Source organism: Canis lupus, chromosome 25, assembly GCF_003254725.2.
Source record: "Canis lupus dingo isolate Sandy chromosome 25, ASM325472v2, whole genome shotgun sequence".
Taxonomy (NCBI): Eukaryota; Metazoa; Chordata; class Mammalia; order Carnivora; family Canidae; genus Canis; species Canis lupus.
In genome coordinates this window covers 37417080-37705437 of record NC_064267.1, presented here as the reverse complement: position 1 = coordinate 37705437, position 288358 = coordinate 37417080, and the positions used below count along the sequence as shown (strand labels likewise).

Sequence of the window (288358 nt, the reverse complement as noted above, 5' to 3'; positions counted from 1 at the left end):
TTGGTGGGAGACACAAGTAATAAAACACTGAACAAATAGATAAACTAGGTATTTTCAGAGTGATATGTACAATGAAGGAAATAGAGTGAGTGCCAGGAATAGTAGGGAGTTACACTGTAATTGTATGTGGTTAGAAAAGTAGAAAAAGTCCTCTCCAAAGAAATAGCACTTTAGCTAAGTGGTTAACTTAGCTCATGGAGAGTGGTTAACTAAAATCCACGCAAAAAGCATTCTAGATAGAGCGTGTGACAAATAGAGAGAATGAGTTTTGTGGATTCAGGGAGCAAGAAGAGAGCAAGACCTCTCTTGACCTCAAGGCCTCTAATTCTTCAATTCCACAGTGTGGAATCTGGGAAAGAAGTAGAAGATAAGGTAAAAAGATACACAAGGGGAATTATGGTTTCTGTCATGATAGAACGACAGGGGTGAGACTTACACTCCAGCCCTAAGCAATTAGAGAACTCAATAAATTATATATTAAACAGTGGTTTTCAGATTTTGGACAACCTGCAGTTATAACTAGGATCCTTGAGAAAAGGAGAAAAGGAAGCTGATCACTACAATTGGACTAGGTTATGACGGGGAGACCACTTCCAGGCTAGAGTGCAGGAAGGGAAGAACCTGGACCCTGGAAGTCTTTCTACCTTGAAGAGTACAAGATCAGAGTTTAGGGTGGTCAAAGAGTGGATGGAATCTGTGGGTCATAGTTCAGAGAAGAGAGGGCTGCACCTGGAGAGAGCCCAAGACACCTACAGAGGTGTCCTTTCAAGTCTTTGGCTGAGTATTGAGCTCAGCATGCATGAGAGAAAATTACCCAAAGCCAAGGAAGGATCCACCAGAAAGGAGAAGACAGAAGAGTCTTAGAGCTTAAACAGGACTGGGAATCACTTGTGCCCCTATCAGCCGAGAGGAAAACTCTTACAAAACACAAGGCATTGGATAGAATCCTCAGAAGTGTGTCAACTCGGTAGTGAAGCAAAACTAGCAGCAGACTAAAGGCTGCTCTAGACCTACACCAAAAAGGATCAAAGCAAACCTCAAAAGAATCCAACTGAGTCCAAGTACTTTAACTGTAAACCAACAGGTAAAGGAATACAACAAAATCCTGTAATCGATCAATACATAAAGTTCACAATATCTACCAGTCAATAAAAAAAAAAAAAACTACTAGAAGGCCACCTGGCTGGCTAAATGGGTGGACCATGTGACTCTTGATCTCAGGGTTGTAAATCCAAGCCCCACATTGGGTGTAGAGTTTACTTAAAAATAAAATCTTTACAAAAAATTTACTAGACATGCAAATAAATGGAATATGACCCATAATCAGTAGAAAAATAAAAGAAATAGACCCCTAAAGTGGAGATGATGCAACTAGCAGATAAGCACTTTAAAATAGCTCTTATAAATACAGTCCACATATTCAGAAAGGAGAGAAACACAAGATCATAAAGAGGAGAGAAATACATGATGTAAAACAGACTAATGGAATTTTGAGAGATGAAAAATACAGCATTTGAAATGGAAAACATATTGGATGACATTAAAGCAGAAAAGCTCAACTTTGAAGATATTGCAGTAGAAGCTATCCAGGCAGTACAGAGATATCAAAAACAAAACAAGACAAAAAAGAATAGGGCATCAATGACTTTCAGGATAGTATTAAATGATCTAAAATATGTGTAATTGAAGTCCCAGTAGGAGGACCAGGGAGACAGGGACTGAAAACATATCTAAGAAATAATCAAAAACATTTTTTTAAATCTCATGACTACAAATCATTGGTTGAAAAACTATCACTTGTGGGCCAAATTGGCCTGATGCCTATTTTGTAAATAAAATTTTATTGGAGGGGTGCCTGGGTAGGTCAGTCTGTTAAGCATCCAACTGTTATTTTGTCTTAGGTCATGGCTCCCCACTCAGTGGGGACTCTGCTTGAGATTCTCTCTCTTCCTTGCCCTCTGCCCCTCCCTGACATGTGCTTTCTCTCTCTCTCAAATCAATAAATCTTTAAAGAATTTTTATTGGAACACAGCTATGCTCATTTATGTATTGCCATTTACCTATTATGGCTGCCTTTGAGTAGTTATAGAAACTGTATGGGTGCACAACCTAAATTATTTACTATCTAGCCATTTCCAGAAAAAATTTGCCAGGAGATTGAGGGGAGAGATTAACTGTAAGGGACCAGAAGGGAATTTTGGGGGTTGCTGGTATTGTTGTATATCATGAGCCTATTTGTCAAAGCTCATTGAATTGTACCCTTAGGACTGGTAAATTTTATTGTATGTAAACTGTACTTCAGTAAAGCTAATTTCTCAAAATACAATATGTAAATGGCTAGTTCAACATCATGTAGCCTTTGATAAAGTGTTTGGCTTGCATTTTAAATGTAATCAATAGGAAGCCAATGAAGAATTTTAATCAGAGGAGGGACAATTTGAACCTTCAAATGGTCATTTGAACAGTAGTGTGGTGAATGAGGGACAAGGAACTAATTTCAAGGGTTTTGTAGGATTCTCCTGAAAAGATGATGGTGGCTTTCAAACTCACATGCTGAAGTGGATTGGTGATTTGATTTTTGAGGTAGATCCACCCATATTGCTGATTGAATGTGGAAGCCAAGCCTAGAACCAGACAAAATTTTAAGGACTTGGACAAGGAAGTGGGTGGTGGTGTTCTTTACTGGGATGGGAAACATGGTGGGGGTGAGGGTCAGGCAAAGTCCAGAGTGTGAAAGTTAAGTCTTGTCTGACTCGTCTTATGTATGCCAGATAAGTTATAATGTTCAACACACATAATCCTTTTGTTATTGCAGTTGAATTCAGGCATTCCTAACTTGGTAATAAATTCACTTCCACTATGATCTAATGCTTTTATAGAGAAAGCAGCATTTTGACAACTGGCAGTTGTATAAAAAATGAAAGATTCCTGTTTTAGATCTAATATAGATCTACATCATTGTGAACTCTTGCATAATTCCACTTCCCAGAAGATATTTAAAATTATGTTGAAGCAAAATTAAAACAAAATCAGTGAGGAGGCATTTTGAAAAGCAATTCCACTCACTATAAAAGTAATCATTAAGGAGATAAAGTAAGATAATTTTACATGGTTAATCTTCAGCAAAGTCACTCTCCTTTCACACCTTGAGTTCTCATTTTCCAAATATCTTATTCCTCCAAAGATTCTGACATTCAGACTCTCATTTGCATGCTCATTGTCTTTAGTGATGTACTAAACTGTAATTGCAAAAATGATTAACCCATGTGTTTCCTTTTAATTTTTATCATAAAGAGTTTTCTGATGAACTTAGTATAGTGTCTTATTAATTATTTATGTGTTTAACTTTATATTGTGAAAATAAATACCAGAAAATCAAGTTCTTAATATTTAGAGGGATCTCTCCTTTTTATATTTGCTCTTTGAAAATGAATCCTGCTTTTCTCTCCAACCTCCTCCCACCACTCCACTGCAGCAAAACCCTTCACCAATTATGTGTCTCTTCTCAGGGTGTGGCCAACAACATACCTGAAGCAAAGCAGAACCAAGAAAATTAGTTCCAAGTCTGCTGGTATCTGGAAGCACCTTGTCACCTGGAGGTAGGGCCCTAACTGAATGTATGTGTTGGGTTCACCCATCCTGGCTCCAGCTTGGATCCTTCAATTCCTTTTCTGAATCAGAGGTAACCCTTCATCTTATGAGTTCCCTGATTGCTCCTACTACTCATCTGGTTTACCCCTCCCAGTATATTTCCACACCTAAACTTACCCTTGCTGTTCCTCTCTTTCTGTTACTTGTTGAACTTGAGGTAATATATATATTTCTTTTGTCTCCAACTAGAAGAAGAAATTGGTGCTTCTTAAGGGAGTGAGCTCCCTTCAAAAGCATCTTCTGCAGGCTGGGATTCTCCTATTCAGAAATGAAATTGAGACTTTACTGTGATACAAAGGGGAAAAACTGCCAAATTTAATCTAGTCTCCAGCTCATGGGACTTGACATCCCAGTCACACTTAATTCTTCCACTAATTGGCATTTTCCTTTAAAAATTGTGATCTACAAAAAGTCACAATTTGCATTTTTTCTTCATCTGAGCTCTCTGTTCTGTTCCATTGATCTATTTGTCCATTCTTTCACCAATAGCAGGCTGTCTTGGTTATTAGAGCGTTCTAGTAAGTCTCAAAGGAAGATAGTGTCAGGTCTTTAGCTAGAACATACAATTTTTTATACAGCCCACACATGCTTCCGTGAAATATGACCATTTAGATGAGTTCTTTCCTTGCAATTTTAAATCTTTTCTTTGTTCATGAACACCATCCTATTACATTTCACTATAGCTCCAACTTCTAGGAGACTTTACTTTCCAGCCTCTTTCATTTGCAGAACATTTTGCAGGTGTTGGTGGACTTGGAGTAGGAAATTATTTTTGCCTCATAAGGGCAACAAAGATTTCCTCTTTCTAAACTATGAGTGCACAAAATGGATTATATAATAATATGATACTACATACGACACTGGGGTTGATGTGCCTCAGTCCCTCCCAAACCCAGTTGTTAATGATCAGGCCCTTGTGAGCAAGAGTGCAACCTGGACACACATTGTCTCAATCTTCGTCCCTCTCCTATCTCTTTACCCAGGAATCTCAGCTAACGTGGAAAGAGAATACCTCTCACCACTAAAACCAGAGATGGGTGCCATCTATAGCTTTGGTACCACAGATGTCAGCCAGGTTGATACAAGTGAGACAGACACGTTTGCCATCAGGTCTCTTGTTGGGGAAGCTTATGCACCCAGGAAATTCCCATGACGCTGTGGGAAGAGAATAATCCCCACAGGTTTCCAAAGCTCAGGAAGATCACCTTTAGCTTCCAAGAGATAAAATCCCCCCAATGTCCTCCCTGTACCTGAGCTAGGGCCTCCTGCAGTCAGACCCACATGGATATTAACAGAGCCTGTATTTCCAACAGAACAACTAGGCTGCAGCATTATAGGAGAAAATGGAGACGGAGAGCGATAATAGGATCAGCCACTTGAAAATATGATGCCACACTGAATAGTGGATAAACAGCCCTAAGAAGACAAAATTACTGCAGAAAGTGGAAAACATTTTAACAGTATTTAAACGTGTCTTCTTGCTGATGTCAGGGATATTGCAGTAATAAATCAATCTTGTCATAAGAAAGGACTGTTTACAAAAATAAGAAAGACTCTTTAGAAGGAAAAAGAAATTATTGTCAACCATTTTTAACTTATTAGAAGCACTGATGGGGAAAACATTCCCCAAAATGGAAATAATGATTTAGAAGGGTAAATAATTTTTCCGTGCAAAGGAAAAACACCAAGGAAGAGAATTTCTCAAAGAAGAGCCCAAAGAGATCCCATGTTCATGAATAGGAGTGCTAGGAAACCAGCAAGCAGATGGATGATAAGCAAAAACAAATCGCAAAAGAAAATTTCCCCAGTTTAGGAATTCTGTGAATTCTGACTTGGAATGCATCACAAATGTTTGGCAGGATTATTGAAAAAATGGAAACAAATTGAAAAACATATATTTGATTTCTAAGGATAAAATAAGCATTTTACAAAATAGACACAAAATACACTTTGCCTGCAAAGGAAAGAGAATCAGACTCACATCAAAATTCTCACTTGCAATACCAAATGCCAAATGCAGTGTAGAGCAATGTTGGCAAATTTCTGAAGGAGCGTTTTCTGAGAGTTCCATATCTGACAATTGGTGGACCCTTGTCCATTCCAGCTTAGCTCAGCAATCTACCCCACAGCCTACCTCTTGCCTGCTGCTTCTCAGCTCTGTATCCCCCACACCAACAAGGATGAAGGCCACAGACTTAGATCCTCCTCTTGCGTAACTACATGGCCCTCTTTCCTTAGAGCAGAGCCATCCTGCTCCTCAGGCTCCTTCCATGGCCCCAGGGAGAAAAGAGGCCCCATCACCATCCTAGCATGTTTTCCTCACCAAGCCAAGGCTCCGAGCAAAATGAGGAAATACATTTGACTCTCTTCTCCTATGACACAATCTCACCTGAGGCCACCCAGGCCTCTTCATCTTACTCTTCCAACTGTCCCTCCATGACCAGAAGGGACAAACTCCTCTTTTACTTCCTCTGCTTAACATCTGCCACCTTGCTGATTCCACCTTGCTTGGCCTATTTCTCCTGGTGGACAAAACTATTTTCTATGAACTTTGGGAGAATTACTGCTTTGTGGTCAGGGCCTAGCATTTGATATATTAAGTACAAGCAAAGGAGTTTAGACAAGTCTTTGTTTTCAACAGACTTTCAAGCATATTTGCCTATTGTCTTCCTGCAAAATGCCATCTAAATGTCAGAAACTGAAAACTCTTTGTTCATCCTTACACTTCTTCGCCACAAATGAATCTTCATGGTTCTCATTTTCCAACATCTCTTGGTAGCAGATGAACACCTTGGGCTTACATGTGTGGAAATGCAGAAGAGAAAAGCATGTAAATATTTTAAAAAACATTATCTCTATTGTGCTATGCAAACAGTTAAACCCACAGAGTTTTCTTGAGGGAATTATGAAGGTTAAATGCAAAAAATAACTTTTTAAATAGGAGTGGCATAATATAAAAAATAATTTTAGTAAAATGTTATAGTTCTACTTTCTATCACATTCAGTGAAGCAAGGTCAAACAATAAATAAAAAGGTACAAAAATTAATCCCATTTGGAAATGTAAGACTGCTCTTTTAAGAACTCATATCAGCAGAAAATAAAAATTGAAGTTACAAGCTCCTTAAAACCAAACAGCAATGGGAATATTAGGTATTAACAGTGACAGAATTTGGCCACAGTGATACACTGAAAGAAGATTCAGGGTTCAATGCTTCTATTATTTAATAAGAGACAAAGCATTTAATTCAAACCCATAATAAAAATAATTACAATACAAAGCAAAAGGAAGAAATAGAAAATAATAAACATAAACTAGAAATAATTGATAAGCAAACTGAGGTAGAAGTAATGGATAAAATGAAGACTTCAACCTTTGGTTGAAGTGAGTGGATTAATGACAGATACATTTTACAAAACAAACAGGTTCTCAAGGTCATCTGAGAGAATAATTGAAGACCACCATTGAAGATAACCAGATTGGACACATATTTAACCTTCAGTCCCTCCTGAAATCCTACAAAAATGAGAGTAAAGGTGTATTTCTGTTTGATATTTGCAGAATTCCTCAAGACCAAAGGGGTGAAAAGGAAATAGCCAGTACCAGGATCTGCAAAGCAGATGGATAATGGCAGCTGACTTAGCAGCTCCTCGAAATCCTAACCTAGTAGAGGAGGAAATCAAGAAGCAATCCGATATAGAGTATAGACTTTCAAAGTCTCAAGAACTGGAAATATTGGGAACGTATAAAAGTAGAGAAAAAGTGATGCTAAAAGCCAGAGAAGATTGGTTCCTAGTCTGTTTAAGAAATTAGAATTTCAACATGCCCTCCACAGTCTACATGGAGCTTTTTTACTGGCTCTCTCCCACTCCCCAAATTGGACTAGAGTTGTTCATTTTCCTGCAGAGAATAATACAGAAGATACCAGATCAAGTTGGATGTGGGCATATTTTGCTGAGAACAAGAGAGGTAAGTGCAAAGTTCAATGTGGGGATATTTTACTGAGAACAAGGGAGGGAACTACAAGTTGACACAATGGATGTGAGACTTTCAGCTTTTTTTCCCAAAAAAGCCCCCACAATACTGGCAGCCAGTAAGACATCCTGAAGGCAGGAATAGACTGGACTTCTCCAGGCAGGGAAATGTAGGCCAAGAGAAGAGACACAAAGATGTTGATGTGTCAGGGGTTTTCCTAAGGAAACAGTCCAGCCAGAGTTTCTTAAAGTGAAGATCACAGTCAACAAGTCTCACACGGGCATTCAGAGCTTCCAGTCTGCTTTTTGGTTTCATATTGTAACAGCCAAAGAGCAAAGCATATAATATGAGAAACCAAGACAAACAGGGAAAAGCTACTTGGAAGGCACAGGGAAAAGATAATTTCAAAACAGCCATCAGGATCTCTAGAGGGCTAAGAGAAGATTCAGTGTTAACAGAGTGAGAACATGTTGCTCTAAGAAAAAGAGCATTTAGACAGTAAAGATTTCTTATAAATTAAAAATACCATCACAGAGTTCAAAGACCCAATGGAAGAAGGATTAGAAGACACAGCTAAGATATAGAAATTTACCAGGAAACAGGGAGAAAACAGGAGAGAAAGATGATGAGCAGACTGATCCAGGGGGGTGTATCTCAACAAAAGAAATTCCAGAATGAGAGACAGGAAGGAACAAAGATAAGGGAAGACTATCAAAGAAATAATTCAGAAAAACTTGCCTACAACGGACTGATACAAGTTTGCAGCTGGGATGGCCTTACCAATTGCTCAAAATAGAGTCTATGCAAAATACATAATCATGAAATGAAATTTCAGAATGCTTGGCAATGAAAAAAAGAGTGTACGAGTCCAAACAAAGATAGAAAGACTTCACACAGAGATCAAACATTAGAATGAATAGAATTTCTTAATAGCAACACTGAAAGACAGACCATAATAAAGAAGTACATTCTGAATTCACAGAAAACTGTTTCCCAATAAATATGAGAAAAGTTGCTCAGTATCAGTAATAAAAAAAGAAATATCAAAGCATCAATGCCTTATGTCCATTTTTATAATGGAAAAGGAAAAAAACCTGATCCTGTCCAGTGTTTTTAAAGACAATAGGAAAATAGAGGCAGTGGGCAGTTACTTGGAATAACTAAAATATTGCTGGGATCCACGCTTACCTGTCAGAAGGACCAGAGGTCATTCTGGTGTCAAATTGTCTTATTCTTGGTCTGATATTGAATGTGGGAGCTAGAATATCCAAAAGTCATTTAATTCATATTTTATTTACATTTAATAAATTCTCTTAGGCAATTATGTTAAGCCATCAAAAATATACGCATGTATTTTTATATATGTATATATGTATGCATGTGTGTATGTATTTTTGACTGCACACATGTGTATGCAAGTATACACTATACAAATCACACACACACACACACACACACACCAAAACTATTGGTGAAATTTCTCATGCTGTCCTAACATGTTGTCAGGAGCTTAAGTGGCTGTGAGTAGAGCAATGACATTTCAAGGGAGGAATGTGTGAGACAAGGATCAGAACCAAGAGCCCCATCTTGGCTGGCACTGAAGACTGGATTGGAGATTTGCCCCGGGGAGGCTGTGCTCCCTTTCTTTACACTCATGTGAAACATGTGGAAGGCTCAGGTTGAGAACATCAAACCCTGCATGAGAGCAGCAGGAAGATTTTCTTGAGTGACACAGTGAATATTAGAAATATGGTGGTTAAAACAGATCTCGGTGGGGCCTCTCAGGCTGAAAATGCGTTATTTTGCATGGTAGATAATAAGATACCCTGAAGTTTTAAAGTGGGACATGATAGAGGTCCTGGAAAAGAATTGGATAAGTAGGTTTAATACAATTAGGAAAAAAAATTAGAAGTAAAATTAATCAAATTATCCTTTATAGAAACGTAATTTGGATTTTTCCAAAAAGTGTTTGGTTCTAGAACATCACTACTCTTACGACTCTTACACGATTCACTCTTATTCACTCTAATTATGCTCTCCAGTTAAAAATGTGGCAACTGGAAACTAGTTTCTGATTTCAAATTCTTAAGCTTCAAGTTGACTGCATAAATAAAGCAGATAGAAAAATTTAAATTTGTATAACATTTAATGTTTTAAAATAACAAGTTTCTCTGATCAGTGTCTCAAATAATATATAGCACACATGGGGTTTTTTTTTCTGCTTCAAACACAGAAATGTTATGAAATTTACTTAAAGATGAATGTTTTTCCCCATTGGGTCTTGTCAACAAATATCTAACTTGATTTAACAAAAAATAGCCCATTAACACATTGTTGAGTATTTGTTGCATTTATGAGAAGTAAGAGTGGATAATGGGAAGAGCATTCATTAATAATTTACAAACCAAGTTTTAATGTGATTTCCTCCAAGACAGAGACTTAACCTGTGTTAACTTAAATATGGAGGGGGGAGGGGCAGGATGGCGGAAGAGTAGGGTCCCCAAGTCACCTGTCTCCACCAAATTACCTAGAAAACCTTCCAATCATCCTGAAAATCTATGAATTCGGCCTGAGATTTAAAGAGAGAACAGCTGGAACGCTACAGTGAGAAGAGTTCGTGCTTCTATCAAGGTAGGAAGACGGGGAAAAAGAAATAAAGACACAAAAGGCCTCCAAGGGGGAGGGGCCCGCGAGGAGCCGGGCTGAGGCCGGGGCGAGTGTCCCCAGGACAGGAGAGCCCCGTCCCGGAGACGCAGGAGCTGCACCGACCTTCCCGGGTGGAAAGGGGCCCGCAGGGAGTTGGAGCAGGACCCGGGAGGGCGGGGATGCCCTCGGGCTCCCGGGGACACTAACAGGCACCTGCGCCCCCGGAGAGTGCGCCGAGCTCCCTAAGGGCTGCAGCGCGCACGGCGGGACCCGGAGCAGCTCGGAGGGGCTCGGGGGCGGCTCCGCGGAGGGGGCTGCGGGGCGGGAGCGCGAATCCAACAGCGCAGGCCCCAGCCCAGGGCGCCGGGACACAGCCCAGGATCCGGCCTCCCCCCCGGGACTGGCAGAAGCCGGGAGGGCCCAGGACAGCGAGGACGCTCCTGCCCCAGCTGAGCAGATCAGCGGCCCCGCCCCGGAGCCTCCAGGCCCTGCAGACCGAGAGCTCCGGAGTTCCTGCGGGGGCTGACTCCAGGGCTGCAGAGCTGGCCCCGCCACTGGGGTTGTTCCTCCTGGGGCCTCACGGGGTAAACAACCCCCACTGAGCCCTGCACCAGGCAGGGGGCAGAGCAGCTCCCCCAAGTGCTAACACCTGAAAATCAGCACAGCAGGCCCCTCCCCCAGAAGACCAGCTAGACGGACAAGTTCCAGGGGAAGCCAAGGGATTTAAAGTACACAGAATCAGAAGATACTCCCCCTTGGTTCTTTTTTTTTTTTTTTTTTTGCTTTTTGATTTGTTTCCTTCCCCCACCCCCCCTTTTTTCTCCTTTCTTTCTTTTTCTTTCTCTTTTTCTTCTTTTTTTTCGTTTTTTTTTTCTTCCTTTTTTTTCTTTCTCTTTTCTTTCCTTCTTTCTCTCCTCTCTTTTTCTCCTTTTCCCAGTACAACTTGCTTTTGGCCACTCTGCACTGAGCAAAATGACTAGAAGGAAAACCTCACCTCAAAAGAAAGAATCAGAAACAGTCCTCTCTCCCACAGAGTTACAAAATCTGGATTACAATTCAATGTCAGAAAGCCAATTCAGAGGCACTATTATACAGCTACTGGTGGCTCTAGAAAAAAGCATAAAGGACTCAAGAGACTTCACGACTGCAGAATTTAGAGCTAATCAGGCAGAAATTAAAAATTAATTGAATGAGATGCAATCCAAACTAGAAGTCCTCACAACGAGGGTTAACGAGGTGGAAGAACGAGTGAGTGACATAGAAGACAAGTTGACAGCAAAGAGGGAAACTGAGGAAAAAAGAGACAAACAATTAAAAGACCATGAAGATAGATTAAGGGAAATAAACGACAGCCTGAGGAAGAAAAACCTACATTTAATTGGTGTTCCCGAGGGCGCCGAAAGGGACAGAGGGCCAGAATATGTATTTGAACAAATCCTAGCTGAAAACTTTCCTAATCTGGGAAGGGAAACAGGCATTCAGATCCAGGAAATAGAGAGATCCCCCCCTAAAATCAATAAAAACCGTTCAACACCTCGACATTTAATAGTGAAGCTTGCAAATGCCAAAGATAAAGAGAAGATCCTTAAAGCAGCAAGAGACAAGAAATCCCTCTGACTTTTATGGGGAGGAGTATTAGGGTAACAGCAGACCTCTCCACAGAGACCTGGCAGGCCAGAAAGGGCTGGCAAGATATATTCAGGGTCCTAAATGAGAAGAACATGCAACCAAGAATACTTTATCCAGCAAGGCTCTCATTCAGAATGGAAGGAGAGATAAAGAGCTTCCAAGACAGGCAGCAACTAAAAGAATATGTGACCTCCAAACCAGCTCTGCAAGAAATTTTAAGGGGGACTCTTAAAATTCCCCTTTAAGAAGAAGTTCAGTGGAACATTCCACAAAAACAAGGACTGAATAGTTATCATGATGACACTAAATTCATATCTCTCAATAGTAACTCTGAATGTGAACGGGCTTAATGACCCCATCAAAAGGCGCAGGGTGTCTGACTGGATAAAAAAGCAGGACCCATCTATTTGCTGTCTACAAGAGACTCATTTTAGACAGAAGGACACCTACAGCCTGAAAATAAAAGGTTGGAGAACCATTTACCATTCGAATGGTCCTCAAAAGAAAGCAGGGGTAGCCATCCTTATATCAGATAAACTAAAATTTACCCCAAAGACTGTAGTGAGAGATGAAGAGGGACACTATATCATACTTAAAGGATCTATTCAACAAGAGGACTTAACAATCCTCAATATATATGCCCCGAATGTGAGAGCTGCCAAATATATCAATCAATTATTAACCAAAGTGAAGAAATACTTAGATAATAATACACTTATACTTGGTGACTTCAATCTAGCTCTTTCTATACTCGATAGGTCTTCTAAGCACAACATCTCCAAAGAAACGAGAGCTTTAAAGGATACACTGGACCAGATGGATTTCACAGATATCTACAGAACTTTACATCCAAACTCAACTGAATACACATTCTTCTCAAGTGCACATGGAACGTTCTCCAGAATAGACCACATATTGGGTCACAAATCGGGTCTGAACCGATACCAAAAGATTGGGATCGTCCCCTGCATATTCTCAGACCATAATGCCTTGAAATTAGAACTAAATCACAAAAAAAAAAAAAAAAATCACAACAAGAAGTTTGGAAGAAACTCAAACACGTGGAGGTTAAGGACCATCCTGCTAAAAGATGAAAGGGTCAACCAGGAAATTAAGGAAGAATTAAAAACATTCATGGAAACTAATGAGAATGAAGATACAACCATCCAAAATCTTTGGGATACAGCAAAAGCAGTCCTAAGGGGAAAATACATCGCAATACAAGCATCCATTCAAAAACTGGAAAGAACTCAAATACAAAAACTAACCTTACACATAAAGGAGCTAGAGAAAAAACAGCAAATAGATCCTACACCCAAGAGAAGAAGGGAGTTAATAAAGATTCGAGCAGAACTCAACAAAATCGAGACTAGAAGAACTGTGGAACAGATCAACAGAACCAGGAGTTGGTTCTTTGAAAGAATTAATAAGATAGATAAACCATTAGCCAGCCTTATTAAAAAGAAGAGAGAGAAGACTCAAATTAATAAAATCATGAATGAGAAAGGAGAGATCACTACCAACACCAAGGAAATACAAACGATTTTAAAAACATATTATGAACAGCTATACGCCAATAAATTAGGCAATCTAGGATAAATGGACGCATTCCTGGAAAGCCACAAACTACCAAAACTGGAACAGGAAGAAATAGAAAACCTGAACAGGCCAATAACCAGGGAGGAAATTGAAGCAGTCATCAAAAACCACCCAAGACACAAGAGTCCAGGGCCAGATGGCTTCCCAGGGGAATTTTATCAAACGTTTAAAGAAGAAACCATACCTATTCTCCTAAAGCTGTTTGGAAAGATAGAAAGAGATGGAGTACTTCCAAATTCGTTCTATGAGGCCAGCATCACCTTAATTCCAAAACCAGACAAAGACCCCACCAAAAAGGAGAATTACAGACCAATATCCCTGATGAACATGGATGCAAAAATTCTCAACAAGATACTGACCAATAGGATCCAACAGTACATTAAGAAAATTATTCACCATGACCAAGTAGGTTTTATCCCTGGGACACAAGGCTGGTTCAACACCCGTAAAACAATCAATGTGATTCATCATATCAGCAAGAGAAAAACCAAGAACCATATGATCCTCTCATTAGATGCAGAGAAAGCATTTGACAAAATACAACATCCATTCCTGATCAAAACTCTTCAGAGTGAAAAAAAAAAAAAAAAACTCTTCAGAGTGTAGGGATAGAGGGAACATTCCTCGACATCTTAAAAGCCATCTATGAAAAGCCCACAGCAAATATCATTCTCAATGGGGAAGCACTGGGAGCCTTTCCCCTAAGATCAGGAACAAGACAGGGATGTCCACTCTCACCACTGCTGTTCAACATAGTACTGGAAGTCCTAGCCTCAGCAATCAGACAACAAAAAGACAATAAAGGCATTCAAATTTGCAAAGAAGAAGTCAAACTCTCCCTCTTTGCCGATGACATGATACTCTACACAGAAAACCCAAAAGCCTCCACCCCAAGATTGCTAGAACTCATACAGCAATTCGGTAGCGTGGCAGGATACAAATCAATGCCCAGAAGTCAGTGGCATTTCTATACACTAACAATGAGACTGAAGAAAGAGAAATTAAGGAGTCAATCCCATTTCCAATTGCACCCAAAAGCATAAGATACCTAGGAATAAACCTAACCAAAGAGGTAAAGGATCTATACCCTCAAAACTATAGAACACTTCTGAAAGAAATTGAGGAAGACACAAAGAGATGGAAAAATATTCCATGCTCATGGATTGGCAGAATTAATATTGTGAAAATGTCAATGTTACCCAGGGCAATATACACGTTTAATGCAATCCCTATCAAAATACCATGGACTTGGGATCCCTGGGTGGCACAGCGGTTTGGCGCCTGCCTTTGGCCCGGGGCGTGATCCTGGAGACCCGGGATCGAATCCCACATCGGGCTCCCCGTGCATGGAGCCTGCTTCTCCTTAAAAAAAAAAAAAAAAAAATACCATGGACTTTCTTCAGAGAGTTAGAACAAATTATTTTAAGATTTGTGTGGAATCAGAAAAGACCCCGAATAGCCAGGGGAATTTTAAAAAAGAAAACCATATCTGGGGGCATCACAATGCCAGATTTCAGGTTGTACTGCAAAGCTGTGGTCATCAAGACAGTGTAGTACTGGCACAAAAACAGATACATAGATCAGTGGAAAAGAATAGAGAATCCAGAAGTGGACCCTGAACTTTATGGTCAACTAATATTCGATAAAGGAGGAAAGACTATCCATTGGAAGAAAGACAGTCTCTTCAATAAATGGTGCTGGGAAAATTGGACACCCACATGCACAAGAATGAAACTAGACCACTCTCTTGCACCATACACAAAGATAAACTCAAAATGGATGAAAGATCTAAATGTGAGACAAGATTCCATCAAAATCCTAGAGAAGAACACAGGCAACACCCTTTTTGAACTCGGCCATAGTAACTTCTTGCAAGATACTTCCACGAAGGCAAAAGAAACAAAAGCAAAAATGAACTATTGGGACTTCATCAAGATAAGAAGCTTTTGCACAGCAAAGGATACAGTCAACAAAACTCAAAGACAACCTACAGAATGGGAGAAGATATTTGCAAATGACCTATCAGATAAAGGGCTAGTTTCCAAGATCTATACAGAACTTATTAAGCTCAACACCAAAGAAACAAACAATCCAATCATGAAATGGGCAAAAGACATGAACAGAAATCTCACAGAGGAAGACATAGACATGGCCAACATGCACCTGAGAAAATGCTCTGCATCACTTGCCATCAGGGAAATACAAATCAAAACCACAATGAGATACCACCTCACACCAGTGAGAATGGGGAAAATTAACAAGGCAGGAAACAACAAATGTTGGAGAGGATGCGGAGAAAAGGGAACCCTCTTGCACTGTTGGTGGGAATGTGAACTGGTGCAGCCACTCTGGAAAACTGTGTGGAGGTTCCTCAAAGGGTTAAAAATAGACCTGCCCTACGACCCAGCAATTGCACTGTTGGGGATTTACCCCAAAGATACAAATGCAATGAAATGCCGGGACACCTGCACCCCGATGTTTATAGCAGCAATGGCCACGATAGCCAAACTGTGGAAGGAGCCTCGGTGTCCAACGAAAGATGAATGGATAAAGAAGATGTGGTTTATGTATACAATGGAATATTACTCAGCTATTAGAAATGACAAATAAAAAAAAAGAAAAAAAAAGAAATGACAAATACCCACCATTTGCTTCAACGTGGATGGAACTGGAGGGTATTATGCTGAGTGAAGTAAGTCAGTCGGAGAAGGACAAACATTATATGTTCTCATTCATTTGGGGAATATAAATAATAGTGAAAGAGAATATAAGGGAAGGGAGAAGAAATGTGTGGGAAATATCAGAAAGGGAGACAGAACGTAAAGACTACTAACTCAGGGAAACGAATTAGGGGTGGTAGAAGGGGAGAAGGGCGGGGGGTGGGAGTGAATGGGTGACGGGCACTGGGGGTTATTCTGTATGTTAGTAAATTGAACACCAATAAAAAATAAATTAAAAAAAAAAAACTTAAATATGGAAGATTGGGCCAACCTGGCCAATGAGGCTCTCACTGTGGGTTTCTTTTGTGAGTGTGTGTGTTTGTGTGTGTGTGTGTGTGTGTGTGTACGTATGTTGCCGATTTTTTTTTTAATTGAGTTTATATGCTTTTGGTGGAGTCTGCATTTTCCAATTTTACTGTACCTGGCACCAGGATCTACTATAATATACAGGGTTACTTAATACATTTATATAACAGGTCTGACCACTGAAGGTGTTTGAGTCTGTGACTAGAATAAGATCTATTCCAACTCCAAAAATTGTTAGTAAATAGGCACTTGCTTAATCCACCAGGGGTCAGCACACAGCATTATCACTCCAATATCAGCGTGAGTTAAACCAAAAAAAAAAAAAAAAAAAGTTGGAAAAGCCAAATACCTTTTTTTTTTTCCAAATACCTTTTGAAACTTGCATAAGCCTGTAAGAAAAAAACAAAAAGAAAGAAAAGAAATTTCTTTTGAGGTAATTTGCCATAAATGCTTTTTTTGAACTGCTTTGATCCTTCCCTCTGGGGACAGGGAACTCACTAAACGTTAACTCTGATCTCTAGTCAATACGACTCCATAAATTAACCTTTTAATTCATCCCCTTTGCTCCAAACTATAGCAAAGACAGGCTATTAAAAAAAAGCATTAAGATGGATCAAAAACAAAATGCATGATTTCATGGACCAGAAATGGAATAGAAATGCAATGCTCTGAATGGAGTGAAAGCCACACAAAGACATTCACTGAAATAATTATTAAAGAATATACTTCATTCAGAAGGAAGAAAAAGGAGTCTAGAAGAAAGGAATGGAATACAAAAAAAACAAACAAATAAATACAGGGGAAGTAGGGAAATTAATAAAGTATAAGCAAAAGTTTATTAACTGTAAAAAAAAAGAAAACTCTTTGTTTGTTTTGTTTCAAAAATGCCAAACTAAAATTCTAGATAACTGACGATTGAAGAGAAAATATCCACAGCAGTTAAAATGTGCTAAAGACTTTTTTTGCTGTTGTTTTTCAGGAAAAAAAATTACTGAGCATTTCGCATTATTTAGAAAATGTATGGTCTAAAATGTATGTTAAAAAAAAAAAAGATAAGCGGTCAAAAAATGAAAACACTGTCACTAGTTTCCCAACCATGAGAGAGAGAGTACAGAAAGCTTTCCTGGTTCAAGAGAATGCAAGAAAGAGGGAAGAAAAGAAACAAAGACAAAGGAAAGTGAACAGAAAATCAAAAACCAAGAAAGTATAATTTTAAATAAATCAGCAATCCAAAAATTTGAACATGGAATGAACTCACTGTAAAAAAAAATAAGAAAGTACATGATGGAATTAAAATGTAAAAATCTAGTCATAGTCTCATAGAATATATACACAAAATAAACCACCCAGATAAACTGAAACTAACAAGATGGAAAAACTTGACCCATACATATAATAAAAATAATAACCCTGGGGGGTCTGGCTGGCTCAGTTGATGGAACATGAGAGTATTGGTCTTGGGGTTGTAGTTCAAGCCTCACATTGGGTGTAGAGATTAGTTAAAAATTAAATCTTTAAAAGAAATAATCCTAGGAATGGCAATAATCAATTTCATACAAATTATAATTTATGACAAAACATTATATGGATGAAGAAGAAAAGAACTCAGTAGTAAGTGGAATATATATTACGTATGGGTTTATGTGTACCTAAAAAAATAGCCTTGAAATCCAGGAGGCAAAAATTAACTGACATAAGGAGAGTGGACAAACGTATCATCATATTGGAGGATTTTAGCAATATCATCATATTGGAGGATATTTAGCAATCCATTAGGAAGATTTACAAGACACTGATTGGTTACATTTAAGTGTCAGGATGTAGAAATAGACTAAAATTAAGTAGTTCGATATAACAGATTTTTTTCAAAAGAATCTTCAACAATTAACAATACAATAAATAGTCAAGTCTAAAATTAAAATATGTATATGTATAACACAGACCACATAAAGTCTCTGGCTACACTGAAATTAGACAACTCACACATAAAAGATAGCAAAAATAAATAATAAATGGAAGTACAAATAATCTGCAACACATTTGGAAACTCTATAATGCTCTCCTAAATAATTTGTGAATTAATTTAAAAATAGGTCATAGTGAAAGCTGCAGCATATTTAAAAGCAGAATGAAAAAAAATAAAATAAAATAAAAGCAAATGATAATAAATTTGCCACAAAACCTTATATTAGAAACATATTTTGTAGATGTATGTTAAATGTATGATTTGGAGAAGAAATTTTGAAAACACATGAGTAAAGCACTCAGCTCAAGAAGTGGCAAAAGAAAAGTAAATGTAAAGAGAGTAGAACAAATGGGCAAAGAAGTCAAACTCTCCCTCTTTGCCGATGACATGATACTCTACATAGAAAACCCAAAAGACTCCACTCCAAGATTGCTAGAACTCATACAGCAATTTGGCAGTGTGGCAGGATAGAAAATCAATGCCCAGAAGTCAGTGGCATTTCTATACACTAACAATGAGACTGAAAAAAGAGAAATTAAGGAGTCAATCCCATTTCCAATTGCACCCAAAAGCATAAGATACCTAGGAATAAACCTAACCAAAGAGGTAAAGGATCTATACCCTAAAAAACTATAGAACACTTCTGAAAGAAATTGAGGAAGACACAAAGAGATGGAAAAATATTCCATGCTCATGGATTGGCAGAATTAATATTGTGAAAAGGTCAATGTTACCCAGGGCAATTTACATGTTTAATGCAATCCCTATCAAAATACCCTGGACTTTCTTCATAGAATTGGAACAAATTATTTTAAGATTTGTGTGGAATCAGCAACCCCGAATAGCCAGGAGAATATTAAAAAAGAAAACCATAGCTGGGAGCATCACAAAGCCAGATTTCAAGTTGTACTACAAAGCTGTGGTCATCAAGACTGTGTGGTATTGGGGACCGCTGGGTGGCTCAGCGGTTTAGCGCCTGCCTTTGGCCCAGGGCGCGATCCTGGAGTCCCGGGATCGAGTCCCATGTCAGGCTCCCAGCTCGGAGCCTGCTTCTCCCTCCTCCTGTGTCTCTGCCTCTCTTTCTCTCTCTATGTCTATCATAAATAAATAAATAAATCTTTAATTTAAAAAAAAAAAAGAGAGTGTGGTACTGGCACAAAAACAGACACATAGATCAATGGAACAGAATAGAGAATCCAGAAGTGGACCCTCAACTTTATGGTCAACTAATATTCAACAAAGGAGGAAAGACTATCCAGTGGAAAAAAGTCTCTTCAATAAATGGTGCTGGGAAAATTGGACATCCACATGCACAAGAATGAAACTAGACCACTCTCTTGCACCATACACAAAGATAAATTCAAAATGGATGAAAGATCTAAATGTGAGACAAGATTCCATCAAAATCCTAGAGGAGAACACAGGCAACACCCTTTCTGAACTTGGCCACGTAACTTCTTGCAAGATACATCCATGAAGGCAAGAGAAACAAAAGCAAAAATGAACTATTGGGACTTCATCAAGATAAGAAGCTTTTGCACAGCAAAAGATACCATCAACAAAACTCAAAGACTCAACAAAACCCTACAGAATGGGAGAAGATATTTGCAAATGACCTATCAGATAAAGGGCTAGTATCCAAGTTCTATACAGAACTTATTAAACTCAACACCAAAGAAACAAACATCCAATCATGAAATGGGCAAAAGACATGAAGAGAAATCTCACAGAGGAAGACATAGACATGGCCAACATGCACATGGGAAAATGCTCTGCATCACTTGCCATCAGGGAAATACAAATCAAAACCACAATGAGATACCACCTCACACCAGTGAGAATGGGGAAAATTAACAAGACAGGAAACCACATATGTTGGAGAGGATGTGGAGAAAAGGGAACCCTCTTGCACTGTTGGTGGGAATGTGAACTGGTGCAGCCACTCTGGAAAACTGTGTGGAGGTTCCTCAAAGAGTTAAAAATAGACCTGCCCTACGACCCAGCAATTGCACTGTTGGGGATTTACCCCAAAAATACAGATGCAATGAAACGCCGGGACACCTGCACCCCGATGTTTCTAGCAGCAATGTCCACCATAGCCAAACTGTGGAAGGAGCCTTGGTGTCCATCGAAAGATGAATGGATAAAGAAGATGTGGTCTATGTATACAATGGAATATTCCTCAGCCATTAGAAAGGACAAATACCCACCATTTGCTTCGATGTGGATGGAACTGGAGGGCATTATGCTGAGTGAAATAAGTCAGTCGGAGAAGGACAAACATTATATGGTCTCATTCATTTGGGGAATATAAAAAATAGTGAAAGGGAATAAAGGGGAAAGGAGAAAAAATGAGTGGGAAATATCAGAAAGGGAGTCAGAACATGAGAGACTCCTAACTCTGGGAAACGAACTAGGGGTGGTAGAAAGGGAAGTGGGCAGGGGAGTGTGACTGGTGACGGGCACTGAGGGGGGCACTTGATGGGATGAGCACTGGATGTTATTCTATATGTTGGCAAATTTAACACCAATAAAAAATGAACTTATTAAAAATAATAAAATAATAAAAAATAATAAAATAAAATAATAAAAATAAAGAGAGTAGAAGGCGGGAATTTTAAGGAATAGGAGCAGAAAGCAGTAAAGTATAAATGAAAGAAATGATTTCACCAAAATTAAAGTGTAGCCTTTCGCTGAATTAAGACAATAGTAAATGATGAAAGAGAGTAAAAGCTCACACACACGTAGACACAAGGATGGTTAGGGATTAAAAGAAAGGACAGAGCTGTACTTTAACTGGGACTTTCGAAAACCACACGTGAACATTTAATACTTTGATAAAATATTATCTTTTGAAAAAAATATAAAGAAGGAATGAACCAATAGCTGAACCAGAGATTTAAAAAATATAAATAAAAAACTGACCCAAGGAGAAATGAACCAATAGCTGAACCGGAGATTAGCAATCAAAAGTTTCTCCTGGCATTCTCCTTTACCCTTTCAAAAAAACCCCACCAGGTCAGATGATTTTCCAAAGGTGGGAGGAGTCTTACCAAACTTTCAAGGGGCATTTATTGTATCTTAAACTATTTCAGAAAAAAAATTCAGAGAGAGAATGAAGTTAGCCCATTAATTTTATAAGGCTATGTAACTTGGTTTCCAGACAGGATAAGGATAGTAGAAGAAAGAAAGTCGGGCAATTAATTTACATGTATGATTTAGATACGAAAATCCTAACTAAAATATTAGCAAACCTAATTCAGAATTATGTATTTCTAAGAGGCCAAAGTAGAAACTGGAGACTTTTTTTTTTTTTTTTTTTTGACCTGGTGGCCTCAGAAGTCACACAGGGCAGTTTTCTCTCGGTTTTGTACCCCAGCCATGATTTAGTGCAGGAGATGCTTGCACCAGGGTGTACCTTCTCCATTACCACCCAGGAAGCAGGACCCCTGGGGGCCACTTGGGGGACCCGCTGCCACAACCAGGTCCCCTTCCTCCTGTTAGACTTTAAGGAACTGCATAGTGTATTAGCTTCTCTAAGAAGTGCAGTGTTTGATTTTTTTTTAAGTCCAGTATTTGTTTAATCCACGTCTGTTTGACCAAGGGATTCTTTTATATACCTGACACCTACTAATCCTGCACAGTGCACTTTGGAAAAGGCTGCTTTCGGCTGTGTGGTTAAAGGGAGTGTCATGGGGGATGCTCTGCAAAAACTTGTGAACTTTTTGAGTGTTCCACATGTAATAGATCATCTGACTTGTTTCTTGAGGCTCATTAGTGAAAGGCCAACAGTAACGACATGGCTTCTCTTTCTGTTCGGGTTGTAGGTGGTTCATCTCTGTTAAAGTCAAGGTTGGGTATGATTCTCTAGCTTTCGGGTCTGGAGGGATTAGTTGGGGATTTGCTTCTGGAACTGGGTGGGAAGTAGAGTCAGAACCGCTAGGATTCCAGGATTCCAACCTAACTAATGCCTTTGGGTTCTCCCTTTGCATCCTCCTGTCTTGCATCTGCTTTGAAATGAATCAGCACTTTGAAGGACAAGCTGGGTGGTCCTCCCATTACCACATGATGTCACTCTAAGAGAATTAATAACCCCCAGTGAGGCTGGCGATGCCTTTCGTATGTGTAAGATACCCGAGACTCATCCTCCTGAAACAAGTAACCCCTAAAGTTAGGGGGCTCCATTTTGCTGCACATTGGACTGGAGATCATCTCAGGAACCAGGCTCTGACTGAGACCCAACCCCTCCCCAGGCAGATTCTTAGCAGGAAGGCCTGAAGAGCCTACGGTTTAGCGGATATCTCTGGGTCACACCTGCAAGACAGTAAATGGAAGGAAGAGCTGAAACCCGAAACTTCAAAAATGGATTTTTAAGTTTCATGATTTTAAAAAATAAAATAACTTTTTTGGAATTTTTTTGTCTTGGACAACCCTAGCCTGCCTCAACTGCCAACGGAAAACAGTGGGAATGCTGGCGTCGAACCAGACCCGGTGGGAAGGAAGGGCAGCAGGGGCCTGACGCGAAACCAGAGCAAGTCTGCAGCTTGGGGAGCCCGAGGCAGGACTCGATCCCAGGACTCCGGGATCACGCCTTGGGCCAAAGGCAGGCGCTGAACCGCTGAGCCACCCAAGGATACCCGGGCTTTTCTGATGAATATGAAAAGGTTTTCTTTCTTTGTATAAAAGGTGAATGATGATAGCAGCACTATTGTAGAGTAAAAATTAGATCACCCTTTGGGTAATCTTCCTCTGTTTGTTTCTGTCTCTCTCTCTCTCCCTGTCTCTCTCCATGGCCTCATCATTCAGTAGCCCAGCCTGACCTTCTATGCATGGTGGCTGGCCTCCAAAAGGGCAAAGATGCAAGCTGCAAAGCCTCCTAAGGGACAGGCTTGAAACTCACATAGCGTCGCCTGTTCAGCATCCATTGGGCAAAACAAATCACGGAGACCCCCCCAGATGCAAGAAGAGGGAGATGAGGCCACCTATGCATGCAGGGAGGGGAGGGATCTTGGTGGCCATTTTTGCAGATCATTATTTTTCCTTTTCAATGATTAGCTGATGATGGTTCAGACAGGAGAGCTCAGGGGTAAAGGACTTATAAACGTTTCTACTGTAAAGTGGTTCAGCCTGGGGTGGTCACAGGACAAAAGAGAATGTCACAAAGATTCCCAGTGAAAGCCCTTAGAATGCCCTGTCTCCATGGATCCATCTCACATAAAATGGCAATGCTCACAACACCAATTATTTTTCTTTCAAATAGGCCCCATTCCAACTATTTACCTTTTTCCTATTTGGTTTCAGTTGATGATGTATCACCCCAAAAAATAATTTTACAGAGTTAATGCTTTTCTCATTTTTGTAGAATATAAGCTGTGTACTGAGAAGCATCTGGAAAGTCTTGGGCCATTGGAATGCTTAACAGTGGGCTCCTGGAGCTTTCAATTTTCTGGTTAACTGAATATTTAGCTTTAGTAATTTTTAGCTCTTGTTGGAAGATCTCAGAAAACGTATTAATTTGAGATGCCTGAGTGGCTCAGCGGTTGAACATCTGCCTTCAGGTCAGGGTGTGATCCCAGAGTCCCTGGATTGAGTCCCACATCGGATCCTGCATCTCCTTCTGCCTATATCCCTGCCTCTCTCTGTCTCTCATGAATAAATAAATAAAATCTTTTAAAAAAAAGTATTAATTCACTTTACCGCCTTTATAACTAGTATATGAAATACTATTGAATTTTTGGCTCACAAGCAAATACCTCTAGGCTCAGAGTCAGTTTCCTGAACCTTGTTTTCTGAGCTGCTTTAGCAGGATCAAGTGGTTGAGCTGGATATGGAGTTTCCACAAAGTGACTGGTGATCAAGTTTGGTCATTATATTAGTATAACTTTATGCTTTCTGAAAAAAAAATGAAAGGCCACCCCTCTTTTCAAAAAATGCTATTTCTGTGGAGATTTTACCATAAAATTAGACACTTTTTCAACTGGATGAAGGGGAGCTATTTTGCTATTTGATCATGGAAAGTGTTACTCTTGGGATCCCTGGGTGGCGCAGCGGTTTGGCGCCTGCCTTTGGCCCAGGGTGTGATCCTGGAGACCCGGGATCGAATCCCACGTTGGGCTCCCGGTGCATGGAGCCTGCTTCTCCCTCTACCTGTGTCTCTGCCTCTCTCTCTCTCTCTCTGTGTGACTATCATAAATAAATAAAAATTTATTAAAAAAAAAAGAAAGTGTTACTCTTGATTCATCAGACTCTTTAGAAAGAAATCAGTAATTAGTATGGGATCGGCGGACGTCAGTGTGGGACCCAGTTCTTCCCCAGAGGAAGGCCTGAACAATAGGGGATGTGATGTTTCATTGGATTATCATTATAGAAATCAGGCATGTCTGTCTGGACATATTCTCTTTTGGGCTTTTGTTTCTATCAGACCTTTGGTCCTTCACACAGTTCCTAGTCACACTCTTGATGGCCTCTGCAGGGTAAGATTGGGCATTTAAACTCTGAAAGTGGTTCTAGGGCAGGGTGATATTTGTATCTGATCGAATAGAGCTTATCTTTGAAAAAGAGTTACTTGATTTTGATTTTAGAAAGGAACCCCTCCCAATGACATCATTTGCCCAAAGATGATTGAGAGAAGAAAGACTCCATGTACATATTCCAGCTTCAATATGTAATCAGGAAGTGTGATGAGCAGAGATGTTCTGTAGTTAAAAAGGTTAGAATTCTTTCTTTGTTAAAAAAAAAGGTGTATATACAATGGATGTTACATCACATGGCTGCCCACGGCCATCTCTGTCGTTTCCTTTGTACTTGTCCTGTGCAAGTTCCTTTATCTGATTTTCACTTGTTTATGTATTCAGCAACTTTTGAAAATATGTAGCATGTGTCAGGCACCAGAGTCCTAAAGATGAATGGAGCTGTGGCCCTTCCCCACTTGGCACCTAATAGGACGTGCAGGGCAGAGGGATGAGTCGTGGGTGACCCTCAGGGTGGCTGGCCTGGGAGTCTGGCTGAGGGGTGAGGTGCTCATAATAGGAATAGGAATCAGGGAGGTGGAGCCTGGGGACTGTTTGGACATGTTGTAGTTGAAGTGCTTGTGTGACATCAGAGTTGGGGGCTTGACTGAAGACATGGATCAGGCCTAAGATTCTGGATTTGGGACTTATCATGATGTAGGCAGTGGGAGCAGCCATGGTGGGGGTGAGCTGGCACAAGCCACATGTTCAGAGAGAGAAAGAGACACAGAACAGAGATTTAAGCAGGACCCGTAGAGACCTAGGTCCAGACCACTCCAGACATTTCTCTTCCAGGGTGTGGGTAATGTCTTAATGAGTCTGAAATCGTTCAACTTGTGCTGGAATGACCATTAGGAGGCCAGCATGTCTGAAGGGTAGTAGTGGCTCTTGGGTTCAGCAAGGAAAGATGGAAGGAAGACCCTAGGAGTGACCAAAATGGGTGGTTAAGGATGAAAATCAGTTTTGAGAAGTTAGCAGAGGAACCTGCATGTCAACATCTCAAAGGCGGCCAATGCCAGGACAGTGATTGGCTGGCAGGGTCGGACAGATGAGGATGAGTAACCGGTGAGGTCTAGGTCCAGGCTGGAGGGAGGCTGTGTCTAAAGAGAACTGCTCTTCGTTGAGCTGGCGCTGCCTGCTACCCCGTGCGGAGCCTCTCAGATGGTATAGAAAAGCCCCTCTGCAAAACCAAGCTTGATTCTGTATTTCATTCAATGTCAGTGTACATAAATGTCCCAATTTTAGTCTTTGTGGATTACTCTGAATATATAAGGTTGCTGCAGGTAGGGAAAAAAGTTCTAATTTTTCTCCTTTTAATTACAGCTTTGAGTGCCATATCGATTTTGCTTAAAGTCCTTCTAGCTTGTAATTTAGTAAAACTAATTCAAGTGAACACAGACTTCTCCCAGTTAAGTCTCATAATGGTTCATGAATGTCTTAATTAAGTATCTGCTAAGAAGTAAATGAGTTATGATAAATTTGGTAAAGGCTATCACTTTGGAATAGCTAATGCCAAACATTTGAAGAAAGAATTATAATAGCTCCTGCTTTAATTAAATGATAAACATTTCTCTGTTATATTTTGTACGGAAGTCACTGCACGTTGGAAGCAGTGGGGAAATTCACACCAGACAGTGACCTCAAGCTAAGTCACTGGTGTGTGGCATGGCAGGTGCCAGCCACCCAGGCCAAGGTACAATTCAAACAAGCACAGTGCAACATTTCGCTGAGAACTGAAAAAACCAGGGTAAACCATGCTTGACTTGGATCAGAATTAGGGACAGAGCTATAGCAAGACATACCACAAGTGAAAGTTTAAAATATTCAGATTTCCCACCATTCTTATGTCCATGTGCCACTAGGTCCCTGGGGCAGATGACACAGGACATCACAGACAAGTAAATGCCCCAATGTCCCGGAGACCCTCCATGGAGACTCTAGTGAGAGCAGCTGGGTGCTCAAAGTGGCAGGGGAAGTGTCCTGGTCGCATTCCAGGGTGCACGCAGGTCCCACGAAGGTGGTTCTGACACGGACGCCTCATCTGAGGCCAGCACCTACCTCTCCACAAGCAGGTGGGGGGCCACCCAGCTGCTGTCTGCCTCCCAAATTCTGTGCCCAGTGCAGGCCTCTGGCTCGGGAGGTGCAGTGGAGAGCCAGGCAGCAGGAAGGGGGGACGTAGGGCCTTGTGGTGACAGGGGCCACGTGTGGCATCCCAGCCTCCAGCAAGCATGTGGCTCTTGTTCAATAGGGTGGAAGTTGGTGCAGGACTGAGTCCAAAACCTGTAACGTGTATACACAATGGATCATTTTTTAGCTGAGAGCAAGCCTTGCCAAAATTAATACACACACACACACGTATAGGATAGAAATGTTTTGATATATTGGTGATGTGTGTATCATAGAACATGTAGGGCCAGATGTTTTTCTCCTAAGAACAACTCTCTGGCTAGAGGTGGACAGACACACAACATATTGTGACATGAATGCAGCCTGTGCCCGGAGCCTGGGAGTGTGTGGAGCCCTGTGCCCTCCTTGGACCCCAGGGATGTACTGAATATGCACACTGACCAGTCAGACCACATGCAAACACAGAAGTCTGACCCAACCGTGCAGCCAACAGCTGGAAACCAACCTGTCTCCCACAGTCACCTTTCCTGGGGATCCAGCCCCCTCCCCCAAGGTCACTGTCCCTGGGGATCCAGCCCCATCCTCCACGGTCACCAACCCTGGAGACCCATCCCCATCCCCCATGGTCACCAGCCCTGGGGACCCAACCATGTTCCCCATGGTCCCATCCCCAGGGCCCAGTGTGCTGGAAGTCAGACCTGTGTCCCTAGCAATCCACCCAGGGAGCCCCACACTGACCCTGTGACAGTTGGCCCAACTGATCAATAACTGGCAGTGTCCCTAGTTTTGCCCCCACTGCCAGCTTAGGCCCCACCATCAGAAGCCACAGGTGCTCCTGGTACCAGTTATGAGGACAACTGTCCTCACTGGCCTGGGCATGGCTTTTCGGTGCCCGCGGCCTCCATCAGGGTACCCTGCACTCCCTGGCCCTGCCCTTTCCCACGGCGGAGGTCCCAGTCCTCTGTCTGCCACAGAGTGTCTGCCAAATGCAGGTGAGCCTGGCCACCTCCCCTGCAGCAGCAGGCGCTTAGTGCGTAGCCCCGCCTGTCCTGCCCCAACACCCTGGTTGTATTTGCAGCAGCAAAGACAAGGACATCACCTGTTGATGCAGACACCCAGCCTGGGATGTGCACATGCCCCCCCTACATCGTACGGGGAGCTCCCTCCCCAATGAGTATCCCCTTGACCCCCTGACCTGAGTCTGGGTCTCTAGGGTAGAGGGGAGCAGTGATTCCTCTAGGTCACAGATGTCCCCAGACCCCTACTCCCACCCCTCCCAGTGCCCGAGTGGCCTCCTCCTCACACAGCACAGACCCTACTCTCTGGGGAACCCAGACCCAGAGCCTGTCTCCCTGCGGTCATTTCACCATGCACGAACATTCCTGAACCAAGGAACGATGGTAATCCGGGGGCCTTAGAGGTTATCTGTAGTACAACCTCCAACCAGACTCAGATTGTTTGAATTCCCTTTCAGAGGGTCCTCGGAACGGGGGTGCCTGGAGGTGACTGCACGGTGTGTGGGCCAGACTGGGTGCAAGGCTGGAAATGAGAAGGCCTGGCCGTGGCCTCTGTCATCAGCCCTGAGCGGTCCTGCACTCTGCGTAGAAGCAGTGCCGAGGGTCGGTGGGGGCTCCCGGCCCCCAGCCCTCCCGCGGAGGACGTCAGGAGCATGTGTCCCCCAGCCTCTGGCTCTCTGCCTGCACCCCTGGCACTCCTCTCCGCTCGGAGGTGTGGGGCGCGGCCCCAACTACAGCCTGCACAGGGGCACCTTCTCCGGAGCTCAGGCTCCCCACGCCACCCTCTCCTTCCTTGTTTTCCAGAACGGCTGCCCCCGACGTTTCTGGAACACGGCGTTCCTGGCTCAGGGCAGCTGTGAACGCTGCACCTTATGGAGCGAGGGTCTCTAACCTGCTCCCGCGCAGCAGAAGCGGCCGTGACTGTACAGTGCGCTGTGCTGCCTGCACCCTGGCCTTACCGCTGCAAGAAGGGCCTTTAAAACAGTCTGGAAATGCTCATGGCTGGGTTGCTTCCGGGGTCCCAGGGCTCAGGAGCTGGTCCACGGCCGGTCTTACAGGTGTTCACAGCTGGGCGGGCTGGCTCCAGACACAACTATGGGGTGCAGAGTGCCCCCCACCCGGGACTGCGGGCCGAGGTAAAGCAATGCCTGCAGAAGCACCCTCTGGGAGCTCCAAGCAACGCGAGGTCCTGGGTCCTCGTGCGGACTGCCATTAGAAGCGGGGTTGGGGTTCTCACCCCCTGGCCACACGCCCAGGTGCGCACGCACGCTGCATGGGAAGATGACAGCAGGACAGAGCCTCCGGGTGCACACAGGCCAGGCAGGGCCTCGGGACGGTTTGGCTGAGTTTGAGCTGGACGGGGTGAACACGTGGCTCCGCTCGGCCGTCCCCTGTGCGTCCGTGTGACAGAATGGACTGCGGCAACCGCAGACTCACGGGTGACCTGTGAGCAGAATGCGCGGGGACCTAATAGGATGCCCGAGCCGCGGTAACATGAGGAACAGAAGGAGCGCGCTGTGCAGTGTGCACCTGCATGGCCGGGCGCCCCCCAGCACGGGGCAAAGTTCCAAACCGTGCAGCACTGGGCCAGGGCAGCAGTAGCAGAGCCTCACCGACAGCCTGAGTGGGGTGCAGTGAGGTGGCCGCGGTCCTGGGCTGGTGGCGCTGGGACTCGGCTCTGCCGCGGGGAGAGGGCAGTGGCCCCAGGACCCTGCCTCTCTGCCCAGAGCCTCCGAGCTGTCAGGACCCCCTGTCTCCCCCTCGTTGCCAAGATGCCCCGGAGGATCCGCCTCATCCTGGAGGGGCCAGGAATGGACCTGTGCCCCCGTTCCCTGGTCCCTGGCCATCGGAGCGCGCAGCCACACACTGCTAGCCACTGCCTGCGGAGGGGATGCAGAGCACACCGCCCCAAATACCCGGCTTGGGCGTCCTGATTACTTTGAGCTGAAGTCATCTGGGTATCAGGGAGCAGGAAGGGCTCTCTGACTTTATGTAAAAAGTCGTAATGGGCTGCGCGCAATGGGTCCCCAGGGCTTCCCCTGCCCTCTGCAGAGACCGGGAGCATAGGGACACGGGAGGTAAAGGTGTGCGGTCTCCGCTGCTCGTCGGTCGGCCTTTGGGCAGAAGGCCACTTGTCCCCTGCTCCGCTATCTGGTTATGCTGATGGGGACACATTGCCTCTCATACAGGGGAACAGGGGGAGGGCTGCCCAGCAGCCCAAACGGGGTGCCGGCTGTGGGGGGAGGAAGGCCCAAGGATGTGCGGCCTGTGCGGGCAGGGGCCTCCCACCGCAGGATCGCGCAGAGGACCACGAGGGCAGTTTAGCAACTGACGGAGGGTTTTCTTCACTAACAAGCGGAAGAAAAATGCTCCCCAAAACGACCTGATTCCCTTGTTTCGGGGTGTACTCACACACCGCCAGCCAGGAGGGTGAGCGTCCTCAGTCTGGCTCCACGTGGTTCTGTTACGTAGGCAGGGCCCACAGAGCAACAGAGGCTGGCCCCCCACCCAACACCCAGTCCCGTGGGCATTCCAGGTGTGCAGGACACATTGACTCACCCGAACTGATCATCTTGGAGCAGGTGGGAACTCTGTGTAGACGAGCTGGTGCAGAATCACACATACGTGAGACAATTACAGCACGTGCACCAGAGCTGATCACTAGGATGTGCTCAGCTTGTAAAGATCACGCCAGACCTTGACATTCTTTTTAGGTAACCTGGGGGTGAATTAGAGGAAAACACATCAACAAGGACCAGAGTTGAAATTCAAGGCTCTCCGGGCTTCGGGATGTTGTCACCGGTTTGCTGTCCCTTCCCAGGACAGGCTGCCTGCAAATAGTCAAGATGTGTGGTAGAGCAAAGAGGTGATTTCCGCACACCTGCACACCTGCACACCTGCACAAACGCACACACTCACACACCCCTTCCCCGTGTGCACCCTCCAAGAGTGAGATCGTCTGCATCTTTGCTGAGAAGTCATGTCTGTCTTCATGGAATTACAAGTTCAGACAGGACACCCTGCCTCCAGTACAATTAGTCTGACAATATTATTAAACTATAATTTGAATGATCTTTGAAAAAAGGTCTTGAAGATGTCGGAGAGGGACTTTTCAAGAGACACCTCCAGGTACAAGCTATTAACCTTTACCACACTAATTAAAGGCACCCAGAGTTGTAATTGTATGTAAATGAACTTTGGTTTGCACCAGCTTCTTCCCCAAAGGCTTTAGGAGGTCTTGGGGATTTCTTTTCTTTTTTTCACTTTTCATTTTGAAACCAATGCCCTGCCAACACCATTTACGTGTAGCCACTAAGGGACGTCCTAAACCGAGTGATTATTTTTTTAAAGGTTTTATTTATTCATGAGACACAGAGAGAGAGAGAGAGAGAGAGAGAGAGGCAGAGACACAGGCAGAGGGAGAAGCAGGCTCCGTGCCGGGAGCCCGATGTGGGACTCGATCCCAGGACTCCAGGATCACACCCTGGGCTGGAGGCAGTTGTTCAACTGCTGAGCCACCCAGGTGTCCCCAGGACGATTATTTTAATGCATAAAGACTGTCCTTTCAGCATTATTAATTATAGGCTGTTACCATCTCTGTCTACACACTGAGAAACACCACTTCCATTCCCCTCTCATTGCTCTGCCCTGTCACATGGCCTAGTGGCTCAGGGCTGGGGGCTGGAGGGTGGACAACACAGGTTGGAATCCCAGCTACACCCTCTGACGGGACTGCCCCGAGCACATTTCTCTGGTAGGAACTCCTGGGCACTCGTGTTCCCAGGCTCCGTGGCCTCCCAGCATCTGAGGCCACGTGATAAAGTACCAACCCAGGAGAAGCAGGCAGGCTCAGGCCTTGCACACGCTTCCCCAGCCTCTCACCCCTGCTCTTAGGCATCTGCAGGGGGATGAGCAGAGCCACCAGACACAAGGATGTCACGCCAGACAGCGTCCCCAGCCACCCTGGGAGTGGGAAAAGGTCCTCCGCTGGAGCGGAGGGCTGAGCTGGAAGGGGGAGGCAGGTTAGGCTGGAATCCTCACCCGGCCCACGCACCCCGAAACACCAGGTAAACTGTCGCTGGCACCAGCCCAGCTCAGCAGCAGCTTGGGCCAGAGTCGGGGTGACAAGGTTTTGAGGGCATCACAGCCACAGTTGGCAGTGGCCCAAGCCCGAGGTCCGGGGACCAGAGTCCTCACAGGGCAGACAGAGTGACCTCCTGGCGGAGGGCTGGGGGCTCCTCAAACGGGGGGGCCATGCTCTGGGGCACCCACCCAGCCCCAAGTTCCAGCAGAGGACAGACTAGGCAGGAGGCCTCGCCCCTCAGGGAGTGAATGGGGCAGGGGGCCGCGGACTGCGAGGTCCTTGCAGGAAAGAGCTGGGTGTGAGGAAGCCCACCCGAGAGGCAAGCAGGGCAGCATCTGGAGTCTGCCTTATGGCCCTGGAGCCAGGCCTCCGCACCGTGGCACATGGATGGCGTGACAGCTGCAGGATCCCCAGGAGAGTGTTTCCCCGCGCTCCCTCAGAGGTTGTCGGGGTCCCTGGGCGAGCGTGCACCTGCCAGGGCACTGACCGGGGTCTTCACAGCCTCAGGGGCCAACACACCCCAGCATGAAGGCCGGGGCAGCACTCAGGACAGGTGTCCCGAATGTCCACCTGGGTGCAGAGACGGCAAGGAGGTGGGGGCTGTCCCTCCTGGGGGCAGGTGAAGTGTGTTTCTACGTGAAGGAGAAATAGAGGGGGTGACAGTGAGGAGCAGGGTGGCGTGTGCTGCGAGGACTGGCTCCTGATTTCATTCCCGCAGGCAGGACGGCTGTGCAGACCTGTGTCCCTAAGTGTTGGTTTGCTAAGGCTGCCGTCACCAGGTGGAGCACACAACAGAAATTCACTGTCTTATAGTTCTGGAGGCCAGCGTCAGCGCCAAAGTGCTGGTGGGTTTGGACCCCCCCTGGGGGAGGGGGTGCTGTGAGGGAAGGTCTATCTTTTCCCTGCATCCCTTCCCACCATCCTCCCTCCAGCCATGCTGGGACCAGGTGCACCTGCATGTGTGTCAGGGCCCAGCAGGACAAGCAAACCAGCACCCTGTGTCTTATGACTTTAACTCTGCAAATACAGGCAGCAATCTGGTCTGAAGGGACAGCCAAGCCCGAGTGCTGATGCTTTAAGGCTGAGTCAACATGGTTAATATTCAGGAATTATTCTTTTTCTAAGATTTTATTTATTTATTCATGAGAGAGAATACACAGAGAGAGAGAGAGAGAGAGAGGCAGAGACACAGGCAGAGGGAGAAGCAGGCTCCATGCAGGGAGCCCGATGTGGGACTCGATCCCGGGCCTCCAGGATCACACCCCGGGCTGCAGGCAGCACTAAACCGCTGAGCCACCAGGGCCACTCTTCAGGAATTATTCTTATAGAAACATCCTATTTGGGTACATGCTTTGCTCTCATCTGGGTGAGTGGCTAACAGGTCTGCACACACTGGGTTTTCAAAGTGTAAACACAGTCCATTTTTTGACCTATTTTGTGATGTTTGTGGAAAGTGGCTTTGCGACAACAATGTCTGTTTTTGTAACGTTGAGTCAGGCTCGGTCAGTGACTTTCTCTTTCTTGTGTACCAACCTCCGTGGCTAGAGTCCACTAACCCAAAATGAGATGTTTCAGCAGAATGACTTACAAAGCCACCCCTCGTCATGCGGAAGCTTTGAAAGTCAGTTACACAAGGTGGTGGGTGAGCCAGACGCGGGGTGGTCGGCAGTAGTTTTGGGGTGGGCGTGAGGTAGGGGGGTTGCCATGTCCCATCTGTGCATTGGAGAAGTGACCTCCCGGTGCATCCACCAGGCTCTGCTGCAGACCAGGCTGCTCCCCGGCCGCTGGACCTTCTCACCCACCTGATCTTCGGTGATACAAAACAAATCATATTCTAGTCTTGGTCCCTGGCTCCTGCCAGAGCCCAGAAATCCCTTGAAATCTTCAAGGTGGAAGGAGCACATTTGTTGGAATGAGGTCATTGCTTCAGGCTGGGGGGTGGTCAACAGAAGCTTGGAACCTCGAGCCCCACCCCACATCCTCCCAGGAGGCGAGAGGGGCTAGAGATGGAGTTAGTGAAGCATCATGCCTACCTGAGGAAGCCCCCGTAGAAGTCCCAACAGCGGGGGGCTTGGGGAGCTCCCAGGTGGGGTCCCCCCAGACCTCACCCCATGTGCACCTTCATCCAGCTGCTCATCTGTGTCCTTTCTCATACTCTGTGTTATGGAATGAACAGGTACATGTGAGGGTTTCCCTGAGCTCCGTGAGCTGCTAGCACAAGTTACTGAATCCAAGGAGGGGGTGGTGGGATCCCTAAGGTAGAACCGCCAGGTCAGCAGCACAGGGGGCTGGACGTGCCACTGGCCTGTGGGATGGCCTGTGGGACGGAGCCCTCGACTTGGGGTCTGCAGTAACCCTGGGTGCACGACCCCAGGGCTGGACGCCCAGCTGCTGCAGGGGCTGGTGGGTGTGTGAAAAGCCCACAGGGTATCCTGGGTGAGCAGATGGGGACAGGAGTTTGCACCATCCGAGGAGACTGGGCCTCATATGGAGGCTGGTGAGTGGCTCACGGGTCTCCACACGAGGCTGCTCTGTGTTCACAGATGCGCACCGTCTCCTTACCCCCTGGGTCCTGTGTAGAGTCCTTGGGGGCCAGTTTTTCCCGGTGGCTGCTTCTCCCTGCAGATCCTGACGTCTTTGTGGCCGAGGGAACCCCCAGCCTTGTCCTCAGGATCAGAGTCACCCCCCCTTCAGCTGAAACACGATGGGCACAGACACAGGCACACTGTGCAGAGTGCTGGACACACACACCCCACCCTGGGCACGCACGGTGTGATCATGGTGTGACCCCTCCAAGCAGGAGCCCTGAGGAGCTGAAGGTTTGCTCACACAGAGCCGCAGCCGCTCCAGGCATGAGGGCCCTGCTTGAAAGTGCCCCAGAGCCATGTGGTGGCCATCCCCGCATTGCCCATGGTGACAAGCGAAGCTGAGGACACGGGCCCAGGTTGGACACTCCTAGGACCAGGCTCTCCGGAGTGGAAGAGCCCAGGGACAGTACCAGGAGCACGCGCAGTGTGCAGCCGAGTGACCCGTCAGTCCCGGGATGCTGGGTGAGCCGTGCAGGGTCCAGCTCACCCACGTGCGAGGCGAGGGCTGGTGGGGGGACCAGGTGAGCGGACAAAGGAGAAGCCCCGGAAGGCCTGGCTAACAGCACCCGTGTGGTAGGAGCAGGCAGGGCCGCACAGTGATGCTTGCAGAGACGGCCAGGTCGGCTCCGCTGTGTGCTGCTCAGCACGCTTTTCTGGGGCCCCAGGAGGTGGGGGGGACACACAGAAGGGATTCCTTCCCGCATGCAGCCCCAGACGATGCGAGGCACCCTTGCAACCACCTGCCATGGCCTGAATGTTCTTGCGCCCGCCCACCGTCCGCACCGTCCTCACCCTGGGCGCTGGTGTGAGCAGGTGGGGCCGGTGGGCAGGGATGAGGCAGGGAGAGAAGAGCTCCCAAGTCCCTGGGAGGGCCCCCGAGGAGCCGGCTGCCCTCTGCCCCCGCTCACCGCACGTGTCTACCCCGGCCACGCTGGCACCTGGTCGTTCAGCACCCAGATTGGCCAGAGGCAGACTCTGGTTTGTGGCTTCTGGGGGCCGTGGTTCGGGGAGCACCATCGTCCCAGCTGCTGAGGACTCAGCTTTCCGGCTCCTTCCTTGGAATGGATGCGCTGCTCCTCAGGCTCCTGCGTGGCCCGTGGGTCCTCTGCACCCCAGAGACCAAGGCCTTCCTTGGGACACCTCCTGCCCTTCCGCCGTCATCCGCCCATCCAGCTAGTGCTTTCCTGCGCCTGCTAGAAGACTGCCTTCCACAAGCCCACGGAGTAACTGCTTCCCTTGTTCTGTGGGGTGCTATTTGTTCTTTTCAGCTTTACTGAGATGTAACATATGTAAACTTCAGATGTAGGACATGATGATGCACGTCCGTATTGCGAAGTGCTCGCCACCACAGGGTCAGCCAGCACCTTGTCTCCTCACATAATGACTGTGTCTGGGGGTGGGGGGGAGCACTAAGTCTACAGTGGCCACGCTGCACACGGATCCCCAGGATGTATTCACACGTGAACTGAAATTCGCACCAGCTGAACAGCTCCTCCCTGTCCCCCCACCCCAGACCCCACAATCCTGCCCACTCTCTGCTTCTGTGCATTGGGTTTTTCTAGATTCCATGTGTCAGTGAGAACCTACGGCATCTGTCTTTATCTGGTTGATCTCTACCTCAAGGGCCATCCCTGTGGCTACAAATGACAATATTTCCTTCTTTTTATAGCAGAAGAACATTCCACTGTATATACATATGCTTTCTCATTTACTCATCCCTTGGTGGACACTTCTGTGGTCGCTTCCGAATCTTGGCAGTTGTGAGTAACCGTGCAGTGAGCATGATGGTACAGCTATTTCTTAGAGTCCAGAATTCATTTCTTGCATACATAATCCTAGGAGTGGAGTTGCCAGATCATACGGTAGCTCAATTTTTAACTTTTTGAGGAACCTCCACACAGGTTTTCAGAGTGGCTGTACCAGCTTGCATTCCCACCAATAGTGCAAGAGGGTTCCCCTTTCTCTGCATCCCTGCCAAGGGGATCCTAACTTGTTGACTAACATGCTGCCAGGTGTGAGGTGGTGTCTCATGGTGGTTTAGATTTGCATTTCCCTCATGATCAATGATGTTAAGAATCTACATATTGGCCATTTGTATGAAATCTAGAGGGGGAAAGTCTATTCAGGTCCTCTGCCTATTTCATTTTTGTTTTGTTTTTTTTAATTTTTGTTTTGTTTTTGTTTTGTATTGTATTGTTTCTCCCCAGTTTTATTGAGGTATGAATGACATTCAACCCTGTATAAGCTTAAGATACGCAGCATCGTGACCTGACATGTAGGTATGCCGCAAAATGATCACCACACTGAGTTAACATCCATTACCTCAGATAGTTACAAACCATGTTTTTCCTTGTGGTGAGAACTTTAGGACTTGCTCTCCTAGCAACTTTCACACAGAGCACATGGCACTCTAAATAGGGTCAGCATGCTGGACATCATGTCCTAGAACTTACCTATTATATAGTCTCTGCCTTTTTTTTTTTTTTGCTATTGAGTTGTATTAGCTCCTTATACATTTTGGAAATTAACCCTTTGCCAGATAAAGCAGGTTGCCCTTCCATTGTGTGGGAGACCTTTAATCCCATGTGGTCCCACTTATTTGCTTTTCTGCTGTGTGCTTTTGGTGTCCTACCCAAAAAACTCATGACTGAGACCCGTGTCAAGGAGATTTTTCCCTGACTGGCCCTGCTACCCTGCCGTGCTTGCATCCCTGTCCTGCTGGAGCCCATCCAGCAGGTCCACCAAGTGCGGTCCACCAAGGAGACAGAAACCAAGGTGCGTGCAGGGTGAGAGCTAGGCTGATTCATGTTACCTCCTCCAAAGTGGAGCCGGATCCTGTCTTGGAAGAAAGTGCAGTGACCGCACCAAGACAGCAGGTGCTAACTGTGGGCACATCCGCTCTGTACAGTCTCCCAGGCGAGACAAGAATGTCCTCCAGCAAAGGGCCACAGACAGGACCTCTCGCTCTGGAGAGTGGGAGTCCACGTTCATGACACCAGCAGGTTCTGCTCCAGGTGAGGCCCCATCCTGACTTGGGATGGGCACATTCTCTGGGACTCCTCACTGGTGGGGAGAGAACCATCTCTGCTTCTCCTTGCTAGGGCCCCAATCCCATCCCAGCCCCCCACTCTGGTGACCTCTCTGACCCTACCCACCCCGGAAGCCCTCTCCCAACACACCCGCATTGGGATAAGGGCTTCATCATGTGAATCTAGAAGACACACACATTCAAGTCCGTAATAGCTGGGAACATAAAATGTGGGACAGAGCAGAACGCCTCAACTTCTGCAGCAGAGAATGCACAGGAGCCAGGGCCTCAAGCCAACCGGACACCCCGACACAAGGGGGACCGGCTTAGAAGGTGACCAGGTAGGGCCGTTGACCCTGACAAGGCCAAGGACGCCACCCCTCCTCAGCCAGGATGGCTCTTCCCACTGGTCAGCGTGTCCCATTGGGCTTTGTGACACTGCTCAGAACGGGACTTGGATTCTGGACCCCACAGGTCCATCGGGGACCATCTCATCGACATGAGTGTCCCCACCCAAGCCACGGAGCACAGATGCCCTGCACCCCTGCACCCCGAGGGCAGGAGGGTTTTCTCCTTTGGGCTAGGCTGTAGGCCCTGCCACATGGCTTTCTGAAGACAGGCCTGTCTGGCTCGTCACAACTTCTAAACAGACTCACACCCAACAGGCAGGCCTGTGCAGCTGTACCCCTGGAACCCCGACGGGCGAGCCTACCCCGGGAAGGCTTCGGAGTGGGTGGCTGCGCTGGCTGTGAGCGGGTCCACGCTCGACTCTGTGCAGGGAGCCCAAGCGGGAAACACTTTCCTGCCACGGGATGGATGACCCGTGCTTCCTTGCTGTTCCTTGCTAGGCGGACCCTAAACGTCTTTAAAACAACATGACTGGGCAGCCCTGGTGGCTCAGCAGTGTAGCATCGCCTTCAGCCCGGGGTGTGATCCTGGACACCCGGGATCGAGTCCCTCGTCAGGCTCCCTGCATGGAGCCTGCTTCTCCCTCTGCCTGTGTCTCTGCCTCTCGGTCCCTCATGAATAAATAAATAAAATTTTTTAAAAATGACTGATTTTTATGGCACAGAAAACTCTGGATCCATTTTTTTTTCAATGGCATTTCTGCCACAAACCTCTGAAGAATTGTGGCTTTTCAGCCCAAGGTGACATCGCCGTTGCCCACATGCAATGAGGAGTGTGCTCAGCCCGAGGTGGGAAGACGCGATCAGGGGCGCCGGGAAGCGTTAGAGATGGGCTGGCAACGATGCCCACGCAGGAGCGGGCCCCCTGCGCGGCTGAGGACGTCCGAGAGCTGCCTTAGTGCCTCTAACCCATGTGCCCCAATCGCGCACTCACGGGGTCTTGGCGTCCGCAGGCTTGGGTCTCTCCATGGAGATGTGACCTGTAGACACAGTGGCAGCCCCCAGGGGAGCAGACAGCTGCGGACTTCGCGGCTGCACCCCACCTGCCCCAAGCCCCGCCAGGCCACTGCAGCTCCCTGCCCAGGATGCTGCAAGAAGGGGGCCCGTGTGGCTCTGGGACCCGCCCTGTCACTGTGATGCCCTCACCTTTCATCAGTGTCGTGTATGTCCGAGCTTCGTTCCCGGCCACGGCTCAGTGATGTTCCAGGGCACCGGCCACAGCTTCCTCCGCTGGTCACACGCCGGCCACTTGGCTTGTGTCCCCGGTGGGCTGTTAGGGACGGTGCTGCCAGGAGCGATTGCCGACAGACCTGTGTGCACACACGTGTCATTTCTTGAGCGTGTACACCCAGGAGGGAACTTGTGGGTCCCACGGCCGTTCTGCCAACAGACTGTCCTCCCAAGTGGTGGCACCATGTCACGTTCTTGTCAGTGACATGGGCAGCTTCGTTGGTTTTTCAGCTCACGGGTTCCCATCTCTCCGCGTCATCATCTGCCTCCTTGGTCACAGCCATCCTGGAATGTGCTGGAGGGATATCTCTGTGTGACCTGCTTCCCTGATGGCTGACAAAGCCCAGAATATTTTGTGGCTTATTGGCCACTTGTATGTCTCCTTGGGGACATGTTCATTCAAATCCTTTTCTAATTTATAATACGAGCTTTCTCAGTCTTTGTATTATCTAATTAAAAGAGTTCTTTATGTACTTTGGATACCAATCCCATGTTAGATACATGATTTGCAAATATTTTCTCCCATCCTTCTTGGATTGTCTTACTTCATTGATATCATTTGCAACAAAAAGTTTTAATTTGAGCGTCCAGTTTTCTCTTTTTGTCACTGTGCTTTTTGGTGTCAAATCTAAGAAGCCATCATCTGACCAAAGGTCATGGAGATGTACACCTGCTTTCTCCTAAGAGAAATTTTTAAACTTCAGTCCTCACCCTTAGGTCTGGGGTCTATGTTTAGTTAGTTTTGTGCACGGTGTAAGAAAGAGACCCAACACCATTCTTCTGCATAGAAACATCTCATCATCTGTTTGAAAGATTTCACTTTCCCTGGACCCTTGTCAAAAGTCAACTCAGCATAAATATAAGGGTCAGGCTGTGGAAGTCTCCTCGTACTGCTAATTCAATGAGTATTTTTTTTTTAATGGCAAAAGGCTGTTGGATTTTCTCAAAAAAATTTTCTGCATCCATCAAGATGCCCATGTGGCTTTTGTCCTTTATTCTATTAATTATACAGTGGATTACATTGATTGCTATTAAGCCAAAAGCACGAGGCTGGGATAAACCCTATTTATTCAGGTTTATAATCCTCCTCACGTGTGCTCTAATCCATGCATAAGTATGCGAGGGGGGATTTCTGTAGCTGTGTTCATAACGGCCTTGGTCCGCGGTTGTGTTCTCACAGTGTCTGTCCCTGGTTTGCATGTCAGGGTGATGACAACCTGGGGAGCATTCATTCCTCTTTGTCTCTTTGCTCCAGTTTGTGAAGAGTTGGTGTCAATACTTCAGATGCCTGCAGTATGTCACTGGTGCTGCTCTCTGGCTCAGATGCCCACAGAAAGTTTCTATATTATTAATACTTCTACTTGTTTTATATCTTTTTTAAAAGGATTTTGTTTATTTATTCATGAAAAACACAGAGAAAGAGGTAGAGACACAGGCAGAGGGAGAAGCAGGCTCCCTGTATGTAGCCCGACAGGACTCCATCCCAGGACTCCGGGATCATGACCTGACCCAAAGACAGATGCTCAATCACTGAGCCACCCAGGTACCTCTACTTGTTTTATATCTGTTCAGATTTTCTCTTTCCTCTTGAGTCAGTTTCGGTATTTTTGTTTCTCTAGGAATTTATCCATTTCATTTAACTTCACTGGAAGGCGATTGTGGATAGGACTCAATTCTAATCCTCTTTTCCCAAGGGAAATTAGAAATCCCTTGAGCAGAACAAGCATGCTAGCATTTATGGGATGTGGTTAAAGTAGCGCTCAAAGGGAAAATTGTAGCTATAGATGCCTATTCTAAAGAAAGTACCTTAAGGTACCAGAAAAAGAAGACCAGGGCCAAATCCAGCAGAAAGAAGATCAGATTCTAATTTCCCTTGGGGTTTATTCTTTGACACATCGATTACTTAGGATGCATTGTTTAGTGTCCACATTTGTGAATTTCCCAAATTTCCTTCCGTAATTTATTCAGATTTAACTGCTCCATACTCAGAAAACATCCTTCAGATCATTTCCATCCCATGGACCTTACAGTGCACGCTGGAGACATCCCAGCATGCCTGAAGGCTCCCTCTGCTGTTTGGTGGAGGGTTCTGGACGTCTGTTAGGTCTAATGGGTTTAAAGTATGATCCCAATATTGTGTTTCCTTATCCCATTGATTATTGGAAGCAGTTACTGATGTGTCTAAAAGCTGTTGTTAAATTGTCTCTTTCTCCTTCAATTCTGTCAGTTTCATGCTTTTTGGGGTCCCACTGTGATATCTTTCTTATGAACTGATTCTTTTACTATTGAAATGCCCCCATTTTATCTCTAGGAACATTTTCTGATTCAAAGTCTATCTTGTCCTGATGTTAGTACAGACTCTGCGTCTCTCTCATGGTTGCACATGCCTGGCATGTCTCTTCCCACTCCTCACTGGGCCCCTGTGGGCAGTGTGCATGTGTGCACAAATACGTACCCAGTGTGCAGGGTGGACTCATATGTGTATCCACCTCCCTTTGTCCAGACCAATCACCTCTGCATATTGACGAACTGGTCCAGGGATTCCCAGGCAGTGTTACTGCTGATGTGGATGGACCCGCATAGGCCATCAGGTCCTCTGCGAGTCCAACTCCTCCACCATCCTGTACCGCCCTGTTCTGTGTTTACTGGCTCTTTCCTGGCACAAGTTGTCATTCCTTTATGGCATTTTTACTGTACCATTGAGTGGTTTTCTTAGTACTTGTTCTGTAGTGGCTATAGACCAGAGTCTATGTCAGAGTTGGACTGAGTACAGGTGCAGCAAAGAACGTCACCCTGCACAGCGGCACCCCTACCCTGCATTTCTGTGCTGTTTTGGGCTTATCCCACCCAGATCTCAAAGACAGCAATGCGGTGTCATTATTTCATACAATCTTCTTAAGCTGAAGGGAGAAAGAGCAAGTACATATTTATGCACTTTGCTACATTAAAATTCTCATTGGCCATTCCGATTCCCTCAGCGCTTCCTGTGGGTGTGGGATCCCCTTCTGTCATTCTGTCTCTCCAACACCTGCCTCCTGGGTGCTGCTTTCAAATATATTACATTTCTGTATGGTATAACCAAATAATATAATTCTATACATATTATCTTATGCAATCATTCTTAAATCAGTTGAGAGGAGGAAGGAGTAGAAATATGCCCAGTGTCATCTGTGACAATTATCCACGCAATAACCTCTAGTAGCACTCTGTTGTGATACAACACATGATCACATGAATTTGAATTACTCTCTGGTGCCAGCTTTTTTAGCACTGCCTTTTGCAGGAACGACATCATCTCATATAATCCTTATAGAGATAATAGCCACCCCAGCTACTGTTGGAGTAGTTGGTCTTGTCATTACCCTTGCTTTTATGGTGGAAGAAACAAAGCCCAACAGGACAAACCTTAGATATCCCCTCCTCCCCAGTGGTCAGCACCAGTCTGTGGATCAATAAATGTTAAATTAAAGCTGAAAACATCTGATCTCAGGCTGTCTGGGTGGCTCAGTCAGTGAAGCATCTGCCTTGGGCTCAGGTCATGATCTCAGTGTCCTGGGATCAAGCCCCACAGTGGGCTCCCTGCTCAGTGGGCCATCTGCTTCTCCCTCTCCTCCATGCCATTGCTGTCTCTCACTATCTCTGTCTGTGTCTCTCTCAAATAAATAAAAATCTTAAAATAAAAAAAGACAACTGATGTCCCTTAAGGAGGTATTTCTAGGAGTCCCAAGCAGATCTAAGGCTGACAAAATAAGATGATGAAGGACAAAGTCACCACTGAGCCAATCTCGGCTATATCCCAGGTCAAAGTTAACTTTGTCTTCCTTGTACTGTAATTGTTGTGTGTGAGTAACTTGCTTGGGAAAGACCCAGGACCCCAAGACTCAGTGTTGCAGTTAGCTCTACAAGGTGAAGGAGAGCTAAGGTTTCTAATGACCAAGGAATGTCAGGCAGCTGAAATCTTCCATGGTCCTACCCCAGGGTGGCTTGAATGCAGGTGAGGAACTCTGTCGGCTGGGTGGGTTTCCTCCATATTCACTTCCACATGTCCTGGAGCATGCCCTTTGCAGATGAGCAAATCTCAACATCTAAATAAAGAAATTAATCTTTACATCTGATTTTAAAAATCCATGCCATCGGGCCCAGAGCTGAGCATCAGTAGGTATATGCTGGATGGATGAATGGATGGAAGAAGTGAAATGAATTTAACATTGACTGAACATTCCTTCCTACTTTTCATTTCATCCCATATGAAATATAAAAGAACTTAGAATAGGGGACGGAGACACAAAACACCCACAGCAATCAGTGCTGCTGACAGTGCTGTTGCCTCTGGCAATCTGATGAATCTGACAACTTGCTGCCTGCACAGCCCTGCACCTGTCCAGACACAAGCAGAGGGGGTTTTGGCAAACCTGGAGCCAAATGACCAAACGTGCGAAAGTTAACACCATCCCAGACTGGAGGAGGATCAACATCTGTAAACATAGGAATCCATACCCGATGGCATAGCTTTAAGAAAGGTGGGGTGGTAAGTGTTCTTTTCATTTCTGAAAGGTGTAGTCCCAAGTCTCAACCTAAATGAGTTTCCAAAGGGCCTGAGGCATAGTTCTCAGGACAGCTAAGAAGCCATGTGCAGGAAGCGCAGTGAAGACAGGTACCCTCCACTGAGGTCACGAAGGGAGACACCAGATGGCCTCAAATCGTTACAGAGAAAGGTCTTCAAGACTGAGCAGCCTGTGGTTTTCAGGTGGCTGATCACGACTGAGCCTCCTGGAAAGGTCTCCGTGGCTGGTGGCTCACCACTCCTGCTGCCATCCTGCTGCCTGTGCTGCAGCAATGCCAGCTCTGTCTGGACACGCTCCCAGAGAGCGCTGCGAGTCCTCTCCCCCAGGGACGCTGCCCCCACCAGCCTGTGTGTCTTCAAATACCTGATACGTATTTGCCTAAAGAATAAATGACCAATAATCAGGTCAACATAGATTTTTAAGCTTTCTAGCCAGTTTGGGACTTTGGTCACATGTAAGAAGTCAGAGGCAGAGAGAAACGAAGGCCGTGGAGCAGCACCTTGGAGATCTCACCAGCCAGATATCATATGGAGTCTCTTGTTCATCAGCTTTGACTAGGATTTCATCATTCACACACCAGACTTCACTTGTCTTTCCTGTTTATACATTTCCAGGTCAAGTTTCATGAATAGTTTGTTTTAAAAAATTTGGTTGTGTCTGCATATGTAAAATTCAACAAATCAGACTTAAATTTTTGCACAGAAGACCAATGCATATAAAATATACCTTTGGCACAATATTTGGCTAAACCTAATGAAAAATGTTGTTCTACTTCGCATACATTTTATCTGGGTAATGAGGTTCATAATTCATTTTTTACATAAGTTTCATGTTGTGCCTTCTGCATATGTTATGCATGCATGCACACAAACACATTTTCAGGCCACAGATTCCATTTGCTGTCATCTCACTGTTTTTAAAAATTTATTTATTTTGGAGAGAGAGAAAGAGATCATGAGTGAGAAGGGGGAGGCAGAGGCAGAGAGAAAGAGAAAATTTCAAGCCAACTCTGATGAGCACAGAGGCTGACGTGGGGTTTCATCTCACGACCCCAAGATCATGACCTGAGCTCAAATCAGAGTCAGATACTTAACCAGCTGAGCCACCCAGGGGCCCCAACTGTCATCTCATTTTTAATAAATACTGGAAGTTACATAAAAATAAATCTTTTTACTTAAGTGAGTGACCGTTAATGAAAGAGGTGACAGATTTGCAAAGATTTTAGTCATCCTGGGAAACAGTGCCCTGCATGGCTGTTATTTTATTAGACGAACCATTCATTCATGTGCAAGCACCTTGTCCTTTCAGTATTCACTCTACATCTTAAAAGTAAGCATTAAATTGTGCTACTTTTGTGTTATTCTATTCTCAATTGCCTTTGAGCCTTTCTGCTTAGACCAAAAAGCTCATACTTAACATTGACTGAAAAGATCCAGTCCAGCTTTGCTAACTGATCTTCACTGAACTTCATGCTTTTGTTCTTTCCTCTACTGAACATAAGAAATTGAACTGAAAGAGGAAAAGTGATGATGAAAAACAGCTTTTCTTCCCTATTTTTTAAGAGTGAATGTCTTTGTGCTGTGGGGAAATTATCTATTTTGCGAATCTGGTGGGATTAATGATGGAGGTGGATCCGGAAATTTTCACTCCTGTGCCTCTCCTTCATTCAGTGGAAAGTTCATGGGTATAGTCGGGACTGATGCCTGGCTGAGGCTGCAGTGGGCTGGAATCCTTCATGCACCAGATGGCACACACCTAGCCCAGGAATGAATGCCCACCTGTCCTCTATGACTCGGCCCTCAGGCTTCTTTGTCTCCATTGGGGCTGCTGGAACAGAAAACCGCGGCCTGGGAGGTCTCATGCACAGCAGAAATTGGATCCTCACCTCAGTCTGGAGGCTGGAACCCTGAGATCAAGGCAATGGCAGCTCTGGTGTCTGCTGAGAACTGCTTCCTGGCTCGTGGGCAGTGTCTTCTCTCTGTGTCCCTATGTAGAGGGGTTAGGGGCTCCCTGGGGTCTCCGATAGAAAGATGCCAATCCCACCACAGAGGCCCCATCCTCATGACCTCATTGCCCCCAAAGGCCCTACCTGCTGACCCCATCACACAGGTTTGGGGGCCCAACTTGTGGGTTCTCAGGCCCTAGCAGCCATGAACAAGTCACTGACCTGACTTTCCTTAAATATGACATGAGGACACCAGACTGGAGGGTCTCTAGGAAGGTGCCTTCCCTACCATTCCTGCCCTTCTCACTTTGTGTCTTTCAGGAGTAGCAGAAGCCAGGAATCCCAGCATATATAGGGCTTCTAGAAGTTGAGGCCAGTGAGCGATCAACATGATAATACACAGTCAGTTGAAACTTGATGAGATTAATAAAACTAGCCATCTGTAGACGTCTTCATGACAAAAACACTGTATAACACCTGTGTCGGTGACTGTGAGCTGGAGATGTTCACCTCTGTCCTCAGCCCTAGATTTGTCTCACTTGCAGCAACGTTCCTGGGCATTCTCCAAGCTGAGAAAGCAGCGTCCCAGGAATAATTTATTTGGGGAGAGCACAGGATTCTCCCCATGGGGGAAAATCCACCAACAACCTGCATTTCAGAACAGAGATGAAGGTGGCTCATGCCGTGATCCTGGTCTCCTAGACTATTCTCTAGGTATTCACACGTCAGTTAGATGAAAAGAAATTCACATAAAATAAATAGCAGTTAAAACACAGTTTAGCTTGGCCCACAGAAAACAAGCAATCATTGGTCTCCCAAGTCAATGTAGGTCTACAAATGTCACCCTCTCAGACCTCTGTTTCATCAAAAATCACCTTGGGACACCTCCTTTTTGCCTCCAACTTGAGGTTAATTTTTCTCATGTCTTTTTGAATCAAACTCAAATGTCTTTTGGCACAATGGTAGGCAATGTCTAGAATTTTGCAATTAGAGAACGCTCAACCATCACAAAATAAGAGAGTCAAGCAGAAACATCCCTGAATCAGGAGAGAGAACTTCAGTGGCTCTTCAGATTAGAGCACCCGAAAGGATGGAAACAGTCAGGGATAGAACCTGAAGTGTGGACACAATGACACTGATTGTTCCAAGCTGAAGTAGCCCATCAACTCCCTTTTAAAAATTCATTGGAAGATAAAATAAATGTGATTGTTTTCCCAACAGTTAGTGACCTGCAGCCTGTGTGTCCTGACAGTCAGCAGGAGAACGGGGTCACAGCAATCGAACATGTACGTAACTGCATGGCCTTTCATTTACAAAGTGAAAGCCAAGCTTACTTAAGCACTTTTTTTGCTGGAGATAAAAAAGATGCTATGGTATTTTGCTAAGTGGGTAATTTCTGGAGTAAGGTTTGTATTATTTTTAAAGCATTTTTCAAACAGATGCTAGTTCCACAAAAATGCAAATCAACTAGAGAGCTCAATAAATTAGACAATCACTTTCTGTTTTGTTGACAAGGAACTGACCTATTAATTTGCCATCTGTAGACAACTGTGATGCTGAATAATTACTCCATTCCATTGGCTATCAAATCATTAGTTAAACTAAACAAGCACAAATGAATTTCAATAAGATTATCTCCTTGGTAGACCCTCTTTCATCTGCTGGTGATTTACATGCCCTGGAGACCATGCAGCTCTACGGCTAAAGGTCTCACAGAACATCACTCATAAGACGCCCCTTCTCCCCCCACCCACTGGCCACTGCTGCCACTGACAGGTGTTACATAAGATGCGGGCACTGTGCTGGATTCTTTGCTCTAAGGGAGCACAACAAACCTTCACAAGAGTCTGTGAAGACAGCAGCATTGTCCCCACTGGCGAGTGGTTTGAGTGACACTGAAGATGACGTGCTGGTGAGGTGTGGAGGCGAGAGACAAGTCTGGTCTTCTGATTTGTGCTGGGTTCCTGCCCCCTGCACTCACCACTGAAGTTGTCAAGTCCTTCCCCTGAGCTTTTCCCGAGACCATTAGCTTCCAGGTCCTTAGGGAAGGATTAAAAGCAACCTCCACATGAATTCTTCAGACACCTTCCACATGTGCCTTTGTGCTACAGGATTTCCTCCAGGAAGTTGAACGAGGTTAATATTTTACTGATTTTAAAGAGAATTTGCTCTCCTAGTGTACTCTTTGACTAAACAAGCCAACAGAAGCCACTTCCGGCTGATACAAATGCAAAAGGGGCTTAGTGGAAAGATACTGGGAGGTGGCTCATGAGGGCTTGAACCACACCACAGTCCAGCAAGGCCAATGGGAGCACAGGGGAGTACCCCCATGATCTCCTGTGAGCCCCGGACCCAGTCCCCAGAGGGGGCTGTTGTGTCCTTTGCCATCCTGGCAGGGCTAGGACACATGGACATCATGGCACAGACCTTGATCAGGGATGGCACCTGTCTGAGGGGTACAGCCCCCTCCCCTGGACTCTTGGTGTGGGAACTGCCCAGAGGAGGAGAATGGGGGATTGTCTGAATAGGAAACCCCGGAAGAATCAATTCAAAAAAAACAAAAACTCCTGGAACTGTGAAATGATGATAGCAAGACTGCAGGATGCAAAGTTAATATACAAAAGTCAATTGCTTTCTTCTGTGCCAGCAATGAACAAGTAGAATTTGAAAGTAAAAACGCAATACCATTCATTTACATTTTCACCCCCAAAATTTAATACTTAGGTGTAAATTTAATGAAATACATGTAAGATTTATGTGAGGAAAACTATATAATTCTGATGAAATAAATCAAGGAAAAATAAGAGGAGAGATAATTCATCACGCAGTTGGAAGTACTCACTATTGCCAAAATGTCAGTTCCTCACAACTTGACCTATACAGTCAATTGAATCCCAGTCAAAATCCTGTTATTCTGTGGCTATCAATGAATTAATTTTAAAGTCTATATAGATAGGCAAAGGAGAAAAAATGTAATTAAACAATGACACTACCTGACTTCAAGACCTATTAGAACACTAGAGTAATCAAGACCACATGGCACTGACAAAAGAGTAGGTAGTAATAGTCCAAGAACAGACCTATACAAATATAGTCCACTGATGTTTGGCAAAGAAGCAAATGCAATCCAATGGAGAAAGGATGGGCATTTCAACAAATGGTGCCAGGAGAAGTGGACGTCCATGTACAAACAAATTAATCTGGACACAGACCTTACACCCTTTACAAAAATTAATTCAAAATGGATCAGAGACCTAATTATAAAATGTAAAACTATGAAACTCCCAGAAGAGAACATAGGAAACACCTAGCTGACCCTGGGTTTGGAGGTCATTTTTAAAATACAAAACAAAGCATGATCCATGAGAGAAAAGATGACAAGTTTATTGAAATTAAAAACTTTCACTCTTTGAAAGATAATATTAAAAAAATGAAAAGACAATCTACAGATTGGGAAAAAATCTCTGCAAAATACACTTAAAAAGAACTCTTAAAAGTCAGCCATAAGAAATCAAACAACCCAATTAAAAATGGACAAAAGATCCGAACAGAAAGAAACCTCACCAAAGAAGCTAGACAGGTAGCAAATAAGCATATCCACGTCATATGTCACTATGAAATTGCAAACTGAGAAAGTGAGCCACCACTGTGCGCCTATTAAAATGGCTAAAGTAAAAAAAAAATAAAAAATAAAAAAATAAAATAAAATGGCTAAAGTGCAAAACATTGAAAATATTAAATGTTGGTGAAGATGTGGAGCAACAGGAACCCTCATTTGTTGCTGGTGGGAATGCAAAATGGTGCAGACATTTTGGAAGACAGTTTAGAAATTTCTAACAAAACAAAATACTCCTAACCATATGACGCAGCATTCTGTTTCTTGGTATTTACTCAAAAGAATTGAAACCTTGTGTCCACACAAAATTTGCACATGAATATTAATAGCAGCATTATTCAAAACTGCCAAAACTTGGAAGCAATCAAATTGTCCTTTAGTAGGTGAATGGATAAACTGTGGTCCATCCAGGTAATGGAATATTATTTAGCTCTAAAAAGAAATGTGCTATCGAGTCATGAAAGGACATGGAGAAAGCTTACGCACATATTACTAAGTGAAAGAAGCCAGTCTAAAAAGGCTATACATTGTACAATGTCAACTATATGACATTCTGGAAAAGGCAAAACTTGGAAACCGTGATTAGCCAGGGGTTTGGGGGAAGGGGATGAGTAGGTGAAGCACAGAAGATGTTTAGGGCAGTGCAACTATTCTGCATGATACTATAATGCTGGATACGTGTCATTATACATTCCCCCAAACCCACAGAATGCACAACACCAAGAGGGAACCCTGGACTTTACAATACAATGATTATGTATTCATGTCGGTTCATCCACTGTAACAAATCTCCACGCGAATAAAATGTGTAAATAATAGGGAAACTGATAATGGAAAAAGGAGATATGTGGGAACTTCCTGACAAATTATTCTGAGCAGCCTGAGCTGCTTTAAAAAAAATAAAGTGTAGGGGATCCCTGGGTGGCTCAGTGGTTTAGCGCCGCCTTCGGCCCAGGGCATGATCCTGGAGACCCAGGATCGAATCCCACGTCGGGCTCCCTACATGGAGCCTGCTTCTCCCTCTGCCTGTGTCTCTGCCTCTCTCTCTCTCTCTCTCTCTCTCTCTCTGTGTGTCTCTCATGAATAAATAAATAAAAATCTTTAAAAAAAATAAAGTCTATTACATTTCTAAATGCAATATACTAAACTACTGCAAACATAGACTTTGATGCAAATGATGTTTAAACACTGAAAAGATACACTAAAATGTTAATCATGGTTGCCTCTGAATGTTGGATTGTGGATTGTTTTGATGTTTTTCCTTATACTTTATGGATTTTCTTATTTTATGCAATGAGAATATGATTTTTCTAATCATTAAACAACAAAAATAGTTCATTTTGTTTTGTTTCAATAGGATACAGAGTCTCCCAAGTATAACTATACTTTGGGGGTAGTGGAGAAGAATGTTTAAAACTGTTACTGTCCCAGAAAATCCAGGGACCATGTTTTCTGTTATTACACAGAACACCAAGACCCACCCCTTAAGGGACTGACGCTAAAATGAGAACAAATGTTGAACAAACTCTTGCATATCTTTAGCTAGTTCAAGGCAGTAGAAGGTACATAGGTAATGGTGTAGCATTAAGAAAAGGATCTGAGCGAGTGCTCTGCAGCTGTCTAAACTCCACTCTGTAGAATCAGCTCCCCACTGAAATCAGTGACAAGGACCCGCTTTGACTCTCTTAGACTCTGTGGACTGTTGCAGTGTGTTTCAGGGGATAGAGAATGAATGCTGCATCATTGCCTCCTGCCTACCCGCTGGCAGGTTCACTGATTCCCTCCTCTGCAAAGAGCAGTCAGCCATGTATTTGTTTGTTGTCCGTGTTTTGAAAGAGCCATGTGGTTGGTTTTTTGTTAACTATTTTAAGTGACGTCAGAGGGTCTTTGTTTTTTGCTTTGGGGTTCATTATGTCCTTTGATTTTCCCAAGTTGGTCACATGTCTTCAGAAGCCTTACGTTGGGTAGAGTGTAGATGCTGCTCTACACTGCAAATACTCTATAATGTCTTGACCATCACTGCTGGATGATCACGGTGCATGGGAGGGTAGCCCTTGACTTCAGGATAGCTGGAGTTCAGAATGACTTTGGTAACAAGCAGGGCTTCACAGCTATCAAGTTTGATAAATTTTAGGTACAGAGTGTGTTAGGTGGAGCAGGTGACGGCAGACTCAGGGAAGAATCCATGCACAATTCAGGCCAGACCACCTGGGTTACCAGTATGAGGAAATAGCTGCTGAGAAGAGCTGTGATGTCTGGATTATAAGATTAACCACTTCCTTGAGTCGTCCTGGCTCCACCAAAACCCTAGCCCTGTGACCTTGGGAAATTACTTTTCCTTTTGGAGCCTTAAGGAAAATGGGGAGTTCGGATTAGCTCAGTGGTTTTCAAATGTTTTTTTGGCCATCTGACCCTATGTTTAAGTGAAATTTAATTACACACAAAAGCAACCTCCAAACGAGATAGAAGAGGGTGTCTCAGGCAGGAGTGGCGTTCCTCGTGCCCACAGCCCCTGAAGAGCAAACAGAACAAAATTTGAGCACATTCTGGTCATGCAAAGCCTCCGTCTCCTAAGCCGTAACATGCCATGTCTTCTGTTGGTCTTGTGACTTCCACGCCGAGCCAAGCACACTCAACTCTAAAAAGTTAAGCCCTCTTTATACTTATTAAGAGTCACAGGTAGAACTGGAGATACAATGATAGTCTAGGACCACAGCAGAGACCCTTGGTGCCAACCAGCCAGTGATGGCTCTGATGTTGGACAAAGAGTTCAGCGCTCTCTCAGTGTGTGAAGAGGGAATGACACTGCAGTGGCTAACCTGGCAGAGAGGTGGATGGGGGGGGGGGGCGGGGGGCACACATCAACAGACAGAGCAAGGAGGCCGTGTTTGTGAATTCAGTCCAGCAGCATCTAGGGGACATCTGTCAGGAGTCGAATCACATGCTGGGTACAACAGGAAGGAGAAGAAATAACTGAAGGATGGTCTCAGGTCTGATGTGGCCACCGTAGCATCGGGGTATGTAAGCTGCTGTCACAGCTTATACACTCACAGTATACCACGCAGGGACCTTGATCACATGAGCTTAAACAAACCTTACGGAACACGGAAGAGAACGTTTGTAAAGCTGCTTCCTCGAAAGATTCTAAGATAAAGATTAACTTTGGCACAAAAGCCAAAAATAAAATATTTACCTTTCCTGAAAGGTAATGTACTTTATGACGTATTTATGAAGGTCCCTTCACTGAAAGGTAAACAGTTCTCTGATTTCCTTCCTTTCCTCAGAATGACAGACTAGGAGTTCTGCCCAGTGGAAGATTCAGTTGTTAGACTTTTCCCTGTTGTTGGCACCAAGTGCAGTTAAAACTGTATACAGTGTATAAAGGAAACAAAGGCTCCGAAAGATGGAGAGAATAAAGCCTAAAGGAGGCGATGACACTGGCCTTTGCTGTGGTCCTCTGGATCTCAGACTTGGAGCTGAGGAAGCCAGAAGCCTGGATGCACCGAGAATGCGCAATAGAAGCCCCCAAAAAAGCAGTTCTCATGGCCAAAGGACCAGGGAGAGGGAGCCCGGAAAGACAGAACTTGAGGCAGAAAGCCCCGCACACCACAGCCCCACCCCCAGACCAGAGGACGGTGGTGACCCCTGGAAATCCACAGCTCAGTGCCCTGACACCTCCTGCAGGTGACAAAATCAATGAGCCTCGATCAAGCCTGACCCAAACAGAGAAGACCCCAGTGATGGATATGAGGATGGAGCAGGGGTTCTTCTAGAGACCCTGCAGACGTCCAGAGCACAGCAAGAGAACATGGTGAGCAACCTGAGCCATAGACATTTGACAACTTAGAGAAATGGCCAGTTCCTCAAGAAACAGAATACCAGGACAATGTGATATAAGCAATTTGAGTAGCCCTATAAACTGTTAAGGAAATTGAATTCATAATATAAAAACTCCCCCAAAAGAAGTCTCCAGGCTCAGATGGTTTCACTGGAGACTTCTACCAAATGTTTATAGAAGAATTAACATCAATCCCACACATTATTTCAGAGAATGGTAGGGAATACTTCCTAATTCAGTTTTGAAGATGGTATTACTCTGGTGCAAAAATCAGACAAACAGCGCATAAAAACAAAGTACAGACCAACATCCTTCACGGATATAGATGAAAAATTCTTTCATTATTACTTTAGTTTATTTAAGTTCCAATTAATTAACACACAGCGTCATATTGTTCCAGGGGTGCAATATAGGGATTCAACACTTGCATGCGACACCTGGTACTCATCACAACAGGTACCTTCCTTCATCCCCATCACCTATTTCACCCATTCCCCACCCACCTCCCTCTGGTGACCACTAGTGTGTTCTCTATAATTAAGAGTCTATTTCTTGTTTGCTCATTTGTTTTGTTTCATAAATTCCATATATAAGTGAAACTATATGTTATTTGTCTTTCTCTGACTTATTTCTCTTAGCATTATACTCCAGTTCTATCCATGTCGTTGCAAATGGCAAGATGTCATTCTTTTTTTTTTTTAATTTTTTTTTATTTATTTATGATAGTCACACACAGAGAGAGAGAGAGAGAGGCAGAGACATAGGCAGAGGGAGAAGCAGGCTCCATGCACCGGGAGCCCGACGTGGGATTCGATCCCGGGTCTCCAGGATCGCGCCCTGGGCCAAAGGCAGTCGCCAAACCGCTGCGCCACCCAGGGATCCCGATGTCATTCTTTTTATAGCTGAGTAATATTTCATTGTTTATATATACCACATCTTCTTATGCATTCATGTGCCGATGGGCACTTGGGCTCTTTCCATCGTTTGGCTATTGTGGACATTGCTGCTATAAACATAAGCATGCATGTATCCTTTACAGTTAATATTTTGTATTTTTGGGGGTAAATACACAGTGTGATTACTAGATCATAAGGTAGTTCTATTTTAATTTTTTAAGGAACCTCCATATTCCCACCAACAATGAAAGAGGGTTCCTTTTTTCTCCACATCCTCTCCAACACTAGCTGTTTTCTATGTTAATTCTAGCCATTCTGACAGGTGTCAGGTGGTATCTCATTGTGGTTTTGATTTGTATTTCCCTGATGTTAAGTGATGTTGGGCATCTTTTCATGTGTCTGTTAGCCATCTGTATGTCTTATTTGGAAAAATGTCTATTCATGTCTTCTGCTCATTTTTAAATTGGATTATTTACTTTTGGGGGGGTTGAGTTTTATAAGTTCTTTTATATTTTGGATACCAGCCCTTTATCAGATATATCATTTGCAAATGTCTTCGCCCACTCTGAAGGTTGTATTTTTGTTTTGTTGGTTATTTCCTTTACTGTGCAGAAGATTTTCATCCTAATGAAGTCCCAATAATTTATTTTTGCTTTTGTTTCCCTTGCCTCTGGAGACTGTCCGTAAGACGTTTCTGTGGCTGAGGTCAAAGAGGTTTCTGCCTGTGGTCTCCTACAGGATTTTGGTGGTTTTGTGTCTCACATTTAAGACTTTTTTTTTTAAGATTTTAATTTATTTATTCATAGAGACACAGAATGAGAGAGAGGCAGAGACACAGGCAGAGAGAGAAGCAGGCTCCATGCAGGGAGCTCGACGCGGGACTCAATCCCAAGACTCCAGGATCACACCCCAGGCTGCAGGCGGTGCTAAACGTTTAAGTCTTTAACCCATTTTGAGTTTAAGTCTTTAACCCATTTTGAGTTTATTTTTGTGTATGGCGTAAGAAAGTTTTATTCTTCTTCATGTGGCTGTCCAGTTTTCCCAATACCATTTGTCGAAGAGATTGCCTTTTTTTCCATTGGATATTCTTTTCTGCTTTGTTGAAGATTAGGTTCATTTCTAGGTTTTCTTATCTGTTCCATTGATCTGTGTGTCTGTTTCTGTGCCAGTGCCATACTGTCTTGATCACTACAGTTTTGTAATAGAGCTTGAAGTCCAGAATTGTGATGTCTCCAGCTTTGGTTTCCTTTTTCAGGATTGCTTTGGCTATTTTGGGTCTTCTGTAGTTCCACACAAATTTTGGCATTGTTTGTTCTAGCTCTGTGAAAAATGCTGGTGGCATTTTGATAGGATTGCATTAATTCTGTAGATTGCTTTGGGTATTACAGAGATTAAAGAATATTTGTTCTCCCAACCCCTAAGTATGGAATGTCTTTCCATTTCTTTGTGTCATTTTTAATTCCTTCCACTGATGTTTTATACTTTTCAGATTACAAGTCTTTCACTCCTTTGGTTAGGTTTATTCCCGGGTATCTTACATCTTAGTGCAATTGTAAATGGAATTGTTCTCTTAATTTTTGTTTCTGCTGCTTCATTATTAGTGTATATAAATCCAGCAGATTTCTGCAAATTGATTTTGTATCCTGCTAGTTTATTGAATTAATTTATCAGGAAAAGATTCTTCACAAAATTTTAGTAAATAGAAGACAGCAACATATAGAAATAATTGTACACCAATGACCAAGTAAGCTTCATTCCAGGGTTAACATACAAAAATCAATTATATTTCTGTATGCTAGCAATGAACATATGGATACCAAAATTAAAAACACAATATCATTTATAATCATTAAAAAAGAAATATGTGTAAACATAATACATTATCTATGAGGCTTGTGTACTGAAAACTATACAGCAACAAAGAAATATATTTTTAAAAAATCCAAACAAGTAGAGAGACACCTTATTAATGGAGGGAAAGATGCCTGTTGTCCTCAGCTGATGTACAGGATTAACAAAATTCCTATCAAAATTACAACAGGATTTTTGAGATACAGACAAGATTCTAAAATTTATATGGAAAGGCAAAGGAAATACAATAGCTAAAATGATTTTAGAAAGAATAAAGTGGGAGGAATCATCCTATCCAATTTCAAGACTTATTTTATAACAGCAGTAATCAAGAGCATACAAAACTCACTGAAGGGTAGGCCCGAAAGTCAGGGGATCAAAACAGAAAACCCAGAAGTAAACCCAAAAGAATAGGCCTGATAGATGTTTGATAAAGGCACAAAAGTAACTCAGTAGGGAAAAGAAAGCCTTTGCCCAAAATTGTGTGGAGCGCTAGGCAGCACGTCGACAAAATGTGGACTTCAACCACCCAGTATGAAATAATAAATGAACCTCAGTGTGACAAAAGTGAACTCAGAATGGATCCCGACTTAAATGCAAAACATAAAATTATCAAAAGGCTGGGAAGAATGTAGGAGAAATTTTGGGATTTAGAGTTAAGCAGAGCTTTTATATTTGACACCAAAAGCACAAAGGAAATGATTTCCAAATTGGACTTCATCAAAATTTTTAAACTTTCACTCTGTGAAAGGTCTTGCTAAGAAGATGAGAAGACAAGCTACAGAGTGGGAGAAAAATATTCCCAAATCATAAATCCAACGGAAGCCTGGTGTCCAGAATGTCAACAGGAAGCTCAAAATTCAACAGGACAAATGAGCAGAAGAGCCCAAGAGAATGCCACAAAAGGAGATCTACAGATGGCAAATAAGCGCATGAGAAGATGTTCCGCCTCGTTAGTCATGAGTGAAACATGAATTAAAATCACAGTGAGAGGTTACCTATCAGAATAGCTCAAATAAAAAACAATGACAACCCCAAAGGCTGGGAGGACTCAGAGTAACTGGCCCGTTCTTTCATTGCCAGCAGGAAGGCGAAATGGTGCAGACACTCTGGAGCACAGGTGCATTGGAAACTCACCGTGTGGGCCCCCCTACAATCCAGCACTAGCACTCCTGGGCATTCTTCCCAGGAAAACAAACCTCGTGTCCTCACACAAACCTGCACACACATATTTACAGCAGTGTTGTTCATAGAGCCGGTACTGGAAACCAGGCAGGTGTCCTTAAGAAGGCAAAGGGATAAACAAACACAAGCATTCCAGGGAATTGTGCTCACAGTAAGGGGATCGAACATGATCCACATGACAACCTAGAGAAGTCTCTGCAGAATTGTGCTGAGTCACATTAGTCCACGAAGTTTACAGACTACGTGATTCTACTTATACAACATTCCTGAAATGAGGAAATTGCAGAAGGGGAGGGCAGATGAGTCATCATCAGAGTTGAAAGGGATGGGGGCACATAGGGGCCATAAGGAGGACCCCTCGTGGCAGATATTCTGCGTCCGGGTGGTGCACACGGTTGGAGGGTCCTCAATGCAGTGCACACCGGATCCTCTGTTATTACTTCTTACAACTGCTTGTGAACCTACAATTGCTTCAAAGATTAAAAGTTAATTAAGGTGACAAATTACCAAATCTCTATTCGTGTAACCTTCTCTCAGCTAATTTTGAAAGCAATTAGACGTAATGGAAATATCACATCCACTTCCTCTCAAGTATATTATGTGTATTTCTTTACTCTGAAGACCCTAATGTGCTTTCGGAGTCACCACTGGAAATATTAACTGAGACACCATTTTTAAAATAATAATTAATAATAATAATAAACTTCGGGGCTCCCAGGTGCCTCAGAATTCATGTAAACAGGGAAATCCTACCCCCATTCCCACAGAAGCAGCTAGAAGATATGGCAATTCATTTCTCATGTGGCATTGCGTTTGTCACAATGAACTGTGATGGATCGAAGACCCTTGAAACCCACACGACATCCCCACCTGGAATGTGCTGGAAGGCCAAGCCATCTCGGAGGGGACACAGGGTCCCCAGGTATGCCGGGGACTGTCACAGAAGACAGCTGCCTTCCCACTGCACAGGGCAGAGAGGGAGTCCACAGGAATTGGAGGTGTTTTCTTCTCCAAATAAGAAAGCTTTGTGAAGACGGGAGCAGGGACACACGAGGTCAGCCCACAGCCGTGAGGCTGGGGTGATGGGGCTCCCTCCGCAGGCCTGCCACCCATCCCTACCCCACCCCTGCCTGACCTGTGCCTCTGCTGGCGGACAGCTGGGCAGCTGTCGGCAACCACACTGAGAACCCCGGGGGCAGGATCCACATCTGCCTGTGGGTCTGACACCGAGGCCCGGGCACAGTAGGCACGTCGATGGGGCTGAAGAGTCCTGTGCAAAATACCAGGGTGGCCAGCCTGGCGAGCACAGCTCTGCGTCCGCCCGTGTGGCTGGCTCCTCCCCACCCTGGCTCCAAGGGGAGCACGTGCAACTAGTCCGGGGGTTTGTCCTTCCTCGTTTCCCCAGCGCCCTTGCCAAGCAGCGCCTGGGAACACGCTGCTTCCATCCAGCAACCCCAGGGGGTAAGCGCATGACCCCGCTGTCATGATGCTCCTGTGATGCCAGGTGGCGGTCAGGACAGTTAGATGGTGGCTGGTGGGACGGCTCGGGGAGGTGTGGAGCCCTTGCACTGTGCTTGGAGGGGGCACCTGCACCAGGGCTGGAGGGCCTTGCTGAGGACTAGAGCCTACAGGTAAGAGCCAGATAAGCACGGGGTATGCAGCTGGCAGGACCCCGAGCTCCACCAGGGCAATGATCTTATTACAACCGCTAGTGGGTGTTGCCCTTCTCAAGAACAGGTTTCCAGAAGGCTCTGGTTACTGTGCTATTGAACGATCCAGGGTGGAATTCATCCAGCCGAGGGGGCTCTCTGTTCCCACCCGGGGAGGTTTCAGCGAGAGCCTCATTTAGCTCCTAGAGTGGAAGCCCGCCAAACTCAGCACCTCGTGGCTGGGAAATCACTTCAACGGGTCTGGGCTGGCATTTCTTAGATAATAAAATAGAGCAGATAATATAAAAGTACAAGCATTACATTGCTGTAGTTCCACTGGGTCTTGAAGTAAATGGTTTTCTCCGTGTGCCTCATGGTCAAAGGAATTTGAAGCCACTGCTTTAGGGTGTTCGTTTTCCAAGAGAATGTGTATTTAAAGTGGCGTCTGCTGTGTGCCTGCATCCAGTGTCGGGAAGCTGGCTGCCCACCCCCAGGCCCATCCAGAGCCACCGAAGCCCTTGGAGCTGTAACAGGTGTCAAGGTCACAGGGCTCCCACCACCCAGGTCTCAACCAGGCCCATGTCCAACCCCCCCCCTGATTTTCACAATCCTCTTGCTGTGTCCTGGTCTCCAGGGATGCTCGTCCTGGAGATCTGGGTGATAGCCCTCCTTCGCGTCCATGGATGGAAGGGCTGCCTGGGGTTTCTGATGGACACTTCTGGGTAGAAACCACTGGTCTGGTACCTCATTGATGCAGCCTGGAAGGCGGGTGGGAGGTGGGGGGAACCAGGGACAAAGTGGTCAGATTGTCAGAAGGATGCAGAGATACCAAGGCAAACGGAGCTTTCGGGACAGTGTGCAGACCGGTAAACCCGCCAGGATTGAGTTGAAAGGTTGTAGGTCAGATTGTCAGCAAAAACTCTCTCTCTGGGGGTCTCAGCACAGTCAAAACTTACTCACCGCTGCATGGAGTGCTTGGAGGGGTGCTCTGTCTAAACCCTCCTGGAGGGACGAAACAGGAGGGTCGGGAATGTCATACGGGTCGGAGGTGCTCCTTCTGCTCAGCCAGGCGGCTTCCTCCAGAGGCCTTGCTCTGGGGGCACGTGGGGGACATGGGCAAGACCCAGGTGGCCTTGGCCGGGGGGGCCCAACAGCACCTGAGGCTCGTGTGGAAAGCCTGTGCCCCCCCCCCCAACTCCGGTGACACTGAGGAAGTCTAGGGACGTCCAGGGCTCCGTGGGGAGCAGGTCTGGGTGACATGTGGCAGCGACCTGGGTGGCCTGCAGACCTGCCCCTCTTCCTGCCCTGTTGGGCCTGTGCCCGGTGGACAGGGTGCCCCCACTGCTCTCGGTGGCTCTGTGGCTCTCAGGTGTGGTTCCGGCCACCTGTGGTGGTGACAGCGTTCCAGAAGAGTCCGGATGGGAGGGAAGAGAGCTGGTGTGAGGACCCACATTGACCACCGCTTGTGGGGGTCCTGGATAAATCCTTTAAAGCCCCTGTGATCAGTTCAGCGATCCACAACGTGGACATAATACCTGTCACATCATCACTCGAAGAAAATATTTATAAACTGAGAAGGAAAAAAAATAAAAAATAAAAAATAAAAATAAACTGAGAAGGACAAGCTTTTACAAAACATTACTACTTACGACCTTTCGACTCGATCCTGGCGGGTTTACAGGTCTGCACCTGAAAGCTCCGTTTGCCTTGGCATCTCTGCATCCTGCCTGTCAGCAAGTCCGGCAGCAGTGAGGGCTCCCCTGGAGGCATCTGTCCTTCCATAGACATCGGCCATTCGCAGAGGCCACTAGCGGTGCTGAGGCTCCACTCCAGTGGGCACAGTGAGGGGAGCAGGTGACAGGGGTGCAAGGGCCGGGGCTGCGGCCACGCTCTCCAGCCCACAGAGTCAAGAAACAAGGGCCTCCGGACCTTTCCGACCCTTGTTGGGAAGCTCTCTCTGCATGCGAGCGCTTCACCTGTTTGCACCTGCCTCCCAGACCCTGGTCATTCCAGCCTGTCCCTCCTGTAGGATACTCTCTCCTTCCCCCAAATCATAGACTCAGCCCTGAAAATATCAGAGCAAAAGACACTTAAGAGACAGTCTAGTCCAGTGGCTTTCAATGCAGATCATGACCCAAAACTTGCATATTGGGGCAACGTGTGTACACGTCTCACTGGTGGCAGCAAAACTTGCATATTGGGGCAGACGTGTGTACACGTCTCACTGGTGTGTACACGTCTCACTGGTGGCAAGATGCGAGGATCAAAGGTGAGGGAGCCTGGAGACGTCAGACAAGCTGGCTGGGTTCAAGAAATACGGGGTTTGAAGGAGAGAGGGAAATGCATGGGGATGTAGGGTGTGTGTGCGTGTGTGTGAGCCCACGTGTGACTGTGTGTGTGTGTCAGCACAACTGTGCGTGTGCATGCCCGTGTGTGCATGTGTGTGCGCCCACGTGCACGTGTCTGCATCTGTGTGTGCATGCACGTGCATGGGTGTGTAGCTGTCTGCACGTGCGCCCATGTGCCGGGGGAGGCAGGCAAGAGAGGCAGGAGAGGTCATTAATTTTTACCACGCACTGTAAATACAATTTCCTCTTGAGATATTGAGAGCGGGTTCAGAAGAGACGTATTTGGCCTTTGGATTCGTGTCGCTCCAAGAACGACTTCTGCGTGCTCACAAACAAGCCATGAGCTCCTGAGGCTCGGGGTCTGGCCAACGCTACTCCTGCCCTCTGACCTCCAGATGGGCCACTGGTCGCTGTGACTGCGCATGGTTCCCTGAAGGCCTGTTGCTCTGGCACGTGCTGCAGATTCACCAGGGATTTGTGCCTCGGGCAGTCCCGGCCCCGGCAGAGGGTCAGCGGGTCACAGGAAGCACACAGAGAACGTGCACAGCTGCTCAGGTCACAGCAGGGGACCGCAGGGAGCCTCCCGGCACCTGGAGCACCCTGCCCTCGACGGAGACAGTGCGGGACAGGCACACACCAGTCCCCTTTACAGCAGGATATAATCATTGTGCGCCGATCCTCTCCCCTTTCACAACTCAGATCAAGCTTTCAGATCGGGGCACGTAAGCCTGGCACCTTGTGGCTCCAGGGACAGCCTGTCCGTCCCTCGTTCTCTACCTGGAGTCCACCAAGGGTCCTCCTTCTGCAGCACGGCAGGTTCTAGGGATCACGGCCGAATCCACTCTTGGACAGAGTTGGGTTCCTAGCAGTTGTGGACTGCAGTCCCCGTCCTGTCACCTGCCGTCCCCCAGGGGCCACTCTGCTCCTTGAGGCCACCTGTCCCCCACCCCTGAGGCCAGCAGTATGAACACAGTCGTCCTCACTTCCATCTGCCCCCCACCGCTGGGGGACGCTCTGCTCTCAGGCTCCAGTGACCAGATGAAGCCTACCTGGCTCATCTCCCTGCCGCCGCCGTGTACCATGGAGCACCCCAGGGCCGAAAGTCAAGGGGGACATCCTCAAACCCTCTTGTCACCGAAGCCATTACCGTCCCTGTGCAGAGGAACAAGAAGGGGAGTGTCCCTGCACCCACTGCAAGCAGGCGTTGCTGCGGCACAGATCATTTCTAGGCCAGAAGCGGGGGGGGGGGGGGGGGGGGGGGGGGGGCATAATGCTGCTCTGTGGTGATGGGACGGGATTGAGGGGGGGGGCGCAGGAGCGAGCAGCTCCTTGTTCGCTTGTCACACTGTCACCAAGGCCCGTGTCTCTGTCCTTCAGGATTTGTAATGCGTTGTTCGCTCTCCTGAAAGCACCTGATTGCTCTGTTTTCACCCTGCCTTGCCCGAGTGCCCTGTTGTTCGACATACGTTTTCAGTGGGTTCTGCCCAATTTTCTAGATTAGGAAATGAAATTTTTCCTAATTTTGTTATTGCCAGTTTTTGTGGTAAAATATGCATCACATAAAATTTGTCACTAGTGACAGTTGGTGCAATGACATTTGTGCAAACATCCCTGTCTGCTTCCAGGGTTTCCGTCAGCCCAGAAGGAGGCCCTGAACCCACTAATCAGTGTCTCCCCAGCGCCCCCAGCCCCGGGAGTCACCAGGCTGTTCTCCATGTCTGTGGACGTTCTTTGGAAGTAGAATAATGTGCGTGGCCTCTGTGCCCCGCTTCTCCCACCTCCTGTGATATATGTGGGGCTCTCCTGTGTGGAGATACGTGTCCACCTCTCATCTCTTTTGAGCTGAAACAATATTTCAGTGTGTGATTGTTCTGTGTGTTGTTTGTTCACAGCTGATGGACATTCGGGTTGTGTCCACCCTCTGGATGTCACAGATGGTGCTGCCCGAACAGCCGAGTGCAAGTCTCTCTGGGCACACACCCGGCCGTGGAATTGCTGGGTCGACTGGCAGTTCTACATCTCTTACTGGGGGTTCTCCGAGCTGCTCTTCGCAGTGGATGCAGCACTGCATGCTTCCACCAGTGGTGTGCAGGCTTCCTGTGCAGAGTTGGGTTCCTAGCAGTTGGAACTGCAGTCCCCGTCCCGTCACCTGCCATCCCCCGGGGGCCACTCTGCTCCTTGAGACCACCTGTCCTCAGTGACACTCATTATTGGCCTTTTCGAGAGTGTAGCTGTCCTCCTGGATGCCAGGTGGGATCCCAGTGTTGTTGGGATTCACAGGACTCTGATGCTCGGTGATGTTGAGCATCTTCTCATGGAACTGTTGGCCACCTGAGTGTCTCCTTTGGAAAAATGCCTATTCAGATTGTTTTTTACTTGGGTTGTTTGTCCTTTTGCTGTTGAGTTGTAGGAACTTTTATGTATTCCAGGTACAAGACATGGTCTGCCAGATACGTAGTTGGCATTTTCCCCAATTCTGAACATTATCCTTTAACACACAAAGTTTTATTTCAATGAAGTCTAATTAATCCTTTTTCTCTTTGTTGCTTGTGTTTGGGTGTCATATCTAAGACCTTTGCCAAATCCAAGATCATGAAGACTTATTCCTATGTTTTCTTCCAAGAGTTTTAGGGCTTTAGCTCTTATATTTAGTTTCTGATTCATTTTGAGTTGGTTTTGGGTGTGGTGTGAGGTGGGGGTCCAGCTTCATGACTTTGCCTGTGGAGACCCTGCATCCACAGCACCTCTTGAGGAAGATTATTCTGCTCTGCACCAAAAGTCTCACACCAGGGCAAAAACACAGATGTGCGATAATAGAGCCTGGAAATAACTTCATCTTCCCCTTTCTAATCTTTAATATTCTCTTTTCTTTCTTTTATCCAAGCACATGCACTGGCACCTCCAGTGTAGTGCAATAGAATAGTGCTGGTTTTGAGTATTTTTGCTTTCTCCCGATTTCAGTAAAAGCACTCTCCTGTTAAGCATGAGAATGTATTATATATTAGATGGATTTTAATAGTAGAGAAATATTTATCTATTTAATTTTATTCAGTGCTTTTTAAAAAATGTTTTAAGAATATTTTGTAGCAACTATGAAGATGATCATATAATTCCTTCTCAGAATTATTAATATGATGAGTTATATTGATAGATAACTATTATAGAACCATCCTTGCATTCTTTGATCACCCTGTATTATTTTAAATGTGCTACTGACTCTGTTTCTATATTTTATCTACATTTTTGTATTGATATTTATAGGTGATAACCTACAGTTTTCTTTTGGTCACAAATGTTATATTCACTTCATAGGAAATAACTGGATGTTTATTTTCTTTTCCAATGCTTTGGAAATGTTTCTGAATCATTGGAATTATCTGCTGGTTAAAATTAGTCACAATGCCCCCAGTGAGAGAGTCTGGGCCTCTTGCTTTTGAGAATAAGTGTGGTGCGGAATGGCATCATTCTCAATAATTCCTCCTCTTCTTTCTTGCAAAGTGGTCAGTTTAAGTTGTGTATCTCTTTTGAAGTCCATTTTGTTAGCGATTTTTTTTAAGAGAGTATCCATTTTATCTAGGATTTTGCTATGGACTGAATGTCTGTATCCCTCCAAAATATATGTTAAATCCTAACGCCCAGTGTGATGATATCTGGAGGGGTCCTTTGGGATGTGAGGAGGTCCTGAGTGTGGAGTCTCATAGATGTGATTTGCATCCTTTTGAAGAAGACACAGCAATCCTGTATCCTCTTTCTGCCTTCCATCACGTGAGGACACAAAGAGACCTCTGCCACCCAGAAGAGGGTCTCAGTAGATGCTGCTCACACTGGCACCTGATCTCAGAGGTCCGGCCTCCGAGCTGTGAGACCTGGTCTGTGTTATTTGTTACAGCAGCCAGAACAGGCTAAGACACTTGGTTTGGTGGATACAGCAGCCAGATTATTAGATGTGGTGAGTCATATAAACCATAAAGGGACCTAAGGACACCTCGAGAAAGATCCCTGAGCTTTTCTTAGTTGAAGTGCAAGAGAAGCAACAATTCAGAGCCCTGGCTCACTGGGCAGGCTTGGAGGCCAGAAGAGAGACAGCTCTGTTTGGTCACCACAGAAGGAAAAAGACAACTAATATTATTCCAAAGTGAAATTTCTCTATACACTTTGAAACATAATCTAGGGGGACAGTTAGATGATAAACCACACATTAAACCAGAAAAGGAATTTATGACTTTTTTATTGCCCCCAAAAAATTGAAAAAGAAAGAAAATTCCTCCAATCCAAATGGGAGTGGAGGTTTAACTATACAGGATCCAAGACACAGGTGATAGTGGCTGAAAGCCAGGGAGCAGTGCGCAGCCAGAAATAATGTAAGACCCACAGTTGCTGGGAATGGGACTTGTTTTCCATCCCCCATGTGAGTGCCTTTGTCTTGCTGCTTCTCTGTGGTTGGTTCTGTTCAAACAGGGAGCTGTTACCCACTTCACCTGCGTCACCTGGCCGGCGTCCCTGCACCTGACGTGCGTGGCTGTTCTCTCTAAAGGGAAGTGACCTGAGCCTCACAGCACCTGGTGGCCCGTGTGTGGGACATGCCAAGCGCGTGCTCACGCTCCTCGCCAGGGTGCATATTTACTCACAATGTCAACACGTATCGTTGTGTCTGCTTGTGCATCTGGACTCCCTCCATGGGCAGCACCCAGAGCAGGCAAGGCGGCATTAGCCCAGCTCTGGAGGGAGTTGGGATGCTGTCCTATGTCCTGGTGGACGAGTGTGGCCGTGCCATGAAGCAAATACCAGCGCTATCCGAGTCAACCTGCGGGCAGCTCGTGCACATACACGGTCAAAAGTTGTGCTGCACTCGAGCTGGCGGTGCCGGACAATAAACATTTCTGGGGCAGGCACTCCGTCTTAGGCACCCGGGCTGGTACATTGGGATTCCCTTCAGGCTCCGTGTTTCCTTGTTCTGGCTTATTTGCCTAATCGCAGGAACAGGGGCTGACCCACAAAGGGTCCTCAAAGGTCCCTCCCCTTCAACGCTGGCCTGCCCCTGCCCCTGCCCCTGGGCTGTCCTCCGCTGTCCCTCTACCTGCTAGGTCCCCCCAACCCCCTGGAGCTGCACACTTTGTTGGATGAGAACTCTGAGGGCAGCTGTTTGATGGGTTTTATTCCTCGCTGAGGCCCAAGCACCTGCCACAGGTGAAAATGCCCTGCAGGTGTTTGCTGAGTGGCTCTGTGGTGTTTGATGTTTGCACGCTGACGTCTTGAATGGCATTGTGCTCGAACTCTTGCTCTACTCTTTGTCCTGCTCTGTTTAAAAGGTCTGCTGGGTGCTACGTGCACATCGAGGCTGCTGCGGCCAACAGCCCCTCAGCATGCCGTTGAACGCTTGTTCCCCTTCCGCCGGGGGCACCGAGCTTCCCTCCAGTGCCTCCCACCACCCGCCCTGCAGCAGCAGCACACAGGTGCCAGCACATGCCTGCACCTGGTTTCCCTTGCATCACTTCGCCAGAACCTTCCCCCTGCACCTTTCTCGCCGTTAGACTGGGCAGGGTGCACAGTGGCATCTCCCTGCATTTCTCACTTCCAGTGACCTTGAGAAAGTTCTCCCTTTTGCACTCGATGTTTGTCAGTTTGCTGGCGCTGCTTTTTTTACAAGTCCCTGTAAACGTAGTGGCTGAACACGACACACATTTATTCTGCTACAGCCTCGGGATAGGTCAGGAGGGGCTTCCTCTGGACGTTCTGCAGAGAATTTGCGTCCTTGTCTCTCCAGCATCTAGACGCACCGCACTCCTGGGCTGGTAGCCTTGTGCCTCTGATCCTGTTCCTGTCCTCAAATCTTGTTTTCTGACTCTACCTCCTGCTTACAAAGACCCTCGTGATCATGCCGAATCCACCCAGATAATCCAGGATGACCTCAGGGTCCTGAACATAATCACATCTGCAAAGGACCTGTGGCCACACATGGTACCATGTTCACAAATTCCTGAGATTAGGACCTGGATATCCCTGGGTCGGGGAGGTCATCACTCTGCCTGCCAGAAACGCCTTTCGTATGATTTGGCAGTTTTTCTGTCAGGTTTTCTGCCTTTTTCTTGATGATTTGCAGAAGCCCTCTGTGTGTTTTAACATAACACGATCCTGGTTATTTGATGAAATACTGCAGATACATTCTCTCTGCACGGCGTAGGTTCGTGAACCCTGTCTGCGGTGAACATAAACTATTCACATGGACTTTAGATTCTTTTTTTCAACGTCGTGGACTGTGCTTTGGGAGTCTCGTTTCCCCACCTACAAAGATCCTTACTAAGATTATTCTAGCTTCATTTTTAACATTTAAGAATTAAGTTACCTGGAGTCCACCTTTGTGTAAACACTCTGACATAGTTACTGGTTCTTCGTTTGTCCATGCAATGATTTTCTCACCTGGAGTGAGGACAGCAGTGGGGCTTCAGGGACTTCTGCAGGGCCCTCCTCCTGCCCGGCAGCCCGGCTGACACCACAGTGCTGGCATGGCCCACGGCCACCTCGCAGCCCACCTGGCCGCCGTGCCTCTCGTGGTGGAAAGGAGGGAACTGGCTGCACCGCTGCTTCTGCCCTGCGGGAGGATGTGTCTGTGTCTGGGACATGCCTCTTGGGATAGTCACTGGGCTCCTCCGGCCAATGCTCCCTTCCATTACGCAGACACCCAAAGCTCACGGAATAGTAGTGATACATAAAGACCACTGAACTCTTCCCAGACAAGCAAGTGAATGATATTTTCTCCACTTGGCATGGACCAGGATGTGCTCCCCCTAATACAAATGGGTAAATAGGTAAATGGGGTAAATAGGAGCCACAGGCTACTGAGAACCTGCAGGAACAAGAGAAACTGTAAAACAGGGCACAGTTTCCCTTTAGTAAAGGAATGCTACATTTGTAAAGAGAATTTCCATTTGTGCAAGTTGTTTCTCTGCTTTAGCGAGGACTCTGGACGACCTTCCAGGAGGGAGACTCGGGTGAAATCCGCAGAGCGAGCCCATTGAGCACCGTGTCCCCTGCCTCTCCAGGCCAGCCTCCCCAGTTGCCACTCTTGCCTCTATTTGAGCTACGATGGCATGCATGCCCGAGCTGTAAGGGCTGCTCTGGGCGCCTCATCCTGTGGGCATGCAGGACGCCTGTTGACAGACTGGTTTTCTTCTCTCACCCTGTGTCCTGCCAGTCTGACAGGCGCCCAGCCACAGGGCCTGAGATGGGTAGACGAAAAAGACCCCTCTTCCCCCATGAGATCTCTGTGGGGCCAGGTTGCCTGTTCTGTGCATGTGCCATGGTGCACACGGTCTGCGAGCTGCCCGGCCTCTGGCGTCGGGGCGCAGGCAGGTCAGCGCCAGGGAGGCTCCTGTGATGGCCCCCTCACTCCCTGACCTGTGAGGCAGTCTTTGAAAACCCAAGTGAAATAAATCTGCCTTATTTGCCAAGTACCGTATTTCCTATGGAAGAAAGCAGCTTTAAAAATCAGATCCCAAGGGCAGCCCGGGTGGCTCAGCGGTCTAGTGCCCCCTTCAGCTCAGGCTGTGATCCTGGAGTCCCGGGATCGGGCTCCCTGCGTGGAGCCTGCTTCTCCCTCTGCCTGTGTCTCTGCCTCTCTCTCTCTCTCTCTCTCTCTCTCTCTCTCTGTGTCTCATGAATAAATAAATAAAATATTTTTAAAAATCATTTAAAAAAATCAGATCCCAAATGACAGGGGCCCAGGAGGGTATGTCTACCTGTCGTGGTCCAGGCTGGACTGCAGGTCAGTGACCGGGAGATTCTGGAGTGCATTGGAGACATTTTACATCTTCTCTTTTCCCGTCCTCTGGCTTATTCTAACCTTTTAGCACAGCATTTAAAATAGGCTGGGCGGGGCAGCCTGGGTGGCTTAGCGGTTTAGCACTGCCTTTAGCCCAGGGCCTGATCCTGGAGACCCAGGATCAAGTCCCATGTCAGGATCCCTGCATGGAGCCTGCTTCTCCCTCTGCTTGTGTTTTTGCCCTTCTCTCTGCATCTCTCTGTGTCTCATGGATAAATAAATAAAATGTTTTTTAATAATAAATTTATTTTTTATTGGTGTTCAATTTGCCAACATACAGAATAACACCCAGTGCTCATCCCATCAAGTGCCCCCCTCAGTGCCCGTCACCCATTCACCCCCAACCCCCGCCCTCCTCCCCTTCCACCACCCCTAGTTCGTTTCCCAGAGTTAGGAGTCTTTATGTTCTGTCTCCCTTTCTGATATTTCCCACACATTTCTTCTCCCTTCCCTTATATTCCCTTTCACTATTATTAATATTCCCCAAATGAATGAGAACATATAATGTTTGTCCTTCTCCGATTGACTTACTTCACTCAGCATAATACCCTCCAGTTCCATCCACGTTGAAGCAAATGGTGGGTATTTGTCGTTTCTAATGGCTGAGGAATATTCCATTGTATACATAGACCACATCTTCTTTATCCATTCATCTTTTGATGGACACTGAGGCTCCTTCCACAGTTTGGCTATTGTGGCCATTGCTGCTAGAAACATCGGGGTGCAGGGAAAATTGGACATCCACATGCAGAAGAATGAAACTAGACCACTCTCTTTCACCATACACAAAGATAAACTCAAAATGGTTGAAAGATCTAAATGTGAGACAAGATTCCATCAAAATCCTAGAGGAGAACACAGGCAACACCCTTTTTGAACTCGGCCACAGTAACTTCTGACAAGATACATCCACGAAGGCAAAAGAAACAAAAGCAAAAATGAACTATTGGGACTTCATCAAGATAAGAAGCTTTTGCACAGCAAAGGATACAGTCAACAAAACTCAAAGACAACCTACAGAATGGGAGAAGATATTTGCAAATGACCTATCAGATAAAGGGCTAGTTTCCAAGATCTGTAAAGAACTTCTTAAACTCAACAGCAAAGAAACAAACAATCCAATCATGAAATGGGCAAAAGACATGAACAGAAATCTCACAGAGGAAGACATAGACATGGCCAACACGCACATGAGAAAATGCTCTGCATCACTTGCCATCAGGGAAATACAAATCAAAACCACAATGAGATACCACCTCACACCAGTGAGAATGGGGAAAACTAACAAAACAGGAAATCACAAATGTTGGAGAGGATGTGGAGAAAGGGGAACCCTCCTGCACTGTTGGTGGGAATGTGAACTGGTGCAGCCACTCTGGAAAACTGTGTGGAGGTTCCTCAAAGAGTTAAAAATAGATCTGCCCTACGACCCAGCAATTGCACTGTTGGGGATTTACCCCAAAGATACAGATGCAGTGAAACGCCGGGACACCTGCACACCTAAATAAATAAAATCTTAATAAACAAATAAAACAGGCTGGGTGCTCAACAAACATTACCGACCAGTTTGACAGCCCAGGTAGGGGAGAAGTGTAGGACTCAAGGGGAAGCCTTTGAGGTGGTTCATACATTCTGACATCCGTGGGCAATGAGAATTGGCAATGGCAGGGTGAGTGGGAGGGAACAGGAATAGAACAGAAATGGGGAAGTCATTTCTTATAGACTCACGCAGGACCAGCTGGGGCACACTACCCCCCAGGCCCCCCAGCCGCCCGAGTGATATCCATCAGCTTCTCACGAGGTCCTCTCTGCGAAGTAACAGTGCAGTGGAATTACACAGAAGGACAACAGGGCAGATGACAAGATTCAAAGCAGGTGTGTACCATCCTCGCTGAGGAGATGCCAGGGGTGGGGGCAGAGGGGCTTTGATTTTAAGGAGACAGGGGGCAGGTTTGTGGAGTGTGTCAGGTGTGGGGGAAGTACATACAGCAAACAGTGCTCAGCTATGAGGAGGTGACACAGCTGAGACCCCTGCAGGCATGGTCCTCCCCAGGCCGGCCCTGTGCAGTGGCTGCTAGGGAAGGGCTAGCAGCTGGTGGAGGGGCCTGGGGGGGTTGCTGTCAGCAGTGGTGGGGAGGCTGGCGGCCGGGGAGGGGGCACAGCTGATGGGTAGGAAGGGTGCAGGCCGCCAAAGGAAACCTGGGAAGCAATACCTCCCCTGGTGGAGGCAGGAGCCCAGGGTACGGCCCCATTGGGACGGCTTGCAGGTCAGGAGAGCTGAGGAAGGTTGTTGGCGGACGTGGAGGAAGGAGGTCTTGGGGAGAAGCAGCTGGGGGGCTTCGGTCTTGTGTTTTCCTTACATCATGTTGCTTCCATTTGGGAAAGATGCTGAGACCTCGTTGCACCTTCCCCCTAGTCCTCACCAACTTCTATTTACACAGTTGTGACTTAATGATAAATTTATTTTTAATGAAGTTGTAAACTTGAAAAAACAACCGTCTTTAGGATTTGGTGGGGGAGTTTCCAGACAAGGGGCTTTTCTGTCATCCTTGAGAATTCCCGTCACCTCCCAGCCTCACTGGGTCCATTCAGGCTGCCCTCGGTGCCCCACCACTGCCTCCCTGGAGACGTGCCAGCTCAGCGTCGGGGCTGGCGACTATGGGATATTGAACAGGATTGTCCTCAGCCAACGAACCTCCCCCACTACCCCAGGGCAGGCGGTCCCACTGCCCAGAGCGTGGGGTGTCTGCGAGCTTGCAGAAAGGGTGCCCATGAGGCAGTGGGATGTACCTGCTTCTAGCAAGGTGGGAGGCACCTGCCTCCCAGTGTGGAACCCCCTCCCCGCCCCGAGTGCAGAAGGTCCTATACCTGCTGTGGACACAACCAGGGTGCCTGGGGCAGGACAGGCAGGGCCACCCACTTACTCAGCGCCCGCTGCAGCAGGGGAGGCAGCCGGGCTCACCTGCAATTGGCAGACACTGAGCAGCAGACAGAGGACTGGGACCTCTGCTATGGGAAAGGGCAGGGCCAGGGAGTGCGGGGTGCCCTGATGTAGGCCGTGGGCACAGAAAGCCGTGCCTGGGCCAGTGAGGACAGTTGTCCTCACAACTAGCTCTGGGGACACCTGTGGCTTCCGATGGTGGGGCCTAAGTTAGCAGTGGGGACAAACTAGGGACGCTGTCAGTTATTGATCAGTTGGGCCAACTGTCATAGGGTCAGTGTGGGATTTCCTGGGTGGATCACTAGGGATACAGGTATGACTTCCAGCACACTGGGCCCTGGGGATGGTGACTGTGGGGAGCAGGGCTGGGTCCCCAGGGTGGGTGACTATGGGGGACAGGGATGGGCCCCAGGGCTGAGGGGCAGGGTCTCTCCCCAGCCTGGAGTGACTACTGGCCTATCCCCTCTGTATCTCCTTCTGCTCTGTGTTCTTGCAGGCAGTGCCTCCAGGAAGACATAGCACTCTGCTCACATGTCTGCATTTGTGTGTGTGTGTGTGTTTAATTTCAATTTGCCGACATATAATCTAACACCCAGTGCTCATCCCATCACATCCCCTCCTTAATGTCCATCACCAGTGACCCCATCCCCCACCTCCCCTCCAGAGACCCTCAGTTTGTTTCCTAGAGTTAATAGTCTCTCATGGTTTATCTCCCTCTCTGATGACTTGCCATTCAGTTTCCATTCCTTCCCCTATGATCCTCTATGCTGTTTTTTAATTTCCACATGAGTGAGATCATATGATAATTGTCTTTCTCTATTGACTCATTTCACTCAGCATAATACCCCCCAGTTCCATCCATGTTGCTCTAAATGGTAAGTAGTCATCCTTTCTGGAGGCTGAGTAATACTCCATTGTGTATATATATCACATCTTCTTTATCATTCATCTGTCGAAGGACATCGTGGCTCCTTCCACAGTTTGGCTGTTGTGGACACTGTTGCTATGAACACGCCTGCATTTTCAAGCCCCGGAGAGAAAGCCGGAGAGGCCAGGCCATGGACATCACAAAACCACCGCATGGAAAGACACAGCCGTCCTTCTCGTTAACACCCTCCTCCAGGTCTCAGGATATGAGCCACAGCAACAATCCATTCTTTAAGATAAAGCCGGAGGCTCCGACTGACCAGTGTCTCTATCCTCACCAATTTCTTCGAGAGGACTTCCCGAAGCGATTTCATACCAAGTGCCAATCTTGGGGACCTGTTCCAAGCAGACTCCCCTGCACATGACGGGGTGGTTCTCCAGGGAAATGCTGGGGCTGCCCTGATGATGGTGTGACAGGGCGCATCTGGCGTGGGGGCTCCCCGAGTGGCCCTGTGCCCTGCAGGTGGGAGAGTGTGGGGTCAGTCCCCAGGGCCAGGCCCTGGCTCTGATGTTAGTGAAACAATAGCCGAGGTCTAACACCCAGATGTGACTATGTTTGAGGGAACATGAAAATCAGGCCTAGTTGGAGTTTACAGCCTGCATCCTCAACATCACCTTTGTGAGTAAAAGATTTACCCAAACGTTTATAAAATAACCCAAATCCTGTTACAGATCAAACAGCCCTCCCTCCTGTGCTCTGCAGGGCAAGAGCTTTCCCTGAGCCAGACTGCAAGAGTGGCAGGTAAGCCGAGGTCCAAAAAACCCTAATTCCAGAGATCACCTCTTGCACCAACATGTCTGAAAGTCAACATTTTGTGTCCTTCTCCTAGAGAAATGTCTCACTCACTTGCCAACCAAAGCATTTCTGAATGAAAAAAAGTAATGTTTTCACACAAAATTAGCATTTCAAATGGTAATTTAAAAACGTCCCAAAAATAGGCCTGTGGATTTTATACTCACTCTGAGGATACAAGTATGTTTTCTGAAGGCTCAAGCTCACTTGTGTCATGGGGTCACATTAACAGTGGAAATGAGAGCACAACAACTCTGCCTGGAAGAGTCCTCCTCTGAAAGGCATAGATGGGCAACTGTTCCCAAGGAGGCCATTGGCGGGTGGCAGGAGCGTGGAGGCTGAGAGCAGGGCCTCCTGGGAATGGTCCCCAGTGGACGGATTGTCCAGGCTGGAGCCAGGCAGAGAGAGGGACCAGCCTTGATCCCGACCCGTGTCCCACTGTGCAGAAGGCGCACAGTGTGCTCAGTGACTTTGTACGAGGCATCTTCTAGAGAAAAGGTGTTTGTGATGTATTTTGAGGCCCTGAGACACAAAATAGAAGGAAGATTGGACATTGCAATTAAAAGGCTGTTTCAGCTGGTGGCCCGTACCTGTCGGAGACACTCAGTGGTTTACCTGAGCTGAGCTCCACCGTAAGACCCATAGGAAAGCCATAGAAACACAAATACACACCCTCCTTTGCTTTCAGCTTCTTGTTAACTTGGGCAGTTCCAGGAGGTAAAACCTTCTGTCCTGCAGAACCCCAAGTATGGCCACCCTGTGTCTGCACTGCCCTGGGCTGCACCGGCCGGGCTGGCCACCTCTGAGCTCAGCGCAGGTGATCATGCGTTGTCTCATTCTGTTTGTGCAGCTCGGCCTCTCCTACCAGACTGGGAACCTGAGGATGCTGATGCTCCCATGAAGTTGATCTCCCTGCTTCCCAACACCAGACTCCCTGCTTCTCTCCTGGTGCACCAGATTCTCACACACGTTCACACCAGCATGTCTGTGTCTGGGGTTTCTTTGGCATGCAGGTTTTTTTCTTTTAATTTTAGGTTGAACTGAGTCAGAAACATTGTCAAGGCTTCAGCAAAAGGCCGTTTCCAAAGCCATGCAGTGTGTAGAACTACTGGGTAAGGGTGGATCTTCAGAAAGATTTTAATCTCTTCCATAAGCTCAAGAAAATCTCGGTAAAACTTGGCCATTGCTGACCTGTTACATTACTACTCGGTAAGGCAAGTGCAAATATTCAATTTCTATTTCAGGCAAAATGGCATGCAGGTTTTTAATTGGCTTATCAAACTCAGGGACCATTAATGTCAAGAATGGTCCTCTGTAAAAATGAGTGGGAAATATCAGAGAGGGAGACAGAACATGAGAGACTCCTAACTCTGGGAAACGATCAAGGGGTGGTAGAAAGGGAGATGGGCAGGGGGTGGGGGTGACTGGGTGACGGGCACTGAGGGGGGCACTTGATGGGATGAGCACTGGGTGTTATGCTATATGTTGGCAAATTGAACTCCAATAAAAAATTAAAAAATAAAAACAATTCAATAAAAAAAAGAAAGAAAGAACGGTCCTCTGTTGTCATCCTTCCACATAAAGCTCCTGGAACGTGGGCCTGGACTCACTACACCCGTCACTAGGGCCACCCCCACTCCCGGCTGGGAGCTCACAGGTCCCCACGTGGTTCTGAGGCACGCCAGCCTGGTAAGCACCGCCCTGTCCTGTCTGCCTTCTCCAGATAAAACACTAAGACCCACACAGGTACCCCGGCCACCTGCAAGTCCTGTGGCCCTTGATGACCAGGACCTTCTAATGCCCACACCAAGTAACCTAGGATAACATTCAGGAAAGCCCACACTCAGAGAATGACAGGCAGGAATTTGTAAGGTGACTGCACCATCAGGGCGTTAAATAAAGCCTTCCTGATGATCTGCTATATAATGTATTTATTAGTGCCATGGGCTGTGTTTTTGTTTTTGTTTTTGTTTTTTTTCATGGGCTGTGTTTTTAAAAAGAAAACATCACCAATGATGTCTCTGACCTGCTGGGTTTGTGTGTTTAGGGTTCTAGGACAGATTCTTTTTTTTTTTTTAAACATATTTTTTTTAATTTTTATTTATTTATGATAGTCACAGAGAGAGAGAGAGAGGCAGAGACACAGGCAGAGGGAGAAGCAGGCTCCATGCACCGGGAGCCCGACATGGGACTTGATCCCGGGTCTCCAGGACCAAAGGCAGGCGCCAAACCGCTGCGCCACCCAGGGATCCCTCTAGGACAGATTCTTTAGTTCACAAGGAACAAAATGCTGTTTGGCCTTCAAGCCTGTTTCCAAGGTCTGGCGACGGGACCTATTCTCTGAAAGGACAGCCCAAGGACAGCAAAGATGACTCTATCTGGCACCCCGGCAAACCATGGATTTGTTTTCAAACGGGAACTCTGTGCCACACCCCGACTGGTCTCTTTATCTCAGTGGGTAAATTTTGCCTCCCAAAAGGTGGAATGTTTCGACCTTCCTGTCCTCCCGTGGAGATCAAGCCCTCTCGCCAGCACGGAGGTGTTGTAAAGCCCTGGTTGTGCTTTGTGACACAGGTCTTCCGCGAACCGTGTTCAGTAGACGAGCGTGACCACAGTGACCTCTGCTCTTCCTTCTTCTCAGCCGATCCTGCCTCGGAGAAATAACTCCTGCCTGTTGTCAAACCTGTGGGCACCAGCTTGCCCGTGGTTAGTCCCTGAGCTCATCATGTGGGATTCCTGGCTAATCTGTGCCGAGGATCAGCACCCCGAAGGCGCCCCTGTGGCCCCGTGTCCATCCCTCTCACATGGACCTTGACGTGCTTTAACTTAAGGGACCGAATTTAGCTCCAGAACAAGCTGGAAGAGTGTGTGCAAAACTGAGTTAGGGAGGAAATTTGCGGGGAGACCAGGAGAGAAGGCCGCTGAGTTGGGGTGAGCGACCTGCAGAGAACTGCAAGCTGTGAGCAAGACCTTGCATGGCAGGTGCATCCTGCCCTGACGACAGAGGTGCAGGGAGACGTCTCAGGAGGCCTCCTGGAAGGGGTCTGTGTGGCCCACAGTGCTGGACGACAATGAGTAACGGGAACCCCTGCCATGGGAAGGAGGAGGCAGGCCCAGCTCCTCAGGCTCCCAAGGGCCAGGCTGTGGGCTGGCGGGGGGTCTGCCTGTGGGAGGCGGGAGGGAGGGGGACCCCCCAGAGCACCGAGGGACATTGTGAGCTTGTAGCCCTGCTAGAGATGCAGATGGGCTCCAGGGGGAGGAGCGGACCCCGCAGGGCCTTGGGAAGCCCTACGGTTTCAAACCACAGAACCTTGTGGAACTAGGGCCTGTGCCTCCTGCATTTGAAGTGCCAAGGTGCTCAGCTCGGTTATTAAGTTATTGCAAATTGAATGATGTCTAGCGGCTTTGGGCTCTTCAGAGTCTACCAACTGGCCTACTCTAAACGAGCATTATTCTGGTAAGCAGAGAAAAATAAATAATTTTTTTTAAAGATGGTGAGTATTTTAACACCAATACAGTAAATGTATCACTATTAAGCTGAATGAGAAGGAACAAGGAAATTGTAGACGACTTTCAAAAGCACGGTGGTAAAAAGGAGAAGGAAGAAAGGAAGGAAGCAAAGGAAGGAGGGAAGGAAGGAAGAATGCCGCCCAGACAGGGCCAAGCCGGGAAATGCAGAACGGAAGGAGCGGGCGGAGGCCGTGTGGACGGGCTTCGGCTTCCGGACGTCCCCTGCCAGAGCTTTCTGAGCAGGCTCTGAGGCCGCCGGGGTCACCGCTTTCTCCGAGTTTGGAATTTGCACAGAGTAGGAAGGTCAGCAGCCCCTGTCGATGGCTCTAATTATTATCCTGCTGTTTTTCTTCTTTAAAAAGATTTTTTAAAAAAATATGTAACATCTTTAAAAAATGACACATCCAATGGTGAGATGGGATTCACTCATGGGTCCGGGGAAGCCGGCGCTGCGGACCGTCAAGTCTACCTGGTTCTTCCACACAGGACGTCGTGGACACAGTGCAGAGGGGTGTTTCCTGCACTGCGGGGTGCGTCAGTGTGTGTGTGTGTGTGTGTGCACGTGTGTGTGGGGTGTGCATGTGTAAGTCAAGGTGGGCAGAAGGCCCTGTACGTGTAAAAGCTGCCCCAGCTCCATCACCCTGCCCTGGGTGAGCCCTCGCAGAAAGTGTCCCCATTTCAGCTTGAAGGAGGTCAGGACACACACCCCAAAAGTTGCTGCTTGACGACTTTGAGCAGAAGGCATTGGAAAAGCAGCCGGCACCTGGAGAGGCTTTCCCTGAATGTCCCTCCTCTGCCTGAGGACAGACCCCCCACAGGAACCAGTTGTGACCAATCACCTCCCTGGAGTCTGACCCACCCCAGGCTTTGTCACAGAAGGCCACACTTCCCCAGTGCTCTCCCCAGGGCCCTGCGTCTCCTAAAGTCGTAACTCTCCCAGAAAGCCCCCCAACCTCACCCCCAGTGAAGCCAAGGCCCCAAACCACTCTGCAGTCCAGGGTCGTGAACACATGCCCCTCTTCTCCTGTCACCCTTCCTGTCTCAGGGTCCCAAGCTCTAGAGCCCAGGAGGGTGTGGAGTGGGAGGGCCTTCCTCCCCTACAACTTCCTAAGACCCCAAAAAACGGTGGCCAGCAGTTCTAATGCCTGCCCCCCCAGGCCCTACCCTTCTCTGCCCATCTAAGGACAGTGTGCAGGCTCTGGGGCAGCTTTTACTGACTGGTGCCCGCTGTCAGGACGGGTGGAAGCAGCAGGATTCCCACTGCCCTCTAGGGGATGCCCCCACTGCCCTGCTGCCTGACAGGGGCTGCCCCAGAGAAGGAACAAGACCAATTCTGGGAGACTTGGTGCAGATGCAGAGCTTACAGCTTGCTGCGGGCGTGGCCCAGACAGCAGGTGGTGGGGTGGGAGGTGTCTGCGGGGAGGGGGACCAGAGGCCAGGACAGCCCACATCCCGCATCCTGACCCGCCCCGCTCCGCTCCCCGCAGGCCTGCCCCAGCTCCATCTCCTGCTTGTTCTGATCTGGGTGTGGATGTGGATGCTCAGGGTGATCCTTCAGCAGGTCCTTGGATGCTGGCACTAGGGCCCCAGTGCCTAACTGTGCACCAGGCACGACTCCGAGGTCCCCCCAGCTACCCAAGGGGTAGCACCCAGGGTTACTCCAGTCCTACTTATACATGAGGGACCCTCATCACAGAGCCAGCAGCTGGTGAAGCTGCCTCCCCAGGTGGGCTGCTTGGCTTACCTCCGCTCTCTTGTCTGCCACAACAGCTTATTTAAAAATGCATGTTTCTGAGTTTCCGTTTTTTAAAAATGTATACATATAACTAAATGCAGAATAACCTTTTTAAATGATTGTAATTTAAAAAGGAATAAGGGATGCCTAGGTGGCTCAGTGGTTGAGAGTCTGCCTTCGGCTCAGGGCTTGATCCCAGAGTCCAGGGATCAGATCCTACATCGGGCTCCCTGCATAGAGCCTGCTTCTCCTCCCTTTGCCTATGTCTCTGCCTCTCTCTCTCTCTCTCTCTGTTTCTGTGCGTGTCTCTCGTGAATGAATAAAATCTTTTTAAAAAATTAAAAATAAAAATAAAAAAGATTAATATGGCTCCTGTTAGGTAAGATGTGGGCGACGATTCAGATGAGGCACCAGGCACATATGTGCTTTGGAAGCAAAGCCTCTGTGGTCAGCAAGGGCACCTCACCCTCTTCTTGGCACTGTCGTGTGTTATTATGCTCCTAACATCTCCTTTCCAGGAGTGACAAGAGGCGCTGGCCTTGGGTCTGGTGACAGAAGGGGCACACTTACTGAGCTTAGGTGACCATCCAGGCAGCCTGGAGGGAGGCGGCTTGGGGGCCAAGGGGTCAAGGCCCCTGTGCCCTCACACTTACTTTTGGGATAGGAGGGTGATCTCCCCTCTAACAGAGGCTGTGTCCCCATCCCTTGGCCCCTCTGAGACATGTGTGCTGAAGGTGGGAGGGGCTCCATCTGCATGACCACTGTGGGGGTCCAAGGCCCACACACCGAGAGGGAAGTAGAGTGTGCACCCCAGGAGCAGGTGGGGGAAGGAAGACACGAGGAGGAAGTGTTGGGGGCTGATGGCTCTGTCAGACCAACCTCACAGGCTTCTCTCTGAGGGCTGAGGGCTAGCCAGGCCATCAGATTCACCTGGGGGTGGTGAGGCATCTGCTGGGACACAGGATGGGGTCCCCCAGAGACCAGGCAACACAGGCCCCACAGGGCTGACGCTAAAGGTCAGACATTGAAGGGTGAGACCTGGGAGGAGCCTCACTGCTCAGGGCTTGTGTTACAGGAGCACCAAGTCTGACTCAGGTCAGTAGGAGCAGGTGCTTTACAATATGCGTTCCCGTGGTTTGCCCAAAGTCACAGGCTTAGTAAATCAAGGGCAAAGTTATTTCTATTTGCAAGGGATTTTTTTAACCCGAAAAACAGAACAGTGCCAAATCAGAAAACAAATTTCACATAAACACATATGTGTTTGTGATATTTTTGGTGTACATTATGTTTAATTGCAGGAATGTGAGTTTTTATATATTTGTCATCACTAGGTATATATTTGGATATAATTGCTGAGGTCACTGGAGGGTTTTTTTACCTGAAACATAAGAAATAAATCAGAACAAATCAATCATTTGAGCCTGTTGTCAATTTTCTCTGTGCAAATTCTTTATAGAGATTTCTTAAAAATTCAAAACAGCAAATGCTCTGTGAACATATTGCATATGTAATTCATGGATATACAGTATATGATGTATATGTATTGTAAAAACTTCCATCACTACAAAAATGGGATCTCATCACTCAGTCCCGCAGCATCCTCCCCAGACATGACAGTGTGAAGTTCCCACCTTTACTGTCAGTTCCCACCTTTACTCCTACTCACACTGTTAGAAATAGTGGACCAAGCAGAGAGTATTTGTTTGGCATGGACTTTGTTCTCAGCCCTGTGCTAGGAACAGATGTATGGGAGCTAGAGACGGTGTGACGGGGACAGACCGTTATTTTAATTTGTACCCGAAGTGAAGGAGCTGGGAGCACAGGCTGGCAGGCAAGCCTGCATCGCGGCTCCTGGGCCTCTGAGGACTGCATCCAAGACAGGAAACACGGCCCACTTCGATGGAAAACAGGATTTCCAAGTCGAGAGGACTGGCAGTCTGCTACCATCTCCGGCCTGGTCTAGGAACTCAGTCTCTCCTGAGGCAGCTCCTTTAGTCTCCAAATAATTTTGGTTGCCAGAAAGTTTTCTCATTTAAAATTAATTTTGCCAGAATAACATCTCACCAAATTGAGCTTTCAGACGAGAATGGCAACTTTGACCGCTGATGGATTTTCAGGGGCTCTCTCAGCTCTTCCTCCTAAGGAGGGCTCAGTGCATGGAAGGTTCCTAACCACATCTCTCTGGATACAGAAATGAATTCTTGTGTGTAAAGCTGTCTTTTCGTGACCCAGGATTGTGTGAAGTGCACCACTTAGAAAGTCTAATAGCATGACTTAATTGTATAAACATCATAAGGGAGTGAGTAAGTGGCCCAGGGGTCAGATTGCCAAAGGAGGTGGAGAGTGCTGCTCAGAGGTCCAGGATGCCCAAAGCTCCACACAGATGATGGCCACCTGTGATAAGCACAGAAGATGACCACCACAGAAGATGGCACTCCTCTTGCCTGCTGCTCAGGCCTCCTGGCCTTCCACCTCCTGCCACCCTGGAGATCCTGCCTTGCTTGCTCTCCTAGAAATAACTGCAAGTGCCGCTTAAACTATTCTGGAATGTAGCCTTTTGATCTATTAAGTCTGGCCTTCTCTGTGAGACCTTCCTGGATATGCAGGGGGTTACAGTGTCACAATGATTTTAAAAGCACCGAAACGTGGTTATAGCAAACTGAAAGGAAACCAGCAGTCTGAGCACAGGCCCCAGCCCCTCCTGCATGAATAAAAGGATCTGTGTTATTTGTTGAAGTGTTCTCAGTTGGTTTTCCATGTTTTGTTTGTAGTGTCCTTGAAAGCGCTGTGTTTGGATCCTGGCTTTGTTTTGTAACCTCTGCTTGATGGTGTTTGACTTTTCTCAGTGTTGTGTTTGCACTGTGTTTATTTTGACAGGCCCCCATGGGACCGTGGGTGCAAACTCGCACGGTGTCCGTAGTACATGCCATCACCTCTGCCACATTGTCTATGTATGGCTGTTTCTTAAGACTTTCCAACCCGAAGGCCAAGCCTGTTTGACCTGGTTTGAAAAGGTGTGTGTACATATAAATTTTTAACATTCTTATATGTTCCCAGGAAGAAGTTCTTAAATTTAATCCCTACTGGTTATTCTTTAGTAAGTGTTCTGTGCTCTCACATGATTTTGTAATATTTGTGCTTGGTGACCCCAGAGATATTTGGGAGTGGGTGGAGTAGGTATGTGCATGACTGTTTATCTCATGATCCTGGTGACCTACTGAGAATGTAAAGTGAGGATCTGTGGGTTTGTTGCCACATGGTCTCACTTTCCAGGTAGCTGGCTACTATTTAAAATTTGGCTTATCCTGCTCAGCACCTCAGCCCTTTCCAGACCTCAGCCACTAACCCTGTAAGGACCCCGTGCCTATCTCCAGTGGGTCTGTTCTTAAGGCTCTTGTAGACCCTTCCCAAAGACAAACTCAGATCTGCTTTTCATCTTAAATGTTCCGCTGCTAATCACTACTGGAAAAACCCCAAAAGTACCCTTGATTATTATTATTATTATTTGTAGTAAAGTTACAAACCTTAAGAAAGTGTTTACAAAAGCCTAGGATTCTGGATTCCTTTTATAAAATATACTTTTAAATTACTCAAATAATACACGAATCTATATTTGGTGTGAAAATATAGGCAATATTGTAGTGCATAGAGTAAAAAGTTTCCCTACACAAATTAAGTTTCCCTACACAAATTTAGGAGAGTTTACACATTAGACTTCTGATAGCTATTCACAAAAAGATCAAATTTGCCTCTCAAAGTTTGAACCAGGAACACCTGGGTGGCTCAGCAGTTGAGCATCCGCCTTAGGCTTAGGGTATGGTCTCCAGGATCAAGTCATGCATTGGGCTCCCTGCAGGGTGCCTGCTTCTCCCTCTGCCTCTGTCTCAGCCTTTCTCACTGTGTCTCTCATGAATAAATAAATAAAATCTTTAAAAAAAATTAAATTTTAAAAAGTTTGTACCATTTACACTGTTGCCAGTAGCTGATGAGGGCTTCCTTACACTGTTCCCAACACTAGGTATGTCTTTATCAGTGTTTGTTCTACCCACTTTGATAGGCGGGGATCTTCTTATATTAAGTTTTAAATGTTAATTCCAGGGCAGCCCCGGTGGCTTAGCGGTTTGGCGCTGCCTTTGACCCAGGGCGTGATCCTGGAGACCCAGGATGGAGTCCCGGGTCTGGCTTCCTGTGCGTGGAGCCTGATTCTCCCTCTGTGTCTCTGCCTCTCTCATGAATAAATAAATAAAATATTTTTTAAAATAAATAAATGTTAATTCCAGTATAGTTAACATACTATTATGTTAGTTTCAAGAATACAATGTAGTGGCTCAACAATGCGGTGCTCCCCTTCATCCCTTCCCCTACTCCACCCATCCCCCACCCACCTCCCTCTGGTGACCATCTGATTGTTCTGTTCGCTAGAGCTAACGTTGGTTTTTTGAGTTGCCATTTTTCTTTTGTTGTTTTTTTTTCCCCCTCTTAATTCCACATCATATGGCATTTGTCTTTCTCTGATTTTACGTAGCATCCATTGCTAGGTGGATATCTTATTTTGGATTTCCCTGATCACAACCGGATTTGAGTATCTTTCTGTATTTCATGGTTTGGCTCTTTTCAGAGACAGGAATGCAAGTCACTTTGTACTCTGGAATGTGTGAAGAGTCTCTCCTCCTTCTGACTTTCGGTAGAGGCAAGAGATCCTCTGCTTCCAGGTAGGTCCCCTGACGGTCCAGGCTGGGGCCCAGGCCAGTGATTGTAACCCGGTCTTAGCTTAGCTCAATCGCCTGTAACCTACACCACGTGTGGCACACGCACATATCTTGTCTGTCAATGGTCAAAAGGGGCTGACCCCTTTCCTCTAGGTGCTCAGGCCCCAGAACCGCAGCGGGGCCTCGACGGGCTTCTGCAGGGCGAGGGGCCCGGAGCGGTCCTCCAAGGCCTGTGCACGGCCCAGGGTGACTGCGGCTCGCGTGACTCCGACCCGGCGGCTCTGGCCGTCCTGCTGCTTTCCCTGGACCTCCTCCACCATGGATCCTCCCAAAGCTGCCCCTGCCCTGTGGGGGCCTGCGTCTGGACACCGCCATCCGCCTCTGGGGGCCGAGGGCACAGCCCCAGCGCCAGGCTCCCGGTCCCGGGGCCCGCGCACACCTGCGGCCGCGCACACCTGCGGAGCCGGGAGCCGGGGTCCGGGGTCCGGGGTCCGGGGTCCAGGGGGGAAGGCAGGCCGGTCGGCCGGACGCCGGGCGCCCCCACGCCCCGGGTCCCCCGCAGCCCCGGCCCCTCGAGCCCCGCCGCAGCCCCGGCCCAGGCCTCCCGCAGGGGTCGCAGCAGCCCGCGCGCCGCCTTCCCTCTCGGGGCGGGAGCCCGGCGGGCAGAGGGCAGTGGGCATGCGCACTGCGCCCGCCCCGCGTCCGGCGGCCGTTGCCATGGCGACCGCAGCCTGGCCACCCCGGCTCCGCCCCCGCGCCGCCGCCAGCCGACCTGGCCGCGCCCCGCGCCCGGGGTGAGGGGTCGGCCCGGGTCCTAGGGCGGGTCCGGGGTGAGGCGGGGCCCCGGGAGGAGGGGCGGCCCGGCGCGGGGGTCCTGGGGTAAGGGGTCACCTCGGGGTGCGGAGGGCTCCAGGGGGAGGGGGTCCCAGGTGTGAGGGGGAGCGAGGGAGGGGGCGGTGCGGGGTGGGGAGTCCCGGGGGGAGAGGGTCCGCTTGCAGGGGGTCAGCCTGGGAGGCGGTGGCCGAGGGTGAGCGGTGGCCGGGGGTTGGGGACCGGGATGGGGGCAATGAAGGTGAGGGGCGGGGGGCAGTTCGGGGTGACCGGGTCGCCGCAGGGGGGGCCGGGGTGAGCCCCTGGGGGGCGGCGGCCGGGAGGGGCGGGGCCTCGGGAGGGGGCGGGGCCGCGGCGGGGCCGGGGTGGGGGGGAGCGCGGGCCCGGGGGCGGGGCGGGTCGGGCCGGGTCGGGGTCCCGGGCGGGGAGGGGGCGGCCGCCCTGGGTCGGGGGCTGTCCGGGGGCGCCGGGCGGGGTGCGGCTGCGGGGCTTGGGGAGGCCGGGCGGGGTGGGCCTGCCCCCGCCCCCGCCCCCGCCCCCCCGGCCCCGCCCCGCCCTGCCCCACTGGCCGCGTCCCGGTCCCGCAGGAGCCGCAGCCCTGAGCGTCCGCGCGCTGCGGGCCGGCCGAGGAGGGGCGCGCCTGGACGCACGGACCCCGGAGCCGCCCCGGAGCATGTGGAAGCTGAGCCGGAGCCGGGTGCTCTTGGACGAGCCCCCCGAGGAGGAGGACGGCCTGCAGGGGGGGGGGCCGCCCGCCGCCGCCGCCGCCGCGGCCGCGCAGGTAGGGGAGGCCGGGCCGGGCCGGGCGGGGGCGGGGGAGGGGGAGGGGAGGGGGCCGGGGCGGCGCTCCCGGTCCGGCACGCACAGGTGGCGCTGCGCAGGTGGGGCCCGGGCCGCGCCGCTGGGGTCCGCGCGGACCCTCCAAGTTCCCGGGCGCTGAGCCCACGTCCTCGGCGACCCCCCAGCTCCGGAGCCCGGGGCAGCGCCTCGAATGCTGGCCGGCTGGCCTTCCTGCCCGAGTGGACCTGCCCGCCGGGGCTGGGGGGCGCCGGGGAGCTGGGGGGGGCGCCGAGGGCCTGCCCGCGACCTGAGCGAGCGCTCGCAGACCGCAGGCTTGTTGGCATGAGTATTTCCTGTCCTTAAACCTTTGTCTGCAGGAAGAAGGCAGGTGTCCTTCGTACGGAGAAGGGGAAGAGCTGGGAGATATGCTTGGAATGCTCAGAATTTTTTAATTAAAAAGGATCCCAGGTGGAGCCTGCGTGCGGCGCATATGTGCACCCCTCCCCCTGTCCAGTGCAGGGTTCTTTTTCTCGCCCTATGAAATTTAGGTCAAAACTCAGCTCCTTTTTTTTTTTTTTTTTTAAATGACGTGGGTCATAAAATTTCTTTTTTGTTGTTGTTAAATGTTTGGAAAGCCCTGCCGCTGCGCAGACTTTTAGGCAGTGAGTGATGACCGGTTATCTTTTGTGCGGAGGTCGTTGGGTCCCCACCTTGCAGCCTGCGGGAGTCCATCCCGGAGGCGGCCCTGGCTAACCCTGAACCGGGGCTGCGTCCCACCGGCCTGTCCCGGGGCCTCGGGGACTCGGGGACGGTGTCAGCGCACATCCTGCCTATAACTTCTGTAACCCCGAAACCTGCAGACTGCCCCATCCCCATCCCCATCGGCAGCTCTTGAGCCTACCGTTGGGGACTTCTGTGTTGTTTGCGCCAGTGGGATTATTTAGCACCTACATCATTGTTACCGGTCAAAGACCAGAAGTGTTGTTTCTGGAGGAACTCTCAAAATGTAAATCAATCCTTGCTGTGTTCTGCTTCCATGTCTCTTAATGAGTCCTAAAACCCCATTTTCTTTCTTCCTACAGAATTGTCATCTTACTTAGCTCACAGTGTATTTTTTTTCTATTTTAATAGACTTCATTCTTTAGGTACCCCACAAAGTTGAATGGAAAAGACAGAGCTCCCCCACACTCCGTGTCCCTGCACATCCACAGCCCCTGGCCACTGTCAACCTCCCGTTTGTTGTAGTCCGTGGCCTGCCATCATCCGGGAGTCCACCTGATGCACACTGGCGTTTACTCTTGGAGTGGTTCTTCCCATGGATTTTGACAATGTAATATGAGATACATCCACCATCAGAGTACCCCACAGGATAATTTCACTACCCTAAAAACCTCCTTGTTCTCCTGACTCATCCTCTACCCTGTGTCCATGGTGTCGTCTCTTCCGGAAGGTCATGGAGTTAGAATCCTACAGGATGGCCTTCTCAGACTGGCTTCTCTTGTTTAGCAATATGTGTTCGCAGTTCCTCTGTCTCTTCTTGGCTTGAGAGCTCTTCTTTTTAGCCCTAACTGACATTTCGTTGTCTGATAGTACCACATATCCACCCCCTGCAGAAGGGTGTCGTGGTCATTTCCAGGTTTGGGCCCTTAGGAATGAGGCTGCTTGCTGTAAATACCTTTGTGCAGGTATTTGTGTGGACATCAGGTTTTAACTCGGTTAAACGCCCAAGAGGGACCGCTGTCCCCAGGGTAAGAAGTGGTTGAGTTTTGTGAGAAACTGCCACTGTCTGTGTCCAGCCAGAGGTGAGTGCGAGTCTCTGCCAGTCCCTCCTTGGCCTCGCCAGCACTCACTGTGCTCAGCGCCCTGGATGGGGCCTCTGATGGGCACACAGTGGGGTCTGGTGGCTTCTCTTTCCCTGACGGTGCGGCATGTGGGGCAACAGTCCTTTATCAGAGATGTCTCTGAAATATTTTCTCCTAGTCCGTGGTCTGACTTCTTCTCCTGCCAGTGTCTTTCACATAGCAGAAGTTTAAAAAGTTTAATTTTATTACTGCATTTTGGAAGTTTTTGATTTAAATGTAGCCCAGGTTGTCAGTTGTTTTTTGTTTTTTGTTTTTTTCATGGATTGTGTTTTTTGTGTAGTATCTCAGAAGTCATGGCTGTGCCCAGAGCCATTGGGGTTTTGTCCTGTGTTTTCTTCTGGGAGTGAGATGGGCTGTGCTTTTTGGGTTACTTTGTTAAGGGTGTGTGTGGCTTAGTGTGGAAACGCTTTGCTGTAGTAACTGTGATGGGTTAGTCATACTCCACATTGAGTTAATCCTGCAGGAGTGAAAAAAAAAAATCCTGCAGGAGGGTTCCTTCTTATCCCAAAGCCAGTTCTTCTTAGAGTTAAATTTTAAAATTCATGACAAGTCTACTGTAAAACTTCTGCCTACAAAATTTTATTTTAAAGTTAAAAGAAGTGGGAGTTAACAGTGGGGAGGGATTGGTGGATCTGTTCAGGCCAGCAGACTCATTAGCTTTGTCTCCAGAAAGTCAGCGGCTGGGGGTGGGGGGGTGGGGGTGGTGCTGCCCTGCTCTAGGACCCCATTCGGTTGGCATTCCTGTCTGCCGGTCTGTTTCCCTGGAAATCCGGTCACATGGCTATAATCTGTGTTTTGTTTAAAAAGAAAAAAGTAGCTTAATGCTAAGTTTGAATAAGTTTGAGATGTGAGGTGTGCAAGGTCGGTTCTGGGATATAGGTAGCACTGAGCTGTTACCACGGTAGTTGTAACACCGAGGACAACCGCAGCTGCTCCTCTGCTGTTGGTCCCTGTTGTCATGAACAGGCACTTGATTGTATTAAAATCTAACAATAAGGTTTGTAAAGTGAATCAGTCACGGCAGTAGTTTAAGAGGCAAGTTTTCATGAGTCTCATGTTTATTTAAAAAACATGTTCTGCACATAGTAGTAGATTTTCGGATGTTAAATGTTAGCTTTATTTACTTATTTATTTATTATTTTTTATTTTTTTTAAACATTAGCTTTAAATTCTTCCCACTTTCCGGTAGGAAGTCTTGTTGCTGTGTTGTATAGCGACCCGTGAGAAATATTTATGCACATACGTAAACGTATGTTCAAAATCATACATCTGCTCTCTGACTACAAGCTTCTCTGCATCCTAAATTGTCCCCTCAATAATATGTGTATTACTGGACCACTTTCTCAGTACTGTGGCCGAAAAGAATTTCAATTTTAAGGCTGCATAATATGAAATGTCAGAATTTAATGGGGTCTCTTCTGATGGATATTGAGGTTGCTGAGCCTTTTTAAAAACATCTACCTGTCAGTTTGATGCGTAGCAGAGAGGGAGGTTCAGAGAGGCTCCCCTAAAGGCTGTTGATATGGTTCTTTAGCTACCTTGAGCTGGACTGTAAAGGGCCTTAGCTAGCTTTAAATGAATGCCTGTATTTTATTTTAAAGATTTTATTTTTTAAAAAATGAAGATTTTATTTTTAAGTCATCTCTATACCCAGCGTGGGGCTTGAACTCACAACCCTGAGATCAAGAGTCACACGCTGCACAGACTGAGCCAGTCAGATGCCCCTAAATTAATATTAATGCCTTTAAAAACAAACCTCAGAGAATGTTTGCAATATTTTCATGTTAATAATTTTAGGAGGGGATGCACCAGGGGATGCTCAGTCAGTAAAGCGTCTGCCTTCTACTCAGGTCATGATCCCGGGTCCTGGGATGGCGCCCCATGTCAGGCTCCCTGCTCAGTGCAGAGTCTGCTTTTCCCTCTGCCCCTCCCTGCTGCTCATGCTCTCTCTCTCATAGAAATAAATAAAATCTTTAAACAAAAATTTTTGAAGAGGTTCACAAATATTCTACATGAAGGTATTCCCCCTCTTCCTGCCCCTAAATCAGAGAACATTCTAGCTGTTTTTTAACCTGCTTTGGAGATAGGAAGAACTAAGGGCTGGCAAATCTTAGTTTCATTGACACTAAAGTCATCTCTTGTGATGGTAGGAAGGCTCTTTGAAGCTTGCTGTGATGGAGTTTGGGAAGAAAGTAACCTAGGTAGTTACGAGTTCTCTGAACCCCTTGTTCAAAAGATACGTGCTGTGAGGCCTCACATTCTCTCTGGGGGATGGAAGGTGTATTGGGAAGAGGTGAGCTTTTAGTACAGAACGTGGGCTTTACCAACCGTTAAACACTTGCAATCATACTGATCTATGAAGAGCTTCTTTCTTGTGTATGTGGTATATGCTTGTGTGGGTAGATTGACTTCTTAGGAAGTAATCCCCTGTTGATGACCTTTAGGAGGTTTACTTCTAGTCCGTTTCTGTTATAACATGGAACGAAAGTCACTTCACTTGTCTGAGGATAAATTTCTAGAAGTGAAGCTAGTTATCTCAGGGAAGGGGAAGAGGAGTCAGAGCTGGGGAAAGGTAAATCAGTCCTCCCCCTTCGATTCAGTTAACTCATCACAGAGTTTGAGGATACTCTTACTTTGGTGCTACCTAACAACAACAAAAAAAACAAAAATTTTCTAGTAGATGCATTAAAAAAATTTTTAAAGGTGAAATTAGTTTCAGTGCAGTTTTCTAAACCAAAGTATTAATTATATTAATATGTAAGCAATATAAAAATTTGTGTGGGGCACCTGGGCGGCTCAGTTGGTGAAGCGTCCGGCTCTTGATTTTGGCTCAGGTCATGCGTGATCTCAGGGTCATGGGATCGAGTCCCCCTCTGTGCTCAGTGGGGAATCTGCTTGAGGACTGCTTTCTCCCTCTGGTTCTCCCCCACTTGCCTACATGCTCACTCTCTCACACGTGTGCTCTCTCAAATAAATAAATCTTTAAAAAAATTTTGTGAATAAGATATTTTTTCCCATACTAAGTCTTTGAAATCCGGTGTATGTTTTACATTGATCAGCATGTCTCAATTTGGATGTTAGCATTTCATCAAAAATACTTGATAAATATTTAGATGTTATAAAATTTGCAGTTAAAAACATAGATTGTCTTATCCAAACACACTTAAAACTTTTCCAGTAACTGAGTTGAGTATATTTTTATTTTATTTTATTTTATTTTTTTGAGTTGAGTGTGTTTTTAGATTGACATTTAGATCACTAGAAATGCAGTTCCTCAGTTGTGCTAGCCTGTGCAGCTAGGGTTGTGAGTGGACAGCACAGCTCCCAAATTCGCCCACATTCAGAGGACCCTGGCCTACAGGGCCAACAGGTTCTGGTGCTTGCTGGCCCCTGGGGCCTCCCAGTACTTAGCCAGGCAGGTCCTGAGGCCGAGGCCCTGTCCCTTAGCACATTGAGTGATGTGAGGACAAATGATTTGGGCTTGGTGTCAGGCCCCCTGGGCCCTGGCCTACTACTGTGTATGATGTTCACCTAGAAATGCTAGTGTTAAGCATTTAGGTGAAAACTGTTACTTCTCTAAGAGTTTAAAGTCCTAATTGATAAGCTTTACTTTCACTGTTTTTTACTAGAGTTTAAGGTAGCATGACTTAGAATATTCTTGAATAACCCCCACTCCGTGTCCCAGTGGCATTGGGCTGTGTGGGTTTCAGCACGAGATGAGATGGGAGGGACCGAGCAGAGTGCCTGTTGGCTGCATCTCCCTGCGCCCAGCCCTTCCTCAGATAGGGGACCCCACAGCTAAGTCGCGGGGAACAAAGACCCAGTGGGGAGCATGGCCTTTGCCTTACATCTGGGTTTGGGGTTAAAGTGGGTTGTAGGGGCTAATCAACCCCAGTTTTAGGAATAAAAACCAAAGACTGAAGGTCAGGAGGGCTCTCACCTGTTACTTAAGAACGAATCCAGGTCCAGACTTGGGGCAGCCACAAGAACTTGGTGGCCTTTGCTGATTTCCTATCTGTCCGCGGCAGGCGGATTGTTTTGCTTGCGTTTCATCACACATCGAGTGTGGCCTTAGGGGTGTGGGTAGTCAGAAACCTGAGTTTTCCCCCCCGAAAGTCTTCTCACCTGTGCTTATCCAGATGCTGAGGACAGGAGGACCCAGGTGGCGGGGCAGAAGCAAGGTAAGCACACACGGAGGTGGGCTTTTCACGTCCCAGGGTGCTAATGCGTGTTCTGTAAGGGAAGAAAACTGGGTTAGCTTCGAGTCTTGTAGGTGGGAGTACGGTACTCTGGATGAATTCCTTACTGTCTAACCTCAGTGGCTGAGAGTAATTGCTTCTAGTGTTTGGAAGCTATTTTGAATCCTCTTGTGGGTGCTTGTTGTGGTATGCAGGAAGTGGAATACTTAATAGAGATGTTTTTAGAAATAGGTGACTGTCTCAGTTTGGGGGATAAATGCCAGCTCCTGCCATGTGCCGGGTACTGTGCTGAGCACTGTACGTGCATTATTGCCAATCCCCACGGTAACCCTGTGACGGGGCACACTCAGTCCTTGTGCCTCCCCGATTCGGGACTTACTCACCTGTAGGGGGAACCTCACGTGAGCCGCCCTGGCCTAGATGGTGACCCGTGCACCTGCTCCTGGCCCCGCCGTCTCAGCCCAGCTTGCACACCGCTCGACAAGCCCCGTCTCCGCAGCCTTGCTGGCGCCTGTTTGCAGTCGTTTTGTACCTTGTATTGGTGAATTTGCCGTTGTGAACGGCCCCCAAGCGGAGCGTGGAAGTGCTGCCCAGTGTTCCTTGGGGCGGGAAGGCTGCCGTGGGCCTTACGGAGAAAACACTCATGAAACAAGCTTTGTTCAGGTGCAAGTTCAGTGCTAATGAATCAGTCCGCATGAAGTAAGTGTCCGCTTACAGAACACACACAAACAAGGTTATGTGTTAGTTGATTGATGGAAATGTGACCAGAGGCGCACAGAAACCTGACCCTATCTTTCTCCTAAGAACAGTGATTCAGGAGTTGTAATTCAGTGCTCAAGGCCACTTTTACTACAGCGCTACCTCCAACAATGACAATTGACAGTATTTGACATTCAGGGAATTCAGGGAGGCTAAAACCTCGTGTAAAGTTGTGTAGTCACAAACAGAAATTTGAACCCAGGTTTCTCTGGGGTGTATTTATATATGTGTAGAAGGGTGTGTGTGTGTATGTGTACATATATACTATATATAGTATACAGATGTATATACTATACATATATATATAAGTATATACACACACACACTTTTTTCTAAGTAGGCCCCACACCCAGAGTGGGGCTGGAACTCACGACTCTACCGAGCCAGCCACGTGCTCAGAGTGTATGTTTTTTACTACACTGTGTCTCTTATTTGGTTACCATAAACTTGTGATGCCATTTTTTTTTTCATTTTCCAAATATCGATATTTTATATAAAGAAACACTTTAGGGTTTCAGTGATGAATGCCTTAGGGAAACAGTGGTGACGCTGCTCTGGCTCCTGTCCCTGCATATAGCACAGCTTGCTTTTGTGGTACCTAAGTTTTGTACCACTTGAGTGTTCATAGAAGTCCTCCGTGGGTGGTAAGCCGTCCTCTGGTGAGTTAGCAGGTGAGAAGCGTAGGCCATGGTGAGAAAAGAGCTGTCATGTGGACTCTCCTCTTCTTTGTACACCACTTTCTTTTTACTTATTTGAGGAGGAACAGCTAGAATTTAAAGTGGCTCTTGAGGAAGGATATCGCGAAAGGCACAGCAAATGCGGTTGAACTGGCAGGAGAAGTTTGTATGGTGGAGATCTGGGAAATCCCCATTAAGGAGTTCAGATTTTGCCTTTTAGGTAAATATTAAAGATTTATGATGTACAGGGAATACTTGTCTAAGGAGGAGGGACTAGAGGCAAATGCAGGTAAAACAGGTTGGATTCTGGTGTGGCTGCCCGGATGTGAAAGGAGAGCCGGAGTAGTCAGGCCGGAAGAAGTGAGCTTGCCCAGGTGCGTCACGGGAGTCTGTGCCTTGGGAGGTGAAGGTCGAGGCCTGAGGGGTGACTGGAGAGATCAGGACCAAGATGTCACCTCTAAGAGCAACAGGGAAGTCCGAGGGCAACGTGGCTTTAGGAGCAGTAGGATGACACCTCTGACTGCCAACTGAAGCGCCTAGTGGGTGACGTGGTGAGGGCGGACACGCTGAAATGCTCATCACTTATAGCACGATCAGGACTCTGCAGGGACCGGCTCTCCACTTCAGAACTCGTAATTTGATTGATAAATTCACCGGAACCAGGGAAAAGCAGTACATAGCAAGGCGTGTTGACAAAGTCCTTGTCAGATCCGGGTCTCAGTTGTGTCACCAAGCTTGTGAAGTGAGGCAAATAGCTATTCTGCATCCTAAACCTTGTTACTGTAAAGGGCCAGAGAATAAATAGTTGAAGTTTTTCTGTGGCCACATGGTCTCTGTCATCTGTCACTACAGCTTTGCAGTTGTAGCTGACAAACAGCCATAGAGTGTATGTAAATGAATGAGCTTGGGTGTTCCAATAAAACTTTATTTACAAAAACAACTGGGTCAGTCTGCAGACCATTATTTGCTAATCTCTACTTTATTTTTATTTTCATTTTATTGATGTATAGTTGATATAAAATATTATATTAGTTTCAGGTGTACAGCATACTGATTCAGCATTTCTGTATATTGTGGCATGATCACTGCTCTAAATCTGGCCACCCTGTGTCACCATACCAAGTTGTACGGTGTTACTGACTATATTCCCTGTGCTGTACATCACACCCTCTTGTCTTAATATTTTATAATTGGAAGTTTATACCTCTTCTTCCCTCCCCATTTGTCCCATGGCAACCGACAGATTGTTGTCTGTATCTATGAGTCTGTTTCTATTTGCTCATTCTTTTTTCTTTTTTTCCTTTTTTTTTTTTTTTTTTAGATTCCAAATAGAAGTAAAATCATACGGTCTTTTTCTGACTTATTTCACTTAGCATAATATGCTGTAGGTCCATCCATGTTGCTGGAAATGACAAGATTTCATTCCTTTTTTATAGCTGAGTGATACTCCATTGTGTGTGTGCGAGTACACCCACATCACATCTTCTTACGCATTCATTCATTCATCAGTGTAGACTTGGGTTGCCTCCGTATCTCGGCCATCGTAAATAATGCCACAGTGAACATCAGGTACATGTGTCTTGTTAGAGGTACGTTATATTTATATAAATAAACGTATTTATTCATTATTATTCATTATAAAGGATAAAACTCAGAAACACCCACGGGGAAGAGATGAGTGGGCAAGGTGTAGGGAGAGGGGTTCAGAGCTTCCGTGCCCTCTCTGGGCATGCCATCTTCCTAGCAGGTGGATATGATCACCAACCTGGAAGCTCCCCAGACCCTGTCATTTAGGAGGTTTTATGGAGGTTCCATTACCAAGCATGATAGATTAAATCACTGGCCAGTTTCCAGGGCTTTCCCTCCTGTCGGTCAGGGGAGGGGATGGTGGCTGGTTTTCTGGTGACCAGTCCTATCTAGCCCCCTCCCCAGCCATATCATTAGCATACAAAAGGCTGTAAATTCCAAGGGTTTTAAAAGCTTGTGCCAGGAAACCAGGACAAAGACCAAATATTTTTTACTCTGCCACACCCAGTATTTGATATAAATATGTATGAATTTCAAATTAGACATTTTATCAAGATCGGTAAATGATTTAAGAAATTTAAAAAATAATAAAATGTCTGTATTTCTCTTTGTTTTTCCCCCTCTTGCTTTTATGCCTAGAAAGGCATTTCCTTCCCTGAGATCAAATTCTTTTAGTTCCTTTATGGCTTCATTTAAAAGGAATAACTCTTTCATCGGGGTGGTATTTATTTTGCTGTCCACTGTATAAATAAGGATTTAACTTTTTTCCCCCTCAAAATAGATTACCAGTTATTTTAAATCCATTAAAAAATTATTCTTTTATCCTCTTTTTGATGCCACTTCATTGTGTACTGAAATCACTATAGGTTGGGGTCTGTTCTCTGGAGTTCTGTGTGTTCTTGGCCTCTTCCTACAGTGCTGTGCTGCGTTTACTAACTGGGGCTCCGAGGTACCTATTATTAGACTTGAAAATGTCTGTCCTTCCCTGTTCACTTTTTAACTGGTGTGTCATTGAGCCGGGTTTCTATTCTTTTTTGTTTTTAATAGGCTTTATTTATGGGAAGGGGGGGGATTGCAGTTTTAGATTCAGAACAGAACTGAGGGGAAGGTGCAGGCATTTCCAACAGGCTGCACCCTGCCAGCCTCCCCACCATCACCATCCCCACTGATCCAATGAACCTGTGTGGACATGTCGTCATCACCCAGAGCCCACGATCTACATCAGGGTCACTCCTGGCAGTGCACGCTCTGTGGGTTTGGATGTGTGTGTGATGATGTTGTCCACCACTGTGGTACCATATAAAGTAGTCTCACTGCCCTAAACCCTCTATGCTCTGCCTGTTTCTCTCCTATCCCTAGCCTCTGGGAACCATTCATCCAACTGCCTCTGTAGTGTTACCTTTTCCAGAATGCGGTCTAGTTGGAATCATGCCATGTGTCGTTTTTCAGATTGATTTCTTTCACTTAGTGTCAGATTGACACTCCTCCATATCTTTTCATGGCTTGAAGGCTCCTTTCTTTTTAGTGTCTGGATAGACCACAGTTTATTTATCAGCTCAGCAACTGAAGGGCATCTTGATTTGCTTCCAAGTTTTAGAAATTATGAATGAAGCTGTTATAAACACTCATGTGCAGGTTTTTGAGTGGAGATAAGTTTTTGACTTGTTTGGGTAAATATTAAGGAGTGCAGCTGCTGGATTGTAGGGTGAGAGTCTTTAGTTTTGTAAGAAGCCGCTACACTGTCTTCTAAAGCGACTGTACCATTCTGCATTCCCACCAGCAGTGAGCGAGAGCTGTTGGTGCACATCTCCACCTGCGCTTGGTGTTAGGAAATGTTCTCCGTTTTGACGGGTCTAACTGTCGTACAGTGGTATGTCATTGTAATTTGCAGTTCCCTGATGACATATGATATTTTTATTTATTTATTTATTTATTCATGAGAGACACAGACTGAGAGAGAGGCAGAGATACAGGCAGAGGGAAAAGCAGGCTCCTCACAGGGAGCCCGATGTGGGACTCGATCCCGGATCCCAGGATCACAACCAGAGCCGAAGGCAGGCACCCAACTGCTGAGCCTCCCAGGCATCCCGACATACGATATTGGCCATCTTATGCTTATTCACCGTCTGTAGATCCATAGTTAGTGTGTAATATTTTCATTGAAATAAATGTGCCGTGTGTCCTCTACTGTTGATGAGCACACCAGCCCCGCTAAGACTGGATGCCAGTTAGCGCTGCCTTCTTTATTACTTCTGTTCGCACACGGAAGTGGGAACCGGTCTTGTTTTTGTATGAGAAATAGGAATTTACCTTTTTAGTTTTGCTCTGTATATCTTCTTTGATGAGATGTTTGTTCAAGTCTTTTGCCCATTTTTAGATTGGGTTTTCAATTTTTTCTTATTGACTTTTAAGAGTTCTTTGTATGTTTTGGACAATAGTCCTTTGTCAGGTATGTCTTTTGTGAGTATTTTCTTTCAGTCTGTGGATTTTCCTCTCCTTCTCCTGAATTTTATCTCTGTTCTTGTGTCCTGCCCTCCTGGGGGCCATGGCGCGGTGCTGGTGTTGGCAGTAGCTGACTGTGTCTCAGGAGACCTGGGGGAGCGCAGTGGCCTGGATCTGGGTCTTCTGAGGCCTGTGTGACCTGGGGCCACCACAGATCTCGTCCTCCATCCCACCGCGAAGTCACCCTACCAGGCCGGCAGAGTAGTGTAGGAAGAAATAATGTTTTTCACTGTCATCTGCCATTTCCAAAGGTGATTTTATCATCATCATTTACTCAAGTCTTCTTTTTAATATAATTGGTTAAGAGTATATGCAACTTTTTAAAAATATTTTTTAATGTTTTTTTGAATGGCTTTTTACCTGTTGTCTTTAATTGTAATAAAGCTACTTTTTCTATTTAGCCATTTCCTTAGGTCTAATGGTTCTTCACTTGATGCTTTTCCATTTTTTCATTATATAGTCTCAATAATAATAATTGTAATTCCGTTTCCAGTAGTTTTAACACATTTCTGCTTTATGCCTTATACTGATTAGAACTTAGAGAATAATACTGAGTAAATAATGCTAGAGGGCTGTTACATGTTCCTTCTGACTTCCCTGGGCTATGCTGGCTAGCATGTCACTTACTTGGATAGGACTTTAAACATGCTAATATATATGCTGCCTTGATAATAGTGACACTAGTAGTTCAATTCAGAGAGAGATTTCATAGTATTACAGATACAGTTTTTGTTTTGTTTTGTTTTGTTTTACTGTCCCAGGGATTGGTTAGTGAGTATTTAAAAACCCTCGAAAGTGTATGTCAGAGAAAATGCTTAGAGTGAGGATGAATTGGGGAGGGAGCAGTGCTGTCACTGGTCAGAGGTCACTGCCCTTGGGTTCCTGAACTTCAGGCTGAGGACAGGTCCCACCATGCTTCCAAGCGGCTAATTTTGGCCCTGAAGCCTGACCTGCATTCCCAGGATTGATGGTGTCTTTACTCAGACCTATTAGCTAAAGCATAATAAATTCTGAATTGTAAACTTCTCCCTTTTCTAGATTTTTGTTTCTGGGTAAATTCCATCAAGTTTCAGTCCATTCATTTTACAAAACGACAAACTTCATTTTCAGGTCACTCTTCCCCCTTAGGAATGAACTCTGTCCTGCCCCCTGGTGTCAGCTACAAAGGGGAGGGTGGGAGCAGGCTGCGGGGCCACGATGTCTGGCTCCCTGAGCCTGTGCTCTCAGGTAACACGCTTCCCCTGCTCTTTGGGGCCTACCAGTCGCCCTACCCTTGGTGCTCCAAGGAGAGTGCTGAATAAGGAACGGAGTTGATTGGGGAGGGGAGGAGAAAGGGCTTAAGGGTCCATTTTACTGATATATTCCATCAATCATGGTGTGGCTTTGTAGCTAAGTGGGATTCTTCATATGTCCACACATTTGGGCTAACGTACTGTTTTCCTGGAGTCAACACATTTGTCAGAGGCAACTTGATCTCTGGATTGGGACAGAGAAGGTTGATCTAGAGCAACAATGAGTATGGCAACCTCTAGCTCCCCAGTGTCCTAGTTGTATGTGATCTACAGAAGCACTGGAGCCCTCCTGCTCCTGGTGTGTCATGGGCATGTATGTGGGATCCAGAGCAGCCTTGGGGGGCCTCCCGCCCCTGGTGTGTCATGGGAGAGTGCGTGTGGGATCCAGAGCAGCCTTGGGGGGCCTCCCACCCCTGGTGTATCATGGGAGAGTACGTGTGGGATCCAGAGAGGCCTTGGGGGCCTTCCCGCTCCTAGTGTGTCATGGGAGTGTGTGTGGGATCCAGAGAGGCCCTGGGGGCCTTCCCGCTCCTAGTGTGTCATGGGAGTGTGTGTGGGATCCAGAGAGGCCTTGGGGGCCTCTCGCTCCTCGTGTGTCATGGGAGTGTGTGTGGGATCCAGAGAGGCCCTGGGGGCCTTCCCGCTCCTAGTGTGTCATGGGAGTGTGTGTGGGATCCAGAGAGGCCCTGGGGGCCTTCCCGCTCCTAGTGTGTCATGGGAGTGTGTGTGGGATCCAGAGAGGCCTTGGGGGCCTCTCGCTCCTCGTGTGTCATGGGAGTGTGTGTGGGATCCAGAGAGGCCCTGGGGGCCTTCCTGCTCCTAGTGTGTCATGGGAGTGTGTGTGGGATCCAGAGAGGCCTTGGGGGCCTCTCGCTCCTCGTGTGTCATGGGAGTGTGTGTGGGATCCAGAGAGGCCCTGGGGGCCTCCCGCTCCTCGTGTGTCATGGGAGTGTGTATGGGATCCAAAGAGGCCTTAGGGGCCTCCCGTTTCTCCGTCACTCTTGCAGCATTTTGTATGCAGCTAGTTCTCTGTATTAAATCTCGTATTTAGAACAAATAGTGTTTCATGTTAATTGTGTGGAAGCTTTGTAGGCACTGTATGTGCCATCATGTGACCATGATGGGAACATATATAACAGTAATGGTAATTGACACTCTTGCTCAGGCATTAATACATGAATAAAATGAGTAATACATACGTGATATGATTATGAACTATTTGCTGTTGTAAGATTGCTCTTAGGAGTCTGCTTTTGAGCTATGAGCGGATATTTCAGGCATTCTGCTCCTAGAATTTGACTGCTGGTCGTAGAGGTGAGATCTCTCTGGACCTGAGTTTGATATCGTCCTCTCACAGCATTTTGCAAATAGAACTGTCTCTTTTTTCCCTTTTAAACAGCTTTCTTGAAATATCATTCACATAGTATTCAATTCATCCACTTAAAGTGTACAACTAATGGTTTGATATATTCGTAGATGTGTACAATCTGTCAGTTTTAGGACAGAATTTTTGTGACCTCAAAAAGAAACCCCATCCTGAAGCTATGCAGTCTACTATTTCCCCTCCCCATGCAGCTCTAAGCAACCATTAATCTAATTTTGTATCACAAAGATTTCAGTCTATTTTTCTGGGCTTTTTCCTGACCTATTTCACTTAACTTAATTTTTTAAAGATTCAATCATATTGTGCATTTATCAATACTTCGTTCTTTTTTATCGCTAAATAATATTCTGTTCTATCAATCTACCACAAATATTTGAGCTGCTTCCACTTGTGGCTATTATGATGTAAACATTTGTGTAAAAGATTTTGTGTGGACCTATGTTTTTATTTTTGGTGGGTGTATATCTAGGAGTGCAGTTGCTGGGTGCCGTTAAGAGTGGATATTTGTATCTGCCCCCTCCCCTAGATTCATATGTTGAATCCTAATCCCCAGTGCCATGGTGTTAGGAGCTGAGTCCTTTGGGACATGGGTAGGTTATAAGAACCCTCCTGCATGGGCTTAAGTGCCTTTATAGAAGAGACCCTAAAGAGCTCCCTTGCCTCTTTCTGACATGTGAGGACACAGTTCTAAGACCACCATCAGTGAGCCCTCAGCAGACACAGAACCCATTGCTACCTTGATCTTGGACTTCCAGACTCCAAAACTTGGAGAACACATGCCTGTTATTTATAAGCCACCTATCTCTAATATTCTTTTATAGCAGCTTGGTGAACAAAGCTGGGTCATACGGTAGCTCTGTGTTTAGTCATAAGAACCTGCCGGACTGTTTTCTATGGGTGCCACACGCCCACCAGCAATGAATGAGGGTCTGATTTCTCATCCTTGTGGCTTCAAAGTAGCATGTCATTCTGGTTTTGATTTGTATTTTCCTGATGTATTGAGTATCATTTCATGTACTTGTTGCCTCTGTACAACTTTCTGGACAGGTGGTTATTTTGGTGCTTTGCTCATTTTTAAAAATTGGGTTTTCTTTTCATTATTGAATTTTAAAGTTCTTCATATGTTCTAGATTTGAGTTCCTTATCTGATAGTATGATTTGCCAATATTTTCTCCCATTTTGTGGTTGTCCTCACTTTCTTGATGGTGTCCTTAGAGGCACAATTTTAAAAAATTATGATGAACTCCAGGTTATCTGTTTTTCTTTTGTTGCTCCTGGCTTTCGTATATTATCTAGGAATCCTTTTCCAAATCCAACGTCTTAAAGGTTTGCCCCCTATGTTTCCTTTTAAGTGTCTTATAATTTTAGCTCTTACATTCAGACCTTTGATCCATTTTGAGTTAATATGTATATGTGGTGTGAGGTAAGGGTCCAGTTTCATTCTTTTGCATGTGGCTCTAGCAGTCCCAGCATCGTTTGTTGAAAAGACTGTTCTTTTCCTATTTGATTGTCTTCACCCCCTTCAAGGAAATCAGTTGGACTTAGATATATGGGTTTGTTTCTGGAATCTAATTCTCTTCATCTATTTATTTATTCATGTGCCAGTCCCACACTTGTCTTGATTGCCATTGCTTTGCAGTAAGTTCTTTTTTTAAAATAAATTTTTTAGTGTAGTTGACACAAATTGTTACATTCATTTCAGGTGTACAGCATTGTGATTCAAGTGTGCTCACAAGTGTGTCTACCCTCTGTCACAATACAGCACTATTACAACAGCACTGACTGTATTCCCTCCGCTGCGCCTTTCATCCCCGGGATTTTTTCATCCCATCCCTAAAAGCCTGCACCTCCCACTCCCTTTCACTCATTCTGCCCATCCCCTTTTCCCTCTGGTATTTATATGTGCTTTTCGTAGTAAGTTTTTTTTGTGTGAGTTGAGTCCTACTTTTTTTGAAAAGATTGTTTTGACTATTGGAATCTCTTGTGATTCCATACAAATTTTAGAATCGCTTTATCATTTTCTACAAAGGAGTCAGATAGGATTGTGATAAGGGGTTGAATTGAACCTATAGATCAGTTTGGGGACGTTGCTATCTTGACAGTGTTATGTCTTCTGAACATGATATGAATTTCTGTTTATTCAAATCTTTTAAAACTTTATTTCAATAATATTTTGTAGTTTTCAGGGAAGAAATTTTCAACTTTTGTAAATATTCCATTTAATGTGTTTGTCAATGAAGTTTTTTTATTTCTTTTTTGATTGATCATTGCTGGTGTATAGGAACACAAATGATTTTTGTATATTGACCATGTATTCTCTCAACTTGTTGAACTTATTTATTATAGTTCTAATATGTTTTTGGTGGATTCCTTAAGATTTTCCATGTAAAATATGATGTTATTAAAATACAGATAGTTGTACCTTTTCCTTTCAAATATGGTTGCTTTTTATTGTATTTTTTCTGGTTGCTGGGCTGGCTCCTTCATCACAGTGTTAATTAGAAGTAGTGAGATAGGAATACTTGTCTCATTCTTGATCTCAGGGAAGAAGCTTTCAATATTTAACCACTTAGTATGATATTAGCTATGGGATTTCAAACTGAGGAAGTTCTTTAAAAAAAAAAAAATCATTGGGACGCCTGGGTAGCTTAATGGTTTAGCGCCACCTCCAGCCCAGGGTGTGATCCTGGAGTCCCGGGATCGAGTCCCACATCAGGCTCCCTGCATGGAGCCTGCTTCTCCCTCTGCTTGTGTCTCTGCCTCTCATACTTTCTGTGTCTCTCGTGAATAAATAATTAAAATCTTTAAAAAAAAATTGATTAAAAAAAATAGCACAAAACATAAACCAAACACTTAAAACTTATTGCTACCATACTTAGAGCCTACAGTGACAGTTTTATTATAACTCTCTATGCAAATTGTACTTGAAACTTGAATGGACTACTTTCAATGTATATGTTTAAATAACATGAGATAGTAGGTCAGAACAACAGACTTTGCACTAATGACCATACATAAAAGTGTGTCTTAAAAACACTTAAATAATTTCTGGTTAGGAAAGTTACATGTGCTCAAGATAGGGTTTATATAAAATTTTTACACACATATATAAGGAAAAAAGTAGAAATAATTTATAACACTCTACCAGGGGAACATTCTCCTCTCTTGCTAGTGTGTTGAATGTTTTTATCATGAAAGGGTGTTGGATTTTATCAGATGCTTTTTCTTATCTATTGAGATAATTATATAATTTTTGTTTTTTATTTTCTGGTAATGATTTTATTATATTGATTTTCATATGTTGAACCAACCTTATATTCCTGGGATAATTCCTACTGAGCCATGATCCATAATTCTTTTTAATGCATTTACATGTAATAGTATTGTTGCTATATCCAGTTGATATCTGCCATTTTATAGTTTGTTTTCTGTGTCTCATGTCTATTTCGCTTCTCTAATTGCATTGTGTATATTTTCTCATGGAACATTTTCATTTCTTCTTATTCACTGTCTGTAGTTTTCTTTTTATCTGTATCTCCAATATGGTTTTTCTCCCACCAACCTCATTCATGCTGTTATTGGCAAATAATGATACATGCATTATGTCTGTGTATGTTATAGGCCCAACATTATGTTGTATACATATTGTATGCATTCTTTTTTATGAAAGTTGTGAGAAGAAAGAAAAATAGGCACTTATGCTATGTTTTATGTATAATTAAATAATTACCCTACCAGTGCTCTGTTTTTTTTTTTTTTTAAAGATTTTATTTATTTATTCATAGACACAGAGAGAGAGAGAGGCAGAGACACAGGCAGAGGGAGAAGCAGGCTCCATGCAGGGAGCCTGACGTGGGACTCGATCCCGGGTCTCCAGAATCACACCCCAGGCTGCAGGCGGCACCAAACCGCTGCGCCACCAGGGCTGCCCCAGTGCTCTGTTTTTTTTCATGTGGATTTCCTTACTGTACGTGTTATTTGCTTTCAGCTCGAAGGACTTCCTTTACTGTTTCTTGTAAGGCAACACAGTCTTGCAAACTTGTTTGGTTTATTTCATCTTTCTTTTTGAAAGATAGCTTTGTTGGGTAGAAGATTTTTATTTGACAGTTTTTTGTGGAACTCTTTGAATATATCATCCTGCTTAAGGCCTAAGCAGGATTGTTTTTTCTAAGAGGTCATCTTACTAGAGTTTCCTTGGTAAGTGACTAATCACTTTTTTCTTGCGTTTTCAAGATTTTCTCCTGTCTTTGTGTGGGGTAATAAAAAAATATATATCTGGTCTTTGCCCCTGATTCCTAGCATGGAGGTTGTATAATCCTTGGATTTCCTCAATGTTAGGAGTTTTTGTTATGCTAATAAAGTGACTGAAGATGAGAGTTAGTTATCAGAAAGGGCAAGTTTGTGATTAGAGGCTGGAGATTGAGTTCTGACTTCTAGCCACTGATTTAATTTTTATGCCCATGTGATAAAACTCCGATAAGAACGTTGAGCACCCTGATGACTCCTGGGGAGTGATGAGCTGGCCCTGACTCCTTAGAGGAGACCCAGGAGGCTCAGCATTGCCTTCCGGGCCTCCTCCTCTGTGTCTCGTCACCTCACTGGCAATGGTATTGTCCAGTTTTTTGTCTTATACAGCTGTAGTCTTAAAGTGTAGTGATCTCCTTCCTTCTGTGAGTTTTTCTTTCAGTTATTGAACCTGAAGGCATTGTGGGAGCCCCTGAATTTATCCCTGTTGAGTCAGAAGTATCCCTGGCCCTGGATGCCTGAAGTCAGGTCATTCCTGAAAAGGACTGAGCCTTCACTGTGGAGTCTGAGACGAACCCTGAACTGTATTATGGTGAACCAGCTGGTGGTGAAACAGAACACTCTGACTTTGTTTTACTATGTGTTGTGTTTGTGGATCTCTGTGTTCATCCTAGTGTAGTTTGTTAAGCTTCCTGGATGTATAGATTTTTGGTGTTTGGTGAATTTGGGAAATTTTGTGTTGTTTCTTTGGAATCTCCTTACTAATTTCTTTCTCCTGCCTGAGGTTTCTGTTCTGTATGTGTTAGTATCACACATTTCTCTTAGGCTCTTTATTTCTCTTCATTCTTGTTCTCTCTGGTTTTGGGCTTGCATAATCTATTATCCATCTTCAAGATAGATAATTCTTCATTTTCCAAATTAAGACCTACAGCTGAGACCCTCCAGTACATTTTTATTTCATTCATTATACTTCTCAACGTCAGAATTTCCATCTGGTTCTTTTTGATATGTCTGCCTCTTCAGTGGTGTTTTGTATATGGTGCAATGCTGCCATCAGACCTTTATTTTCTTCTTGTGGTGTTTTCCTTTAGTGCTATTAAAACATATTTATAATGGCTATTTTGTTGTGTTGTTGTTGTTAAATCCAACATCAGGGTCTCTCACAAGCATTTTGTGTTGTTTACTTTTCTTCCGATGTATGGGTCATATATGCTTTTTTTTTTTTTTTTGGCTGCTTCAAAATTTTTTGTTGGAAAATGGATGTTGTATTTTATCTTTTAAAACTGAGGAATAATTAACATAATATATTGGTTTCAGGTGTACAGTGTGATGATTTGACATCTGTATATATTGAAAAATGATCACTACAGTATATACACAGTTACAAAATGCTTTCTTCTTGTGGTGAGAACCAAAGAATATACAACAAACAGTATTATTAACTACTGTCACTGTGCTGTACATTACATCTCCATGACTTATTTTGTAGCTGAACATTTTCCTGTCTATCTTTTGACCACCTTCATTCATTTTGCACCCCCATCCCCAGCCCTGGCAGTCACCCATCTAGTCTCTGTATCTAGGAGCTTGTTGTATGTGTGTTTGTTAAGATTACACATACAAGGGAGATCCTAAGATGTTTGTCTTTCTATCTGACTTATTTCACTTTCACTCAGCATAATGCCATCAGGGTGCATCCATGTTGTTGTAAACGACAAGATTTCCTATTTTATGGCTAAGTAATATCCATTATTTACACACACAGACACACCTCGTTATACCATTAATCTTCTGTTGGACACTTATGTTTCCATGTCTCGGGTGCTGTGAATAATGCTGCAGTGAACATGGGAGTACAGATACAGGAGATACTACAAAAGTTGCATTTTTTTCATTTCCTTTGTATAAATACCCAGAAGTGGAATTACTGGATCATATGGCAGCTCTATAACTTTCTGAGGACCCTTCGTACTGTTTTCCCGCTGCACCAGCTTGCATTCACACCAGCAGTGCATGAGGGTTCCTTTTCCTCCGCATCCTCCCCGTCACTTGTGATCTCTTATCTTTTGGATATCAGCCTTGAACAAGTGTGAGGTGGGATCTCATTGTGGTTTTGATTTGCATTTCCCTGATGAGTGATGTGGAGCATCTTTTCATGTGTCTATGGGCCGTCTGGATGTCCTCTTTGGAGAAATGTCTATTCAGATCCTCTGCCCATTTTTTTATTTGGATTGTTTGATTTGTGGCTGTTGGGTTGTATGAGTTCTTTCATATCTTTTAGATATTGCCCTTTATCAGGTAGCAGATCTGCAAACATTTTCTCCCATTTGGGAAGCTGCCTTTCCATTTTGCTATTAGTTCCCTTTGCTGTGCAGAAGCTTTTTAACTTGATATAGTCCTGCTTGTTGATGTTTGCTCAGGTCAGGATTGCTTTGGCAATTTGGGGTCTTTTGTGGTTCCATGCAGATTTTGGGATTGTTCTATTTTTGTGAAGATACTGGACATTTAAAATACTTGTGGTAGCAACTCTGGCTACTATCCTTCTCTTCTACTCTGGTTACTGCTACTATTTTTACTTCTTTGAGGAGTAGCTGGATTGTTTAGGGATGAGTGTCATGCCTCCCCCCGCCCCCCCCCCAGTGTTAAATGTCTCAGGGAGTCCAGCTGTGGGCATGCCCACATCACCTGGGATGGGGAGGGACCATTCCCTCTCTTTCTGACAACATCTGGCTGTTAAACTCCACTAATTGCCAGCTGATTGCTCTTGTTATTTTCAAAATATGCTGGGTATGAATTTCTCTACAAACCAGTCACACTGGCTCCTTAGAGGAAATCATTTCTGAGGCTTCTATTTGATAATGGCTCTGAGTCTAAGGGGCCCCTTCTGAGTTTATTCTTAGTTCTTTTCTGCAAGCTAGCTAGGTCAGTCTAGCAGTGTATCAACCTCCCTGGCTCTTGAGAGCACCCTTACGTATAAATTTCTCCGTGCTCTGTTGCAAATGAAGTCAATCCCTTTGGGAAGTGAGTCTTTTTCTTCCATAGCTACAAATGCTGCTGCTGTTGCTGCTTATAGCTCTGTCTTATGTCCTGCTTCTCCCCCAGGTGAAATCTCTGAGCCAGGGCTCTAGAGATGGAGGTGGAGACCATGGCAGGCTTCTCTCCGAGTGGTTCCCTTATCCTAGGAGCCTAGTGCTTGATGAGCTGCGCAGATACCTGGGGTCCTCTCAGTTTGCTTCTCCCTGTGTGTGCAACTACCTTTTAAGTTCATTTTTATAGCAGTAACGTAGAACACTGCTGTGATTTATAAACCATAATTACAGCTTTGGTTTGAGTTTCACACATGTTTCTTTTGGCATCTTTATACTATTTGGAATTCTTCTAATTTGACATTTAGTATAGTTAGGTTCTTACTATTATTTTGGTAGTATGATTGCAAATGTAAATTTTAGTATCATTAGTGATTATATGATTATATGATTAGCTTCTCATCCAGCTGTGGAACAGGGGACTAGAATTTAAAAGTTTTGGCAGGATTATGGACCCTCCTTTTACTTGCATCCATAAACTGACCTACATAATAGATAAGAAAATAAGAAAGCCCAGGGAGCAAAAGGACGATGGTATTTCGTTTGACCATTTTGCTTTTTCTGAGCATTCCTCCTTCAGTAGATCTAGATGCTGCTGTGGGTCACGCTGCCCCTCTTGCTGCTCTGAGAGTTGTACTGCCTCCAGGAGTGGGGTGAAGGCCTTTGGTGGGTAGGGTGCCTGGGAGTGCTGTGCTGCTCACGATACTCCATGCAGTCCAGGGACGTGCAGAGAACGGCAGGGGTGGCACTGTCAGAGGCAGGGAGGAAGGAGAACCAGTGCCCTGCCTGCTGTAGAAGGTAGACGTCGGTGAGATGTGTCCGTGGGTGCCACGTGCCAGGCTGAGCACAGGGGACTCCTGGAGTCTTGGGTTCCTATATTGACAGTATCCCTCTGCCCTGCCCCACGCGACAGTGGAGAAGGGCCCTGGAAGGGGAAGGGCAGGAGGAAGAGAGGAGCCCGCACCCACCTGTCTGGGCTGCTAGGTTTGTGTGGACCTTGGCCGCGGCTTCCCGTTCTGGGCGAAGCTGCCAGCACTGCTACAGGCTCACCTGGTGAGGCCCGAGCCTTTGAGGGCTGTTTGTTGGAGGGTGTTTACACTTTGTTTCTTGATTTGTGTGCTGTTGTGCACAAGTCTGGCCTTTGAGAATAATCATTTTTTTCTTTTATTCTCAGCCTAAGCCTCCTTGAAGTATTCATGATCTGATCACGTTGGGTTTTATCTGCTTTTATATATTCTCACTGCTGAGATCAAGGAGGAATTCAGAGACTTTATTGGAAGTAGGTGGGATTTTTCCACTAGTTTCAGGCAACATAGCAGTTAAATTCCATCTGTCTGAAATATTTCTAGTAAAAAGAAATCTCCATATTTTGGATTTTGGTTTACAAAATAATGGATCACTTTTCTTCATTGGGATTGCTTTTCCTAGTTCCTTACAAGCAGAAGAGAAGTTTTAAGCATCTTTGTTTTCGTCTGTTCTGCCTGCTGTAACAAAATACCAAGGGCTGGGTGGCTTAAACCACAGAAATTAATTCTCACAGTTAAATTCGTGTCTCCCGGTTGTGGCGACGGTCTCTTCCAGGCTGCAGACCTCTTGCTGTGGCTGTGTCCTCACGTGGCAGTACGTCTCTATTCTTAGGGCACCAGCCCCGTGGTGGCAGCTCCACCCTCATGAACTCCTCTGCCTCCCGAGGGCTCCACATCTGAACACCACCCCCATGGGGGTCAGGGGCCCAACACCTGAAGGTTGCAGACCATAGCACCGTTCGTCACTGTGAACAACCGCACTCCTCCTCCTGAGAGGCCCTCCACCCCTGGGTTTTATAGGAGGATGGGCATAAGGACCCTGGGCCAGTGAGTGCCCAGCAACAGGTGTGCGTGGGTTTGTGCAGAACATCTTGTGCCCTTGCTGAATTCGTGGCTCTCAGCACCTGTTGAACAAAAGAGTATTTGTTCCAAGGAAGGCCACAGCCAGGCTACTTTACAGCTGTGGGCCCATTTGCTCGGTGGGCAGGCACTCCACGTGCATTAGTTCCCGTGTTTGGCATACGCAGTTACATCACGTTAGGATTTATATTGTACATAAATTGACTATTACTCTTCATTTAAGAAGGTTAATTTTCATTTCCACAAAACACTTTGCTAAACAATTAGACGTGGGAAATAAAAATCCCCTCTTCCGCACTCTCCAGATTCTCCTTGCTCTCAGGAGGTAATTACCACTGTCAGTGAAGTAGGTATTATACAGGACATAAGGGAGAAGTTCCTAGGGATGGGAAGTGATTTAAAAATGCTGCTTCAAAGCTCTGAATGAATTATTACTAAATTTAGGTTCCAAAATGTGCATTAACACAGAAGACAAGTTCATTTGTCTTAATGATTGTCTTGTCACTGTCTTCAAGCACCAGTTTTTGTGTGTTAGAGTTTAAACGGTACCAAGATCTTTAGGTTGATTGTTCTAAAATGTGAATGGTAGTATACAAAGTGGGTTAGCTCAGAGTGTAGACTGGCTACACTGAAGGGATTGACAGGTCACCTGTGGCTAAAGAGGTGACCTCTTCCTCCTGACAGCATGTGGGTATTAAACACAGTGTGTGGGTTGGTTTGGGACTCTCTGCAGGGCCCCCGATGCACTTCTCTGAGCACGACGTAAACTAGATGCCCTCAGCTTACTGAAGAGCTCTCAGCTCACTTGTAAATATATATATTAGGGACTCTGTTTTCTCTCACATTTTTCTGGCTTCAGGACTCAGTAAAACACACTTTTCTGGCTTCAGGACTCAGTAAACACATCATTGCTGTATCCCAAGGTTAAATGAGAGAAAGAGAACTAAGAAAACAAGGACCATGTTGCTCCTAGTGCAGCGTCTCAGCCTGTCAAAGGGAGTGTGAGGAGTGTGAGGAGCCCCACTGTGCGTGCTCGCAACCCAGGCCCTGGGTGTTATACGGAGATTGGGAGAACGGAGATTGGGAGAACGTCTTCTGGCAGCTGAGGGGCAGGGCCCAGGGCAGAATAGGAAAGCTGTTTAAATGACCAGAAGGTCAGCGGACAACAAAGATGCCTTTGAGCTCTGAAGGCCACACGGTGTCTCTTAGGAGCCTTTGTTTTTATCTCTACCAGATACATGAAACTTGCACAGATAACCTGATATGGCTGGGCTGAGACCTAGTCCCTGTCTCAGGTCACCATCGTCTCCTGTAAACAAGAAGATACTTTCTGTAGTCAGAAGACTCTTGCTTTTCCCATTGTTTTACCCATTTTTCTACTTGGCTGTTTTTATTTTATTTTATTTTATTTTATTTTATTTTATTTTATTTTATTTATTTATTTATTTATTTATTTATTTATTTATTTTTAAGTTGAAGTCTTTGGAATTTTGTATAAGTTTTAATTTTAATTCTAGCATACTTAACATGCAGTATAATATCCTTTCGGTTGTGCAATAGAGTGACTCAAGACTTCCACACAACAGCCAGTGCTCATCCACACAACAGTCACTCTGCTTAATCTCCCTGTTTCCCGCATCCCCCCATCCTGCTCCCCTCTGGAAACCATCAGTGTGTTCTCTGTAGTTAAGAGTCTGTTTCTTGCTTTGCTCCCCCCCCCCCTCTTTTTTTCCCCTTTCCTCATTTGTTTCTTAAACTCCACATATGAATGAAATCATATGGTATTTGTCTTTCTCTGACTGACTTATTTTACTTAACATAATACTCTTTAGCTCCATCCATGTTGTTATAAATGGCAAGATTTCATTCTTTTTTATTGTAGGATAATCTTCCTTTGGGTATACAGAACACATCTTTATCCATTCATCTGTCCATGGACACTTGTGCAGCTTCCATAGCTTGGCTATTGTAACTAATGCTGTAATAAACATAGGGGTGCATGTATCCTTTCTGATTTTTACATTTTTAAATTTTTTTTTTTTTTTAATTTTTATTTATTTATGATAGTTACAGAGAGAGAGAGAGGGAGGCAGAGACACAGGCAGAGGGAGAAGCAGGCTCCATGCACCGGGAGCCCGATGTGGGATTCGATCCCGGGTCTCCGGGATCACGCCCTGGGCCAAAGGCAGGCGCCAAACCGCTGCGCCACCCAGGGATCCCATGATTTTTACATTTTTAAAATATGTATTTATTTGAGAGAAGGAGAGAGCATGAGCGGCAGCAGGGGAGGAGCAGAGGGAGAGAGAGAAGCAGACGCCCCACTGAGCAGGGGCCCCAATATGCAGCTCCATCCCAGGACACTGGGATCATGACCTGAGCCAAAGGCAGGCGCTTAACTGACTGAGCCACCCAGGCATCCCATGTATCCCTTTGAATTAGTGTTTCTGTAACCTTTAGGTAAATACCCAGCAGTGTAATTGCTGGGTCAAAGGGTAGCTCTATTTTTAACTTTTTGAGGAACCTCCATATTATTTTCTATGGTAGCTACACCAGCTGCATTCCTACCAACGGTGTAAGAGGGTTCCCCTTTCTCCACATCCTTGCCCACATCTGTTGTTTCCTGTGTTGTTAATTTTAGCCATTCTCTCAGATGTGAGGTAGTATCTCATTGTGGTTTCCCTGATGATGAGTGATGTGGAACATCTCATGTGTTTGTTGGCCATCTGTATATTTTCTTTGTAAAAATGTCTGTTTATGTCTTCTGCCCATTAAAAAAAAAAAAAGATTTATTTATTTTAGAGAACAAGCACTTGTGCATGTGGGGGGAGGGCCAGAGGGAGAGAATCTCCAGCAGACTATGTAGAAATGTCTATTCATGTCTTCTGCCCATTTTTTTAAAAGACCCCATTTATTTATTTATGAAAGACACAGAGAGGCAGAGACATGGGCAGAGGGAGAAGCAGGCTCCGTGAAGGGAGCCCAATGCGGGACTCGATCCCAGGACCCCAGGATCACGCCCTGGGCTGAAGGCAGCACCAAACTGCTGAGCCACCCAGGCTGCCCTCTTCTGTCCATTTTTTAATCAGATTGTTGGAGTGTTGACTTGTAGAAGTTCTTCATATGGTTGAATACTAACCCTTTATCTGTTATTTGCAAATATCCTCTCCTATTCTGTAGGTTGCCTTTTAGTTTTGTTGACTGTTGCCTTCATTGTGCAGAAGCTTTTTATTTTGACGTAGTCCCAATAGTTTATTTTTGCTTTTGTTTCTCTTGCCTCAGGAGACATAGCTAGAAAAAAAAATTGCTATGGCTGATGTCAGAGAAATTATTGCCTGTGCTTTCTACAAGGACTTTTATGGTTTGGGGTCTAACATTTAGGTCTTTAATCCATTTTGAGTTTATTTTTGTGTATGGGGAAAGCAAATGGTCCAGTTCCATTCTTCTGCATGTGGCTGTTCAATTTTCCCAGCATCACTTGTTGAAGAGACTATCTTTTTCCCGTTGGATATTCTTTCCTGCTTTGTTGAAGATTAGTTGACCATATAGTTGTGTTAGTTGTGTTCATTTCTGGTTTTCTATCCTGTTTCATGGATCTATGTGTTTTTGTGCCAGTACTGTACTGTCTTGATGATCACAGCTTTGTAATACAGCTTCAAGTCCAGAACTGTGATGTCTCCAACTTTGGTTTTCTTTTCCAGGATTGCTTTGGCTGTTTGGGGCCTTTTCTGGTTCCATACAAGTTTTAGGATTGTTTGATAGGGATTGCATTAATTCCATAGATTGCTTTGGGTAGTATAGACATTTTAACAGTATTTGTTCTTCTAATTTGTGAGCACAGAATGTCTTTGCATTTCTTTGTGTCATTTTTTTTCTTTCATCAGTGTTTTATAGTTTTCAGAGTAAAAGCCTTTCCCCTCTTTGGTTAGGTTTATTCCTAGGCATCTTATTATTTTTGATGCAATTGTAAATAGGATTATTTTCTTAATTTCTCTTTCTGCGGCTTCATTATTGGTATATAGAAATGCAACAGATTTCTATATGTTGATTTTGTGTCCTGCAACTTAACTGAATTCATTTTATTAGTTCCAGCAATTTTTTTTGCTGGAGTCTTGCATATACAAAACAGGTTTCGTATATGTAGTATCATGTCATCTGCCAATACTGAAAGTTTACTTCTTCCTTTGGCTTCAATTTAGATGCCTTTTATTTTTTCCTGTTGTCTAATTGCTGTGGCTAGGAGAGGTCAGTGGATTTTTTATCATTATATATGGCAGTTGTCCCAGTATTTTTGCTTATTTTTTGTTTTTCAGATTCAAAAAGAACTCTTAAGTTAAAATTGAATCAAGCAGTTCTCCACTTGTTCCCTCCCCACCATGATTTCTGCTCTCCAGAATTTATCACTTTTAATATTTTAAGCTATTTCTCAAGATCTCTGACTCCCATGTTTCCAAGGTCAGTGTTCAATCTACATTTTGTGGAGTCAGTTCTGTAGAGACCGGCACACTCTTGTGTATAAACAGATTCCTCCCTGCTCTGGCATTTTAAAGCTGAGCACTCGGAGGACGAGCTCCTGTAGCAGCAGAGACGTCTTTCATGGGCTGGGAAGTGGCTCTCTTCTCTTGTTGTGGTTTCTTGCTTTGATAATGTTAGCTGTGACACGACATTCTAGATGCAGTTGTTTTCCTTAGCCTGTCCCGTTCTGGCCTCCGCTGCTGCCCAGGGGCATGCTGGCTGTGCGAGCTCTTGCCGAGCTCCTGGAACCGTCTTGCTCAGCAGCCGCCCCGCGTGTGCCTCTGTGCTTCCCGTTAGCGTGCTGTCCTGTTGTCACCATGTACGCCTGGGTTTGGAAAGAGGTTTTGTCTGAACCAGGGGTGCTGCTCCACGTCTGCTTTCAATCCGGGAACGTTCTCCACCATTCTGCGAAACTTGTATCAGATGCGGTAGGTAGTATCTTGACCCTGTCTCTCAGTTTATGTTTTCATTTTTCCTGTTCGGAGCGTTTCTCTCTCGCACTTCGCGCTCCCATCTGACTTGGCATCTCTTCAGTAACACCTGGTCCCTTCACTGTGGCCTCTTCCCTGTCTTCCCTGCTGTCCTGTCCCTCCACGGCCCTCCCGCGGCACCTGCTCTGGGGCTCCGTCCCGTACAAGGCGCTGGCACCTGCCGGTTCCATGGACGGCGCGATGCAACCAGCTTTCTCCAGGATTGCCCATTTCTCAAGAACTTCAGTGTCTAAATATAAGACTGTCGAGAGCTCTCTAACTTAGAACAGCGTGAAGAATGATTAGGCTTTCTAGATTACACCGTAACCGGAAGCCTCGGCGGGGTCCGGCTCTCTCCGGAGCCTGTTCCCACGTGGGGCGCTCGGGGCTTGGAAAGGAGGCTGCGGGGTACCTGCGGCTGGTGCTGCGCGGGGCCAGGCCCTTCGGGGGGAACCCTGGACTCGTGTGTGCAGCCCACAGGCAACGAAGGGGACGGGCGTGCTCCCTAATTCACGCGCACGAATCACTCGCACCAAGTCACACGCTGGCTCGCACACCTCACACCTCGTGAGATAAACTGTGACACTGGCCTTGAACGCCGTCACCACATAATTAGAACAGCATTTTCCTAACACAACATGGGGATACCTGGACTAACAAAGATTTTCAGTTTTCTCCCCTGACATATGAATTTAAATACCTTTCAAAAGTACACACATTAAATTACTTTTATTAAGCATTGACATTACACCACATCTGGACTAGACCCGTGCCTGCAGTTACGTGGCATCAATGGAACCGACCAGAACGCTGGGCTGTGGACGTCGTCTCCAGGGGCCCTGCGTTCCTTTCTGTTTTTCACGGGTACCATTGAAACGCTGTGGCTCCTTCACCACCACTCAGCTTCGATGTGGTTTTTCTTGCTGTGGTAAAAATTTGTGGGTTTTTTTTATTTAAAGTTTGTATTTATTTATTTGAGAGAGAGACTGAGCAGGGGGAGGCGCAGAGGGAGAGGGAGGAGCAGATGTCCTGCTGAGCAGGGAGCCCAACATGGGGCTGGATCCCAGGACCCTGGGATCATGACCTGAGCTGAAGGCAGACACTTAACCGACTGAGCCCCCCAGGTGCCCCTAAAATGTGTGTTTTGATTATGCTTTGGACCTAGAGTTGCAGCACGGCAGCCTGGGCTACGGAAGCCATGGCTTTGTCAGTTCTGTCAACAGAAGCTTCTGGGTTGCCCATGATGCTGGTGAAGCTGAGATGAGAAATTTGCATGGGCTGCATTTAGATAATTGAAACACTTAAAGCCAGAATTTTATATTTGAGGAAAAACAGAAGAAAATGCAAATGACACTGTTTGGTTTTCAAGTAACTTTGGGACATTTTGTTTAAAATTTTAAGATGATGAGTTGTAAGATTGAAGTCTGAGGATGGTGCTTCAAGAAGTTTCATTTGGTTGCATGAGGGCCTGTTTCCTGGAGCAAAGACCTGGAGTTTGCAGGCTCACGGGCTCTGTGTTTTGTGCAACGGAGACACAGCTGGTAGGCAGCAGTGGGCGTCAGTGGAGGGGCCTGATCACACGTGCTTTGAAATAGCCACACGACGTTCGGTTAACACCATTATCTCATGTAGAGAAACGTGGTTTTTCTGCTCATGACAAGAACTTTTAGGATCTACTGACCATTTCAGATGTGTCGGCAGCAAAGCTGGCTGTGGTCCTTGTGCCACGCCTTCCGTCCCAGCACTGGTTTCTCTTCTCGCCGGAAGCCTGTACCTTTTGACACCCTCCATCCAATTTCACTGCCCTAACAAGTGCGATCTTAGAGTATTCGTCTTTCTCTAACTTATTTCACTTAGATAATCCCTTCAAGATCCATCCATGTCACAAATGGCAGGATTCCCCTCTTGTTTATGGCCAAATAATATTCTGTTGTGTGTGTGTAGCACATTTTCTTTCTGGTCAGTGGACACTGAGGTTGTTCCCTTATCTTGGATCTTGTGAATAATGCTTCCCTGAAAGTGGGGGTGCAGGTACTTCTTTGACTTAGGGTTTGTGTCCCTGGAATCAGTCCCAGGAGTGGGGTTGCTGGATCACATGGTAGCTCCATTTTTAACTCCTTGAGGAGCCTCCACACTGTTCTCCAGAGTGGCTTGCATTCCCACCAACAGTGTTAATTGGGTTCCCCTTTCTCCACAGCCTCACCAACACCTGTGGTTTCCTATTTGACTCTAGCCATTCTAACAGGTGTGAGGTGGTGACTCAGTGTGGTTCTGATTTGCATCTCCCTGATGATGAGGGATGTGGAGCACCTTGTCATGTACCTATATCTCCTTTGGAAAAATACCTATTCAGATCTTTTGCCCATTTTTAAATAGGATTGTTGTTTTTTTATTACTGAGTAATGAAGAGTTCTTTTAATATTTTGGATATTACCACATTTTCAGATATATGGTTTGCACATACTTTTTTCCCATCCTGTAGGCTGTTTTTTCATTTTATTGATCATTTGTTTCGCTGTGTGGAAACTTTATAGTTTCAGTTGTTTATTTTTAATTTTGCTGCTTGTGTTTTAGGTGTTGACGCTCCAAAAATCATTGTCAAGACCCACATCAAGAAGCTTTTGTCCTGATTTTTCTAGGGGCTTTATGGTTTCCACTCTTAAATTTAAGTCTTTAATCCATTTCTAGTTAATTTTTGTGAATGCCTTAAGACGGTAGTCCAGTTTTCTCAACACCAGTTACTGAGGAAACTGTCTTGTCTGCATTGATTATTCTTGGCCTCTTGTCAAGTAGTAGGTGACTGTATATGGATAGGTTTATTTCTGGGCTCTTGATTCTGTTTGTGTGTCTGCTGTTATGCCAGTACCATGGTGTTTGGATTGATAAAGCTTTGTAATATAGCTTGAAGTCAGGGAGTGTGATACTTCCACATTTGTTTTTCTTTAGCAATATGGTTTTGGCTGTTTGGGGTCCTTTGTGGTTCCATACAAAATTTTAGGATTGTTTTTCCTTCTTTTGTAAAAAATAAAAAAATAAATGGCATTGAGGTCTTTTAGGGATTGCACTGAAGTATAGTTGACTTTGGGTAGCATAGATATTTTGACAATATTAATTGGTACAGTCCATGAACACAGGATACTTTTTCATTTATTTCTGTCCTCTTCACTTTCTCCAGTGTCTTGTAGTTTTCAGTGTAGAGCTCTTTCACCTCTTGGTTAAATTTATTCCTAAGCATTTTATTGTTTTTGATGCTGTTGTAAATGGGAACATTTTATTTCTTTTTTGGAAAATTCATTGTTAGCGTAGAGAAAGGCTACTAAATTTTGAATGTTAATTTTGTACCATGCAAATTTACTGAATTCATTGATGAGATCTAACAGGGTTGGGTTTTTTTGTGTTTGTTTGTTTGTTTGTTTTTGGAGTCTTTAGGATCGTCTCTGTATAAAATCAGATATTCTGCAAATAGAGACAGTTTTATACATTTCTTTCCAGTTCTGATGTCTGTTCTCTTTCTTGTCCAGGACCAGGTTGATTAGGAGTGGTGACACTGGGCATCCTTTTCTTGTTCTTGGTGTCAGAGGAAAAACTTTCAGCCTTTCACCATTGAGTAGGATGTTAGCTATGGGTTTATCATTTTTTACTTTTATTATGTTGCTACATTCTTTCTATACCAATTTTTCTTTAGTCATTAATGGGTGTTGCATTTTGTTAAATGCTTTTTTTTTTTTGCGTGTATGAGATGATGATATGATTTTTTTCTTGCATTCTTTCATTTATGAAGGGCTGTGTTTATTAGCTTACGTATTTGAACCATCCTAACATCCCAGATATATATCCCACTAGTGAATGATTCTTACAATGTGCTGAATTTGGTTTCCTAGTGGTTACTGAGAATTTTTGCATTGGTATTCATCAGGGGTATTGGCCCATAATCTTTTCTTGAAGTGTCCTTTTCTGGCTTTGCTGTCAGGATAATGCTGGCCTTGTAAAATGAATTTGGGAGCATCTCCTCCTCCTCTGAGTTTTTGGAACAGTTTGAGAAGGATTGGTGTTAATTCTTTTAAAATGTTCGGTAAAATTCACTGGTGAAGCCAGCTATTCATGGGCGTTTTTCAGAGACTTTTTTTTTACAAAAGATATTATTTATTTTAGAGAGAGGCAGACTCCATACCCAGCACAGAACCCAACTTATTAGGGCTCAATCCCATTACCCTGAGATCATGACCCAAGCTGAAGTCAAGAGTCAGACATTCACCTGAGCCACCCAGGTGTCGCTGGGAGACTTTTTAAATTATTTATTTATTTATTTGACAGCATTCAAGCAGAGGAAGTGGCAGGGAGAGGGAGAAATGACATGGGGCTTCATCCCTGGGATTATGACCTGAGCTACCAAAGGCAGATGCCCAACCGACTGAGGAAGGGGAACACCTGGGTGACTTTTTATTTTTAATGTTTTAAAGATTTTATTTATTCATAAGAGACACAGAGAAGAGGCAGAGACACAAGCAGAGGGAGAAGCAGGCTCCATGTGGGCAGCCTGATGCAGGACTCAGTCTCAGGACCACGGGATCATGACCTGAACCAAAGGCAGACACTCAACCACTGAGCGACCCAGTTGCCCCTATTTTTAATTTTTTTAAAAGATTTTATTTATTTGAGAGATACAGAGATAGTGACAGAGACAGAGAGGACACAAGGGGGAAGAGAGGGAGTAGTCAACTACCCACTAAGCAGGGAGCCCATTGTGGGCTCAGTCCCCTAGGATCATGACCTGAACTGAAGGCAGACACCCAACTGACTGAGCCACCCAGTTTTATACCTTTTTTTTTATATACTATTGTGATCAGAGAAGACACTCCACATGTGCTTGAAGAATGTGTGTTCTGTTGTCAGAATGTTCTGTGTATGTCTGCTAGGTCCATTAGTCTACAGTGTTCAGATCCCGTCTCCTTATTGAGTCTCTGTCTAGATGATTCCTCATTGAGGATAAGGCATTAAATTCCCCAGCTATTATTATATTACTGTTTCTTTTTCCTTTTAGCTGTTAGTTTTTGCATAATATATATAGGTACTCTATCGTGACCTAATTTATGACAAATACACCTAGCTCTCCAGTAAAAAATATACATATATATACACATAAGTACTCTTATGTTGGATGCATATTCACAATTGTCATGTCTTCTTGATGGATTGTCCCCTTTATTATATAATGACCTTTTCTGTCTCTTTTTACCATTTTTTTTTCTTTTTACCATTTTTAAGGTTTATTTTGGCTGATCTAAAGATAGCTACTCCTACTTTTTTTGGTTACAATTTGCTTCAAGTATCTTTTCCCATACCTTCAATCTCAGTCTACATGTGTCTTTGTGACCAAAGTGAGTCTCTTGTAGGCAGTATATCTTTGGATCTTGTGTTTTTATTTATTCAGTTATTATGTCTTTTGATTGGAGAATTTTATTTTTTAATATTTAACTGTTGGTAGATAAGGACTTACTATTGTCATTTTGTTGATTGTTCTCTGGCTGTTTTGTAGATACATTGTTCCTTGCTTTTTATCCTGCCTCCCATTTCTATATTTTGAGGTCTTTTGGTATCAGTATGCTTTAATTTTTTATAATGTTCTTTAGTGTAATTACTACAGGCTTTTCCCTTGTGGTTATTGTGAGGACTTAGTAAAATATCTGAAAGTTACATCATCTTGTTTTAAACCAACTAATGACAACTTCAGTAGCGTTCCTAAACTCACACTTTTACTTCCCGTCTCCTTCACATTGTAGGTTATTGAGGCTACCATTTACATATTTCTTACATAGTGTATCTAATACAGAATGTTATAGTTATGGTCATTTTTACTGTTTTTTTAACCTTAAAGTTATAAGTGAATGATGTACTATGACCATATTATAGAATCCAGCAACTAATCGAGCAAAGGTAAATTGACCTTTACAAGTGAGTTTTATGTTCCCTTCTCATGTTTTTATAATGTTAATTGGCATTTCTGCCTAGAAGATTCCTTTTTAGTGTTTCACGGAAAGCAGGCCTAGTGGTGGTGAGCTCTGTCCACTTTTGTTTGTTAAGGCAAGGATTTATCTCCCTCATTTCTCAAGGACAGCTGTGCCAGGTATAGAATTCCTGGTTAACAGGGTTTTCTTTGTAAATAATTTGAATACACCATCCCATTCTCTCCTGGCCCAAAAGTTTCTGGTGAGAAATCATTCCATATGAGGTTGGTTCCTTATATGTAACTTGTCTGTTTTTTCTTGTTGCTCCCAAAGTCCTCTCTTTGTCTTTGGCAATGTAACTACAGTGTATCTCACTGCAGCCCTACTCAGGTTCAACGAGTGCGAGGTCCCCTGCACCTCATGAATCTGCACGTCCATTTCTGTCCCCAGGTTTGGAAGCTTTGAATCATTATTGCTTTAAATATACATTCTCTTTCTCTTCTGGAATTCCTGTAATGCAGATAGTATTTCTTTGTCTGTGCCCCGTTAATTCCCATAGGCTTTCTTGATGCGTTCTTCTTTTTGATCTTCTAGTTGGATTGGGTCATTTCTTTTTCTGAATTGTCAGGTCACTTGTTGAAGCCCTTGAATTTTTCTCTTCAGGGATTATATTATTCAGTTCTGGGCTATTTCCTGGTTTCTTTTCATTTTGCTTGTGCATTGTTAAAGGTATTATTCTGAATTTTCTGTGTGATAGTTCAAAGATATCCAATATATTGTACTTGGAACTTGGAATCTTGTGGGGCCAGTGCAACATGTGCTTGAGGGCGTGTTTTAGATTTCATGCTGCCTCCAAAGGTCATCTGGCCTCTCTGAATATGTTTGGTGACAGGTACTTCTGCTAAGCCACCTCAGCAGAAAGAATTTTGGTCAATTATGGATGATTTCATAGCTTTTTCCTCACGGAGTGTGAAGTGGGGTGCAGCTGAGGTGTGCACTAAAGGGGGATGCCTTGTTCTATGCTGAAATGCACTTCCTCATTTCTGCAGCCCAGGTTCTTAGTGAACACATTGTTTTGTTCTCATTTTTTCGGCTGTCCCTTCTTCCTGAACGCAACCTTAGCTGTAAAGAACTCTGTAGCCCCAATCCAGTGTCTCCAGGAGGCACTGGGCCTGTCTGGCCTTTGCTACAGTGTCCTGCCCCCAGACAGGATGAACATGCCCCCACCATGCCCCTAACACAGCCCACACTTGGGCCCCAGCCCAGGAGGAACTCAGGTCCTCATAAACAGCCCCGGTTGCTAGTGTCCTTGAGAATGACATTTGGGATGGAGGCTCCCTTGAGGTCAGGCTGGGCCCGCTGGGACCTGTGGGGTGATTGCAGTCATGTCATAGGCCAAGTGACATCCCCTCAGGTCCCTCTTGGCACCAGATACAGAAGATACCAGCGTGGGAGGCAGCAGTAGAGCTCAGTTTGGGAGGGGTGTTCAGGACCACAGAGTCAGGTGCCAAGAGGGCCCCCCTCCCGGCTGTGCACGATTCCATCTGCCCTCAGTGTCACGGGCGCTCACTGTGGGGCTCCTCTGCTTTGTCTGTGTCTGTGCTTCCATTTTGCATCTTCTCCAGGTAGTTTGGTGGGACTTCCGCCTCTTCTAAGTACTCACTTGCCCCAGATTTACGTCTGCTGTGAAAAGACCCCACAAGCCGCTCAGCTAACCTGTATCTTCTCAGACACACTATAAAACAAAGAAACATTTGTCCCTGTGATGAGCATTCTCTGCTATGCTGCCAGTGCTGGTTCCTCTGTGAGCTGCAGTCTGGTCTTCAGACCACCCACCTTCCAAACCCCCACCACACACCCCCTGCGACCACCAGTCTAAGTTCTCTGGGGAGGAGTTTGGTGATTGGGGCTCTATTTTGATTCCACGTGTAGGTGCGGTCAGATGGCACTGCTCTTTCTCTGACAGCACAGTGGTCTCTGTCCATCTGTCTCAGATGTAGGACTTCCTGGGTTTTCATGGCCAGTAGTCTGTCATGTGTGCCAGGGACCCTTCTGCTGCTCTTGGGTCTGCACTGCACTGATGACTACAGCCCTGCGTCCTTGGCCATGAAGGCTCCTGTCCCACACACCGAGTCCCACTGGGCAGGCCCCTGCGCCCTTGACCAGCATGTGCTGTCCTGTTTCCCGCCGAGCTGCCTTCATTTGTCAGGAGTGCTCAGAGGATGGCTGGGGCTTGTGGTCTCATGGTCCACTGCCCCGTGAATGGTCCATATGAACAGTGTCTCAGCCCACGTGGTGCATGTCCTTGGGGCAGCTGAGGGGGCAGGATGTGGTGGGGACAAACATCAGCCCGCGAAGACCCATTACCCTTGCTGCCTGCACCCAGCAAAAGTCTCTGCCAAGTATTTGAAATTCAGGGAAGGAGCCTGTGAGCACTTGGCCTCAGGGGAGGGCCTGACTATGGGATAGAGACCGATTCCATCAACACCCAGCAAGCCGATGTGCCTCCGTAAGGATGCGGGGAGGCAAGAGGGCCCTGGGCCCAGCAGCCATGCTGCCGAGGGTGGCCCCTGGCACAAGTTGGTCCCCTGGGGTCAGCAGGAGCCTGCTGGGAGCTGCGGGGACTGGGTCCGCAGCAGAGATGTGGGAAGACCGCTCAGCAGGCAGTGGAGCAAGACGGCGTGCAGGGCAGTCCCTGTCGGAACCTGGAGTCCTGCGGGGGGTGGTGCCGGACGCATGGGGCTGGTCACCTGTTTCTTTCCTACATCAGAGTTGATCTTTTTCTAATCTTCTGTTAGGTTCAAGGAGCAAGTTTCCGAGGTTGGAAAGAAGTGACTTCTCTGTTTAACAAAGACGATGAACAGCACCTGCTGGAAAGATGTAAATCCCCCAAGTCCAAAGGGTAAGTGTCCGTGGGTTCAGGTGGGAGGTCTCAGAGGCGGCAGGCACGTCATCACAGCATGATGAGTGTTGGGGCTTCCGTCCTGGGGAGTGGACAGAAATGCCCTGCACTGATTCTGATGCTCTGGAGATGAGAGAGTGAGGTGTACCCCTGGAGAAGGTCACAGGGGCAGCCACAGCACCTCGAGAGGTCGTGGGACAAGTGAAAGTTTCCCAGACGAGCTCTTGAACTCAGAACTGGAAACTGGGGCAGCCCAGGTGGCTCAGCGGTTTGGCGCCTGCCTTCAGCCCAGGGCGTGATCCTGGAGACCCGGGATCGAGTCCTGCATCGGGTTCCCTGCATGGAGACTGCTTCTCCCTCTGCCTGTGTCTCTGCCCCTCTCTCTCTCTCTCTGTGTCTCTCATGAATAAATATTAAAAAAAAAAAAAAAAAAAAAAAAAAGAACTGGAAACTGAACTTGGCCTTGAGGCAGCCTCTAGCCATGCTTGAGATGTTTGCTAACTTGAGAAAATTAAGGGAAAAAAGTTAAAAATGCAAAGGATTACTGAGCTTTATAAAAGACTTTAGAAAATTGAGTATATTTAAACTGACCTATTGCTGTTTATTATAAATGGAATTTTTAAAAGCATATTTAAACATGAGACGATAAATTCAGTGAGAGTTGCTTGCGTATAGTGAAGAATGGTGCCTTAAAATACGGTTTTCATGGTTTCACTAATGTAGCGGGTAACTCTTCTTTACTAATTTTAATTAAAGTTTTACATTATAGATCTGTGTTCACTTTCTAAGTGACTTAAACTTTTAAAAAGTGTTCAGTGTATAAAGTAGACACTGATCGTGGCTCTGAGGTCACTGGGTCACCAACACCAGCTGTCTTGTCTCCTACAGAACTAACTTACGGTTAAGAGAAGAGCTGAAGACAGAGAAGAAGCCTGGATTTTGGGACAATTTGGTTTTAAAACAGAACATACAGTCTAAGAAACCAGATGAGATTGAAGGTTGGGAGCCTCCAAAACTCGCTCTTGAAGATGTGACGGCCGATCCCCCAGGGGATGCGGCGAGCGGCCGTCCTCCTCGGCCAGGCTGGGAGGAGGACAGCAAGAGCTGTAGCAAGTACAGCAGCCTGGCGAGCTCAGGGAACAGCTCCCGCTGGAGCCTGCGGTCGGCGGGGAAGCTGGTGGGCATCAGACGGCACAGCAGAGGCCACCTGACGGACAACTGGGAGGAGCTGGAGTGACATGCACAGACCCCGTGTCCCCAGACCCCCGGCGTCACCCCCATGTCTTCTTTCTGTCTGTCTCTGTGCAGGGTCTGAGGTTGCTGCATCGTGCCGTGTATGTCTGTATGTCTGCCAGTCCCCTGGTCTTCCCCGTGTGCCCACGTCTGTTCACCTCCGTGGGCCGACGGGAGAGCCTCAGCAGGTAGCGGCCTCGCTGGGAAGTCTGCAGACGCGGGTGTGAGCATCTGTGCGTGCCGTCCTTCCCCAGGCTCCCCGTCCCCCACCGGGATCCCTGTCTCCTGCATGTGGTGTCCGTGTGCGCCTGTGACACTCGCCCGTAGCTGCTGTGCGGGGCGCTCCTGCGTTGCCAGAAGCTTGACCTCCAGCTGTCAACCCAACCTTCCAAAGGTCATGTTACATTGTGTTCACCTGGCAGATTAAACTTCTTTTCATGTTAAATACCAGGGAAGCCGGGGTTACATCTGATCAAGCACGAAACGCCACCTCGGCAGAGCATCTTCATCTCTGGCCCTGGGAGGAGTCGTCTCCAGGGCGCACGGTGGACGGTTCTTCTAGGGTTTAATCCTACCTGTCCTGACCTTTATGTTCTTCTGAAAACATGTTCTTTGATTGCAGGTTAAGGAAAACCATGAAGTGTGGGTCAGTTTTACTTAATACTCAAGTTGTTTTTGGAAAATACTAACTTGCTGATGGAGTTAAAACTGTATATAAAATACTGCAAGTGCCTCTTTTCTATAACGTCCAGGTGTTTGGTTTCCAAAGCGAGCAAGCTGCCGCGGCTCCGGCTGGATGCCAAGGAAGGGCAGGCCACGCTCTGGGCTCGGATCTCCTTGGCAGGACGGCCGTGTCCGCAGGTGGCGCCCACGTCAGTCTCAGGCAGTGGTGGTTTGAAAGAGAAGCTGTAGGGGTTTGGGTTAAACACAGAAGCCTCCAGTGACACCTGCACGCCTCTGGTGGGCAACGCGGTCCTCCAGTTGCTCCGCGGGCACATCTGTGCTGCTCAGCCAGCGCCGGCCCTTGGCGGGACTCCCAGTGGTAATGTCGTCAGTCTGTCCTCCGTCCATCTGTCCATACACCTTTTTTTTAATAGAACAAGTAGCTTACTTGACTGAGTTTTTAATGGGGGGCCTGTTTTAAGTGGCATTAAATTAATCCGTTTTGTTAGAACCTTGAGATGCCGGAGGCTGTGTTTTGTGATGCTGGTGGTGGTCAAGTTAACTAGCTGGAAAGCCTTGTCTCCTCAGGGAAGGGGTTCAGTAGGTAGCCTGTGGCCCCGCTGCCGCTGGAGGCGCAGGGGAGGAAACCCCAGGTCCGGGACTCTGGGGCGCAGGCCGAGCGGAGTCTGGACCCCGAGACCCGCCGCACGTTGCCGCACTCGCGTGTGGGGACGCTAAGTGCCTGTAACTCACCTCCGTGCGAATCTGTGACGCAAGGCTGGCGACACTCCTTCCTATCGTTTCTCAAAATCTGAAGACAAAGCCAGATCGGAGTTGGAATATGCACTGTAAATCACATTTTTCTTATCTACCAAGATTAATGTCAAAATAAGCTTTTTCTTCTGTTGAATCTGATTAAATAAGTATGTTTGTGGTTTTTAATGTATTTATTGATGTGCTTTGGGAGAAAAGTATTTTTTCTTGATAGAATTTACCAAAGCAACGCTGTGCTGTTCACAGGTCAATGAGAACGGGGTTTTTGTCTGATTCTGTGAACACACGACTTCACTGTGCAAAGGGCGAGTGGTCCGTGTGCCTCCTACTGTGCTCACTTCGTAAAGGACAGTGACTGGCTTCGAAGGAGGTAGAATTCATTCTCAGTGCTGAGGTCTTAAAAAAAAATAAAAGTATTGTTCATTTCCTCTTTTGTTATTAGTTTGCATGGTTATTGGCATCCACTTTGGGGTGAATGCTTCCGGGGACTTTTGTCACTAAACGCTGATGGCACTTTTCTTGATCCCTCAAACCTCATTTTAAAATGCAAACAACACATGTAGACTTTTTCATAAATAAATGGCCAATTTCAACATAAGTTTTCAAGACGTATCTTTTGCATGTTTGACCTGTCTGCTTTGTCCGTCTGTCCGTCCGTCTGTCCATGAGGAACCAGGGACGCCTGCGCTAAGGGCTGTTTTACAGTTGGGTAAGAGACTCAGGGGCACAGGGGAGCTTTCCCTTCAGCCGCGGCTAAGAAACCGCGAGCATCCCAGCAACGGGAGTACTTTCTCTTTCGAGAAGATCACCATGTCTTAGGAAATAGTCTTTGAGGAACAGTGACCTGCTCCGAGAAGACAGGCAGGGACCCCAAGAACCAGGGATGCAGGGCCAGCGGGGCTCTGTGGGAAGGAGGTGTGGGGGGCACTGTGTTCCTGTCTTCCCCCAGGGCCTGCCTTGTCTGGAGGAGAGCTAGTCCGTGTACTATCGGCAAGGAGGCCTGGGGGGGCCCCATGTGGCCCTGCACCGTGGGGCGGGGGCTGTGGGTGGCCAGGGAGCTTTCTCCCAAGTTACTTCCAGCTACTTACCCATATTCTGGTTCTTATGCTGATTCCTCAGTGGGTAGTTCTTTGCCGGAACAAAAGAGCAGCAGGCAGGGCTCTATTCAGGAAGCTCGCCCCTACACCCCACCTGTTGGGTCCAGTGGACATTGGTTTGCTGGAGCTGCGCCCTCCTGGAGGATCCCAGAGGATCCGCTCAGCCTTGCCACAGTATCCCAAGAACAAGGGGATTCACAGAAACAGGGCCGAGGGTGGTCTGTGTCCCGGTAGCATCTTCCAGCAAGCCTTCCCACTCAGGCTCCCATTTACCACCACAAGCTCTGGAGGGTCGCAGGATCTGTGCTCCCCAACGTCAGTTCTTGGGGTGCTTGTGATTTGTTGTGTGTGGGTGCCTCCCACACAGTGGTGGACAGTCGCCCCTCATGAACACACTCCCAGGCCCCAGCCGAGCCCTGCAGACACTGCTTGCTCCTTGCACGCACCCATAACAGGTAATTTAGGATCTACACACAGTGGTGGATGAACAGCCAGGCCGCAGTAGACGTCCTGGGAATGCGTCCTTCTCAGATACCCCACCGTCCTGAGCTCAGCCTTCGTTCTGTGAGGACAGGAGAGGACACGGTGCTGTGAGAGACAAAAGGAGGGGTGACAGGCCTCAGGCTGCTAGTAGCTCTCTGATGACATGGCAGGAGGAGGCGCCCCAATGGTGTCAGGGGCTGGAAGTGTTGCCGCAGAGGCCGTGAGCCTCGGGTGACTGTAGGGCCAGCTTTAACGTGGACGCCCAGCGAGGCTCCCCTGAGTAACTCTTCAGGCAGCCGCACAGCAGCAGATTTCAGGAGCACCCACGCTGCGTGCTGGGCATCTGCTTCCTCCTCTGCAGGGGACTCCGGCAGGCCTTGCAGTCCCTCGGGGCGTCCCCCACTTGGTCATCCGGCACTGGCGGCTCCCTCTCCATCGCTCTGGTTGGCTGGGGGAGCCCTGACAACCAATCCCACTTCACTCCCTGCGTCCCCTGGGGCACACGGTCTGGTTCGTTCCCACTGTGGCTCAGATGTGCACCGGGGGGGGCAGCGGTGGCGGCAACAAGGACTTCTGGCAGCAGGTGCGGATGAGGGTCTGCCCCATGGGCTGATGGAGCACGTCACAGAACGCTGGTGGCCGTGACGAAGCTAACTACCCCCGTCAAGGGCTCGAAGCAAAGAGGCTACATTTGGAGGTAAAAATGCAGGCTGCCCAGGGGCTTCTTCTGTTAACAGGACTCTAAAGTCAAACCCTTCCTCTTCCAAATGTCTTTATTTTTGAGGTGAAGCGTTGGTGGCGCCTCTGCATCGCTGAGATGGTGGCACGTGGTCTCTGGCTTCGTTCCTGGACAGTGGCCCTGGAGCCTCCGAGCACCGCCCTCCTCTCAGTGGAGGGCTTGCCTGGCAGGGTATCTGCGCCCCAGCCACAGTCAGGGGTGCTCGGGGGCTTCCCGTGACGGGCCTGCACCGTCCCGCAGTCAGGCACAGCAGCAGAGCCAGCGCCACGTCCCCGTTCGTCCTCCACTGCGTCACGGACGCAAGGCTGCTCGTCGGTCAATCTTGGCAACTTCCACCCATGGCTCTTCTTCTTCCCTCTTCACGAACGAAGGAAGCACATTCTGTGATGGGCAACCTGATTGTGACTAACTCAGTAGCCGGCTGGGCTATTTCAAAATGTAGGTACATTTATTTAAGCATTTAAAAGTAGACTACAAGCGTCAGGACGTCTCAACCCTAAATGCTATCAGCATCAGCACGCACTTCGAAAAATGAGGTTATTCCCCTGAATCGCTACTGTATCACCAGCTCAACCAACAGAATTACTGCTTCCCTATAACCGTATATATGCAGATTTTTCCAGTCGGCTGGAAAATGTCTCTTTAGCTCCTTTAACTTTTTCCTCAAAACCAGGATGTGGTGCATGAATTGAGTCTGGTGCCATCTACACGGCATAAATGTTAAATACAGCAAGTGACGGGTTAGGTAGGTGTCCCCACAGCAGTGGAGGAGGGGCTGAAGGCCAGTCGGCCCCGCCGGTGCCTTGGGAGGTGTGCTGCTCGCCGTCACAGCTCCCCGGGGTGGTCGCCAGCATCGGGCCGCACGCCATACGTTTCTCAACTGCCCATGGCTTCCTACAGGGACTGCACACCCCAGCTCGCTGCCTGGTGCCAGCCAGCCTGCCCCCCGAGGTTCCGGTCACACTGCGAGACCCTTACAGCCTCTGCCTCCTGGTCCACAATCTCTCCTGTGTGCTCTGGCAGCAGCTTCACTGTCACTTTGAGTGGAAAAATGTATGTAGTTAGAAATTAATGTCTTTGCATGGTTTTCCAGAATTGCAGGTGAGTTACTATCATTTGAGTATAAAGGTTGGGTAGAGTGGTGGCTTTCCAAACAAATGATTATTATTGATCTCTCTGGGATTACTTTTATTGACTGTAATTTCCTTTACTAAATCAAAATGAGTGTTGGGGTTTTAGGAAAATACGGGATTTTAAAAAGTGCAAAGTTTAGATAAAGCTAACAAGTCTGGAAGCAAATGGCATGATGGGAAACACCATTCACTCATTGGAGTTTTGAGAATGAGGTTTCTTTTTTTCCTTTGGAGACTGAAATTTCAAAAGTCTCCTCCCTGGAGACTTCAGAACTGTTTCAGGAGGCAAGCTGGAGACACCACAAGTTTCTTAAAAGCTTAACATGGAGAAGCAGTGCTCAAGAAAGGCAGCTTTCCTGAGGAACCCGTGAGGAGAGCTTGTCTCGTAGGAGACACACGACTCTAGGCACTTGAGGAGGGCATCATGTCCTCACAGTTCTGTTACGTTTGGGAGTTTAGGGGTCTTCAAAAATAATATAAAATACTGGGAAATTTTATCTAAATATGAATAAATCCCTCGAGTAGAATCATGGGCAGCACTTTAAATTTTCTATGTTGGCTTTTTAAGAAAGATTTTTTACAATTAACATATATTACTTTTGCACTTAAAACAAAACAGGTAGTAAGTACTTTAAAAAGCAAAATCTCAAACATAGAAAAGAAAATTACAAGTAATGAGTTGGCAAAACTATAGCCTGCTAGCCAAATTTGGGCCACCACATGTTTTTGCATGGCCCACAAGAATTATTTTTACAGTTTTAAATGTTGAAAAAACTTAAAAGACTCGTATCTCATGACACATGGGAAGTATATGAAATCCACATCTCTGTGTCCATAAAGTTTGACAGGAACACGGCACACTCACTCGTGGACAGGCTGCTTGCATTACGGTGTTGTAACTGAGCAAGTGTAAGAGGGAGCATGTGGCCCACAAAGCCCAATATATTTCAGAACAAGTTTGCTGAGCCCTTGGTATAAATTCCTGTGTGTACCCATCCTTCTGGCCTGAGTGATGATTCAATTTTGTTTTATCTAGGTACTCCTGACTGAGCAATGATGTTAAGAGTCAATCCCAGGGATGCATGGGTGGTTCAGTGGTTAAGCGTCTGCCTTTGGCTCAGAGCACAATCCTGGAGTCCTGGGATCGAGTCCCACATTGGTCTTGCAGGGAGTCTGCTTCTCTCTCTGCCTGTGTCTCCCTCTGCCTCTCTGTGTGTGTCGCTCATGAATAAATAAATAAAATCTTAAAAAAAAAAGTCAATCCCAGACATCCTATAATTTCATCATCTTCATGTTGTTTAAATAAAAACCAGTTAAGAATCCATCAAGAGAAAAAAAAAAAAAAAAAGAATCCATCAAGAGGATATAACTAATTATAAAAATACCTGCAGCCAACAGTGACAGAATTGTGGGAGGAAGCAGGCAGCTCTAGGATAACAGTAGAGATGTCAATCCTCTACTGGAGAGGATAAAACCCACCGAGCGAAAATTTATTACACACATTAATAGAATGAGGGGAAGAACATGGACATTTCCATTGATGCAGAAAAAGCATTGGGTTAAAAAAAAAATAACTGATCCAGAATAGAAGAAATTTGCCTTCACTTACTAAGGAACGGATAAAAAGACCTTACACTTACTGAATGAGACTCTCATTCAGTCTGAATGTCCACTCTCACCACTCCTATTACACATCATACTCAGTCTTTGCCACAGCAGTTAGACAAGAAAAAGAAAAGGCATCTCAACAGTAAAGAAGTCATATTATTTGTTTATATATGGTATGATCTTATTTGTAGAAAACCCTAAAGATTCTACCAAAAAAATTCCAAGAAAACCAAAAACCACCATCATAAATGGAACAGACAAGCTCAGGCAAGTTGCAGGATACAAAATTCAATATAAAAACAACAGTTGCATTTCTTTACGTGAACAATGAGAAATTGCAAAAGAAAATGAAGAAAATCCCATTTATAACAGCAACAAAGAATAAAATATGTAGGAATAAACTGAGTCACAGAGATTAAAGTATTGTACACTAAAAACTATAGCATGTGGCCTAAAGCAAGTAGACACAGATAAACGGAAAGACAGCCTGTGCCTATGGGCTGTATGACTTTCTATTATTAAGATGGCAACACCACTCAAGGTGATCTGTAGATTAAATGCACTCATCAAAAGCCCATAGTGGTTTTTGCAGAAATAGAAAAAAATCCTAAAATTTACATGGACTCTCAAGGAATCCCCAAATAGCCAAAACAATCCTGAAAAAGAGCAAAGTTGGAGGACTCACATATCCTCATTTCCAAACTGACTATGAAGCTACAAGAATGAAAAGAGTTTGGTCCTAGCGTAAGAACACACAGACCAATGGGAGAACAGAGAGGCTGGAAATAAACCACCACATACACAGTTATGATTTTCGACAAAGGTGCCAACACCATTCAGTGGGGGAAACAGTGTTTTCAACAAATGGTGCTGGGATAACTGGATATCATAGAATGAAGCTGGGCCTTAACTTACACCATACACAAAAATTAACTCCATGGACCAAAGACCTAAACATATAAGCTAAATAAAACTGTAAAAGTCCTGGGAAAAAAAAAAACAGGGAGAAAGTTTCATGACCTTGAATTTGTCAATGATCTCTTAGATAGGAGACAAAAAGTTCAGCTACCAACAGGACAAAGGGAAATGGACTCTATCAAATTAACACTTGCATGCATGAAGGACACAACAGTGAAAAGGTGACTTTCAGAATGGGGGGAAAATATCTTCCAGTCTCATACCCATAAGGAGTTAATCTCTAGACTATACAGAGAACTCACGCAACTCAACAACAAAAACACACAACTAAAAAATGGGCAGAGGATGTGAATAGACATCTCTCCAAATACAACACAGAGATGGCCATGTGAGAAGGTGCTCCAGACCACTAATCACCAAGGAGATGCAAATCCAAACACCAGGAGACACCACTTCACACCTGTTAGGCTGGTCACTGTATAAAACAACCAACTCCAGAAAATAAGTGTTGGCAAGAATGTGGAGAAACAAGCACTTGTGCACTGTTGGTGGGATATAAAATGGTGTGTCTGTGGAACATAGTATACTAGTTCCTCAAAATTCGATTAGCATGGAATTAGCATCTGGTCCACCAATTCTGCTCATGCGTATTGCAATGAAGAAGTGAAAGTAGAGTCTTGAAGAGATACGTGCACACCCAAGTTCATAGCAGTCAACAGCTGGAAGCCCAGGCAATGTCTATCCACAGCTGAACAAATCAAAACCTGGTCTATCCATGCAACAGAACATTATTCAGCCCTAAAGAGTCATGAAATCCTGAGACAGGCCACAGCATGGATGGACCCTGAGAACATTATTTTAAGTGAAACAAGCTGGTCACAAAAGGACAAGTATCATATGATTCCAGGTATATTCTGCATCCAGGGTAATCCAATCCATTGAGACAGTAGACGGTAAGGGGACTGGATAGGCGCCCAGGGCAGGCAGGTCCTAATGGCCTTCCTGGTGCCTGTGCCCAGCCCTTGGGCATTTCACTGGGCAGCGTCTAGTGCTGCACAAGGTAGGAATGAAGGGTGGAGGGTGGGGTCATGCATGCATCTGCACACAGTTCATGAAGGAAGTAACGTTACATCTCATAAACACAAGAGCTTCTGCCTCTTGAGACTGGTTTTCAGAGGGCAACACCCCTTCCTGCTGGTAGTTATGGAGCCAAGCAGCAGAGTCCATGTCATGACCATTTATCTTAGGGTGGCCTTAGCCTCTGAAAGAGAAAGGATTTTTTTTTTTTTAAAGATTTTATTTATTTATTCATGATAGTCACACAGAGGGAGACAGAGAGGCAGAGACACAGGCAGAGGGAGAAGCAGGCTCCATGCAGGGAGCCCGACGTGGGACTCGATCCCAGGTCTCCAGGATCGCGCCCCGGGCCAAAGGCAGGCGCCAAACCGCTGCGCCACCCAGGGATCCCAGAGAAAGGATTTTTCAAGAACGAGACCACTCCTTAGTAACCATGACTCATGTGGAGTTCTACCAAATGTTTAAATCGGAATTAACACCAATCCTTCACAAACTCTTCCCCAAAACAGCAGAAGGACCACCTCCAAGGCAAGCTCATCTAAGTCTGCCAAGACGTCTTCACCCTGACACCAAAACAAGATGAAGGCAGCACCAGAAAGCGCAGACTAATGTTTCCTTAAAGACAGCCTCAGGATGACAATAGCAAATCAAAACCAACAACTGTACAAAGTGGCACTTGAGCCCAGAATGCAAGGATGGTTCAATGTACAAAAATCAACCGTGGGGCACTGGGCTAGCTCAGTCAGCAAAGTGTGTGACTCTTCATGTCAGGGCTGTGAGTTTGAGCCCCACGTTGGGTGTGGAGATGACTTAAAAATAAAATCTTAAAGAAACAACAATCAATCAATGTGATTCACCACAGAAGCAAGATAAAGAATGAAACCACACAATCTCAATAGATGCAAAAACAAAACAAAACAAAACAAAACAAACACCTGATGAAATCGAATACTCTTTCATGATTTAAAAAAATCCTCAAAAAAGTAGCACTGGAAGGTTTAGCCCCGACCAGATAAAGGCATCTACAAAAACCACACAGCCAACCTCACAGAGAGAAAAGACAAAGCCTTCCCTGACATCTGCTTCTGCTGCAAGCTCGGCACTGCAGGTTCCAGCCCGGGCAATCAGGGCGCCACACACAAGCTGCTGGTAACCACTCATGAGGAAATGACACAACTACCACTAGATTGAGTTTGTCAAGGAGCCCAGCAAGCTCACAAGCACAAAACACAGAAGCATTTTATGTGGGTGTTTGTATAGGATTCTAAGGGCGGTATTTATGGCACAAGTTGTATGCAGTCAGATCCATAAACGTTGTCCTAAAGCAGACCTGGTTCTCAGTACAGAGACCTGAGCAGTCAACTGTGGTACGTGGTGAGCTGTCACAAAGGCCACCTCAGTCCTCGTGTCCATGGACCAGGAAAGAAACATCTTTTTGTGCCTGGAAAGGGGCGAGGGGAGGCTGCGTCTAGATGGACTTCCTGGCTGGCAGTGCCTATTGGGGCCAAAGGGGTGAGTGTCCCATGTTGAGGATAACCCGACACCTCAGCTGGGTCCTTTTAGGGGCTGAAGGCATGTGAGACAAGGTCCTTGACTCTCCCCGTTCTGACCTCTGGGAGGTCCCCCAACAGACCCATATTCACAAACACCATTCCAGTGTGTGATTTCATGACAATTCTGCACCTCACCCTGTCTGTAGGTGCCTGACAGCCGCCATGATGCTGAAAAGCCACCACCGCCCCCAGCCCAGTCTCACACGCACATCTGGGCCTCGCACACCTGGGCCTCCCGTGCCCTGCGGCGCCGAGATACCAGGACACAATGGCAGTGCTCATGAGAGCTCAAGCTTCAATGTCCTCTTAAGAAAAAATTAATACAACAAACCGAAAACAGGCAAAGAACATATATTAGGTAACTTAACAAAAAAAAAAAAAAAAAGTTGGTAACACACCTTATCCTTCACTTAGAATAACAGTGCAGGAGAGAGGACTCCTCCTCAGACTGTGTGGCACATCAGGTTCTACTCCTCGTCAGTCTCAAGGACACAGGCAGCTGCAGACAGGCTCTTGACAGGCTGCTCATCAGTTACTCTGGTTAACGATCAGCATCCTGCTGGCCATGAGGGTAAGTAGCCAATAAAACCCACGTTTTCAAAAATGCTTTTGAAAAAATGGCTGGTTGTAAAAGGAAAAGAGATGAACAGGACGCCAAAGGCATCAGGACAAGCTCCGCCTGGCCCCACAGAGGCCCTGGGCTCCACGCCGCGTCCACAGGGAAGTGGTCATCAGGCGGGAAGCACTTCGCTGGCCCTCGGCACCAGTTCAACACAGACAGTGATAGTGAAAATCCAGAATTTTTATTTACAGATACGCAAAGCTGCAAACCATTTCAATACACTTAGAAAAAAAACTGAAGGAGGATGGGCTCACACTGCTCTCCCACGACCAATGGGAGGGGAACGGTGCTTTGTGGCAGAACAGTGATGATGGGTGACTGTATATATTCTCTCATACACCTTTATTTTCAAAATAATCTAAAATAGACATGCATTATTTTAAAAATAGGTTTAAATCAATGATATCAAAACCACTGACACTACTTTTTCAGTAAGATGCAAAATGGATGAAGTCAGATGAGCAGATAAACAGGATTTATTACTTTGTCCGTGATAGGGACATGGAGGCTGCACCGGCTGCCGTGCCATCCACACCTGTTGGCCACAGCCCACGCGCACCGTTCACAGCCTGACCACTGAGCTCAAGGCTCCACCTGCTGCCCAGGTCCACTCCACATCCGAACAAGACTCACTTGGACAAAACCAATGCACTTAAAATACATATTAAGAAAAATAAATATTCTGCACCCCATATTTACAAGGATCAATTGTTCCGTCCCCTGCCCCTCATTACTACAAAATCAGGAAACTATGATGTGACATTAAGAAGCACAGTATTAGCTGTTAGTGTCAGTCCCACACAGAATGTGGTGCTAAGAATCCAGAATCTTACTGAACTATATTTATAAATACACAATGTTGCAAACCTTAATGAACTTAAACGAAGAGGATTTTTAGAAAGTAGAAATGATTTTGCTTGGGTTCCCCAACTGCCTTTCAAAAAACCCCACACCACAGCCCTGCCACGCCCACACGGGGAGGGGAGCAGTGTTCTCCGTGTTGGCGTCCCCCTGGCTCACTGGCTGCAGCGCAGCAATGGCGAGACGGCAGCAGGCGGGGCGGGGCGCCTTCAGAACTTGAACAGGTCAATGAAGTGCTGTGGAGACACTGGCATGAAGCAGCTGTCAGGGTCGGCGGCGGTGCAGGGGTGCCCCGAGTCCTGCGGGAGGAGGGAGAGGTGTCACCACAGGGCGGCTGCCAGCGGGCGGTCCTGACGCACCCAGATCCCACCACGACGACGCATGGAGGACACACAGCAGCAGTGTTACAAAGACAAAGGCAGCCACGGGGGTTGTCCCCAGACAGGTGGCCCCAAAGCTCCCTTTCTGCGCTGTCCCTCTGGTTCCCGCCTGGTCCCTGGACGCCCGCCCCAAGAGCTGGGCGCCCCCGGGGAGCTCGCACTCAGCTGGAAACCAGGGTCCTATTTATCAGGAGAAATGACTAATGGAATAGGCGTTCTGCAAGGCTGACAAAGAACACAGGCCGGAGGGAGCTGGGGGCCACGCTGCATCGGCCCACGAGGTGCTGACATGTGCACCGTGGCTGAAATCTCACAGACACATGTACCGCGCCCCTAAGGCCGGGCCTGCCCCTCAAGCCCTGGCCCACGGGACATCCCGTGAGCTGCTCGGGTGGGTGGTTCCCGCGGCAGGCTGCACATGTGCCGAGAGCCCCGGCCGGCGGGGGAGCATGCAGGGGACGCGACTCGAGGCCTGGTCTAGGAGGTACCTTGAACAACAAAGCAAGGCGGCAGTCCTTTGAGGTCGTGGAGAAAGAACCGGGAGGAGTGCAGGGAGGGGAGAGAAAGGAAAACCAGTGTTAGAGAGAGCAGGCTGCTCGCAGCATCCGGTGTGATGATGACGATCCACGTGTGGATGAAACCGGCTGGTAATGGAGCTGGGCCGTGAGCACACGCAGAAGACAGCATGTCCCTCCCCCCCCATCCATCCTGAAGACGGCCCTGAGACAGGGAGGAGTACTGACCGGACTCCTCAGAACTTCACGCAACACACGCAAAGTGAGGCTGATGTCCCCAGTTTGTACGGAAAACATTTCTAACACATCTTGGAAAGTCATTTATTCTCTCCCTCACATCCCAGCATCTGCTTTGCCACGTGCCCAGGAGTCACGCAGCCACTCTCCACCTTACTTTCCTTTCAGCTTATTTGTGCTTTGTCAACGCTGTGTCTGCGCCAGCCTGCTGCCTCTGCCACCCTTGCCCGCCACCCGCTGGGGTCAGGATGAGTGGGACCCCGCCCGCCTGCTGCGAGCTGGCCTCACTACAGAGACCAGGGCGGGCCATTGGTGCATCCTGTGGGCACAGCACTCAAGCAGGTGCAGGAACCCGCTCCAACACGTGGGCTCTGCTGCTCATCGCGGATCTGCTGAGACGGATCCTGATTCTACCAGAAACCCCAGACCAGCAGCGTCAATACCGGCTGCTGCACGTACTTTGGTGGCAAATGCACCAAGACAAAGAGACACAACACAGTCTTGACCCCGAGTCCTGGCCTCTAACTGGCTTCCTTCCGTCCAGTCCCCAGCCCACCCCACTGGAGTTTCAGGTAGTTGAGAAGGACAGAAATCCAGCTGCAGAGCAGGCAGGAGAAGGAACAGAGCCGCCGTGGAACCACAGAGGAAGGGTGCCTTCCCAGGGGCCTGTGAGGCCCAGACCAGATCCCACTTGGGCACAGACTCCAACAGCACGGTGAGGTCCTCATGGTGGGTGTGCATTGGTGCCAGTGATACTCCCGGAGGAGGAACCACATTGAGTGGGTCAGCCTGGTCCCATCAGGTGACACGCCCACCCCCCACTCCTCTATGTCCACAAGCACCTGCTGTGTGTGATGTGCACACCACCCCCTCCCGTGGTGGGGCCTGCACCCTGGGACTGGTGACACGGGCCCCCTCGCACCGGCCAGTAGCCCCACTCCCCGACTGATGGGCTCGAGGACTCACTCGTCAGACCCAGTCAGGAACAGGCCTGCTCCCCGACGCTCTGCCCTCAAGGAACCATGTTCTACAAAACAACTACGACTGTAAAACATGGAACACGTACTGTCTTTTTAATTCCGAGATGAGAGTCATACTAAAACAGATATCAGGGACTGAGAAATAAACCCTCATGGCACTCGCGCACAGGGCATAGGAGAGGTGCTGCTGCTTCCCTTCCCTGTAGTCAGTAAGCCTCCACTGAAGTAGCGCAGGAATCACGCTCCACACCACTGCACGCTCTATCTACATGTGCTCTGAGGAGAGAAAATCTCAAGTGCTCGTCTCTGTTCCAACAATCTAGAGCTTGCCATGCAATCCATGTAACAAGTTACAGGTAAACGTAGAGCAAAAAATAAGCAGGGATGGTGTGACCGGAAGTCAATGGCCATCCCCCCAGGAGCACCGGGTGGGGGGGGGGGGTGACGCCCATGCAGGATGTGCACACGGATCACACTCGCCTCCGAACGAGCTGGGTGATCTCACAACATAAACATGCTCACGGTCAAGGAGACTGTGACATGAGCTCTCCTCCCGACCGTGAACAGACCGAGCCCGGGTCTGTGTAAGGGGAGGTCGCAGGGTGAAGGGTGTCCAGTGTCTCGGGTACTCCGACTACAAGCGTGAGTCAGGAGACTCTGGTTCAGCTTTGATCAAACAAGGAAACCCCGTGTCTCTCTGAAAGGCTGTCACCTCCGTGTGGCAGGGGCTTGGCATGAAGGGGAGTCACAAGGAGATGCCAGCAGAAGGGTCACCAGGGGCACAGGGCCCCGGACTGGACGCCAAGCCTGGGGTACCCGCTAAGGAGCATTAGGTTTGTAAAGCACAGGGACACATCAGCCCGTTTTTCTCAGGCTCAGGGCTGGCATGGTGCCCAGAACCACTGACAGGAACCCAGCACTGACCCAGGACCAGGTGCCAGGCACCCCACTGCCCCTGGGGACACACGTCTTACCAGCAAACATCTACCAGAGGCAGAAACACACACTTCGCTTCCCAATGTTTCCGACTCAAACCACAAGCTGTGTTTTACTTCCGTGAATCTATTGCCCAGCCCCAATATTTGGTGTCCTAAATCCCATTTTCTCATTATAATTCCCCATTTTTTTTCTACCATGACACCTAAAATAGACACAAAGAATCTGCCTCCCCAACACTGAACCGTCCGAGATGGTTACCTTCCAGAAGAGGATGCTGCAGTGCCGGCAGAAATGCAGGGTGTCCCCATACTGCTCCCTGGGCGGGTAGTGCTTCTGTAGGGCAAAGTACATCAGCTTCCACTCCACGTGGCCCTTCTCTGAAAGGATCAGATGTCTACAAAACTGACAGACAAAATTCCGTTGAGAACCAGCAGATGGTTTCACAACATGTCAGTGACAACACGACGTGGTGCGTGGAACATCCAGTTTTGTGAACTCAAACGCCCACGGACCAAATCAGTGAGGAACTAACCATATGAACCACTGCGTGTGCACGGTGGGACAGCACGTGGCAGCTGTGAGCACTCTGGTCTGGACTTCCCCACAATCTCTAGTAAGGTAAAATTACGTCACACACGCAAGGTATCTAAGAGCCTGTACCTAGAACACAGGAGGAACACTCGCATCTCTGTAAGAAGGAGACAACCCGACTGTTAACAGGGCAGGGGACCTGGTGCAGAGGTGGCTGGGGTGCCACACTCCATCACCAAGGATGCAGAATGAGGTGCACGCCTGCTAGGCCAGCTGCAATAGAAAACCCAGTAACCATGAGCCCTGACTGGTGAGGGTGCGGAGACGCCGGAAGCCACGTGCACGGCGGCCGGCAAGGTGCAGTGGTGCAGCTGCTAGGGGCAACAGCATAGCAGCTCCTCCAAACTGACACCTGCAGCATTTCCACTCCTAGCTGTCCACCCAAGAGAAATGAACACAAACATCCACACAAAAACGTGTATGTCCTCACAATTGTAGGATCCACCAAAGCCACAAGGTGGAAAGAACACAGACGTCCACCAGCAGGGCAATGGCCAGCGGAAATGGGGTCCGTGCACAGAGCAGATGCTGAGCAGCTGTGGAGCGGAGGGTGGCACTGCAGGCCATGGCCGGGGGGCGACAGATGGCCAGCAGCATGGTAGCACTTAGAGGGACGGTTCTCCAGACCAGGGAACTGTGCCAGGCTGGGGGCAGGTGAGGGGCCATGTAGGGCGGCCGTTTGTTCCTGAGGAGATGGGGCACCATGTGAAGAGGGCAGAACATGCGGGAAGGATTTCAGCCTTGGGAAGTGCACCCATGGCCAGAGGCACGTTGTGTGTCTGTGGAGAAGCCCGAAGGGGCTCCTGGGGCTGTGTTGAGGGAGGAGGGCCCCAGGGGTTCAAACATCACCCGGCTCCTCCTGATGGCAGCCCTGAGGAGCAGGCCCCTGTTTACAACTAAAGACCGTCACCTGCACACCTACATCACCTCACGTGGGCTCTGAGGGCCGGTTATGCCCTTCCCATGGAGCAGAGGCACAGGCTCCTGTCTCTAACAGAACCAGAAAAGAGGACAGGTTGACAAAGGAGCAAACACAGCTTCAGGCCCAGCTCCAAGGATGTGCCTGTCCTCAAGTACCGTGAAGAGAAGACTCCCATCTGTGGGCTTGCTTCCCAGCCTGTCCCCCGCCAGCCCCACATCGTGCCACAGCTCCTGTAGGGATGCCCGGCAGCCACTGTTCCCAGTGTGACCTCATGCCCCTTGGCCACTCTGTGGGCAGGTGTGCTCCCTCCCACCCTGCTGTCAAGTCGTTCCCAACGTACTTGTCTTCCTTCAGCATCTCCCTGTCCCTTACTGAGCCCTGACACACAACCTTTTTGGAGACTGTTTTTATACAGAGCATGTGCAGGCCAGGGTCACCCGTGGGCACCGACCGCTCACGATAAGCATCGACAGGAAATGCTGGTGCAGGGTACCCGGGTTATTTAAGGACATGCATGGACTCATAAATGGCCGGTGGACCTTCTCCAGTTCCCACCCTGGAAAAACAGCGAGGCGTGACTTGGAGCAGCCACTCAGATGTATCCCAGCCCAGCAGACCCGCATCCTCCAACATCCCCACCAGCACCGTAAAGCCAGCACCCAAGGCAAGCCTGACCTGCCTCCTCCATCCTGGAGAACCTTCTCCTGGCTTCTCCCATCCCCCCCTCCAAACATTTCAACACCACCATCTCCTATGCAGAGGTTACAAGTTAATACTTCTTCCCAGCTCAAGTTTATCCTGACTTGTTTCTACTCCAACAAATCTACCTCAGTTTTCTCCAGGGTCCCCGCAGGCTCCCAATAGCTAAACCCCATGGACTTTTGCTGAGCTGATGGTTCAGGACCCCTGGCAGCATTTCTGGGCTCTCAGGGGCCTGTGCCCCTTCCACCCCTGAACTCAGCTGCTGGAGCCACCTTCCTCATCCAGCTGAAGAGCGATCCCTGCCCGCTGCCCTCTGGACACCTCACAACAGCTCACGCACCTCCTCGTCTGGTCCCCAGGGTGAGAGCTACTGAGACTTGCTGCACCAGCCAGCCCCAGTGCCCTGGCTTCTCCTCTGACCACCCCCCTCCTCCTGGAGGGGGATGGTGTCTTGGATTCCATACTCTGCTCCCAGCTCTTCTGTGGCTCTTCTAAGCCTGCTGGGAAAACCCCAGGACCTGGTATGGTCACTGCACCCCCATCCACGAGACTCTGAGGGCTACAGACAGTTTGCTCTGCTCCGTACCAAGGCAACCTCTGTTTACTCAGACACCCCCACCCACCCCCATTCCCCCAAGAGTGACAGCCTGCCCTGGGCCATGCATCCACAGTTCTGTCCTCCTGCCCTTCTGTCCCAGCTGCACCCAAACCTGTCTCTGACGGGATGTGCTGCATCAGGCTCCTCAACCTGTGCCCTGCTGCCCTGCACAAAGCAGATGCCCCACACGTGCGTGTGACTCTCACAGAGCCCCGCAGGAGGAGTAAGCACCCTGGAATGCCTAGCGGGCCGCACACAAACATGCTTCGAGCTAGTCCCCAAAGCTGGGTCTACAGGCATGGGGCACGGCCAGGGGGGGCTGGGAGAGCCACGTGTGGTCACTAGAGATGGGCGAGGGGCACATGCCAGCCCCCCTCCACCTGACGCTCTGTTGTGGCCCCGAGGCCACCACACTCACCTGCTGCTCGGCAAAGTGGTACTGACACAGTCTCTTCCACAGCTGCCTATCCTCGCTGAGCACGGATAGCGTTGGGGTCACCTGGCCGAGCGTGACGATGTCCCAGCCGTCGGAGAATCTATACAAGATGTTGTTGAGCATGTGCAACGGGAGGTCACTGAGCGTGAGGCCATCATTCACCTGCTGGAAGGGAAGTGGACAGCATCTCACTGCACATGATGCCTGGGAGCATCAGGCTACAAGAGGGCCTAGTGGCCAAGTGAGAACAGGTGCTTCACGACGTGACACCACCGAAGAGTTATGACCAAAGTGTCACCATCCCTCACACTTGGCAGCATGAGTCCTGTGCCCCACACCTGTATCCAGAAACAGCTGGCCACATGGGGACCCTGGAGGATAGGCTGAGGGGAACAGAAGCTAGTCTGTACCCTCGGCTCCTCCAGACCCCCCAAGTGCAGGATTCACTCGTCAGACACGACACCAAGACCAGAAAGAGAGACGGAGGGCCTGTGGACAGAGGAGATGAAGCCACTGACCTACCACCAGGGCTCCATCCAGCTGTAAGCATCTGATGTCATATGGAGAAGCCGCACCCTCCCTCCCACAAGCCTGCAGGTGTGTCCCTGAGAAAGGACCTGTGCATCATCCTATTGGAAGGGAGGGGACAAGAGGGACAGGAGGGGAGAGAGGGGAGGGAGAGAATGAGAGGGCGAGGGAAGGGATGGGAGGGGGCGGGATGGGACAGAGGGGCAGGATGCAGACTACAATGTCTCAGCCCCAAGCTGGGCACACACCCCGCCCCCCACCTCTCACCAGGGAAATCTCCCAGCAACAGACGGGGCAAGGTCTCTGATGGAGCATGGCCAAGGTTAGATAAGCCTGCTCGTCCTGAGGACTCGGGGACGCCTGCACACCTGGCCACACCTGAACGCTTCTGACATGGCTGAGTGTCCTTGCCCTCAGTGGTCAGCCCTGAGGACGACTGGCTTCTTCCTGGTTTCTGTTCTCTTTAGCTCTTGGAATAAACCTGACCAGAACGACCTACACAAGTGCACCATCTTCTCCCCCAGTGCACTCTGCTGGAGAGCCACACACAGCAGTGAAGGACCGCAGGGACATGAGCAGTCCTGGCATCCCCACATACAGTGCACTTCCATGGAGAAATCTCTGGGGTGGGGTGCGATGAGGTGATGAAAGACTGGCTGTGCCATCTCTGTGTCCTCATCGCTGCCATGTGGCTGCCCTGACAGAGAAGTGCTCTCCTGGCACTGTGTGTGTGGGGAGGACGTAGCCCCTCAGCAGTACTCCCAAGACATGTGGGCCTCGGCACTGGCTGCCAGTCTATGGAACAGCCCAGTGCCCCGGATGTCACTTGCTATGTGATCATGTGTCATTTCAGATCCTGCCATCCCACTGGCACATGGACCTGCACCCCCGATCAGCTACATGGTGTGAGCAAGGACAAGGGGCTCACACGGAGCATGTGTGGTTACAGGGTCTCGCAGGCCGGTGCACAGCAGAGTGCACACTGAAGAGCACACATGTGTGCGTGTTCCCTGGCCAGGTCTTCACACTGTTACAGGAACAACTCAGACTTGCTGCTTTGTGCTTCTTGGAAGAGGAGCTTCCACATCACATAGGAGCTCATAAACATCCTGCTGCTAACATCACGAGGCTCATCGGGGTACACGAGGTGGTAGGAAAAACCCTGGATGCACAAGGCATGAGAGCCTGGTGCTGCAACACCCAGCCCTGTGGTGGCCGCCAGCAAGATAGCACAGCAGAAATGCCAGCAGTTTCCTTCGGAACAGCTATGACTCGATGTGAAGGGGCATAAGCCGTCTGGCTGGACAGTCTGTCGGGGGCCACAGGGCCTTCAGCTCAGCCCCCCACTGCCTAGCTAAACCATTTCTCATCAGGAACCCTGTAATCGTAATCATGTCACCATGTGTGAAGGAACACGGCTTTGGGAGGTCTTGCTAGCACACCAACCACAGCGATCCCCATTCTCATGGAAGCTCTTCTGTCCTCATGCCAGGCCTTCACGCTACTGTAGCGCATAGGCGACTGAGGACAGAGGACCTGGCGCATAAGGGGCCACTGAGAGCTGTTCCACTTCCTGCTCATCGCTGCCTCAGGGAGTTCTCACCACTTTCCAGCAGACAGTGGTGGCCAGGGGTCTGTCTGCATGGGCTGCACCCGACTCAGGTGCCCAGGACTCATGCACCAAGGCCCCTCATGCACATGGGCTGGCCTTACCCTTGAACACACGCAGCCCTTGCCATCCCAGTCAGGCTGCTCGGCTCCCAACGTACAGTGACCCCGAACTCAGGTTCCCATCAATTTGGCCACAGCTCTCTTCCCCACAAGGCCTTACGTCCCTGGTTTTGCAGCTGCTACTGGAGCCGCCACACTGGCTCACAGGCCCACACCTCCACTGTGAGGAGTGAGCATGACCATCACCTCCAGCTGGGGCCACAGGGGATAAGGCCACAGGAAAGCCAGCTCTGAGCGTGTAGCCAGGCCCAGGTCAGGGGGTCGTCCCCACTGCTGCCTTCCCTCCATGCGTGCTCCATGCTGGTGGGAATGAAAGGAAGACCCTAAAGGAAGCCAGCGCCTTCTTGGTCCAGGAGCTGCAGAGGTGAAGAGGAATGACCCTGCCTCAGCTCCTTCCCCATTGTGATGCGTCCCAGCCCAACTCCACAGCTTCTCTGCCCTCCTGCCCATAGTGAACACACACTTCTGTCTAAATGATACACAGCAGCAGCCCCGCCTGCAGCTTCCCAGCCACAAGCTCTTGCTCAGGACCCTGACCACAGACCCCTGCTGGCTGCCTGCCCCCAGCTCACTAGCTGCAGTGGCACTGCCACACAGGCTGGCCACATGAGGGACGAGGGGGACCTGGGTGCGTGGCCTGGCCACTTGTATGAGGCTTCCACACCACGTGCGTGTCACAGACAGACCTTCCAATTACAGCCTTCAGCCGTGGGGGCACAGGAGGTGTGTGACAGCTCAGGGCACTGCAGGACCACGTCCAGACCTACTTCTGTTCAGTCTGCATAGTGCTCACAGACATTGAACATCGGAGTACTCATGACTTCAGGCCGTAATTAAGGAACCTCTCCTCTTCTGTAAATCTCAGGTTTAGATGGTAAATAGCTGAAAACTAAGGCTTTCCATGATCACTTTTGAAAATATTTGGCTTTGTGTGAGTCCTGGGTGAGCCAGCACCGTACATCCTCTAGGAGGGCAGTCTGGAGACTGAAGGGTGATCTCTTGGGCACTGAGAAATGCGTTCCGTTTATTCTTTATCTTACAGAGTCCCAGAGAGGCACAAATCCCACCTGAGATGCTGACTGGAGTCAATGGTGTTAACACTCCTGCTGAAACTAGCTCTTGGAATAAACCTGACCAGAACGACCTACACAAGTGCACCATCTTCTCCCCCAGTGCACTCTGCTGGAGAGCCACACACAGCAGTGAAGGACCGCAGGGACATGAGCAAGCATGAACCCTGGAGTTGCTGGCAGGGCAAGGCACCCATGACTCACGGGCAGTTGTTTTAGCCCAAAACATCTCATTTTCCTGGAAGGCAAATCAGCACACTAACTCAATACCTGTTCTCCTCTCAGAAGCAACCATCTCTACTGTCTACCCAAAAGCAATCTAAGCTATCCAAGGGCCTTCTGGGCCAAATCCATGTGAAAACAAACATTCCAATAAGCCACCAGCACCTTTCACGCATGAGTGTGTCCCTGTACCTTAGTGACCTGCAGGTTCTGCAGCTGCTGCTGCCAGCGGAGGATGGTCTCCAGACGGCAGATCCAGATGTTGATGTTTCCCACCAGCACAGACTTCCCAACCCCTCTGATGAGGATGCAGAGGGTGGAACTCAGGTCCTGGAGGAGGTCTTTGATGAGACGGGGGTTCTGGTGGTCGTCGAGGACTGGAACGCACAAGAACACACACAGCACAGATGAATAGAGTGCATGGGCACCCATGGAAGTGGAACGGGGTCCTAACCCCCAATACACACGAACTCAGGGGGCACTGTGTGCAGGGAAGGGAGCCGTCGTGAAGGGATGGACCCCACATCCCACACACTTGTGCTCAGAGTGGAGTCCATTAACAAAGATGAAATTGGACAGGTGCCAGCACCAGGAGCAGCCAGGGTGCAAGGGGAGGGGGTCAGTGCAGGACCACAGGACCTTCTGGTGGCAGGTGGACAATGTGCTTAATGCAGCCGAACTGTGTGCTTACAAATGGTTAAAACAGTAAACTCAAAAATGTGTATTTTACCACCATAACAATGATCTAATTTCACTGCAACTCCAAACTGGCATCTTTTTTTGAGATACCACAAGTATGATGAAATTTAAAAGAACATTAAATATTTCCTGGCTTCATCTACAATTTTCGCTATAAAATTGGCAGTGTCTGTTTCCCTTTATACTTATCCTGACGAGCTTACACATGTAATCAGCAATTCACCTACATACATTAACTCACTGTGAAACTGAAAGTTCTTTTTACAACTGGCCAGTAAGTGACCAAGATGGACTTAAATTAAGAATAAAGCCACAGGCTCGTCTGATACCTTAGTGACTACGCCATGGCCACAGCCACAGTTATGGGGTCACATGGCTAAGGTAGACAGACCAGCTACCTCAACGAGGTGAAACTTCTCTAAAACCCAGGGATCCTTCACTGTCCTGTGGTAATAGCCCATCCCAACACGACAGCATCACTGGACATCATTGCTGTTGACAACATACATACTGAGGAATGAAGAAGAGCCCCATCTCCTCGCACTGCACTTGCTATCAAACACGTGGTCATCATCTTACCCTTCTGAACAATTTTGTCCAAAATGTTGAAGTAATTCTTCTGTGCCACACCACTCAGCGAAGTTAACTGGGATTTGGCAATTAGCTGCAGGAGCTGAGAGGAGAGGAGGTGCGTTACATAATGTGGAAGCAAAAAACCCGCCACCAAGCTGGCTTGTCCCCTCCAGAGACCCCACGCCTGTCACCGAGCTGGCTTGTCCCCTCCAGAGACCCCATGCCTGTCACAGTCTTTGGCGATCAGTTATTTTTGAGGGTGGGACACGGTTTCAAAGGGCAGACTCCAGATTCATACCTCTGTGAGTTCTCCTGAACACTGTCTTTAAATGTTCCTTAGATCCACCTTTCCCTTTGCTGTCTCCCATGGCATCTGCAGCTGGGGGACCTTCTGTCTCCCCCTTACATTCACCCTCTCTGTGTCCTCCTTCCCATTTGTCACACCCCTGCCTCCTCTGTCACTTACCCTGGTTCCCAGTGTCCACTCCTCTTGGGCCCCTCACCTGCCCCACCAATGCCTCCTGTGCTCCTAAGGACCCCGGTCTAATTCCCCACACCCCCAATGGGGTCCGACTTCACAGCTCCACTCCTGGACAATCGGAAATACCAGGTGGCGGTGTCACGGACTCCCTGATGCACCTCCCTAGTGGACTCACGCCTCTGCTCATACCCTCTCCCATACCTGTTCTACAGGACCTCCCAAGCTCCTCACCCCAACAATGCTGCCCAGAAAGCTGCCCTCCACAAATAGGATTTTCAGGGAACCCAGAGCCAGGCCTCCATGGCCAAGTGGGAACACACCTGTTCAGAAATGGGGACCATTTCTGCCAATCGCAGCTGCTTTTGGTAATTACACCTGCCTGAACATGGGATTCTCCACCCTCCCTCCTGTTCACCTTGCTGGTTTCTAGAAGGAGAAAAGAAACCCAAGTAGAATGCAGCAGTCCAAAACTAATATTTTATATAGGAGGATCACATGATGATCTTGGTGGAAATCATCCTGTGATCTCTAATATGCTTCCATAAGTGTCCTCTGCTACAGCGATCACAGACACACACACTGCAGGGCATAGCCCTCAGGTCCCATCACATCAAACCAGACATGCCTAAGACAGGCCCAGTCCTGCTTCTACTCCTGATCTTATCACCCATGTGTCGCTCCCACTTGCCAGCTTCAAACAGCCTTCAGTGATTTAAAACTTCATAATGTGATCATTTAAAAATCTTCTCAATTTAACATTTAACAAAAAGGGAACATGATTGAAACTCTGTAACACAGAATATGCTAAGCAGCCGTCATGAGCCAGAGGAGAACCATGACCCTGACCCTGGATGCGCCCCTGCAGTCTGAGCTGCTGTCAGGGGACCCTGTCCCTCTGCTCAGAGGCCAACAGGCATCACAATGACATAGACTTGGGCAGATAGTTTGTGAGTCAGGGTTCCCACTTCTTGCTTTGTCCCTTCTCTCCCTCTCCTTGGGAATTAACATCCTCAGGCCTTTTGTCTTATTCACAGACTTCTAGAAATGGCGAAGAAAGGACTGCTATTTCATTTAAATTATATTGTGTCACAATTTACAATTTTACTCTTGTCACAGGACCCCTCGGTGGCTCTGTTCATCATGCAGGTTGTCTCACCGATAACATTGGCAGGCGGACAGTTAAAGCTGGCGCTGGTCCCTGTAGACCTGTGACAGGGACATTTCAGGTTTCTGGAGGACATGCTTCTGCTGGCCTGCCCTCTAAAGAACAAACGTCTACACTCCCAGTGTTCTCATGCCAGGACATACCCATCTACCACAATCATCAATTTATGCCACATCACTTAAAAATGTCAGAACTACAACATCGAATTTAATTTTACTAAGGTCAAAGTGTCAAGTCCGTTGAAGAGCACTTCTTTTGACTGTAAACTGACATCTCGCAGAATACTGAATGGAACATATGTGTTTCTCAAAACCACAATACTATTCTACTAATATACAATTTTAAACAAAGACACAAATAAAAGTATTTTCCAAAGGTGACAGAACGATAAACAGGAAAGTCAGGAGATTCAACCTCCGAGGCAGAAGTCAGCAGCAGAGATGTCCACAGGTGGTGGCATGTCGACTGCCGGACCGTCAGGAGTGTCCTACTTGTCAAGTCACACACTAGATGCGTAAATGCCCATGGTAGTACCATACTGTACTTAACATATTCTGTAGTGAAGTAAAAATTAAGAAAAAAACAGAAAGCAACCATCTCCATGGGGCCTGCACTGTCATTTCTCAGTCCTTCCTCTGTAAAGAATCTAGCTTTTAGGGGAACTCACATATTTTGCTAGTATGCTTTAATCCAACACGGTGTGTGGGGAGAAGAGTTAGCAAACACTTGTAGTTAGAAGCCAATTCTCGAATCGACAATAGGAAGATTTAAGGAAAATAAAGGTTTCGTCCTAAGGAACACAGAAGATATCCTTTTGTAAGTAATCTTAGTTTTATAATAAAAAACAAACTTTCTCCATTTCTAAATACCCAGTTTCCTTGAAAGGAGAAGAAACCATAGGTTCAGTAAAATAGCCAGCAAAAATTTAATTACTGTAGAGTATCCTACAAGCCAGTTTGTACCTTCAGCAGAACTCATGGTAAATACCTAGCAATGGTAGGAAATAACTGGCCTAAGACACCACACAATTCCCATCAACAGTGGCTCGTTTGTCCCTGTTCGCCCACTCTGGGGAGGACACCACCACCACCACCACCACCACCCGACCTCCAGGTGCTGGTCGCAGTGCTTGGGGTGGGGCAAGAGGATTCCAACATGGTGATCACTTACCTGCGACCAGCAAAGGTCTGGCTGCAACAGGATTGGAAACCTTAGAGTCCTTTTCAACAGTCTCACTGACCTCAAAAGGACACTATTTCAAGATGTCATAGGGCACATTTAGGAAAGTCCCTTGTTTTCTTTGAAAGGGAAAGTTCCTAAAATTAAGAACAGTGAGGTCTTACACAGTCAAGTCTTCTCTGTCGGTACTGGGGCAGCGGTGCATGTGGTGTCCCCCTGGCTCCTTGTCCCCGCCTGTCTCCCATCCTTACATCTTGGGGCATAAATGGCCCTGTCCACAGCTGTGGCCCCTTTGTCCAAATCACCCTGAAGAGATCGTGTAAACACAGCCGACACAGAGCAGGATATGATTTAATTAGCGCACTCCCCATGGCAGCCCTTGGAGGTAGATACTAAACCCATCAGAGGCCCAACATGCGAGGTTCAGAAATGTGCCCAGGACCCCCGATAAGGAAATGAGAGAGACTGAACGCAGAGGGGCAGTGAGGCTCCCAGCCCACTACCCACCTCTACCCCTCCCTCTGTGCATCAGTATAAACTGGGGATGCTACAGTCCTCCACAGAGATTAGGAGAAAGCTCAGAAACATCCACATTACAAAATATTCTAGCCAGAGAGGGCTTTTGACTTATCCTCACTGCTATTTAAAGGGAAGGGCCCTTCCCATTGCACCTCAGTTCCCAGGGGCCACAGAGGAGAGTCCTTCCCGCCTTGCCCTGGCTTCTCATTTTAAGGCTCCATGTAGACACACTTTTAGGGATTGTTATTCCACCCCGCAGAGTCACTACTTGGATATATTTCCTAGAAAAAGTGATAATTCTGATTATTCAAATGCAGCAGGAATGTGGAATGGTCAGAAGGGAAGTACCCACCAGTAAAGGACATAAGTGAAACTCCAAAACTCTGAACTTTTCATGTGGGCACCATGGGCTAGCTGTAGGCCTTTGGAGGTGTCCTGGGTATGAGCATCCTTGGCCATCCACACCACATCTTTACTTGGGGGCTAGAGCCATGTGATCCCAACTTGTTTTCTCCTCCTGGTCCAATTCCTGGACAACCCCTTACAGAAATCTGGTTTCCGCCCTTTAATGAGTCAGGAAGCTGCTGAAATTCTCTTTCAGAACACTGTATGTGCTTTTAGAACATACCACCTCTGCAGGGAAACACCATTGCCCCAGGACACGCTGTCCTGTGAGACACCATCTTACCTGAACTGGAATCTCCCATGACCCACTTCTCAGTGACTAACCTGATGGATTCCTTTGTTAGCCACATAGAAACATAGCCATTTAATGAATATTTTCTCCTCTCCTAGTGTGATGAGGGATTAACAAACTCCTCTCACATGATTGCAGGATGAGTCGGGGCCTAAGACCACAGACGCTAGGTCTGCAGACATCCTGTCCTTGACCACACCTGTCCCTGAGCAGGTGACGAGCCCTGGGGAACGTGGAATGTTTGTTAGCAATACCACTCACCACGTATGTCTGTGATTAAATTGCAGAGGGTGCACTCAAGTTTCATAAACCTAGGAAGAATACAGTACAGGACCTGTCCTCAACATCACAGAAGTGCTGCATGGAAATCCCACAGGTGACTCAGCCTTATTATGCTGGGAATGACAGACCAACTCAAGTTGGAAGAAGCTAAATATTAAATTTACCATTACAGAGAAAAACAGATGTTCCCATGAAAGGTTTTAAATAAAGTTTAAGTTTCAACCAAACTGTCCATATATAAGACAGGTTCCAATTACAAGTGCACAAAGAATTAAAATGAAGAACCAACTCTGACACTATTAGAAGAAAAACACTGTTTGTCTAGGAAAATGTAGGACATAGCAAGCAAGGAACACACCTGTCTGGAAAGGAGCTTAAGCTGCATTCTCAGTATCACAGAATAATACCTGGGACTTAAAATTCTGTGCGTTGCCACAAAAATATAAATAGGCAGGCACATTTGTTTAGGAAAGAGAACACTTCCTGGAGAATAGCCGAGAAATGGACAGTGGCCACCTGTGGGGGAGAGGGAGGCACATTCCTGGGGGGAGGAAGGAAACGTACAGCCACATGGGGCCATGGAGGGGAGGTACAGCCACCCATTGGAGGGTGGTGGCGGTACAATGGCCTGGGGCCACATTCCCTCATGAGCATATACCGTCTTCTAACTACAAAGCCTATCCAATTAGAGAATCACCACATGGAAGCAGAAGAAGGTAAATAACACACCAGAGATAGTGGCAAGGCCAGAAGGACAGACTTCAGGTACACTTTCCATGTAACACAAATTAAGGCATAAACACTTTATGCTCCTGAGCAGATTTTCCCCACGGAGTCCCTACTTTAGGAAATACAGCATATCCAACATTTGCAAGTTTCAACTGTTGCCCTGTGTTGCTTTCACAAATTTCCTGAAACATACATATAGCCCTTCAACCCACTGTCCCCAGATGCTGCCCCACTGTCCACGTATGCCTGGTCCCCAGAAGCCACCACCTGTCCTGAGGGACCCAGCAGTCTGCTGTTCTCCTGGGACTCTGCAGGAAACAGGACACAGGGGGTAACCCAGACGCCTACAGGATGAACCTGCTTTGTGTTACTAATCCCTACATCTTTACATACTGCTGTCCTGGCTGCCAGCTACCTGCCAGCGCACCTTCATTCCACCTGGATGGAGGTGGCATCACACTGGGCACTGGGGGCTCTGCAGTGAGCAAAGCTGGTGGAGTCCCTATGCTCCTGGGGCTCAGGGGAGTCTGGCAGTGATGACAAATGACCAAACCCACATCCATGGGCTGCCCACACAGGAGGGAGGCCCTGACTGGGGAGGTGGAGCCTGGGCATGGCTGGATCTGCAAAGGCCCATCTCCTTCAATGTGGCTTCGCTCACAGAGAGGACAAGTGTTGATGGCAGAGTGTGGCTGGAATCTGGTGTAGAAGATTCTCTGAAAGTGCTGGCTTGCTACATTTCCAAGTGTGTGGCTGATTTTCTTAAGTAAACTTTTCAAAATTCCACCAAATCTGTCTTTATTTTAATGAAAGTAAGCTCATAAAATTGACCAAAAATGCATTTAATTTACTTATACATGACTTAGAAATGGGTAAGTGAAAGTCAGCAGAATCATGGATCAGATATTAAGAACTGTTCACTCACCAAGGGTCAAATCCAAGCTGCAACTTGACTTGTCTTTTTTTATTAATAAGGAAATTTCTCAGGGCATATTATGAAATAATAATTGCAGATAGTTAATAAGAGAAAAATTACTACTTAGTGAAAATATTTCAGTTTGCATTGACTTTCTGGAAGTAAATTTAATAGCTCAATATTTTTTTTTAATTTTTATTTATTTGACACACAGAGAGAGAATAAGCAGGGGAAGTGGCAAGGCAGGGGGAGAGGGAGAAGCAGACTCCTCACTGAGCAGGGAGCCCAAGGTGGGGCTCGACCAGAGAACCCTGAGATTATGACCTGAGCCAAAGACAGATGCTCAACCATCTGAGTTCTCCAGATGCCCCTAACAGCTCAATACATTATGCTAAGGCTATTTAGTAACTGGCCAAGACAATTGTCACGAACTATTATAAGAGGAAGAAGCTGGTTTTGAATAGGAGGTAGGTTTGAAGAGCAGTCTGACATCATGATGACTGATTAGCCTGAAGCTAGTACGGGGCAGCACGCTCATGAAGTCTGAACACGGATGATGAAGGATAGTGATCTCACAAGTACGTGCACAAGGTCTGGGGCTGCCAGTGCTATGAGTGCTGGTGTGTGTGCGTGCTAGCCTAGAGCAACAAGTGGTGCTTGAACTCATGCTCCCCAGCTGCGTGGATGCAGGCACATGCACCTGCCCACATGCATGAATTCAGGAACCTGCCCTGGTGCAGGAGAGTGGGACAAGCTCCTACCAACCTCCCAGAGCTCTCCAAGGCACTGCTCACTGCCACTTGGAGGCATCCCTGGAGCTCCTGCCAGCATGTAGGTGCGGCGGTGACACATGGTTCAGCCCTAATCCTAGGACAGCTATGGGTGTCTGGAGTACATGGCACCTAAAATTATTTTCTTTTCTATAAAAAGTTGAGTACAGCTTGGAAAAGCAACATTAATTCCTCAAAAATCAGAGAAAAATTATGGAAAAACTATTAAAGTAACCTAGATAAGAAAATGTTTCAGGTATTAACAGATAATGCCAGGAATGGTCACACCTCCACTCAAAACTACTTATCTTTACCTCAGCAACACAATGTATAACTGGACGATAACTAATAATTTTTATTCAGGAAATGTAATAATTATTGACTAGTCTCAGTTTAAAATTGCTGACTTTAGGAGAACAAAAGGATCTCATATAGAATATTCTTCCTTTCTTTCATACACATCCTCAGGAAAACCATCCCTGAACACCTTTACAAACATAAGGAAACTCTTTATCAAAGGTTTCAAAACCACTGCTGCCTCACATCTTGCTTACATGTGTTCAACATCAATGAGTGCAGACAGCTCAGCATTAATTACGGGAAATCACCTTCCTGAGAAGAACACAGGAATCCTCCTAGCTGCTGATGTAGGAAAAGCTGCTACACACATTTAAAGCATCACAAAACTCCACTCAGTGGCTCCTGAGGTCAAGGTCATCTGCCATCAGCACAGGTCAAGGAGCACACGCCCTGCTAGGCAACAAGAAGAGCACCTCACAAAAAAAAAAAAAAAAAAAAAAGGAGTACCTCACACCCAAGCACATGGAGACACTGCATCTCTGTGAGAGGGTGGCAGTGAGCAGAGCTGAGTCGGGGAGGGGGGTCCCAAGCTACTCTGGAGGTGAAAACATAATGCAACTGGGAGAGAGGAGAGCCGGCATGGGCAGGGTAGGTGCCAGAGGGAGGGAGGGAGCTAAGGCCCCACAGCAGGTGTCTGCAGTGGCACGTGCACTGATGCACAGCATCACTGACGGCTGGTGTCTGTCTTTGCTGTTAGCAGAAGGTGGACATGAGCAAATGGGCTCTTTGGAAGCCAACCCTGCTGGTCTATGGAGGGGTGCACGTGGGCAGGGGTGGGGATGAGAGGTGAGGTTCCTGCTGGGCAGTGACTAAGCCTGTCAAGCCTCGCACACACGGCCTCAGCACCTTCTCGGGTCACCAAGTCCCGTGCACACCATCTCCACAGGACAACTCAGAGACTGGAGGTACTTCTAGAAGGGCACGAGACCATTTCAATTGACAATGCATGTGACACATTTTAACTTTATACTTATGCATTTTGTAGGTATCAGAAAACAATCAGTAGAGGAAACATACAATTTTACAGCTATTATGGTTAGGGTGAGGCTAACGCTGGTATTTTCATTTTCAAAAACACGAAAGACACATGAGGAAAGGCTCTTCAGCAGGCAAAAGTGTGACATGCAGACAGAATGAACAAATAGTGAGGAGGATCAGGCAATAGGAAGGAAGAACACTGGCCCACAGATGTGCCTCATCTGAGCACAGAGTGGTCAGGCCCCTGCACAACTCCTAGTCCACCCCTGCAATGAAGTCCCTCTACTTCTGCGTGGGGTGCTCAAAAGTGGTTAGTAGGACACAACAACTCAGGGTGTCCCAAACTTGAAGATGGTGCCGCAGAGAAAAATTTACTAGAACAGAGACCTCTGTGCTAACACACTGTTTCCTGGCCCCTAGATTCTCGACACTCTGAACTGGATGAGTCCAAATGCAGTGCCTCACCCAGAGATGGTGAATGACAGACGTGCCCCATTGGCCAGTGCGTGCATCAGAACACACCCCATCGGGCCCCAGTGCACAGGACTCCCAGGAAGCACGTGGCACACAGGTGCCCTGCATGCTGGTCACATAGGACACCCTGGCAAACTCTGGGGCCAAACCAAACACGTACTATTACCTCAGGTATAAAGTGATTTAACCCCGAATATATCTGTCCTGCCACTAATACTACTTTTTAAATTTTTTTAAAGATTTTATTTATTCATGAGAGACAGAGAGGCAGAGACACAGGCAGAGGGAGAAGCAGGCTCCCTGCGGGGGAGCCCAATGTGGGACTGGATCCCAGGACCCCAGGATCACAACCTGAACCAAAGGCAGATGCTCAACCATTGAGCCACCAAGGTATCCCAATACTTTTCATTTCCTAAAAAGCGTTACAAGGAAAATATTTCTAATATCTCAGCCCTATTAAAAACCCAAAATTAACGTCATCACAACCCATTGCTTACATTTTGTCTACAATGCATGTAACACATGATATACATTCTTTTTGAGCCAAGATAAAAATTTCCTCTACAAATAGATCATCAACACAATCAAGGCTTCTGTGGAGATCCACTGTATATCAATTCCCTTTTTCCTACCAGCTTGCTGCTTGTCTATGAAGCAGAGTTCATGCTTGTGAGGAACACAGAGGAGAAAATGCACGTGAAATCATGAGGCCGGAACCTCAGGAAGAGCCTGTGTGCGCCCTTCTGGGTCTCCCACAGCAATGCACCTATGTGTGTGGCTGGGCGAAACCTGCAACATGATATGCCCCTGGGAGAAAGCGTGTGGGACACCACGGCAGGAGAGAACCCCACTATTTCTGTCACCCCGAGCTCACTCTTCATGTTCTGTTCTGCTACCAAACAAGCACAACTTTGCACCAATGCCAGAAGCGTCTTAAATATTTACACTTGTCACCTTCAAAACCCAGTCCATCAAGTGTCATCAAATGGCTTTTGAAACGGAAGACTTACTTTGACCACGTAAGTGAACCTTCGAATATCCTGAATTGCACTTGAGAAGTCTAAGCGATTGAAAGCCTCTCCCAAAGTACAATAGCCATGCCTCTGGAAAAACAGACACAAAACAGTTGAAATCCATCATCAGTCAATTAGTCAAAATAAAGTGACAGTTAATGCGAATTAGTCTGTGGAATTTTTTTTTAATTTCAGCAAAGGGCATTTGTTTTTATGATTTATTCTACATTTAGATTAGCATGGTGTAAAACCGCAATGCTAAATATAAGTCATTTATAATCAGGACATTATACTCTGCTATTCTTACATCACTACTGAGATAAAGCCAAATATGTATTAAATAACTTGTTGATTTCTCTGGTCGGGATGAGCTTGGGAACTGAAATCACAATGGGATGTGTTCTGAGCTAAGCACCTACAGATACACAAATCATCTGCCCAGCTGCTGTGAAGATGTGTCTGCTGCAGACACACACGTTGGAACACCCAACTCCTCTGTGGGTCTGGAAGGTGCCCCGTGCACAGGACCAAGGCCCGGAGTCAGGGGGTGACTATGTACGGTTTCCAGCTGGGGAAACCCCGGAGCTGGTTGTCAGACAAGACGGGTCCCAGAGTCCAAGGGAAGACATGGAACACAAGGGATGTGTTCTCAGTACTAAAAACACTGCCATCTACTTCAGCTGTGCATCCCTCACAATATATCCTACATTCTACACAGTTTGCACAGGGTTGTATCCGAGGTGTCAGGACTCATTTCAAACTCCATCTTCTGTATTTGAAATCCTGAGAGTATATAGAGACTTTCAAGTCATAGTTGTGGGGTTAGAGGAGCTGGTGATAATCCTAGACACAGGAGGTGACAGATTACCCCTCGCATCTCTAACCGATACCAGGACAGGGGTTAGCAAAGCAGCTGGAGCGCACACCTGAGTCTCAGACCTAGGATGTCCCGTGAAGGTTTATTTGGATTTGTGCCCAAATCCCAAGAACAATCCTAATATGTGCACAAATCAACAAAACACATGTTTTTAAAACAAAATACATTATTAATGAATATCTACTATATGCAAACTGTTTTCCTGGGAGCTGTGCAGGAAGCAAAGGTTAATTATAGATTATAATCCGAAGTCAATCACTGCTGACATCTCTACTTTAATTCCCTTTTCTTCGCAATGAACAGAGCTCTAAATGCTGGTACAGACACAGACTCCTTCCCAGGCAGCCACTCGTGTCACAGAGGCCTCTTCTTTTTTGGGGAATTAAATCTGATTCACAGACTGTAAAACACATGTTTGGGCCACACGAGCCCACCTGAGTCTGGTGGGCCCAGAACCACACATGGAACCTCAGAGGCTATGGGGCAGCCACAGCGGGCCGTGCAGACCAGCAGGAGAGGTGCCTGGTCTGAAGCAGGTGCTAAGCCAGAGATGCAGCTGAGTACAGGAAGCCCAGAGCCCCCCGAAGCCTGGCTGTGTCCCTGTCCCAGGGCCCACACAACACCTCTGCAGACTCACACTCACACTATGCTCCCCTGAATGGGTGTCTACTCTGTACTTGGTGTGGTAACACAGCAGATGAAGTACTAGACAGTCTTTCATAAGCCCCAGCCATCAGATTCTACCAAGCGCTTCTGACACGCCTCACTCAGAGCGTGTGTGAGCCTAGAGCAATCTCAAACCCACACAGCAGTTCTACCCATCACCAACAGGCCAAATCAGTCTTCTGGCTCAGAAGCTCCTAAGCTTCTAGGGAGCAGAGCCATAGCAGAACATCCATTATTAACACTTCTGGAATGTTATATCTATGCTAAACAACTACTCCCTAAATTATGCTCCCCAATTGCTGCAAAATACAGCAAATGAGTTTCTCATACTGCAAAATGAAGGAAGCCTCCCTGGATACTGAGCAGAGAAAAAAACAGAATGGAAGTGAACTACCCATGGCTCATAAAAAAAAGCTGCAGCCAAATTGGCAAAAGACAGGAGCGGGAAGGGCTCACACAGCTCTTGACAGGTTCAGACTTATCTACAACGTTGCATTGGTTCTAAATGGGGGCCACCAATGTTCTCACCACCCAAAGCACATGGGAGCAAGGACACACATTGCAGCAGCACCAGAGGCTCACACCAGTGGCTTTTGGGGAGAGGTAGGGAAAAAATGTCAAACCATCTAAGGGTCCATACTTGTTCCAACACAGGCCTTTGGTGGATTCAGATTTGCACTGGGGACGCTAACCACACACTGCACATGCGCATGCACATGTACACACACGCGTGCATGCACACACATGCACACACGAATCACCGCTTCAAAGGTCCTATATTTTCATCTGCTAGAATGTGAATCATAGATTTCATACTGCAAAAGAAATAATTTATTTAATATGACATTACATATTCAACAGAAGCACCAAATATACTCTTAATTAGAAGAGAATACTTACTTCTCTTGTGCTTTCTTTATGAACATAGATCCATTTCTCACGATAAAAACCTAGAATAAAAATTAACTTTGCTTTTAAAATCTGGCAAATCATTTAAAATGAAGATTTTTATGGAACTTCAACAGTTGTACATGCTAACAAAATTATCTGACATATAAATAAGAGATGCTTTCACTTGGTTAAATGTCAACAGAACTGCTCTATTTCCTGACATCATTTTAAGAGATGCTGAAATATCTTTACATGAAAAATTATTTAAGGCAGCCCCAAGTCTTTGTAACTTAAAAGAAAACTAGCACTACTAACAACTGTGGTAATACCAAACTATAAAACTATAGTTAACTACAAACCTGTGATTAGGAATTAATTCTGTGTGTCCTAATAATTCTTCTCTTGTTGCCTTTTTCATGTAATTCAGACCCACACCCAAGGACTGTGACACTCTATTCTCCACAGAACCTGTTCTTATTGAGTAGCCTGAATGCCCTAAGACGGTTCCCAGAAACTCCAGGCTGCGCCTCAGGAGGAATGCAGCCTGTCATGGAGACAAGCTATCGCCAGGAGGCTCCCTATCCCCGCCCAGCCTACACGTGTCCAGCCCTTCCTGGCCAGCTCTGGCCGGGTCTCCGACAGAGGAGTCCAAAAGCAAGACACCTTGCAGTCTGGTCTCTTTGCTTGGGAGTGAACTGGTCACTGAACTCACGACCATTTTGGTCATTCAGATGCACGAGCTGCTTTGTAGGTTTTGCTACCTTTTGTTTTTGCAAATCTTACTAGTTACGCTGCAAATGGTCTGATAACCAAGTCAGCGGGCAACACTGGATACAGAGCTATCATTCACGCATTGTCTTTTATTTCTTGAGATAGCATTATCAGAATAATGTAGTATATCAATATATAAAACAAGTAAAAACATCATAAAATCATTAATAAAAATGATCTTACACTGAGTATTTGTATCATTTCTAAAATGATCCTTTTTCCTCTTTTTGGACGTGTATTTCTGTTCTTCATTACTGAATATTTCTTCATCGTCACTATTTAAGATACTGAAATAAAGATACATTTTATTAAATACTTTTACAGAGAGATATTCATTTGGCTTTTATTTAAAAAAAAAAAAAAAGAGAGATAACATCGGTTTGCAATCCAGAAGACCAAAACAAAAATCATGTTGAATTCTGAAAGCAACCAATAACTCTGCAAGCAGCATATCACAGGTCTGAAGTTATGAGGTTAACGTCTCATCTGTTGTTTGCTTTGACAAGTCTGAGATCTATCCTGGTTCTTTTGGGAATGTCATACCAGGAAGGGTGGAACAAGTTTCAGACTCTCTCAGAGGTTCTATACGGCCATCAATGGAGACTTCACAACAACACAGACATGATAAACACCACAGAAATGCTTTGGGGAGAGATCAGTGGGAGAACAGGATGCCCAACACTGAGTCATGATGCGCCATATTCCTGATCCAGCGTTCCCTTCATCTTCTGCAGGCTCACAGGCCTTACCAGCACCACTGCTGCACAGCAACGCTTTCCTAGGAAGCATCAACCAAACAGTGCCAACTGTTATGACACTTAACTGAAGCCAGGTGAAGGAAATTGTTCATTTTCCCATAAGTGCATCTAATTAAAAGCTTTCCCTTTTTTTTCCTTTTGGCTAAAATAAGGAAACAATTTAAGGCAGTAACCAAACAACTGGAAAACATTTTCTTAAAAGGCAATTTATAGTTAAAAAAAATAACTGTACACAGCAGTCCACCCCCTCAAAAGTAAAGATGCTCACAATTTTTATTTTCAACACATTGACACTGGCTGGTTTTTGGTCTGGAATCAGGGGGAGGCCCTGTGGACAGCCGACAAGCTGGCTGGTGGAGGTCCGGGTCTGATGTTCAGGCCACAGGCTAATGCTGGAGGCAACAAGCTGGCTGGTGGAGGTCCAAGTCTGATGCTAGGGCCACAGGCTAATGCTGGAGGCAACAAGCTGGCTGGTGGAGGTCTAAGTCTGATGCTAGGGCCACAGGCTAATGCTGCTGATTCCCAGCACACTCACCGAGAAAGCGGTGATGGCTCCTCCACTCACTAGTGTTCACATTTAATGAATGCAGCTGCACATGCCAGGGGAACCCATTTATCACAGTCAGCACAGACTCCAACCACACTGACAACCGTTTGTAAATCATGACAAGTATGTTTACAAAAACATACAAAAGCTTCACACACAGTGGTGGGAACTCGTGGAAAGTGGCTGGTCCTTGGGTGTTACATTCCGTCTCACACAAGTCGGCTGTCATGGATTCAGATCCTGAACACAGCAGCTTTCAAACCTGAAGAGCGCAGCTCTCCTAACTAGAGTCACGAGCACACCCAGAAGCGCAGACTGTTGTCTACAAATTGTGCCGTGTAAACCACACTGGATGCCAGACGAGGGGACAAAGGAGGTGGCCCCCTGCCCCTGCCCTGGAGGGAGCCCGGCAGATCCCATTCTACCCCGCACACACACAGCAGGTGTGGCTGCAGATGCTCGTCCCTCCAGCAGGTATATAACCGGCGGTGTGACCATGGCACCTGGGGCTCCCCATCCCTGCTGGGCTGTGCAGGCAGTAAAGGCGCTCATTGGACTGAGTCAGGCCCCCAGGCCCAAACCAGTCACCATGCCCCACCTGGGTCCACACGGATAATCAAGAGAAAAGGCTCTCTACAGAAACTTAGATGCCATTTTCACAAAGTGTATCTTCAGTGGTTTTCATACTCACAGGTCAAAAACACATATATGAAAGTTGGTAAGAAAGAAAAATGCTTCCAAAATTAAAATTCAACATTTAATACTGTAAATTCAACAGTGCTTGATTTCACATGTACATAAGCCACTGACCGATCACATGCATAGGAAATGCTCTTATCACCTGTGGTTTCATGAGTGACATAAACATCACCAACCAGGATTTAAAAGTCAGCAGAAACTTCAACAACAAAAACCAAACAACTGGATTAAAAATGTGTATAATGAAGACATTTCTCCAAAAACACACAAGGGGCCAATAAGCACATGAAAAGATGCTCAACATCACTTGTCAAGAGGGACATGCAAATGCAAACCACCGTGAGCAGTCAGCTCCCACCTCGTAGGACAGCTACGTAAGCTCCAGAAAATAACGAGGACACAGGAACCCCTGTGCTGGTGGGAATGAAGGAGGGCAGCCTGTTTAGAAAACACAGATTTGCAGTGATTCCTACAGAAACTGAGCACAGAACCACCATCTTTTTTTTTTTTTTTAATTTTTATTTATTTATGATAGTCACAGAGAGAGAGAGAGAGAGGCAGACACACAGGCAGAGGGAGAAGCAGGCTCCATGCACCGGGAGCCCGATGTGGGATTCGATCCCGGGTCTCCAGGATCGCGCCCTGGGCCAAAGGCAGGCGCCAAACCGCTGCGCCACCCAGGGATCCCCACAGAACCACCATCTGACCCATCAATCCCACTGCTGGGTATACACCTAAAAGAAGTGAGAGCAGAGTCTCCACAAGACGTCTGGACTCCATGCTCATACAGCTGACAGGGGAAGCCACCTCCTGTCTGTGCACACAGCTGGACAAGCAGAACAAAGCTGGTATTATGCTTATGGGGCATTACTCAGCTTAAAACAGAAGGAAATCCGGGCACACACTGGAACATGGGAGAACCTTGAGGACATCATTCCAAGGGAAGCAAGCAGTCATAAGAGGACAAACTGCATGGGATTCTGAGTATCTGAGGGACCTGGGGTCGTGGAGCTCGAGGCATCAGAAAACAGCGGTGGAGGGTGCAGAGTCGGTTAAGGGGGCTGGAGCATCAGTCCTGCAGGCTGAGCAGTGAGGAGGGCGTGGGGACGTCCATGCACTCAATACTCCAGAGCTGGGTACCTCCCACTGTAAAATGGTCTATGTCAGGTGTGCTTTACCACATTCCCAAGGTGTAGCTACCTCACGTCATCCCTATCTCCACTCACTTCCTGGCTCCCTTACCACCTCCGGTTATTCTCAGGCAAGCCCCAGATGGGACGTCATTTCAAGGGCAAACACCTCAGGATGATCCCACTGTGACTGGTGCTAGTAGCTCTTCCCAGACAGGCTCCCCTCAGGCAGGATGCGGAATGTCCCTGACGCCCTGCAGTGTGCATACTGCTTCTGGAGGAAGCCCCCCATTGCTCCCACCACGTGGGCAAGGCCACACACTCAGACCAGGGAGCCCGTCAATCTGGAGCTGTACCTGCGTCTCACCGACTCCCCACCCCTTCCCAATCACCCCTGTTTTTTTCTGAGTATGATACAGATTTAGAACATTCAAGATAATCCATATGTTTTCTCATTCATAGGGTTTTCCTTAGGAGGGGAAGATGTAGCATCTTCCCAACTGCGTGACGTCAGAACCCTACACACTGTGTGAAACCAGGCACACAGCGGCCCCTGAGAATGCGGCCCCTGAGAACGAGTCTATATGCTCACCCCAGTTCCTGTGCATGTAACCTTGTCCTTCCTCAAACAGGTTTTGTGCCCCTTTCTCTACCTCTTCTCCTTCCTTTAATGGGAATGTTTGTTCGCTGGATATGTCCAATAGATCTCTCACCCTGCCCTCCATTTTCAAAGTAATTTTCTCTTCATGCTATTCAGCTTGGGCGCTTTCCATCCCCCATCCCCCAGATCTTGACCCATTCTTCTGCACCCTCTTGTCCACTGCAGTTTTCTTTGCTGTGACCGTATTCTTCAGCTCTGACTGGCTCCTGTGTACACTTCCTACCTCTGCTGAAGGCCTCACCGAGCTCACCTACCTTCTCTCCAGCCGAGTAGACATCTGTAGGACTGTTCGTTAGTTCTTTGTCAGGCACACTGCTTTCCTCTGTTTTTATGTAGTTCTGTCACTGAGGTTTTCTCTTGTTCTTTTGGAGCATATTCCCGTATCTACCCATCCCTGTTTGACTTTGTGTTTGGTTTTATCAATTAGGCACAATAGCTACTTGCCCTAAATTTAAGGGAGAGGAACTGTGTATGGTTGCCCCCCCATGTAGAATGTGTGCCTGGTGATGAGGGCTGGCTGGACAGAGCTGTGGCTGGTGGAGGCTGGGGGTTTTGGGGGGGCTGCCCTGTGCGATGGTCAGAGGTATAGTGGGAGTGGATTGGGACAGCCCTGAGGCTCCCCACACAGAGGGTACCCTGGTGAGACAGCTGAAGCTGAAGTGGCTACAAATGGTGGGATCCCAGGGCCCTCCCCAGTGTGGGTATCCCAACAGGACAATACATGAAAGGGAAGTGAGCACAGGCTGATGCAGTCTCTGGGCTCTTGTCCAGGGGATGCCCTGGCAGGACAGCCAAAGGGGTTCAACCAGGGTGCTCCAGGCTGTGCAAAGAATGGCCCGGCAAGGTGGCTGGGGGTCAAGGTGAGGTGCAGGCTGGGGTCTAGGGGCACTCTGTGTGGGGGCACCATGGCAGGACTGTTATAGCTGAAGTGGGTGCAGGCTGGGGTAGTCCCTGGGCTTTCCATACAGAAGGCATCCTGATGAGACAGCTGTGGTGGAGTGGGTACAAGCCAGGATGTCCCAGGATGCTCAGTGCAGGGGGTGCCCTAGTAGGGTTGCTGGAGCCAAAGCAGGCATCAGCCGGGAGGCCCTGGAGCACCCTAGCAAGGCATGAGAAGCTGACGTGGTGAGGGTCTGGGCTGTTCCAGGGCGCTCTGTGCCTGTGTCACCTTGGTGAGACAGCAGGAGCTGTAATGAGCAAGGACTGTGCTGGAGCCCTCTTGCTGTGGCGGCTGAGGCTGGTATGGTCTCAGGGACCTGCTGGGCTCAGTGAGGTGGCCGGCCAGTTAGGACGCTGGACCCTGCTCCTATCCACATTATCAAGGGGAAGAGGAGCATAAACCATGAGGCTCACCAGACCCAGACCCAGCAAGTTCCAGCAGCTCCCCACTGTTTGGTAAAATTTTAAGGATGTCTCTTTTATAAGCTCATTGATCTTTTCAACTGTAGCTTTGTTCTGTGCCCTCAAGCAGACAATGTGCTGGGGGGGGGGGGGGGGGCGGTCCCTTGGTACCAGCACTCCCTGCTCAGGTCACAGCATCAGAGGTGGAGGCCTGTCCACTGCCACGTCATCCTCTGTTCAGTCAGCCCTCAGTTCTTCTTCAGGAGGGACTGCTCAGTCAATAGTGGTGGATATGGGGTGTCCCTGGAGGTGGGGAATCCAGAGTCTTCCTCTGTCGCCATCTTGGACCAGAACCAATCCTGAACATAACCTCATTTGGAAACAGGACCTCTGGTGATGTAATTAAGTGAAGGATCTTGAGATAAAAATCATCTTGGATCACTCATGGGGGCCTGAACTTCCATGGCAGAGGAGACGGCATGGGGAGATCAGGAGAGAGAAGGCCAGTGACCACAGAGACAGAGACTGGAGTGACATGGCCACCAGCCAACAGACGCCAAGACTGCAGCAAACACCGCAAGCTGGGGATGCCCCTCAAGGCCCGTCCACACTTGCATTTTTTTAAAAAAATTTTATTTATTTATTCATGAGAGGCACACAGAGAGAGGCAGAGACACAGGCAGAGGGAGAAGCAGGCTTCCTGCGGGAAGCCCAACATGGGACTCGATCCTGAACTCCAGGATCATGCCCTGAGCCGAAGGCAGACACTCAACCACTGAGCCACCCAGGCATCCCCACACCTCCATTTTGGACTTCTGGCTTCCAAAACTGCTAAAGGACGTTTCTGCTGTCTTATGCCACTGATATTATGGTTACAGCAACTGCAGGAAATGACCACAGTTACCTCCCTTTACAATTACTCGAGGTTGATGCTGATTCTGAAAACACACATGTGCCATCAATTCTACCATTAAATACACAAGCTATTGGGAAAGAAAATTCTCCAGATGTGATGCCCCATCAGAAACATAAACCAAAGCAAATATCAGATACATATTTGGTCCTTTTCCCCAAAATGAAACAAAGCACAATGAAGCCCTTGAACACAATCACCGACAAATGACTCAAGGCAGACTTGTCAGAGGCCCTGTGCAGTGGGGCCTCCTCACAGCAGGAGCTGGGCAGCATTTTGCTCCTCTGCCCGCCAGAGCCACGATCTCTGCTCTAACAGTTCTTCACGACGGTTTCGGTTACACATCGTTCATCAGTGGCTGCCTTTAAACTTAGTTTTTTATCCACACATCTCCCCACAAAAGACCAAAGGTTGTATGTTCCTGCTGGCCAAACGTCCACATTTACTTGTCTTCCTACTTACGGTCACTCTTGCTTCAGCAGGTTATTAGTCTCTCTTACAAAAAGATATTTTAAAAGGAAAAATACAACTTACTTTAATTTTTAAGAAAGGATTAAAAAACCTATTTTAAGGGTTAACACTTTATTCCTGAGTATTTCACACAACACACTTAAGGAATCTGAGGCAGACATGTTATGGGAACGGGAGCTGAGAAGGTGGTGGCCATGCAGTCCCACGTTTACCTGGGAGAAGCACTGGCCTCCACACACCACGTGGTTTAGTGAAAAAATATAGTTCTTCAGAGGTTAGGATGGCATTCTCACAGAGAAGGACTGGCAGGCAGTCCAAGGGACCCGTAGGATGTGGGGAGCACTCACCGACCCCAGGCACACAGCTGACCACTGCCTCTGGCCTGCTGTCCTACCTGACAGACTCACAGCACAGGCCATGATACTCACACAGCTACAACCCTACCAATTCCTCCCTGCTTCATGTCACAAGGTCGCACCATAACACATAACGGCGAAGCAGACCCGACAAAAGTTCTGCAGCAGGGATCACAGGCCAGAAATATGTTCAGGAGACAAATTCAAGTGAGCCACACATCTATCATCTAGGTACACGGACTCTTAAGGTAAGGGCCACAACGAAATTTATGAATGTATACCAATGCAGGGAGCGCCGAGCCCAGGAGCTAAGTGAGGAATCCACTACAGACACTGGATTAAACAGCCAGAGGCAAACAGCTGTCAAGCAAATACTACGTATTTGTTTGTGGGACTATGAGGCACAAGACGGCATGTAATGATTACATGATAATGTAGACAGGGAACACACGCTGAAAGTGTGGAGGAGGGAACTGGAGTGTGATCAGTAGCAAACCACATTATTTACTGTAGGAACCAACAGTCAGTATTCCAAACAGAAGGAACTAAGGTAACGATATAAACGTACTACTGGGAAGCCCAGGTGGCTCAAGGGTTTAGCGCCACCTTCGGTCCAGGACGTGATTCTGGAGACCAGAGATCGAGTCCCACGTTGGGCTCCCTGCATGGAGCCTGCTTCTCCCTCTGCCTGTGTCTCTGCCTCTCTCTCTCTCTCTCATGAATAAATAAATAAACAAAATCTTTTAAAAAATTATAAATGTACTACCATCAAGGTGAAAATAGATGGAAAGACTTCCTAAGTACTGAAGGAGTGAAGGCAAGCAGAACACAAGATGACAGGCTCTCTTCTGTATGTGTACAAGGAACCACCCAAAGGTACAGCTACAATTATGTCTAAAACACGGGTAACCTAAGCTAGACAGAGAGGAAGGATGGAGGGTGTGGCTCAGCTTTGGATGGGCTTACAGAGAAAAATCAAACACAAATACTGAATATGAGGAGCACACAACTGAGAATAATTTATGTGACCCAAGAGTAACAATGATCACAGGAAATTACAGCATTAAATTAGCATTAAACATATATATTTTTAAATATATATCGATAAAAACTTATAAAGTAATTTAGACATACAATTCTAAAAGCTAGAAAAAGAATACTAAAGATAAAAGCAAATACCACTAACTAGAAAAAATGGTAGCACTAAAAAATTCAAAGCTAGTTCTCTGGAGAAAACAATCAGCAAGATAAACTACAAGATAGCTTATCAGAAAAATTAAAGTACAAATACTTAAATTTCACAATGACAAGAAGAAAACTATAAAGACAAACAGAAAATTTTAAGACCTATAAGGGGTAAGCATTAGTGTAAGCATTATGATAAAATGCTTTGAAAATCAGAAGAAATAAAACTTATAGTTTTTAAATATATAAATTTGGTAAGACACCAATAAAAAAATCAGACTTTTTCCTTAGGGATAGGGATGTTAATTATAAAGTCCATTTACGAAGCAGCAGCAAGGAAGAAAAAGCAGACAACTGTGAACAAGAATAGCAATGAGGGGAAGCGTCTCATCCTGACACTGAAACACATTAGGAAACCTCGTGAAAATCATCTCCAGTTCAAGGTGACACAGGAGGCCACTGAACTCAACACCTCCCTTGTATATGTCAAGTCTCTGTGACCTAAGGAACGATTTCCTCTGGGGGGAGAAAAAGAGCCTGAACAACTCTTACACATCGAGTGAACAAGAAAGAACCTCCATGGAAGTGGGTGGGAGAGGCTGAGACATAGCCTCGCCATAAACGCTAGAGCCAGCACAGCAACACACAATCAGGAGCCAACTCAACAACCACAAGCTTATCCCTGGGGAACAAGGGATTTGAACCTAACATGGGGAACCCCAACATTTACAACTTGCATCTGAGAGTCAAGCCCTCAATGAGGCTTGATCTCTGGACACAAGGTCCCCCCTGGGGCCTAGCACACTTGTGCTGACGAGGAAGTGTCCAGCCTTTCTGTGAATGAGGTTTAACTGCCTTTTACAAGGCACTGCCCTGGAGGCAGGCACATAATTGAACACACATCTCAGGGCCTACTGACATGCTCTCCAGAGACAGAGTCTGGCAGGCAGCTTACCTGTGCTTTCCTGCCTCATGTGAGGTCGCCAGATCACCTGGAAAGGAGTTTGAACACCCATCAGGCATGAGGCTTTTAGTGGCTGCCACCCAGGAGGCACGTCCAGACCCCTGGCTATGCGGCCAGCAGGACTTGAACTTGGGGTCTCACAGGACCATATATACTTGCTTTCTTTAAAAACTGCTGCCCAAGGGTCCAGCCTCCCATCAGCCTGAATCAAGGTGCTGGTTGAGACGTGCCGCTCTGGAACAATGACTGGTTCTGGCACACAGTCAACTACTGGGAGCTGCTAAGAATCAGGTGGGCTGCCTGGACAACCACAGTGGTCTGAGAAATAACCAAACTGATGGCAGAACTGATGGAGAAGCTGCATCTCCTACATGAGGCTAACCCTTCAAGCCTGGGAGAGCGGAGTATTTCCTCTAAAACACAAAAACCCACACGGAGAGTTGAGTAAAATGAAGAAACAGTAGGATGCTGGAAACAAAAGAAGATAAACCTAAGGGAAATAACCTTAATGAAACAACGGTAAGTAACTGACCTGATAAAGTGTTCAGAACAATGGTCCTATGGTGCTCCCTGAGTTTGCAGGAAGAACCACTGAACAAAAAGAGGATTTCAACAGAGAGAAAATGTACAATGGTGCTAGAAGCCCCAGAGCTAAGGATGACAGCAGACACACAGAGAAAGCAGGAGAAAGGGCCAGGGTTAATTCTGGACAAAGGGCTGTGGGACTCACCCAATTAGAGAAGCAAAAAGGAAAAAGAACAAAAAAGAATTGAGAACTTGGGGAATTATGACCGCCACTAACATTCCCATCACAAGCGCCCTAGAAGGAGGACAGACAGAAAAGGGGCAAAAACACTTATTTGGGGCAGCCCCGGTGGCTTAGCGGTTTAGCGCCCCCTCCAGCCTGGGGTGTGATCCTGGAGACCCGGGATCGAGATCGAGTCCCACGTCGGGCTCCCTGCATGGAGCCTGCTTCTCCCTCTGCCTGTGTCTCTGCCTCTCTCTCTCTCTGTCTCCGTGTCTCTCATGAATAAATAAATAAAATCTTAAAAAAAAAAAAAAAAAAAAACACTTATTTGAGGAAACAATGGCTGAAAACCTCCTCAGCTGGGGATGCAAATTTAAGAGTTCCGGGAGGACGACCCCAAAGGGAACCACACCAAGATGCTCTATAATCCAACTGTCAGAAGTTATGCAGCAAGAGAAAAACAATTTGTTGTGTACAGGAAAACCCTGTAAAATGACCTGCAGATTTTTCAGTAGAAACTGTGTAGGCCAGGGGATCCCTGGGTGGCTCAGCAGTTTAGCACCTGCCTTCGCCCCAGGGCATGAATCTGGGGTCCTGGGATCGAGTCCCACGTCGGGCTCCCTGCATAGAGCCTGCTTCTCCCTCTGCCTGTGTCTCTGCCTCTCTCTCTGTCTCTCATAAATAAAATCTAAAAAGAAAAGAAAGAAAAGAAAAGAAAAGAAAACAAAACAAAACAAAACCGTAGGCCAGAGGGAGCGGCATGTTATGTTCAAAGTGCTAAAAGAAAAAAACTGCCGAGATTACTCTACCAATGAAGTTGGCCTTCAGAACTGAGAAAGTTTTACAGACGAGCAAAACTTAAAGGATTTAATCACCTCGAGACTAGCCATACAAGTGTTCAAAGAACTTCTTCAAGTGGATGTGAATGGGCACTGATTAATAACAGGAAAAATATGAAAACATGAATCTCATTGGTCAAGGTAAATATATACTAAAATCCAGAATATTCTAATATTATAAAAGTGGTGGGCTAATTACTAATAAATCTAGTATAAAGATTTAAACAAAAATAGCAAACATAACTACAATTATTTAACAGATACACAATATTAAAATATGTAAACTGTGATATCAAAAACATAATGAGGGGATAAAAATAGAAAGCTTTGGAATAGCTTCTTTTTTTTTTTTAAGATTTTATTTATTTATTCATGAGAGACACAGAGATGAGAGGCAGAGACATAGGCAGAGGGAGAAGCAGGCTCCCTGCAGAGAGCCCTACACAGGACTCAGTCCTAGGACCCCGGGATCACAACTTGAGCTGAAGGCAGATGCTCAACCACTGAGCCACCCAGGTACCCCTGGAATGTCTTCCAACTTAACTTGTTATCAAATTAAAATAGACCGTCGTAAATTGTTTTATGTGAGCCTTGTAGCAACCACAAAACAAAAACCTATTGTAGAAACACAAAAGATTAAGAGGGAGCAGTGCTTATATCACTATAGAAAATCATCAAATAATGAAGGAAAAGACCCAAAAACTACAAAACAACCAGAAGTCAACGAACAAAATGGCAATAAGTCCTTCAGTAATCACTTAAAATGAGGAAGAACTAACCTCTGCTATCACAAGACATGGAGTCCCTGACTCTGTATGCTGCCCACAACAGACTCACTACACATGGAAGGACATACACTGAAAATGACACAACGGAAAAAGAGATTTCATGCCAATGGAAACCAAAAGAAAAAGCTGAGGGAAGGGATACAGACCTCATAAAACAGATTTTAAAACAAAGACTATAATAATGGACATTATTACATAATGATAAAGGGATCACTCCAATAAGAAGATACAACATTTATAAATATTTCTGCATCCAACATGGAAGTACCTAAATAAATAAAATATTAATAGATCTAAAGAGACAGGTAGCAATACAATAATCATAGAGAACATAATACCCCCAATTTCATCAATGGATAGATAATCCTGATAGAAGATCAATAAGGAAACAATAGTCTTAAAGGATATATTAAACCAGATGGGACTAACAGGCACACACAGAACATTCCCTCCAAAAGCATCTGAACACACACATTCTACTTAAATGCACATGCAACATACTCCAGCATCGATCACATATTGGGCCACAAAACAAGTCTTATTAAATCTAAGAAAACTGAAATTATATCAAGTATGTTTTCTGACCAAATGGTTAAGAAACCAGAAAGCAATAAGAAGAAAACTGGAGGGGATCCCTGGGTGGCTCAGCGGTTTAGCACCTGCCTTGGGCCCAGGGTGTGATCCTGGGGTCCCGGGATCAAGTCCCACATCGGGCTCCCTGCATGAAGCCTGTTTCTCCCTCTGCCTCTGCCTCGCCTCTCTGTGTCTCTCATGAATAAATAAATAAAATCTTTTTAAAAAAAAGAAAAGAAGAAGAAGAAAACTGGAAAATTAACAGATATATGGAGTCACAACAACTGTTAACTACACAACCAATGGGTATTACAAAAAAACAAAAGAGAAGAAAACTTACCTTGAGACAAACGAAAATGGAAAACACACCAACACATACAGGATGCAGCAACAGCAGTTCTACAAGGGAATTTCATACTGATAAATGCCTATACCAAGAAATAAGAAAAATCTCTAACTTCAAATCTCAAGGAACTAAAAAAGGAAAAACAAATGAAAATGAGAAGAAAGTATGTATCAAATTTCAGAGCATTAATGAAATGCAATATAAAAAGACATAGATCAATGAAACAGAGGGTTTTTTTGCAAAACATAAAATTGACAAACCTTTGGCTAGACTCACCAAAGAAAGAGAGAGAGAGAGAGAGAGAGAGAGAGAGAATTAAAATAAAAATTAGAAGTAAAAGAGGAGACATTACATCTAATAGTACAGAAACTACATAGGATCATAGGAGACCACGGGGAATAACTATACACCAACAAATGGACAACCCAAACGAAATGGATAAATTCCTAGAAACATACAACCTACAAAGACAATCACAAAGAAACAGAATATCTGCATAGACCTATTACTCATAAGAAGACTGATTCAGAAAATAACTTCCCAGTAAACCAAAGTCAGGACCAGATGGCTTCCCTAGTGAACATTTAAAGAAGAATTAAAACTGATCCTTTTCAAATTCATCACCAAAAAAAAAAAAAAAAAAAAAGATGAACGAATGCTTTCAAAGTCTTTAAGAGGACAGTACTGCCTTGATATCCAACTGGTCGAGAACACCATGAAAGAAGAAGCTTACAGGCCCATATCCCTGATGAGTATAGATGCAAAACCCTCAATTACACTTTAGCAAATGAAATCAACATAACAGAAGAATTACATACCATGATCAAATGGGGATTCATTCTAGGGATGCAAAGATGGTTCAACATCAGCAAATCAATTGATGTTGATACACCTCGTTAACAAAAGGAAGAATAAAAATCAGTACAACAGATACAGAATCATCTGACAATATTTAACAGCCATTTATACAAAAAGACTCAAGAAAGTGGGTATGGGCATCAAAACTACAGTGAGCCATACCTGACAGCATGGCTAAAATTACCAAGTCAGGAAACAAAAGCTATTGGTGAGGACTTGGAGAAAGGGGAACCCTCTTGCACTATTGGTGGGAATGCAAGCTGGTGCAGCCAACTGTGGAAAACACTGTGGAGGTTTCTCAAAAAAATATAAATAGAGCTACCATGTCATCTGGCAACCCCACTTCTGGGTATTTATCTGGATAAGATGAAAACACACTGGAAATTACATCTGCATCTCACTGCTCAGTTGCAACATTATTCACAGTAACAAAGACATGGCAACAACCTAGGTATCCATCATGGATACACTGATACAGAGGACAGGGTATCCATGCAATAGAGTATTTATTATTCAGCAGTAAAAAATCATGAGATCTTGGCATTTGTAACAACACAGGTGTTCCTTCAGGGCACTGTGCTGTGTGAAGTTGGTCAGATCCAAAAAGACAAACATTACATGATCTCACTTACACGTGGGATCTAAACACAACGACAAGCCATGCTCCCAGATACAGAGACCAGAGCTACTGCTGGTCACCACAGCCAGCAGACAGGAACCTGGAGTCAGAAGTCACAGACTCCCAGGTGTGAGATATAAAATCCTGCAGAATGTGAGGCACAGCATGGTGACTAGAGTTCATGATGCCACCCTACATATTTGCAAGCTGCTGAGAGAGAGAATCTTAGAAGTTCTCATCACAAGAAAAAATGTGAACGTATGCGTGGTGAAGATGCTCATGAGCCTTACCTTGTGGTCACCACGTACCAAGTACAAACATCAAAACATCATGCTGCACACCCCAAACTACTCTCATGTTCTGTGTCAGTATACCTCAACTGAAAAAATGGGACAGGATCAGTGTGACTTGATAAATAAGTTATTGATCTATACAATGAATTACAGCATCATGAAAAATGAGGTAAAGTCAACACGTGCTGACCTGGAACTACTTCCAGGAAATGAAGTGGCAAGAGAGGGTGAAGTGCACAGTCAAATGAACACACACTGACAGCAGGAGCATAAATGAGACCACTCCACTGGAGCTCGAAAGATGCATCCTGGCCCCATGCCCTGGCCATCACAGCCTTGGGGGATGCCTGTGAGAACAAGAGAACCCCCGTCCCCCCAGGGCTCCCTGCACGCCTCCTCCCTTCCAGCACATGCATCTGCTCAATCTGTCAGAAGCCCCAGGAGCTCCAGCTGCAACACACACCCAGAATCTGTGCCGTCACCCCCATCAACACCTCCACAGCCGCTTCTCTAGTGGGTCTTACCTCTACCTGTGCTCTGCCCTTGCATCCCTGCAGCCCATTTCACACTGCAGCCAGAACGAGCCCGTTAAAACCTGACGCTGCACTCATTCCCCCGTGCAGAACACCTCTGCCCACCTCAATTAGAGAGAAGCCCATCCCTACAGCACATGGACAGTGGCTGTGCAACTGGCCCTGGCTCACTCCAGCCTCCAGTGTCCTGCTGCCGCCCCCATGGCACATGCTCCTGCCCCCTGGGAGGCTCCTCCCCACAGATCCCTTCCTCAGAGTCTACCCCATCCACATCCCTGCTGACCACCTCTGCTCCCTCACTGTTTTTATCTCCCACACTGACTTCTCCCCCTCACGGCACTTATTAAATGAGACAAGCCACACAGTGAAGATGTTCTGTCCACTTGCTGTCTGTTGCTCCAGAATGGAAGCTCCATCGGGCATGGGTTTTGGGATTTCCATGTTCTGCTGCACCCCAGCATGGAGAACTCCTCATCTGGACCGAGTGGGTACAACAGGACGTGAAATCAGAAACTGGACACATCTCAGGCCTGGCTCACGGAGGGCTCTGTCCATGCACCCAAGGGGCAGAGGGAAGACTCAGCCCACTGTTTGCAAGGGGTTCTTTCCTGGAGGGGACACAACAGCTGCGTCTTTCCTGCCTACAGGTATGGCACTCCGCAGCTCTCTGGCCAAAGGCCCTCACCCCGCCAGTGTGTGCGGGGCCAGGAGGGCTCACGCACACTCCGTTCATATGAGGTAGCTAATAACAAACACATACACAGTCTCCGATTCCAACACCTGAGGTGTGCTGGACTGAGGACAAGCCCATTGCCTTCAGATTCCCTGGTGCAGTGTGAGCTCAGATGCCCCCCACAAGACTCCGAAGTCAGAGGACCTCTGTCAGAGCCTTCACGAGGCTGGAGTGGCCGCAGCACTGGGGGCCCATCGGGCATGGAGCACATGGCCATAAACACAAGTCTCCTGAATGAGAGAAGGCATCAATGAGAGGCGCAAATGATCAGCTAGGGAGCCAGCAAAGGTCTGAATGAACTGATGAGAGGAAGGGAGGGAGGAAGGAGTGTGCTTCCGGTGGCGTCACGTGTTCCCTGGCGGGATTTCTCCCCCTTACCTTTCCTAGCTGCTCACGTGCTGGTTCATTTAGGGTTAGGAATTTGCTAAGTGGGCCAATTTAAAAAAAAAAAAAAAAAGAAAAAGGAACGGAAGTGTAGGGTCCCAGCAAGACCATCGCTGAAACAACGGGTCAGGGAATATAAGGTGGACACAGGGAGGTGCAAAACGAGAGAGCTGGCCACATGGGAAAACAGGAGGTAGGCAGCCAAGGTGGTCATGAAACCCTCTGTGCTTCAAGGCTGGGAGGCCAACATTCATGGTTTTGGACCACAGAGCCGGGCCTCCGATGCAGAGGACCAGAAGCCCCAGTAATGAGGGGTCAAACCCTGAGGGGCCGGGCTATGTGAGTGCAAGACGGACCCTGAAATCATACTGGTCAGAGAAGAGCCTCAGCCCCACAGACTCAAAACGTCCAGACGATACAGCAGCTATGTGGTTGGTTACCCACGCAGACAGGACGTGAGCTAAAGAACAACTCTGTCTTTTCTTACGACATGCTGCAGGACTGTATGACTTTTGTTGGTTTATAATGGAAAAAAAATGCAATATGAAAATAAAGTCAGAGATGGGCCTTCACAATCCATATGTAATCATTACTCAATGTAGCAGTAACAACAAATACTGCCCGAAACACTCAGCGCTGGTCTGACGCTGAAGCTAACTTACTACGTCACTTACCTACATCTTTCTTTCCAGTCACTGAAGACACAATCTAAGGCAAGCTGTAATGAGAAAGATCCAAGGCGAAACACCAAGATGACAGCCGGGGTGCTTCTCTGACTGAACAGAGGGGCATAGGAGTGTCTCTTCACCCAGGCACTGTGGCCAAGGGAGCACAGCCCACGACCTCATGGATGTTCCCCATCATCATGATCAGAGACTCCTTTTGCATTCTCGTAAGAGAACCAAAACTACAGCCTCTTTTCTTTTTCCTTCAGAGGATCCACAATTTAAAAATGCTTTTTATGGGCAGCCTCGGTAGCGCAGCGGTTTAGCGCCACCTGCAGCCCAGGGCGTGATCCTGGAGACCCTGGATCGAGTCCCATATCAGGCTCTCTGTATGATGCCTGCTTCTCCCTCTGCCTGTGTCTCTGCCTCTCTCTCTCTGTCTCTCTGAATAAATAAATAAAATCGTTAAAAAAATAAAAATAAAAATGCTTTTTAAAGAATTCAATTACCTTCATATATCCTGGGGCCTATTAGAAGTTGATGATACTTTCTATGGAGTCCCAAATTTACAATGCCTTCCATGCCTCTGCCTACTGAGAACCAAATGACCAAAATAAGCCTTAAAATACTCAAACTTGGGGGTGCCTGGGTGGCACAATTGGCACAGTGTGCAACTCTTGATTTCTGCTTGGGTCACGATCCTGGGGTCCTGGGGTCGAGCCTCATGACAGGCTCTGCCTCAGTAGGGGGTCTGCTTGCCGCTCTCCCTCTGCCCTTCCTCATGCTCTCTCTCTAAAGTAAATACACAAACCTTTTAAAAAAAAATATTCAAGGGCAGCCCAGGTGGCTCAGCGGTTTAGCACCACCTTTGGTGCAGGGCGTGATCCTGGGGTCCCAGGAGCGAGTCCCACGTCAGGCTCCCTGCGTGCGGACTGCTTCTCCCTCTGCCTGTGTCTCTGCCTCCCTCTCTCAATCTCTCTCTCTCTCTCATGAATAAATAAATAAAATCTTTAAAAAAAATACTCAAACCTGAATTGGAAACAATGGTTAAGGAGAGGTCAATAAAAATAATGCAGTGAAAAGACTTAAAAACCTAAAGGCAGGGATCCCTGGGTGGCGCAGCGGTTTGGCGCCTGCCTTCGGCCCAGGGCGCGATCAAGGAGACCCGGGATCGAATCCCACGTCGGGCCCCCGGTGGATGGGGCCTGCTTCTCCCTCTGCCTGTGTCTCTGCCTCTCTCTCTCTCTCTCTCTCTCTGTGTGACTATCATAAATAAATAAATAAAATAAAATTTAAAAAAACCTAAAGGCAAAGGGAGAAAACCTGAGGAGTGCCACCATGAGGGCAGAGCTGAGTGCCCCCTCTGTCACATTGAGCCTCCCAGGATAAGAAGCGCCTTCTTTCCACAGCCCCTCTGAGCCTGGAGTTACTGAAAATGGCCCAATCTGATGAAGGCTACCAATTCTCAGATACGCAGTATCTAGATGCAGCTCTTCAATGCCTTCCCTTTACAAAATCACACAAGATCTGTCCTCAGACATAAAACTGCATTCCAACAATGCCCCGAGGGAGACATGGGGCCAGATTACTAATAAATATGGTTCTCCCCAAGGCAAAAACTCAAGGAATATTCGGCGGCTCACCTTTCTCCTTGTCCAGTCTATTTTCCCCCGCTGCCATCTGATTGCACGGACACTGCCACGGGCACACACTCATCGTCCCTGAGAGGTCTGCATCTGCTAGAATCCTGGTCAATGTGTGGCCCAGATGGTCTACAGCCTAGTGAGCAACCCTCCTCAGCAGGGGTGTGAGATGATTCCCCCGTATATCAAACTGCTCTGCAGCACAAGACACTGTAGTTCTACACATCTTTTCCATGAAGAACGAAGCACTAGAAATAGGGGTTAATGTTTGCTCCATCATCATTAGCCTCTGGAATATTGTGAATGTTGCTTGAAAAAAAAGTTTAATTAGGATTCGAAGTATGGAGGGGTTCACAATCCCTGAACTGCCATGGTGAACTGTGTGACTGCTTACCTATTTCCTCTGAACTTTTAATCCCAAAATGAGGCAAAAAGAGAACAGGGGGATATTTAAAAGTGTTCTATTTTCATGCCCATCACACACACACACACAAAAAAAAAATTAACAAAGTTGGTTAGAATCTTTATTGCCTAACTGATTTTTATGACAATTTTCCTAGTTTTGAAAAGCCTATCCTAAACCAAAGAACCAGGAGCGCTATTTCTCAAAGATATTCAGAGGAAGAAAAGGTCATTTTACATAGTGATTTGAAATGCTGGTTACCTATGGTTTTATTTTCTTTTTGAAATTGTAGGATCAAGGTTAAATTGCTTTTTCTTCCAGGGAAAGAAAAAGATCAGATATTTGCTGCAGGGCTGGGTCATCCATGTCCTCTCCCCACAGGTCTGGCTAGACACACATTTTTGTGAAAACAAGGAAAAAGAGGGGAAAGACACAGAAAAAAGAGTGGGGAAAGAGACCACCTGGATGTCACCAGATACTGCAAAGGACGGAGCACTAGCTAATTCTCATTCCACTTTGCCCAACGCAGGCAGTCCACGGTTATGGTGACACGGCCGTGGCAGTAAGGGCATGTCAGTACTTCCACTACGTGCAGAGAAGCGCCTGTTAGCAAAGCTGGCTACTCAAAAGGACTCTGGAAGAAGTTTGAACGGGAGTGGGCAAGGAGAGTCCATGGGGCAGGGTGAGGGAGACAGGCGGATATGGAGTTCACCACACAGAGCAAATAGTCCTAACCTATGTTCTCTACATCTATGTGTATGCAGAAGACAGTTTGTTCTCAGATACTTAAAATGTGTGGGATGAAGGGGAGACACATCAGGAAAAAAACCCACAGAGTCACATGAATCTCTCAGTGTAGAAGTGGCAACAGGGTACTTCATACATTATAGCTTTCTCACTCTGATGCGTCATAGCCCATTGACCCATCCTTGAATAGTGACATCAAGAACCTCCACAATGAATAGTTGTCACTGGGAGTCCACGTAAACACCAAACATTTCTAGATGCATTCAACCAAGTTTACATTTAAAGAATTTGCTATGAAAAAAAAAAAAAAGAATTTGCTATGAGGGCAGCCTGGGCGGCTCAGTGGTTTAGCACCGCCTTCAGCCCAGGGTGTGATCCTGGAGACCTGGGATCAAGTCCCATGTTGGGCTCCCAGCATGGAGCTTGCTTCTCCCTCTGCCTGTGTCTCTGACTCTCTCTCTCACTGTGTCTGTCATGAATAAATAGATAAAATCTTTTAAAAAATTAAAAAAATAAAGAATTTGCTATGAGAACTCTAAGACAAAAAATAACTTTGAAAATTCACAGCTGTATAACATCTAATACCAGCAGCATATATAATTACCAACCTTATGTAAAATTTACAGCCATGAATATTAAATAAAATTCAGAATGGCAGCGAAATGCCACAATATGAGTTCAATAAATATAACGTTATCTTTACTATAATCTGAAATATAAATTAACTTCTATTTAAATACTGCAAAAGCAATCTCTAGCCTAACACTACTAAATTTCTGTCAGAAAATCAGATGGCCTAAAGCAAAAATGAACTAATGGGACTACATCAAAATAAAAAGTTTCTGTACGGTGAAAACAAAAGTAAAAGAAAATGTACAGGATGGACTATTTGCAAATGACACATCAGATAAAAGGTTAGTATCCAAAATCTATAAAGAATGTATCAAACTCAACACCCAAACAACAAATAATGCAACTGAACAACAAGCAGAATGGGGTGCCTGGAGGGTGCAGTCAGTTAAGCATCCAACTGTTGTTGGTTTGGGCTCAGGTCATGATCTCAGGGTCGTGGGATCAAGCCCGTGTTGGGCTCCAAGCTCAGTGGGGAATCTGCTGGAGATTCTTTCCCTCTGACCCTAACTCATGTGCACGAGCACTCATTCTCTAAAATAAATAAATCTTTTTTTTTTTTTAATGAGAAGACATGAACAGACATTTTTCCAAAGAAGACATATAAATGGCCAACAGACATATGAAAAGATGTTCAACATGACTCATAGGAAAATACAAATCAAAACCACAGTGAGATACCACCTCATACCAGTCAGAATGGCTAAAATTAACAAGATGTTGGTGAGGATGTCCAGAAAGGGGAACCCTCTTATAGTGTTGGTAGGAATGCAAGCTGGTACAGCCACTCTGGAGAACAGTGTGGAGGGTCCTCAGAAATACAACTACCCTACAACCCAGCAATTACACTACTGGGTATTTACCCCCAAGGACACAAGCAGTGATTCAAAGGGGCACCTGGACCCCAATGTTCATAGCAGCAATGTCTATAACAGCCAAACTGTGGAAGGAGCCACGATGTCCACCAACAAATGAGTGGATAAAGAAGATGTGGTGTATATATATACATACACAATGGAATATTGCTCAGCCATCAGAAAGGATGAATCCTACCATTTGCAATGATGCGGATGGAACTGGAGGGTATTATGCTAAGTGGAATAAGTCAGTAAGAGAAAGACAAATACCATAGGATTTCACTCACATGTGGAACTTAAGAAACAAACAAGCAAAGGAGGAATAAAAAGAGAGAGAAGCAAACCAAGCAAGAGACCCCTAACTACAGAGAATATACTGGGGGTCACCAGAGGGAGATAGGTGGGGGATGGGGGAAACAGGTGATGGGGATTAAAAAGTACACTGATGATGAAAAAAATAATAAAATGATAAAGAAAAATCATATTGCCCATCAGTTTAAAATACAGTTGGTAATTATGCAAATACCAAATAAAAACATATATAAAATCAATTACTAGACTCAAGAGGGCTTGAGATTCCTAAACCTCCAGATGTTCAAACACCACTTGTGATTGGCAGTTATCATACCATGCTTCTGTGTTTGTGCAATCTCTGACTTTCATCTGATAACTCCCAATCTGTCTTCATCTAGTACTCCAGCCCATGGGGTGTGAGCAACTGTGATCCAAGTATCCTCCTCTTTCACCCTACTGACCATGATGTAGATGCCATGGGTAATACTCCACCTTGGGATAGCATAGCAACCACACAGAATGTCCTTCCATCCCTGACCAAAGTCACTACACCAACTCAGGCTTTCTAGAGAAAAAAATGGATTTGTTTTGTGCAAGCCACTATTACTACAGGTCTCAGACATATGCTGCCAAAACCAGATCTTGATTTCCTGAGGTTCCTCAGCTATAACATGAGGGTAATGGTAATCCTTCTTCTCAGATCACTGTAAGGTTCCTATGGGAAGGTTCCAGACAATGTACTAGGCTGAGGCTTTAGCTAAATAACATGTGGCTTCTCACCAGCCTTGTGTATGGGCAAACTCGGCCAATACAAGCTATGGCACACTGTGGGGACTTCAAAGCAGGTAACATCACACATGTGAAGCAGGCAAATGCTGTGGCTCTGCTTGGCCATAACTTACATGCTGTGACTGACATTACATGGGTTATTCTCTCTGTCAAGGTCCCGACTCCAGGATTCACATCTCTTCCAGCCATCTTCTGTTTTGATCCAGCTCCATCCAGGAGATCTCCAGTCCTGACCCAAAAATGGCATAGTTCTCCTATAACAGAAGGAATGTATATGCAAATATAGTTTCCTGTCATTTAGAACATTTATTCATTAACTTAAAAGAATAAAGTTCTTACTATATAAATGTCTGCATATGCCCTAAATGCTGAGCAGACACTGGTGTTCATACAGCACCTGGGTAAGATGGACAGAGACAACTCTCAGCAGAAATTAGAAGCAACATGATGCATACACTGTATGTACTCCTGTTTGGTCAAAGCATACAGCGTAAGAGCGGGTACAGGAAGTGCTAAGAAGTGAGAATGGAGATGTGATCATGTCAAAGAACTAGACTCTGCTCTGAGGGCAACAAGGGGCCCAAAAAAGGAGCCTCGGCAGGCAAGTGATTCAATTCAATCTTTACAAATGGCTCCAGGTCACACTGTGAGGATGGAAGCTGGCATTGGCAGGGTGGCACCTGGAGGCAAGAGGAGTCGTTAGGGCTGGCAGCTTCTGAACACTGGCCCCCAGAAGGTTGGAGTCTCTGCAGCAGGACTAGAGAGGGTAGATTCTAGAAGCACTCAGGAGGCATAGTCAAGAGCAGTCAAGGACTTCTATCTCACACACTGTCTGGCTCTCTCAGGATTCCAAGGAGCCAGCCACCATGTTCTCTGTTCCCCCAAGGAAAGGCCCAAGGGGCAAGGAGCAAGCATGCAGACTGGCTGCATGTGTGCAGGGAAACCACAGGTGGCCAGATTTTAGTTTCTGGCACCAAAGAGACACCGATTTCAGTTTTGGAGGGCCTGTTAGATTTGTCGAACCCATGGTGATAAGCACTATACTGGAATCCACATATAAGAATCCTTGTGTAAAAATTATGACCTTGAAAACTGACAACACAGATATTATTACCTTCATAGAGCTTACAATTTAGTGAAAGCAAGACACCCAATACTAGCTCTTCTACTGCCTTGAGTGGTACCTCTTGCTCAGTGGTTTACAACCCTTGCTGTGCGCTAACAGTACAGTCTTGGAAGCTTTTATAAAATACAATGCTTAGCTTCAACCCCAGATCTGTGGGTGATGGGTACATGTATTTTCTAACAATGCCAGGCACACAAGGGAACTCAGTAAACACAGAGAGAATGAATGCATATACACATCCACCGTTCAGAAGAGAGAAGACTAAGGCTAGACAACAAGACCAGGAAATCCTCAGCATTCAGCTAGGAACCAAAGCCAGAGGAATGATACCACAACAGAGAACACATAGAGCCAAGGAAAAAACTCTAAGAGACAATGACAGTTAAGGGACAAGCAGATATATATGGGCCAAGAAAGGGAATTGAAAAGAAGAGCCAAAAAAAAAAAAAAGAAAAAAGAAAAGAAAAGAAGAGCCAAAGAGCTTGAGAGAGGAAGTAGGAAATCAAGAGATGAATGTATTTTAAGAAAGAAATGATTGACAGAGAGTAAAATACTATCAACAAGCTAGTACAGTAAGAATTGAAACAGTATGTAGTTGATTTAGTCACAAAAAGGTAGAGGATAACTCAACCAAAAATAGTTTCAATAGAGTAATGTGTTATATTAATCTCACATCCAAAGTAGACTTGGAGTATTTCCCTAATGTGGAGTATTTCTAACAGAGTACTTGAGAGACAGAAGTTTTCAAATATAATCTCCCAACTATATTAATTATAACTAACAAAAAATAGGCTATTAGGTAGACATTTATACTGCCTTAAAACAGACAAGTTAGAAGGAAATTCTAAGTCTTCAACAGTATTTCTGGGCCAACTCTAAGTGCTCATTTCCTTAAAGTAAAATATATGATGAACTCATCTTCCCATAAACCAAGAGGATCTCTAAACCCTGCTACACTTGGATTCCCAATAAGACCACATCTTTAACAGCCACATATTCATTCATTCAAATTATTTTAGAAGATCCTTAAAAATCATTATTTAAATCTCAGCACTGTTTTTATAAGTATCATCTTACAGACTTGTTTCAAATTACCAATCACCCTAAAATGCAGAAGCTACAACCACACCTGGTCACTGCATAGGTATCTAATAAAACTGTCTCCCATAGTATCCAATCCTCCCAAAGAAGGCAAGTGCATACCAGGATAGAGCAGATGCTGCTCACAGGGTAGTCTCATAAAACATATACGAGAGAAAAATGTCTGTGAGGACCACTGCTGATGGCTGCCAAAGTACCTCTCGGTATCATATATGGTGGATTCAGAAAAACTTATATTTAAAAAAAGTGGCAACTATTCAGAATACTGCTAAACACACCAAATATAGATTACTCCAACGACAAAGTTAAACACAGGCCAGATGTGTTATTATGCTATGTAATCCCTCCCTAAAGATGTACTATCTAGTCGAAGAACTAAATAGACAACAGCCACATCTTCTTTATCCATTCATCAGTGGATGGACATTTGGGCTGTTTCTGTAATTTGGCTACTATTGATAATAGTGCTAGAAATATCAGGAAGCACAAACCCCTTCAAATCTGTATTTTTGTATCCTTTGGGTAAATACCAGTAGTGCAATTGCTGAGTTGGGGGCGGGGGGGAGCAGATGGGTGATGGGCATGAGGGAGGGCACCTGTAATGAGCACTGAGCATTATGTGCAAGTGATGAATCACTAAATTCTACTCCTGAAACCAGTATTATACTGTATGTTAACTACAATTTAAATACAAATTTGATGGGAGTCCTGGTGACTCAGGGGTTGAATATCTGCCTTCAGTTCAGGGCATGATCCTGGGGTCTGGGATTGAGTCTCACATTGGGCTCCTTCCAAGGAGTCTGCTTCTCCCTCTATGTCTCTGCCTCTCTCTGTGTCTCATGAATAAATAATTTGTTTAAAAAAATCTTTAAATAAAAATTTGAAAAAAATAAAATAAAAAGATAACAGCAAATGAGAAAATTCACACAAATAATATATGTAAATATATCTAAAACAAAAATATATTATGTATGTACTGAATGAGTGGTAAAGAGAATAACTAAAAGAAATTCAGAAAGAAAAAAAAAAAAAGAAATTCAGTAAAAAGCAAATCATTTGGGACCTCTGAGGAAAAACCAGGGCATCACCTTGGCCTTAAAGCACGGTTAGATCTCAATTACATGGAAAGACAAGGGGAAAAAATACCAATCATAGAAATGGTGGGTAAAAAAAAAAAAAACATACAAAACTGGGAATACATGTGACACCTTTGAGAATGAACAGAATTGGTTGGCTGAAATAGAGAAATCTTTGGGAAGGTTGACAGGTAGGTTGGAAAGGTGACCAGAAGCCAGATCACAGAAAACTTCAGTATCAAGGCCGCTTAGACTTTATTCTCCAAATAATTATGTTTTGGGGCAACACAGTGATATGAGCAGTGCTATTTTGAGAATAACCTGCCAGGGATTGTGGGGTGAACGGGAGGCAGAAAGCACAAGTCTTCAGGCGACAGAAACCTCCTGCCAACTCCTCAGCTAACAAACTTGTCTTAACACTTGAAGATGCACAAACATTGGCCTGTCTAGGTAAGCACTATGCCCACTCACCACTTAATACAGTTCTATTCAGGCCCCACAAGCTACTCCTGTAACATTTAAGTAGTTTTCACTGTGAAGTTAAGAATCAGCTTGGTGTTTTGAGTAAGATAACCAACTCTTTTGCAACTCCTTCTGTGAGAACTGAACATGGTTAGCCTGACATTTCAGGTGCTTGGTTTGTATTTATATGGAGTGGCAGGAATGAAGTGCAGCCCCATGGACCAGGGAAACTTAAAAGCCCATTTTCAAGGGTTTTTATCTTCAACACGGAGGAGAAGATTCATTTTGTTTTAGCATGTGTATTCCACAGACTTGACATATGCTCTTTGGATCACAATGGAGCTTTATTTTAAAGTATAATCAATCCTATACAGTTCACAAACGAAGGCAGACTCTAGAAGTTACTATAAACAGTAAGAAAAAGCCATCAGGAAAACACAAGAAGAAAAGAAAAACAAGACACGGCGTAATCTGAAAGGCCTGGTATCAAATTTTCAAAAATACTCCCAACCTGAGACATCTAAATTTGCAGATTGGAAATATTACTACACTTTCAGAATAACAAACAACCCATCACTTTTTATGGAAATGTATTTATCTGCCCTGCTAAAAGACCTGAGTTGCTATAACTTTATGAACTTTAAAATCACATTTGTTTTGAAAAACTTCAAACACAAAAATAAAAGCAGGGGCACCTGGGTGGCTCAGTCCATTACTCATCTGCCTTCACCTCAGGTCAGGATCTCAGGGACCTGGGATGGAACCCCATGTCTGGCTCCCTGCTCAGCAGGGAAGTCTTTCTCCCTCTGCCACCCACCCCACCCCATATTCTCTCTCTCTCTGCCTGAAGTAAATAAAATATTTTAAAACATAAACTGACTCCTGAAAATCAAGCACGTAAGACCAACTACTCAGAGGGTGGCTACTCAGTTGAGAAATAGCTGGTATGGTTGGCAATTTTACCCACACTTCATGCTAACTGATGTCAGAGAGCACATGGGGCTAAACTCTTACAAATCTTCCCTTAATCTCTTCTTCTTGTGGCAGGAGATTGGGGTGGAATCCTGCAGAAATACGGGACTTCCCCAAGCCAAAGGAACTCACAACAGGAGAGATGCAGAACCAAGAAATGTCTTCCCTCAACAAGATGCATTTCTTAGCTGATGATCCTAGCACATATGTATCACACATGGTACCTGTCCTATCTCAGCCCCACACTGCCCTGAAAGACAGAAAATGTCACCATCCCCCTTTCACAGCCTTAATTCTCCATTTTATAAAAGAAACTGATGCACAGGGTGTGGCGGAGCTGGGAATCCCATTTCTGGATGGTCAGTCCAGGGCCCCTGCTCTGTCACTATACTTTTAACAATAGCAATTCATGAGCACCCTGTGAAAAGAACGGGTCATAAAGTTGTGAGGTTTTGTTTGTTTTTTTTTTAAGTGATACCTTGTTACATTAAGTCACCAGATGTAGTCTAAAGTAATGACGAATCTAAACATAAAAACACTAAGGAAAACATCCCAAGAAACACACTCTAATAAATTTTAAAAGGCTTCATGTATTTTGCTGTTTAAGTAAGAGGACAAGGAAACGCAAGTGGTACCTATATTGGTTCCTTCCAGACAATAACAGCTTTAAGCGCAGAGTTCAAGTTAATGCTGTGCACCATATACCCACCCACACAAGAAGTGACAATGTAGATAATAGTAAGGCAGTTTGGTGTTCAGCAAAAATAGCTGGCAAACCACTGTCTTTTCCTCTTCTTGCTTATGTTTCAACATAAATTGAGAAAACTTTTATCGTTCTGTGATAAGAAAGACTGGTCCCCAATTTCATAAGCATCTGATCTTTTACTGCTTTCTTATCCTTACAAGATTTCCAAATAACTTAGGGTCAAATGTGAATATGGTTTGTAAGTGCAGAGGAACTTGATCACCAGAAAATGTCAAGAGGCAGTGAACTGATGGCTGATCATCAGAAATGGAACTTTCTGCAAATTCTGAGAGGTGGTCACAGATGCTTCAGAGAAACAGAGACCAGGAAATAAAGAGGGGAAAATGCCATTTGAGGAGCATGAATTCTTATGAGAAAATGAGAAAATGTGTCTTATGGTTAGGGCTGGAGAATACAGATTTGGAAGAGGCAAGAAAAGAGGACTTCACAGAGAAAAGTAAGGATTCTTTAGATGCCTGAGTTTTCAAAATGAGTTGAATAGGCCCACTGAGAGTAGTGGAACCCTGTAACGAAGGGTGAAAGCGAATTGATGGTGAAGAGAAGGATGTACAGCCAAGGCATCAGCTGCCAGCTCAGGGAAGCAGCCTCAGTGAAGATGCTGAGCCTTGGAGAAGGCCTGGGGACCCAGAGCCAGGTTTGAGGAGGATGCTGGAGCTGTGGACGAGAACTGGAGATCGAGGGACAGGTTTTGGGGGGATACTGGAACTTTGGACAAAGACTGGGGACCGAGGGACAGGTTTGGGGGGATGCTGAAACCATGCACAAGGGCTGGGGACAGAGGACCAGGTGCGGGGAGGATGCTGGAGCCGTGGACGATGACAGGAGGGCAGGGCAGGTGAAGCACGGGCGGGGACCGGGACGGGGGGGGAGGGGGGGGCAGGTGGGGCAGACTAGGACGGGGGACAGGAGGGGGCTGGGGAGCAGGTGGGGCGCGGACGAGGACCGGGACGGGGGTGCCGGGGGGCAGGTGGGGCGCGGACCGGGGACGGGGGTGCCGGGGGGCACGGACGAGGACCGGGGTCGGGGGTGCCGGGGGGCAGGTGGGGCGCGGACGAGGACCGGGGACGGGGGTGCTGGGGCGCACGTGGGGCGCGGACGAGGACCGGGGACGGGGGCTGGGCAGCAGGTGGGGCGCGGACGAGGACCAGGACGGGGGTGCTGGGGGGGCAGGTGGGGCGCGGCCGAGGACCGGGGTCGGGGGTGCCGGGGGGCAGGTGGGGCGCGGACGAGGACCGGGGACGGGGGCTGGGCAGCAGGTGGGGCGCGGACGAGGACCAGGACGGGGGTGCTGGGGGGGCAGGTGGGGCGCGGCCGAGGACCGGGGTCGGGGGTGCCGGGGGGCAGGTGGGGCGCGGACGAGGACCGGGGACGGGGGCTGGGCAGCAGGTGGGGCGCGGACGAGGACCGGGGACGGGGGTGCCGGGGGCAGGTGGGGCGCGGACGAGGACCGGGGTCGGGGGTGCCGGGGGGCAGGTGGGGCGCGGACTGAGGTCGGGGGTGCCAGGGGGCAGGTGGGGCGCGGACGAGGACCGGGGACGGGGGCTGGGCAGCAGGTGGGGCGCGGCCGAGGACCGGGGACGGGGGTGCCGGGGGCAGGTGGGGCGCGGCCGAGGACCGGGACGGGGGTGCTGGGGGGCAGGTGGGGCGCGGACCGCAGGGCGGAGGCGGCAGGTGTCCCCGGGAGGAAGGGCCTGGGGCCGCGGGCGCGCAGGCGGGAGGCGCCGGGCAACGTCGGGGGCCGCGCAGACCCCGAGGAAGCGCCCGCGGCGCGGGAGGCCAGGGGCGGGGGGTCGCGGGCGCGCGGGAGTGGGCGGCGGCCGAGGGCAGGCGGCGAGGGCGGCTGAGCAGCGCCTCCGCCCCCCGGCGTGCCCAGGGCCCCCGACCCTACCTGGCGCGGGGAGGGCTGGGTGGGGGAGAGGGGTCCGTCCCCACCTGGAGCGCGCGCTGCCTCAGTCCCCGCCGGGAGCGCGGACGCCCTGGGTCCCCACCTGACCGCCGAGCGGAGGTTTATTGCCGGAAGTCGCCCGCCGCCTACCGGGGAGCGCAGACCCGAAGCCCCGCCCCGGGCCGCGCTGATTGGCAGGTGCGGCTCCGCGTGGCCGTGTTGCTACCCGGCTCCCCGAGGCCGAGGCGTGCACATGCGCAGTGGACTCCGCGCCGCCTCCTTCCTGCGCGTGCCCAGTGGATGCGGCTGCGGCGGGGCGGGGGGGGCTCGGAACGCGCAGGCGTGCTGCGGGGCGGTGTCCTGGCTGGGGGGGGGGGCCCGCCTCCTGCCTACGTGCCTGCGGCGGCCGCTGCGGGGGTCACCGCTCGAGGCCGCGGATCGCAGTGTGCTCCAGCCCCCTCGCTGCTCCCCGAAACAACCCGAGCCTCGGGAAGGCGGTGAACATGTGCCCCCGTGTGCAGTTCCGTGCGCCCCGTTAGCTTAGTCCTTAACCTTAGGGAGCGAGCATTTTCCGGTTATCTACAGCTTAGAGGATCCGATCGTTCAGTCCCAGAAGCCGGGAAACACCTGCGGATCAGCTCGCACGTGCGCGCTTCTTCCATCAGGGACTGAGAAGGAGGGTGTCAGCGGTCGGGAAGGGGAGAGGGGGATCAGCGGGTCAGGTGGCCGAGCTCGGGGCTGCAGGCCAGCTTGCGGGGGGGGATGCTGAGATGCTGCGGGAAGGAAGGGAGGCCTGACGCAGCCTCCGCCTCCTCTTCCCCATAAGTGAAACGGGGGTTTTTAAGAATCCAATGCGGGCAGATGCAAAAATATCTAAAACCATACCTGAGGGCCCTTGGGTGGCTCAGTGGTTGAGTGTCTGCCTTCAGCTCAGGCTGGGATTCTCGGATCCTGTCCCAGTCCCTGATCAAGTCCCAGATCAGGCTCCCCACAGAGACCTGCTTCTCCTTCAGCCTGCCTCTCTGCATTTCTGTGTCTCTCATGAATAAATAAAAATCTTTTAAAAATAGATAAAAAATAAATAAATGAAACCATGCCTAGTGCCTAGTGAGCAATGTATAAGTATTTGATCTTAGTATTTTTCTTTATGAAGTATATTTGGAACACATTGCAGGGAGCATATAGTAGGTATTTGCATTTGGAAAAATATTATTAAAATTATTTCTAAATGAGTGGGAAATATCAGTGAGGGTGACAGGACATGAGAGACTCCTAACTCTGAGAAACGAACAAGGGGTAGTGGAAGGGGAGGTGGGCAGGGGGATGGGGTGACTGGGTGATGGGCACTGAGGGGAGCACTTGATAGGATGAGCACTACGTGTTATATATTGGCAAATCGAACTCCAATAAAAAATGCCAAAAAAGCCAAAATAAGTTTTAAAAAATTAAATTATTTCTAATGTGCTTGTTATAATAGCATTCTTTGACCACATACTTTTAAAATAATGTATGTGTGATTATGGATGCAAGACAGCAATATTGCTTACATCCCCAATTTAAGAACTGCCATCCTCCTTCCCCCACTCCCTTTCACAGCTGCAGATGATTCCATTAGGTGGCTATATCATAGCCTTTAAAAATACTCTCCATGGATGGGCATTTAAGTTCTTTACAATATTTTGCCAAAAGAAATAATGCCCAATGAATAACTATGTATGGTTTTTCTGTTTATTTTAAAAATTGTAGTGGTGTATTTGCTAGTAAATTACTATAATTGGAATTGCTGTGTAGGGATAACTGCATATGAAATTTTGGTAGATATTGCCACCCACTGCACCATTATGGGGGCCATAAGAAGAGTATTAAATTTAGCCTAATTTGCCAACATCCACTTAACTCCTGAAGGAATTCCACTGGTGGATTGAGAGGAGACAAAGTAACCGTAGTCCACCTAGTAAAAGCTGTCAAGGAGGATTGCTCCTATGAAGTTCAGGTATGCCTGGGGTTTGTGGAGGAGCATATGCAGGAGGGTGCTCAGTGTGGGGAAAGTGACCTGGGAAAAGGTGCCTACTTATCCAAAATTGGACAGGCACTCAGTCCATCTAACAAATCCATTCAAGATGAAGGGAAACCTCACATTTCTTTGTTTGCTTTAAAATAACCCAATTCTGATAATATCCCAGGCTGTGGGAACACTGAAGTTGATTGCAGTCCCTCCCCTAGGATAGTGTCTCTCCTAGCAGGAAGCCAGGCAGTCACTGGTCACAGGTAGTGTGGGTGCCTCCATGCCTCCCTGGGGGCCCGGGGTGATGGCCAGCACAGGCCGCCCCCTTTGCTTCCTGAAGTGCAGTACACAGCCATCTCCCTGACCTCCCCAGCCGCTGCACAGAACAGGGTAAACATCCCTGAGCCTCTTGGCACGAGCGTGATGTAATCCCTCAGAGCTCAGGGAATGGTCTTTCTTCATCACACCCTCTCTGCAACACTTCTATGTAGTGGAATTTCTATGCAACATGTGAAGACTAATTCAGCTTTCCACACAGCAATAAGGCCAAAGTAACAAAAACCAAGCTGCATCACCAAAAGAAAGCCCAATTGACTTGATATAGAGCTGGCAGGGTAATGTACAGTGTCCCCAGAGTCTGTGTCATGCAGGCTACATGCTAAACACCAGGAGATGCTCTGAATACACACTTGAAATCTCCAGTTGTCAGGAGCTCACAAGTTAATGCAGATAGAGGACGGCAAATACGCAGTGAGAAAACAGCGTGATGAGGAGTACAAGGAGGTACAAAATGAGAAGGGAATTCAGGGGCAGAAACAAGCCCCTCTGACAGAGAGGCCTCCAGGAAGGCACTGGAAAGTCACATGGGCTGAGGCAAGACTCAGGCTCAGCCCATCTTTTTGTTTGCTTATTTGTTTTGTCTTAGTGCCAAGTCTCTTTATATTTCAAGTAGGGATTAGAATGAAATTTTGGGATTGTAAACTAAGCTGGAGGCAGGAGCACATGGTAAGTGTGAGACATCAGAATGGATGAAGACATGAAGACAACATGAAGACAACAGAGCCACCCAGAGGTGTCTCATCCACCAGCTTCTGAAGCTCTGTACTTGACAAACAAAACATACCTTCAAACAGGTTTGATCCAGGTAGTAACCTGTTTGCAACCCCACAAACTCTCATTCAGCTTCAAAAACCTGTATGTTCAGCCTAGTATGATGCCACAGCCAGGCTGACCCCACTGCCCAAGTGGGCACGATTCTGGAGCTAGAACACAAACGTGGGAGTTCAACAGACTTGGGACCATCATCTAGATGCCTAGACAGGCAACCTTGGGCAATTACAACCTTTGGGCTTGGTTTCTCGCCTGGAAGTGCAGTTACCACAATCTACCTCTCAGGCTATCAGGAATATTAAATATATTAAGTTTTGTATCCATGCATCCAGTGAACTTTATTTCCTTCTATTTTTCCTGCATGTTTTAGACAGTGAGCCAGTCTACATGTAAAATGCCAGGCTACCTAGAATCCTGCTTATAGACATATTTACATTAATACATATGGCCCCACGTATTCCACCTCTAGGTATTTATCAAAGCTAATTCAAACATGTTCACAAAAAGCACACAGAGTAGTAGCACTGCACTCATAGCAGTCGTTAGGAGAACAACATAGAGATCTATCCCCAAAAAAGTATATTAACAAAATTAACAAACTGTGGCACATTTGAGTAATGGAGTACTACTCCCTTGTATTAAAATACATATAATACTGCTACATGGGGGCAGCCCAGAGCGTGATCGAGTCCCACGTTGGGCTCCTTGCATGGAGCCTGCTTCTCCCTCTGCCTGTGTCTCTGCCTCTCTTTCTCTGTGTCTCTCATGGGTAAATAAATTTTTAAAAAAATTTTTTAAATACTGTTGCATGTAACAACACAGATGATAATCATGAATATTGTCTTAGTGAAAAGAATGCAGACACCAAAAACTATGTACTGTAGGATTCATAGGATTTGTTCATGTGAAATTCTAGAATAGACAAAATTAACATGTGGTGATAGAAATCCTGTCAGTAGTGGCTTCTGGGGCAAAGGGAAGGGACAGAGGCAAATTTCTGGGACTATGGAAATGTTAACTGTTGTTTGGGGCAAGAATCTGAACGTGTTAAATCTGATTTCCCATTTCACTCTGTGTTACACCTCAATAGGCCAGTATGTATTTTTTACTTTGGGAACATATTTTTTCTCTGACATATTCCTAGTCAAATTGTATGCAACGTATTGAATTCAAAAAAAAAAAAATCAAACCAACAACTGTGTTCAGTGCTTACCCATACCCAGAATCATATTAAGAGTTGTGAGAAATGCAGAAAATGTAGAAACCTTCGTTGACATCTAGAAGCGTGTGCTCTGTGAATAAGGAAGTATACTTCAGAACTGTTAAAGGACAATCCAAGATTTAAATCACAATTCAAAAGAACACAAGAGGGACGGCTGGATGGCTCAGTGGTTGAGCGTCTACTTTTGGCTGTCTGGGGATTGAGACCCACATCGGGCTCCCTGCATGGAGCCTACTTCTCCCTCTGCCTATGTCTCTGCCTTTCTCTCTGTGTCTCTCATAAATAAATAAATAAAATCTTTTTAAAAAAAAAACACAAGAAAGGGGCAAAGCAGTTGCATAAATGGGTAGTAATGTTTATAGGGAGTCATAGGTACAAAGAAATCTTTGTAACCCAGCAGAGTCCAAAGAAGATACTAAAATTCACTTTGGCAAGTGAGAGATAAGAAGCATTGTTTCATAACTGAGTACAGAATCCCACAGGGTGACATTTTTGTAACATCTCTTAGAGACATACTCACTTCCCTCTAATGGTAAATCCTGGAGAGCAGATACTCCAACCTAGAAATAGGGATGATAGATTTCTAAGTATCTCCCAGCTCCAGTAACTTGAAACTTTATCCACAACTTGAAGGGAGCATGTGCATGGGGTCCCACGTTGTACTTGGCCTGTCCACATGACCCTGTTTTTTAAGACGTGGGTCAACTCCCGTGTCTTTATGTAGCAACAACACTGATAATGACAATATTAGTGAGTAACATTCACTTAGCACTCACCACACACCAGGCTCTGCGCCAAATGCTCTGCTTGACTTACGCTCAAAATAACCTGGAAGGTCAGCCCTATTATGTCTTGAAGATGAGATCCCCGAGGATTCCAGGAAGCTAAGCATATTGCCAGGACCCTACAGTAGGTGGAAGTGGATCCAGAATTGACTTCTGGCTCTTCTAATCTAGTAACTGCTAGATTAGAAGCACCTTCCCCAGGCCTCTGCATATTTGTGCTCCTTTCCATTCACTAGACAACCAGAATATCTTGTAACTCCTCAGTTATTTAAATCCCAAGGCAGCCCTACCTCTGACCTAAAAAAAAAAAAAAAATCTCAGTTTTTCATCAAGACTGCAAGCTCTCTGAAGGCAAGGACTCTACATTGCTAGAGCCCTGCAAATCTAACTGTGGAGAGGGGAGAGAGAAATGTAACAAACTGGCACCAATTATAGCTGGAACTACTTGATCTACACAATGCAACCATTGCTGAAACACTGCAATGGGTCCAGTCTTTAGAATCCCTTCAAATATGGTGCTGATGTTAGCATGTCACCTGAGATGATCTCCAAGGCCGCATGTGCTGGTGTTTCTGTGTTGCATTACATCAGATCTGAATAATGAAATAAACTAACAATAAATAGATCCTTAGAATGGAGAGACATCTTGACTAGGGAACCTAACCCGTCCTTGTAGATAAGGCCCACGTCTCCATGACTCCCATGCAGGTGTGGGGGGAATAGAACCCACACTGAAATCAAGCCTCCTACCACAAACACGGCTTTCTTTCCCCAACACAAGAGATGGGTTTCTGTGTCTGCTGTCATCCGAACCTGAAATCTCTAGGTGTTTCTCCCTATGTCCAAATGCTAGACCAACATGTATTCAGTATAATGGCTAAGGTGCCTGCAGCCTTTAACAACAGCATGTCTGGGCACTCACTGGGCTGGATCCCCAACAGCTCCAGACTTCCAGTCACTTTAGGTCACCCTGGTCTCTTGCCATCATCACTCTGTCCTTCTGCTTTATGGGGGTTGACTGACTATATCCTCCCAGGAGGAGCAGAAAGGTGCAGCCCTAATGGATGAGCAAAGTCTATTAAGGGGAATTACACAAGCAGAACAGCAAGGGCACTGGTGGCCCAGCAAGAAGCTATGAGGGATGGGAGGTCATCTGTCAGCAGAGGAGCTGAGCACTCCTGACGAGGATGGTCTCCATCCTTTTTTTTTTTTTTTCTTAAGATTTTATTTATTTATTCATGAGAGACACAGAGAGAGAGGCAGAGACAGGTATAGGGAGAAGCAGGCTCCCTGTGGGGAACCCAATGCCGGCCTCAATCCAAGGACCTTGGGATCATGCCCTTAACCAAAGGCAGACACTCAACCACTGAGCCACCCGAATGTCCTTAGATGGTCTCCGTCCTTAAGGTTAACTCATGTCCAAGGTAGTTACTGGAGCTCCAGCCATTATATCTACATTCTAGGTAAGAGGAAGAAAGAAGGAAAGAAGAAAGGCATATATGGATACTCCTAAAACAATTTTCTGAAAGTCCCACACAACATTTCTACTTGTATCTCAATCATGTGCCTACTCCTGGCTGCAAAAAAGAGTGAGAGAGAGAAGAACAGTGAACAAAGTCTCAGGGACCTGTGAGACATCATGAAGTGTACCAATATATGCATAATAGGAAAGAAGAAGGAAGAAAAAAAAAGAGAGAATATTTGAAAAAATAATAATATTTGAGAAGTCTAAATTTCCCAGTTTTTTTTTTCAAAGATTTTATTTGTTTATTTGAGAGAGACAATAAGAGAGAGAGAAAGAGAAAGCAGGGGGAGTGAGAGGGGGAAGCAGATTCCCCACTGAGCAAGGAGTCTGATGCGGGGCTCAATCCCAGGACCATGGGATCATGATCTAAGCCAAAGGCAGATGCTTACCCGACTAAACCACCCAAATTTAGGCATCCCCTAAATTTCCCAAATTTGATGGAAAACATTAATCTACATATCCAAGAATCTCAATATGCAAGTTTTATCCCCAAGTGGGATAAATTCAAAAGATAGTCATCCTTAGACACACATAATGATTAAACTGTCAAAAGCCAAAACCAGACACTCTTAAAAGCAGCAAGAGAAAAGCCGTACAAAAGATAGGAGACTAACAGCTGATTTCTCATCAGAAACCATAGAGGCCAGGAAGCAGTGAGAGCACATATTCAAAGTGCTGAAAGTAAGAGTGTTAACCAAGAAATCTATTCCCAACCAGATTACTCTTCAAAGATGGAGAGGCTGAGATATTTCCAAATAAACAAAAACTGAAAAATATATATAAATAGAAAAGCTGCCCTATGAGAAACACTCATGGGGGTCTTGAAGGCTGTGGTAAAAGGGCAGGATCTCAGATCCACATGAAGAAGTAAAGAGAATGTAGTAAATGCAGCTACAGAGCTAAATACAAGCAACAATACACACATGTGCATTGGTTATAACCTGTTTGTCCAGTTGTCAAATAACCAGGAGACCCTTGTCCTAATATGTGATTAAGTGCATTCCTCTGGGATAAGGAGAATACTAATGATGATAGTTACTGTTTTGGGGTGTTCCTTTATCAGTTAATGGGTGAAGGATTCCCTCTGGCCATATGGAAATGAGTTAATCTACTTAGCTATTAGAAGTTCAGCTATGAGACACTTTCAGCATTCTGGCAAATTAAATCCTATTAATTCATGTTTAGGAAATTTGAGAAAAGAAGGCACAGAAAGCTGGCAGCAATGTTGTAATCCATGCATGCAGAGGTAGAGGTGGGGCACCTGCGTGGCTCAACGGTTGAGCATTTGCCTTTGGCTCAGGTCATGATCCTGGGGTCCTGGGATCGAATCCCACATTAGGCTTCCCTCAGGGAGCCTGCTTCTCCCTCTGCCTATGTCTCTGCCTCTCTCTCTCTGTCTCTCATGAGTAAATAAATAAAATCTATTAAAAAAAAAAACCTACAAAAGTTTAAACTTCTAGGAGGGAACTGTGTAGAGCACTTAGAACAGATTAAAGCCTTCTAAAGTCCTCCTTTTAAGAAAATAAAAGACAATTAAAATGTGAATGTTTCTGCATGAATCTAATAGAATTAACTATCAACTTTCCTGTGAGAACTAGAAGGCAGAGAAATTTCAGAACCAAAATCAAATGTCTTCAACTAAACTCCAGATGGGTATTATCTATCCCACTCAAGCCTGGGGATGGGGGGGTATTTTTCTTCTAAATTACTATTACCCACGAGGTTGTAAAATGCTTTGGCCTCTCTTATTGGAGGAGGTACTTCCACATGTCCAGGGCATGGTAATTGGAAGGTCACAGGTGAGTCATTCGTTGACCTTGATGAGATTTAGGCATAGGTGAGGTCTTTCTGCTCTAGGACCCATGGGTACCATGTAGACAGATACTCATGGAAGTCCCAAAGGGTCAGTATGGCCACTCTGCTTGAGTGACTCAGTCAAGTGGTGCAAATGATGCATCACAGTATAAAGACATTAGCTTCATTTCTGTGTGTTGATTACACTGACTCATGTAGACTGGCTACAGCAGAAGTCAGACATTTATGCTTTGTTCTGCTTTTCAATTCTACATTCTTTTTAAGGCAATATGGATGTTCAATCCAAGTAGTGCAAAGCCACATACAAGGAAGTAAATAAGTGCAAGTCAGGAAGATTACTATTTCTAGATATTGTATTTCCCCACCAGGAGAAAAATCACACTGACAGAAAATATTCTGCTTGCATTATGAGTCAGCCAACCTCATGGGTCCATGGAAAATGGCATGTATTTTAAAGAAGAATCTTAAGGAAAAAACATTTTGCACAGATGACTCTTCTCTGCCTGAAGGACAATTGTGCTACCACGTGTCTAGAGCTATCAAACTCTGAAAGAAAGAGACAAAGGTTTACTGTCATTCATGCTATTACAAGTCAAGTCACCTCTTGCTTTACCTTTTATTATCCTGGGCTGGAAAGAAAATTGGCCTGTAGACAGTGTCTACACTGTGTTGTGTCTTGCAAAAACTGCAACTGAGTGGACAAGTTGGTAGGAGAACAGGTAATTCCCAGCTGGAGGGTGCTTTAACTTCCAAGTATCACACATTTATAAATAATGGCTTCCTCACCTTACCAAATCTTTGCTCAAATATCACCTCCTCATTAGACTTACCCTCAATATTTTAGTTAAAATTACAACCTCCCCCAAATACCCAGAAACCCCCTCACACTGCCCTATTTTTGTACCATTTAATTTACTGTATGTTCTACTTATTAATTACCCCTAACATGTAAGCTTTACCAGAGAAATGTTGGCCTCTTGTTCACAGATGTATCCCAAGCTCCTAGGCTGTGCCTGATAAGGAGTGGACATCTAACAGATACTTGTTAAATAAATGAATGAGCAAGCAAATGAATGAAACACATTTCCAATGCAAACAATGTTAAATATACCTGTTGTCATTCCAGGCCAAAAGATTCTATTGATGTCACAATATAACTGAAAGAACATACCACGAGCGTTGATAAATGAAGAGATTTACAGACTTTGTTGCTTATGTACTTAAGTTTGACATGAATATAATGTGAATATCCGTGTCTCCTCAAATTCCTATGTTGAGATCCTAACGCCCAATATAATGATGCTAGTAGGTGGGGCCTTTGGAAGGTGTGAAGTCATGAGGGTGGAGCTCTCGTGAATGCAATTACTGCACTATAAAATAGGCTCCAAGGGCCCCTGGGTGGCTCAGTCAGTGAAGCATCTACTTTCAACTCAGGTCATGATCCCAGGGTCCTGGGATGGAGCCCCACATCGGGCTCCCTGCTCAGTGGGGAATCTGCTTCTCCCTCTCCCTCCACCTGCCACTCTGCCTACTGTGCTCTCGCTCTCTCTCTAATAACTAAATAAAATCTTTAAAAACAAATTAATAGAATAGGCTGCAGGGAGCTCCCTTGTTCCCTTCTACCAGGTGAGAACACAGTGAGAAGGTGCTGCTGTGAACCAGGAAGAGGGTCCTCACCTCCCCATGCTGGTATTTTGATCTTGGGCTGCTCAACTTCTGAAACTAAAAGAAATAAATTTCTGTTGTTTAGAAGCCACTTAGTCTGTGGCATGATTTTATAGCAGCCCGAATGGACTGAGACAACATTCTCCTTACTTCTTTTATATAACTGTAGAACATTAAATATTGGTTTGCCAAAGCAATCTTGAGGAAGAGAAACACAGCTGGAGGCATCATGCCCCCTGACTTCAACTGTATCACAAAACTACAGTTTTGTGATCTACGTGTCTGTAGATGTAGACACCTAGATCATGACATGTAGATCAACAGAACAGTAGATATCCCAGAAAAAAGTCCACACATCTATGGTCGATTAGTTTAAGATAAGCCAGGAGTATAAAATGGAGAAAGGACAGTCTCTCTAATAAATAGGGGCACTGGAGCATTACCTTATACCACACACAAAAATTAACTCAATGGATTAAAAATATGAACATGAGACCTGAAACCATAAACCCCCTAGAGGAAACCATAGGCAGAAAGCCAAAATCAACCAGTGGGACTACAGCAAACTACAAAGCTCCTGCTCAGCAAAGGAAACATCAATAAAATAAAGGCAATTTATTGAACAGAAAAAAACTGTAAATCACTTATCTGATAAGATGTTAAGAACCAAAATACAAAAAAAAAATCATTTAAAGAAAGAACCAAAATATATGAAGAACTTGCACAACTCAAATGTAAAGAAGTCAGTCTGAATAAAAAATGGGCAGAGGGGGCAGCCTGGGTGGCTCAGCGGTTTAGCGCCGCCTTCAGCCCAGGGCTGATCCTGGAGACCCAGGATCAAGTCCCACTTCGGGCGCCATACATGGAGCCTGCTTCTCCCCCTGCTTCTCCTTCTGCCTGTGTCTCTGCCTCTCTCAATGTCTCTCATGAATAACTAAAATCTTAAAACAAAAAACTTGGGATCCCTTGGTGGCGCAGTGGTTTAGCGCCTGTCTTTGGCCCAAGGCGTGATCCTGGAGACCCAGGATCGAATCCCACATCGGGCTCCCGGTGCATGGAGCCTGCTTCTCCCTCTGCCCGTGTCTCTGCCTCTCTCTCTCTCTGTGTGTGTGACTATCGTAAATAAATAAAAAATTAAAAAAATTAAAAAAAAAACTTGAAAAAAAATATGGGCAGAGGACCTGAAAACACATTTTCCCAAAGACCACATCCAGATGGACAACAGACAGCATGCAGCTGGGATGTCGCTGCTGGGCAACAGGGTGACCTCTGAGGGAGCCTTCACACAGGGCAGCGTTCCCGGGTCCAGCGGGGCCTAGGACCACCTCTGTGGTCTGAACTGGAGACTCCATGAAGACAGACAAGTACTCCCGTACTTGACCTTCTGCAGGAGACATAAAAGAGAATCGGGCACAGAGTGATTAAGCCATGAATGTTGGTGGAGCAAAGCTTCATTGACTCAGATGTTACCACATTCTGGAACTTGGCCCGGGGTGGGCGCCAAAATGTGTACACAGGAGGAACAAACTCAAAACGCTACTGGCTCTACTCTGTAAACACTGCTGTGTGCATGGGAAACATTTGCTTGACACCTATTAACCGTGTTGGTTTCTGACACCAAACAAGAGGACTTCTCCAGCAAATGCTGCCGGGCTCACCACGAACACAGTCTCTGAAGCAAACTATTAAATTATCCCTGTACGCTCAACCCATTGTCAACTTCCAGAGTACTTCCCACTGTGCCAGGAGGAAAATGATAGTATTTCAGACAGCATTTTGGTTAAGAAATGTGCAAAAATAAGAAAAAAAAATAAAACCCTATGGCCGGGCCATGCCAGGAATGTTGCACACAAGAGTTGTCTGTGGTCTTCCATCTTCCAGAGGTGGGTCCTAGGTAATATAACTTGTGGCTTTGACATTCCTTCTGTGCTCTGTTCTCCCAAGAAGATGAGAAAGAGAGAGAGCTGAATGGAACTTCTCGTATTCACTCCGTCCAGGTTAAGATAGAAGACCACACGCCCATCTGGGCAATTACATGGCATATTTTGCCGAAGGGAATGGCAATGAGTCTTTGCTACACATCTGATCTCTCTAAAGAAAGCTTAATAAGGAGGGACACCTGTGTGGCTCAGTGGTTGAGTGTCTGCCTTCGGCTCAGGTCATGATCCTGGGGTCCTGGCTCTCTCCTACCTTCGGCTTGAAAGGACCCTGTAATTATGTGAGGCCCACATGGATAACCCAGGCTAATGTCCCACCTCACAGTCAGCTGACTGGCAGCCCAAATATCTTGCTTTTCCTCCCCCATATAACCTAACATATCACTGTTTCTGGGCATGAGGCATTGGAAATCTCTGGGGCCCTATTCCCCCAAGCACAGATGGGTTACTGATCTTCATGACAGCAATGGTCCTGCCCACGACCCAGAGTAGGGAGGAGGGCAGAGAACATTGCTGTGACGGGTCTGACACCTTCCATTGAGGCAGGGCTGTCCCAGATCCTCACATCAGCTGCCAATTCCGTGCTCCCAGCTCCATGGGGCACCCACCCTGCGCCCTGCACAGTTTACTCAATATCTATAAGTGTATGTTTCCTGTTGGTGCCACACAGCTCCCAAAATAAATACAGGCGTTGAGATACACAAGAATGCCATACAACGTCACAGCCTGGAGCAGGCTTCCCACAGACTCTTCCCTTTTAGTGGTTATCTTACTTATAACCTTTTAGTTATTAGACATGGGACAAGGTCACTGTCCCATAGTCCACGTGTCCGAGGTGGGCTATACCTTCTCCAAGGGCATATGCTTCTGTTCTGTTCCCGCTGGAGCTTCAAAGTCTTAGAACCTGCTCTTAGCAGGTGCTCTGCAAATATCTGTTGAACAAGTGACTGGAAGAATAGGTCACCCATTGAACGAAGGCTTGACCATCTGGAGATTAATAGCAGATGATGGGCAGCAGGAGGTGCACTATACAGTGAGCGTGCCACCAAACTGATGTCTGACCACTGAGCCTCATTGGATGGCAAGATCAACCCAACAGCTTCTGACTTCCCATCAGCAGCCATCACCCAGGGTGTGGTGGTGACAAGAGCAAGCGTTCAAGTCACAACCCCTAGGTCGGTTCTGTGACCAGGTGGACCGCGGCTTCCTCCATTGTAAAACAAGGATAACAGTGGTACCTCCCTACTTCAGTTGTGTGTGCTGATGTCACTTGTCCTCAGATGTAAAGCAGGGCATGGTGAGCAGGTGCATGAACCCCTGAACCTCACACTTCTCATTCTTCTCACCACCATTGTCAGCCATGTTCATGCTGATACCACAGCACGAATGTCACCCAAGGATCTCTGCCAGGAACTACAACTTTCTGGGATAGGGAAGGAGGGAAACTGGTTTTGAAAAAATGTGTCGGTGTGGTTTATATAAATGTCATTTAAACCTTTGAAGAAGAAAATAGAAACACAAATTGAGTAGAGGCTGAGCAACGGATTATCCTGAGGGGGTGGGCTCAATCCTTGTGCTGAGTCTGTCCATACCACATGTGGTGCACATGGACCGGGCATGGGGTCCTTACTCCTCACACCCAGTGACCATCAGGTACCACCACAGGGATATTCGACCCTAAGTTGAGGTCCATTTCAACAGTAATAACAAGTTGTCAGGAGCAAACAATCTGTTTCTAGAGAGAGAAACATTACTAAGTTTGCTGACCCTGAAATAAAGGCACTAAATCACCCACCTCTGGGAGGAGACAGGGAGCCGTGGTGCCCACTCCCCATACCCCAAGCAGGTCACCGGGGCCTTTGAGATAGGAGCAAGGAACTCCCAACACTGTCTCCACTTTCTTGGAACAGTCTGAGGAGATTCCCACGGGAACAAAACGTTGAAGGTCAAGCAGGATCCAGAATCTTGGATGTGTGGCAATTAGCACTTTAATGAATAAGTCAACTGTGACTACTGGGATGATAACCATCTCAGCTCTTACTGGAGAGCTGCCCTCTGGAAGCCAGAGCTTATAGGAACAACCAGTAGATAACACGAGCAGAGACTGAATCCTAGGTCTTTTTTTTTTTTTTTTTCACATTATAAACCAGCCAGTTTATTATTCTGTAGTAAGTTGGATAATTTTTACCATGCAGACTGATGTACCTATATCAGCATGAACGGTGCATGTTCTTCCTAAAGCAGTTACATGGAAAACCAAGTTATTATCAAGTTACTTGGAACTATGAAATCCAAACAAGGGGAGGCCAATCTTAAAACCTACATCTCCCTCATCCATGAAGCTAGGGCACATTTTAGGCACATTAGGGCACATCCACCACAGGAACAGCCCAGCCTCCAGAGTTTTGCTATTGCCTCTTCCTTCCCCATCTTGGCTCTAGCCAAGCACTGTCATCTACAGCTTTAGGATCAGCCAGCTTGGTCTCCAAGTCCTATTGATGCCCACTGGTTTTTATTGTTACCTCTACTGTTATTGACAGTTAAGGTACTGAGAGGGGCACATCAATTACTCCCATGTTCCAACTAGAAGACACAACAATTTTGTTGGGATGTTTTCCCAACCCCACCCTACTCAAGTTTTACCACCTAATGTGCTTTATAAAGGTTCTTCCCATTTCCATTAGCACTTACACAGTACCTATAAATTCACCTGACTAATGTAACTTAATTCCTAATTGACGTTTTTAATTAGAGTTTTTATTCTTTCTCTTTCTTGATCAGTGATTTCCAACCACACAGGAGTTAATGAAACTTTTCTATTGTTCAAAGACTTTTTTTGATGACCCTTAATAGTACTAAATTGAGGACTGCATTTTCTTGAATCCTAGGTCTTATTTGAAAATCGTAGCCTACTGCTGGGTTGCCATATAGCCATTCATCGACCAGCTGAGAAAGAAAACTCGGCTCACCCACTATTTCTTCTCTTTTAAAAATATTTTTCCTCTAATGGCTTGTTTTCTAACTGAGAAACTTACTGCTTATACATGGCTTATTTCTCTACCAGTGAACTATTAATTGTTTAAATGTCCTAAGGTGACAGTGGGAAAAAGCAGACTCCTGGGGACTTCTCATACAATTGTACGTTCAGTTGAATTTTGCAGTCATGTGAATCAGAGGCTTTCTCATACCCAGAAATGCTTGGTGACAGGTTTAGGGATGGGAAGGTGCTCATGAAGTAAGAGTGCCCAAGGTTTCCAAACCCCAGGGCCGCCTTCCCCTCCTTGGCTTTTCCAGGACACAGCAGGCCCAAGAGCAAGATCAGGAATGAAAGGGAAAGACGTAGATTACTTGAGGACCCGTGACACACCAGAGATGAGGTTTGAGGGCAAACCCAAACATCAGTTCGCTCGGGCCACCCCACCCAATCTGAGAGAAGGCTCATCTTTGCCCCAGAGACAAGTTCTGTCCCAGTGGTGGGGCCAGGTGGGTATCCAGGCTGATGGGCCCTCCAACAGGAAGCAGGCAGGGCCATCGCCATCTCCACGGTGGGAGGTACAACTAAGGTGAATCCAACATTTCAACTGAGAGTTTGCCCAACAGCAAGTGGCTAGGGGAAGGGAGGTTGCCACAGCCCCCCTGAACTTGGTGGCCTTTCTGCGGCTGGTTCTGCTGTCCTGCTCCCTCCCACTGGTCTTAAGGCTTAAGGCTTCAGTAGTGCCTCCTTCAAAGATCAATACTAAGCAGGTAGAAATCAGCCTGGGGCTAAGTGAAGGCCCTGGAAACACCTCAAACCATCAGGCAGGAAAAAGACACGAGGCAGAGGGAGAGCCTACACAACCAACCGTGACAGGAACAAAACCAGGCTGCCGTTTAATACTACTCTTCTCAGCCAAAAAGCAAGAACAGCAAGCACTGTAGGGAAGAAGGTAGAACAGACTCTCATGTTCCTGCAGACGATGCCATTGTCCACATAGAAAATCCAAGACAATTTATGCATACACTACTGAGATTAGTAAAAGTTCAGCAAGATTGCAGAGATCAGGGGATCCCTGGGTGGCACAGAGGTTTGGCGCCTGCCTTTGGCCCAGGGCGTGATCCTGGAGACCGGGGATCGAATCCCACGTCAGGCTCCCGGTGCATGGGGCCTGCTTCTCCCTCTACTTGTGTCTCTACCTCTCTCTCTCTCTCTCTCTCTCTCTCTCTGTGACTATCATAAAAAAATAAAAAATAAATTACCTCTCTCCCAAGAATATTTAAAAAAAAAAAAGATTGCAGAGATCAAGAGCAATGCACAAAGTTCAAAGTATTTTTTTTAAGGGAAAAGAAAATGCAGAGTGATAATGTGAGGGGCAGGGATTTGGAACAGGTCAGAGACTGAGACATCTGGATGAATCCATGCCCCTTCTTCCCACTCAAACCAAAAATATGGAAAGCTTCATGAATTTGCATGTCATCCTTGCGCTGGGGCCATGCTAATCCTCTCTGTATCATTCCAATTTTAGTATATGTGCTGCCGAAGCGAGCACCATAGTATTTTCTTTACAAGTGCAAAGACCAGATGGGAAATGCGATTGGAAATGTGTCATTCGTTTGTCACTACAGCAAAATCTCACTTCATGGAGGTCATGAAGTTCCTATAGAAAACTGTCACTTATTGAAAGATATAAAAGAAACATTAAGTAAATGGTGAGAAATGTCAATTGCATGGATAAGGAAGATTCAGTATTTTATGTGAATTCTCCAAAATATATATATTCAATGAAAATTAAATCCAAATTCCATTGAAATACATGGGGAACCTAGGTTCTAAGTTCCAAAGCATATATGGTTCTACAGCATATACGGAAGAATATGTGTGGAAAAGCAGCTTAAGAAATGTCTGGAATGATATTATACCTGGAATTTGCAACAGAAGAATGGGGGGGGTGGTGGAAACCAGGAGGAAGGCATGAACCTATAATCCTTGAAACTGGGCAGTATGCACACAGGAGGTCACTGACTCTGGTATGTTTAAAATGTTCTGTAATATAAGGTTTTAAAAAGTTTATGAAGAAATAATAGCTAAAACTTTTCCTGAATAAAAAAAAATTAATTTAAGAGAAAGCAAACACATTATACAGGTAGAGTCACATATGGCATGTGATGTATTTGGGAATTTGGTGATCCCACGGAGGTGGTGTCCCAAGTCCGTGGGGAAACTGGGCACATTCCATATAGAAGGTAAGAGAGTGGAGTTCCATATTCAGAAATCCCATTAAACAAGACCCTTGGTTACATAGAAAATGAATAAAAGCCTAAATGTGACCAACCAAAAACTGGTAGGACAAAAGATAGGCAACATAGGACTTTTTAAATGGTTAACATCGTGTGAAAGAGGAAAAGCAGAATAATACACATAGCATGGTGCCCTGTCCTGAAAGTAACACCTTCAAAATGCAATTTTATATAATGGATACATGGAAGTACCTAACATTTTTTAAAAAGGAGTAAAAATATAGAAAGAAAACATACCAAACCAGTTACCACCATGTGAATAAGGATGAGACTTTATGTTGATGTTGTTTAAAGATTTTATTTAGGGATGCCCAGGTGGCTCAGTGGTTGGGCGTCTGCCTTTGGCTCAGGTTGTGATCCCAGGGTCCTGGGATCGAGTCCCACATCAGGTCCCCCCACAGGGAGCCTGCTTCTCCCTCTGCCTATGTCTCTGCCTCTCTCTGTGTCTCTCATGAATAAACAAATAAAATCTTTTAAAAAATAAAAAAAAGGGATCCCTGGGTGGCACAGCGGTTTGGCGCCTGCCTTTGGCCCAGGGCGCGATCCTGGAGACCCGGGATCAAATCCCATGTCGGGCTCCCGGTGCATGGAGCCTGCTTCTCCCTCTGCCTATGTCTCTGCCTCTCTCTCTCTCTCTATGTGACTATCATAAATAAATTAAAAAATAATAATAAATAATAATAAAAATAAATCTTTATTTTTTAAAATATTTTATTTATTTATTTATTTTAAAGATTTTATTTATTTATTTATTTATTTATTTATTTATTTATTTATGAGAGACACAGGGGGAGAGAGAGGGACCCTGATGTGGGACTTGATCCCAGGACTCCAGGATCATGCCCTGGGCCAAAGGCAGGCGCTAAACCGCTGAGCCACCCAGGGATCCAAAAAGATTTTATTTATTTGCGAGAGAGCACATGTACAAGTAGGGGGAGGGACAGAGGGAGAGAGAATCTCAAGCAGATTCTGCACTGACCACAGAGCCTGATTCTAGGCTCAATCCCACGACCCGGAGATCACAACCTGAGCTGAAACCAAGAGCCAGGCGCTCAACTGACTGAGCCACCCAGGGGCTGCTTGTTTTTGTTTTTGTTTTTGTTTTAATTTTTTAAGTAAACTCTACCCCCAACGTAATTGCTCAAACTCACATCTCTGAGATGGAGTCTCACACTCCACCAGTTGTACCAGCCTTGGGCCCCTATTCCTTTTCTTTTAAAAAGCCTAGAAACACATCTGACGAGATATTTATGTAAATCTGGGTTATGAGAATATGACCGTGTTTTGTAAAGATTCTTTGTACTTTTCCTGTATCTCTAAAAAAAATTGTTTTCATTTCAAAATTACAAAAAAGGCAAAGAAATAAATCATTAAAAGGAACAGCATCAGTAAACAAAATCAGAGTGAGGATCAGTAAACAAAATCAGATGCAGACAATGCCAAGGGCAGGGGAGCAGATGCCTGGGGGGGCTGCAGAACAGGACTGAGGAAGCAGCTGCTCTGGCTCACGCATGAGGGGAGGAGAATCACCGACGTGTCTGCCACCAGAGAAGCTGGAGGCACCGGGATAACATGCTGGGAAGCGCAGTCCTTGACGCTGGACAGACCTGGGGCATTGCCCTGGACGCCGGCAGAGTGGCAGAGTGGCCGTGGGGGCAAGGACGGATGGCTACGGAGACCCTAGGGAAAGGGTGCGGGCCCGTGAGGCTCTTAAAGAAGAGGACAGAAGAAATAAAAGGGGGGAGAGGAAGATGGGAGAGCAGAAAGCTATCTCAAAACAATGAAAACTTTTATCTGTCGATCTGCAACAGGGGAAAAGGTGATGCAGGAAGATTGACATCATAAACCATCTTAATTAAGTAACTGACCTTGCAGAATAGGGCAGGATGTGTGGCGCCCAGAGAGAACACTGTCCGTCTGGCGGGAAGGGGTGCTGGCTTTCTTTCCAGCAAGCTCCAGTGGCTCATGTTCCACCCTGGGGACACGTACATTCTCGCCCTACAATGCCTGACTTTGTTTAGTTGTGGTTCTATGGGGGTGATTCTTCAGCCAAGAATCTGCATTTCTGTTGTGAAATAACAGCATTGGATCAGGTGAATTTGAAGACCTCCCTTGGCTTTATTCAGTGATTCTGGATCTGGGCAGCAGCCCCTTCCCCACTGCCTCCAGGCAGGCAGGAGGAGGTGGTTACAGAACGGGAGCACCTAAGAGCAAGAGGAAAAGGTGGTTCCCTGGGGGTCTGGCCACCCGCCTGACCTCATCTCTCCTTGGGGTGGTGAGGGGACCTGGGCAACAGATGGAAAGAAACATTTCCCGACTGACAGATTAAGGCCACAGCTCTGGGAGAGGTTGAAACTGGAATTAGGTTGGGTATTAAGCCCTGGTTTGGGAGCTCTGTCTAAGTGACACCAACTCAGCCATCCAAGTGCCCCCAGAAAAGCCTGTTTTGATTCAGTCTGTCTGGCCTCTGATAAACTGTGCTCTACATATGGAAACTATTCTCTGTGCAGGTTTACCTTGGGGACCAGATTAGGGAAAGCAGAGTCTGAAGCAGAGTCTGAGCTTTGGGCTCAAAGGTGGAGGGACCTCCTGAAGCATCTAATTCCTGCAGACATTCCCAACCAGGGTCTGAATGGAGCAGCCTGCAGCAGGTGGGCAGGCTGTAGAGAAGATCCCTCCAGAAGCCAGAGCCAAGGAAAGGTACTGGGGCCATGGAGCAGATGGAGGGGGTCTCCCTCAGCCTGTTGGTGGTCTCAGGCCAAGAGGACAGGTGGCTGAGGAAGTCTCAGTGAGGAAGCACAGGTAATTCACAGGAGCCAACTGAGGGTAGCTGACTCTGCGAGCTGGGCATAATTTGCTTCTTGAATAGCTTAATCCTGGGCTTGCCCTCTCCACTGGGCCACGTGTGGCAGGAAAGCTCTGAAAGGACCTCCAGAGGTGGTTCCTCCTCATGGTTCATTCACTGTCAAGACTGGACCATGTGGCTCAAGCGATTTTCCAATACTTCACATCCAGTTAGAGAGAACCAGAACTCAGTTGTAGCTTTTATTGGGGTCTTATTTCACTCTTCTTTGTTGAGAAGATCAAATATCTAATATTTACGCTTTCTCCATTTAATTTTTTAAAATATGTTTTAAAATGTTTTATATAATGTATTTATATTTACATTTATATTTTACACTTATATACAATAGCCTGTTATAGTAATAATATAGGTAACTATACTGCATACCATATTTTATACTATAAATACTTTGTATACGTACAATATATGATACATAGTACATAATATGTACAGTATAATATACAGTATATATGGCATATATTACATAGAATATATAGTACATTTAATATCTTTATTAAATATTTATTAAATATCATTATTATCTATCATGTCATTTATTTTGCAATATACAGTAATAACTATATAGTTACATATTATATGATATTATAAATTACATAGTTGTAGAACTATATTATACACAATTACCTAATCATCATGATATATAATAATACAATTTGTCATATACGCGAGTGTGTGTATATCTGCATCCAAACACAATGTTACTGGGTTCATTCCATGGTGTCCTCACTGCCGAACTCATCTGGAGGACACTTTCTTGGGTCTTTTTCTTCCTCTGCTGGAATGTCAGGTCATGGTTCTTCCTGCATACCCCTGAGGAGACTCTTCTGCAACCTTCTATGTCCCGGGCTCACAGTATCTCCAACGGTGACAAGCCTGACTGTATTTTCTCACATGTGGCATTTCTTTCTCTTTTACACAATGATGCAGCAAAGCGACTTTTTCCTCTCAAGCCCCCGGTATTTTTCCCACGGACAATATTAATCCCACAGATCACAGGAGTGGTGGCATCTGTAGGAACTCTCTTCTTGGGGCGCAGCTCATGGACAATAAACTGGCCACACACAACTGGAGGTGAGCAGCAAATGTTACTTTCTGTGTGCATTCACAATTGTGCTTCGTAGGTTGAGAAAACACCTTGTATAAATAAACTTGATGAGGTTGGGATTTAAAGGCAGGAAGCAGCTGGCAGCCCAAACGGCCTTTTGGTCTGTCATCTGTTTAAACACGCAGGAAGGGTCTTGTGAGCTTTAAAGTAAATACAAAGGCACATTTGAGCCATATATAAAAGAGACTTAAAACAAACCCTGCTTAATCCTTTCAAACGGTGTAGCTCCCCCAGCGGAAACAGACTATGCCAGTTAGATGAACATCTTGACAAACAAAGTGTCTCAGGGCCACACCACGAGGGGAGGTAGGTGTGTTTATTCAATGAGATCCTCCGGAGGAATGCCAACTGCATTTCTGAATGCACAAATGTGCCAAATGAAGGCAGAACACTAGGCAGAGGAGATGCCAGTGAGCGCCCCAAGGCCTACGCAAGCAATAAGGGAAAGGTAAAAATGGAATTTCACAGCTAGCATCATGTAAGGAAATCTGCTGGATCTTTTAATATAACCAATCAACACAGTGTGCTTCGTGTGGCTACTGATGCAGCTGGCTTTAGACGTGAAATGCCAGCCTCACAGGCAAATGCTTCTCAGGAGTGAAATTTGTATTTGCGCCAGGCGGTATTGTTGATGACAGGCATGGTGTTGTACCGCAGAGTAGAACTGGCCATCCTGCATGACTGCAACCCATGCCCACTGATCAATAAGTGACTCTCCATGTCCACCACCACCGCCCCAGCCCAACAGCCTTCACGCCACTCCCATTCTGGGAAATCTGATGATGTGCTCAAAATTGTTGAACATGCTGCGCAATTAATTTTCCTAATTATGTAACTTTGCGGACACATCAAAAGAAGCATTCTGGAAAGTTACTTAAAGTGAACATATAGGGCATGATATCTCACTTGTGAATTTCATCAGTGGAAAAGACATAGCTTCATTGGTATTCGATGAAGTTTAATCATATTAAGTTATTACCACAATTAGGCATACAAAGTCACCAATAAACATTTTGCTGAATTCATTAGCAGATGTGAAAAGTCACTGAGGAACATTTAATCTTATAATGCTCTCAGCAAATCAGCAAAGAAAATGCCAGAGAAACTTGCATATACGATGCTCTTGGAACTGGAAAATGTATTATGTCCTCTGCAGTAGGCTCTCGCTTCTCCTCATGGTCTGGGATGACATCCTCTTGTTCCAGGGGCTGCAGGAAGAGGCTGGCTCAAGAGCCAGCTTCTCTGAGTCCAGGCTCTGCCACCTGCCTGCTGTGTGAGCTGATGGCAGTAAACGTAGTCAAGATAATGTTGTTGTGAAAATTAAATTAGTTAATATATGTAAAATATTCAGAATGGCACTGGGGGGAGGCTAGTAATAGAGGAGCTGGTTATTATCAGCATTATTGCATCATGGTCATTGTACAGCTCTTCTCTGTAAATATTTTTGTGTGATCAACAATGTTTTTGTTGTTGTCTTTGTTGTCTTAGTAAAACATGCCAAAAGCATACACTGCAGATGTGGCAAATTTCACAAAAAATTGGTATTAATGCTTGGCACAAGATAACAAAGCATGAGTTGAGGCAGGCCAGACTATGCTATGTTGACAAACAACTGGGAAATGTTTGTCACTGGAAAGAGAGATCACTATTACATGGTCTTGCCACATGCACATCTTGTCTGAACTGGAAGGCTCCACCCTGTGTGCTCACAGGAGGTGCTGGGACTCCAGGTTCTTTCATGACAGAGCAGGACTAGAGAGACACTGTACATTTTTCCTGACTTTGATGTTTCCACTTGGAAGTGATATGCATGATTTCTGTTTCCATTTCATTGGTTAAAGGAAGTCCCACAGAAAGATATAGGACAGAGAAGGGAGGGAAGCCTGAAACATTTGGGGAGCAGTGACTCCCTACTCATTTTAAGCTGAGGTTTGGCTCTCACCTACCACATGCAGAAACAAATAGACCATATGGCTCAACAATAGGGTTAAGGGCTCCCCATCCTGGTGTGTCTCCAAGAGAACTGTAAAGATTGCATCTTTTCCCCTCTCTGGGAGCCTATGTGCTCAATATTTTGAAATCTTCTAATCTTTTCTTGTTGCTTTCCTAATTAGCAAGCTGCTATCAACTCCTGGAAACACAAAGAGAAGAGGCATTTCTTTGGTGGTGACGTGTGAGAAGATGGTGCCAAGACAGAATATGATGTCTAGGACATTAAATTGCAAAGGAAAGGAAATCAGAGGTTTTCCTTCTTCCCACTCTGGGAGTTAGCAGTTTCTAGCTCAGAAGAGCTGTGATGTGGGTATACATTGCTACACACATATAAAGCCATTTGTAGAATGTACATTTTACATTTTTCCAATAAAATTTTTTCAGTTCTGAGAAGGTACATAAAGCATATAAGTTAATAAAGTATTATTTGGGTTGCTTGTTCCTGTTCACTGCTGTAAAAAAGTAAATTATAATACTGTAATTAAGGCATTGAAAAATGGATAAGGATGGTCTGTGTTTTAATTGTAAATTATACATCATTTAGAGTCTGATGTATAAAGTAAAATCCCAATTTTGCCACTGTTATCTAATTGACCTTGGCCACTTTAATTTCCTCATCTGAAAAAGGTGAGAAATACTGTTTTTTATCAGTTTTAAGCCACAGTGTATCATAGCTTAAAAGGTAGTATTCTTTTCTGGCTATGATACAGAATTGTATTTTTTAAAGATGGTGCCTTGGATTCAGTGAAATCCAGAAATAGCAGTTTTGGAAGGCCATTGGGATGATAAATCAAGATTATATGAATGTCAAATGTTTTATAAAGCTACATAAATCCTAGCTATTATTTTAAAGCAGGAATTGCTCAAACTATGTCTTTTTCTCAAACTTGTAAAAATATTAAAACACAGTATGAGAAAATAAAAATGGTTCTGGTCAGAGTAACTTATATGATAATAATGATAATGTACCCCAGAGATTTCATGAGTCTCATTTGTACACCAGGAGGAGGAAATGAGGTGCTGAGACCCGCAACATTACAGAAGTGTGCAGTTTCAGCAGCTAAGAGTGAGTGAGCGTCTTTTGCTCCAATCAGCCATACTCCAAGCCTTGATGCTTCCCATGCCTTTGTGTGCTGAAGCCAAAACATTTCTCTTATTCACGTATCCCTCCCAGTTATGTATCTTTGGGGGTTGGGCATGTTTAAAATTTAAAAAGTTGGGTGAGTGTGGCTTGCTTTCTATAATGACATTCTAAACAATTGAGGTTCAGAATGCAAGGAGAACTGATAGACCCATGGATCTCAGAGAATCTGAGAATTAGAGGGGAACTTCACGATCGTTGTTCTCCAGGTGAAGAAACCAAAACTCAGAAAACACAACAATTTCAAATATTCTCTGGGTCTGTATCACTAAGATCTAGAGTCACCCACTCATTTCATTTTCACTCAACCTATTTTATGAAATGCTTCACATGCACCAAACCATACCCTTTTTTCTTTTCTACTTATTGCATGGCCTGGAAGCAATGCAGTTGAGGGTAAGTACGCCTCCAGCCTGAAAGAATTGGTGGCCAGGAAGTGACTCAAACCCTGGGAAAGAGAACCCAATTTCTAGAGAAAAATTTACTTGTCTAATACAAGTAATGTCCTTGAGGCCTTAGGTACAGATAGAATAGCACAACAAATGGGAACCCTGTGCATTGCTTGCGATTTGAACTTTGGCATCCACTAGATTCTGTTTAACACTTTACTGGCTCTGGAGCAGGCCTTTCCTTATCTCCTGGTTCTTGAACCATCTAGATATTTATATTCTTGGGCAGCCCGGGTGGCTCAGCGGTTTAGCGCCGCCTTCAGCCCAGGGTGTGATCCCAGGATCTGGGATCGAGTCCTACATCGGGCTCCCTGCATGGAGCCTGCTTCTCCCTCTGCCTGTGTCTCTGACTCTTTCTCTCTCTCTGTGTCTCTCATGAATAAATAATAAATAGATATTTATATTCTTTCTATTTCCTTTTCCTACTCTCTTTTAAACCATGCCCACTCTAGCCAGCTCTTTAGTCAGTTCCAGGTCAAATCTAAACTCTTCCCTCTTGACTATCAACTTGGGTTGAAACTTTCCTCCCTCTGAATCCTGTTGTGCTAACAATAGATGCCGTTCACTTGGGATTTCCTACTTCCCCCTAATTCAGTTAGTGATCATTGTCAGCCAGAAGTAGGCTTTGTAAGCTCTCAAACTGACTCTAATACTTTTCTGTGAATTAGGATCTGGCAAGTTTTGACTCTACTTCTTGTGACTCGATGGGTGATTACAAGTCACATAATTACACTTAGAAACTGGACATCATTACTTAATGTTTTCAAAACTTGATCCCTAATGATATTCCGGGTGTCAGAAGGCATGCTGGATACTTATTATGCTTACTTTCAAGCAAGATTAACCCTCAAAGTTGACCATCATACAGAGTAAACTGCTATCCTTGAAAGCAAGTTTTTTTTTCTCTGAATGAGTGGTTTTGATTGTACATTTTTCCAATATATATTTTTTTCATGTCTGAGATGGTACATAAAGCATATAAGTCAGTAATGTACTTTTTGGATTGCCAATTCCCATTTACTGATGTGTAATAAATCACAATTACTATAATTAAGACAATGAAAAACAGCTTAGTTTGATCTAATTTTTGGTTTTAAAAATCTAATTTCATCAAATTTATGTGAATAAAGGTAACAAGGGAAATTTAGTTTGTTTTTCAAGTTTTAATTGCTGGTGTGGCTGATGAATGATATTATATGGATCAAGTATGGCATGGTCTGCAAACATTTTCCTTTGCAGGCCATATATTCTGTGTTCATGAATCAACGCTGTCATTGTAGCAGGAAAGCAGCCACATATAATCCGTGGATGATTGGGCATAATTGTTTTTCATTAAAGCTTTATTTACAAAAAGAGATATTGGCTGGATTTGGCTGGAGCATAATTTGTTGACTCTTGGTCTAAAGATCTGAAATATTTACTTAAATCTGTTCAACAGAATAGACACTATGCTAAATAATAGGAGAGAATAATAAAAAAGATGGAATTTAGAGTTTTTCAGGAGACAATAGTTTCTTTTTTTTTAAGATTTTATTTTTAAGTAATCTCTATGCTCAACATGGGGCTTAAACTCACAACCCTGAGATTAAGAGTCACATGGTCTATTGGCTGAGCCAGTTAGGTGCCTCTGGGGACAATAGTTTCAATTATTTACATTTTAATTAGGTTATTTGAAACAAAATATTTGACTACAAAATACACCTTCAGAAGTCAAAAATGAATCATACAATCAAAATATTTCTTTCACTGGTCTGGCATGGTACCTACATTTTCAGAAATATAGTTCCTATTCCTAGTGAGGTTCAATACACCTATAAAATCCAAGTATGTCTGGAGTTTGGGGCTACTATCTGTAAGTTTGTTACATTTTCATGAATTTACCTACAGTTAGAGGTTTGAACTACATTTGGGTAAAAATGGGTTGTCTGTTGGCTGCAAAAGTTCTATAGACACTTTTTTCCTAGCTGATTAATGTTGTAAGATTAGAATATTTTTGGATTTTAGTTAAAGATGACAACATAGGAAGATCTTGAACTCACCTCTTACCACAGACACAAAATCTACAACTACATATGGACAGTTTCCTCTGAAATAAACCTAAAACCTAGCAGATTGAACCTGCCCATTGGCCAAATGCTCACTGAACACGCCGAAGCAGGTTAGGGAGACTGAGTAAACCCAACCCTGGTGCAGTGACCCACAATCAGAAAGGGACTCAAAACCTGGAGCTTCTTCTGAGGAGTGAAAGGTTTGAACCTCACATTGGGAACTCCAACTTTTAGGCCTTGCACCTAAGAGATGAGCACCCAAAACTTCTAGCTTTGAAACCCAATGGGACTCATTTCCGTAATAGCCATAAAGCTAGAGAGAACTAAGAAATAGCTCTTTTAAAAAAAAAATTTTTAATTTATCTTTTGAGAGATAGAGAGAGAGAGAATGAGCAGGGGAAGGCAGAGGGAGAATAGGCTCCCCGCTGAGCAAGGAGCCAGATATGGGACTTGATCCTAGGACTCTGGGATCACAACACACAGAGTTCAGACTCACACAGTGCAGAGCAGCCAACTATACCTAGACTTTATGTGAAACATGATTTTTTTTAAGATTTTATTAATTTATTCATGAAAGACACACAGAGATAGGCAGAGACATAGGCAGAGGGAGAAGCAGGCTTCCTATGAGGAGTCCAATGTGGGACTCAGTCCCAGGACCCGGGATGACAACCCAAGCCAAAGGCCAATGCTTAACCAACTGAGCACCAGGCGCCCAGAAATGGCTCTTAAAAGGTTTATATGCTTAGACCCACCCAGGGCAGAACAACCAACTGTGCCTAGACTTTATGTGAAGCATGAGTTTTGCTTATATTAAAGTGTAAGCCATTGGGCAGGTATCTAATATATATATATATACCTGCTGGGATAGTTTCCAGGGATAGAGATCAGTGAGCACCATCTTCATGCTCTCCCTCTGTCTTCTGTCTTGCTCCAGCTGGTGGGCACAATCCTTTCTCTCCCAGTGGGCACTATTTGCATGCTCCCACTATGCCTTGATGGAGCTGGCAGGTACCATTTTTGTGCCCCCAATCTACCTGCTGCATTTCAGAGTGCCAATATCTCCTGGATGGAAGTCTTTACATGCATCTGGTGCCCTGGTTTTTGTGGCTGCCTCTCAGGGCACTCCCCTTGATTGCCTAGTTCTGAAGACCAGGAGGCCATGCATTACTGGGTCCCATGGGACTGTAACAATCAGAGAGACAATTCTTGGCAGGCTACCACTCTCAGGTCACTAAACAGATAGTATAGTGCAACACATGCTGTCTTTCTGTGAAAGAGGCCTATTTGCTTGGCCTGGAACTTTAGCCTGAGACACAAGATTCAGGTCTGGCACACATCAAGGACCCTATACAGCTACTCTCAGGGAATGTAGGCTGGTGTTTACCATCTTTGCACTCTCCCTTTGCTTCGTGACAGCCCACTGGTATCTCCCAGAAAGGACTTAATACACTCATCTGGAACTCTGAGTTTTGCAGCTGCCACCTGGGAACACCTCCAGATAGCCTGGCTCTAGAGCTCCATGGGGCTCATGCTTTCACTCCCACATACCTGCATACTTTGAAAGCTGCTTCCTGAAGATTTGGCTTCCAGTCAACCTGCATTTAAGGGCTGACTGAGATCCTTCCCTTTGGGACATTAATAAGTCTTAGACATCCCCACATACTCAGAGTTGTTAAGAATTAAATAGGCTGCTTGGACAAAGATGAAGGTTTGAGAGACAACCAAGAGCAAAGATAGGGTTAAATGAAAAGGTTTCTTCCTGCAGGAGGCCACTCCAAGACTGAGAGAGCTGGCTATTTCATCTAACGCAGAGAAACCAACAGAGAGTCGATCAAAATGAATAAACAAAGGGATATATTCCAAATAAAAGAACAAGATAAAAATCTCAGAAAAAAAACCTTAATAAAATAGTAACAAATAATTTAGCTGATAAAGAATCTAAAGTAATCTAAAGTAATGGTCATAAAAAAAACTCACCAAACACAGGAGAAACATAGATGAACACAGTAAGAACTGCAACAAAGAGATACAAATATAAGGAAGTACCAAATAGATGTCAAAGAAGTGAAGAATTCCAATAACTGAACTGGAAAAATACAATATACAGGTTCAAGAGCAAACTGGATGAAGCAGAATAGATCAGTACCTTGAAGACAAGGAAGTGGAACTCATCCAATCACAAGAGCAAAAAGGAAAAAAAAGAATGAAAAATAAATGAAGATAGCCTAAGGGACTTATGAGACAACATCAAGTAAGTCAATATTTGCAGCATGGGGTCCCAGAAGGAGAAGAGAGAGAGAAGGGGCAACATACTCACTTGAAGAAATAATAGGTGAAAACATCCCTAACCTGGGGAAGAAAACAGAATCCAGATCCAAGAAGCCCAGGGTGTCCAACTAAGAGGGACACAAAGAACCCCACATCAACATACATCCCAAATAAAAGTATAGACTCTTGGTTTCAGCTCAGGTCATGATCTCATGGTCGTGGGATTGAGCCCCTTATTGGGTTCTGCACCTAGTGCAGAGTCTGCTTCAGATTCTCTCTCTCTCTTCCTCTGTCTTCCTGCTCACACTTTCTCTCAAATTAATTAATTAATTAAAATCTTTGAAAATACAAAATAAGAAGTATTCAAACTTAAGTTGTAATCAAATTAAATTAAAATACACTGTTATAAATATGTTGTTTTATATGAGCCTTGGGATAACCACAAAGCAAAAACCCACTGTGGAAACACAGAAGAGAAAGGAATCTAAGCACACCACTCAAGAAAATCTTCAAACCAGAAAGGAAGAGAGCAGAGAAGGAACAGAGAACAAATATGAAACAGCCAGAAAACAAGTAACAAGATGGCAATAAGCATAAGTCTATCAGTAGGTACTTCAAATGTAAATGACTACATTATCCTAACAAGAGATAGAGCTTCTGAATGGATGAAAAGAACAGGACCTATCTCCCTGCAGCCTGCAAGAGACTCACATCACATCTAAAGAAACACACAGAAACTCAAAGGACAGGAAAGATATTTCATGCAAAAGGTAACCAAAAGATGTTGGGAAAACTTGACAGTTACATGCAGAAGAATGAAACTGGACCACTTTCTTACATCATACACAAAAATTAGCTCCAAATGAATTTGAATGTAATATCTGAATCCATAAAATTGCTAGAAGAAACATAGGTGGTAAGCTCACTGACATTGGTCTTGGCCATGATTTCTTATTTTTATTTTTTTTTTATGATAGTCACAGAGAGAGAGGCAGAGACATAGGCAGAGGGAGAAGCAGGCTCCATGCACCGGGAGCCCGATGTGGGACTCGATCCCGGTCTCCAGGATCACGCCCTAGGCCAAAGGCAGGCGCGGAACCGCTGCGCTACCCAAGGATCCCAGCAATGATTTTTAATCTGGCACTGAAAACAACGGCAACAAAAGCATAAATAAACAAGTAGGTTTAAATCAAACTGAAAAGCTTCCACACAGCAGGGGAAACCATCAATAAAATAAGAGGGCAGCCTACTGAGTGGGAGAAAATATTTACAAATCATATACCTGGGCAGCCCCAGTGGCTCAGCAGTTTAGCGCCACCTTCAGCCCAGGGCGTGATCCTGGAGACCAGGAATCGAGTCCCATGTCAGGCTCCCTGACTGTTTCTCCCTCTGCCTCTGTCTCTGCCTCTTTCTCTGTGTCTCTCATGAATAAATAAATAAATCTTAAAAAAGAAAAGATTTTACAAATCATATCCCTGATATAGAGTTAATATCCCAAATATATGAAGAACTCCTGCAACCCAAGAGCAAAAAGCAAACAGTTTGATTAAAAAATGGGCAGAGAAAAAAAAAAAAAAAACGGGCAGAGGATCTGAAAAGATATTTTTCCAAAGAAGACATACAAATGGCTAATAGGTACATGAAATGATGCTCAAAATCACTTAACACCAAGAAAATCCAAATCAAAACCACTGTGAGAGATCACCTCACACCCATCACAATGGCTAAATCAAAAGACAACAAATAACAAATGTTGGCAAGGATATGGATAAAGAGGAACTCTCTTTCAGTGTTGGTGGGAATGCAAACTGGTACAGCCACTCTGGAAACAGTAGGGAGGTTCCTCAAGAAGTTAAAAATAGAGCTACCATGTGATCCAGAAATTCCACTAATGAGTATTGACTTGAAGAAATGAAAACACTAGCTCCAAAAGATGCTGCATCCTCAGTTCAATGCAATATTATTTATAACCCCAAGATATGGAAACAACCTAAGCATCCATCAGCAGATGGTTTTTAAAATGTGATTAGACACACACACACACACACACACACACAGTGAAATATACTTAGCCCCAGAAAGAATGAAATCTTGCCATTTGCAACCATATGGATGGACTCTGAGGGCCTCATGCTGAATGACATAAGTCAGTCATTATATAAAATATTTCAAATCTTCCAGAAGAATGACCTATTTTTCTTCATAATACAAGACAGAGGCTAAAGGTTTCTTTTTTTTTTTTTAAGATTTTATTTATTTATTTGAGAGAGAGAGCACAAACAGGGGGAATGGCAGAGGGAGAAGCAGACTCCCCGCTGAGCAGGGAGCCCCACTCAGGACTCAATTCCAGGACCCTGAGATCATGACCTGAGCTAAAGGCAGCTGCACAACTAACTGAGCCACCCAGGTACCCCTAAAGTTTTCTTTCAGCAAGTTAACAGATTCTTAATGTCAGATCTAAAGCATTCCTTTTTTTTTTTTTTTTGCATTCCTATTTTTGAGCAAGTTATTTTCCATAGAAAATACATATTTACCTCTTATTGCCATTATTAAGCTTGAAATTTTGGTTTTCTGTGATGCGCTAAAAGCCTATGAGCAGACATCACCAACATTCTCTGTATTAAATATGACTCGAGACTATTTTGAAGTGTTATACTCTAAAGTGTACGTAACAGCTGTGCCCTCTCAATAGGCTTCATTTCCACCTGCTCTTCTGCTCGTGCTTTCCCAATTACAAACATACTAAGCTGTTTTCAGACACTCAGAATAGTGAAATCTTTACATGTTTTCAGGAGAACTCGAAGTAGAAAACTGTGCTTCATTTGCATGTTTGAAACAATCAGTTCTTACAATCTGTCTGAGGCTCTTTGACTCAAGATGCAAACTTACGTATAACGATATTTTAAGAATGACCAACCCATTGTGGTCCCCTTTGAAATCCAGGGACAACATGCACTTAGTGTTTTGGATGCTTTCCAGCTGTTGTACATTCTAGCACAATAAGATTTTCAGATGCTGTATTCATCAATGTGGCATGAATTTCAATGCTCGTGGAACCTGCTTAAATATGTGACAAACCCATAGTCGGTGTGACATGCAACACAAGTGCTCATGTGTAACAAGCCTGTAGGGCTGAGTAGATGAGAGCTCTGCATTTTGTAGGCTCTGTTAGAACCACCACTCGGGGCTCCTTCTAACGCTTTATTATATTGGAGGCCAGCTGGCAAGACCCTCAAGGAGGAACTGCATCTTATTCATTTCACCTCTTCAGTGCTTGGAACTTAGTACACACTTAAAATATTTCACGAGTGAAATTTAATATTGTATTTCCATAGAGACCAACACAATGCTTTTGCTCGCCCCTGACCTCTTCTTTATTTTTTTTTATATTTATTTGTGTACTTATTTATGAGAGACACAGAGAGAGGCAGAGACATAGGCAGAGGGAGAAGCAGGCCCCTTGCAGGGAGCCCGACTCAGGACTGGATCCCAGGACCCTGGGACCACGCCCTGAGCCGAACGCAGACGTGCTCAACCACTGAGCCACCTAGGTGTCCCTCTTACCTCTTCTTTAAGCCTATTTCTCTACTAGCTGATTCACTCACTGTTTACAAGACTTCAGCAGATGCTTACTTCTGACTACATGTGCAATTGAAGGACATTTCCTTTTTCAAATCAAAAATATATAAATAAAAAAAAAAAATATATATATATATATATATATATATATATATATATATATATATATATATATATAAAATCGTGAAAACATTTTTGTGGTTAAATGCACATCAGATTTACCATCTTGGGCAGCCCGGGTGGCTTAGCGGTTTAGCGCCGCCTTCAGCCCAGGGCCTGATCCTAGGTCCCGGGATTGAGTCCCACTTCGGGCTCCCTGCATGGAGCCTGCTTCTCCCTCTGCCTGTGTCTTTGCCTCTCTCTCTCTCTGTGTTTCTCATGAATAAATAAATAAAATCTTTAAAAAAATTTTTAATTTAGAACGTTTCAGTAAAGAACCTCCACTTATACATAATGTCATCCAGTGTCTGAAGCCACAGTAGTGAGGATGCTAGCAATGTTCCCTCGCAGATCACCTTATCCTCTACAAAGTTCTATCAAATTACATCTCACCAAACAACCCTGCAAATGCCCTCAGCGGTGGACCTGACAGGTTCCTATTTCTCCCAGGAAACTGAGAGGACTGACTGACCCATGAGCATTGCATTAGGAAATGATGGGACGAGGATTTGCACCAGCATCTTCTGACTCTTGCCCTGTTGCCCCTTCTAGGAGTCCACCACTAAGGAGCAGGCCTGGAGGAGGGGCAGGATGGCGGAGGAGTAGGGACCCCAAGTCACCTGTCCCCACCAAGTTACCTAGATAACCTTCAAATTATCCTGAAAATCTACGAATTCGGCCTGAGATTTAAAGAGAGAACAGCTGGAACGCTACACTGAGAAGAGTTCCCGCTTCTATCAAGGTAGGAAGACGGGGAAAAAGAAATAAAGGAACAAAGGCCTCCAAGGGGGAGGGGCCCGCGAGGAGCCGGGCTGAGGACGGGGCGAGTGTCCCCGGGACAGGAGAGCCCCGTCCCGGAGACACAGGAGCTGGACCGACCTTCCCGGGCGGAAAGGGGCTCGCAGGGAGTTGGAGCAGGACCCAGGAGGGAGCGGATGCCCTCGGGCTCCCTGGGACAGTAACAGAGCAACTGCGCGCCCAGGAGAGTGCGCCGAGCTCCCTAAGGGCTGCAGCGCGCACGGCGGGACCGGCGGGACCCGGAGCAGCTCGGAGGGGCTCGGGGGCGGCTCCGCGGAGGGGGCTGCGGGGCGGGAGCAGCTCGGGGGGGCTCGGGCAGAGGAAGAGGCTCCGTGCGGAGGGGGCTGCGCGGTTCCAGGAGCAGCTCGGGGGGGCTCGGGGGCGGCTCCGCGGAGGGGGCTGCGGGGCGGGAGCGCGAATCCAACAGCGCAGGCCCCAGCCCAGGGCGCCGGGACACAGCCCAGGATCCCGCCTCCCCCGGGACAGGCAGAGGCCGGGAGGGCCCAGGACAGCCAGGACGCTCCTGCCCGGAGCTGAGCAGATCAGCGGCCCCGCCCCGGAGCCTCCAGGCCCTGCAGACCGAGAGCTCCGGAGTTCCTGCGGGGGCTGACTCCAGGGCTGCAGAGCTGGCCCCGCCACTGGGGCTGTTCCTCCTGCGGCCTCACGGGGTAAACAACCCCCACTGAGCCCTGCACCAGGCAGGGGCACAGCAGCTCCCCCAACTGCTAACACCTGAAAATCAGCACAGCAGGCCCCTCCCCCAGAAGACCAGCTAGACGGACAAGTTCCAGGGGAAGTCAAGGGACTTAAAGTACACAGAATCAGATACTCCCCCATGGTTTTCTTTTTCTTTTTTTCTTTTTTTTTTTTTTTTTGGTGGGTTTTTTTTTTTTTTTTTTTTTTTTTTTGCTTTTTGATTTGTTTCCTTCCCCCACCCTTTCTTTTCCTTTCTTTCTTTTTTCTTCTATTTTTTCTGTTTTTCTTCCTTTTTTCTTTTTTCTTTTTCTCTTTTCTTTCCTTCTTTCTCTCCTCTCTTTTTCTCCTTTTCCCAATACAACTTGCTTTTGGCCACTCTGCACTGTGCAAAATGACTAGAAGGAAAACCTCACCTCAACAGAAAGAATCAGAAACAGTCCTCTCTCCCACAGAGTTACAAAATCTGGATTACAATTCAATGTCAGAAAGCCAATTCAGAAGCACTGTTATACAGCTACTGGTGGCTCTAGAAAAAAGCATAAAGGACTCAAGAGACTTCATGACTGCAGAATTTAGAGCTACTCAGGCAGAAATTAAAAATCAATTGAATGAGATGCAATCCAAACTAGAAGTCCTAACGACGAGGGTTAACGAGGTGGAAGAACGAGTGAGTGACATAGAAGACAAGTTGATAGCAGAGAGGGAAACTGAGGAAAAAAGAGACAAACAATTAAAAGACCATGAAGATAGATTAAGGGAAATAAATGACAGCCTGAGAAAGAAAAACCTACGTTTAATTGGGGTTCCCGAGGGCGCCGAAAGGGACAGAGGGCCAGAATATGTATTTGAACAAATTCTAGCTGAAAACTTTCCTAATCTGGGAAGGGAAACAGGCATTCAGGTCCAGGAAATAGAGAGATCCCCCCCTAAAATCAATAAAAACCGTTCAACACCTCGACATTTAATAGTGAAGCTTGCAAATTCCAAAGACAAGGAGAAGATCCTTAAAGCAGCAAGAGACAAGAAATCCCTGACTTTTATGGGGAGGAGAATTAGGGTAACAACAGACCTCTCCGCAGAGACCTGGCAGGCCAGAAAGGGCTGGCAGGATATATTCAGGGTCCTAAATGAGAAGAACATGCAACCAAGAATACTTTATCCAGCAAGGCTCTCATTCAAAATGGAAGGAGAGATAAAGAGCTTCCAAGACAGGCAGCAACTAAAAGAATATGTGACCTCCAAACCAGCTCTGCAAGAAATTTTAAGGGGGACTCTTAAAATTCCCCTTTAAGAAGAAGTTCAGTGGAACAGTCCACAAAAACAAAGACTGAATAGATATCATGATGACACTAAACTCATATCTCTCAATAGTAACTCTGAATGTGAACGGGCTTAATGACCCCATCAAAAGGCGCAGGGTTTCAGACTGGATAAAAAAGCAGGACCCATCTATTTGCTGTCTACAAGAGACTCATTTTAGACAGAAGGACACCTACAGCCTGAAAATAAAAGGTTGGAGAACCATTTACCATTCGAATGGTCCTCAAAAGAAAGCAGGGGTAGCCATCCTTATATCAGATAAACTAAAATTTACCCCAAAGAGTGTAGTGAGAGATGAAGAGGGACGCTATATCATACTTAAAGGATCTATTCAACAAGAGGACTTAACAATCCTCAATATATATGCTCCGAATGTGGGAGCTGCCAAATATATAAATCAATTATTAACCAAAGTGAAGAAATACTTAGATAATAATACACTTATACTTGGTGACTTCAACCTAGCTCTTTCTATACTCGATAGGTCTTCTAAGCACAACATCTCCAAAGAAACTAGAGCTTTAAATGATACACTGGACCAGATGGATTTCACAGATATCTACAGAACTTTACATCCAAACTCAACTGAATACACATTCTTCTCAAGCGCACATGGAACTTTCTCCAGAATAGACCACATATTGGGTCACAAATCGGGTCTGAACCGATACCAAAAGATTGGGATTGTCCCCTGCATATTCTCAGACCATAATGCCTTGAAATTAGAACTAAATCACAACAAGAAGTTTGGAAGGACCTCAAACACGTGGAGGTTAAGGACCATCCTGCTAAAAGATAAAAGGGTCAACCAGGAAATTAAGGAAGAATTAAAAAGATTCATGGAAACTAATGAGAATGAAGATACAACCGTTCAAAATCTTTGGGATGCAGCAAAAGCAGTCCTAAGGGGGAAATACATCGCAATACAAGCATCCATTCAAAAACTGGAAAGAACTCAAATACAAAAGCTAACCTTACACATAAAGGAGCTAGAGAAAAAACAGCAAATAGATCCTACACCCAAGAGAAGAAGGGAGTTAATAAAGATTCGAGCAGAACTCAACAAAATCGAGACTAGAAGAACTGTGGAACAGATCAACAGAACCAGGAGTTGGTTCTTTGAAAGAATTAATAAGATAGATAAACCATTAGCCAGCCTTATTAAAAAGAAGAGAGAGAAGACTCAAATTAATAAAATTATGAATGAGAAAGGAGAGATCACTACCAACACCAAGGAAATACAAACGATTTTAAAAACATATTATGAACAGCTATACGCCAATAAATTAGGCAATCTAGAAGAAATGGACGCATTCCTGGAAAGCCACAAACTACCAAAACTGGAACAGGAAGAAATAGAAAACCTGAACAGGCCAATAACCAGGGAGGAAATTGAAGCAGTCATCAAAAACCTCCCAAGACACAAGAGTCCAGGGCCAGATGGCTTCCCAGGGGAATTTTATCAAACGTTTAAAGAAGAAACCATACCTATTCTCCTAAAGCTGTTTGGAAAGATAGAAAGAGATGGAGTACTTCCAAATTCGTTCTATGAGGCCAGCATCACCTTAATTCCAAAACCAGACAAAGACCCCACCAAAAAGGAGAATTACAGACCAATATCCCTGATGAACATGGATGCAAAAATTCTCAACAAGATACTGGCCAATAGGATCCAACAGTACATTAAGAAAATTATTCACCATGACCAAGTAGGATTTATCCCTGGGACACAAGGCTGGTTCAACACCCGTAAAACAATCAATGTGATTCATCATATCAGCAAGAGAAAAACCAAGAACCATACGATCCTCTCATTGGATGCAGAGAAAGCATTTGACAAAATACAGCATCCATTCCTGATCAAAACTCTTCAAAGTGTAGGGATAGAGGGAACATTCCTCGACATCTTAAAAGCCATCTATGAAAAGCCCACAGCAAATATCATTCTCAATGGGGAAGCACTGGGAGCCTTTCCCCTAAGATCAGGAACAAGACAGGGATGTCCACTCTCACCACTGCTGTTCAACATAGTACTGGAAGTCCTAGCCTCAGCAATCAGACAACAAAAAGACATTAAAGGCATTCAAATTGGCAAAGAAGAAGTCAAACTCTCCCTCTTCGCCGATGACATGATGCCCTACATAGAAAACCCAAAAGCCTCCACCCCAAGTTTGCTAGAACTCCTACAGCAATTTGGTAGCGTGGCAGGATACAAAATCAATGCCCAGAAGTCAGTGGCATTTCTATACACTAACAATGAGACTGAAGAAAGAGAAATTAAGGAGTCAATCCCATTTACAATTGCACCCAAAAGCATAAGATACCTAGGAATAAACCTAACCAAAGAGGTAAAGGATCTATACCCTCAAAACTATAGAACACTTCTGAAAGAAATTGAGGAAGACACAAAGAGATGGAAAAATATTCCATGCTCATGGATTGGCAGAATTAATATTGTGAAAATGTCAATGTTACCCAGGGCAATTTGCACGTTTAATGCGATCCCTATCAAAATACCATGGACTTTCTTCAGAGAGTTAGAACAAATTATTTTAAGATTTGTGTGGAATCAGAAAAGACCCCGAATAGCCAGGGGAATTTTAAAAAAGAAAACCATAGCTGGGAGCATCACAATGTCCCAGAGACACAGGCAGAGGGAGAAGCAGGCAACCCTCTTCAGGAGCTCAATGCAGGACTCCATCCCATGACCCCTGGATCATGACTTGAGTCAAAGGCAGCTACTCAACCGCTGAGCCACCCAGGTGTCCCTACACTAACAATTTAAACGATTTAATTTAACAATTTAAAAGAAAACCCCCACCAACAATAAACATGACTTCTGCTTAGAAATCGCACCTTTGTGGATTGTGTTAGCTGTCCCTTTGCTCAGCCAAGGTATCCTACCCCACATCCGTGCAGAACCCACCTCACACCAGCTGTTTGAGTGCGCAACACACACGCCTTGAAATTCACCACACTCAGTTGCCAACATCTTCCTGGGTCATGTTCCAAAGACTTATTGACAACAAATTCACAGAGTAAATAGGAGTCAAGAACAATCCCAAGAAACATACTTTAGCAAATATTATGTGTGTGGTATGTGGTATTCGATTGTGCTCTTTTTCCTAGATATTATGTCAATATCACCTTTATCCTTACCTGGAATACTTAAATACACAGTTGTGGCTCCTCATCCTTTACTTGACAAAGTACCTACTATGGTTTAGGTACAAACAGAAACAGGCAATATAAATTGGCCTCTGGGCATTCTTATGTTTTCATACACATAAACATGTAAATGAAAAATAGTAAAAACATTAGTGAAAATTCTAATGTCTACATGAAAATCTTGATAAAGACAATTGAACAATCACCATAAACACCTTGACCTTTATGTGCCCATTACCATCGTATTTATATGTGACTCTCATGAGCTTCTCAATGGTTTTATGAGAGTAGATGGCATATAAATTGCAAATCAACTATTAATTAGCTGTGGAATTTACTACATTCAATTAATTCTGAGAAATGCTTTCTCAAATTGCCTGAGTCAATCCAATATTCAACTCCAAAGCATCGCTATCCTGTCAGAATGAATGTCATGCCATGCTAAATGTCCTCTCCAAAACAAAGTGCATCCTTTTATTCCCCATTAGTAGAGCTGAAAAATCATCCTATAATTTTCTGTTAAGTTGATTTTTTAATTGTGGTAAAATACACATAACTCGACATTTATCATGTAAGCATTTTAAAGTGTACCATTGAGTGCATTCGTGATGTTGTGCAGGCGGCGCCATGTCTGGTTCCAGAACACTTTCATTTCCCTCTATATCACCCACCTACCTCTAAATCATCCACCTAACTATCTACCTGTAAGAGACTGAATTGTGTATCCTAAATCCATGTGTTGAAACCCTAACCTCCAAGGTGACCATATTTGCAGATAGAGCCTGTGAGGAGGTAATAAAAGTGAAATAAGGCACAAGGTAGGTGCCTTTTTAAGAAGAGGATGAGACCTCAGAACTCTCTTCTGCCCTGTAAGGACACAGAGGGAAGACAGCATGTGCCAGCCAGGAAGAGACCCCTCACCAGCAAACAAATCAGCCACTACTTTTACCTTGGACTTCCCAATTTCTAGAACTATGAGAAAAGAAATTTCTGTTTTTCAAGCCACCCAGCCTGTGGTCTTTTATTATTATGGTGGCCCAAACTGACTAACACACTATCTCTATGTGCCCCAAGTATTGGGAGTAATATTTAACATGTTAATAATGGGCTCTGACCAATCAGAGTGTATGTGACCAATGAGAATAAACATTGGCTATTTCCCAGTGTTTTTGAGGTATAATTGACATATAAAAAAAAACCCTGCATGTGATTTATGTATGCAATTTAGTGAGTTTGGATGTATATATACACTCATGTTACTATCACCACAATCCATGTAATAAACTTATTCATCACCTCCAAAATTTTTCTTTGTTCTTTTTTTCCTTCATAGTAAGAATAATTATCAAGAGATCTATCCTCTTTTTTTTTTAAAGATTTTATTTATTTATTCATGACAGACACTGAGAGAGAGAGAGAGGCAGAGACACAGGCAGAGGGAGAAGCAGGCTCCATGCAGGGAGCCTGATGTGGGACTCGATCCCGGGTCTCCCAGATCATACCCCAGGCCGAAAGCGGCACTAAACTGCAGGGCCACCGGGTCTTCCCGAGATCTACCCTCTTAACAAATGTTTAAGTACATAATAATTAATTATTAGCTGCAGCCACTATGTTGTACAGCAGATTGCTGGAAGTTACTCCTCCTGTATAACTGCTAACCTACTGAACACCTCCCATCATCCCCTGGTGGCCTCTATACTAGTCTCTGCTTCTATATCTTTGACTAGTTTAGATGTCTCGTTGAAGAGGAAAAAAGCCGCAAACCGGGTGGCTTATGACCAGCAAAAATATTTCTCTCTCTGTTGGTATTTTGATAGGGACACATTGAATGTATAGATTGCTTTGAGGAGAATAGACAATTTGACAATGTTTGTTCTTCCAATCCATGAACATGGAATGTTTTCCCATTTCTTTGTATCTTACTCAATTTCTTTCATGAGAGTTCTATAGTTTTCAGAGTATAGAATTTTTACCTTTTTAGTTAGGTTTATTCCTAGGTACCTTATCATTTTTGATGCAATTGTAAATGGGATCAATTCCTTGATTTCTCTTTCTGCTGTTTCATTATTGGTGTACAGAAATGCAACAGATTCCTATAATTGATTTTTATAACCTGTGACTTTGCTGAAATCATGTATTCCAGCTATTTTGGGTGGGATCTTTCAGGTTTTCTACCTAGAGTATCATATCATCTGTGAAGAGTGAGAGTTTGACTTCTTCCTTGCCATCATGGATGCCTTCTATCTCTTATTGTTATCTTACTTCTGAGGCTAAGACTTCCAGTACTATGCTGAACAGCAGTGGTGAGAGTGAGCATCCCTGTCATTTTCCTGACCTTAGAGGGAAAGCTCTCAGTTTTTCCTTGTTAAAAATGATATTAGCTGTGGGTCTTTCATAATATGATAATATGATGTTGTGTGTTCCATCTATCCCTACTTTATCAAGAGTTTTTAATCAAGAATGGATGTTGGGATCCCTGGGTGGCGCAGCGGTTTGGTGCCTGCCTTTGGCCCAGGGCGTGATCCTGGAGACCCGGGATCGAATCCCACATCGGGCTCTCGGTGCATGGAGCCTGCTTCTCCCTCTGCCTATGTCTCTGCCTCTCTCTCTCTCTCTCTGTGACTATCATGAATAAATAAATAAAATCTTTAAAAAAAAAAAAAAAGAATGGATGCTGTATTTTGTCAAATGTCTTTTCTGCATCTATCAAGAGGATCATATGGTTCTTAACTTTTCTTGTATTAATGTGGTATAGCACATCGATTCATTAATGAATATTGAAAGAGGTTATTTTTCTATGACTTTAGTTGTATATTTTATTGAATATCTAATTTTTTATTTTATTCCATTTTTTAAAAAGATTTTGTTTATTTATTCATGAGAGACACAGAGAGAGAAGCAGAGACACAGGCAGAGGGAGAAGCAGGATCCCTGCCGGGAGGGAGCCCAATGGGGGACTCAATCCCAGGACCCCAGATCACAACCCAAGCCAAAGGCAGATGCTCATCCACTGAGCCACCCAGGTGCCCCCATTTCATTCCATTTTTTATTACCATTTAAATATTATCTTTTCATATGCTTGCTGATCATTTGATTTTTTTCAGTGAATTTACTTTTCTTATCCTTCGACCATCTTGATTTGCTTTTCCTTTTCCTTGTTGATTTATAAAAATTCCTTTGCAAATTAATGTAATTGGTCATTTTTCTGTCATGTCTTGAAAACAGTTTTTGTTTCATGATACCCTAGCTTTGCATATGGTATTTTTAAAAATAATACATAAGTTTAAAGTTTTTATATGGTCGAATTTTCATATTATTCTTTGTAGTTTTCACAGTTGAATTGTTTATAAGTAATTTTTCTACTTCATGATTATAAAACCAATTCTGTCATGTTTTCTCGATGTACTTTTACTATTTCACTTGCTTTCTTAAATCATTTATCAACCCGGAATTAATTTTGCTATAAAGGGGCACCTGGGTAGCTCAGCAGCTTAGCGTCTGCCTTTGGCTCAGGGCATGATCCCGGAGTTCCGGGATCGAATCCACACATCGGGCTTCCCACATGGAGCCTGCTTCTCCTTCTGCCTGTCTCTGCCACTCTCTCTCTGTGTCTCTCATGAATAAATAAATAAATAAATAAAAATATTTTTTAAAAAGGTAAAAAAATAATAATTTTGCTATAAATAGTGAAATGGAATTCAGCTTACATTGTTTCCAAATGACTATCAAAGTCTACAAACTATTGAACAATCCACTTCTTCCCAGTGATGTGATGTTTTATGTATGTTACGTCCCACATGTACTTAGATATTTGTCAATGAAACCCTTTGGTGGTACATCATTTCTAAAATAACATGGAAAATCTTCCTGAGGGTACTTCCTTGCTTGCACAACTTAGCAGCTCCTCCCACTATCTCACCCGCCCATTGTCCCTCTTCTGATTCATGTAAATCATAAAATAACCACTCATGCTAATCTGACATGGCCCCTAAAGGACTCTGTGTGCACTTCCCTCTCTCAGTGAAGGGCACTGCTTAGCCCACCTTCCCACGTGCCTCTCAGGTCACGAGGTTTAGAGTGTAAAGGGCAGACAGCCTCCCAAGTGGGAATATATGGCTGGTGATGAGGCACATCTGTGCCCCTGGAGCCGTCAGCTACAAGGTGATGCTCCCTAAGCCTCCTCCACCCAGTTACATTGAAGAGCAGCAAAGGGACACCTCAGGCTCCCAGATGCAGCTACTATGTCCTCCTCTCCTTCCTTAGCCTCTCCTAATGATGTCTGTCTCAAGGATGTTGTCACACCCACTCCTGATCACAGGGCACCTCCTCCAGGGACATCACCTCCTGACATGCCTGAAGCTGCTAAAATGGTCTTCTTCAGCTTGGCTCTGTCTTATCCTTGAAGTTGGCATCTTTGGTCCCTTGTGTGGTACTGTTCTACCTGCGTGAATGGATACCCTGCAGGTCACATCCTCCAGGCACCCCAACCTTCTGGTTATCCTGCTCTTTTTTGGGACTGAATGGGGGAGAAGGCAGGTCCTCTTAAAACCCCTTCCCAAAGATGATTCATCACTCCAAGCCTACTTTGGTTCCTTATGCAAGAAGACTTTGGACAAACCCAGAAACATCTTAAATTCTCAGCACATTTCCAGTTCAAGCAGGAATTCCCTCTTTCTACACTCCCAGCATGAACATATTATGAAATGCACAATTTCACAGACAATATAACATAAATACATTCGGACACAACTGAATCCTTCAAAGTAGTACTGAAAGTTTCATGATATAAATCTGGCACCATGATTACTGGCAATGTTCAAAATGAATGCTTCATTTTCATAATTGTGCCATTCAGATGGGTGACTGAAAGTGTTCCATTCAATGCAGCAGTAGGAATGAGCTAAAACAAGTGATATTTACCATGCAACATGTATTGAAATTGGAACTATTATACAGATTGAATGTGATATGTCCTAGTTCAAGAACAATGGAGAAATTGGAAATGCAACATGCACGGCTCTTTTACTAAAGTTACATTTAAATTATTACCGAATTATTAAATTAATAAATTCTTAAAACATTGTTTCGATTGTATTAAAATATTTTAAATTTCTCATGGCCAGAATAGGAATGTAATTCACATTTCCTGAATTCTACTCAGTGTTTTTTTTTTGTGGAACTATTCTCTTGAACTTGCCTCCCATTCATCTAGTAATAATAATAACAGGAATTATTTCATGAAAGATTAGGGTGTAGGAGTCTAATAAATTAATGAGAATATCTCTAATAAATTTAAAATAATGATTTTGTTCTTGGGAAGTCATACTGGGAAAATGTTTACTGTGGCATTTCTTTTTTTTTAAGATTTTATTTATTCACAAGAGACACAGAGAGAGAGGCAGAGACATAGGCAGAGGGAGAAGCAGGCTCCCCGCAGGGAGACTGATGTGGAACTCAATCCCCAGGACCCTGGGGTCACTCCCTGAGCCGAAAGCAGATGCTCAACCACTGAGCCACCCAGGCATCCCTACTGTGGCATTTCTGCAGAATATCAGCCCCATGAAACACTTGAAGGGAAAACAGGCTTCTTGGTCATGGACACCAGGTAATGCCTACGATTATGTGTTACAATGCACACAAGCATAGTAGATGTTTCCAAAAATAGAACACTGGCTTATCCAAATCGAAGAACTATACAAGATTTGTGTTAATCCCTATTAAGAGCCCATGAATCAATATTTCACAAAAATCCTTATTTATAAACTCTGCTTTAAATTAACCCATAATCTTAGACAAGAACTACATAGTTCTGACTTTACCTTCTCAATCTGCAAGAATGAAAGCTATGTACCAGCTCAAAGACACAGAAGAAGGACATTTCATTGGAATCTCCCAACCTAGAGCCGGAAGAAAATGAAGAGCTCACCCAACTGTACTAAATATTTTGAGTAGCATCTCAATCCTATTCTCCTTTTAAGATCAAATTCCAAGTGACCTTCAGGTTTATGTGACTAGTCAGTGGTAGTCCTGAGATCGGGCCCTCAATGTGGTTTCTCTGAATGTCATGGACAGATACAAAGCTGACTTTTTCAAACAGGATTTTATATGTGGGCATTGTTTTAGACATTTAATTGGGGTTATTATTTTTCATGTTTAAAATATTGGTGTTTCAAGATGCTTGCGTGGCTCATCGGTTGAGCATCTGCCTTTGGTGCAGGTCATGACCCTGGGATCCTAAGATTGAGTCCCACATCGGGCTCCCTGTAGGGAACCTACTTCTCCCTCTGCCTATGTCTCTGCCTCTCACTCTCTCTGTGTCTCATGAATAAATAAATAAAATCTTTATTAAAAGAAGAAGAAAGGAAGAAGCAAAACTGTCACTATTTGCATATGACATGTTATATACAGAAAATCCAAAGACTCCACCAAAGACATTATAACTAATAAATTCAGTAAAGTTGCAAGGTACAAAATCAATATACAAAAATCAGCTGTGTTTTGACACACTAAAAACGAACTATCAGAAAGAAGAATGAAGGAACAATCGCATTTTAAATTGCACCAAAAAGAATAAAATACATAGGAATAAACTGAGTGAAAGAGAGAAACACTTATAGCTGAAAACTATGACAGTCATGAAAGAAACCGAAGAAGGTACTAATAAGTGGGAAGATAAACTGTGCTCAAGCATTGGAAGACTTAATATTGTTAAAATGCCTGTACTACCCAAAACTATCCACAGGGTCAGTGCAATCCCTATCAAAATTCCATGGCTTTTCTCAGAGAAATAGGACAATCCTAACATTTATATGGAAGCACAAAGACCCTGAACAGCCAAAGCAATCTTAAAAAGGAGCAGCACCACAGTCCCGGATTTCAGACTGTATTACAAAATAAAGGGGAAAGGAGAAAAAATGAGTGGGAAATATCAGAAAGGGAGACAGAACATGAAAGACTCCTAACTCTGGGAAACGAACTAGGGGTGGTGGAAGGGGAGGTGGGTGGGGGGATGGGGGTGACTGGGTGATGGGCACTGAGGGGGGCACTTGACGGGATGAGCACTGAGTGTTATTCTATATGTTGGCAAATTGAACACCGATAAAAAGTAAATTTATAAAAATAAAAAAATTTTAAAAATAAAAAAATAAAAACAAAACTCTCCCAACAAACAAAAGTCCTGGGCCAGGTGGCTTCCCATGAGAATTCTACCAATCATTTAAAGAATTAAACATATTCTTATCAAATTGTTCCAAAAAATAGAAATGGAAGGAAAAAAAAAAAAGCTGTAGCTATCAGAACAATAGGATATTTGTATAAACACAGACACATAGATCAATGGAACAGAATAGAGAGCCCAGAAATAAACCCACATCTATAAGGTCAATTAATTTATAACAAAGTAGCCTAGAATATGCAATGGGGAAAGGACGGTCTCGGGGCAGCCCAGGTGGCTCGGCAGTTTAGTGCCGCTTTTGGCCCAGGGCATGATCCTGGAGACCTGGGATCGAGTCCTACCTCAGGCTCCCAGAATGAAGCCTGCTTCTCCCTCTGCCTGTGTCTCTGCCTCTCTCTCTGTGTGTCTCTCATGAATAAATAAATAAAATCTTTAAAAAAAAAAAAAGAAAGAAAGAAACGACAGTCTCTTCAATAAATGGTTCTGGGAAAAACTGGATCACTACCTTCCACCATATACAAAAATTAACTAAAGACAAATTAAGGTCCTAAACATAAGACCTGAAACCATAAAACTCCTTGAAGAAAACATAAGCACTAAGCTCCTTAACTGTGGTCTTGGTGATGATTTCTGGGCTTGACACCAAAATTATAGGCAACAAAGGCAAAAATAAAAAAGTAGGACACATCAAAATAAAAAGCTTTGCACAGCAAATTAAATCATTGCAAAATAAGGGACGCCTGAGTGGCTCAGCAGTTAAATATCTGCCTTTGGCCCAGGGCGTGATCCTGGGGATCCCAGATCGAGTCCCACATCAGGGTCCCTGCATGGAGCCTGCTTCTCCCTCTGCCTGTGTCTCTGCCTCTCTCTGTGTATCTCTCATGAATAAATAAATAAAATCTTTAAAAAAAATCATTGCAAAATAAGAAGGCAACCTACTGAATGGGAAAAAATATCCAAAATATCTTAAGAACTCATGCAACTCACTAGCAAAGAATCCAAACAATCTGATTTAAAAACAGCAGAGCACAGGCCATAGTCGGTAACGTAATAGTGCTGTATGCTGACAGAGGGTAACTACATGTATTGTGGTGAGCACCACATATGTACAGAACTGTTCTACATCCGAAGCTAATATACTATTGTATGGCAACTATGCTTTAATAAAATTTATTTAAAAGGGCAGAAGGTCTAAATAGACATTTTCCAAAGAATACATACAGGTGGACAATAGGTACATCAAAAGATGCTCAACATCACTCATCATCAGGAAAATATAAATAAAAATATAAATATAAAATATAAATCAAAGCCACACCTGTAGAATGGCTACTGATATTAGAATGGCTAATATCAAAAAGACAAGAAATAAATGTTGGCGAGGACATGGAGAAAAAAGAACTTTTGTGCACTGCTGGTAGGATTTTTGTTTTTAAAGATTGTATTCATTCATTCATGAGAGACACAGGAAGAGAGGCAGAGACACAGGCAGAGGGAGAAGCAGGCTCCCTGCAGGGAGCCCAATGTGGGACTCGATCCCAGGACCCCAGGATCACAACCTGAGCCAAAGGCAGACACTCAGCCACTGAGCTACTCAGGCATCCTTCAAAGTCCATTTTATTTTTTTTTAAGATTTTATTTATTTATTCATGAGAGACACAGAGAGAGAGAGAGAGGCAGAGACACAGGCAGAGGGAGAAGCAGGCTCCATGTAGGGAGCCCAACATAGGACTCGACCCTGGGTGTCCAGAATCAGGCCCTGGGCCGAAGACGGCACTAAACTGCTGAGCCACCAGAGCTGCCCCAAAGTCCATTTTAAACACAGTCCCCTCTGGAAAGTTCTACTCAGTGCTGCCCACCTCCCACATTGGAATGGGGGATCTTTTCGAACTCATGCACTTTGTTTTTATGGTCAAGCTTGCTTTGACAAGCCTTGCATTATGTAGTCTCTATGCTGACCTGTAAGGGTCCCTCAAAAGGGATTAGGACCTACTCATCATTTACATTGCACAGAGATAGTGTTTAAAAGTCTGGGGAATTGGATTCCATTTCACCAGGAGGCAGGCTTCCTCACTCAAGCCCAGGGCATTCCCTGCACGAACACTCCTGGAAATGCTGCAGCATGAAACTCATCATTTTTCATATTCTATGCAGCACTTTTTTTTTTAAGATTTTATTTATTTATTCATAGAGACACAGAGAGAGAGGCAGAGACACAGGGAGAGGGAGAAGCAGGCTCCATGCAGAGAGCCCGATGTGGGACTCGATCCAGGGTCTCCAGGATCACGCCCTGGGCTGCAGGTCAGCGCCAAACCGCTGCGCCACCGGGGCTGCCCTCTATGCAGCACTTTTTATCGCATTGCACAGATTTCCAATCTGCAACATATAATAGGAAACAGGATGATTTTCTTACATTCTGCAAAATAACTAGTTTCGTTTTCAGTTGCTCTGTTGAAGGTAACACCATGAGACGCTGACATATTAACTTGTAATGAAGCTATTTCCTTGTTATTCGAAATGTTCTCCTGAGACAGGTTTAACATCAACAGAGCACATTTTCACATTTGCCTGGGTAAATTGTACTTCCTGGGTGAGCAAGTGCCAGCATGGATGGGAGCAAGCTGTAGGTCCTCCAGCTGGCACCTGCAAGGGAAACAGCCTCAGCTCGAGGGGGCCGGCTGCGTTACAATGACATGGAACCTGTAGCACTGCTTGGTGTGTTTGTTTAACACACGTGCTGCGCCACAGCCTACTGCTTCGAGACTGCTATGAATCCTCTCCGGAAGACCAGCTAGCTGGGGAGGATACTCAATTAAGAATTTTCCGGGCAGCCCCGGTGGCCCAGTGTTTAGCACCACCTTCAGTCTAGAGTGTGATCCTGGAGACCCGGAATCGAGTCCCACATCGGGCTCCCAGCATGGAGCCTGCTTCTCCCTCTGCCTGTGTCTCTGCCTCTCTCTCTCTCTGTGTCTCTCATGAATAAATAAAATCTTAAAAAAAAAAAAAAGAATTTTCTGTCACCATTATTAGGACTTGGATGGGGAACAATGTTTCCAATTTCAAAAACTCAAACTACCTTTCAAGTAAGAATTATCAAAATAATAAAAAGAATTAAAGAAATAAAAATAAAAAGAATAAAATTTAGTCATTTTTTTAAAAAATTGTTTGGAACGAAACCAAATCTATATAGACCTGCCTAGCTAACAACGGCTACGTTTCTATTATGGCAAATACATTTTTATGGAGCTGAAGAAAAGTCATCTAAAACTAATTTGAATATGTCTGAGTGAAAATATCTGTTTACAAATACGCAGCACTATTTCTTAGTCAGTGTATGCACACTTCCGAGCGTCTGGGAGCACTGGAACCCGCTGCACCCCACTGTGAAGTCACTGTGAAGTCACGGACGCTCGTGTGCTCCGAGCTGCCAGTTGGTGGTGGTGTGACAACAGCTGAGGATGTGTCTGGTCATCTGCAAGGATAAAGGGACAACTCTTCCAGAGGTATCGCAGAGGAATGGGAAGGCCCTGGAGTTGCTGAGAACCCTGCACATCCCACTGTCCTCACTGTGGTGTTTCTTAACTATATGTGACTTCACATAATCCACTCACGTGTCCTTCTGCTCTCCTGCCTTCTCCTTCATCTGTCTCTCTTGGTATAACTGACACACGATAAACTATGCATATCTGGTGTGTAAATGAGTCTTGACACACGTATACACCTGCGAAATTGTTGCCACAATCAGATAACGAACACATCTATGTCCCCATAGTGTGTGTGCTCCTTGGCCATCCCTCACTGCCCACAGTCCCCGGATGACACAGTATGTGGAATTTTCTAGAATGTCGAAGAAACTGAAATCATAAAACAGAAGCACAGTTACTGTGAGGCTCATCCACATTGTTGAGTGTGGCGACCGTCCATGCCAAGTGTCCAGCAAGGTCCCAACAGGGTGGTGTACAACGAAAGCCCTTTCACAAACCCCTCTGGGTTCCAGAATCCTGATGCTGATGGTAGGATGTTAGCTCCTAATGTGTCATACCCTGAGGCGGGTTTTACAGGGGGCCCACATGTTCTAAACATGCCCCATCAAAATATAAATAATAGTGAAAGGGAATAGAAGGGAAGGGAGAAGAAATGGGTAGGAAATATCAGAAAGGGAGACAAAACATGAAGACTCCTAACTCTGGGAAGCGAACTAGGGGTGGTGGAAGGGGAGGAGGGCGGGGGGTGGGGGTGACTGGATGACAGGCACTGAGGGGGGCACTTGACGGGATGAGCACTGGGTGTTATTCTGTATTTTGTAAATTGAACACCAATAAAAAATAAATTTATTATTAACAAAAAAGCCATGCCCATCAGATGCCGCGTTAGCACGGCTTCCTGTGATTCTCTACAGCTCTGCTTTGCTAAGTGACTGGAATCTGCAACTTTGGGATGCCTGAGTGGCTCAGCGGTGGAGTGTCTGCCCGGAGTCCCAGGATCGAGTCCCGCATTGGGCTTCCTGCGTGGGGCCTGCTTCTCCCTCTGTCTATGTCTCTGCCTCTCTCTCTCTCTCTCTCTGTGTGTGTGTGTGTCTCTCATGAATAAATAAATAAATAAAAACCTTAAAAAAAAGAAAAAAAGAATCTGTAACTTTGAGAACATTACTCTTGCACAGTCTCCACGACATCCTGGTGCAGGTGACACCCTCCCGTTTCCCAGCAGGAGTACCCCTCTTCAAAGCAGGCCGTTGACGTGCCCAGCTCAGACTGGGCCTCCTGACGACCAGCTGCAGTTGCAGCTTTTTCTCTGGGCCCCACAGACTCACGCCTGTGTAGTGTACAGAGTAGCAAGGATTTCAGAAAACGTTATATGCAATCTGTGTGGCTCCTCCCCACACACCCAGCAGCTTCCTCCTCCCAGGATTCTCTCTGAACATGGGCCCCTCTGCCAGCTTCTCTGGACTCCTGCCTCCTTCATACAGACCGAGTGCCTCCCGACAAAAGCCTGTGCGTATCAAGTACCACCAAGGCCTTTCCTGCCTTTCCAGGTAACACCTTGCTGTCTGCTCACTCTTGCTTGTTGCCAGTGCCTTGGATCTTTCTAATATAATATCCTGCACAGATCTTCTCGTGGGCACCTGCAGCAGGGCTGGTCCTAGCAGCTCTGTTGCCATAACTTTGGTATTGTTTTACTTTTAGATTTCTGTCCACTTAGAGTTTATTTTTGTATATGATGTGAGGTGTGGACTGTTTTCCATTCTTATTCTTTCATTTGTCTTTTTCTAAATGGTTACCCTGCTGCCTATGATCATTCACTAATCTTCCAGTTTGTCTCGGTTGTTGAGAAGCCACCTTCTCAGGCAGCCCCGGTGGCTCAGTGGTTTAGCGCCGCATTCGGCCCAGGACGTGATCCTGGAGATCTGGGATCGAGTCCCACGTCAGGCTCCCTGCATGGAGCCTGCTTCTCCCTCTGCCTGTGTCTATGCCTCTCTCTGTGTCTCTCATGAATAAATGAATAAAATATTCAAAAAAGAGAGAGAGAGAAGCCACCCTCTCTATAGACTAACCTCCTGTGTGTACTTGGGGCGTTTTCTTGACTCTATTTCTGTCCATCTGCGTGCCTGTCAACAGGGCCGGAACCAACTTGTTATAATTACAGAGGCTTTGGGGTATGTTTTCAGGAACTGAAATGGCTAGTGTCCTGTGTGCTCTCTTGGTGTTTCCTTTTTTGGGTTGTTTTTGTTTTTTTTTTTTTTTCCTGTGTGCATTTCTTGGGCTCCCAGGCTGTGTCCTAAAGGATCTCAACACAACTACCGAAGGCACAGAATCATAGCCCTTGCAGCGGCTCCTTCCCTGAGTAACTAGAAGAAATTTGCGTTTCCTAAAGGAGTCTGCCCTTTTTTTTTTTTTAAGATTTTATTTATTTATTCATGAGAGACACAGAGAGAGAGAGAGAGAGAGAGAGGCAGAGGGAGAAGCAGGCTCCATGCAGGGAACCCGACGTGGGACTCGATCCCGGGTCTCCAGGATCAGGCCCTGGACCAAAGGCAGGTGCTAAACCACCGAACCACCCGGGCTGCCCGAGTCTGCCCTTTTTACTCTAAACCTTTAATAATAGAACATGGTTAAGAAAATTTATAAATGGTGACACCTGAGTAGCTAAATCGGTGAAGCATCTGCCTTTGGCTCAGGTCATGATCTCAGGGTCCTGGGATCAAGTCCCACATCGGGCTCCCTGCCCAGCAGAGAGTCTGTTTCTTCCTCTGCCTCCCTCTGCTCATGCTCTCTCTCTCTCTTTCTCAGTTACTCTCTGTCTCTCAAATAAATAAATCTCTCAAAAAAAAAAAAAAAACAAAAAACAATGCATACAGGAGGACAGGACACAGCTCAGTAAGCCAGCCAGCTGTCTGGGGCAGGGTTCATGTCTCAGATCTCTCAGGCCCTCAGAGAGCAAGTTCACTCTGAGGATCCGGGACCGAGCACGGGCCGCCTCCTGTCTTCCTCACCGGCTGCTCGGGGGAAGAGCCTTCACACCTGGATGCACCTGAGGGCTTCTCGTGGCAAGCGCTGGAACGATCTCCACAGACAGGTGGGGGTGTGGGGGCTCCTCCAGGGCCAGCCCTCCCTTCTTCACCCCTCCTGTGGTTATAAGCAGCAGCAGCAGCAGCAAAAACAGAGCCTGTCCTCAGTAGCAGCCCATCCGGGGCGGGCTGAGCTGCTCTCAGGGGGCCCTGGACGGTCATCACCCTCTGTTTGGGCTCATCTCCAAGCCCCGTGGAAGCCTCGGCCACGGCCGCATCTCATTCCCATCGACACATCAGGGGTCCATCCATGGCCGACGACCCGTCCTCAAACTCCACGGCCAAGTTCCACAAGGAACATCACACAGCACTTCAATAACCGTGTCATCAGCCATGAAGGACGTTTAGGCTAATGTCACCACGAGCTTCCACGAGCTGTGGCCGGCCCCACACACGATGACGGCGTTTCCCTCATTAAACAGCCTAGAATGTTCCTCTGACATTAAAAAAAGATCCTAAATAAATAAATAAATAAATAAATAAATAAATAAAGATTCTAGGGGCAGCCCCGGTGGCTCAGCGGTTCAGTACCTGCCTTCAGCCCAGGGCCTGATCCTGGAGACCCAGGATCGAGTCCCACGTCGGGCTCCCTGCGTGGAGCCTGCTTCTTCCTCTGCCTGTGTCTCTGCCTCTCTCTCTCTCTCTCTCTCTCTGAATAAATAAATAAAATCTTTAAAAAATAAAAATAAAAAGATAAAAGATCCGGGGCGCCTGGGTGGCTCAGGTGGTTAGGCATCTGCCTTCGGCTCAGGCTGTGATCCCAGGGTCCTGGGATCAAGCCCCGCATCAGCTCCCTGCTCAGAGGGGAGTCTGTTTCTCCCTCTCCCTCTGCCCATCCCCACCACCACCTTGTTCATGCTCGCTCTGTCACTCTCTCAAATAAATAAATAAAATCTTTAAAAAAAATAAAATAAAAATAAAAATTAATTAATTAAAAAAATAAAAGATCCTGTGAAAAGGTTCTAAAGCTCTCCCACAGCAGAGGATTTTACCACATGACATTGGCACGATGGCTATGACGATATACTACACATGGATGAGCGTCACGGTAACTGTGCTGATGCTTTATGATTTATAACCAATAACACCCTGCAGCAAAGTGACAGAGTGACATAGTGCGCGTACACAGGTCCTCCCAAGAAGTGCAGCATCCAGGGCCTGGGTGGGAGGGGAGCAGGCCCAGGTTGCAAACACTGGCCACAGGACTTGTGCTAAAAGGCTATGGGTAGAAGTCCGGCCCTCCAGCTTCTCAGCTGTGGAAAATCCCCCACATCCTCCACCCTGGCTTTTCTGTTCACTAATTGCTACTCTATTCATTTCCTGGAACTTCCACCATAATGGCCATAGGTTGGGAGCCAAAAACAACTCAAGTGTGTTCTCTCAGGGTTCACGAGCCAGGGTGTCTAAGACCCAGTGCGGGCAGGCTGCTGTGCTCCCTCCAGGGCTTTCGAGGAGGACCCTTTCTGCCTCTCCCTGGGCTCCAGTCTCTGCCTCTGCCTCCACTTCTCCCTACATCCCTCTTCTGCGTCTCCCTTACAAGGACATTTGCTGTTGGAATTAGGGCCTAACCAGGTAATCCAGCAGAATGTCATCTTGAGATCCTTACCTGTAAAGACCCTTTTCCAACTGAGACCACACGCACAGATTCTGGGGATGAGTACGTGGGCATAACTTGTTCAGAGCCAAGATTCAACTACACCGACTCCCTACATAACGTCTACCATTGTACCCGGCACTTAATAGACACTCATACATGGAAAGGACTTAAGATCTTTGAAAACGTTCAGTTGCCATGTGGCAAACGAAGAGCAAAGGGCCCTTGTCACAAGGTGCAGCTGGAGGAGTCTGAGCAGACAGCGTGCTCACGTGGTCAGCGCCAGCTTGTAACTGGCTTTCCCCTAATATCTGGACAGAACAGTCTTGTGTTGCATTCGGCCTTATTAGAAGGAAGCACTGCAGTGTGACTGAAATGTCAGGAAGTGGCGAGAGGCTCAGAGAGGGGTCCCACAGTAAGGAAAAGCAGCATGGGACATCTGAGCCCTTTGCAGCATTGACACTGGCCCTCCCCTGCCTCCCCTGCCTCCCCCCACCCCAGCCGGTGCCCAGGTTGGGTGGCCTCTCTGCCCCAGCCCCACCACTAGCTTCTCTGAAGATGCCCCAAGAAACCACCCTCACCGTCTCCCACTTGTGGTCAGCGAGGCCCCTGCAGCCCTGGTAAGGCCTGTGCAAGGGCCTTACCTGTTGTCAGCGACAAGCTGGGGTCAGGGTAGGGGGAGAGGTATGCCCCTCCCCCGTGGAACTAAAGTGTGTCGAGCAGAGAACAGACTTACTAGGTGCTTTCTGGTGGACTGTAAGTTTGTAAATTATTTATCTTAAAGAAATGGTTCGTTTCTCTCTGCATCATATAAAGAAATGTCATGGGCACCTGGGTGGCTCAGTGGTTGAGCAACTGCCTTCAGCTCAGGTCATGGTCCCAGGGTCCTGGGATCAGGTCCCACATCAGGCTCTTCACGGGGAGCCTGCTTCTCCCTCTGCCTATGCCTCTGCCTCTCTCTGAGTGTCTCTCATGGATAAATAAATAAAATATTATTTAAAATTTTAAAAAATACGGCAGCCCGGATGGCTTAGCAGTTTAGCGCTGCCTTCAGCCCAGGGCGTGATCCTGGAGACCCGGGATTGAGTCCCACGTCGAGCCTGCTTCTCCCTCTGCCTGTGTCTCTGCCTCTCTCTGTCTCTGTGTCTCTCATGAATAAATAAATAAAATCTTTTAAAATAAATTAATTAATTTAATTTAATTTAAAAATAATAATAAAATAAAATGAAAAATTTTTAAATAAAGAAATGTCACAAGAGGTTGTGAGCAAACATTTCTATTTGCATGAGAAATGCCTTGAATTGCAGCAAAAATAACAGATCATATAAATGGAGAGCTGAGTTTTTGAACTGAGGATGAGTCTAGAATCCACTCCTCCATCCTCCATCGACAGAGGGAACACTGCACAGCAGGGGAGGAGTCAGAAATACTTGTCAACGATGTCAGAGCATCGTTGGCCACGCAGATTGCCTGGGGTTTCCTGGGCCAGCATGCGGTCAGGACCCTGCCCTGCTCAGGCACTGGGCGGGCGGGGGGGGGGGGGGGGGGTGAGCTATATGGGCTGCTTGGATTCAGCAGGTGGCTGTGGTCCTGTTAGATCACATGATCGCTCTAGCGCTTCCTCATCTGCCACTTGGACTCACAGCAGCTCTCAGCTCATTAGGACAGAAGATTTGAGTTAACCCAGCATGTGGTTCTTCCCCCAATCCCTGAAATCTCAGCTACTTCCTCAGTTTCCCTGTTCCCAAGAATTAGTTATGCACATAACTGACTCCATCATGCTTTAAAATTTTGTATTAATTTTGTAGTTATATATTATGCAGTCCAGGAAGTGAAATCCATCTGTAAGGGTTTTGTAACAACGAGCCCACGGTGCACACCGCTGCCTGCTGCCATTGCCCCAGAGACCAACACTTCTACTTCCAGCTGTGTTGGGAGTTTCTTCCAAATTCAGAAACATGCCTCCACTACTGGTTTTTGGGTTTTTTGGTTTTTTTAGGGGGGGGGGGGTTTGGATATTATCTATGGTTTTCTGAGCTGTAAGGATTTTTCTTATTCTTTCTCCCTTCTGACTACACACACCCCTCCCCATTCTCCCAATGTAAATGCAGTATAATTTTTAGATCAATATTGATTGTAACTATTTCATAGCTGAGTCACAAATTCAGGCCCAGGGGCTCCTGGGCGGCTCAGTCAGTTAAGCGTCTACTTTTCATTTTGGCTCAGGGCAGGATCTCGTAGTCTTAGGATCGAGCCCCGTGTCAGGCTCAGCACAAAGTCGGCTTTGATTCTTTCTCTCTCTCCCCGTCCCTGCCACTCACTCTCTCTCTCAAATAAACAAACACAATCTTTAAAAAAACAAATTCAGGCTCATCTTGGTTTCCTCTCTTGGAGGACAACTCATGTTACTACAGCCAACAGGTACCTGCTTTGCAGCTGCTGTGGCCAGGTGACCTGCATCTGTCACCTGCTAACCCCTGAACCTTTTGGACCTGTCTTCACCTCTGGGCTAGCTCTTCCCATTTGGAAACTGGTTTTTCATTTAGAGAAACTTTCTTTCTTTTTATTTTTTTAAGATTTTATTTATTTATTTATTTACTCATGAGAGACACAGAGACAGAGGCAGAGACAGAGGCAGAGGGAGAAGCAGGCTCCATGCAGGGAGCCTGATGTGGGACTCGATCCCAGATCCTGGGATCACACCCCGAGCCAAAGGCAGACGCTCAACTGCTGAGCCACCCAGGTATTCCTGGGAAATTTTTTGAATTATTAGGTAGCTTGATCCTCCCATTTTCTTCCTTGAACTCACTGACGTTGAAACTTCTGAGCAGATCCTCCAGTGTCCTCATCGTTTCTTCCACATCAAGAGTCCCTTTCTCATTGCTTCCTTTTCTGTGAGGTGTGTCGACTTTTATGGAATTTGAGGATCTGTATCAGAGTCTAAGTTCCTGGCTCTTTTGGTTAGCAGCAAGTTCACTCTCTACAGCCTCCTGTGCCCTTGGAGCGTCTGCCCATCTCCATCTCTCTGTCCTGCTTGGGGCAGGAGGGTCATACACACTGCACACACCCGAGTGACCACAATTGTGCAGCTGGTTGTAGACAGTTCTTGTGCAAGCTGAATCCAGATCATGATTAGAAAACAATGTTCTTTATTCACAAGTTTATTTGCTGTGGGGAAGAGCTTGTCTTTCTTGAATAAAAAAACAGGCCTAGAAAAAAAATAAAATAAATAAATAAATAATAAAAAATAAAAAATAAAAAAAAAAAAAACAGGCCTAGGACTTTCCTGCTCCCTTTAAAGTTAAAGAATGTTCTTCTGTCACTTTAAGTCACAAGCATAGGATCAGTTCAGTAATGGGAATTATCCACTTCTTTATAAAAATGCAAGTCTGATTTTGACTTGAACTGAGAACTTCTCAGTGTCCCTGAGCCCCGCGGCAGTGGGGCAGGAGGTTCAGGGCAGCATCTTCTTTCTCTGGCAACGGCACCGCCACATGGTCACCCAGGCTGTGAGAGCGAGGACAGAAGGGGAGCAAACCTTTCCCTGAGCTGAGCTGGTGTTCCAGCCTCTGGGCGCTCTGGAGCAGACAGGCCCTTAGAGCCCACCGTCCAAAAGGCTGAGCTCCACTCTGCTGTCCTCCCCAGGGCGTCCTGTCCCGATTCTGCTGCTCCAGGGTTCCTTGGCCTGTTCTGTGTGTTGCTGCTTGGGTGCCAGCTCTTGCCCAGCTGCTAATAATTCCTGTACTCTTGAGCAAGGGACAGGCAGGGCTGGGTAGGGAGAGATACAGGTAAGGCGCCATGAAATCAGGCTCACAAAACAAAATCCCAAAAACTCTGAGATGTAGGGAAACCAGAGATAAGGCAACAAACCAGACCACCCTGCCCTAGGTATGGGTGGAAAAGATATTTTTTTTATGACAATTGCCTGTGACCAACAAAGAATAACCAGACCCCAAAAGGAAACCATTAAAAATGGTATCACCAGTCTTCACTCAAAGCAAGTCATCACAAGAATGATAAGGCCACAGGCTCCCTGGTCAGTTCTAAATAAAAGACTGGGGACATCTTGGTGGCTCAGCGGTTGAGCAACTGCCTTTGGCTCAGGGAGTGATCCTGGAGTCCCAGGATCGAGTCCCACATCGGGCTCCCTGCATAGAGCCTGCTTCTCCTCCCTCTGCCTATGTTTCTGCCTCACTCGCTCTATCTCTATCTCTCATGAATAAATAAATAAAATATTTAAATAAATAAATAAATAAATAAATAACTGACTATCTGTGGAGGCTCATGTTGGCAGCCCTGTCAGGACCCCTCTCACTCCTGAGAGACCCTCTGTATCCTCACTTAATAAACTTCCATCGTTTTACTCTCTTTTATCCGCGAGATTCGTTCTTCGACTCTGTGAGACAAGAACCAAGCTCTCCCCCTTCGCTATTGCCCGCCTGCTTGCCAGCTTCCAAAACTCTGCCACTGGTGCTAAGTTTTATTTATTTATTTTTTTAAGTTTTATTTTTATCAGGCTACATTTTTCAGAAATTGTGCTTTAATTTTAGAGAGATTTTGGAGGCAATGTGTAAATGCTTGTGTTCAATCTACAGAGTTTAACAGGAAATCTGATCGCTCTTCCTCAACATCTCAGCATCTACCAGTTTCATATATATATTACATATTCACAATAGGTTTTTTAAATAATGAGACTACATGCTCTGGTTTCTCTGTGTACTTGCCTTTCTCTTATTTAGGGGTGCAACTTCTATCATTACTAATTTTATTTTTAGTGTAGAATGTTCAGCCTTGAAATTTCATTACTTTGTTTTTTGCTTTATTTTTTTAAAAGAGATTTTATTTATTGATGAGAGACACAGAGAGAGGGGGAGAGACATAGGCAGAGAGAGAAGCAGGCTGCTGCAGGGAGCCGGATGTGGGACTTGATCCCGGGACTCCAAGGTCATGCCCTGGGCTGAAGGCAGGTGCTCAACCACTGACCCATCCAGGCCTCCCTGTTTTATTACTTTAGAAAAATACCTGCTGGGGCACCTGGTGGCTCAGCAGTTGAGTGTAGGCCTTCTGCTCAGGGCGTGATCCCAGGGTCCTGGGATCGTGTCCCACATCGGGCTCCCTACAGGAACCTGTTTCTCCTTCTGCCTATGTCTCTGCCTTTCTTTGTGTGTCTCTCATGAATAAATAAATAAAGTCCTTAAAAAAAAATACCTGCTACTATGACTTCAGCTAAAATATTTGTAACTAGAACTTTCTCCTGTCTTTCTGGTCAATCCCGCTTTTTCAACTTTTATTAACCCCTCAACTGTATCTCCACTTACAAATTATTTAAAAATCCACTTACAGGGACACCTGGGTGGCTCAGTGGTTGAGCGTCTGCCTTTGGCTAGGGTCCTGGAGTCGAGTCCTACATCGGGCTCCCTGAGGGGAGCCTGCTTCTTCTTCTGTCTGTTTCTCTGCCTCTCTCTGTGTCTCTCATGAATAAATACATAAAATCCTTAAAATAAAATAAAAAAGAAAACCGTATGCTCAGAGCGGGCAGCATTGCTCACGTCTCTCACCTACACCATCATCTCGAGGCAAAAATGCTCTGCACCTTTGGGTCATTCAGATGTCTAAGTCTTTTACCTGCAAGATTTGTCTCCAAGTCCCTAAGTTGCTGTCCTGTGACAGGTCAGAAGAGTCACCCCAGCCTCTGTCTGAGCCCAGACCTCAGCTTTACACACGCATCAGATGCTCATTTCCAGCCACCAGTTTAGAAATCTATTCTCTCTCCCTGCTTTATCCCTGGGTCCCCAACTCCCCCGACCCTAATACCCACTGGGCGCTCAGGCCAGCACCGCAGGCCTCCTCCCTGTGCTGAGGATGTGTCCAGGTACAACCCACCTGCTGGCATATCCATTACCAGACTGTCAGCAGCTTCCTTGACAGAAAGTGTACCTACTATAGAAACGTGACTCGGACGTCTGCACATCATGAAGAGGTACTTTTGTCAATTTGGGGAGGAAGCCCCGGGTGGGACACGGGGTGGGGATGCTCTTCTGGAAGCCGGTGCCTGTTTCTGACATAAGCTGCAGGCTCTGCTGAGGTGAGTCCATCTCTGGAGGCGACTGTCGCTTGCCCTTAGATGGTGGTGTGCAGTCCCCCATCTGTGCTGTCCATTGCAGCCGCTGCCACCCCACGTGACAAAGTGGCCTGCGTGCAGGAGAAACAAATCCCATTCTGTTAACTCCAAGGTGGCTTCTAAGCAGCCACAGCGGCCATGGGGACAACACGGTCCTACCCAGCTGGTGACTTGCTCTGGTAACGAGAGATCCTATAAGAGAAAAGCTGTTCTGTGTTCTGGAGGTTTCCATCTTCCTCCTTTGATCATGACACAACTGGAGCTGATTTTGATGGAAATAATTCTGGGTTGGTTTTTTTTTAATACTCTTGGCTTTATGAAATCCTACTCTTCAGACGGTAGCCTCTTGGTTAAAGCTGGTGGCCTCTTCCAACAGTAACAGAGATCACAGGCATGACCAACACACCCACTGGTCTTCCCGCCTCCCTAGCACAGAGCACAGACCTCGCGCTCAGCTCATGCCACCCTTCACCCCAACCTCCCTTGCCATACCTGATGGCGCTTGCTAAACCCACCTTCCAGCTGTTCACCCGATCCCACAGGATCCCACAGGTCTTGTGGCTCCCCAAAACTCTTCCCCTCACATTCAGGGTTGCACAAAACCATGCCTCAACCTGGGTTCCCCAGCTGCCAACCAGGAAATGCTATTTTAGTCAGAATTAGTGTATTTTGAGAGTCTAGTTGTAATGGAATCGACCTTCTCTTATTTAAGCAGAAAGCCTGCATAAAAGCATATTAATTGGGCAGCCCGGGTGGCTCAGCAGTTTAGTGCCGCCTTCAGCCCAGGGCCTGATCCTGGAGACCCCGGATCGAGTCCCACGTTGTCAGGTCCCTGCATGGGGCCTGCTTCTCCCTCTACTTCTGTCTCTACCTTTCTCTCTGTGTCTCATAAATAAATAAAATCTTTAAAAAAGAAAAAGCATATTAATTAGCTAATAAACCTGTGGAGAAGACTGAAGATTAATGAGCCTCCTGGGTGAATTCTCAAAGCCACAAGACCAGGCTGCTAGTGGAGGGCTTGCTCCCAATGCGATTAGGCTCCGGCCCCTGGGACGGGGAAGGTGCCTCTTCCTCCATCTGCAGAAGCACATGTGCCTTACAAGGCCCACGCTCACCACGAGGGCCTCCCTCACTTGGTTCCCAGTGAAGACTCGCATGGGCCCATCTGCTTGGTTGACCCTAAGTCAGCTCAGGGGCCGTGGGAAGAGAGCCGGGGAAATGCAACCTGAAGCAGATAAGGCTCTTTCGCAGGTGCCTACTTAATGCTCTTCCGCAGGCTCTGCTTACCTCTGAGCTTGCCTAGCACCTTCGGTTCCAGGAACATGCATTCCCTCTCCCAAAGTCTACCACCCTCAGGAGCACGCTCATCTCACAACCTGATACGTGTTTGTTAAAACTTGAGCCCCTGACCTCACAGGCATAGGGTGGATGGGTAACAGCCAGGAGGATGCGAAATCCATAGGACACATGGGAAAAGTGTTCCCCACCAGACATGGCCCCTGGAGAGCACTCGCTTCTCAGTTTTATGGGCCAGTTCAATCTGCATGTATACGTAATAGGTGCGTAAAACATCCCCATCATATACGTAGTACATATAACATATGCATGATTTATGTGTAGATTGCCCACCCAGATGTCGATCTCTGGGGAAAACACTTTAATTTGCATTCTCTACAAACCTAATTCTTGAGACATATGTGTAAAACCCAGGTTTGACAGAAAACTTTGTGTGGATTTTATTGGGAAAACAACCAAAGTTAGGAAGATGGATCAGAGGGCTGTAACATGACTGGCTTGTCCTTTGACTGGGCTCCACATTCTTTCAAAGATCTCCATCTCTAAAATTCTCAGCTTCCTAATGAAAGGCATCTCAGAGACTTGGGATCTGAAACATTCAGAGACATGGCACAAGGCTGAAAAGCACACCTGGCCCAGCAGACACAGGACAAGTGATGGTCTTGAGAAAGTCATGGACACCAGAAGGCCGGTGAATCTACGTGGAAATGAGTCCTCCTGTTTGGATGAGAACCTCCTCCCCAGGCCCCTGTCCCTGCTGCAGCCGGCGCCCAGCCCCTGGCAGATGCTCAGCACTGCTGGTCCGGGCCGAAAGAGCCAGGAGGGCAGTGGGTCCTCCAGCTGTGAGCGTGTTGGAAAACCCCAGCTGGTGATGGGCCAGAGGCCAGGTAGGCTATTTTCTGCTTCATTACATCTGACAAGGGCTCCAGAGCTTTCTTCAAATGGAAGCTCCATCTGAAGCCACAAGTTCCTGAACGTTACTTACTAGGGAGACAGCCAGCCAGGAGAGATGGAAAATCCTCCAGGTGCCCAAGAGTGTCCGGTTCTGACATGAAGCTGGGACACCATGTTTCACAAGAGGTAAAGCTTTCTGGAGGTTGATCAGGAAGGTAGAGGAGGTGAGACACTCAACTTCACAGGTTGAGTTCATTTAACAAGGGGCAGAAACACGGTTTCCCGTGATGCTTCTCTCCATCTGGCCTGGCCTGAGGCCCATTCTGTTAATGCAGCAAGAACAGAGTGGATGCAGCAGGTGGTGGGACTCTGTCTGTTGGCCAGCTGTCATGTGGGCCACATGCTAACCCTTGCTGGAGACGGCAGCACGTGTGCCAGGGAGTCAGGCTGGAATCTCCAAGGGCCCCACTAGACTGTGAGTCAGCCTTTCTGACCGAGTCTCACATGGATGACACTACCTGACACAATTTCCTCATAACTTTCTTCCTAAATAAGATGCTTTTCTGGGGTCTCTGGGGGGCTCAGTCAGTTGAGCATCCAACTCAGCGTTGGATTTTCACCTGAGCGTTTCAGCTCAGGTGGCGATCTTGGTCATGAGATCGAGCCCCACATCGCTTCCTCGCTCAGCCTCATTCAGAGAGATTCTCTCTCTGCTTCACCCTCTGCCTCTCCCCTGCCTCATACACACTCTCTCTCTCTCAAATAAATAAATGTATAAATCTTTTTTTTTAAAGAGATACTTTTCTGATTTTGAACAGTACCATCCATAACATTTTTCTTTCTTTTTCTTTAAACATTTTATTCATTTGAGAGAGAGAGAAAGCATGAGCAGGGGGAGCAGTAGAGAGAGAAGCTGACTCCCCACTGAGCAGGTAGGGCTTGATCCCAGGCTCCTGAGATCATGACCTGAGCCAAAGGCAGACGCTTCACTGACCAAGCCACCCAGGCCCCCCATTTTTCTTTCTTTTTGTGGATAAGGTTGTTTTTGAAGTACTTATTTTCAAATTTTATGCTAGTATAAACCATCAATATTCAACCCTCACTTCCATTGGGAAGCACACAGTGGCCAAGGGCACACATTCAAGCAGTGCAGACATGGACATGTCACCAGGCTGTGACCTACCTCTTTCCTATTGGGGTACAACGGTGTGAGAGGGACATCCTGAATGGTATTCTCCGTTCAGTTCTTGTTAAAATAATTGTTTACCACTTAAAATTACTGAGTCACAAACTAAAGACCATTAGCTTTTGTAATGAATGGCCCAGGATGCACCTAGGCTGGATTGCTACACAATCACGCATCCAGATGCTGTGCTTGAGATGGGAAAGTGCTGAAGGGTGGGTGGGGAGGCAGGTCCCAGTTCCCGGGTGGCCTCCCACCAGCTGAATGCCTTCCTCCAGACACTAACCTCTATTGTTTTTCTCATCTGTAACATGCCGGAGGTTGGGATTTAACACAGATGATCTTTAGGTCTTGCAAATTCTAAAATTAGCAGAATTTTAATTTATGGGGAGGCACTGTGCTGGACTATGCCCCAGGATTATGCAGGTTTTTCTGGCAGCACTGTCACGGGCTCGCCACCTTTCCTGGGCTTGCTCACTGCCACCTGGTGGTTCTTCAGTGTCCACACAGCTCACCTCACCCCTTCCTTTCTCCTGACCTGTTCCTAACCCCTCATGCAAGAACTCAAGAGAATCTGGTGGTCAGCGATAAAAAGCAATTTAAGACTAAATGAAGTGTGATTTTTTCCAAGCTTAATAAATCGAAGATTTATCCATTGTACTTAGAGAAGTGGATTCCTAGAAGCAGGACATTTGCAATTTAAACTATTATGTGCACGTTTAAGAAATAGGTAATTGCAAATAATTGTCGCCGATTCTGCATTAGAAATCAAACAGCAAAGCAGAAAGAAGGTAGAAAGTCAGCAGGACATCAGCATTGTCGAAGTGCCCTCCATAGACTGGACAGTAAGCCACGCACCGTGCTCACGGGGCCTTGCTCAGACCAGCATGTCCAGACACACTCCCACCTGTCCCTGAGCCAGAAGGCAGCGCTTCCACTACAGCAGCAAACTTTCACCAGATCAGGAACCCCAATTGGACCCTTCCTTTGCTTCACTTAGAAAATGCATTTATTTATTTATTTATTTATTTATTTATTTATTTATTTTTAGATTATTTATTTATTCATGAGAGACACAGAGAGAGGCAGAGACATAGGCAGAGGGAGAAGCCGGCTCCCTGCAGGCAGCCCGATGTGGGACTTGATCCCAGGACCCCGGGATCTCAACCTGAGCTAAAGGCAGACGCTCAACCACTAAGCCCCCATCAGGTGCCCTGAAAATACACCCTTTTATAATGAGGGTGAGAGATTATGAGTGCTCTGGGGCCAGAGCCGTGTCTCACTGGTCTGTCTGATAGACACACACACTTTACTCAAACTTCAAATATGCAACCACAATTAGCCAGATGTGTGCTGTAATGATTGTAACTGTGATCATCATACCTGCAGGCTGGGATAAAGCCACCAGACAAGGAACTCTGGCAGGAACACCTAGAATGATGCTGCATGAACAGACACCAAGTAGCCTTTTGTCAATGGAAAGAAGCTGAATGTTTGCATGCGTTATCTGGCTGATTACAGAACTGCATTTCCTGCCGGCCCCATAAAGAACAAACTTAGATTTGACACCAAAGCAAAGGAAACAAAAGCAAAAGTAAACTGTTGGGACTACACCAAAATAAAAAGCTGCTACACAGCAAAGGAAACCATCAACAAACTGAAACGTCAACCTACCCGATGAGAGAAAACATTTCCAAATGACATATCCAGTGAGGGGCTAGTTTGCAAGAACACAAAGAACTCCTACAACTCAAGAGCAATAAACAATCCAATCTACACAGGGCAGACGGACAGAGGATCTGAACAGACATTTCTCCAAAAGAGACATACACATGGCCTACAGACACAAGAAAAGATGCTCAACATCCCTCAACATCAGGGAAATACAAATCAAAACTACAATGAGATACCACCTCACACCTGTTGGAACGGCTAAAATCAGTAAGTCAGGAAACAACAGATGTTGGTGAGGTTGTGGAGAAAGGGGAACCCTCTTAAACTGTTGGTGGGAATGCAAACTGGTACAGCCGCCATGGCAAACAGTGTGGAGGTTCCTCAAATTACTTAAAAATAAAATTACTCTATGATGCAGCAATTCCACCAGTAGACATTTACCCAAAGAAAACCAAAGCACTAATTTGAGAAGATAAGTGCACCCCTATTTTTTTAAGATTGTATTTATTTCTTCATGAGAGACACACAGAGAGAGGCAGAGACACAGGCAGAGGGAGAAGCAGGCTCCATGCAGGGAGCCCGACGTGGGACTCAATTCCCAGAGCCAGGATCATGCCCTGAGCCAAAGGCAGATGCCCAACTGCTGAGCTATCTGGCGTCCTCACCCCTTTGTTTATAGCAGCGTTATCTACAATAAGCAAGATTCGGAAGCAGCCCCATCTATCGACAGACAAAGGGAAAAGGATGTGGTATATGTACATATGGAATATTACTCAGCCATAAGAGAGGATGAAATCATGCTAGATGCAATATGTCAGAGACAGACAAATGCCCTGCGATCTCACTGACACGTGAATCTAAACATACAGCAGGGCAGCCCCGGTGGCGCAGCGGTTTAGCGCCGCCTGCAGCCTGGGGTGTGATCCTGGAGACCCAGGATCGAGTCCCACATCAGGCTCCCTGCATGGAGCCTGCTTCTCCCTCTGCCTGTGTCTCTGCCTCTCTCTTCGCTCTCTCTGAATGAATAAATAAATAAATCTTTAAAAAAAAATAAAAATAAAAAAATAAACATACAGCAAACCTGAGCTCATGGGTAGAGAACAGACTGGTGGCTGCCAAAGGTAATGGTGGCAGGGGGGTATGGGGTGTGACACAGGTGAGGGGTGAAAGTGCAAACTGTCAGTTCCCTGGGGACGCAATGGTGGCTAGAGTCAGTATTTGTGTTTTGTTTTGTTTTTTTTAAGATTTTGTTTATTTATTCGTGAGAGACACACGGAGAGAGAGACAGGCAGAGACACAGGCATGGGGAGGAGCAGGCTCCATGCAGGGAGCCTGACGTGGGACTTGATCCCGGGTCTCCAGGATCACACCCTGGGCTGAAGATGGCACTAAACTGCCGAGCCACCGGGGCTGCCCAGTATTTGTGTTTGATCACTTCTTGGCCTTTTGGCTAAGATCAAGGGTAGTATTTGTGTTTGAAAGTTGCTAAGAAAGATCTTTTTTGTTCTCACGGCTGGAAAGAATGTCTTCTGTATGGTGATGCTAACGAGACCAGTGGTGCCACATTATACACAAATATGGGATCACACTGTACCCCCGAAACTGTTGTCAATATATATACCAACAATATATATTGTTGACAATATTGACAATATATATATTGTTGTCAATTATACCTCAGTAAAAACTCCTGCTGTATGACACAAAAGGCTGTACATAGTCAATGTATATAGTTTGACAAGTTTTCCTTGTTTTAAAATTTTTGTGTGTACAGACCCATGAGTCGTGAAGATCTGCTGTCCTTCTGCTTGTCCTGCATTTCCGTGGCAGTTCCCATGTGGTTTCTGACGCCTCCAACGAGAATATTAAGGTCACACCCTGGAAGTGTGGCACAGGGGGAGAGTCTGAAACCCCCGCGGTGCAGGCTGCCCGGGCAAGAGTCCGCAGGTGCTACAGCGGGGAGCCGATGAGGGGCTTCCAATGGCACGTCGGTGGTCAGACTTCTCCGCACAGTAATACACACATTTTATTCTGCAAGGCACGATGGCTGAGCTGCCCCAGACATGTTCCCTATGAGGATAAACCCCTCTTGTAGGCAAGTCATTTGCCGCAGGAGCAGGAAACCCTGGAGCTCAACCCACAGTCCACAGCCACACTGCACGCCGGGATGGATGGAGCTGGGGGCTCGGCCTCCTGGGCCTTCGTTTCCCCAGCTGCAGGATGTGAGCATTAGACGGGAAGATCCCCACCTGACACGTGTTCTCCCTCCAGGACCTTCCAGTCCACACGCCAGGGAGGCCCCTGGATGAGTGGCTATGGAGCGATGTACGCAGCTCAGGATTTTGCAAAGTCCCACAGAACTTTCTCTGGATGTCCTGGGCTGGAATCTGGTTGGCGGACCGTATGACACTGAATCTGTGGCTCAATAGATGGCGGGTGTTCCAAGGAGCCCCCAGGGCATGCCAAGGTCAGGAAGGCTGGCCTCGGTTATCCACGTCCGTCCTCACACATGTGGACCATCTCCACCCATGTCCCAGGAGGGTCAGGGAGCCTCTGGAGTACCAGGTGTGGGTGGCCGATGCAGAGGGTCGAGGGCACACTTACCTCCACTGCACGAAGGACCGTCCTGAGAGCTTTCCCTTCCCTTCCCAAATAGCTATCAAAGGCAGCTCTTGGACAGCGAAAGGGGAGCGCATGTGTCAGGCAGTCCAGTGATAAACCGCAACCCCAGAAGGGTCGTTGAGGCCCCAGTGACATATCCAAACCAAGTGCACTGTGAAGCCATTCGGTTAAAGACTTTTTCCGCACAGCAACTGTGATATGTCACTTGATCCGTGGCGCTCCTGAGGACTTGAGTGTGTGTGGAAGCAGCAATTCAGGAGAGACCCCACTGATCACTGTCAGCTGGGAGGCGTGAATGTGGGGAGGGGGTGGGGAGGCAGGCTCCCAGTCGTGCAAGGGCCTAGAAGGGTCACAGAGCCATCAGCTGTGCTGGGTCTGGGGACAGCTGTCCATGCGATCAGAGGACTCACCTTTAACAATATTCTTCTGGGATGTGTTCCTCGTAAATACGAAGGGATCTCCATGAACATTCACACAAAACTGACACACGGGGTACAGAGAACAGGTTCTGCAGGTGGAGGGAGGTGAACAGGCGGCTGGACACAGGTGTTTTCCCTGTGCCTGGCTGACCCCAGGACCTCCCCGTCCATCTCCCTCCTCAGCTGCCAACCCTAAATCCATCCCTATCCCAGAGCTGAGTAAGGGAGTGATGATAAAACTGACTGTGTTGGGGTGCCCGGGTGGCTCAGCGGTCTAGCGCCACCTGCGGCCGGGGCATGACCCTGATCCTGGAGACCCAGGATAGAGTCCCGCGTCGGGCTCCCTGCATGGAGCCTGCTTCTCCCTCTGTCTGTGTCTCTGCCTCTCTCTCTGTGTCTCTCATGAATAAATAAATAAAATCTTAAAAAAAATAAAAGTAAAGCTGACTGTGTTGTAAGGCTTTCCCCAGCTTTCTTGAGGTCTGATCGGCAAATATAGAGTATATTTCAGGCACCCACTGTGAGGGTTTAGAATATGTCACACGAGTCGCACCCGGCAAGTGCAGTGACACACGGTTACCTGGGTCCTGGCACGTCCACGCTCAGTGCTCCATTCGAGTACACAGCCAAGGACTGCCCACTAATCCCAGAGCTGGAAGTCTGCGATCCCATCCCCTGGCACGCTCCACACCCCGTCTGCTCCCGGGAGCTGGCCCCTTCTCAGCCTTGACGCCCTGCAGACTGTGAGCCATGAAGCTAGGTGTGATGGTGGCCCCACCAGCCCGCGGAAGTGCATGCCCAGGAGGGTGTGCATGGCGCTCTCGGGGGTCATCAGAGCCCTAGACCAGGTATCCAGGCCCACGTAGGGGAACACAGAATTGGGGGACCCGGTCGGTGATTCCTGAGCCCGCGCACTCCTACCTCACACGAGCGTGTGCCCACCACTCACCTGATATGGAGGTGCAGAGACAGCACTGCTCATGGCTCTGCGTGGACGTGCACCCAGGTAGAATCCACGGCACAGCTGAGGGCTTTCTGCTCCTGCTAAGTTATAAAGCCGGGTATTTACATATAACTTGTAGGCAATGTATCCGTTCTACCATTCGAATTTCTTTTGGGAGATGTTATGGGTCAAAATCCAAACAAAGTGGGACACCTGGGTGGCTCAGTGGTTTAGCATCTGCCTTTGGCTCAGGGTATGATCCTAGGGTCCCAGGATCAAGCTCCACATCGGGCTCCTTGCAGGAGCCTGCTTCTCCCTCTCCCTGTGTCTCTGCCTCTCTCTCTGTGTCTCTCGTGAATAAATTAATAAAATCTTTAGAAAAAAATAGGGATCCCTGGGTGGCGCAGCGGTTTGGCGCCTGCCTTTGGCCCAGGGCGCGATCCTGGAGACCCGGGATCGAATCCCACATCAGGCTCCCAGTGCATGGAGCCTGCTTCTCCCTCTGCCTGTGTCTCTGCCTCTCTCTCTCTCTCTCTCTCTGTGACTATCATAAATAAAAAAAAAAAAAAAAAAAAATTTAATAAGAAAAAAATGGTTTGCTTTCTGCCCATACCTGTCCCTCCTCCCTCCACCCCGTCCCTCCATCCACCCTCTCCTCCCTCTTCTTGTCCTAGGTCTCTGTGGATGTCAGCCACTGTTCTCTGCTGTGCACGGCTTCCCGCCAACAGCTTCTGCTCATTCCTTAGAGCAGGACCCCAGAAGAACGGGCACCATGGACCTTGTGCTCATAGGCTTGCAGGGAGAGTGTCACTTGAGGAGAAACCAGCCAATGTCCCAACCAGACAGAGGCCCCTGTGGAGGAATCTCCGACGACTCTGACCACCAACCCTGGCCCGGCCAAGGGGAGTGCGTCCCCCCCGGGGGGAGATGCAAGCATCACACAGCTGTGGCTGTGCAGTCAGCCTGCAAACTTCACAACCAGGACCCGGCATCGGTGTGAGCCACACAGTATGACGGGGGAAAGAGCAAGATCGGTCGACACAGAGAGAGGGCAAGGGCTGCCAGTGCAGTGTGAGAGCATTGGGGACAGGCTCCCCAAGGCAGGTGGCATCTGAGCGACCCTTGAGGAGTTCCTAGGAACACCTGGGATGGACTTGAGGACGTCCTCCCCAGGCCTGGGAAGGGAGTCCGAGTGCTTCCTTCATTCTGAGGGCCCGAAGAGAGGCCCTTCCACCTTGGATGTCTGGCTGCTAAAATGACCACGGGGAGATACTTTATCTTTTTTCAAGGGAAAATTCATCAATATGTCACAAATGTAGAGCTCTATGCTTTGGTCTAATCCATGGTTAAGGTAGGAATTAGATACCCGTGAGCATGCTTCACCCACGTCCTCCATTTCTGCCCAGCCACTGTGTGCATGGCTCCCAGAAGGAGGGTTTCCAGCTGTTTGCACCATTTAGGCAGAGAGTTGGGCCCAACGCCCTCTCAGTCCTCGTGAGTGAGGTAGGGGCTTCCTCACTGAGTGGACACCAGGAAACATGGGTCTGCACCAAGGTGTGAAACCGATATTTAAGCAAGTGGGAAATCCTGTAAGTTTAGAAATTTTTAAATGATTAAATCGAAATAGAATCAACTTATAATCTACATATTTTACAGAGATGTGGAGACTAGATTTACTGGGCTAGCAGCTCGGGCCTGGAGAGTGATGTCAGTTCCCTTTTGTTCGGCGCACCCCGTGCCTTCCCCCTGGAGGGTTGTGCCGACACACGTTAGTGGTGTGGATTCCACTGTACCTGGACCATCCATCCTGACATAAAGAAAGCTGGAAAGGGCTACAGCATCTCTTCTTAGAGGGGCATGGGGCCGGTCACCATCCAGGCGCCGGGTCCCCAGCATCTGTTGAAGACCAGCGATGTCCACGGAAACCATCTAGGTGGCGGGAATATTTTGTGACTGTGCTGTCCAGGCTGGTGGCCATGTGTGAAATGAAACCTAGATGACCAAGGAACTGATTCTTTACTCTTATTCCACTTCAGTGATTTTGGTTTGTTTTTTGTTGTTGTTGTTTTATTTTTAATTTATTTAACAAAGAGAGCAAGCACAAGTAGGCAGAGTGGCAGGCAGAGGGAGAGGGAGAAGCAGGCTCCCTGCTGTGCAAAGTGCCCGATGTGGGACTCGATCCCAGGACCCCAAGACCATGACCTGAGCCAAAGGCAGATGCTCAAACAACCGAACCATCCAGACACCCCAACTTTAATAAATTTGAATTCCACTTTCGGTGGCTGCGCGTGGCAGATGGCTTCCACGTTGGATGGTGCCGGTCTAGGCCACGGGGATGCAGTGATGGACAGAATACCCAGGTCCCACGTCACGGAGCTCGTATTCAAGACAGCAAGTGGGCCGCTCGGGAGGCCTGGCCACTAGGATAGGGTCAGATCATATTCTGAAGCCGCCTGGGGACCAGTAGTCATTTACTGAGCACCTGTCTAGGTGACAGGATAGAAATAAACACATAAATGCTGCTCCTGGCCAGAAGCTGACGGGCCATCGGCGCTCCCAGACGAGATGGACAGGTGGACGGGGACCTATCATGGGATGCACGCTTCGAGAAACATTGTGAGTGTGGGGCCAGGGACCTGCATGTCACGGCCGTGGTGGCAGCAGCACGGCCTCACGTGCAGAGTGTGGTTTGGGCAGCAGTGGCCTCCAGCGGGGCCCAGGTGTCCTCACAGCCACCACGTGCATTGGGAGGAAGGAGCATCTTCATGAGCCCCACAGATGCAGAGGAGTCGGGGGTGCCTCAGAGATGGAGCAGGAGGCCACAGGATAGTCCTGCAACATGATCCCGTTTCCCTGGAAGCACTCCGGGTTCGTCTCTCTGTTGGGCCCCCAGGGGCCTCCCATTTTTCACCCGGTGCAGGAGCAAAGCGGGTCCTGGAGAGGCAACGGCAACCCTTCCCCCGGGAAGCTGCCGCTCAGCACGCAGTCGGGGTCTTCCCAGACAGGTGCAAGCACAGGTCTCTAGCCCGAAGCAGCTCAGTTAGGGACAGGCTCCGCTGCGGGTTCCGAGTGGCCTACGGGGCAGCAGCCGCCCCCGACGCCGACGCCACCTCCTCAGAGCAGCGCAGCCACCGTGGAAGCAGCAGCCCCTCTGCTGACCGTCAGCTGCTCCCCACGGATAAAGCAGAACAAACGTGAACCGTGTTCTTCGAGCCAGAAAATTCACTCATCCCCAGGAAAGTTTGTATGTCGGAGAGTTGCTTAAAGAAACACACAAACCACCCTTCCTCTTCCTACGCTCCGAGTATGTGTGGCGAGATTCCACGCATTAGAGCAAAATGTGATTTCCCATCTCTGTCTCCATTCACATCACTTTACCTCCGTACAACCCAAGAGTGACCCTGTGGTGAAGTGTGGCTCTGGGTGAGGATGGCGTGTGCGTGTGGGTTCCTGGGTTGGCACAAACATTCCATCTGGTGGGAGGTTGACCATGGGCGTGAAGAGGGTGGGCAGGGGGTACACAAGAAAGCTCTGCATCCTCCCCTCAATTTTGCTGTGAACCTAAAACTACTTTAAAAAAATAAAGTTTAGGGCAGCCCAGGTGGCTCAGTGGTTTAGCACCTGCCTTCAGCCCAGGGCGTGATCCTAGAGACCTGGGATCGGGTCCCACATCAGGTTCCCTGCACGGATCCTGCTTCTCCCTCTGCCTGTGTCTCTGCCTCTGTGTGTGTGTGTGTGTGTGTGTGTGTGTGTGTCTCATGAATAGATAAATAAAATCTTAAAAAAAATAAAGTCTGTTTTATTTTTTTAAGACTTTATTTCTTTATTCATGAGAGACAGAGATCTATAAGAGGAGTCAGTGGACTTTGGGGCCAGCTCCTTGAGCTCTCCCTGTACCTGCCAGCGGCGTCCCTCTGGCTGTCAAATGCCCTGTGCTGCACCAGTAGGATCTTCTACCTCAGTTTTTAAAAAGAAGACACGAGGAGATGCTGGCTATAAATGACCATCTGTGAAATAGCGTCTTCTCTCATGTGTGTCCTTCTGCTTTTCCTTTTGGTTCTAGAATACTCCAGAATCATGGAGGATACAGGAAGGCTCAGAGTCACAGGCAACAGGGGCGCCCTGCTGCTCTTGTCACCTCGTGAACAACGAGTGAGTCAGACTGTGAGCTATTCTGAGTCCGCACGTCTTGGATGGTAGGTGGTGCTAAATCTATCCCACGTTCTCATCCCAGCCTTGGAAATCCACCCTTAAGGAGGCAAGATAGGCGGCCACACGTCTGTGCAAGGAGGCAGTCCCGTCCTTGACTCCTAGAGACTGAAATCCTATGAGATCTGGTGTCTAGTATTTTCATTTCACTGTCGAAGATGCTGAGAAGTGCTTTGTTCAGAGACTACACAGATGGAGATGACTACACACATCTCATCTCCATCTGTGTCGTCACTGAACAAAGCACTTCTCAACACTTAGAATAGTTTATTCACTGAGAAATTCCTTGAATGAGACAAAGTAAAGTATCCAACAAGATCATGTACCAAAAGATTTTCTCAGAGGGGCACCTGGGTGCTCAGTGGGTGAAGCATCTGCCTTCAGCTCAGGTCAGGATCCTGGGGTCCTGGGATGGAGTCCCTGCTGAGCAGGGAACCTGCTTCTCCTTCTCCCTCTCCCCAGTCCTGCTTACTCTCTCATGCTCTTTCTCAAATAAATAAATATTTTAGGAATGCCTGGGTGGCTCAGCGGTTGAGCATCTGCCTTTGGGTCAGGGTGTGATCCTGGAGTCCTGGGATCGAGTCCTGCATCGGGCCTCCTGCTGGAGCCTGCTTCTGCCTCTGCCTGTGCCTCTTCCTCTCTCTGTGTGTCTCTCATGAATAAATAAATAAAATCTTTTTTTAAAAAAAGGATTTTTTTGTATATTTTTTTATTGGAGTTCGGAATGAAGAGAGACAGAGACCACTATCTATGTCCTAATGGGGATTTTAACCTAGTTTGGAAATGAAGATGTGTGGACAAGATTATATATACTGAGAATCAATAACATAACAAGAAACCCCAGGAACTGTAAAATGAGGTAGCCGAGAAAAATGGGCACACAATCTGGAAAATAAACTGTGGGCACGTGATAAACGTTTCCATTCATTCATTCATTACAACTCAGCCCTTGAAATCTTACTGTCTTTCACGTTATTCAGTGATTTGGTGCATGTTTCTCTTCCTACCATTCTCGAAAATATTTAATGTGGGATACGGCATCTTATTGAAAATCACATTAATTTCATGAACCAAAAGTGTTGTGTAACGCCGACATGCAACAGTAAGTGGGCAGATTGCATAGAAAGACGGAGGGTTTCTGAGTCACCTGGGGTGTACATCTTGGTCCCCTGGCTCTCCACGATCCGGATCGTGGCATGGTGCCGTGAGATGGTGAAGCTTCCAGCTCATGCGGGCTCCCTGCCTTCTTGGAGCCAGCACCCTCGGCCAATGCTGCTCCACGCCTGGGTCTTGTGCATCCGCCTCGGTGGCCGTGCTGTCAGGACCAGAACTGGCAGTGCCAGGTGGCAGCAAGTCAGCAACATGGCTGTGGGTGGGGGTCACTGACGATCACTGAGGTGTGGAGGGCAGAGCATGCCACCCCATTAGCTGTGCAAGTCCCTCAGAAGAATGGAGGATTTGATGGGTAAGAATGTATTGGACCCGAGGCCAACTCTGACACCTGTGTGTGTGCACTTGTATGTATGTGTTAATGTGTGTACTTATGTGTGTGTGTGTGGCTTGTGCATGTGTTTGTGTGTAGCTTTGAGCATGTGTGGGGATCTGTACACACGTGTGTTCCCTGTGTGTCTGTCTGTATGCACATGTGCACCTGGGCATATGTAGACATGGGTGTTGTTTGTGGGGGTATGTGTGTGTTACGTGTACATGTGTTTGCATGTGTGCATGCCCTGGTGGGATGAGGGGAGGTAGAGGCCACTAAGCTGCCCACAGAGTCATATCAAGGGAGAACGAGACTGAGTCCAGACAGGAGATGTGGAGCACAGCTACGGCCTGCTTTGACCTTGAGGACAGACTTCCTTCCACTCAACCTGCAACCAAAGCTCTGTCCCAACACACAGTGGGGCAGGTCACATTCTACAAGCCATTCCTGCTCCAGTCTGCTCCACTCACACCCCTGTGAGCCTCCGAGGCTTCTGTGTAAAGGACACAAAGCCAACGGTATACCCCCACCCATCTGGGTGGACTAACCTTCCGTACCAGTGGTGAGAGACGAGGGCCGGTAGAGGAAGCGGTCCTCTGGCACCCCATCCTGGCACCTCAACCCTTCTCCAGGGGCCCCGATCCCCTTCCCACAGCAAGGTCATCAGGAGGACAAGTAGGGTGGTGTGGATCCCAAACGCTGGGCATCTGTGCTGGCCACCACCACACCACCAGGAGAACGGGAGGGCATGTGTGTGCATGTTCTCCAGCTCACTGAGCCCACCCTAGAGCACGACTCAGACCCTCAATGCGATGCTGTCCACCCTCCAAACCCACACTCTCTGGTGCTTGCAGAAACGTTACAGCTTAAAGACAATTTCCATCCTTGGGCCTCATTCTGGCTGAACAAGAGGAATTATTTTCAACTGACCATGTCACATTTGCTTGATTTGGGCTCACATATTTCTTATCTACCAATAACACTTAAAATAAAATTTTCCCCAAACGTGCGTTTCCCCACACCGTCTTCCAAGTACACTCCCACAGGGACATGTGGGTGGCTCAGTGGTTTAGCACCTGCCTATGGCCCAGGGAGTGATCCTGGGGTCCCAGGATCAAGTCCCACGTCGGGCTCCCTGGATGGAGTCTGCTTCTCCCTCAGCCTACGTCTCTGCCTCTCTCTCTGTGTGTCTCTCATGAATAAATAAATAAAATCTTAAAAAAAAAAAAAACTTACCAAGCACACTCCCCGCAGTATCAACAATAACATATCTCGCATCAGATCTACACAACAGTGACAGCTCCCCTGGTGGAGACACGCGCTGGACACGCATGGGCATGAGGCTCAGAAGAGTGGCCCAGCCGGTCAGCGCAGAGGCCGGGGCTGGAACTTCGCATAGGCCAGGGGCAAAGTAAGCACTTGGGAGCCCCGAGATCTGCTTATGGTTTCTCATCACAAAGGAGGTGGAGCAAAAGCGGACAACTGTGAAGAACAGGAGATAATAAATGGAACTCTCTGGGCTGATGAGAATAATCACCAGGGTAAAACCCACGCTGCAAAGATTAGTACAGAGCACGCTAACGATGCGCACATTTGGGTTCAGAAGGCTGGACCAGCGAGCAGCAGGAATGGGGTCTCGAGTGCGGATGTGCAAGAGGCTGACTTGACTGGGAGACCAGCTCCCTCCTGCCTCTTGTCTTTCCTCCACCACCACCACCACCCTTCTCTCCTCCTCTCCCTTTCCCCCTCCTCCCCCTCCTCCCTGTCTTCCTCCCCCCTCCTCCACTTCCTTCCCCTGTCCTCCTCACCAGCACCAAACTTTCAATGCAAAAATCTCTGGCTGCCTGGTTTGTGCCAAACAGTGATGAGGACTCATGTTAGTTTAACTTTGAAATAAATAAATAAATAAATAACTTTGAAGCCCTGTTTCCTGAAAGTTGATTATCTTTTTTTAAGATTTTTTTTTTGGAAAAAAAAAAAAAAAGATTTTTTTGGGGGGGGATCCCTGGGTGGCGCAGCGGTTTGGCGCCTGCCTTTGGCCCAGGGCGGGATCCTGGAGACCCGGGATCAAGTCCCACGTCGGGTTCCCGGTGCATGGAGCCTGCTTCTCCCTCTGCCTGTGTCTCTGCCTCTCTCTCTCTCTCTGTGACTATCATAAATAAATAAAAGTTAAAAAAATTTAAAAAAATAAAGATTTTTTTTTTTAAACTTATGATAGTCACACAGAGAAAGAGAAAGGCAGAGACAGAAGCAGGCTCCATGTAGGGAGCCCAATGCAGGACTCGATCCCGGGTCTCCAGGATCACACCCTGGGCCGAAGGTGGCGCTAAACCGCTGAGCCACCCGGGCTGCCCTTTGAAAGTTAATTATCAAGGAGAGGGCACTCACATGTGATCCTGTAGAGCAAGGCGTGCTCCCCAAGGGGCCAAGGCCTTCCTGTCTCCCACCTGTGGACGACTGCTCTGTGTCATTTGTAACTCCTGGCAATTAGATTTTTTTGAGATCTTCCCTTAACAGGCTGCTTTCAAAATTAAGGAATAAGTAGGTAAGATGGGACATTACAGTAAAGTCTGATCTTTTAAAAAATATAGGAATATCTATATCCAAGTGATAACTTTGAAAATAGACCCAGGTACTAGTTCCAAGGAACCACCTATCGTGTGACTTGTTCTTAAATTCCTAACTGCCTCCCCAGCCCCTTGTGTGTTACTAAGATCTTCTTTCTGGTAGCAAACCTTAGTCATTCCAGGGTAAATTTTATTTTGAGGAAGGTTAAGTCTTTTTAAAGGTAAGTGTGGTGAATAAGGAGAGTGATCAAAAATAAGAATTTGTGGGCTTAAAAAAAATAAAACGGGCTAAAAACTGAGGTTTGCTTTCTTACATTGTTCAGAAATGGGGGATCCCTGGGTGGCTCAGCGGTTTAGCGCCTGCCTTTGGCCCAGGGCACAATCCTGGAGTCCCGGGATCGAATCTCACGTCAGGCTCCCAGCATGGAGCCTGCTTCTCCCTCTGCCTGTGTCTCTGCCTCTCTCTCTCTCTCTCTCTCTCTTTCTCTATGTCTATCATAAATTAATTAATTAATTAATCTTAAAAAAGAAAAAAGAAATGGATGCAAACTGCGATTTATTTAAAATATGTATTGGAAAAAAAATAAAAAAAAAAAAAATAAATAAATAAAATATGTATTGGGGTAGGGGATCCCAGGGTGGCTCAGCGGATTGGTGCCTGCCTTTGGCCCAGAGTCCTGGGATCGGGTCCTACGTCCGGCTCCCTGAATGGAGCCTGCTTCTCCCTCTGCCTATGTCTCTGCCTCCCTCTCTTTCTCTCTCCCTCTCTCTCTCATGAATAAATAAATAAAATATTTAAAAATATATATATATATGTATTGGGTATCCACTAAGTGCAAAGACTATAAGGCTGAGGGGAGATAAAAGTGATGAACACATGGTTTCTCACTAAAATTCCTTGTGGCCTAGTATCTGTTGGGTGATGAGGGTCAGGACACCCGAGAGACAGAGCTGTGGGGACGAGCCCGGGACACATGCCGGCCTGGCTGGCAGGGAGGGAGGGTCCTGTGGAGAAGCAGACGTGTGAAGATCTGAAAGCAATGACGAGCAGCAAAGAAACAACAGAAGGAAAAGGCAACAGAGAAATAGAAACAAAGCAAACCATCTTTGTAATAAGGGCTAACATCCAAAATATGTAAGGAACTTATACAACTTACAGCTAAAACCCAATCTGGGGGCACCTGGGTGGCTCAGTGGTTGAACGTCTGCCTTTGGCTCAGGGTGTGATCCCGGGATCCTGGGTTCAAGTCCCACATCAGGCTCCCCACAGGGAGTTTGCTTCTGTCTCTGCCTCTCTCTGTGTCTCTCATGAATAAATAAATAAAATCTTTAAAATAAATAAATAAATAAAATAAATAAAAAATAAGATAAAAAATAAAACCCAATCTGATTAAAAAATGAGCGGGGGTGGCAACTGAGTTGTTTAGTCTATTAAGACCTTTGGTTCAAGGGACACCTGGATTGCTCAGTGGTTAAATGTCTACCTTTGGCTCAGGGTGTGATCCTTGAGTCCCGGGATGGAGTCCTGCCTCGGGCTCCCTGCATGGAGCCTGCTTCTCCCTCTGCCTGTGTTTCTGCCTCTCTCTCTCTCTCTTTCTCTCTGTCTCTCATGAATAATAAACAAAATCTTAAAAAAAAAAAAAAAAAAGACCTTCAGCCCCCAGGTCATGATCCTGGGGTCCTGGGATAGAGTCCTGCATGGGGCTCCCTACTCCACAGGGAGTCTGCTTCTCCCTCTGCCCCTCGCCCCTGCTCATGTTTTCTCTCTCTCTCTCTCTCTCAAATAAAGAAATAAAATCTTTTCAAAAAAAAGGGGAAAAAAGACATTGCCTTTCATAGAGACAGAGACAGAGGTAGAGAGATATAGACAGAGATAGAGAGACATGGAGATAGACAGATGGAGACACAGAGACACAGAAACTTGAATACATATGATTACACACACAGTAATGTACATGCACATGTACACACCTACGCATGTACATGAGTGTGAGTTGGGGATGGCGTCCCAGCTTCACAGAACAGTACCAGTTGGGTTCGAGTTCTAGTGACTTCAGTGGATTGAATTTCAGCCAGCTACGAGGAGCAGGAGACAAACCAGCTGCCATTCTAGAAACCACACCTTGTGCATGTTCACAGCTGGAACAGGGTCAGTGTGTGGGCAAAACCAAAGGAGGAATGGAACCCTCAGGCCCAGAGGTCCCTGAGCCCAGGGGGCACAACCACGGCCAGCTCCTCTGCCATTCCCACCCCTGATCCAAGGACTACACTCTCTCCTCCCTGCATATCGTCTGCTATTACCACATGACTATTGAATTGACTCTGTGCTGACAGGGAGATCCATCAGGCAACGGTCAGGATATTTTATCTTGCGATGGCTGAAGCCAAATTCAAAATGGCTTGGGTGGGACGCCTGGGTGGCTCAGTGGTTGAGCGTCTGCCTTCGGCTCAGAGCATGATCCCGGGGTCCTGGGATCGAGGCCTGCATTGGGCTTCCCTAGCGGGAGCCTGCTTCCTCCCTCTACCTGTGTCTCTGTCTCTCTCTCTCTGTGTCTCTCATGAATAAATAAAATCTTTAATAAATGGCTTAGGCTATATAATCCCAAAGTCCAGATGTGAACATCAGGCATGGCTTGATCCAGGTGCTCAGTATCATCTGGAAATTTGTCTATCCCCTTCTTTGCTGTCTCTATGTAGGCCGTGTTTCTAAGCTGGCTTTCTTCACATGGCAGCAACAATGACCCCTCGAAGCTTGGGGCTCTCATGATGCTTTGTGAGTAGTACATCAGAAAAAGAGGGGATTTCCCTTGATAACTCCTAGCAGATTGGCCTGAAGTGGAAAAAGGAGCTCAGGGACCAGGTGTTCATCCTGTACGCAGAGGGAAGTAGAATCTGAGAACATGGAGAGTCAGCCACGCATGTGTCCCAAGAACATGACATCCTGCACCCAGAACAATCCTCTAAGCATAGGCCCTCACCGATGCTGGACAGTAATCTTGGTGAATGAGTTTGAAGAACACTCTTGTAACACAGGATGTGTTTGGCGGGGTGGGAGTGGAGGAGTGATCTGAGGTGGGTCTCTGCCTCCCCTGCAGAAGGTGAGGGACCCTGCACCCACTTGTCCTACATATGGAGGCACCCCAGAAAGCACCGGTAAGTCACTGTCACTGCCTTCCCTGGCAACTGGAGTTTCATTTCCAGTAGGTGCACCCAGACTCTGGCCCAGCACCCCACTGCTGACCGCATTTGGGTAAAGGGACCAAAGCCGACCCCGTTGGCCACTGGGGTTCAGCTGGCAGGGAAAGTCTTCCCCAAGGAGGAGTAGATTCCACAAGGAGACCACTGTCGCAGATTCTCCCCAAGCTGAGGGCTGCGATCATAGTTTATGTCCTAGGGCCTCAGTGTCCTCACCCGTATAGTGGGATTCTGGGCTAGCCCGGGGGTCCCACGGAAGGAGAGCAGCCCTCACCTCCCTCAGCTCATGCCCAGGACACACAGAGCTCGCCAGCGACCCCACCCAAGGATGGGCCGCCCTCAGCGGAGGCTCTCAGAAAGGCGAGGATTGGTCTAGAAGCTGCAGAGTTGGTACCTTTTACCCAGGTGAGAGGCCCATCTCTTAGAATGCTCATTCTGGGATCACAAGGTCTAAGATGTCCCCCGTGCATTGTGTTATACAGAGAACACGCTTGTGTGGCTGAGAACACGTGCACCCCTCACGCCCTAGAACACCTCCCTCCCTACACAGTCTGGATCTCTCGCTCGAGCACCCTGCACCAAAGAAAGACACTCAGGGCTGTGCATGCTGTTCTATTTCTTTAAGCTTTAAGAATGAGGGTTTGTGGGATCCCTGGGTGGCGCAGCAGTTTGACGCCTGCCTTTGGCCCAGGGTGCGATCCTGGAGACCCGGGATCGAATCCCACATCGGGCTCCCGGTGCATGGAGCCTGCTTCTCCCTCTGCCTGTGTCTCTGCCTCTCTCTGTCTCTCTCTCTCTCTCTCTCTGTGACTATCATAAATAAATTTTAAAAATTTTTAAAAAAAGAATGAGGGTTTGTAATGGATGATTGTACTACTCTGGCGTTCATTCTGCATATACCACCTGACATGCCGATGTTTGCATTGTACACAAGCTTCTCTCCGCAGAACGTAACCCCGGCGCTTTCTGTGCCCAGTTGGCCCTAAAATCGCCATCCCTATTCAGGCAATGTATCCTCCTCCCACAAACATCACAACTCTCATCAGCACAGAAGAGACTTTTAAATGCAGAAGCGGGGCGAGGGGAACAAAGCTTCCTTTAAAAAATCCACAGTGGTTGGGACCCCTGGGTGGCTCAATGGTTGAGCATCTGGCTTTGGCTCAGGGCATGATCCTGGAGTCCCAGGATCGAGTCCCACATCAGGCTGCCTGCATGGAGCCTGCTTCTCCCTCTGCCTGTGTCTCTGCCTCTCTCTCTGTATCTCTCGTGAATAAATAATCTTTAAAAAATCCACAGTGGCAATGATGACATTAGAACTATTTTGTCTTTTCACCTAAGACCCCTTCAATTACCTGACACCTGCATAATTGCTAAGAAACCTTTTTTTTTAAGATTTTATTTATTTCTTCATGAGAGACACACACACAGAGATAGAGAGAGAGAGAAAGAAAGATTGAGAGAGAGAGAGAGGCAGAGACACAGGCAGAGGGAGAAGTCAGGCTCCATGCAGGGAGCCTGATGTGGGACTCGATCTCGATCCCAGGTCTCCAGGATCAGGCCCCAGGCTGAAGGCAGCACTAAACCACTGAGCCACATGGGCTGCCCACTAAGAAACCTTTTAAAAATGAACCTCGGGGATCCCTGGGTGGCTCAGTGGTTTAGCGCCTGCCTTTGGCCCAGGGCATGATCCTGAAGTCCCAGGATCGAGTCCCGCATCGGGCTCCCTGCATGGAGCCTGCTTCTCCCTCTGCCTGTGTCTCTGCCTCTCTCTTTCTCTCTATGCCTATTGTGAATAAATGAATAAAATCTTTAAAAAAATAATATAAAATAAAAAATAAAAATGAACCTCATGCCATTGCATGTTTCCTGTGGCTCAGAGCATGGATTGTTCTAGTTCTTCTTCCTCCAACTGGGCTCCCACCACATCTTGGGACCTCCTGACAGACACCACCGCTGTCCTGACCACCCATCCGCTCTGGGTTCCTCTCTTCATGCATGTCTACCACTCAGGGCCTTGTTTGACTCCCTGTTGTTCCTACAGAACCAGGCTCCAAAGCCTCAGCACACTCCCAGCCTCTTCCACATAGGCCTCTGATGGAGCCTTTTGCCAGCACCTGGTGACAGCATACATCTATCTTCTCTGGGAAGGCCCTCCTACTCCCATCTGTGTGTCTTGTCTGTGAAGACCAGACCAGCTGCTTGCTCGTCCTGGCTGGAACATGTGTGACATGTGCTCTCTCTGCTAGGCCAAGAGTGAGAATTGGCCTGGTGCCTGGCACAGCGATGTGTGGGTTTGTCTCTATTTCCTGTGTGACTTTGCCTCGGCCTCCTCAAGGCAGTTTCCACACCTGTGAAATGGAAAGGATGATGCCAGGATGATGAGATACCCGTTTCTCAGTTTGAGGACGAACCCCTCCGAGGTCACAGGTCCAGGTGAAACATGGGCAGCGTGGAATGAAAGCTCTGGTTACCCACAGTTTCTCAAGACTGTGACAATGTCTCCCTTTCAAGCACCCTTTGGAGTCATGAAGACTGTGTACAAAGGAAGGTGACCAACGTGCTTGCTAAGTGACAGATGGCCTTATCTTTAGGCTCCAAGAACTCCACGTTGAACCTCCAAAGGAAGCAAAGCTCTGCAAGCCCCCACGGGTCACAGGGCACAGTGCACTGGGTGCAGGGCCTTCCAACGGAGCACGCACGCTGCCTTTCCACCTTCGACAAGAGGACTTGGCCCTGCCTTGCTGCAGGTCTTCTCTGAGGGTGGAGAGGAGTCCAGGGTGGCGGAGGAAGCACCTGAGGACAGAAGAGGAGTCAAGGACTTTCTGTAAAGGCCGAACCGACTCCACAGCAGAGACAGAGCGGCTTAACCAGGACCCAGGAAGCTGGAGATGTGGGCAGAGCCCCCCACCCCACCCTGGGGCCTCTCCTGGATCCTTACCTCCTCTTCTTACCAGAAAGCCCAACCCCTGAGCACCCCTGTCACGGTCCTCCTTCCAAACGTAGTTGCCTTCTGTTGGCGGGTTAGGTCTCAGCCTATGAACTCAGTCCACAACTGTGTCCAAAAGTCTCAGCCTCTCAAAGATGAGTGTGGACGTCCATCAGCACGTGCTGACATAACAAGATGATCTTCGGTGCCCACCTGTTGATGCGCATTATCGGTAAGGTTTACAACCTGGGGTCGTCAGGTTCAGGCTGATGCTGAGTGCGGGCTGACCCATCACCCCAGGAGGGACGGACAGCTTGGCACCTGGGGGGACACCCTAGGAGCTTCCAGGTGCACCTGTGTCCTGTGCGTGTGTGTGCACGTGCATGTGTGCATATGCATACGTTTGTGTGCCCTGGATGCAGCAGTGGTGTCTGGGGAGATGCCCTAGGAGCTTCTGGGTGCACCTGCATCCTGCGCATATGTGTGCATGTGCATGCATGTGTCTGTGCCCTGGGTGCAGCAGCGGTGCCTCAGGAGACACCCTAGGAGCTTTTGGGTGCACCTGCATCCTGTGAGAGTGCATGTGCACATGTGTGTGTGAACGCATGCACTGGGCAGGTGTGTGGGCGTGTGCATGTGTGTCTGTGAGTGTGTGCACTGGTGGCTCCCCAGATCAAGAAGCAGAGAGGAAGAGAGAAGCCCAGGGGTGGATGCTGGAATCCCTCCGTCGTTTCCGTGGATTCACCAATACACCATCACCCACACTTCCGGCTGGGGCCGTGGGCCTCACAGGCACGTCCACAGAGGACAGGGGGCCCCACAGCAGGTCGGAGCCAGGATGTGCTCAGACAACGTGCAGAAGACGGAGCCGTAGTTGGCGCACCTGTAGGAAAGGTCATGCCACCTTCAGAGCTCAGGTGTTCATTCTGCTTTCACTGCATCACATAGAGTCCCCATGTGCCACCTCCTCAGGTGTCTGCTCCTTCTTGATGCCCTGAGATCCGCCCTGAATCAGGGGCCCTGCAGCCCCTTCTGTGGGACCTGCTCCTCTGTCCGCGCTCTTCACCTGTCAGACTCTAACCTTAGGGCATCCTACTTCACCCTCGGAAGCACGGACACAGGAGCTATGTACCCTCCCGGGTACCCCCTCCTATGTACCCCTCTTGTGTGCCCCCCTTCCGGGCTCCCCTCCCATGTCCCCCACCCAGGGGCCAGACTGGATCATTATGAGCTTCCAGTGTCCCCCCTTCTGTGTACCCCCACTGTGACCCCGCCTCCCGTGTCCCCTCTCCCATGTCCCCTCTCCCCCACGCAGGGCAGGGCTGGGATGGTGGCCTGGGTGGCGAGTGGGCCCTGAGGAGGGCCTGCTGCAGCCTCACACACGACGCTGTCTGGGCCTGTGGTCCTCTGCAGACCGTCCACTGGGAGAAAACACATCTGCTCAGACCACAAGCTCCTCTGAAGTTGAACCTGAATTTCTCTCCAGAGTTTGCTTTCCAAGCCACCCTTTTGGCACGAAGTGTCACAGCTGTGCTTTTCATGCAATCTGTGCAGCCAGGGAAGCATCTGGCTGAAACCAGCCACCGCACCACATCTCTCGGCAGGGGCGACACCGAGTGCGCTGGGAAGGCTGCCCTGGACCCGGCTCAGCTCTCCCCTGGAGCAGGGACTTCAGGATGGAGTTGATCTGGGTGCAAGACGGATCAACATTTTCCTCCACAGGCTCATCAGCTTAGGCTCACAGAACAGTCCTGGACACAGCTCTGTGCTAGCAAGGTGCGGGGCGCATGGGGCACGAGGGGGTAGGAGTACCTAAGGCCTGGCCCCCGTCACTAGGTGTGTGCACCTGCAGAAGCCCGAAGCCATCTGAGACAGTGGAACGGAACGGGGGTGATAGTATTTGATAACAACCATAGTAGGTGGTTCCCCAGCAGTTCAAAGAGGGGCAAACCAGGGGCCCCAAGAACCGTGGCACAAGGTAGAAATAAGAGGATTCCCGCCCATTACTAAACCTCTAGCTGGGCAGCCCCTGTGGCTCAGTGGTTTAGCGCTGCCTTCAGCCCAGGGCATGATCCTGGAGACCCAGGATCGAGTCCCACGTCGGGCTCCCTGCCTGGGGCCTGCTTCTCCCTCTGCCTGTGTCTCTGCCTCTCTCTCTCTCTGTGATCATTAAAAAAAAAAAAAAAAAAAGTAAAATCTTTTAAAAATAAATGAATAAATAAATTGAAATATGTGCATTTATTTCTTTCTCTAAAAATTTCTACTTTCAAAAAGTGAACATGAAAAAAAGTGAACATGATATAAAAAGAAATATTTTTTAATTTAGATTTTGGGAAAATAAATAAATAAATAAATAAATAAAGATTTTGGGCAGCCTGAGCGGCTCAGCAGTTTAACGCTGCCTTCAGCCCAGGGCGTGATTCTGGAGTCCCAGGATCAAGGCCTTATAGGCTCCTGCATGGAGCCTGCTTCTCCCTCTGCCTGTGTCTCTGCCTCTCTCTGTCTCTCTCTGTGTCTCTCATGAATCTTAATCATTTATTCATCTAGAGAGACAGGAGAGATGAATAGGCAGAGGAAAGCAGGCTCCTTGCAGGGAGTTTGCAGGACTTGATCCTGGGCTGGGATCATGCCCTGAGCTGAAGGCAGATGCTCAATCACTGAGCCACCCAGTCCTGAAAAGAAATAAATTCTTACTCAACATTCAATCAGCCTGATCATTAGACCGTAGATTACACATGACACCAAAAATCTTTCCAAAACAGCATTTGACTTGAATTAAAACAGAGCGTTGAACCAGTTTGAACAAATTTGAGGGAGTAGTGTCCTTGCTTACACATAAACACACCCAAAATGTAATAATAATTTTTTTAAATAAAATAGGGATCCCTGGGTGGCACAGCGGTTTGGCGCCTGCCTTTGGCCCAGGCGCGATCCTGGAGACCCGGGATTGAATCCCCACATCGGGCTCCTGCATGGAGCCTGCTTCTCCCTCTGCCTGTGTCTCTGCCTCTCTCTCTCTCTCTCTGTGACTATCATAAATAAATAAAAATAAAAAATAAAAATAAATAAATAAAGCACAGAGGAGAGAAAGAAGGGGGAAACCACCCACACATTTCTATTTATCGATAGAATGTTCTGTTAAAGGAAGGGAACATTTACTCAAAACTTCCGTTCTTTATTATAATGGATAGTCTTTGCAGAAAGCTTCCTTTGCCTGTGGTTACAATCAAGATGCTCTACCTCTCTAACCTAAAGGAGCACCTCATCATTAGCTAAAGTCAAAATACTTAGAGCTTAAAATGTTCCATGTTATGTCTCCTTATGGAAACTCCTCTCTGGATGTTTGTGGAGGCTTGTGTATCAATGTTCAAGAGGCACACCATCTGCCCTGTGAACAAATATGTGCTACCTCTTCAATTTGCCAGAAAACTTCAATAAAAAATCATCCTTTTAAAAAAAAAATCATCCCTTTTTTTCCCCCTAGGAATGTTGGAAAATAATTAAAATTCATAAAGATGACAAGTAAGTATATATGAGAAGATGCTCCACATCAAATCAGAGAAATGCACATCCCAACGCCCAATGGGAACGGCCAAAATTGCACTGACCATCAAGTACTGGCGAGGACGCAGCAGCGGGAGCTCCCACTCACCGCTGGTGGGAGGTGGACTGGGGTGGCCGCTGGAAGAACGGTTCAGTGGTTTCTCAAACTAAACATACTCTTAACTTACAATCCAGCAATCATGCTCTCCTGTTTACCCAAAGGATTTGAGAATATATCTACACAAAACCTTCAGTGGATGTTTACAACAGCTTTCTTCTAACTGTCAAAATTCGGAAGTAGCCAAGATATCCTCCAGTAGGTGAATAGATAAGTCAATGGATTCATACAGAAAACAGAATTTATTCAGCTAAAAAGAAATGAGCTATCAGGCCTTGAAAGACATGAGGAAACTTGAATGTCTATCTCCAAGTGAAAAAAGCTAATCTGGGGACACCTGGGTGGCTCAGCAGTTGAGCGCCTGCCTTTGGCCCAGGACGTGATCCTGGAGTCCTGGGGTCGAGTCCCGGTCTCCCTGCGTGGAGCCTGCTTCTCTCTCTGCCTATGTCTCCCTCTCTCTCTCTGTGTCTTTCATGAATAAATAAAATCTTTAAAAGAAAAAGAAAAAAGAGAAAAAGCTAATCTGGCTTCTTTACATAATAAAACAACAGATTTCTTAATACTTGTTAGATGTATACGACAGGGATGCCTGGGTGGCTCAGTGGTTGGGCGCCTGCCTTCAGCCCAGGGCGTGATCCTGGAGTCCCAGGTTCGAGTCCCACATGGGGCTCCCTACATGGAGCCTGCTTCTCCCTCTGCCTGTGTCTCTGCCTCTCTCTGTGTGTCTCTCATGAATAAATAAATATAATCTTTAAGAAATAAAAATAAATGTAAGACAATGTGGTTGAAAAAAAAAAACAGAATTAAACAGAAATGACCTCAGGGGCAAATTCCAGTCAGCTGAGGGTGTGGGTGGCTCAGATTCAGCAGGACCAGCTGGGCAGGTCAGCCTTTCCCCAGGACCCAAAGAACCAGGTGCCCTAGTCCTGAATCCCTGCTGCCTCGTGATGTGGTTCCCCAGAGCACTCTCCTAGCACCGGTCCCAGGAGAAGGGGCTCAGAGGCAGCACCCCTGCGGGACCGTCCTGCCTGTGCCCCTGGCTCCATCGGGACCACATGCCTGCCAGGCCCACACCAAGCCCTCTGAGTTCTGCCTCTACCCCAGAGCGTGATCCACGTGGAAGCCCGTAATAGTCTCCTCAGCTGTAACTAGCTGGACTGAAACAGTGACTTCTCTTTCTCCTCGAGATGGGCATGTTCAAGTAAGATTCATGTTCAGGCCTCAGCACTGGCACAGATGCAGGGGTGGAGCTGGGGAAGTTCTGCTCTGACCCCTGTGCTCCTTCTGCAAGCCTTCCCATCTTGGCTGGAGTCCCAGGCCTCGGCCCTCTGGCCCCAGGCTCTTTCTCGGGGTGCCTGGGGCTGAGGCCACAGGCTCCCAGGCCCAGCGCACCCACAGGGTCATTGTAAGGGGGCAGGAGGGTCTGAGGTAAGAAGGGAGATGCGTGGGGAGTCCAGAGAGACAATGCTCGCAGCTAGCTGTGAAGAGGGAGACCACCAGCCAAGGAATCAGTCGACCCAGAAGCCCAACAACTGTCAGGAAACAGACTCTGCCCTGGAGCCTCTGATGGAATTGGCCCTCACTTTAGGTTTCTGATTTCTGGCAGTATAATAAAATCACGTTGTTTTAAGCCAGTAATATTTGTTAGGTTTTTGGGTTGTTGTTTTTTTAAGATTTTATTTATTTACTTGAGAAAGAGAGTGAGCCAAAGAGAGAGAAAGAGCACAAGCAGGGGAGCAGCAGAGAGAGGGAGAAGCAGACTCCCGCTGAGCAGCTGAGGCTGACCCCAGGACTCTGAGGTCTTGCCCTGAGCCTCCCAGGCTCTCCGGTTCAGTTATTTCTTTACAGCAACAACAGAAGCCTGATCCAGGGCACAAGTCATTCCACATTTTCTCACTTGGTGGGGTGTGCTGATCCCTGCGGCCCACTCTACTCTGCAGGAGGGCAGAGCTCCCACTGCAGCCCTGAAACGTTGGAGCTCAGACTTCTAGAGAACTCTGGGTACCAGAGAGTCACACTGAATCAGAATCCAGTGGGTGATGACCGTGTGCCCTAGCGTGAAGCCCGCTTCTCCACCTGACGAGGAGCGCCCGGGGGCGGGGGGACAGGTGGACAGGACGCGCGCGGCCTTTCCGGTGATGGACCTGGGCGCACGGTTCCCTAGGGAGGTCAGCGTCCCTTAAGGGAAGACTTGGGATTCCCGGTGGCTCAGGGTTGAGCACCTGCCTTCTGCCCATAGCGTGATCCTGGAGACCCGGGATCGAGTCCCACGTCGGGCTCCCTGCATGGAGCCTGCTTCTCCCTCTGCCTGTGTCTCTGCCTCTCTCTCTCTCTTTCATGAATAAATAAATAAAATCTTTTAAAAGGGTGGGGGGTTGCTCGGGAGATGGTGGCAGGGGCTGTCGCTGTTAATCTCCCAGGAGGAGACACCAGCCTGGTGACCACCCCCACCGGGAGATCCGAGGCCCCAGGACGCGTGCACAGGTGCGCGCAGGGGCCGGGACTGCCTTCCGCCGGCCGCTTGGTGCCCGGGAGCCGCGGTGCGCCCACCCCCACCCCCACCCCCGGAAATTCCGGGAGCCGAACCCACTGCTGGGGGCAGAGGGGGGGGCTTCACGGGCCCAGGGCCCTGACCCTCCTGTCCCCTCCTGTCCCCTCCTGCCCGTGTCAGAGACGCCCGAGCCAGCGGTCTTGAGGCAGTCTACACCCGCTCCGTCCAATCCCGGCCAGGAGGCTACAGACCCTCCCGCAGCAGATGCTTCCTCCCCGCCTCCTCCCGTCCCCCTCCACGCACGAAGCCCCCCCGCGGACCCTCCCTGCAGCGAGAGCCCTGTGGGCCCTTCCCCATGCACCGACCGTCCCACCAACCCTGTCCCATCCCCAGCGAACCCGAGCCCCCTGCACGGATCCTACCCCTGCCCAGGTGCACGGACCCTGCCCCCTCCAGCCGCCCAGCAACCCCCCGCCACAGCGAGCCTGCTGCGGACCCTACCCCCAGCGAACCCTCCCCGCGCAGGGACCCTACCTCCCCTCCCAGCGAACTCTCTCCCCTCCTCCATGCACGGACCCTAACCCCTCCTCCAGCCGCCTGCAGCGAGCCCTCCTGCAGACCCTCCCCACAGCGAACTCCAACACCCCCCCCCACAGCCAACCTCCCCTGAGCACTGACCCTCCTGCGGACTCTCTCAGGGACTTTCCCACCACCAAGGAACTCCCCTCCTCTCCCCTCCCCCACCTTCCTCCTTCCCTCCCCCACCCTCTCGCACCCTTACCTGCTCACCAAGCCCCCCCACCAACGATCGCCCCCGCCAGTACCCTCAGGCAGGGGTGAGTACCCGCGATCACAGAGCGAGGCCACCTTCTAGCCAGCTCCAGCCTGTGTGCAAGGACACTGGCTTCATGCCGGGCTGACCTCAGGACCTCTTCTCCTCCCAAAGGACCCCGCTGACACCGGCGCCTCCGTGGGAGTTAAGGTTTCAAGGAAGAACTTGGACACAAGGTTTCAGGTTTCCCTGGGCCTGGGAACAGCCCTGCCTGGGGTGGAGGTCACCATGGCCCTCCCCTCCCTGCTGGGAGGACCAGTGGGCCCGGGGGAGGGGTAGGTCTCCGGAGTCCTCACATGGAGAGAAAGGAGCCCAGCCATCCTCCTGCCCCCAGAAGTCGGGCATAGGGTCAGATTTCCAGGTCTACACAGGAGGTGGTCAGCCCCTGAGATGACCCCAGGAGCGCTGCCAGTGGGAAGGTAAAGGCTGACCTTCAGGAGGGAGCAGGGCTCCCTGTGAAGGACGCATGTGTGACTTGCAGACTAGGAGACTCACCAAACACATCAACCCATCACACCCTCCCATCCAAACAAAGAAAAGTGTCATTTGGGCTCTTTGGGGAACCCAGAACACTGAATTTTTTTTTTTTTTTTTTTTTTGCTCCTCTGTTGGTGTGCAACAATGATACCTAGACTTACTGGGCTAAAACACAAGCTTTCTTTGCTTACGTTTCTGGGCCAGGCTAGCACGGGATGGCTGGTTTTGAGGTGGTGGTGTCTGCAGGGGCTGACCTGCCCAGGTGGCCCCTCCAACCCGCTGTGAGACCCTCCCAATGCGGCTGGAAGCCTCCCCCGGGCGGTGGGGGTTGTCTGAGGACTGGGGCTGTTCCTTTCTTCTTTCCCAAACGGTCTCTCCCTCACTCTGCCCCGGTCACAGGGGTGTCAGGCCTGACAAGGGGCAAAGGAGAGGCTGCTGTCCCTGACTAAGGCTTAGCCCCACGGGAGAACCGTCGCTTCTGGCGCACCTACTGGCTAAATAGGACTCAGCAACATCACGAGGACCACAGCTGGGAGCTTTATTTAGCTAAGCAATTACTGTTAACTCTTGCTTGAGGGCAGTGCTACAATCATACTTGTAAAGCATCCCCATCCTTTAGAGATCCTCAGGGTGGATGAAAAGATGCTCTGTCGGGAATTGCCCTGATCCCCCTGGGAGAGAGGGACACGGGGTGAGGACAGACCAGATTCACCAAGCTGTGTACCTGTCAAAACTGGCTGGTGGGCACATCTTTCTCTACGTTTTGCATGTGTTTGTAAATTTCCATAGTACAAATTTAAAAACCAAATGCTCCCAAAGCCTCAGATTCATTTAAATGAGAGCATGAATGGCCTGGCCTCTCCTCCAGGCTTCTGTGCGCTGGAGCCACTGCAAGAGTGACCTCAGCCGGACAGGCGTCTGGCGGTGTCCGCTGTGCCGCCATCTGCGGCCTAAAGCACTCAGCGGGTAGGAGGTGGAGGGTGGGAGGTGCTGGGTCAAAGACAGTTGCAGTGATGTGTGCCTGAACCTCGCGCTGCAGCCAGCCAGGCCCTGCACTGCCAGCCCTCTGCGCCTCCAACACCCCCCCAGCTCCCCCTTGGTCACGTGGCACCAGCCTTCTGGGCTTCTCTCTGAACTGCAAAGGAGACAAACCCTCTCCCTCCACGGATCCTAGCTCTGGCTCTTCCCTCTGCCTGGAAGGTCGTGCTCACAGACCTGACGTGACTCCATTCTCTGTGTGGGTCCGCTGATGAGACGCAGCCCTCAGGACTCCTGGACCCCACACTCTTCATATGCTCTTCCCCTCCCCCTAAGGACTCACCGCCCTTCCTCCTCCTGTGTGCCCCCTGGGAACAGATGCGCCGCCTTCTGCTTGGGGACAGAGCCGGGTGGGGGCAGTGCCGGTAGGGGGGGGGGAGCATATTCTGGAGTCAGCCCTGCTGCTGCTTCCTTAGGGCAATATTCAGTGAATTCTCCTACAGGAGAGGAGAGAGTTTTCCTTTATTTTTTTTCCTTTTTTTTTTTTTCTTTTTTGGAGAACAAGTGTGCAAAGCCTCCATAAGCCAAGGACAGATTCTCCGGTGGATTTTCGTGTGTGCAAGCCCTTAGAAAGTGCATCAGGGGCAGATACCAGGCAGCCTTCCCTGAGCCTCTGAGTCCATTTGTCAACAACATGAGAAAGGGGAGGTGTGCTGCTGTGGGACAGAGGCCCACTGAGTCACATCGGTGCAACAGGAGCTGAGAAGCAAACACCCCAAAAGCCCGTGGGTCACTCGCAGGCACCCCCTGGCACCTCCTAGCAGCCAGATCCGTGATCTAAGAGCATGCTCTCCCTCCTCCTGACTGTGGCTGGCTGGCAGGAGACAACCTCTCTTCTGAATCCTGGCAATATTGGACCCGAAGGGAGTCTTCACTTGGGAATATATTTAGTTTTCATGGATCAGTCACATGTGTGTTTGCTCACCAGACCCAGCTGCTTGCTGGAACTATCAAAACTGTAGAAAAACCAAGCCCAAAACTCCTGCAGTTATTTCAAGTTAACAACAAAAAAAATCACTGGTCTATGTGCATGCTGTTTGCTTTAAGGAAAAGCTTGCTGCCCTTGGCAGAAAAAAGGTGGCTAGCTATAAATGGCAGGGTACAGCAGCCTGAGCAGCGTGGGGTGCGCGGTCACCAGCTGCAGCTCCCAAGACTGGAATGTGCACACCTGCAGGAGGAAGTTCTGTTGTCCTGACCTTGAGCCCAGGACGGTCAGGAGTCCCTTCTGACTGAATAATCCTTGAAACTGCTCACTGGCCTGGAAAGAATGATTTTTCAGGCATAATCTTGATACATGACTCAAAATGTAATTTGCTGTGTAAACAGCAGCAGATCTGCTTCCCTTGCTGGCCTGACCGCCATCTGGACTGACTGGCCTTCCAGACTCTCTTCTGCCATGACCCCTTCTTATCCGGGCTGGAGAAAGATTTAAATGTTTGGAAAGGCTGGAGTCTGCTTGCAGAATGAATCTAACCCTTATTTAACCTGGGGGCACTTGCCTTGGGGACCCCCAGCTGACACCTAAGAAGCTCCTGCCTTTGAAAAGGAGCTGAGCATAGACATTTTCCACAACTGAATTATCTCAAGCCCTCAGGTAGTCTGCACACTTCAGCTTACTAGTTCTGAGTCTGTCCTGCTTGTTTGGATTACATTGTTTCTGGGGCGAGCATCAGGGATGTACCTGTAGAGGAGCTGGGGCTCCCACAGGCAGCCTCCCTCCCGCGCCTGCCCCTGTGTGGCCTCTCCGTGGGCTCGGATCCCCTCAGCCAGGGGGACCTGCCCTGGTCCTGGCCACAGGCTCAGCCCCTAGGGAGGGATCTGAGGGAGTGGTGAGCATAGGAACACATGCTTTGGGGGAGGGCCAAGCTCATCCCAGAAGGTACAAGGCTCTGTGCAGAGGGCCGGGGGTCCCATCAAGCGACCCCCACACCACATTCAGGATCCAGTCCCTGAGCTCTGTGGGGCAGAGGCAAAGGGATTTCAGGAGCAGGAAGAAACATGCACAGAGGTGGAAACTAGACCTGAGTTTGAATCCTGGGTCTGTCATCCAGCGCTCTGGGAAGACTTACTCGGCCTTAACGACCAACAATTGTTTGTCACCATCAGATCTGTTTCTTGAAGATTTGGGGATCTTTGATCATGGGTTCTTGTGTCCTTAACCCTCATCTGTGAGGATCAAGAGTTGCTCTACTGTGTTCACCACTGCTTGGGAGAGATTATAAGTAGTAGTTTCATTTATACTGCACTTCATACTATGACATTAAAGTTTTTTTTTATTTTATTTATTCAGAGACACAAAGAGAGAGAAAGAGAGAGAGGCAGAGACACAGGCAGAGGGAGAAGCAGGCTCCATGCAGGGAGCCCAATGTGGGACTTGATCCCGGACTCCAGGATCACGCCCTGGGCCAAAGGCAGGCGCTGAACTGCTGAGCCACCCAGGGATCCCTCATACTATGACATTGAATAAAATGAATTAAACACAAGAGATTTACAAGAAAATATTTTGAAACCTTAGGGCTCCATCTCCTTAAGAAATTAGGTGAAGAAATACAGAGTAGGCAATATGAGGAATTTCATTGAAAACACACACACACACACACACACTCACTCTGTCTCTGTAGCAAAGAGTTGCCCTGTCTTTCTATTTTTCTGTGGACTGGGCTGGGGGTATTCATTCTTCACTAGCTGGGTTGTCCTCTTCAAGCAATTTTCACATCAGGTGCTCAGAATGGAAATGTTAACCATGGACATTAGGGAGCCCTGCCTTTTTCTACGGATTCCCAAAGCATTGGGCTCTCTGTTACAAGACCTAGGCAGACCTGGAGAGATCATTTGTGATCTCTGGACGATGTGGTTAGAAAGCTTTTGTTGAGATTTGTCATGAAGGATATGGGGCTGCATTTGGTCTTTCTTTTTTTTTTTTTTTTTTTTTTTTTAAGATTTTATTTGTTTATTCATGAGAAACACAGAGAGAGAGAGAGAGACACACAGGCAGAGGAGAAGCGGGCTCGGGAGCCTGATGGGACTTGGCCGGGGTGGGACTCTATCCTGGGTCTCCAGGATCATGCCCCCAAAGGCAGACGCTCAACCGCTGAGCCACCCAGGAATCCCTAGTGCTCCATTTGTAATAGGAAACTCCAGGGATCCCTGGGTGGCGCAGCGGTTTGGCGCTGCCTTGGCCCAGGGCACAATCCTGGAGACCCGGATCAATCCCACATCAGGCTCCCGGTGCATGGAGCCTGCTTCTCCCTCTACCTGTTGTGTCTTTGCTCTCTCTCTGTATGACTATCTATAATAAATAAATAAATAAAAGTTAAAAAAAAAAAAAAAAAAAAAAAAGAAAGAAACCCAGGGCCGCCCCGATGGCCCAGCAGTCCTGGGATGGAGTCCCACATCAGGCTTGCATGGAGCCTAAGCTTCCCTCTGCTCTCTCTCTCTATAGAATAAATAAATAAATAAATAAATATAAATAAATAAATCTTAAAAAAAAAGACCTCCAAGGCTCTTCCAGTTCCTGTTCTCTCCCTACTTGAGCTGTAGTCATGAATACTTCCCATGATTTTCAAAATTGATTCCCCTGAAAGTGCAAAGTAGACAACATCTAAAAGTATATAATAGTTATTAATGCTCCTATTCCCACCACAAATTTTAAAGTTTCTCCTGAGCCCACAATGTGCCTGTTAAACTGGTAAATGAGTGTTCTAGCAGACACGCACATGCTCATAAGACAAGAGGACTTGGCCCTGCCTTCTGCAGGTCTTCTCTGAGGTGGAGAGGAGTCCAGGGTGGCGGAGGAAGCTGAGGACAGAAGAGAGTCAAGGACTTTCTGTAAAGGCCGAACCGACTCCACAGCAGAGACAGAGCGGCTTAACCGGGACCCAGGAAGCTGGAGATGTGGGCAGAGCCCCCACACCCTGGGGCCTCTCTGAATCCTTACCTCCTCTTCTTACCAGAAAGCCCAACCCCTGAGCACCCCTGTCAGTCCTCCTTCCAAACGATGATTCTGTTGGCGGGTTGAGTCTTCAGCCTATGAACTCAGTCCACAACTGTGTCCAAAAGTCTCAGCCTCTCAAAGATGAGTGTGGGCGTCCATCAGCACGTGCTGACATAACAAGATGATCTTGGTGCCCCTTGTTGATGCGCATTATCGGTAAGGTTTACACCTGGCGTCAGGTTCAGGCTGATGCTGAGTGCGGGCTGACCCATCACCCAGGAGGACGGACAGCTTGGCACCTGGGGGACACCCTAGAGCTTCCAGGTGCACCTGTGTCCTGTGCGTGTGTGTGCACGTGCATGTGTGCATATGCATACGTTTGTGTGCCCTGGATGCAGCAGTGGTGTCTGGGAGATGCCCTAGGAGCTTCTGGGTGCATGCACCTGCGCATATGTGTGCATGTGCATGCATGTGTCTGTGCCCTGGGTGCAGCAGCGGTGCCTCAGGAGACACCCTAGGAGCTTCTGGGTGCACCTGCATCCTGTGAGGTGCATGTGCACATGTGTGTGAACGCATGCACTGGGCAGGTGTGTGGCGTGTGCATGTGTGTCTGTGGTGTATGCACTGGTGGCGCCCCAGATCAAGAAGCAGAGGAAGAGAGAGAAGCCCCAGGGGTGGATGCTGGAATCCCTCCGTCGTTTCCGTGGATTCACTCAATCACCCACACTTCCGGCTGGGGCGTGGGCCTCGGCACGTCCACAGAGGACAGGGGCCCCACGCAGGTCGGAGCCAGGAAGTGCTCAGACACGTGCAGAAGGCAGACCGTAGTTGGCGCACCTGTAGGAAAGGTCATGCCACCTTCAGAGCTCAGGTGTTCATTCTGCTTTCACTGCATCATAGAGTCCCCATGTCCCACCTCCTCAGTGTCTGCTCCTTCTTGATGCCCTGAGATCCGCCCTGAATCAGGGCCCTGCAGCCCTTCTGTGGGACCTGCTCCTCTGTCCGCGCTCTTCACCTGTCAGACTCTAACCTAGGCATCCTACTGCCACCTCGGAAGCACGGACACAGGAGCTATGTACCCTCCGGGTACCCTCCCTATAGTACCCTCCGCTTCCCCCAGCATGTACCCTCTGTGCCCCCTTCCGGGCTCCCTCCCATGTCCCCACCCAGGGGCCAGACTGGTCATTATGAGCTTCAGTGTCCCCCTTCTGTGTACCCCACTGCCGGACCCCGCCTCCCGTGTCCCCTCTCCCATGTCCCCTCTCCCCCACGCAGGGCAGGGCTGGGATGGTGGCCTGGGTGGCGAGTGGGCCTGAGGAGGCCTGCTGCCCCTCACACACGGCGCTGTCTGGGCTTGGTCCTCAGGCAACGTCCACTGGGAAAACACATCTGCTCAGACCACAAGCTCCTCTGAAGTTGAACCTGAATTTCTCTCCAGAGTTTGCTTTCCAAGCCACCCTTTTGGCACAGAAATGTCAGCTGTGCTTTTCATGCAATCTGTGCAGCCAGGGAAGCATCTGGCTGAAACCAGCCACCGCCCACATCTCTCGGCAGGCGACACCGGAGTGCGCTGGGAAGGCTGTCCTGGACCCGGCTCGGCTCTCCCCTGGAGCAGGGACTTCAGGATGGAGTTGATCTGGGTGCAAGACGGATCAACATTTTCCTCCCAGGCTCATCAGCTTAGGCTCACAGAACAGTCCTGGACACAGCTCTGTGCTAGCAAGTGCGGGCGCATGGGACGAGGGGGTAGGAGTACCTAAGGCTGGCCCCGTCATGGGTGTAGCACCTGCAGAAGCCGAAGCCATCTGAGACAGTGGGACGGACGGGGTGATAGTATTTGATAACAACCATAATAGGTGGTTCCCCAGCAGTTCAAGAGGGGCAAACCAGGGCCCCAAGAACCGTGGCACAAGGTAGAAATAAGAGGATTCCGCCCATTACTAAACCCTAGCTGGGCAGCCCCTGTGCTCAGTGGTTTAGCGCTGCCTTCAGCCCAGGGCATGATCCTGGAGACAGGATCGAGTCCACGTCGGGCCCCTGCCGGGGCCTGCTTCTCCCTCTGCCTGTGTCTCTGCCTCTCTCTCTCTCTCTCTCTGTGACTATCATAAATTAAAAAAAAAAAAAAAAAAAGTAAAATCTTTTAAAAATAAATGAATAAAAATTGAAATATGTGGCATTTACCTTCTTTCTCTAAAAATTTCTACTTTCAAAAAGTGAACATGAAAAAAAGTGAACATGATATAAAAAGAAATATATTTTTTAATTTAAAGATTTTGGGAAAAATAAATAAATAAATAAATAAATAAAGATTTTGGGCAGCCTGAGCGCTCCAGCGACTGCCTTTACTTGTGGCCCAGGGCGTGATTCTGGAGTCCCAGGATCAAGGCCTTATAGGCTCCTGCATGGAGCCTGCTTCTCCCTCTGCCTGTGTCTCTGCCTCTCTCTGTCTCTCTGTGTCTCTCTGAATCTTAATCATTTTATTCGAGAGAGACAGAAATCAGGCAGAGAGGCGAGCTCCTTGCAGGCCGATGCGAGACTTGATCCCTGGGCTGGGATCATGCCCTGAGCTGAAGGCAGATGCTCAATCACTGACCACCCAGCCGTCCTGAAAAAATAAATTCTTACTCAACATTCAATCAGCCTGGATCATTAGACCGTAGATTACATGACACCAAAAATCTTTCCAAAACAGCATTTGACTTGAATTAAAACAGAGCGTTGAACCAGTTTGAACAAATTTGAGGGGTAGTGTCCTTGCTTACACATAAACACACCCAATATAAATAATAATAATTTTTTTTTTTTAAATAAAATAGGGATCCCTGGGTGGCACAGCGTTTGGCGCCTGCCTTTGGCCCAGGCGCGATCCTGGAGACCGGGATTGAATCCCACATCGGGCTCCGGTGCATGGAGCCTGCTTCTCCCTCTGCCTGTGTCTCTGCCTCTCTCTCTCTCTCTCTCTGTGACTATCATAAATAAATAAAAATAAAAAATAAAATAAATAAATAAAGCACAGAGGAGAGAAAGAAGGGAAACCACCCACACATTTCATTTATCGATAGAATGTTCTGTTAAAGGAAGGGAACATTTATCAAAACTTCCGTTCTTTATTATAATGGATAGTCTTTGCAGAAAGCTTCCTTTTGCCTGTGGTTACAATCAAGATGCTCTACCTCTCTAACCTAAAGGAGCACCTCATCATTAGCTAAAGTCAAAATACTTAGAGCTTAAAATGTTCCATGTATGTCTCATATGGAAACTCCTTCTCTGGATGTTTGTGAGCTTGTGTATCAATGTTCAGAAGGCACACCATCTGCCCTGTGAACAAATATGTGCTACCTCTTCAATTTGCCAGAAAACTTCAATAAAAATCAATCCTTTAAAAAAAAAAAATCATCTCCCTTTTAGGAATGTGGAAAATAATTAAAATTCATAAGATGACAAGTAAGTATATGATGAAGATGCTCCACATCACAGTTATCAGAAATGCACATCCCACGCCCAGTAGGAGGACGGCCAAAATTCAGCACTGACCATCAAGTACTGGCAGGGCGTGCAGCAGCGGAGCTCACTCACCGCTGGTGGGAGGTGGACGTGGCCGCTTTGGAAGGCAGTTCATGATGGTTTCTCAAAAACTAAACATACCTCTTAACTTAC

At 46.6% G+C, this 288358-nt stretch overlaps 2 protein-coding genes, 1 non-coding gene and 1 pseudogene across 9 annotated transcripts; 2 read left to right on the top strand and 2 right to left on the bottom strand.

Annotated features, from left to right (window-relative positions):
* Positions 1–84555: 84555 nt before the first annotated feature.
* LOC112669803 (testis development related protein) lies at positions 84556–125934 on the top strand. The gene is made up of 4 exons (XM_035720290.2): positions 84556–84637; positions 85226–85419; positions 122563–122666; positions 123555–125934. The coding sequence occupies exons 2-4, from the start codon at positions 85312–85314 to the stop codon at positions 123901–123903; spliced, it is 561 nt and encodes a 186-aa protein (XP_035576183.1). The 5' UTR covers positions 84556–84637; positions 85226–85311; the 3' UTR covers positions 123904–125934.
* An 8791-nt stretch (positions 125935–134725) lies between these two features.
* FBXO25 (F-box protein 25) lies at positions 134726–198042 on the bottom strand. Of its 7 annotated transcripts, none has more exons than XM_025463225.3 (11): positions 197895–198042; positions 181199–181339; positions 159502–159605; positions 158557–158606; positions 156111–156203; positions 146557–146650; positions 145471–145655; positions 141710–141892; positions 138737–138880; positions 136296–136322; positions 134726–135726 (listed from the first exon to the last, which is right to left on the bottom strand). In XM_025463225.3, the coding sequence occupies exons 2-11, from the start codon at positions 181330–181332 to the stop codon at positions 135637–135639; spliced, it is 1104 nt and encodes a 367-aa protein (XP_025319010.1). In that variant the 5' UTR covers positions 181333–181339; positions 197895–198042; the 3' UTR covers positions 134726–135636. The 7 variants fall into 7 exon arrangements, with proteins under 7 accessions (XP_025319010.1, XP_048957094.1, XP_048957093.1 ...); XM_049101137.1 differs by lacking the exon at positions 197895–198042 and adding an exon at positions 189359–189471 and having other exon boundaries at positions 141710–141889; XM_049101136.1 differs by lacking the exon at positions 197895–198042 and adding an exon at positions 189359–189468.
* A 6914-nt stretch (positions 198043–204956) lies between these two features.
* Positions 204957–205063, bottom strand: LOC112670236 (U6 spliceosomal RNA). The gene has a single exon (XR_003142819.1). It is a non-coding gene; the product is annotated as a U6 spliceosomal RNA (small nuclear RNA).
* A 50271-nt stretch (positions 205064–255334) lies between these two features.
* On the top strand, positions 255335–255502 carry LOC112670219 (U2 spliceosomal RNA; annotated as a pseudogene).
* The last annotated feature ends 32856 nt before the right edge of the window (positions 255503–288358 follow it).

Bases quoted from the DNA above. Each gene is read 5' to 3' on its own strand.
- LOC112669803 (XM_035720290.2), top strand. From the start codon at position 85,312: ATGTGGAAGCTGAGCCGGAGCCGGGTGCTCTTGGACGAGCCCCCCGAG. The intron at 85,420-122,562 runs GTAGGGGAGGCC...ATCTTCTGTTAG, and splicing joins CCGCCGCCGCGGCCGCGCAG to GTTCAAGGAGCAAGTTTCCG. The intron at 122,667-123,554 runs GTAAGTGTCCGT...TGTCTCCTACAG, and splicing joins AAATCCCCCAAGTCCAAAGG to AACTAACTTACGGTTAAGAG.
- FBXO25 (XM_025463225.3), bottom strand. From the start codon at position 181,332: ATGCCATTTTTGGGTCAGGACTGGAGATCTCCTGGATGGAGCTGGATC. The intron at 156,204-158,556 runs GTAAGTATTCTC...CTGTTTTTCCAG, and splicing joins ATAAAGAAAGCACAAGAGAA to AGGCATGGCTATTGTACTTT. The intron at 145,656-146,556 runs GTAAGATGATGA...TGTGCGTTCCAG, and splicing joins GGACAAAATTGTTCAGAAGG to TCCTCGACGACCACCAGAAC.